This window comes from Ricinus communis, chromosome 2 (genome assembly GCF_019578655.1).
Source record: "Ricinus communis isolate WT05 ecotype wild-type chromosome 2, ASM1957865v1, whole genome shotgun sequence".
NCBI lineage: Eukaryota > Viridiplantae > Streptophyta > Magnoliopsida > Malpighiales > Euphorbiaceae > Ricinus > Ricinus communis.
Genome location: NC_063257.1, coordinates 5,336,129 through 5,611,316, shown reverse-complemented (window position 1 = coordinate 5,611,316; position 275,188 = coordinate 5,336,129). Strand labels below are relative to the sequence as shown.

The window sequence follows — 275,188 nt, the reverse complement described above, 5'->3', positions numbered from 1 at the left end:
ATACATGATGTTGATACAATCGTACTGTATTCTTAGTTTAAAAAGTATTGAATTGATGACATGAGGAAAATGATGACTTTATAAATTTGTCATAATGAAATTTTTAATCCATGTGGTTGTATAGGTGAGCTCAATTTACGCACCTAACAAATTTCATTAAATTTTTCTTGAAATTATGAATTTAGTTAATGGGTGTGTCTATATAATTAATCTCTCAGTATATGATTTCTTTTCCTAACATTAATAAAAGTATTTAATTGCAGTGTTAAGAAAATAGTATGAGCTTAATCAAAGCTAATTAGACACAACGAGCAGCAGCCCGAAGTGATAAGATCATCGTTAGGAACCACCTATAATCTGATCCAACAATTAATGAGATTAGTTGCTTTGACAAGCCTAATCGGAAGTTGTATTTATTTTCAAATTAAGCCTTTAAAGAAATTATTCCGAATTGAATTTTACCAAATATGGATAGCAAAAAATTTAATTATAGGGAAAGGAAACACCAAAATTGGAGGACAAATTTAGAAAAACAAATGCGGTTCCTTGGAAAGGAAGAAATTAAAACAGATTAGAGGGTATTATGGGCCGGGAATGGCAGAGAACACCATTAGCTGCGTTCGGAGGCGAGGGAGTAGTCGAGAGAGAAAAAGTGACTTCACTGGTTCAAGATATTACCATTAATTCATTACATTATGGGTTGAAATGGTCCAACTGCAACCCATGTGTGCACTTTTATGTCCAGGAACGAGGCCAAGCTTATGGGAGGATGACACGTTTTCATGAGCTTTAATTTGTTGTCATAAGTACATCAAATAATTCATTCATGCAACTTCCACCCATTACTAGATTTTAAAATGAACAACAGTGAGGTGAATTAATGCTTCAATTACATTTTACTAAAAATAGCCACTCCTTTTTGTACCTTCATCCTTACTCATGAGAAGAGTGCATAATTCCATGGAAAAAGAAAGGATTAACTTAGTTTTTCAACATCAAAATAAATGGTAGCATAAAAGACAATAACCAAAGAAGAAGCAACAAGTTACGAGTCTAAATTAGTAGCCCAAGTGCATACAATTTGGGAAGTATGAAGTGGAAGATATTGGGTTCTTTAGTGGGAACAAATTGACTACTCCAAATTCCACAAGCATGCCTTATAATTACAAGCCAAGAACTTTAAAGTGGGTGGATCTCATATATAAGATCAGTTCACCTAACACAAAACAGTATATCAGATAAGCCAATAAAGAAACAACAAACTATTAATAACCTAAAAGAAGGGAAAATTTGAATAGAAATGGACGAACTCAGATGTAACATTTGGATTGTGGTGCTAGGTCATTTTAGAAAGGGAAAATGAGGTAGGTTAATTTCATTTTCAGTATGAGAAAACATAACAACCTTGCTTTTTATTATTCTTTATCCTTTTTTTTTTAGGTTTAATCAGTATTATCGGAATCGAACCGACTTATTGGTTCAACCGCGACTCGTGAAAAAAAAAATCAGTTCAACTAAAAATTCAAATAAGCAAAAAATTCATTGAAACTCATCAAAACTCATAAAACCTATTACATACCGTGAAAACTGCGTGATAGTCATAAACCAAGTGAGTTAAAACATTAAAGTAAGAAGCTTATAAAAAATTTTAAAATAGTAAATAAAGAATGTAATCAATCTCTTAAAAAACTTTTTATTAATTATTTATTAATGTGAAATTATATAAGATAAAAAATATTTTATAAACTTTGAAGCTTAGTGTATGTAAATTTATATTATATCTATATTTTTTTTGAAATTATTATATTATTATTATTAATAACTATTTATTAATTGTGAATATTATTTAAAAGGTAGCAATTCAACCCAAAAAATAAAACAGTTGAATTTTAAATTACTTTTTTTTTTAGGAAGCGATGCTCGAGTCGGTTATGATAACATTGGATTTAATAGACTTTGAACTAACTCTTTCAACTTCAGTTTAGGTGGTAAGAAATTATATCATCTAGTTAAAGAGTGTTCTGTTTAAGAATAAAAAATAATTATTTTTATTATTGTACAGTCCGTAATTTCTTAATGCAAAAAAAAAAAAAAAGAAAAAAGAAGAAAAATACTTTGACTGGGTGAACGTGAGAGACCCGCAATTTGTATTTACGAAGAGAAATTGAAGTAACGTAGTATGTGTATAATTAGATAATTAAATTGGTTATTATATGGCATTGGTCCCATCATTAATTCCTTTCGTATGATCTGCTTGAGCTTCACCTTCACCTTCACCTTCACCTTTATGGTTGTCAATTAATGGTTATGTCGGTGTTGTATTCTTCCAAGGTTAACTTTTGTGTCTTTTTCTTTTCCTTCTTTTATCAGCAACTACTGTAAATCCATACATTTATTTATTTCTAGTATACGTTTATCTTTTTTAACTGCTCTATTTATATTCTATATTTTTCAAACGATTTAATTAGAATTTAAATGTTTTTTTAAATAAATAATTTACAAGAAGTTAGCATTTGATTTTCTTTTGCATATCAATTCCTTTAAATGCATCCTCAATTGCTAAAATTAAAATCTTGAAGTCGGTGAATTCTTTATCTTCTTATTTCAGTTGCTAAATTACCGAGCATTACTGGCCTTCAGCAATGATTACAAGCATAGTTCCATGAATTTAGCACTTAATTGAACCGTTTTCAAAATATTTAAAGTTTAAGATAACCAAAGTAATTGAGGGATAGTTAATTATATTTGTAAATAAAAATTAAGGGCTTATATATATTTTTGGTCACTTTTCATCAAGCTACTTAAATTTACATCACATGAAAAACCATCACATTCTACGAATTAACACTACACATGACAACGAAGAGGGAAGGAGAGGAATAGGTAATTTAAAGGAAAATAAAGTGAGTTGAAAGAAAGAAAAGAAAAATTATTATTTTATTATGTTTGATTACATAAAAATAATCATTAAATGGAAGGGAGGGGAAATATGTAAAATTTGTTTAGATGAGTGAGAGGAAAAGGAAATAATAATCATTAAATTAATATATAAATCTTAAAATAATATGTCATTACATAATAAAATACATACAAATTTCAATTAATTATAATATTTAGTCGTAAATAATTTTATAATGAAGTGCATACAAATTTTACCTTGATTAAATTATGAGATAATTAACTATAAACAGAAAAAATAATAATATTATGTAAATAATAGCTACAAAATATATAATTTTCACGTAAGAAAAACATATATAATGAAAGACAATCTAAATTTTATATAAAAAAAGTTATCTTTTTATTATTATTAAAAATAAAATGATAAAAAAGATTATATATATATGTTTTAATTCTTTCTTATGACCCAAATTAAAGTGTAATCAATTTCATATTCCCCAAGAAGAATGAAAGGGAATTCTTCTCCTTCTTAAAAAATTAAATAGCCAAATATAATGATAACTCATTCTCCATTTATTCTCTTTCCTTTCTTTTGAATTACCCCTTATCTATACATAGTGTAAACGATATTCAATCACATAGATCCTTTTGCCTATTTAAGTATGTATTAGGTATCAATCAATTAGATACTATATATGTTTAACCTTACATCAAATATATGAACTGCATGTGGTTAAAAAAAGAAGTAAGAGTTGCATTAAAACTATACGATCTGAGTTAACATGTAATGCAAAAATTAATGGAGCATAAGCATAGATCATTATCATACTAGATTAAGATTTAAATTGGGTGGAGGAAAATAACTTATATAATGCATAAATATTGGGTGGAAAAATTGTGAAAATTAAATTATTGTGCATTGTCTTCTTGTACTTTTATTTTTTCAAGTACTAAATAAAAGAATACAAGTAAAATGGGTAAAAAGAAATGAAATCAGCAATGATTAGCTTGAGAATATTCGGAACCTGGAAAAAGAAAAAAAACCAAAAAACATAAATTAATATTCAATCAAAAGATACAAACGGAATGAGTAGCCCAACTTGGGTTTCCTGCTTGCTTGCCAATAATTCTCTCTAGTTCATGGGCTCACACTGACCTCCCCAATCTGCAGGCCGTTTGTTTTTCTTTTTCTTCATGCTCCCGATGTTCCACTTAAAACCGCACAGAGACCCTCCCAAGTCCCAAGTCTCAAGAGGTTTGGGTTCAATCTCCACATGGAGTATCATTTGAATGGTTCATTTGATGTTTCCTTGCAAACATCTTTGGTATTTTCCATCGGAGTTGATTATATACGGTAAAATAATGTATCACTTAGTTTTGGTGCACCTAATTGTCTCTTTGATTATAAAGTAATAAATTAAACCAGATTCAGAAGCCAATTAATAAAGAAAACAGAAGAGAAAGCATTAAAAAAGAAAAGGGAAAAAGATAGTTACATCCGAAATATGTGATAGCCTTGATAGGTAGGGTGCAAAAATAAAAGTGTTTAACAACTTATCTTTTACCTATTAATTAGGTCTCGTTAATATTTTAGTTTTCTTTTTCTGATATTTATTTTAATAGTTTGTATTTATTTTCGTCTTCGTAAAGATGGTGTGATGGATTATAGAGGGCAGTAGTTTACAGACCAAATAAAGCAGTGGATCAACAAAAAGGAGAAGCAACAAAAGAAGATCCATTCTCTAAACAATGATTTGTGTTGTTGTTATATTATACCTAATTGAAGTTGGATGCCCTTTCTTATGATATTATAGCATGGACTGAACTTGCAAATATAGACGCATGCCAAATCTCATAACATGACGATATCCCAAAATTAAAACATTCCCCCCCTGCACCAGATAAATCATTATTCCTCCCAATCTCATATCTTATTTCTATTCTTTTAGGTATATATATGGTGGGTGTGTATGTGAGTGAAATATATACTAGACATAATCTGAGGACTCATATCCAATCAAATATGGCATATTCCGAAGATAATTGGTCTATCCATATGCAATTCTTTTATTTCAATTTCGAGAAGAGTATAAATGAATGAATAAATAAAAGCTAGTCAGAATTGTTGTTGGACAAGTTTCATTAAAAAAGGGAAAAAAGAAAAAGCTCACAGATTACATGTAAATTTAATTTTCCACATTCAAAGTAATACATGCATTATAATTGTAACTTGCAAGAAGGGTTATGCATGACTAGATCAAAAGGTTGATCCAATCTTTGCTGTGACATTAATTGAAAAGCAATAATTGGCAAAAATATATATTGTTTTGTGCTTTAAAAATATATTATTCATCTATGGAGTTCGTGTACAAGTAGAAATATACCTTATGAATAAGTTAATATTCCTTTATGTTTTTCTTTAATCGCCAGTTTAATTAAATCATAGCTGGGGAAATTGCCAAGAACTTGATCTGATGAGAACTAATTTTGGCCAGTTGTCAATTTTCTTTTGCCAGCTTAACAGTTTTGAACTTTTTAGCCCACAGGAAGTTGCCAAGAACCTGGACCCCAAGTCACAAATATATATACATATATATTTATATATATTAGACCGCCTTTCAAAACTGATTAGAAAGAAATTGTAAAGAAGACATAATAATCAAAGTAAACCAAGTTGAAGTTTCAACTTGAAATCTCATGGAAATTTCTTGGAATCAATGGAGAATTTATCAACCCCGGTATATACCATTTGATTTACTTTAGCCTTGAAAATCTGTACATGACAGGCTAAATGCCAGCATGTCTCCTTGCTGTTACATATGGAATTTTTGTCTTATCATTACACAGAGACAAACTCGAACTACTTCTATATCAGAATCAATTCTTACAAAAGAATAAAAAATGAAGAAGATCTGAGGAACTATATATTGAATTAAACAAAGGTATAGTAATCAGTAGAATTATGTCTATATGCTTAATTTCACAAGTGACTAATACATGATTAATGTAATAGAAACACATGAGTATTCATCTTTCAGCTGCTTTATGCATGGTGTTTTTTTTTTTATTGACTCATTTCTTCTTGTTTTTGTTGTGACACTAACAACTAACTTTCTAACCTAATAAAAGAATAGAAGAGGAAAGAAAAAAAAGAATCAATTAAGAAACTGCATCTATCAATTAACCCTAGTACTGAAACTCATCGTCATCCTTTCCTCAATGGTTCTCGAGTGCACTAAACCCTCCTCCATTCCCTTATTCTTTGGACGTAGTCGTAACTTAGACCAAAACCCAGTTTTCTTGATCTTATGATCATTATCAACCTTCTCTTTGTTGCCTCTGATTTTAGTTCTTGAAATAAAAACCAAAGATCTACTCCTGGTGAGCACATTCTTGCCACTTAACAAGAATGAAAAAGATCCTTTCCCTTCATGACCAGGACGATAACGATGCATTGGAGAAGAACAAGAAGAACATGAAGAAGAAGAATAAGAAGACAATGAAGAAGAAGAAGAAAGCGAATCCATAGAGGAAGTAGCACGTGATGAGGAGCTAGTAGTTGAAAGCTGAGAAAGCTTTTCACTCAAACAAATGGAGCAAACCCCAGGGGATTGCTTGTGTTTTGGGTGCTTCTTGCATCTACCATCTGGCTTTGTTCGAGGGACAGCAGCGGAATCCTTTGATCTCTTCAAATATCCCATGTTTTTTGAGTTATCATCACCTGCAAAATAGCAAGTGGGCGTGGTGTATATACAGCTATATATAAAGGGTGTGCATTTCCATGTTGGTTCATGGGAGGTTTCGTTTGGAACTGTTGTTTATTTATTATTATATTATTATTTTTGAAGTAGCTTTTTTGACGGTTTGCGATAGGAATTTGACGAGTTGGCTAGTGAGGACTATCTGTACGGTCTCGATGAGATGAAGGATTTGTGGGGTATACTGAGTCGGTGGCTGGATTAATTTGCGCGGAGGAAGTGGTGTCGAATGCCTAATATGAATTCTGTGGGGGCGGCGTGGAAATTCAGCTTTTACTCTATTTTGGTCTTTATTTTATTTCTTACGTTATTATACAATTTTTTTTTTTGCTTTTATAAAAAAAAGAAGCATTTTTTTTAAAATTTAAATTATTCAAATATTTAATATAGTATAAACATAGTGAACTAATTATAATAACTTGCCATCATTTTATTTCTATTTTGATATATTTTAATTTATATTTGAATAACTTTTTAATTGTTGATTTCTTAAACATGATCAAATATATAGTTCTCGTCTATTAATTTAATTTAAAAATATAATTATAATTAAAAAAATATCTCTATTTCCATTCCTTAAATAATATACGTTTGTAAGATGATAAAACAATACCTTATATTTGTATAAAAGATCTTTTTTCTTTCCTTAAGCAAAAGTAAAGATAATTACGAAATTTAGTAGTAAGAAGAGATTAAGATTATTGAAGATTATTATACGATTAATTTCTTATTTTAAGATATATTATTTTTAAATAAATTTTTAGACAATTATAGATTTACTTGTAAATAATTTATATGTTTTTAATTACACACGACCTGAAAAAATAAAAACATATTTTATTTTTATTAAAAAAAAGAGATTGTTTTTATATTATATTTTAATGATAAAATTCATACGAATATAATTAAGACATTAATCTATAGATTATCAAATTAGTCGATGTTATAAGAATAGTTAATAAAAACTTTAGCACGAGCTTCTTAATTAATTTGCATATTTTTTTTTTCTTCTCATCCGTACTTTATATCTTGTGTGTGTATATATAATTGCTTTATATACTCATACGATTTTTAACAATTAAGTAATTACAAAATATTTAACTAAAATAATATATTTTCATAATAAATTTACATAAATTATGATATGTCATGGCATAGGATTGGAATGCCTTAAAAAGACACATAAATCATTTGTGTCTTAATTAGTGATAAGGCTTAGTTTAGTTTGATATATTATCTCACTATAAAAACTTTTGAGCCGTTATGTCTCCTAAAAGAAAAAGAGTGATAGGATAGAGAAAATAATAGAGTGAGAAGGGGCGCTGTTTTATGTGGAAGAAGAAGAAGGAAATATATTTATAATATATATATATAGGTACTTCCACACCTAAAGCAACATCCTTTAAGAAGAGGGTTGGTCCGACCAATAAAGTTCAGCCGGGCAACTCATTTCTGTGTAATTATATATCTTTTCCTTAATTACGTATGCTTACTATTACTTAAATTGAGTCGTGTTTGGTTCATCTATAACATTGGAGTTCATTAGTACCTATGAATATGAGTTTTCTTAAGTCAAAAGAAAAATCGTTTCTTGTCGATTTTGGTCCAGCTAATCGATCAGGAAATCAATTATACCCCACAATAAGGAAATTACTCCATGTTACCACACAAAAGAAAGAAAATTACTTGTAATTTGGCACCTTCTTTGTTTCTATTGTCGATTTAACTTTATAAAAATGTTCTCCAAATTACACAACTGTGGATTTATTAACAGCATTTACGTTAGATGAGTTGGGAACTCGGATACATATATCAAACTCATGTTAAAAATGTATATATTATCATTTACATGCAAAGTTAATTACTTGTTTTTTCCCATTAATATATTATTTTCCCAAAAGGACCTAAATATTTTTTCTTTTTTATTTGTAGGGATTACATTACACTATTGCTAGAGGGAGCACAAGTTCAACGAAGACAGCTTTAAAAGAGAAAAGAGAGGGAACAAAAAAATTCCAAGAATAAGAGCACACAGCATGAGCGTCATGATTACTTTATCCCATTTTCCCACTTCCATTGTCAGCGGAGATGCGGTTTCTTTGCAGAAAAGAGAGAGACAAGAATCAAGAGAATGGCATTAAAGAAGATTAAAGAGAAAAAGGAAGAAAGAAAAAACAAGGGTTAGTTGAGATGCAGTATTTTAAGAATTAAAGCATGTCGAGACCATTCACCCTTGTGTTTGGCTCAAAACTATTTATTTGTGTACTGACATTGGCCAGGGCTTTTATTAGAACACGGAATAATTGCTGCTGGACAGTGGGGCTAGGATGCTCACACCCACAAAAGCTAAGTCCCCATCTCTATCAAATACTTGTAGTTATGGGCCCTCAGTCCTCACTGACCTAACAAAATGTTATTTTTCTAACTGTATCAAGTGGCTCATGGCAAAGGCAGATGCTTATGTTTTATTAGGCACCCTTGTTCAAGACCTCATTAGCACTATCAACCCTTAACATGGTTGGATAGAGGAATTATGAGGGAAAGCAGAAAAAAGGAAAAGAAAAAAAAAGTTGTGAATATAAGGATGGTTGCCTAAACACCGGGAAATGTGAAATTACAAATTAAAAATAAAAAGGAAATGTTCATGTGCCAGTGCGACTGTGATTATCTCCAGCTATAGAGCAGATTGTTTCCCGCATTAAAATTGTTAAATTTATTTCAGCAGTAGTCACCAAGAAGCTGCAGGAGAGGAACTGGATCTGGCTTGGGTCGAAAGTCATTGTTGCTACCTGTCAGTACAGTATAGTACAGATCCATGAAAAAAGAATATATTTTAAGAAGTATTTTAATACTGTAGTCTTTGGCTCCATCATTTGCAAGGTCACAGGATGTGGTTTAGAGGAGAATGGGGCACAGATACATTCATATGCTTGAAAGGCTGTTCAGCCAACTATGATAGTTAAAATCTGCCAACCAAATTACGAAATCTTTCAACACCCACCATGCAGCATAGAACAAAATTAACGCAGAATTCGCATAAGTTGTCAAGGAAGAATGGAGGAAAAAGGAAAAAGAAATATCATGATTTCAGTTTCACACAGTTTCCATTACTATGAGGCTGGGGATATGTTTTGGTCATCACAAGACCATGGAACTTAAGAAGTTAAAGACAAGACAAGATTCTGTAAATTATTGCTACCAATAAAGGAGATAATAAACGATCATAGTTTAACCAGCAAGTAAAAATTCATTAGTTTAACGTGCACAGAAATACCACCTAATTGGGTCTCATCCCTTTCGGATAGAACTTCATAATGGCAACTCAGAAGACGTCCAACTTAAGAATATATCAACCAAGTGGCAGCTGGATGACGACGTCACAGATTGAATTCCTGTTCCCACTCCATTTCCTTATTTTTCTGCTGCAGATGCTTCAGTTGTTTTAATTTGTGTTGTACATTGAGAAACATACGGCTTTAGCTGAAAGCAAAAGAGTAAACATTTAATCAGCAAAACATGCAAAGCGCTTAGTTTAAAAATTTGGTAGATCACTAGCGTGAGAGAAGAATATTGTACTTATGGGGAAAATTTTGCCGTTTTAGATGCACCATGCAACCAGTTATTTGTAAGATTCCCATTTTCTAGCCTTTTTCTTTTTCCAGGTGAGAGTAATGCCATCCATAGAACAAGCATACACGACACAAGTCTTATAATCATGGAGACTAAGGTTTAATCATTCTCTTCTACATCAATTGAAATAATGAAGATAAGCAAAGGGGAAAACTTCTGTAAGTTGAACATGAGATACATCGACCAACTATCTCCTCATGCTAAATACTTTATGCAGCAGATGTGCTTAATAGGCTAACTTCTCATATGTTCTAGAGAGACAGAGATATATATCCCTTTCATTATTTAAAGAAAGAAAAACAATTCACAATCCAAAACAAAAACGTTACCTATAAAACAACTATATGGAAGAAAACATATTCTTCCATACAAAGAAACAAAAAATTCAAGAATACTCCAACAAAAACTATTCTTGCAATAATAATTCTTGTAACTGAAAGATAAAGAAGCCTAACAATTGACAGCTTCCAACCAATTACATTCCAACACTCAAAAGGAGATCAGAAAACTATAAACGAAAGACCCTTATCATCAACGCCATTTACATGTTTTAGTATCATCAATGCAAGTGCTGAGTATCCGTTCTCCAAAAAACAGAAACAGAGATGGGTGGAGAAAGGTTACCTTGAAGTCAGTCAAATCAGGTACAACATAGTTCGGCAATTTCTCGGGTACAATAACGTAGCCACCTGCAACAAGCAGTTTTTTCAGAAACAACATATAATAAAATATCATTTGCCAATAAAATGAGACGTGCTGCACCTCTCTTCAGAATCTAAGAACTCCAGGTAGTTAGAAACGAACATGCTTAAGTTTATGCATGATTCAGTCTTTAAATTGGCAAAGTGTATTATCCATGGAAATTCCAAGTATGATCCATTAAAATGATGATTCAAGAACTCTCCTAAATAAAGCTGTAACGATTTAATGTAGCCACAAAAGTCCCACTCAACCATTAACCTGTAATTTAGTCTGTTAAACTTTTGAGTTTCACATTGCACTGATACTACAATTAAGCAAACACCTGGTGACTTAGAAAATGGCAGTGCTATATTATGCAAAAATTTCTAATACTTTAAAACTAATTAAAATGATATTTGCAATTAAAAGAAATGGGAAAGATGGAACCTTTGCGAGTGTGAAAACCAGTAGGCTTGCAATTCTTTCCCTTATAATAATCACGAGGAGCGCGTTTCGACGACAGAATATCCAACACGACGTTCTCTTTCTTCGAAATGCCCTTCCTATCCCCAGTATCAAACTCAATGCCATAGTCGATCAAAAGTATGCTGTTATATAGCAAATTAAGAACCCAAATCATTTAAAAAAAAATCAAATTTCGAATACTAATATCAAACAAAAAGAAATTAACCAAATTTCATAGTGTATAACCGTTAAAGGGAGTGAAGTAGACTTACTAGGCTGAAGAATTGAAACAACACCGGAGAACGACGAATCCGAAGAGGGTTTAGGGGTTTTCTGCTCTGCAAAACAGTAAAGCCTTCGATTGAGGGGGGAAAAAGATAAGAGCGGAGAGTAGATGGATCTGGCAAAACCATGGTCGGATCCTGAGTTGGTTAGGTTGATTTGCGAGGAAAGGAGAACGATGAGAGGTGCTGAATTGGTTAGGTTGATATCCCGCCGTTTCATTCATAACAAAGTAAGTTATTCAAAGAGACCTTTTTTTACTCTTATAACTAGAGCGCCCTCCGCAACAGCAGCTGCGCAAGAACCAGTTACAACAGAAAGTTTTAATAGTAAAGGTGATTTATTTGATTTTTTTTTTTGAAGTTAAAAGGTTTTATTTTCCTTAGTCTTTTAAATTGATGACGGTGGATTTTAGTGGTGAAGCCACAATGGATGGCAGCGATTGATTTTAAGTGGATAAGGGATAATAAAGAGGAGGTTGCTTTGAATATAAAGAATAGGAATTCTAATGCTAATCTTGAACTCGTGCTTGAGCTTTATGAGAAGATGTTAGCTGTCCAAAAGGTCAGTTCTTTTTTAATTTTATGCATTCTACTTTAGGTCTTAGTTACAATTGCCTTCTGGGGTATTTACTTACTTGAGGAAGTTGGTTAATCTCAATCAAAAATTTTATGGTGATTGTGTGAAAAACTTTTAAAGCTTGTTTATGTAGCCCCACATTCTCTTCTCATTTTTCATTTACATGTGGATAATACCATTATAGTAACTTAGGCTCTTAAAAATGACATGTAGTTTGATGTTACAAAATTTCGGTTTGGAGCTACATAATGCTGCCATTCATAAAAGTTGTGACTTTTGTCTTTAAACTAGGGTTGATTGCGATTGTGGGTCTATAGTCATATAGCACATTGGTTTGGCATAAACAACGTAGATAAAGAAAATTAGGAAGAAGGTAAAAGCTAGTTTGCTTCTCATTTTATCTAATTGGAACTTCCAGATATTAGGAAGTTGAACGGCTTCGTGGAGAAAGGAATGCAGTAGCTAACAAGATGAAAGGAAAGCTTGAGCCATCAGAGCGTCAAAAACTCATAGATGAGGGTATAGATTGACTTAATTATTGTGACTTCTTTTGCTTGTTGATTTGATCACGATTGGGAAGTTTCTGCTTTATTTTATTTTTCCTCCCCACATTCCTTTGATGGTCTTTCTTTCCCTTCTTTCAGGAAAGAATCTGAAAGGACTAATGACTTTGGAAGAAGACATGCTAAAACATACAGATGAGCTACAACAGGAAGCACAATGTATTCCCAACATGACTCATCCTGATGTTCCAATTGGAGTGGAAGATTGTTCGACAGTGAGAAAGATGATATATTATTCTCTAGGCTGGTTCTAAATCTTATTTTTATATTCTTGTTAGTCCAGTCTATGAATATCAGTTTGTTATTACAAGTTGTTTGCTTTTTCTCCCGGCTTTTAGGTGGGTAGTCCTCATGAATTTAGCTTCCCTGTCAAGGACCACCTTCAGCTTGGGAAAGAACTAGATCTATTTGATTTTGATGCAACTGCAGAGGTACTCACTCTTTTACTTTAAGGTATTAAAGTATTCCTACAGACGATTATTGGACCATTACTATTGTCGCATAAAACTTATGTTGTAATTAGCCATGAATTGCGCCCTTTTTATGAACAAGTTGTCACCAGTACCAACTGTTTCATACCCAGAATAGCAATATAAGTTTCTATTAATTGGTCAAGAAAGTAACTGATTTATGGTTGCAATGGTTTAATTGGTGTTCTTCAGGGTTTGAAAGCATTTAACTGAAATCAGAAAGCATTCAAATGAAATTAGACTTGGTTGTATCATATTGATTACTACAGCTCAGTTTCGATATTAATGCACGTGGAAGTTGGAAGCTGCTGTATCTTTCTCATAAAAGGTTTCTCAGTTGCTTTTGAATCAAACGTTGATGAATTTTGGGAGATTTCAGCTGTTAGGGTATCGAGGTTTCCACATAACAAGTGAACTGGGTCACTTCAAATTCATGTGCATTTAATATATTGCTTGCTTACACAGGTCAGTGGATCAAAATTTTACTATCTCAAGAATGAAGCAGTTATGCTAGAGATGGCCCTTGTCGACTGGACTCTCTCTGAAGTCATGAAAAGGGGCTTTACACCTCTAACAACCCCGGAACTTGTAAGAGCATCTGTTGTTGAAAAATGTGGATTCCAGCCTCGTGGAGATAATACCCAGGTTTGTTTTCATTTAGTTTATGACTTTTGTCTAAATGGTAGTAAATGCATTTAGTATTCTTTTGTGCTTAGCATGGATAGTCAGATATGGAGTTGATGGAAAAGCTATCTGCAAACATTTCTGCCGTAAAGTGGAAGCTTTATGGTTTGGGTAATGATATGCCAGGAAGACCATTAGATTCGACCTTCCTGGTGGATGAATCCTTATAGTACAAAGGGCCTCATTCACTGGCAAAAGTCCTATTAATGATTACCTCAAGCCATTTTAATAGCGGCTTGTTCAAATTGATTGCAATATAATGATTGATGATTTACTTATTCCAGATACTTAACAGGTTTACTCTATCGAAGGTAGTGATCAGTGCTTGATTGGCACTGCAGAGATTCCTGTTGGAGGAATTCATATGGAATCTATCCTTACCGAGTCAATGTTGCCATTGAAGTATGTTGCATTTCTCATTGCTTCTGTACGGAAGCTGGTGCTGCAGGCACTGCAACTAGGTATTTATCTGAGCATTATCTATTTCATATAGTAATCTATTATTATTTAATATTTTTGAGGTAGTTTAACTTGGATTATTGCAGCTCTAGTATTTGATAGTCTCCTTAGTTTTCTTTTGATGGAAGAACCTAGCAATCTTGATTCGTCATTCACATTTTCTTTAATTGTCCCCCTGTTATGGAAGGCTTCTGTCCCACTCAACACATGATATTTGTGATTTGTCTTGCTTATTGATCCTATATTCAGATGACCAGCCTTTATGTTTGAAATTATTTTAAGTCTTGTCATGAAGATTTAGAACCATGCTGCTTTTAGAAACTTCTGCTGAAGCAACGAACTCATACCATTTGTTGGCAGGGGTCTTTATCGAGTTCACCAGTTCAGCAAGGTGGAGATGTTCATTCTATGCCCAACAGAGGAGAGTCAATCCCATCATGAGGAACTATTAAAATTGAAGAAGATCTCCTCTCTTCATTAGGTTTACACTTTAAGTAGGTGCTGCCAATGTTCATCATATTATTTGTTTTTATTATTTTGTTTCTATGCAGCTCATAAGCATTTTGTTTTTGGCAGAACTATAGATATGGCCTCGGCGGATTTAGGGGCTCCTGCTTTCCGCAAATCTGATGTGGAGGCATGGATGCCTGGTTTAGGATGATATGGTGAGGTATGAACACCACATCTTCTTGTACACTTGGTGAATTTCTCTACATCCACACTTTTGCTCTAAAAGTTCTGCAATTCAGCAATTTTGAGACCTGGTAATTCCCTTAGGTTAGTTGCTCTTATTATTTTAACAGATATCAAGTGCATCGAATTGTACAGACTATCAAAGTCGTCGACTAGGAATTGGTATCGCCCATTGGATCCGACATTAAGGAATCCTAAAAAGGGGAAAAGCAGCCTTGCTCCAACAAAGTTTGTCCACACATTAAATGCAACAGCTTGTGCAGTTCCACGGATGTTGATATGTTTGCTGGAAAATTACCAGCAAGAAGATGGTTCTGTCGTTATCCCTGAGCCATTGAGGCCATTCATGGGCGGGTTGGAATTTATAGCTCCTAAATCCTCTTAAATTAAGTCGAGTATTACTTGTGATTTTGCTGAGATCCATATCTGGAGCCTTTTTGGTGGCAATTTTTACATATTTATGTATTTGCCTTGGATGGGTAACAACTGAAAACTATAAAGAATCTGAAGTAGTTTTATAACCATTTCAGAAGGAAACTTTTGATTTATACTGTAAGTGTTTGCAAAAATTATCAGAGGAATAAAATTACTGGCACGAGTGCCCTGCGGCTGAATTGCTTATATTAAGTTTATTTGGCTGGCTCCAGTGCCTAAGAGGGCTGCTTGAACAGCTTCAGTGCCTGATACGGGTGTTAAGACTGGTTTTATTTTGTAGGCTAGATAAATCAATTAGCCAAGTGTCTGCTCCAATTTCTTAATCTTTTTCTCCTTTAAAATGGTTGCTTGATGAGGATGCTTAACTGTCAGGGTTATCAGGAAATTGAAAGCAGCTCCGCTATGCACCCTGTGCTGAAATCTGCCAAAGACCATGAAATGCCAGGCCATCACAGCACAGATTATCAAGTTCATTGCAGCAATTGGCTGGAGGCCAAGGTCTACCTTTCAGGCGTTGCTTTAGAACTTGGTAGCATTTTCCTTCTCCAAGTTTCCAATAGCACCAAGTCATGCCCGTGTCTTGAAAAGGATGAATCTAGGTGGTCATATCATATCAATTAAGAAGAGCAGCTCTTCAATCTGCTTGTGCTAAACACTATGCAGCTAATATTACAACATAGAATTACATGAAACAAACTTTTCTCTATAAAGTAGTAGAGCTATACACGGACCATCTCATTTTTCATGGGATATAGACTGTTCACATGGCCGATGCCAAAATAAATAAAAATAAGAAAGAGAAGCTTGCAGATGCTATCCCTGCCAAAAGCAGTGAAAGAATAGTTTTCTAGTAGCTAGAGTCATCGCCGGTTCTTAAAAATGCTATGCGCTTCCTCTATAATTTGAGTTTGGTCACATCTATCTTTCAGACAGGATATGTGTATGCTTCATAATTGATTTGTTGGCCCAAGGAACTTAATTTGGTGAGAGTAGTTATCAGATCAACCTGAAATTGAATCAATTTAGGTACTATAAAAATAAGAAAAGCAAAGCAATATATAGATATGCCCAAGAATCACAAATCTCGAATTTCAGACTTTGATCTTTGCTCACTTTGAAGTACTAACTTCATAATCTGTCTGAGAAACAGTTTCTCGACTACGCTGGTACTTCTGAACCCATGGCAAAACATCTGGGTCAGTGGCCAGTAAGGCCTCAGTAGCTGCTTGATCTGGACCAAGGAATGCAGACATAACAGCTAGCTGGCCATCCATAAAAAGAAAAAACACACTTGTATCAGTGAACAATATATGTTACATTCTATATATAGAACATAAGAAATTCCTTCAAGTGATTTTTTGGGTTAAGATATGAGCAAGTCTTCAGTGAATTTACTGAATGTGCGGTTTCAAACTCTTCTTGCTTCACCATTCTGACTATCCATCAAATGTAAACTTGAATTTCTTAAATTACCATTGAACTATGAGCATCTAGATAACAGTAGCCTATAGTTGATACAAGGCAATCTAAAACAAAACAAAGAAGACGAAATGGACAAGAGAAATAATACAGAAGTAATCAGAAGAGGCGCAAGCTGAATGCAGAATAGGAGGCAAGAGAAATAGAAAGCTTCTCGAAGAGTTAAATCCCACGAACTTACATAGCTCTGCTGAGGAACTGTACTAACAGAAGTTAGTTTATATGCCTAAATTTAGTGTTAAATCAAATCATGACTTGTTCATGCAACTAGTCTCTGAAGCATCATTTTTTACTAGTGCAGAAACTAACGATTGTCAAATCATTTCAATAAATCAGAAAAGGATACACGCACAAAAGTTCAGGCTCCTATAACTTAAGAAAGAATATCATCAATACACCAAAGCCTAAAGGGGCAATTGCTATGGTGAATGAGAAGAAGAAGATACCTGGCGGGGACCAAAGCCGATAGCTTTAAACTTGTCTTTCATTTCCTGTACAGTTGCTTTTTCCCATTGAGGAACCCTTCCCTCTGGATCTGGCTCCTGGGTATCTGACCGTCCAAATTGCTTATCAAACAATCCCCACTGCGTCAACAAACAACGCATGCATCACATGTTAACAAGTTGCTTCTAATTCCAAGCATACATCATGCTATTGATTTATTTTGCTTTCTTCTTCTGGATTTCCCCTTGAATCCTTTTATAGAATTATTTGTACATGTGAAAAATTCCATGTTATGACTTATTACATGAAAAACAGTTTCTCTATTTTGAAATTTTGTAAGAAAAATTCAGGACCGGTTTTTCTGGTTCTGATATTAATAATTAGCTAAATGAAAGGGAGAGTTGCTCTATCTTATTTTTATATTCTGAGACAGGTCAATAAACTGCAGGTCAAGGCAACCAAACCATAAAAACTAACCTGTCCATTTGAGCCATACGCAGAGTACAATAATGTTCCTTTCTCTTCATTACCTCCACACTTGCGGATGGCAGAAGCTAGAAATGTAGACTTAACCGCGCTTTGTGCTGCTAAAAACGAAGAACATTGAATTAGACAAATTATATTTTGATTATCTGCATATAATAGCTCCTGCAAATGGCCATTACATGCAGCAGGTCTGAAACTTGGTGGATTTAACATGTAGAACCTGCACATTGGATAAGATCTGCAAAGGAGATGGGTCCACCCTTCGAATATGAGTCTATCTCCTCCTTTGCTTCCTCTAACATATTCAAAGCTGCAGCAAGTCCCTCGTTTTCAGGTCTGCTTATCTCTGAACTTCAAGCAGGAAAGAAAGACAAGAAAATTAAGATAGCTGTTGAAAAAGAAAGAAGGATAATTCTTCAAAATTGCATAAAATGAATTAGTTGATAAGTCAAAGGAGAAAAGCATGTATTATAATGAACTTTGAAAAGCTAGAAAACAAGCATGAATTGAAATCTCTTCATACTATCAAGTTACTTCAGAAAAACCGCAAGTTGTGAGGCTTTGTAACAGTAAAAATATGCACAAATCCGATATCATCATTCATACTTCCAACTAATTATTGTTCCAAATCATATGAGAGTAATACTTCATGTAGTAGATACCTGAAACGTATGGATCCATTTGGGCCCCCAGATTTGGAAGCCTGCAATCAGAAAGAAATCAGTGTATATATATATATATATATATATAGATTTGTTCGCTTTTTCTCTTATACAGAAAGTAAAGGACTTCCATAACCTGAAGATAAATATTTTAACAGGTAGAGTTTCAGGTCTGACCTTATCATAAGTCATGGCATCATTTAGTGCCAGAGTTAGTATTGATGGGAAAAGTTCAGAAATTTGGTTAATTTCTTTTTGTTTGATATTAGTATTCGAAATTTGAGTTAAAAAAAAAAATGATTTGAATTCTTAATTTGCTATATAACAGCATACTTTTGATCGAATATGGCATTGGGTTTAATACTGGGGATAGGAAGGGCATTTCGAAGAAAGAGAACGTCGTCGTTGGATATTCTGTCGTCAAAACGCGCTCCTCGTGATTATTATAAGGGAAAGAATTGCAAGCCTACTGGTTTTCACACTCGCAAAGGTTCCATCTTTCTCATTTCTTTTAATTACAAATATCATTTTAATTAGTTTTAAAGTATCAGAAATTTTTGCATAATAAAGCACTGCCATTTCTAAGTCACCAGGTGTTTGCTTAATTGTAGTCTCAGTGCAATGTGAAACTCAAAAGTTTAACAGACTAAATTACAGGTTAATGGTTGAGTGGGACTTTTGTGGCTGCATTAAATCGTTACAGCTTTATTTAGGAGAGTTCTTGAATCATCATTTTAATGGGTCATACTTGGAATTTCCGTGGATAATACACTTTGCCAATTTAAAGACTGAATCATGCATAAACTTAAGCATGTTCGTTTCTAACTACCTGGAGTTCTTAAATTCTGAAAAGAGGTGCATCACGTCTCATTTTATTGGCAAATGATATTTTATTATATGTTGTTTCTGAAAAAACTGCTTGTTGCAGGTGGCTACGTTATTGTACCCGAGAAATTGCCGAACTATGTTGTACCTGATTTGACTGACTTCAAGGTAACTTTTCTCCACCCATCTCTGAAGAATTACCGGAGAACGACGAATCCAAAGAGGGTTTAGGGGTTTTCTCCTCTGCAGTTTGCTCGTTGAATAGAGAAGAAGACGGACTGGCCCAAATACGGCTTCAAATTGGCCCAAAACCCAAATACTGAATTTAGGCCTATACGTGGGCTTCTCAAGTTGTGTTAAGAATTTCTCTTTTAAAAAAAAAAATCTCAAATCACCTTTATTTAGTTCAATTGCGGTGAATGCTTAATTCACTTATATATATATATATATATATATATATATATATATATATATATATAAGTTCTCAGTATTAAAAAATTTATCGGTTTTTTATAGTATCTATCTTGTGTTATATAGTCTATCATCTATTTTATTAGAAAAAATAAATTAATTATGTTTTAGTTTATACAATAAGCTCCACTCTCTTTGACATAATTCAAATCTAAACTTTAGTAAGGAAAAGCATTGAAGAAACATGAGCAATAACCCGGGTGCAAATCAATGATTTTTGTGCAAGGGAAAATAAAAAAAAAGCAGGCGGCTTTTGAAAGAAAGAAAGGGGCAACAGAATGTATTGTGGTTATATAAGTGGGAGATGAAAAGAAATGGGTTATCATCCTGACCTGTAAGGAGTGATGGTTGCTTGGTCAGCATCACCCTCTCCACAAACACTTTCACCAATTTCCTGTTTCAATCATTATGTCATTATCTTTTTAACTTATTTCCAAATCAGAGCAACAAGCAGACATGAAACTTATCTCTTTCTACCCCAAAATAACAATTTACAAAATCTAATAAGTATATAAAAAGGATAGAGTCCCCTAGCTTTTTCTTTTTTATTACACAAGTATTTATGGATGGGGACATAAATATGTGATGATTAGTATGAGTTTGCTCTTGCATGAAAGCCCTTGTCGTCGTGGATAGGTTTTCAGTCCTAAACAGTCGGACTCTGCAAGTTGCATCTCTTATCCTCATTTTCTCCATTATAGCTCTGTAATCAAGCCAGGAGACAAGACTTTTGTACAGTTCTTTTCAGTTGAATGATAAAAGTATAGGAAAAGGTAGAAAAGTTTCTTATAATTTTAAGAAATATTGTCCACCTCAAATTAAAGTTCTATCTATATATATGATCATTTTTTTTTATTCTATTTTGTTTATATTATTTATTTTAAAGGCATACAAGATATTATGCATTTAGATTATGTTTGGATGGAATAGCTTTAAAATTTATTTAATCTATGATCCTTTAAATGCGACAAATTTAAACATGCAGCTGTCTAAATTTGCATTCGAATCATCCTAATGATATCAGAACTGGTAAATATATTTGCCATTGAAAGTTAAAGTTGATGAGTAAATGAAATGAAAGCACCATTGATCGAGGAAAGAGACTTGTGGGTGTTTTTCTTCCACACCTAGAACTGGTGGTCCTCCACCTGGAGTGGGTGCCGGATGCCTTACTCAAAGCCTCTCCTATCCGTACCCAAAACTTTGGGCTGCAGAGTAGGAGAAAAAAGAGCTGGTGGGTTCTCTACTTTCTTGGGATTGCCATAGAATACAAAGGTCATGGCAATCTAAAAGCTACACCTAGATTCCATTTCAGCTTTTACAGTCAAACATGGGTGACAGTATGGGACCCTTTTTCCTGACATGAAAATGACTTTGAGGTGCTAAGAGTCTCAGCAGCTTTTTGCTGTGTCTCTTTCCCATTCCAAAAGAACCTCTATCAAAAGTAGAAAACGACTTCTTTTCTCTCCACTCCACCTCCACACGTTTCAAACTTTTCTAAGCCCCTTATAGGCTATAATAACGATAACTGTTTTGATTTTGTTTTACTTTAGGCACAATGGTCCATCAAACTAATGTAATTTTATAGTGCTAGGTCATGGTTCTTTTCACTGGATAAGTATGCTGCTCACTTCTGATTTGTTTTGTTTTAAGGCAAAGAAAATTTTAGTTTCGTAGCTTTCGATAAGTTTTTCATATCTGAATGATAATCTACTGTCGAGCATTTCGGAAAATTTGACTGGTGTGCAGTGGTGGGGAAGAGAAGAGGTCTACAGTCTACAGTTTTTTGATCATTGCTACAGTCTACAGTTTTGGGGCAAACCTATGTCCTTTAAGAATCTAGACTATAGAGAGTGGTACCATTTCAAAAAAAGAAAAAGAAAAAGAAAAAGAGAAACTCTTGGCAGGGTCCTGAGACTTGCTATTGATTATTGTCAGCTACAGGTCAGGATCTACCCTTTACCAACCACATGGTCTGATAGGTACTCCTCAGAGGATCAATACAAAAGGGTGATCGAAATATTAAATAAAATGGGCCAAAAGCTTGCACCTTTGAATTTTGATTATATTCAGAGTATCAGCTCTTTTTTTTTTCTTAAAAGAAAAAAGTTTACAACAATCTCAGGTTGCAGCTATAGCTTAAAAATCTTCAAATTGTTCATCGCCTATGAAGAGACAACAGTTTTATGTACTGATAAGACATTTCCAGTTTCCAAGTTGAACAATGTCGCTACGCAGAAAAATTGGAGAGAGAGGACCAATTTTGTGCTGATATGAAAATAACCAACAGTTTTTAGCCATTTCTTAAGTACAAGCAAGTGTAAAATGAAAGAAGCACATTTAGGTGGGTACTGGGTAGAATATCCGTCATTCTTTTGCCACATCAAAAGTGCGACATGCAAAAGCACATCATAATGTAAAGCATTGATTCTTTTCATAATCTAATAAATTGCTAAGAAACATTACTTGAATATATAATTGGTCTTTGGAAGACAATGCCTTAAATATTGACTTGAACCAGACTGGTGATTGTTTAAATTATGATTTTTTTTTTTTTACACCAGAGGTAAATAGTAAACTTCACAGTTCCCGCCCTTTGTTGCAATGGAAGAATCAAATTGACGTTCCAATTTACAGCATCTCCAAAAACCAACTTATTCCTTTCTAATGTCTGCAATACTTCTACTGCTCAGTGAAGTGCCAGTGCAAGGTGGGAGCTTGATCAACTGATAAGAAATTGCACGACTCTTCAATATTAAACAAACTATGATGCTCTTCTAGTTTCACAAGATGAGGTTGATATACTTGATAACCATTACCCAAAATAGCTCTTGAATCAGATAACTGAATCCAATTCATCAATGTATGTGAAGACAAATCACTGATATTGTCTTTAAAGGAACCATTAGAATTGTTATTGTCACTGAATTCATGACTCTGACTCTGAACTGAAGCATTGTTCTCTGATTCTGAAACAGGACACTCTTCTTTGACAGACTGACTGCTCTCTGCATTTCCTTCCCTCATCTTAGCTTTCAATTCCTTTAGCTACAAAAAGAAAAATAAAAAGTCAACAACCCAATTTTGAAAATTAAAATTCTAATCAACTCAGTCATTACTGATAATTAGAAGTGACAAAATTTCTTGGTACATTTACCTGTAGATTTAGAGATTCATTATCTCTTTCAAGATTATTGTAATCAAGTTTTAGTGCTTCATAATTGGTCTTAAGGGTCACATATTCTCTCTCCAATTGCTTAGTCTTCCAGCGGGCGCGGCGGTTTTGGAACCAAATAGCCACTTGTCTTGGTTGCAGACCTAATTCTTCTGCTAATCTGATCTTTCTCTCTGGCTCAAGCTTGTTTTCTACTTCAAAATTCTTCTCTAAGGCCTTAACTTGATCCATGCTTAACCTTCTTTTCTTTTCAGTTGTTGTAAGAGTAGTTTCCTCGGTGCAGTCTTCTTCTTCTAGACTATCCAACATTGCTTGAAACTCTCTACTGTATACTTGGTTTGATTTTTGAGTAGTCTTTTCCTCTAGATTATTGAAAAAATATAACACTTTATCAGCTTAATGATGACATAAGTATGCTTGAAAATCAAGATGTTTATGAGCTTGAGACGGGAATTCTGTTTACCTTTTGAAGAAGAGATGGAGAGTAAAGCAGCAAATGATTCCGGGGAACTGAACCTCTTCATAATAGAAACTTGAGATCAAGAGAGTAGGAGAGCAGATAGATTTATCAAGAATTGTTCTTTTATGGACTGTACTCGCAAAATAATAGCAGAATGGGGAATGAATATGATGGGAGCTAAAGCTTCGCAGTTCAGAGTTTGCCTTCTCAACTTCTACCAATTCTGCTCAATCTTTTAAACCCATCAAAAGGAAAACAGAGAATCAAGTACACTGTTATCTATACTTCAGAAATGAGCAAGCTTTTGGGAAAAGCAGACAAAACCCAAGAAAGAGGAATAGTAATTAAAAGTTTTTCTCTAGCTAATCATTGTCTAATAATGCAACTTTATTAGAGAGAGAAAGATAGAGAGAGAAGTCCAAGAGACAGTGAACCTGCTTCACCACTCACTCACAGTTAAATACTGGAATGCACCTTTAACTGTTATGAGCTGTGAAGGTGATTGTCACAAAATCAAATAATTAAATAATTCAGTTTGGTAAGGTCACATCGTAATCAATAGCTGCCAAGAAACATATTTTAATCATTTACAGTTTACGCTTGCCTTTGTACTGCTCACAACACAAGCCTGATTTACCTTCCATCCTTGTGCTTATAAGAAATGGCAGAGCCATTCAGTAGTAATGGCAACGAAATTCTGTGCAAAGTTTAATAGTATGAATTAGCATCCTTTGCCAGAATTAACTATTTTGATTTATGAGTAAAATCATCAATATTTAAATTGATCCGTCGCTGTATTAATTAATGATGTATGGCCACAGAATTCAATGAACTAGAGTGGACACACATTCAAGAAAATGATATCAATTATTTCTTGGATTTATGCAAGTGTGAAGTGATTATCAAGACTTGAGTGTACAAGCTAACAAGAACAACCCCACGAGATTCAGTACTTAGATGTTAATCAGTCAATCGATGAGGTTAGGCATGGAACTCCTGTCGCTATAACAAGTTGTGAATAACTTTGCAGCATCTTTCCGTTTGATGGCTTTGATTATATATATGAAAGATTGAAAAAGTTTGTTACATTGTCAATTTAATTCTGACATAAGAATGGACTGACTGCTAATTTCTGCTATCAATTATCAAACAAACAAATGCGACCGTACGACCGGTCGAATTTCAACTTAAGAAGCAAAATCAAGATTCCTTAAAGATAAGAAGATCTTCCAGCTGTTTAATTAACATTTTCAGAATGCTAATTCCTTTGGCTACAAAATTTTGAGTTTTCTGCTCGCTGTATTTTCGCATTGCTCACTGTAATTCCTTTCAGAATCACAAAGACTCGGCAAGTAAATCTTTCCTTATAATTTTCTCTTTATTGATCTCTTTTTGGCTGTCATTTTACCAACGATAAACTCCTTCTTTACTAGTACTATTTTCTTTCTTCTGTAATTCTCAATACAGTAATATTTTCACCCTTGTTGGTCTTTTATATTAAGAGTTGTTTATCCACCTTGTACAGGGATCTCTCTTTTCTTTTTTTCCTTTGTTTTATCAGAATTTTAGTGCTCGAGAGACACTAGTTGTGAAATTTATTAAAGCCATATTTTTTGCACATAAATTTTTAAGTCCGATATAGTATTACAGTTATGGTGGCCATCTACGCTGTTGGAAAAGCTATGCAGCTATTGGAGGAATTACACAAGATTAATGTCACAATTATGGAGCAGAGCAAAGATGCGGTTATTAATAGTATTGATGATTAACTTTATAAGATGGTTTTCTTTCCTTTTTCTTTTTGTAGATGCCACATCTCCGAACCAGAAAAGAAAAGAAAAGAAAACTTCATGCACTAAGAACTTGCACTTGTTAAAATGAGAAGAGTGATAGAGATGTTGCAGAAGGCACAGCTGGTTTCCATTTCAAAACTGAAAAGAACATAGAGGTCAACGACTGTAGCTTGATTAGGTAGTTGGTACTAGCAATCCTAGCAGCACAACTTTAGGGAAGGTATTGTATTAATACAGAAAGAAAGAAAAGTTAAACTTTGATTTGAATTTAGAATAGGAGAAAAAGTCCTGGTTCAACTAAACTAATCATGCAAGTAACTTTGTCAAACAAGCACTCAACTTTAAAAATTGAAGCTCATGGCCCTAAGAATAAATTCAATATCTCTAGCAACTTTTACCCGAAATGAAATAAATGAATGATACCCCTTAAGCTAGTTCTATGAAACATTCACCTCAGAAGAGGTTTTGATGGTTTTGGTGCCTTATCGTGAAAGAAAGGATGCTACAGGACAGGGTGATATTTACTGAAGTGTCAGCCTTAATTGACCTCAATGTTTGATTGAAGATCCTTGACGTTTCAGATACTATATAGTGCCATGCTTAGGAAAGTTTCAGACAGTCTTGGGGAATATTTATGAAGTAACGTGCTCTCACAGTTGTACTTTTTCAGTCTTTCTTTATGTTTTACTTTTACCTGATGTGCCCAACGCTTCATTTGATCATTAAAATTGTATAACGATAATCGCAAGGCATACAAAATTCTGGCAGATTAGTGTCAAAGACCGCAATCACAAATCACAAATAGAAAATAGAAATTATGGAACCATGAACAGACTTTAGTGCCATACGCAGAGAGTGTGTGATGAAGCTTGTAACACGATAACAGGCTGCTAGTAGGTCAGAAATGTCGACCATGGCAGCACCGACCTCTTGTTGCTTTGCAAGTAACAGAGAGTTTACGTGTCAGGGTTGGAGCACATCGGCAGTCAAATCCAAAATATTGACATCATAAAAGACAGCAAACAAATCAAGATTCAACTTTCAAGCCACAATTTTCAACTTAGCTATTTTGTAGCTCCATATTTTGTAAATCAGCAAACTTTGCATGTTTTTTTTGTGCTTATAAGTCGGTTGCCTTATATTTTTACGTCGGCTGTCGTGCTACAATGCTAAGAGCCGTCCAAAAGATAAGTTGAGAAGTCAGGGAAATAGAATATCTTATTGGATTTTGTTGTCCTCTTCACTAATAATCATATCAAGTCATTGAGAAGTAAATTTTGGAGGATTAGCCGGATTACTGTTTCAAATTGTTGGCTGCTATTTGGCCGAAAAGTTCTATTGATGTAGCAGAATTCACACTGCTTATGATGTCTTATTTCATGGACATTGTTGTCCAAGGAAAAGAAAAGGTGTTTCTTACACCCAGAAGTCATACTTGCGAAATGTGAACCTTTCCGGCTTTAACAACAAGTGGGTGCGCAGGGTTACTTTCCGGCAATTTTATCTCTTGCCCATAAAGTGCCATAGTAATCTCACATGGTAAACATTTTTAAAAAGAAAGAGAAAAAGAGGGGGAAACAAAAGGAAACGTGTGTTCTCCTGCTGCTGCCAGGCTTAGCAAGATTCGCGAGTTCAATACCTAAATCTTGAATCATGAAGATAAAGTTCATTTTTGTCGGAAAACAAAAAAAAAAAAAAGAAAGGCAGATAAAGTTCATTAGAGGTTGGGGGATGTTATCAGCAAGAAGAAAAAAAAACTCATAAAAGGAGATCCGACTTTCCAAATGTAAATATCAAGCAAGCTTATCAAGACAAGTCTGTAAGAATGGTAAAGACACAATCATAGCTCTAAAAGCACCTTTCTATTACAGATTGTGTTGAAACTAAAATCACGGATAGAAGTATTGAAAATTACAAGAATAATCAATTATAGAACTTGCAGGATTACAGATTGTATTGATCAGACCACAATTGCAAACAAAAATTTTACGAGGTACAGCAATGATCAATTACAAAAACTCACAGTAGCAAATTCTTAGACCTCCTAAATGTGGTATAACTCCAAGTGGACGCAGCATATGAGGTACAAAATTTATGCTGCATTGTGTCGTCATTAATAAATTTAATCATCATTACCGATCTGTGGAAGTCAGGTCTCCAGCGCCAATGACATGTTTGCCTTGCCTGACTCGAATATAAAATTGTTATCAGTTATTTAATCCTTCCAAATTCGAAGGATTAAATCTATGTTAAAAGTTAATTTTTGTCAAAGCCAACTTCTTGGCAGGCATACACTTCTCCAATTCTAATCCTTGAGCGAAAAGAATGGAGCGCAGCAAGATGAGATATCAATTCCAGCAACCTCCATGGCATTGCAGACCCAGTCAGGGATATCACCTTTTGGAAACTATAAAGCAATAACAATATCAATAGTTAAGGTCTATGCAAACTAGATAGCATCGCTTGACTTCAATAAATTTTCTTTTCATAGTAACTTCCCCAGGACGCGACCAGCCACCACTTCCACTGGTACTGCTAAAACTAAGGTGGCAGCTTACAGTCAGCAACATCACTAATGTCTAATTCATCCATTTGCTTTATGTATATAAAGTTAATGGAAGAAACCAGAAACTGAAATCATTTTATCTTTTTGCAAAGCCAATTTATAATGAAGGATGCTCTTTCCCTTTCCCTCTCTTTCTGAAACTCAAATACATAAGAATACAGAGTTTTAAAGTACAGGAAATACCATTTTCTGGAGAAAATTACAGACAAACCTGCAAAATAAAAATTAGAATTGAGAACTCAAGCATGTAGTGCACTAGCAACCATGATGTTAGAAAAGATAAGTGTTAGTGGTGGAGATAAACTAGGACAAGGCACACATACTCTGGAAATCGTCCCTCAACAATTGATGAGTGTAGATCTCTGCTAAGCTGCAATTTTACAAGTAATTTATTCTCAAGTACATTGAAAAACAAAATGGAGAGAGAATTAATGTTTAATGTTTTTACCTTCATCATGTAATACAAATTGTGATATGACAAAAGCTGTGATCCCATAGCATCTTTTGTAACGAGGCAGTGAATGTAGGCCCTTGTATACTTCTTGCAAACCTGCATTGAGAAAAAGCTTAATGCAAATAAATACTGTAAGAGATAATATTAAAATAGTGGCTCCAGGCAACAATTTCTGTTACTATCATACCATGCAGGCACATGTAGGATCAATGGGACGTGTATCATCAGCCATTGCACTATGTTTTAGCTTCAGCACCCCCTGCAGTAACAAATTTTGCATGAATGTCTAATTGCAAAAATTTGTTAGAGAGTTGTGCCAAACCAATAAACCATCACCTCTGGTACAAGAGCTGTGCCAAATCGAGCGGTACGAGTAGGATACACACAGTCATACACATCGGCACCTAAAGCACTGCAGACAACAATATCCAGAGGATAACCAACACCCTGAAATATAGTTGGTGATTGTGACAAACAAAAAAATTAGAAAAGAGAAGCAGCAAATGATTTATCTGTCAAACTATTATCAATGATGTATGTTAAAATGATAATAGTCATAAATACCATAACATATCGTGGTTTATCTTCAGGTAATGCAGCAGTACATTGAGCAACAACACGCCAAAATGAATCTTTATCTTCACCACCTGCTAGACCACCAATTGCGTAGCTGTCAAAGAAGTACATCTAAGTTAAAATTCTCAATCTTACAAAAATGAGATTTATTGCAGACAACGAAAAAAGAAGTTCATACAACATTGCTGTGGAGCAAAACAAAAACAAGTATCAATACTGGAAATTACGTTACAAATAAATGAGTAAATATTTAATATTAAATAACTAGCGAATTTGTTAAATTTGACATACAGGTAAAACAGACATCTAATACCTATGCCAAACAATTTGGTTCTAGAAATTTTAATTATGTTTACATAAAAAGTGAATGAGCATACCCAGGTAAATTGCGATCCACCAAGCCTCTAACACATATATCCCTGGCAAAGATATATAACTGTCAGTAATAACGTAAATACATAATGAGACCAGAAGAAAGGAAAGCAGCTCGCACATTAACTATGGCGGTAGCAGAAGATTACAATTTAAACATAGTTTACCTTAACACAGGATCCAAACCACCTTGAACAATGCCAAATAAATTTTGTTCATTTGGTCTCTTGTGTGCTGCCAAAAATCAGCGACAGATCAAGGAAAAACCATGATCAAAACCATCAAAATTGAGATCGAGCAAGAAGAAATGCGTGATTAGAGAAGAAAAGTTGAAAGATATACATGGAAAACTTGGCAAATAGAGAAAGCAAAGTAAGTCGATAAATAAAAATCCACCCAGCAGCCACTAGGCTCTAACTCAATCCCCTTTATATTTCTAAAAAGACTTTAAACACCTAATGGTAGATGTCTTGTTACTGTTGTGTTTCTGGTTTCTATTTCTCGTCGTATATCAGCTTTCAACTAGCCTAAATAACTCAGATGTTTTGATCTAAAAAAAAAATAACTCAGATGCCAGAGAGAAGTTAATCTAGCTTAATAAGACTAAAAAGTTCATAATCCTATCATTGTGCATAGATTATGCTTAGTTAAAACATGATATACTAAGATGTAAAAAATCTATAAGACTTTTGAGTTTGTGTTAATTATTTTGTGGGAGACAAAGAATTAGCCATTGCAAGCAATTACCTGCTATACATCTATCTATCCATCGAAGTGTACGATACATGGCCTCTTCAATCCGTGGACCAGTAATGGTGGTTCTTACTACATCATCAAGAGCCATAATAATATCTGCACCAATTCTGTTCTGCATGTCAAGTAACAAAAATATAGTGGTGCTTAAGATATTGTCCAAATAAGCATCCAAGAAGAAGCAAGGAAAAAAAAACAACAGGATCGCATTAAGAAATAAAAAGCGTGAAGATTTCCAGAACCTTAATTAGTAAACTGCATATAGAAACATGCAAGTCATCACAAGTAAAACACGGACGAAAATACACTAGTTCCATGCAAAAAATGCGTGTGGAATATATAGAATTGTTGAATAATGTAACATACCCTGAATTTTAGGGAAAAAGAAAAGGAAGTCCAAATAACTCACTTGGATATGGATCGATTCCTCAGGTGTTAGAAGCATTGGTTTTCCATCCACTGGTGACTGAACTAAGAAAAAGAAACCTTAGTTACACGCAATATTAAAATGATTGGATTTCATGGTATAACATAAGAAAAATTGAGCTAGGAAGAGTGACTATCGCACTATGAGATATGTAGAAAGTATGTGGGCCTTGATATTTGAGCTAGAATCATATTACTGGCCATATAAGCGGAGTTCGAAACCATCTTGCACAAAAGAAATTGGCTTATGCTACAGTCCAATCTACTTTAATTATATTGCACTTCATTTCTTACAGTTCTTCTCATGCGGGATTGTATTTTGCAACAAGCCAGATCAACAAATAATATGATAGTCCGCTATTGCTAAATTCATAAACAATTTTGATGAAAATGATAACAAATACCTGAAATGTCACGCCCTTCTCTGTGATATCAGCCAAATGCAACAATGATACCTGATATATGAAAACGAAAAAAAAAAAAAGAATGGTGAGGCAGACAAATTGTAAGCTTCAAATCTATATGTCATCTGTTGCAACAAACTAAAGTTGTAAAGCAAACCATGAAAGAGAGGGTACTAATTAAATAAAAATATTTTCAAATAAGCATGAACTATTACACTTTGATATGAAATTTGTGATAGAGAGCTTCAGATGCAGAAATTCTAAAATAATATCAGATATGCAGTGCTAGCACTTGGGAACAAACTAACAACCCATACAGGAACATAAAATAAAACTGTCAAGTTATAAACTAAAAGAGCAACAGCGCTATGATGTATAAAATGATAGACTATATAACCATCTGGAAGCCGCCAGAATCAGTAAGCAGTGCTCGAGGCCAGTTCATAAATTTATGGAGACCCCCCAATTCATCAATCAGCTCAGAAGTAGGACGGAGAGCTAAATGATACGTATTCCCAAGAATGATTTGACAACCAATCTCCTCAAGCTGGTTGGTTGTCAAACCTTTAATTGTCCCTGTAACCAAGAATTTCAATAGATGCAGCTAATTCAGAAAACTGGTGCCAATTGTGCCAAAATTTAAAAGGATATAAACTCCTAACCTTGAGTTCCCACAGGCATAAATAAAGGAGTCTGGCACACAAAGTGGGGGAGTGTAAGTCGAGCTGCACGAGCACGATTAAACCTCCCTAAAACCTAAAATAGGATATTTCCAAATAATCATGTCAATGACCAAAAAAATATTTGAAGCAAATAAAAAATACAATCTCTTCTTTTATGCCATGAGTCATGACACAAGGCCAACAAAGGATAACTAATTAATCAAAATTTGAATATGTTTTTACCAGCATTATACTAGAAAGTCCCTGAGCATCCATTGACATGGTCGGTCAATGTTTGAATTTAAAAAGAAATTTGAAAAAATTTGAAAAAGCTAATACCTCAAAACGAAGTGCCATCGAATTCAAATTTTTGCTCTATATTCTTCTATAAGTCCACTTGCAATCCTGTCGTTAAAAAATAAAAATAATTAAAGAACGAAAAAAAGCACTTTATAATAGTTTGGCCACTGCAACGCAAATATTACATAATCGAAAATGGGAAATAAAGAAAAGAAGCTTACAGAAGAGGAAGGGAAAGTGTTATAGGTGAAAGAGAGAGAATGGCTTGGTATTAGCAGCTATTATTATGCTCTCAAATAAAGTTTCCCGCGGCGGCTGTACCGGCACGCAGTCGTTCTTTCTGTTATTTTCTTCTTCTTTAGGCTTTTCCTTAATGCTGGACCAGAGGAGACAATATGTAACTATGGATCCACCTTTCAAAATTAGTGCTCCAAATTAGGCCCAACTCTACATCGTATTTCTTTGTTTTCTGGGCTTTCCTTCTGCTTGCCTTTGAGGGCCGCCTTAATAATCTAACGTAAAATAGCTGGTTGATAGCATGCATGCGCTGCATTTCTCGTTTAAAACGATGATGATAATAAAATGACAACCATAAAAGTTACAGAAATTGAAAAATTTTGAGCTGGTACCTCTCAAATTCTCATAATAAATGACTGAATCAAATTTGAAAATGAGTTCACTAATTTTCGGTATTGAAATAATGAATCGATTTTAATGATTTGATTCAGCATGTTACTAAAAGATTAGATTAATTTAACCGCGGAAACGTTGGCGATGACGATTGTGACAAAATGATGGCGGTGATGCAGCCGAAATGGAATTAAAATGTAATAACGGCGGCAGATGGGTGGTGAGGATAGCAGCTTCGGCCCATTGAGGGGATCTTAGGAATGTGAATGTCCTTTTGATTGATTATTTATAGATTTGACTAATACCGTCAACTTGTATAATTTTTGACCCGTAATACAAAATTAGTATCATAAAACTTCATGCGATTAATTTTCCTTCATATTTCAGGTTAATCTAAATTTCAATACTTTAAAGAAAAAAATAATTTTAAAGTATTTCAAAAAAAAATCTCCAAGAAACAAGGAAAACATAAATAATATATTTTAAAGAAAAAAATTAAAATAATTTACAATAAATTAAACCATATCAAACACAAAACTAAAACCAAGAAACCTAGAAAGATATGTAATTAAGAGGAGAAATATAAAGCTTTTATTAATAAAAATTTAAGAGTACATCTTTGATATAATTTAAAAAATACAGAGTAAAATTTTATTTATAATATTTTTCAACCGTGTTGATGGTGAACTCATTAATAATCACTAAAAATTACTTCTCCAGAATATTCTTTGGTCTTTAAACGAGTTTGATTATATTAACAAGTTTTCCATTACTTCCAAAAGAGAAAGATTAAAAAAAGACCGTGAACACGTGATATTGATGAATAAAACTACCATAAAGGAAAACTCATAAATTTCCACTCTAAATGATATTAAAAAAAAAAATCTAACATAACAATAATAAGAAATATAACATAAATATTATATATATGAGTTTTTTTTTTGTTTTATTAGACTGAAGAATACAGAAGCTCATTCAACTTCCTCATGTCTAATAGTTTAAAGAAAGACTGATTAGAAGATTCATGATCCCTTTTGTAGCTTTGTCAAAATTTCCACTTTGTCATAGTACTCCCTGTGTAATGCACTTCATTAGCTACTATTATTTATATAAATATGTTTGAAAGGGTTAATTATCTTATAGCTTCTCGAAGCTCTAACCAATTTTATTTTTATTTTATTCCTTTAGTTTCATCAATTTATTATATTAATATGTAAACTTTACTAGTGAATTTCCTGAAGGCACACAGCTGGGTAGTTAGTTCCAAGTTATCTGAATGTAATTCTTTATAATGCAATTAAACCTTTTATCTTTTCAACCATTTAAGGGGAATAATTTGGTTTTAGTTAATCAAGGTTTAAGTGAGGAACCTGAGGAAATGAGAGGCTTTGATTCTGAAAATATGATCGGAAAGGTCAACTTTAACAGGTTCACGGGAATTGGTTCCAATCGCTACAGTGAACATGTTATGACTTACACATTCAACTTCATATCAAATGATCACTTTGATGACTTTGTTCTTTCTATGTCAATATGTATGAGAGAACTTTCTCAGAATAAGAATAAGGGCACGCTGCAATTATCTCATTTCCACAAAGAAAAGCCTGAGAACCCATAGGGATAAAGAAAGAGTCATGGGGCAAGTTGCATTATTTCCTGAAACATATAAAAGAAAACAAAACGGGATTTAACTCGCTGAACATTAACAACACATTTCTTTTTTACAGGGAAAATTAACAAGGCATTTCAGAAACTCGTCAATCATCATTTAATGCAATACATTTATAAATTTGATTTATTTTATCTACAGGGCCCACTTGGAACATAATTTTAAGAAAAGTTGCAATTTCTATACCATCATCAATTTAGATTTTTTTCGTCTCTTCTATCTGATAGTTTTGATAAGTAGATGACAAGCTCTGAGAATAGTCAGGGAAGAAACAGGGCAAACAGTAACTGATAATTCAACTTTGGCTAGCCAGAACTTTGGACTGGTAAAAGCAAAATTGTTTCGGACCAGGTACAGGTGAATACAAATACATACCTCCCTCTTCCCTTCAAGCGCTTAAACACCTGAAAAAGAGCTTCATCTCCATATCTCCTCCAACAGACAATGGATAGAATAATTACGACAGGGAAACTTCACATCATTTTGATACAACTATGGCTAAACCAAGCACTACTGGCAACAGCTGCAGGGCCAGTATGTCAAGAATCCTGCGGGGATATTACCTTTCCATTCCCGTTTGGAATTGGAAAAGGCTGTTATATGAGTGAGATGTTTGAGATAGTTTGCAACGATTCTTTTACACCTCCAAAACCTTTCTTAACAAGCATCAACATGGAATTGCTGCTCGATCCATCAATAGGTTCAGAAAGGATTACAGTCAATAGCCCAGTTATTAGTTCCAATTGCAGCAACAAGTCCTCAACTAGTACTGAGGTTTCCCTGTTAGGCACTTCTTTCCTTTTCTCGAACGAGTCTAATAGATTTACAACCATAGGTTGTGACAGTTATGCTATGCTTACTCAGAGTGGAAACACGGTCGGAGGGTGCTTGTCTATCTGTAGAGACAATAGCTCAAGTGGCTGCTATGGCCTTAACTGCTGTCAGACCACAATTCCACCTTATGTCCAATCTTTTGAAGTAAACATAACAAACCCTTTTAATAGTGATGGAGATGGTCGTGATAGGTGCAAGTCTGCTTTCATGGTTAGCCAGAATTGGCTTGCATCGAAATCAACAAACCTTGATGAAGTGCGACAAATGGATCATGTGCCAGCAGTGCTTGACTGGGCAAATGATCAAGGCTATTGTGATATTAGTAAGAATCCAAACATCACTTGTACCTCAAGGTATTGCTGGGCACAACTAACCGAAAATCAATTTTGTATTTGTAGACAATGTGAAGGTAACAATTCTTACTTCAGCTATTTGTTCAGAAAACTTGCATCAACAAAATCTAACCCAAAACTGCATCCCAAAAAGATATTCCATATCCAGAATTATGAAGTTTATCTTATTGTTTTATGCGCAGATGTGGGCAAATGCACAAATCCAAAGAACTATTACTACTGTCAATTGAAATGCATGTATAACCGAGGAGGCTACAACTGCCCTTGTCCTGTTGAGCATCATAAAGAGTACAGCATTTGCTACCCTGATAGCGCTTTTGCTGGAAAATCTCGAATCAAGACCATCCTTATAGGTTTGTAGTTATTTATTTTGTTTTATTGTGGTTTAGTGATATTAAATATGAAGATGCCAATTATCATATACCAGAGTAAATTCGTGTCATCACTTGAGCCGAAACCAGGTTATTCATATCAGAAGTAAAGATTCGAATTCTCTTAGTACCATTATCTTTTTCATACAAAACCTATACTCTGCTCTGAACCACAGTTGTTTCATGAATGACGAGAAGCTCTTTAGCGTTAAACTTAAATCCTCTTGCATGTGATTGCGAACAGGTACTAACGATATTATTAGGTCTTGTAGGGAATATGATAAACTTAAGCTTTTATTTCTGTGAGTTGTGCAGGTTGTGGATCAGGACTCGGACTCCTGCTATTAATCATCGGTATATGGTTATCCTACAAGATAATAAAGAGAAGACGAGCTACGAAGCTCAAACAAAAATTTTTCAAAAGGAATGGCGGGTTGTTACTAGAACAACAACTGTCTTCTACAGAAAGTCATGTCGAGCAAACAAAAGTATTCACTTCCAAGGAATTGGAGAAGGCAACTGACAACTATCATACGAGTCGTATCCTTGGACAAGGAGGTCAAGGGACTGTCTATAAAGGAATGTTGACGGATGGAAGAGTTGTTGCTATTAAGAAGTCCAAATTAGTGGATGAAGACAAGCTCGATCAATTTATCAATGAGGTCGTGATTCTTTCACAAATCAACCACAGAAATGTTGTCAAATTGACCGGATGTTGCTTGGAGACAGAAGTTCCTTTACTGGTGTATGAGTTCATTCCTAATGGAACACTCTTCCAATATATACAAAATCCAAACAAAGAGTTCCCAATTACATGGGAAATGCGTCTGCGGATTGCTACTGAAGTTGCAGGTGCTCTAGCATATTTGCATTCAGCAGCTTCTATGCCTATTTATCATCGAGATATCAAGTCCTCAAACATACTTTTGGATGAGAAGTATAGAGCAAAAGTAGCGGACTTTGGCACTTCGAAATCAATTGCAATTGAACAAACACATGTGGCAACTCTAGTACAAGGAACTTTCGGATACTTGGATCCTGAGTACTTTCAATCAAGCCAATTCACAGAGAAGAGTGATGTTTACAGCTTTGGAGTGGTACTTGTGGAGCTTTTAACAGGGCAAAAACCCATATCGTCATTGCGCTCAGTGGAAGAGAGAAGTTTAGCTACATATTTTCTAATGACAATGGAAGAGAATCGTCTGTTTGAAATTCTTGACGCTCGAGTTCTCAAGGAGGGTGGAAGAGAAGAGATTATTGCAATGGCTAAGATGGCAGAAAAATGCTTGAACTTGAACGGGAAAAAAAGGCCTAAAATGAAGACTGTGGCAATAGAGTTAGAAGGGATTAGATCATCTCAAGGAGTTTCTTCAACAATTCAACAAGATTATGAAGAGGTTGATTATGTTGTTGGTGACTATACTGCATCATGGGATGTTGCTTCATCTTCAACTGGGTCGCTGAATAGCACCACCATACGTGCCCGTTTTGATGTGAAACCACTACTACCTTCCAATAACACCTCATGAATCAAAGAAAAAAGAAATCGTCCATTCGTTGTAATCTTATACACTGTTTTCGGGAATGTTTCATTTTTGCGTCGTCTTGTTTTTGTTTTTGTTTTTCAACTGATGTACCATTAAGAGATTTGCCATTTTAAATTCTTTCCCCTCTATCCATTAGTTCCTATTTCCTTCTCTATTTCTGGTGGGTTGCATTTTTTTAATCAACCGAGCAACAACTTGCAAATAATAATAATAATAATAATAATAAAAGAAAAGGGATTTAATTCTCTAGAGATTGTTGTGTTTAAGTTTCTATTGGAAAAATGTTAGGTCGTTAAACTCTTTAGTCTACAAGGCAGCCACGATTCTTTCTCCATAACTAATAAGATAAACTTTATAGATTAGTTTTTTCTTTTGAATTTCCGATTTATACTTTGAAACAGCTCTTTGTGGGAGTGCCCCTAAAGAAGCAGAGGATTTCCGTTTTGTCTTGACTTCCATGTGGGGTGAGAATGGAGAGTGTATTCTCCATCTCGTGTGGATATACACTTGAACCCCAGAAGGACTGTAATTACATACATAATTGATTATATAATCAATTAGATAATGGAATTGTTTACTCCTGAAGAACAAGGCAAAATAGAAAATATTGCTGTGGGTCAACATCTCTGGAATGATAAAGTAGTCTCTGGAATCATAGTAGTGACCATTATTCTGTCAAGAAGGGCTACGGACTGTTGATTTACTCTAATTCCAATACCACTGAGGCTACATCTTCTTTGCAAAATCATGATAAAAATTTTCTGGCAGTTAATTTGGAGTATGGAGGTCCAACCAAAGGTGAAATCTTTTATATGGAGATGTGCTGACAAAGTGGTTATTGAAAACTCATTTCGCCAAGATTTATAGCAACACAATTTCTTCCCAATCTGCCAAAAGGAGACAGAATCTGCCATAGTACATGCTATCTCCATTGTGAACATGCGAGGGCAACGTGGTTTGGCTATGGCCTTAGAGCTCCTAACAGTGCTTCCTCCTTTCCTTACTGGTGGCAGGAACAAATGCGCATTCTACACAGTCATGACAGACATGATCTTAAACCTATTCTTGCTCTAATCTGCTGTAGCATATGTCAAGCAAAGAAAGGCCTCCTTTTCAATGCAAAAGCCATTCTTCCTATCAACACATGCAATCAAATCAGTGCAGCTCATCACTCCTCATGGAGAGATGGTCATCTTAGGCCTCCAAGAATACCGGGAGATACTCCCCGAGTGAGGTCTACTCTTTAAACACTATTTTCATTAACTGAAGCATTAGAATGGTTCTCTAACCACAACGCCAATATCATGTCTGACACTGAATTGCATGTTTTAAGATCACAAATTTTACTTGGAGCAGTCGTGTACGCATCTTTGCTAGCTAGGTAACATCAATTATTATTATTTTCCCTTCTCGAATCTTTTTTTGACTTTTCAATGTCCACACCCTTTTATTTTTTTTCCCCGGCGATTATTGCTTCCTTTCTTTCAGGAAATATTCTATCAAAGGAATATAAAAGATTAGCTGACTCAAAGAAAGACAAGGAAAATTCTCCATAGAAGCTTCAAAATTTAAAGCTCAACCTCGAGACTTTCTCAAGCTCTTTTCCATCCACTATTTACAGTAATATGTGAAGGGAGCTAGGGTTCCATGCATGACATATTTGTATTACTAAAAAATTTCTTTTCTAGAAAAAAATATCTCGCAAAGAGATATTGTCATCGTGAGGTATTTGTTTTTTATTTTATTTTATTAAACTGCAGAAAGCATGAGCTCAATGAACTTTCTTCTCATTTGTAAAAGTTTTGAAAAAGACTGATTAGAAAAATCATGAACCATTTTGTAGCTTTGTATTTCTCCTCTTTGACATGTCAAGTCCACTGTCCTCTCCATGTAATGCACTCGATTAACTACTATTATCTTGCATTTAAAAAGGGTTGATTATCGTATAAATTTTCAAACTTCGACCATTTTTATTTCTATTTCATTCTTTTAGTTTCATCAAGGTAGTAAAATTATAAATAAACTTTATAAGTGCATTTCCTGGTGGACACAGGAGCTGAACAGCTAGAGTGAGGCCCTGAGAAACTTTAATTTCGATAAAACGATCGTGAAGGTCAACTTCTTCAGTTTCTCAAGAATTGGCTCCAATTACTACGGTGAGCAAATGAACTTTGTTCCAACCCGAGTTAACTAAGGACCCATTAGTTTATTTATTTTTTTATTATTATTCTATTCAGATTCTGAAATGAGCGATTTGATGAATTTGTTCCTTCTAGGCCGATAATATTATTTAGAGAATTTTCTCAAAAAGAAGAATAAGGAATTGCGAAATTATCTAATTTTCACTAATAAAAGCCTAAGAAGAATAGGAATAAAGGAAGAGTCAGGGCGGCAAATGGAGCGGACCAAGTCTGTTGGCAAAAGCTACTACTTAATTCAACTTTGACTGGCTAGAACGCTTAAAAGTAATACAAGTGATTAGATAAATGAAAGAGCAAGGACATTGAAATATAGCCAATTTGCTATACATAAATCCTTAAACACCTAAAGGGTGCAACATAATTTTGATCTTCTCTTATTCAAAGAGAATGGAAAGGAAGAGTGAGAAGGTGATATTTGTGTTGATAAAGCTTCAACTCTTTTTGATACTGTGGCTAGCCCAAGCACGATCAGTGGAGCCTTGTGAATCCTATTGTGGTAATGTTACGATTGAATTCCCATTTGGAATTGGAAAAGGTTGTTACATGGATGAGAGTTTTGAGGTGACTTGCAACTCCTCTTCTGAACCTCCAAAACCATTTTTAACAAGCATTAATATGGAATTGCTGGAGGTTTTATCGCCAAACCAAGTTCAAGTCAACAATCCAGTAATTTATTCCAATTGCAGCCACAAAACGTCTACAGCTTCAAGGGTCTCTCTGTCGGGTACTCCTTTCACATTTTCAAATGCTTCCAACAGGTTTACAGCCAAGGGTTGCAACAATTATGCTATACTAATGCAAGATATTGGTGACACGGTGGGAGGATGTCTCTCGATTTGTCGTGATGAAGCTAATTCAAGTGGCTGCTATGGCATCAACTGTTGCCAGACTACTATTCCTCCTTATATGAAGTCTTTTGAAGCCAACATGACAAACCCTTTTAGTGATAATACAAACAGTTGCAAGTCTGCCTTCATGGTTGACCAAAGTTGGTTTGCGTTTCAATCGTCATCATCAAGAAGCCTTGATGATCTGAATTACAAGGATCATGTACCAGCAGTGCTTGACTGGGCAAATTATCAAGGTTATTGTGATATAAGTGAATACTACAACATCACTTGTACAACCGACAGTAGTTATTGTTGGAAAGAATTGAACAGAAGTCAAGTCTGTATCTGCCAATGTGAAGGTACGAACTTCTCCATTTTATTACATGATTATCTTTGGCATATATAATTAATCTAATCTAGACCCAATGTTGCTGAGGTTTATAATTTCTTTTGTGCAGATCCAAACAAATGCCCAGATCAAAGTTCTAATTACAACTGTCGACTGTTCTGTATGTACAGACCAGGAGGCTACAATTGTCCGTGTCCTCCTGGACATGGTAAATATGAAAATTCCAACAGATGCTACCCAAATTCCGTTTTTTGGGGAAAATCTCGGACTAAAACCAAGAGTATCATTATAGGTATGCAAGTTGATTTGTTAATTTATGCCATTATTTTCACTTTTTCTCAATCACACAACTTCCTATATGCAATTGTGCAAATCCTATTATATTCCACGCACGCCACAGCTACTAAATTGCTCAAATCCTATTGTCTGAATAATGAAGAAAATTAAAGATGCCTTTTCGATTTCTGCAGGTTGTGGGTCAGGTATTGGGTTCCTGCTATTACTTATTGGTATATGGTCACTGTATAAGATAATAAAGAGAAGACGAGCCATGAAGCTCAAGCAAAAAATTTTCAAAAGGAATGGTGGGTTGTTACTAGAACAATTATCTTCTACAGAAAATTATGTTGAGCAAACAAAAGTATTCACCTCCAAGGAATTGGAGAAGGCAACTGACGACTATCATACGAATCGAATCCTTGGCCAAGGAGGTCAAGGGACCGTCTACAAAGGAATGTTGATAGATGGAAGAGTTGTTGCTATTAAGAAGTCCAAAGTAGTGGATGAAGACAAGCTCGATCAATTTATCAATGAGGTCGTGATTCTATCACAAATCAACCACAGAAATGTTGTCAAATTGATCGGATGTTGTTTGGAAACAGAAGTTCCTTTACTGGTGTATGAGTTTATTCCCAATGGAACACTCTACCAATATATACATAATCCAAACGAAGAGTTTCCGGTTACATGGGAAATGCGTCTGCGGATTGCTACAGAAGTTGCAGGTGCTCTAGCGTATTTGCATGCAGCAGCTTCTATGCCTATTTATCATCGAGATATCAAGTCCTCAAACATACTTTTGGATGAAAAATATAGAGCAAAAGTGGCGGACTTTGGCACCTCAAAATCGATTTCAATTGATCAAACACATGTGACCACTAGAGTACAAGGAACTTTCGGATACTTGGATCCTGAGTATTTCCAATCAAGCCAATTCACAGAGAAGAGTGATGTTTACAGCTTTGGAGTGGTACTCGTGGAGCTTTTAACAGGGCAAAAGCCCATCTCTTCATATAGATCCGTCGAAGAGAGAAGTTTAGCTACATATTTTCTAATGACAATGGAAGAGAGTCGTTTGTTTGAAATTCTTGATGCTCGAGTTCTCAAGGAGGGTGGAAGAGAAGAGATTATTGCAATGGCTAAGTTAGCAGAAAAATGCTTGAACCTGAACGGGAAAAAAAGGCCTAAAATGAAGACGGTGGTAATAGAGTTAGAAGGGATTAGATCATCTCAAGGAGTTTCTTCAACAATTCAACAAGATTATGAAGAGGTTGATAATGTTGTTGGTGACTATACTGCATCATGGGATGTTGCTTCATCTTCAACTGGGTCACTGAATAGCACAACCATACGTGCCCGTTTCGATGTGTAACCAATACTACCTCCCAATAGCACCTCATGTACCCAAAGGAAAAAGAAACTCCCATTTTAAGGTGGAAAAACTATACGAACTCTAGGTTGGAGAAATCTACAAAAATAAAAAATAAATGCTTTTGTTTTATTAATTTTACCATTTCCTTTTCTCCTCTTGTTTAAAGTTTCATGGATGTGCTGATTGGAATAATTGAATAATTCCAATAAAATTAAGGAAAATTATGTTGTCTGCAATTATGTACGTACACGCTTCCTGAATGGTTAATTTTTGTATCTTCCATTTTTTTTTTTATTATAACCAGAAGTTTTTGAGTGCTTGTGTCTTTTTCTTTTTCTTTGTACTCTAATGTTCAATTAAAACGGTTTGCCATAATTTAATTTATTTTCTTGTGTTCAAGAAAATTATCTAATTACAGATATATATTATTATTTATATATTAAATAGATAATAAAAATTTATTAATTGTAAATAATTAAACATATATAATTCATCTATTATTAAAGTATATATATATATTTAAAAAATGTTTTTGGAAAGAGATGTAAGTTATTATTTTTTCTAAAATGAAAATGTTTGATTTATGTCGAAGCTGAGCATCCTCTTTTATAAAACAAGAAGATTTATAAGCCGGTGAAATGATTAAACATTTTGTTCATGGAGATTTTTCAATTGTTAAAAGGGAGGGATTTATTTACTTTTTTACATTCTGCAGTTTAGTGCAGTAAATTTTTTTAAAATTTTTATTCTGAGTTAATGTTGGAATCCACTTAAACCACACAACAAATAAAATAAACAACTCAGTGCCACCTCATATTTTCTTTCTCTTAATGTTTCAAGTCTAAACTTCCTGTGGATGCATCTGTCCTATTTGGCATACTGTGCGAACCAATTGGGTAGGTCCGTATCCTCCATACTCTACATCCAGATTGATGGGACCCAAATGCCTACACCTCATAATAGAAGTCGGCTGATCAACTGGTCGCCTTAAAACGCATGAGCAGAAGATGCACACAGAAAAGGCAAGAGGCATAACTGAGAACTGTATTAATGGCTGTCGTTTGCCACTGCTTAGCCAGTGATAATTGAGGGCGGCAGTTATAAGAGTCAGTATAGAGGAAAATAAGCCAAAAGTATCAGCAAAATCCCACTGTAAATAAACATGGGAGATATCTTTGTCCGCCTTTCTGTTTCTGTGTTGCATGTACTTCTTGTAAGCAAGATCTGCAAGGCCTAGGAGAAGAGATATGGCGGCCATAAGCATTCCATATTCTGCGGTTTTCAACTTATGTGGAGAGGTTTGCTCAAGTGCTGCTGCTGTACTCTCAACTGCGATGGTAACGGCTGAGAGAGTTATGTCCCACCTTAACCACCACGGCTGCAAAGAAAAACATGCTAATACATAATAAGTTAACGTGCAAAAAACTTTTAATGCATGCATATACAGCTAAAACATGTTTTGAAGAGAATATACAGAAATAGCTAACCCTATTTATATACAGTGGCATATTTATTTCCGGATAGAGAGAGATACTCTAGCTGGGGAAACAAATGAGAAATAATCCGGCGAGAGCATGCTTGCTCAAATGAGAAGGAAAAGATGAAAAGAAAGGGACACACGTGATGGCTCTAATAATTACCAAATTATGCCTGAGATTTTCGGCGGCAATTCGCACAAGAATAAGAAGGAAACTGAAAGCAACTATAAGGCCGTTGAAAATGAGACCGGATAGGATAAGGCCAGGTAAATCCATTTTACTTCAGCAGATCAACAAGACAAGTGCTCTTGTTCCTTTTGATGGAAGTGCAGCCTATTAGATAAGAAAAGATTACGTCTCTCCTTTTTGGAGCATATAGGCGTATTTGAAGAAGAAAAGGAAGTGAAACCCACTAGTAAGGTTCACAGGTAGTTTCGGTTATAAGCCTTCCTTGAAACCTCTCTCTCCCCAAAGGACCAAACCGACTTGTTTGAGAGGACGACCATCCAAGTCCACGTTTGCCTACCGACTATACGACTATAATCTATAGTCTAGAATAAATAAAAGTAAATATTATTATTATATACTTAAACTCATTATCGTCATGTCATAACAGCATATATGAATGACGGTATGTTAGTGAGGGTAAAAATAGCTATAACAAAAATCAAATCAACTATTAGGATTAAAATTCTTTCATGTTCAACTTGAACATAATATTGAAATGAACTATTAGAATTAAAAAAATTTATATTCAAGTTAAACATAATAAATAATGTTTATTAACATTTATAGATTTATTATTTAATTAAATTAATTTTTAATAAAATTCTAACCATCACTTTTAAAAATAAATATATAGATAGCAAAAATAACCTATTACTATTATGTTTAAATTTAACATAAAGAATTTTATCTGAATTATTACACTTTTTTTCTTTCCTAAAAGCCTCGTCAATTGTTGAATTTAAAATTTGAAAGTCGCTATATATTCTTTATATATATATATATTTGTTAATTTTTGCTTTCGTTTACCTTGTACAGTAATGAATTAGTATGTAATATCAATTTTTATAAGTTGTTAGACAACTGTTCGTTCTCTCAGCACCATTTACACACTTGACCGATGCTTAAACGCCGACAATAGAAAGTTTTAGAGTTGAATTATGAATCTAACTGAAGCATGTTAACAAATTTAGAGCTTATTTAAGATATGTTGAATATTTGATAGTTAATTCTAGAGAATGGTTTATCTACCTTTTGCCTATCTATCTTTTAAGACAAAGCAGAGAAAATAACAGGACACTGGTCATTGTCTCGGACGGTAACGGGTTCCCAAAACTAAAAAAATAAAAAAACCGGCTCTTATTTCAACAACTGAAAAGATTGAACCAGGGGTGACAGCTGATCATAAACAAGCATAATACTAATGATACACGCATGCAGGCTTAAACTTTAAGCATTTGTTAATTCTCATTTTCTCAGATCTTGTTCCCTCTTCAAACCCTAGCTCGATCTGCTGATCGCTAATATATCTGGTACTTCGACTCTTCTCATTTTTCCTCTCAGATCAAATCGATCCGCCATAATACTTGTTTACTGGCAATTAGACTTTTCACTTCTCCATTTCCGAATCCCAAGCTAATAGGATTGATCGATTTTGGCATTATATACTTGTCATTATTAATTTCTTATGCGCGCACTAAAATCTGTATGCATTCACGTCTGTTGATCTAATTTTCATTCTGTAAGCTCAATTTTGTTTTTATTTACTTCTTCTAACATGTTAAACATACATTTTAGCTTGTTTCATGCTGTAATTAAGCTCATTTTGAATGTTATAGTTGTTAAATGTGACTTATGTGTTTGGAATTTAGTGTATTTAAATGCAAAAGTTGGATGATATACTTTGTTTTGGGACTATAATTTTAAAAGGGTTGTATTAGCGAGTGTATGTATTTTAGCTTTTTTAGGCAGTCGATTTGCTTTATTTGTTTAAGTGTAAGTTAAGCTTTTATTGAGCTTGTACTGATTGACATTATGAATTTGTAATTTAATCGCTTTACAGGTAGAGAATTGAGTGAATTTTGGCAAAATGCAGCGGGTTCCAGTGACAATTGAGGAACAGCTTATTTTGAAGGCGATAAAAGAGGAATGTCCGTGGGAGAATCTACCGAAAAGGCTTCAAGCAACTCTTACTTCCAAAGAAGAGTGGCACAGAAGGTTAGATTGCCTTCCTAAGTTGACCTTGTTTTAATTGGCATTTCTTCTAGGCATCTTATTTTGGCATTTCAAATTGCTGATGTATGCAATAGAAATAGTAGTACTTCTTTTTGGTTATTTATGCCAATAAGGTTAGGAGAATGTTATTTCTTTTGATATCTGCTAAAGAATCACTGTAGCATGATTCTATTTATAGCTGTAGTTTTATTTTGCTAAGTTCAGAGACTAAAAAAGGCGATATCTTGTCGGTCATCCTTAAATCTTGTTCTAAAAACTAAACTTATCTTTGTTAAGCTTGCATATGTATGCTTTAGTTTAGTTTGATCTAATTATAATGGTAATTTGGGCCTGCAGTCTCGAACTCCCTTCAGTTAGTTTTTGCTTTTACCTTTTCTTATACCCTTGAATTTGTTTTAATATTTCTATTTTTCTCTTTCTTTTGCTTGCTTGGTGACTTTTTGCAGGATAGTTGAACATTGTATAAAGAAAAGACTTCAATGGAACACCTGTTTTGCTCGGAAAGTATGCAAAGAAGGTGAATATTATGAAGACATGATGCGTTACTTGCGAAAGAATCTGGCGGTGCGTGTTGTGTAGAAAATATTAAAAAAATATCTACATAAATATGTCCTGCTTTGATTATAATGGTTTCTTGATGCTACTGGCCTACTTTTTAATGTTTATTTAAAACAGTCACTTAATTCTCTTTTGTCTTTTGAAAGATTATCTAGAAAGTAGTTGATTTTCGGATTCTAACATTGATTTTTCTCTTTTCATCTTTTCTGTTTTTTCCCCAAAAGCAAACTGCAGTCAGATATTTTGCTTTTATTGTATGAAATTTGTAATATTGTAACTTCTAGACCAACTTTAGTTGCACAATATTTGTTGGAAACTTCGGTCACAGAATATGATAGCAGTTCAATCTAGAACATGCTTTGATATGCTGTTGTTGAACATATGCACTTAGCTCTGTGGCATGTAATTTATCATATAATCATTTGAGGGGAGGGTTTCCACTTCAAGTTGTACCAGTAATTTATTTGTTGGTTCTTTTACTTGCAGCTGTTCCCATATCACCTTGCAGAGTATGTTTGCCGTGTGATGAGGGTATCACCTTTCAGATATTACTGTGATATGATATTTGAGGTCATGAAGAATGGTAATGGACTATTTTCTTTCATATAATCTGAATGGTTCATCAATGCTTAACCAATATATTGTTAGTCCTGCTAGCTTGCAACTATGAGCTTTAAAACATGACCTTCCATTCATTCTGGTGTATTTCATACTGCTTGCAGAGCAACCATATGATAGCATCCCAAATTTTAGTGCTGCTGATGCTTTGCGGCTTACAGGAATTGGGAGAAATGAATTTATTGATATCATGAACAAGTGCAGATCTAAGGTACTGGGTAAGATGAAATGTATGCTTTAAGATTCATGTGGGTGTATTTGCATACAAGCATGCGTGTATATATGCAATTATTCAGATATCCTACAATTTATCTATAACTATAACTTAAAAATCGCAGTATGTTGGATTCTGGAACATCTGTAACTTAGAAGATAATTGAGAATGAAAAGCAAATCCAAGCACTTTCTTCTTTATCCCGGCAAACTGTGTGTGTAATATTGGGTAGGGACTACAAGGGAGGATGGAGCCAAACTCTTTTGCAAATTTCCATATTCACATGCTTTATAGTTATCAGGAAATACAGCAATAAGTGTAATGGTTTTTAGGCTTTTAGCATTAACAGTTTGCTGTAAATGGCATCGGGTATCACATTTCTTAGGCAGCATGAGTTTTCTTTTTTAAACATCTTTTGTAATAATCAGTTGATTATATACTTTTAGCTCTTGTAATTTAGCAATTTTTTGCTCAGTAATCTAACATTAAATGAGTCATGCAAAAAAAAAAAAAAAAAGAAACTTACATCCATTATCATAAAATCTCATCTGGTTAAAGTATATGTACACTTGCATAGGATTACATATTCTATAAAAAAAATATTAATTAATGTTGGGTCTATGTTATCTTACCTATCATTGGCTTCTTGCGGTGTTATTCAGAAAATCATGTGGAAGCTGAACAAATCAATTGCCAAAGAACTTCTACCTACACAGCCCGTCGACTTTGCAATTGAGCCATGGTGGGGAGTCTGTCTTGTCAACTTTACCCTAGAAGAATTTAAGGTGAGGTTTCTCTGTTCCTTTTTTTCTCTTTTTTCTTTCTTAAGTCAAAGTGTGCCCCATGATCTTATTTTCGCTTCGGCATCGTTAAGTTGTATATGCAATGGCGGAACCTCAATGCCCCCATCCCCCCACTGCCTCCCCTTAATCCCAGTTATGTATTAGTACATTTAAGACCTGTCCCCACTCAGGTTTTAACCTTTGGCCCATTATTTTTGAATTGCATTTGCCCTCATTCATTTCTTAGATATCCCACTAAATAATTTAAATTTCTCTCAAATATTTGAATTATCTATTTTTTGTTTAATCAGGAAAACCAATTACTTTATCTACTAATAGAAAGTAAAAAAAACAAACTCTTCTAATTTTGTTCATGTTATTCTTTTAAATTTAAATCTCTTCTCTCTCTTTCTCTCTCTCTCCTTTTAAGACTTATCCGACTAACTCTCTTACTTTACCATTTACATCACATTAATATCATAGCTAGCTTATTTGATATGCAAGTTTGCTTTCATAATTCTTATTTTTCGTGAATTTCTTAATCTTGATATAGTAGTCTTGAAAATGAGAACTTGATAATATGCAAAACTTGAATTATGATACCACATGATTATTAGATGTAACTCTTGTGTCTATTTGGTAACTTATAAGTTATGCACCATATATGTATCTTTGTATAATAGCCCATCTTATTTTTATCTATTTATATATCAAAGTCTTTTACGCAGTCTTATATATAAATATAGAATAAAAGACTATATTAAAAATACTTTACGTTACTTTTATTTACATGTGCGTATATATTGACCCCACTAACAAAAACTTTTTGGATTCGACACTGTATATATGTATATATTTGGATGCTTAATGATCAATCTTGGGTGAATGATGGCAATTTCTTATTCCCCCTCCATGGTATGTAGAAACTCTCAGAAGAAGAAATGGCAACAATAGATAAAGTTTGCAAGGAGGAAGCAAATGCATTTATCCTATTTGATCCCGAGATTGTGAAAGGTTTATATCGACGGGGACTAATCTATTTTGATGTGCCTGTCTACACTGATGACCGCTTCAAAGGTACATTCTATGTGCTCTAGTTATTGTGAAAACTTACTTTCTAGATTACCCTGACCTTATTGTTGAAAGCACCAATTTTTTTTTTTTTTTTTAAATTATATTAGAAAGATTATATTTGAATCTGATATCTTTGGCAGTTATTGAATTTATTCCTACTATCTCTATTATGTCTTGATTGTAAGCATTTGCGTTTGGAAACTTCTTGGTCTATGCTACACTTGAATTTCTTTGTATTCTGATTAATTTCTGATGAATGCTTCATAGTTTTTCCAATCTCTTTTCACTCATAATTTTGCAATTTCAAAGTTGCCAAAATGTGTTTTGCATAGAAGGCCAACGGAATTTTTCTCAGTTGCATATTGAACCCTCTAGTTTGAGATGCATTATGTACAATAGTATTATGCCTAGATACTGTGCCATATGGCTGTGTTTGGAAATCTGGAACTTGGTTTGGAAAGTTAGATATTTTCCTGCTTTCAAACATGTTTTAAACAAAGGGATTTCAGAATGATGGTTATCTATTGATTATGAATTTTAAAAGTTCATTCGTTCTTGCTTCACATTTCTTCTTTGATTTCCAAAGTAATTATATAATATATTCTGTTGTTCAGTTTCCAGGCTTGAAGGGTTTGTTTCAAATAGGGATCAGTCTTATGAAGATCCTATCGAGGAGTAAGGCAGTTATCACGATACATATCCTTTTTCTTTTCGGTCGCTATTTACTAGCAGTCAACTACGATCCTTATGAAAGCAAACCCATTTTTCAGGTTACTCTATGCAGTTTTTGTTGTTTCTAGCGAGAATGCTACTGTTGCTGAGCTGGCAACAACATTGCAGGCCGACCTTTCTCAACTGCAGGCTGCTGCATCCTTTGCTTGCCGACTGGGATGGGCAGAGAAATTGATTGATCCAGGATCTATTCTTCAAGATACAAGCATACCTGGCTCTCTCAGTGATGAAGAAGATGGCGCCCGTGCTAGTATAAGCTCAGCAAATATGTTCATTGATGGTGATACTACTCAACAAGGAGATACTTCTGGAATAGAAAACTATGGGCCACGTTCTAGCCATACTCGTGTTGCTTTTATTGTTGATGCTAATATAACATCCTATCTTATGATGGGATCTGTTTCACCAGGTGCCTAACGTTTTGACCTCCTTTAACTCCTTTCTTTCTTCTTCTTCGTTTTTTCCTTTTCCTTTTTCTTTTTTTAATGAATTTAAAAAAAAAAAAAAACAAGAACAAGATTAATGGATCAGCCATGCAGACAGGAATCAGCTAATCATAATTAGTACTGCAAGAGAGTCGAAGTAGAGTTTTGTAATTCATAGAGGGAGCAACTTGATGCAAATAATATGGATTAAGTAATTTTTTTTTTATTATGTATCTATATTGGATGTGAATGTCTATGTCATAGCTGTGACGAGGCTATGTAGTTTCTGTATCTTATTTAGTAATTAGTAGTGTTGTTTCTTGTGTTTTGCAGGCTTGAAATCTCATGCTGTAACGTTATATGAGGCAGGGAAATTAGGTCATGCTAGCATTGCAGATCTTTGCAAGGATCTGAGTACATTAGAGGGTGCAAAATTTGAGGGAGAATTGCAAGAATTTGCAAATCATGCCTTTAGCCTCCGTTGTATCCTGGAATGCCTCCTATCAGGTGGAATTGCTACCGATGCACAAGTGGAAGAAATTTGCAATACGATGGGCACATTATCGTCAAGCAACGATGACACTGTTTCTTTGGTAGCTGGAATCTCATCGACTGATAAATCTGAAAATTCTGGTGCCTATGAAGACATTGATTATTCCATGAATTCAGGGATGTCTCAGGATGATTCTAATCTGGCTGAACCTGTTTCTGGAACTACTGGTGATGAAACATCTGCTGTTTTAACTGAAGACAGTAATTCCTTAAGGGAGGTTTCTAAGTCGGATCAAGGTATCCTGATTGATGAGAAACTCGTTCCTGTTGAAGGGCCTGATGGTGGAAGAGGAACTTTGAGAAGGAAAAGGAAATATCGTGTGGATATTCTCCGTTGTGAAAGCTTGGCTGCTCTAGCCCCAGCAACTTTAGATAGGCTATTTCTTCGTGATTATGATATTGCTGTGTCTATAATTCCTCTTCCTCATTCTGCAGTTCTTCCTGGACCAAAGGGTCCCATCCATTTTGGTCCTCCTTGTCATTCTTCCTTGACACCATGGATGAAATTGGTGTTATACTCAACTGTGGGCAGTGGGCCTTTGTCTGTTGTTCTGATGAAAGGACAATGTTTGCGCTTGCTTCCTGCACCATTGGCTGGTTGTGAGAAAGCTCTTATTTGGTCTTGGGATGGTTCTACAATTGGAGGATTGGGAGGCAAGTTTGAAGGGAATTTGGTTAAAGGAGGCGTGCTTTTGCATTGTTTAAATTCACTTCTTAAGTACTCAGCTGTCCTGGTGCAGCCTCTCAGTAGGTATGACCTTGATAAATCTGGAAGAGTCATTACTATGGATATACCATTTCCCCTAAACAACTCTGATGGCTCAATTGCTTGCCTGGAGAATGAACGGGTTCTATCTGAGAAGGAAAATCTGAAATTGAACTCTGTGTTAACTCAGATGACAAATAAGTTGGGATTGTCAACAATTGGTTATGTTCGCATGTTAAAACTTTTTAATGAGAGAGAATCAGACCACTTTGCACCTGATGATGAGAGATTTGAGTGGGTACCATTAAGTGTTGAATTTGGGATGCCCCTTTTTAGCCCAAAATTATGCAACAATATATGTAGAAGAGTTGTATCATCAGAATTGCTTCAATCAGACTCTTTTTCTGGGCATCATGAGGCAATGCAAGGCCTAAGAAAAAGGTTGCGCGATATCTGTGCAGAATATCAGTCGACAGGTCCTGCTGCCAAACTTCTTTACCAGAAAGAGCGATCAAAGGACTCATCTCGGCAGCTTATGAACTATGCCAGCGGAAGATGGAATCCCCTTGTAGACCCTTCTTCTCCCATTTCAGGAGCCTTGAGCGAGCATCAAAGATTAAAACTTGCTATCCGACAGCGTTGCCGGACTGAAGTTCTGAGTTTTGATGGCAGCATTCTAAGGTTTGTATATATCAATTTCACCTTCAGTAATTACTTTCGTTAATGAACTATATATGATTGCTGACTATCTTTCCATTTACTTGTATCTCACCTTACAAACTGATAATTTTTCAATGGGTTATCCTGTGAATGGAGCTTCAATAGCAACTATGCATTATTTTGGCATAAATCTGGGCACTATACTGAATGATGCCAAAGAAGGAGTGCATAGTAACTAGTAAATAAGAAGCTCAAGTTTCAACTTGGACCCAAAGTTGTAGTGCTTGGAATATGTGGAAAGGGATTACAAGTTAAAATATCAAGAAGTTTGTAGTACAAAACAGATCCCTTTCAGAATCTAATTGCTTTATTTTTCTTCTTAAAACAAAACTTCCAAAATATGAGAAATGAGCTGCTAATGTTCTTGTCTGTTATGTTTACTCTTCTCTTTTGTGTTATCTTCTCTTTCGAGTCTATATATTGATCCCAAGAACCATCAAAACTAAATTTGATTTGATGCAGATCATATGCTTTAACTCCAGTATATGAGGCTGCCACCAGGCCTATTGAAGAAACCCCACTGCCAAATACTGTAAAATTGGATCCTGATGAAGCTGATAGTAAAGAAGTGATTCTTCCAGGTGTCAACCTTATTTTTGATGGTGCTGAACTGCACCCATTTGATATAGGTGCTTGCTTACAGGCTCGGCAACCAATTTCCTTGATTGCAGAGGCTGCTGCAGTGTCAGCTTCTGCTGCAATTAAATAGAGCTCTCTTGGCAATATAATTTCTTGGCTGAGGTAGATAGAAGAATATGTTCATAAAATGGAGTTGTCAAATGTTGGATTCCTCGATTGCTTGGTTCATCTATTGCGTCGTTGATATTGTTGATATGCAGACACTCGGGCTTATATATAAGGTAAAATCAAGGTCTTTTTTTTTTAATATTTGCTGAAGTAGTTTAGAAGTTTGGTAATTGTAAATTCCTCTGGAAGTGCCTTGAATTCTTAAAGATAAGGATGTTTCTTATAAGAAATGATAAGAGAGGGATTGGATCACTTAATTTTCCTTATTTGAAATGTCTGAGATCAGAACTGGGTTGACTTTTTATTTCTTTTTCCTTTTGGCTTATTCATACATTTCCTCTTGAAAAAGTACTGAATATGAGTATTCTTATCGTACATTTGAAGTAAGGTTACATGTGTTCCGTTTCTCCTCTCTGTTCTTCCTCCTTCCTATTTTGCATTTTGTTGGTTTGACAACTAGCTCTTCTTCTCATTATTTAATTATTGCTATTAGAATTTCTAGGTTTGGAGTAAGGTCTTGTAGGTGAGAAACCAGTTAATTTTTTGGCATTCAGATCCTTTGCCTTAAGCTAACTTCTTACAACTGTAAAGGTCAATATGTTTGAGGCTTTGTTTGGAATAAATTATAATCAAAACACTTTGTTATGATTTTATATATTTTGAAATGTTTTCCTTTTTAAGAAAATAAAGAAAATTGAATTCTAGCAAATATGAGCTTTTGAAAATGTGAGAATTTGACTAAATTGAAATTTGATGTATTTTTAGACTTTCCAAACGGATTGTAGCAGGACAGGCAGCTGGAAAAATGAAAAAGTAGGCAGTATGTATGTTAAACCTTCAGAACTATGTTGTAATGAGGTTGAAGCATTGGTTCAGAATCACCTTCTGAGTTCTGCATACATCCCATAGGGCTTCATTTGTTGTAAACATCAGTTTGAAGAACAACAAAATCTAAACCATTTGTCATCCATGAACTTAATCATCCTCCTTTTCCCCCCATTTCTTTGCCCTTTTGTTTTAAATTTTCTTCCTAATGGCTTTCACCTTGGAGCTCTGTTTCTGACTGTCTGCTTTCTAAATATGTATGACTTTGCAATTTTTGGTTTCCTTATGTTCTCCACATACGCTAAATACTTGGATATTCTTGTTTGAAATATCTTTTCTACTCCCCTCTTCTCCTTAACTCATTAAAATCATGTTTTTTTCTTTTTGTATGTTGATTTCTTGCATTTGTTATTTTCCAACCTTACAAAAGTTTAATAATTGAAATTGAGTTGTTACAATGTTTCCTGGTTTAAATGTAGGTATGTTATTGAAGGCTTTGGCTGAACCTTTAATGGTTAGCATGTGCGGCAAAAAGAGAATGATGATTTGCCAAAAGAGAATGTGTAGCAAAAAGAGCATGTGCTGCAGAAGCATCTCCATTAAGTGCTTGAAAGATGGGAGGCCCTGATGTTTGTTCCTAACCAATAACAGGGAGATCCTATTTTGCTGCATATATAGAGGGAAAATGCACCATGCTTGATTTTCCTCAATGTCTAAATGCGAATCTCTTTTCTACCTGCACACATAGATTTTGCTTTGGTTATTTCTATTAGCACACACATGTAGAGTGGAGAACTTTTGGCATGAAGTGGTGAAAAGTTTTACCAATCACATTAAAGAATTTAAGTGCATGTATGTCCCTGATTGCAATTTTGTTCATGAAATTACAAGCCAAGCTCACGTCCTTCCATTTGGTTTAAGCTTATGAGCGAACATGGAAAACTAGGAATAAGTGGTTATTTCAAAATAAGTTGTCCCAGTTTCTTTTGAGTAATTTTTATCCTAGTTGCTCAAGTGATACGCAAAATATTATCATTTTGTGGCTTTTGAGGATTGTGAAGATGTGATTATCGATGGATGCTTATGATCTGGAGGGATTTCAGTTGTACTTCTGCAGCAGTTTGGTTCTGCGACTAAAGGACTCTGGTTATTTTCAATTCTAAGGGTTGGTTTATATCAAGCCCATTATGTGTCTTTTTATTCCTATGTGCACACAGGAGATCTATGATTCTTTTCCATTTTCAAAATTTTTGAGATTCAGAATCCTACTTGTGGAACTTGGTGGAATCTAAGTTCCCCTCCGGTGGTTATCAAGAATTCTTCATCTATTCTACATACTGCTGACTACCAGCAGGATGAGAAGAGAAGATTATTCTGCAAACGCGCCCCTCAATTTAGCTTATGATTATGATTTCTATTTGCCAATTCTACAAATCTAAGACGATCATGACTATTACAATTTGCAAAGAGTTAGATTCTCTATGAGTGCTGTCACGTAGCCCCAAAAAAAAAAAAAAAAAAGGAAACAAGCCTCAATCCCACGAGCATTAAACTTCAGCTGCCAATTTTCTAGATTTAACACGAGACTCTCTCAACTTCATGCATTACTCGTCAGTCGCACAATCCCAGAGATATTATCATACTTCACTCATTTGTTTGTTTGTTTTCTTTCATTGTATTTGCATGGAGAGCACAGCTCATGATGCTACACAACATGGGGAAACAGATGTAATAGTATGGAGATATTTTTTAATCCTATAATCTACGTCTACATGGATACCATAAAAATCGAGAAATTAATTTATATATTGGAAAAGGTAAGTAACCACGTGTCAATAAATGTAAAGTCCAGACTCTACGTAACCGTTCACGTGGCAGACAAACGGCAAATAATTAAGCATCATCCCGCCCGTGTCGATCCCGTTTCTCTCCATGACCAGAAATAGCTCAAAAGGATGACCGAGAAGGCCTGAGCTCTACTCTAACTAATATCTCACTTCCATTTCTTGGATAAAGTTCCCCTTTTCACTTCCACTAATCAGATTATTACCTTTATTTCCGAAGAAAAAGAAGAAAGAATCGAAAAAGTATGCTTCGGTCACCACTTCCACTTCACTATGATTCCATTTCCGCTGCTAAAATGCCTCTCTTTGCATTATCATTTGCAAACAACAGCACTCACATTTCTCCTTGTACTGGAGCTTTCCGTGCTGTTGATATGGGGTAATGGCCGTTTTATATTCATCTATAAAATAACTTTTCTTTTGTGTGTATTTTTTGTTTAGTGTGTGAATACAACTTGACTTAATTTTATAAAAATTTTAACTATTGCTTAGTGTATTGGTAGATTGAAGTTATGTAAACAAGCCTTTCGTAGCAGTAGCCATCGAAATATCAGTCAGGCATGTATTTATCTTTTCATATAATTTCTGCTCCTCGCGTTTGCTTTTTTTTTTTTTTTTTTCAAAATAGATATAAATGACTGGATATTTGTTTTGCATAGTTTAGTCACGACGTCGTGCTAAGCATAGAACACCTAACGTTTATGCTCGCGGAGCTCAAGAACGTGTGCTTCAGGTAGTTACTTAGTTACTACCACTATTTTACAAGTAATTATAGAAATACTTGAGGTGTGATAGATTGATTATTAGTTTTAAGTTCTAATTTAATTGTTTGTGATTTTGTAGGAAGAAAAAGTGTCTCAAATGTCAGAAATGACGCCGTCTTTTAATCTATATCCAGGCCAGGCATTTCCATTAGGAGTGTCTGAAGTTGATAACGGGATCAATTTTGCTCTCTTTTCCCAGCATGCTACTTCTGTTACTCTTTGCCTATTACTTCCTCAAAGGTACATAAATATATATACCTTGTGAATTCTTTTATGCTTTGCTGATTGATTAGTGATTTTCTTTGGCCTATGAATGCATTATGTCTCTGTTTGTATGTTATTTTTCTTAGGGGAGGGAGTGATAGTACGGATGGTGGAATGATTGAGCTGGATTTGGACCCTCGCATGAATAAAACAGGAGACATTTGGCATATCTGTGTTGAGGTATCCTTGTTTATGCCATTTTTATCTTTGCTTCTACATGCTTAATACCTGTAAATTATAATTGGTTCATAGGGGTAACTGAGGGACAAGTTACATGTTATTATGTCTAGGTACATTTTAATTTACTCCTATTGATTTTAAAATTACATGAGGGGATCTAATCTAATTGAGCATGGAGTTTTTAAAGTTGAAAATTGAACTCATTTGAGCTGAGAACTTCTTCAACTGATGGTTAACATATTTGTACGATGGCATGGCTTAATAGGAAATATCTCCTTGTAACACCACTGCAATTTGTCTTCCACCATGAGCCATCCAACAACAATTAGGTGGGATCTTTTTGGTTACTTATTTTAATGTTAATTTTCATGACATACCCTTTAGTTATCATAGGGAAACATTGAAGATTTACATATATGTCAGCCGCTTCGCTCCTTATATTCTATGCATCTTTGATATTCATAATTGTGTCATTTCTCTAAATGCAGGATTTGCCTCGGAGCAGTGTGCTTTATGGTTATCGAGTGGATGGTCCACATAATTGGGATCAAGGGCATCGATTTGACAGGAGCATCGTGCTTTTAGATCCTTATGCTAAGCTAATTGAAGGTCGCCGATATTTTGGAGATGCTACCCACAAGCTGTCTAAATTTCTTGGAACTTATGATTTTGATAGTTTGCCTTTTGACTGGGGAGAAAACTACAAGCTTCCAAATATACCAGAGGTACCCAAAGTCACTTACATGGTTGTTATGTCATGTAAATAAATTTAATTTTCCTTGACTTTTTTTCCCACTGCCTGAAAATTTCTGCTATGGCCTGCATATACTCTCCTCAATAGTTTGGGTGACATTCAGTTGATAATCTCACAGATTTTCTATGAAGTACATTTTGTGACCACTTCTTACATTCTGATTTTTATCTTTCATATATTTGCTGCTTGCTTTGCAGAAAGATCTTGTTATATATGAAATGAATATCCGTGCATTTACAGCTGATAAATCTAGCGGCTTGGAGCCAAAAATATGTGGGAGTTACCTTGGTGTAATTGAGAAGGTAATACCTTGTCTATTTGACTGAATATGCATTAATGATTAGTGTTAATCTTGAAGAATGTCTTAATTTTAAGTTGGTACCAACTACATTTTCCTAATTGAGAAGTTTTGTAAAGTATTCATTCCATAATGCAGCAATCTCAGAAAACAATCTTTTGGCATACAATATTGATTTTCTATTTAAAATTTGTTGCCACATACAATTTGGACATTGCTGGTTCCATACTCCATTCTTACCGCTTTCTGCCTTTTCAGTTTCCTTGTTCGCTAAAATGCCCATGTAAATTCTCAAGGGGCATCTAAATCTACTATGGCTGCATGAATTCATCATTGATAAAAATCATGTGCCAATGCTTCTATGTTTTGGTCTACAAACATCAGTGTCTAGGTTACTCTTTTCACATAATGCAAATTCATGACAATTATTTTCATTCAACTTTAAGATCCCACACCTTCTAGAGCTTGGTGTCAATGCAGTGGAGTTGCTGCCAGTATTTGAATTTGATGAGTTTGAGCTTCAGAGGCGTCCAAACCCAAGAGATCACATGGTAAAGTAAAACTTTTTAATTCTTCTACCTTTCTCTGTGAACTTTCTTGGATAAGTTGATATGATTTCACTGTGTAGCTGTGAAACCTTGAAACGTTTTCATTTATCTGACGTTATCTTACATTTAGTACTTTTCAAGAACTGGAAGTCTGCTCTGTCTCTAACTGGATTATTGAGTTTATACCACGTCCATAAATTTCTTCAATCTTTTGTTTTGTTTTGCGTGTATGGGAAATCTTTCGGATTACAATGCGGGGAAACAGAAAAGTAAATATGTTAAAAATAAAAGTGCTTACATGCATGATATACGGCTCTGCGTGTTCTTCATGTTTATGCATTTGTAGATGATCCTGTGTTGCTGAATTTTGAGTTATGAAATTCTTTTCATGGTCGGTGTATGTAATTTGATTTCTTCTAGAGTGTCATTGCCATTCGGTTACATGGTTGTAACTATAGAGCTTGTAAGCAAAAGAGATGCAATTGAGTTGAGGCTGCACTCTTAAGTATATTCATATTGAAGAACTTTATTATGAATTTTCTTTTTGAATTTGGCGAAAATAAATCCAGGTCGCTGCCCCATGATGTGCTTGTGGCTGGCCAACCGATACACCATGGTGCCTTGTAGAAATTAAACTGGAAGAACTTGAGACCCAGAATATTCTTGTAATGAAGTTCCTATTTGATCTCCAAGTTGTATATTAAAATCTCGGTTTTTCTTTCTTTTTATTCTAGATCAATACATGGGGCTACTCAACCATAAATTTCTTTGCTCCTATGAGTCGCTATGCCAGTGGTGGCGGAGGACCTTGTAATGCTTCTCGGGAGTTTAAGGAAATGGTTAAAGCCTTGCATGGTGCTGGGATCGAGGTAAATATGGTATTTTCTGATGAAAGGCATAACACGCTGGAGAAATTTGTACTTTTGTTTATGATAGTGCAAGTCGGCACATGAATACATAAAATTACTATCTGAAATACTTGTTGAAACAGTTCAATGATGCTTCTTACAGGTTATTTTGGATGTTGTCTATAATCACACAAATGAGGCTGACGACAAAAACCCTTATACCACTTCATTTCGTGGGATAGATAATATGGTGATTTATGCTTCTCTCTGGTTAGCAGTTTCTGCTGTTATGGTTTTAGTCAAATTATATGTACGTCTGTATGTAAGTTGTTTTCACTGGTTAGTTGATACAGAAGATTTTAGGTAGTTGTAACATTGCAGGGTCAGAGGGTTTCAGGAGAAATATAGTTCATAGGATTCCTTTCTAATTAATTGACTGTGAAACTGAATCTCATGTGAAGAAAAGTCTTGGGGTTGCTTCCTTACTTTAATTTTGAGAATCTGGTCTAGTTTTTTTCTGGTTCTGGAACTCGCAGCCTTGCTTCTCTTCAAACTTTCAGTTTAAGAAACTCTCTGAAAATTACATGAACTAAATCCAAAAGCTTTTATTATATGTTGGCACTCAACCTTGTTGACAGTAATATCGCTCTTAACAATAAGAAGTCACTTACAGCAGCCTATATGTAGAAGGTTCTTTTTCCCTTTTCTTCATTGATTTTATATGCTACTCTCATTTGGAAATTCATTAATTTCCTATTTACATATCTATTAATCCATCTACAGATTTATTACATGTTGGATCTAAACAACAAGAATCAGTTGCTGAACTTTTCTGGATGTGGTAATTACAGCATCATACTTGATTGCTTCTTTTTTCAGGAATTTTTAGTCATATTGATTTATTAAAATCCATTTTTTCCATATGCTTTTAACACATAATGTCAATGAGATAAAAGGCACCAAAGAGATGGCCTATAACCAGAGTGTAATCTTTTTAAAATTATTGTACGTTATTAGGATTCTGATCCTCTTGCTGTTTTGATGAAATTCAAATATACCTTATAATTTAGCTGGACAGGAGCATCTGAGATCATCATTATGTATACTTTTTGAAGATCCTCTCATCTGCAGCATCTTATTGTTCTTCAGGGAACACATTAAACTGTAACCATCCTGTGGTCATGGAGCTCATCCTGGAAAGCCTAAGACATTGGTACAGCCAACCTACAAGTACAACCGTGGTTAAATTTATTACTGGTTAAGCATATAATAAAGAATCGGGCATATGTGTTTTGTGATAGTTTTGAAAAATCTGTTCTTGAAGTTGTCTCTGAAAGTTTTCTTATTTAGATGTAAGATATTATCCCATACTTGTTCACTTGATTAAGCAGCTTGGACTAAAATCCAAGTGAAGTTGCTACTTATGCTTAAGTTGATCAAAATTCTTTAATCATCTCTGGGGACTTGAAACTTTGTTCTTCTATGAAGTTTGATTTTTTGTTAAGCTTTCGTCCTTTCTGTTCTGTTTGAACTATGTTTATTGCCAAATTGTTTGTCTATTTGTTTTTTTTCCTTTTTCTCTTATTCTTATACTTTTTATTGTGTATTGCATGTTAAATGAGCTACACAGTAGTGATCTCGCTCCCCTTTAGGGATAAACACGAGACCTCTTGATGGAATATCTTAAGTATTCTTTTGGACTGTCTTTTTAGGTATTTGAATTTCACTCTGATGTCAATTTTTTTTTCTTTCGCTTGCTGAACTGCAGGGTCACTGAATATCATGTGGATGGATTCCGATTTGACCTTGCAAGTGTACTTTGTCGAGGAACAGATGGTACTCCTCTTAATGCTCCTCCGGTCATTAGGGTAAGAAATTCTTGTGTATCTGCATATGTTGTTTAAAAATGGATAGTATAAGCCTGTATTGTGGAAGTTGAACCAAAGAAGTATTAATTGCTAGTTTTTTACTTGGCAAAGTGGGCAAATTATTCTCATTTATACCCTTCTATTGGGAAAGTGGGCCTTCTTTTTTTTTTTTTTTTGTTGGGGTGGGGGTGGAGGGGAGAAGGGCAGGAACACAAAGGCTGGGAAAGAGAATGCATCAACTTATTCATGCTCCATCATTATAATATTTATAAGCTTTCAAGTATTTTTTTTATTGCTAATTAGTGCTACAGAAAAATACAATCTTTTGATAGTTCTTAGTAGTGTGCCAATGCTACTCTGCTAGGGAATCAATAAGCTGTGATACTGCCTTAGGAAAACAATCTGAAATGTCTGGCATGCTAAAACATTGTAATTTCCTTCAGTTATTTCTTTTCATCTAAGAAAATAGTCTCTAAGTGAGAAGCTTCATGCTCTGCTGCTTTGAAGTTGCAGAGACAAACTATTTGTCTTAAAATCAGTGCATCAGAATTTGAGTTAGTATTTTGCAGAGGCTGAGCACATAATATGCAGTTTAGTTCAAGTAGGGACCACTTCTGTTTGGTGTTTATAAATTTGTTTGCGGGTTTGTTTAATGCATTCGTGTAGAAGCAATTCGGTGTAGTGACTTTCTATTGTTTTATAAACCAGGCAATTGCCAAAGATGCTATCCTGTCAAGATGTAAAATTATTTCAGAACCCTGGGATTGTGGAGGTCTTTATCTGGTTGGAAAATTTCCTAACTGGGATAGGTAATTTTTGTTTCTGTCATCTGTTGTACTTGTCAAATGAAGGAACATAATCTACCATCAATCCCATTTTCCCTTTTTCATTCTGTATTAGGTAATCATAGTTCTGCTGAGTGCTGATGGAGTGGTTTCATTCTTTGCTTATGAAAAGATTTTGAAGGGCTTGATCCTTGATGTTATTTAAATTCAATAAAATTTATTATCTTTTTCAAGGAATTGTGTGCTTGTGGCATGGCACCTCATTTCCTTAAGTCCTATTATGCAGGTGGGCTGAATGGAATGGGATGTATCGTGATGACATTAGAAGATATATCAAGGTGATCTACTCAGGAAAAGATAACTTGATGGCTGAATAGCACATTTGAAATGAAATTGATGAATTGATATTAGTACTACATTGAATCAATGCAGTAAAACTTGAACTCCTGTAGTTTTTGGTTCCAAGACTTTCTTTTTGTTATCCTTATATTTATTGTAATTTTAGTATCTAAATGCTTGAAATTTTACAAGTAATTTTCTTTGATATAGAATCCTATTATTTATTGCCTTTTCTGTCATCACTCTGCATATATTCCTTCATCTAACTTTTATGTTTGGACATGTGATTTTACTGTAACTGGATATATTTTAGATCATGTTCTTTAATAAGAGAAACTACTACCTTAAAACATCACTTCTCACAATTTCGGTTTCTAAACCTCCTTGTATATTTTACATGCTACAGGGTGACTCTGGTATGAAAGGGAGTTTTGCAACTCGTGTTGCTGGATCAGCTGACCTGTACAGAGTAAGAACCATTGATGTCATGAACTTAACCAGTTTTTTATCTACTTCCTCCTGCACAACTGTGTTACTGGTGCATTTAAATTTTACTTATAGATTGTGACATATATTGTTTTCCCGTTTTACAGGTGAATAAGCGCAAGCCCTTCCATAGTGTTAACTTTGTAATAGCCCACGACGGGTTCACACTACATGATCTTGTTTCATACAATTTTAAGGTACTTAAAACTGTAAATAATAGAATCATCATGCAGCCTCCAGGTTTCTTTTCCTCTTATTGTTGTCAGTGTTTTAGCACAATGATGCTAATGGAGAAGGTGGAAATGATGGAAGCAATGACAATTTTAGCTGGAATTGTGGATTTGAAGGTAAGTCAGATATTTGCTTCTTATTTATCTGTAATTTTTTCTAGATGATTTATAGCTTTGAAGTGTAATATTTGTAAGGACAAAATGAGAAGGTTTTCTTATTTGGTATTAAATAATAGTAGTTGCATTGCGCCCTCAACAGTATCCTTACCTCTTAGCTTTCTATTCTATGCTAAATTCCTTTATTCTAATCTCGATTTCTTTTCGGATCTATATGTTTCAAATTCCTTTTTCTTTCTTTATGGAAAATCTCTAACTGGTTTTGGCTGTGCCATGCAGTTCACCTCTATAATTAATCACTGCACTCTAATTTTCAAGAATCTTTGTGTCATCTTGAAATACATATGGGCATAACTGTTATCCTCCATTATCAAAATTCAAGACGCTTACAATAAATAGCTTTTGCTGCTAGCAAAAGGACATGATGACATGACTACACATATCAAGCAATACACCTCTCTCCACCCCAGAAGAGTTAAATTTTAATTTATAAATTAATGAAAAGGGAAATATCATGTGCTGTACTTGTACTTGTTGTGGGAACCTGCGACTTGGTAGGTTGGTTTATCCTGGGACTTGTAGTGTCAAAATTTGAGTTACTCATGGCCAACAGAATCTTAGTCTTTATTTTTCTCCTTGCTGCTAGGAGGATAAACAGTAGATCTTTTTTTAAATGAATTTTGTGTTTTCTCTTCATTTGTTGATGACAGATCTACATGACCTGTATTTACTGTGCAGGAGAGACTGATGATCCTAATATAAAAGCTCTACGGTCCCGGCAAATGAAAAATTTCCATTTAGCATTAATGATATCTCAGGTAAAGTACAAAGCCAATTTCATGTATCTGATGAGGTGCATTCTTACCAACACCTAGTAAGCATACATAAATTAGATTTTGGTAAACTATTTTCAAAATTTCACATGCACCATATGTTTGAGACAATGATGTAGGGCCAGTTTGGCATTGCTGTGAGGCACCCTGCTTTGGAGAAAGCATGGGTTACTCTGATTCTTCCAAAAGTTGGATTTCAAAAAGCAACTACAGAAAAAAAGATAAAAAAATACGAAAAAAAATTTTAAAAGCAAAAGCAGGTGGAAATAAGCAATGCCAAACTCGCTCGTTGCAGCCTGTTTTTGACTTTGGACTTGCTAACGGTACATATCTTGAAGTTCTTTGCTTATTTGTTTAATTTGTAAGCATAGCAATGGTGTTCATGAACCTGCTCTAATGATGTGATTTTGCAAGTCTATCAGGGAACACCAATGATGTTAATGGGGGATGAATATGGGCATACTAGGTATGGAAATAACAACAGCTATGGACATGACACTTCTATTAACAATTTCCAGTGGGAACTTGTAAGTTTCTCGATTTAAATGGCTGTTGTTTTGACCATTGTTTTCTGATCAAAGGCTAAGTGGCATGATCTTTTGGCAAGATAGTTGGCTGCACAAAGGAATGATCACTTCCAATTTTTCTCTGAGGTTATAAAGTTTCGACGAACGCATCAAGTATTTCGCCATGACAATTTTCTCAACCAAGCAAGTTTTTCATCCAGCACCTTTTAGACTTGCGTCATTTTGAAAAATATGTTACTTTGATTTATTAACTTCTTATAAATTACTTTTTGAACACTCTTGCAGAATGATGTGACATGGCATGAAGATAACTGGGACAATTATGAAAGTAAATTCCTCGCATTCACGTAAGATATCATATGTTTTACTCACTCACTTGCAGTGGTTCAGTATCTTTAAAATATTAACCAGCATACTTCAGTAGCTTACTGGAACCTTGTCATCACTTTATGGTACTGGTTAGTCTTGTTGTCTTTTTGGTTATGGAATCTAGATAGTGCTGCACTGTATCTAGCTTCCTTTGCATCGAGTGTGGGATTATTTCCAAAATGAAGAGTTTGTTTACTAGTCTTTTAAGTGTGCATGTATGTGTCTTTTATTTTGTTTACTGTACTAGCTAAATTGAAATGGACTAGCTTACTCATCCTGGGAGCTATTTTGTCAAATTGCTAAGCCACATCATGATGGCTAAAGTATGTCAGTAATGTTTTCGCTGTATTCAGTTTTAGGACCACTAACAAAATTAAGTTTCCTTAGCTAAAGAAGCAAAACTAACGTTCCAAACTGATGATTTGCATGTATTTGTTATGGTTGAGGACTTGTATTGGTATCTGTTATGCAGGCTTCACGAGAGCAATGGAGCAGACATCTATCTGGCATTTAATGCTCATGACTACTTCATTAAAGTTTTGATACCCCCACCACCATCAAAAAGGAGTTGGTTTCGTGTGGTGAGCTTTTCTTTTCCTTTTCAGAACATGCCTAACTTCTTGCTGCTTCTTTAACTGTTCACCTGCATTGCTTGCAAGTACACTGTGCTTTGGTAGTTGTGCAATCATTTTCTGGAGCTGCCTGTTCATCTTTCAAACTATAAAGATGTTAATGGTGCCTGCTAAGACAATTTCTATTGGATTATAAGTCACAGCTGATTGTTTTGCCTGGATGCTAATTCTGAAATCCTGTATTAATAACTGAGCACTGTAAACTCTCTTACTGATAGGCCACAATATTATTAGCAATGCAGATATTGAATAAACATATGCAAAGGATCTTTTGATTTACACTAGTTTTGACTATGTTGCCAGTTACTCTCCTGCCTATCGAGTCATTTTCCTCTCATATCTCATTTTTTTCTGGGTCATGTTTGAAGTGTTGATTGTCCGTTTCATAAAAAATTCATGTAGCATACTTGACAAATTACACAGGAGATGACCTTACAGTATTTTGTAAATTACCTAGTGTGTTCTATGCTTATTTTATGCTATTGGCATTGGACATGAAGCTATGTATAGTATTGAAGAAAGGTTCATGAAAATGAGTGAGCATGAAATTTGGTTTGCCATTCATTCATCTTTCATTATCCATTGTCATTCACTTCGATAAAAATCATAATTAAGAAATACTTCCTGTCCAATTGCAGGCGGACACCAATCTTAAATCTCCAGATGACTTTGTTCCTGAAGGCGTCCCAGGCATTGGAAGTGCCTATAATGTAGCTCCATACTCTTCCATTCTTCTTGAAGCTAAACTAACATAATAGCAAGCTGCTGACAGATGAATATTTTGAAACATTTGCCCTGATGCGAAGCATCTGATTACTGGACTTGGCAGAAAGATCTAGGCTCCATGCTTCTAGAACATGGCTTTAGCTGAAGTGAGTGATACTCCACTGCCGACGAACCCATTCAATAAGATCCAACAAAGCTAGTAATGCTTCATTATTGATACCTCTTGGTGTAAACTTGCTTTGTTGTCACACCAATCTATCAATGATATCAAATTGTGTTACGGACGACTTTCATAGTTTTAGCCTTTCAGGTGCGGCATCACATCTTATAGAAAATATGATCTGTATGCAGGATAATCCCAAAAGATAAGCGGTTAGTTTTGGCACTATTAATGCTTACTTATTTAACGTCTTTAAGAGACTTTACATTGTGGAGAATGTAACATGAACTCCACGATGACTGATATTAATTATCATGCACATTTGTGTTGATGTTTGGCCTGATAAATCTAAGTGGTGCAGTGAGATAACATGTGTATGCTTGTGGGAGGGTGAAGGTGAAGGATCCCACGCTTTTCCTTAGCGAGGCAGGGACGGGGATGTCATTATCCCGTGTTTGTTGGAAATCTATTTTTAGCCCTCCCTATGAGTGTACAGCTCATGAAAAACTTTGATAAGGAATCAGATGGATGGGTGACTTGACCCACATACAGCATTTTCTTTATTTATTTTTAGTACAAGGAAGTATCTACAATTAAAGCCTTTAGATTACTTGATTGTGTTGGACAATTGCGCAAATAAACAGGCAGTCGTCTCGTCTGCTCGTTCTTTGAGCTTTGATTGCGGGATTAGATGGAAAATCTGGATTATAGAATGCATTTGCAACGAGTGCGACACATATTAAGCTGGATTTTCATGTGGCAGAAGAAAAGCAGATGTTGGCGAGTGTGGAATACTTATCTTATAATGGCGGTATTTCTTTTATGTATAAAAATTCTCAATAATATTGAAGAAGTTTAACAAAAAAATTTCTTGTCAGCTATGAGAGAAAAAAGCGTTGGCAAAACCATTTAATTGATTTTGCATTTGCATGTTCTATACCCAGTTGTGGTAGGAGTACACCATCAGAACTGGTGCAATTTTAGCAAATAAATAGTTACTTTTGCTTTTTGCTGTTTTAAAAAATATTTTAGGACCACCAGGTGTCATTTGAGCTCATGTCATCTCTGTACTAACATGATTAGAAGACCTTAGGTATCTTATGTAATGTCATGTTTGTTAGGTAATGGTGGCGATGAAGCATTGCTTGTTCAGGTCCCACTATGAGGTGTCTGCGTTAAGCATGGAGAAGAAGAAGAAGAAGAACCCCATTTTTATTCTTACCAGAATCAGCTGGAGGCCATTGGGCTACAAGCAAGTGGTGGCCAGATCAATTGACATTTCCCCTCTATTTTTTCTTTCTTAATTTCCGTAAACAACCACACTAACAACTGATGTCACATTATAGGAAAAAGAATGAATCGGTGCGACATGTCCTTTTCTGCCTTTTTATGGATATGTACATCACATGCTTAATAAACGATATTATTCAGCAAAAATGTGCATAAGTCTAATATTTGTGAAAATAGTCTAACAAAAGAACATACAACAAGAATATGATGAAAGTTTGCAAATGTATGAGTTGGGAATTGCCATGCCATGGCCAGCTGTTTTCATTGGAAAAACATCATTCCCACTTTATAGAAAGACTATTTTGCAAAATAAAAAGACATGTTAATTTATGTTTACCAATTAAGTTTAATATATATATATATATATATATCCAGCTTTAATTTATTTCAACTTTTGTATTTATTTGATTCAACATATAATTTTTTTACATGATTATTTTATTAATTACAATATTAAAAATAATTTTATGAAAGCATTATATGCTATATCGTATAAGCAATTAAAAGTAAAATCTTATAAATATACGATGAGCTTATTAAGACTAGAGTTTTAATTAAAACGCGAAACTTTAACTAATTCGCAAAATTTATTAAATTTGGAAAATAAATTAATTGAAAATTAAAAAGTGATTGTTGAATAAGTTTAGTTCACTTTGTCAAACTGATTTGGTTCGATGAGAAATCTTAAGAAGAAGAAAGGCACATTGTATGATCTGCTTAAAGAGTTATTATAATCATCATAGCTGAGCACTTGAAAGATTTGCCCTGGTAGAACAATTGTCTCAATTAATTAGACAAAGAAGACAAGTTAACTCCAATTTATTAAATTCTGATTTTTCATTTAACCGTTACCCTAATTTTGAATGATAGACTCATGATATTTATGATACTGAATTATATCAGTCCAAAGAGAAAAAAATTGATGCTACATTGTAGAGAACCCATCCTATCAATTTTTTAAGAAATGCCCAAAATAAAAACAGTATTTAAAAAATTCATACTTCCTCACTAGAATCCAAAAGTGCTTAAATCTGTTCACAAAATACAAAACTAGAGTACTAGACTAGACTCGGACAATTCAACAAAATAGAACACATAATAATGTTTTTTTTTTTCTTTCAATTTGATGAAACAAATCTTTTTATATAATCACATTCTAATCCTCCTTAAGAAATCGCTAATGAAATTTTAAAAAATAATTTATAAAAATTCAATCATAACGGTAAAAGCAGAATCTTTGTTCTAAATTTAATTTAAAAAAGAAACACCTTAATTAGCTGCATCAAATATGTTTTCCTTTTCTTAATTATAAATATTAGATTTCCAGATCAAAGAACACGAATCCATGTAAGAAACTTCAGTGCGTTAAGAAACAGCGTAGAATCGACGCGTTTTACAAACATCAAACCACATCCAACGGTTCAGATCTTACATCACAGACACGCGTAGCAGCGTAATGTCATTCTTCTATTCACGACGGGTTAGAAAATTACAATCTTATCCTTGAAGGAAGAGGGATTTGGAAGGCGAGGAAATTGTCTGAAACAGACTATAAATAGACAGACCATTTCACTTCTCTCTCATAAATCTCTACAAACGAAACCATACAGTCTCTGTGTTTTCTCTCTACAAGGTTTTGGCTTTATTTTCTGTTTTAAAAGAAGCTAATAATCGAGTTTTCATTTTGATCTACCAAACAATGGCCGCAAAAAGCACCGTTACTTTCATGCTTTTAGCTCTATTTGCCTCTGCTGCTCTCGGTCAGGCTCCCGGAGCTGCACCGACGGTTTCTCCGCCGTCTAAATCACCGTCAGCTGCACCTGCTCCTAAAACTGCAACTCCAGCACCTGCTCCAACTCAAGCGCCACCTGTCTCCGTTCCTTCTCCTGCTCCTCCAACTGCTGCTACACCTACCCCCGCTGGAGCGCCGACCATGACTCCAACCAGCTCTCCACCAGCTCCTGTGGCTCCAAGCTCTGTTCCTTCCGTGGCTCTTCCTCCAGGTACGACGGTAGGACCTCCTGCTGAGACTCCAGCTGAGAATTCTCCAAATAATGGAGCTGGTTTTAACAGAAACGGTGCCGTCTTGTCGGTTGCCGGAGCCGCTTTCGTGTGGTCTTTGTTGATGTAGATCTGATGTTGATCTTGAGGTTCAGCTGCTGATTTAGGACTCTTCTTCATTTAGTAGGATTTGATCAGTTTCATTATTATTATTATTATTATTTATTTTTATGCATATGGACGGTGGTGATGATGACTTCTCGACTTTTCGGTTGTTTTTTTGACGGTTGAGATTTGATTTATTAGTCTTGTTATTTATTGTTAATTATTATCGCTGATTATCATGGATTATTTAATTTATTTTGTAGTGTCGTGATGTTCTTATATATACATATATTTGTCTCGTTTCTTTGATGCATCATTATGTTTATGAGAATAAGAAAAGCTTCTTCATGCTGTTCATGATCCGCTGATAGTTTTGGATGTGTACTGTTACGTGTTAAAATCAATCCATGTGACAGTGAGCGAGTGAGGGTTGGTGATGGAGAAAGGAAGGGGCAGTTTGCTGTCTTTTACCGATGAATTTTAATTTAATCAAACAATGACCAGCTGGAATTGTCCTCATTGGTTGTTTCTGCTTTTTATCCTTTAATTAATTATTATTGTTATTTGTAATAGATTAGTAGTTTAATTTTGTTAAGAGTGGACTGGACATCGAATAGGAAAAGAAAAATATATAAAGCAGAAGTCGAGTCTTTTAGGTTTTTCACGTGGCCACAGCTGTACTCTACTCTTACTTGGAGAACATACCCATGTGCTTCTTGTCAGGGACACGTGCCGAGTCCAAAAGTGAGCCTTTTTATGTTTTATTTGTTTTTGGCAAAAAAATAAAATTGTTTTTCTCTCTTATCTACTCTGATAATTATAATCTTTATCAGGAGGAAGAAGCTTCTACGAAACTGTATATATTATGCTGTTCTGTTCTGGAAACAAAATTTAAAAAAAAAGAAACGCAGGAGTGTTCAATTCAGGTGGTGACGAGTGTCCAAGTGGCATCCAACAGTTACCATGGGTTCGAGTAAGTTGGCCAATTTTACTCAATAAAACTCGCACTGCGTAAATAAACATAAGAATCACGTCTTTCCCGTGATACCGCTTGGCTTTTCTCAAAGTGAGTTCTTTGCACCATCATGGATGACAAGTTTGACAGTTCCATGGAGCCCATTCTCTTTTTTGTTTCTTTTTTCTTTTCCTTTCCCATTATACTGGCATCATTTCTCTAATCACCCATCAAGCATTACAAATTATTAAGCACTCATCTTTTTTCTTTTTTAATTATAAGCAGGCTGCACCGTAGGAATTCTTGACCCATAAACTAGAAATGAATGGATCATTAGTAAATTAGTTTTATCTTGAATCTAATTAAGTCAACTTAAAGAGGTTGCGTTTTTACATTACAAATTTTTTTATTTTAATCCACGCATACTTCAACAAGTTCAGAATTAGAATAAAAGGATGATCATTCCTAAGACCACATCGACCATAATGTAACAAAAATTTGAGGAAAATCAGTTGCATATATTTATCTATTTTAAGGGGTTCTATTAACAAGTCTCGGCTTTACATTCAGGACCTGATATCTGAATGGATGTAGTCAGGTGTGCTTCTCTTGTACTTTCCAGATATTGGTTTTGTTTAGGTAAGCTGTTTGCTATCTTCCTGAAAAGGATTCGACATAGAAGTATACTTATCTCACCCAACAAACCAAATTGCAATCGGGCCCATTAGGACAGGACCATATTTGATCAAATGGTTGGCTGGCCCAAAAAAGAGAATCAGTTGAAGGAGTAAACCGCAAATATTATGAATGTTGAGGCTTAAATCCTATCACTCCCTCATAAAATTACCTCATCTTATTACTAGGTAAGGTACCACAAACTTTGGTGCTCCATTAATGGAGGAATTCATATATTATATCCATGGAGGGTGTGCAGTATGTATTCTCGTGACTAAACTAGGAAGAATTATGTTCTATGATATCTTGTATCTTTATTTTTGGTTTTGTTCTGTCTTAGGCTCCCAAGTAATTATGTACATTGACGTATATAAACCAAGAATTATGGGGATGGGCCTCACATGTAAATGAAATACATCCGATGTTTCTTTTGTACACAGTGAATTCGGCCCTGTCATATATTTATTTATTTTTCAATGCAATGGGCATTACTTATATGGATCAGGTCCATTCAATGCTTATGCGATGACGTGTATTTATCAACGGCATTACCGACTTCATTACATGATCGTGGTTTCCAAAAATGTTTGAAAAGCTGGAACAGAGGAGGAAGCTGCAAAGGAGAAGTGTGGATGAGCTGTAATTGGGAAGAAGTATATCGGGAATTATAGCTGAATTGGTGCATTTACAGTTAATTGCAGGTGGGTTCACAAACACAACACTCAAATCTTATCAATGACCAAAAATTATAAATCAAAGTCTGTAAAAGAAGGCTGATAAAAGAAGTGCGACCACAAAGCAGGGGATAATCCATCTTGACGAGTAGTATAGGCTATATAGTTTCATATTTGAGTTCTTAATGACAAGATATTGTTTCTCCAATTAACCAATTTCATATTTGAGGTCAGAATCCTTACCAGATAAAATCAGGCAGTGGTTGTAACCACTTTAACGTGACATGTCTTTGCCTACCCTTCTTAATACATTCCAACTCTCTCCTTTTCTACAACTATAGTTCCTTTAGACAGTTCTTTTACCATATATTCAAACATTATCAACACTATCTTTAATAGAAAATTGCAATAAGTTGGAATTTTCTTTTGCTAATATGGATGTTTGTGGATAAATATTTGTGTAGGTTAATTACAACTTAATACAGAGGGGTTCTTTTTTTTTTTTTTTTAATTCTAAGTATACAACACTAAGAACCCATCTCATACCATGATTAAATGCAATGACATGTTATGCCAATTCCCAAGCTCAGTTTTTGTGGTTCTCAGTTATCTTGTGGTATATGACTCAACATTGAATCCACTTAATCCGGATTTGTTCATCAAAGAAAGAAAAAAAAAAGAAACAAACCATGACTAACATTGATAATTATATATTACCTACTCAACATTCATAATGAAAAGCAATCCCGAATGCAAATTAAGAGAAAGACAAAAGAACAAGAGAGCACTGCCTCTATCCTGGCTAAAGGGTGACCATCTTTGCCAAGCTTTACAATGAGAAAATCATAGCACAAAATGAAACCAAAGTCACCACTATAGCTATAAATGGAGAAAGAATTCCTGAAGCAGACTCAGGATAGTTAGAGGAAGGTTTGTAGATAGTGGTATTACTCCCAGAAGGTGATGTAGTAGAAGTAGCAGGAGTAGAAGTGCCAGAAGATGGAGTAGCACTAGTCTCTGTTGATGATCCTGCTGCCTTTACAGTAACTGCAAGCTTCATGCCACTTCCACAATGTCCAACTACTCCACATATAAAGTAGTGAGTCCCTGCTGTCTTAAGAGCAATGGTGGTAGCGCCACTACTATCTGATGTAATTCCATTGCCTACTGTGCATGTGTTGTAGTCACTGGCACTCACTTCATCCACCGTGTGCCCTCCTCCGTAGTTAAATACTGCGCCACAAACATAAATTTTTGTTAGCGAGAGGATCAAACACTAAATGTTGTCACAATTAGGAAAATATTGGTTATATAATTTAGCTAAAACTATAAACGGTTAGCCGCTTAGAGTAGCGAGTTTAATACTGTCTCATAGTGCAGGATGCTACGAATTTAATCCTGAAGGTCTCGTTTCCCATAGAATATTTTCAAGTTATTCGGAAAAGCATACTTTTACAAGGAGATATTCAGATATGTATTATGAAAGATGCGGAAATAAAAGACTAACCGAGGTTGTCACCAACTTTAAAGGTCTTGCCAGCAGTCCAAGTGCTATAATCAAGACCCATTGTCCAGCCACTGGTATCTCCTATAGTATAATCTGTTGCCAAACTTGGTACCACCACCATACACAGGACTAGAACGGCACAAACAAAACTGGCCATTGTAAGAGAAAACGAAATAGAGGAACAGAAGAGACACTACAGGAGATGATATTTTCTTTTTTTGCGGGGGGGATTAATTGGTAGTGGGTTGCTTCAAAGATAGTCGTTGATGGGGTTCCATATATAGTGGTATGGCGCAGATGGAGTGAGTAAAGGTTAGGTTCACTTGATTCCCCTCATCTCTGAGATTGTGAAAGAGACTAATTCCATGAAGATGACTTGAGTCATACTCCATACCTAATGCAAAAGGTGAAGTGGGCCTCAAATTTTCTTGGTTTTTTTCTTTTCTTAGTTGCTTCAATTGAAACGATGGTTGTTAGGAAAGGGTCTATTATGATAAAAAGGATTAAAGGAGCCAGTTCATCAACACCAAAAAGGCATGTATTATTTTTGTAATGAGATACACTTATTCATGTTCTCCTTGGAAGAAAGATAGAGGATAAAGTAAAGCTGCAATGAGTTTGATTTTCTTTTTCCCGTATCAGTTTAATGCCATTGATTTTCTATTCAAGTTTGTGGAGTTGTTCAGTTCTTAGTATAACTTTTAGAATCTTTTTCTTGGTTATTCCAAATGCAGAGTGATAGGTGTCTAAATATAATATACTCAAAATACATATTACACATTTAATATCTCAGATAAAAATACACTGAAAACAGCCATTGCCTTTTCAAACTTTTTAATCTCTTTATGTAGCTTTCACCCCTTAATGATGATTAGCATGAATGTCTTCAACATCATGACTATAAAGAAAGAAAAATGTGGTTGAATTTATTTTACACAATTCAGTCTACAGGTATTCCTTACAAAATATATCTACAAATTATAAATAAGGTGAGATTTAAAATAATAGAAAGCTCATCTCCTTTACAGTACTTTCTATTAGCTACTCTATATACAAATAAGAAAAATATATTTATTGCAATTTAGAACTGTTTAGTTCGGTTGATTAATACAGTTAGTAGTTGATAGTTGATAGCTGATAAATTAAACCGTTTGATAAAATTTTATTAACGGTTGTTGTTAGTACGTTAAATGACCATTGAGAGTATAATTTATCACTATATGTTTTATTTAATTATTTTATATTCAATAATATAAATTAATAAAAATAACTTATATTAATTAAAAATATTATAGTTAATTTTTTTAATATCAATTGTATTTTTATTAAAAATATTTATAAAAGTTATTTTAAAAGTAAAAATTTAAATTTAAATTTTCGTAATACAAAATTTCTAATTTTAAATACCATAATTATAAATATTATAATAGTTTAACTATTAATAAAATAAAAATTATTTATTATAAAACAGAAAGTTTAATCATATGAAATCAAATAAAGTAAGTTATTATTCGATAATAGTGTCCAAAAAAAATAAAAAATCAAATCAGCTATTAGTTGATAAGAAAAAGTTTTAATATAAAGCTGATATAATCCGCAACTGATTGGAATTGAATCAGCTATTAGAAAGCTCTTCATTAAGAAATAGTTATCAACTGCATCAAACATCTGAATCAAACACTCTTTTAATAATGAGTAGTATTCTCTAGCTAATTCTTACACTATTATCAGTTTTTTTTTTACCGGATATTGAGAAGCTAATGCTATGAGATTCAAATCTCAGACTCTTTAAATTTTAAATAAATAAGTTAAAATTCATGAGAGGACTATTGAGATATGTGATAATAAAAAATACTGATATGATGATAGCTAGAGGCACTTTCGAAATAGTTTATAATTTGGAGACAGTGTCTAATGGTCTGAAATTCATGAAATGAGAATATTAATTAGAGATAAGATCCTTAAAGATTTTTAAAAATCTCTAAAACTCTATAAGTTTTAATCATAAAATTCGACTTTAGAAAAATAAAATTTAAAATTTCTATTTTACCTTTTAGAAATTTTATTTATCTTTCTTTGTTCTCGAATACCTTATAAAATTTTATCTTTATTTATCTTATAATATGTACAGAAAAATTTTAGATAAATGTAAAGGTCAAATTTATGTGTTTGTAAGCAAGCCCTTTGACCCTTGCATTGATTGCTTATGAATGAATAGAAAGCTTCCAAACTTTTCCGAATAAGTCATAATAGAAAATCTATTTTCTTGATCCAAAGTCATATTAACAATATCCAATTGCTAATGATGTTGCTTTTTTAATAAGAAAGCCTCATTAGAGGAAACCTCTATTGAAATAAATGTCATTGATGTTAATTCACAACCATAACTCTGATCACCATATAGAGAATTGGAGTATGTTTGAGATTGATTATGATAAGGGAAGTCTTAATCTTGATTTTACTTAATCATCTATTATTTTGTCGGTTTCCTACATATTCTTATTTCTTTAGTGTCTATATAATATAGAAAATAGTTTAGATGGATATCTCCATTTATATATCAAGTCAGTAGAAAATTGACACATATTTATTAGTTTTAAATAATTGAATATGTGTCAATCATCTGATATTAAAATATGAAATATTTATATAAATATATCATATTTATTGTGGCGTATACACTTTATGTAAGTAATAAAAGATATATGAATAAAAATAATAAAATGTTATGAAGTAGAATAAATGAAAGAATATATAAAATTTCATCGAGCTAAACAATATTTACAATTCTATGCTAATCTAAGGTTACAAAGAGAATTAAAATTTTCTGTTCTTTATCAAACTACTCATGAAAACATTGATGTATTAGTTCAACTTTAATAATGAAACCTTTTATTGTTGAGGTTTCATGATAGCAAAAATAGAAAAAACATACAAGAAAAAGGATCAACATGCTCGAATCTCAATTATAATAATATGTAGTGTAATCATAAGTTATGAAGTACCAAAAAGAGCTCGAGTTTCATTTTGAGATCTCCCAATTTCCTTATCATTTATTACCATGTGACATAGCATGTATGTATGATCAATGTCTTTGTCATTTGCATATCATGCACATATACAATGTTTCAGCTTCCAATTGAAGCAATATAAAAAGCATATAAAACTCCAAACGGTAACATTAGGGCCCAAATGGACTTCCAAGGTACTAATATAGTAATACTCCATGGTAAGCCACTAATGTTACGCTTGAAAGAAACTAAGCAATTAATAAATTAATTTCCAACTGAAATATTCTTTTTGGGTAAAGTCTGATTTATCACGTAGAATTAATTGAAAAATTTCACTAGAATTATGACATATGTGATATATTCGATTAAATGGCATGATAAATATTGATTGTTACATAATTATCATTAACCAACCATGGTAAAAGAAACTGTTCAATAAATAATAACATATTGCACAAGTCACAATTATAATGGCTCACCCAAGGTTGAACCCCATACACAAATTGAGAAGCACATATACATGTTATTGGGTTTTGAGGGTAGGATTATAAATGCAAGTTTTTGTAGCCATTTTGTCAAATTTGGAGAAGGATAGGGTGTCTATGTAGTGATCAAAATGAAGCAACTAACATATAATAAGCCTATGGGTCATAAAAGACATGATTATCTCGCTGAAGACATGGAGCCGTTGCGTTGCATGATTACCCCAAACCCACCACATGTAACACTCCACATAAGAGACATTATAATCACTTTTCTCTACTTTTACCCCAAATTCAACTCTACCAAACACCGCCCTGCTGTGTGGTTGCTCCACTTCAAAGCCTCACATATTTGCTCAATTCTTACTCTCCTACTCCTCCCTCTTCCTCCATTCCCCTCTTCTATCCTGCACTGGGAGTGTAGCTATTCCATTTATGTTTCGGAAGGGAAAAAAACAGAAGAAGAAGAAGACCCCATGAACCTTTCTTTATACATGAGACTATACTAAAGATGATAAATGTATCAACACCAAGAATAACCCTTTCATGTACGAAGAGTAAGTGAGATATTGGTCATTTTATTCTTTAGGTAACTACATCTAGTCTACACAGCTCAATATAAGAAAGAGACAGCTGACCAGGTTCTGTTTTCAATTTCTTGACTGGAACATAACTTCAGACAATTTAGGGGTTTCCAATACCTTCCAAGGTATACCAACCATTTAGGTAAAATTTCAACGTCTGCAGGAATTTTGTGTCTTAGGTTGTGTATTATTTCCGACAGCAGAAATCATTTTATTTTCGGAACTTTGAGATTCAAAATGGATGTATTAACAAAATCTAGGTGTAGTATGGATTGAAAGAAAATCATCCTTATACTTTAAGAATCTGGTACTGGATTTTACTGCTCTGACAGAAATTTTAAAAGAAGAACGATAGAAATCAATCTGCCGCGCATCAGCAATTTCAGCACACAATTCAATTTTATTGCAGAGTTAACTGTGCAAAAAGATCCAATCCAGAGACAAATTGATTTAATTTTAGCAAAGAGAATATGGATAACTCCTCCCCAAATTCCCCAAACCCTAAACCAATACATGAGTGAAGGAGAAAGTAGGAAAGTAATATGAATCCACAATCACACACAATTTTCCAAAGGAATGCTTCAGAAAAACAAACTTGCCAAAAAGTTTCAAAAGAATTAATGATTTTTCTTTTTCCTTATTGTCTTGCAGTAATGATAATATCATCTTTGGTGGCTCCACAATTCAAACACCAAATTGCAGGATCTTTCATTATTCTAAAGGATTAATGGTTTAATTCTACTTCGTCTATGTTTTCAAAGGTACAGCGCACAATATCTTAAATTGATGGTAAAAGTGATGGATTTGGGAACATAAGTTCGGATACGGACAGAAAATTACTAGAAATTTGGATAGTTGAGCATCCTCCAAAAAAATTTGAAGTAGAATATCGAGAAGCCTTGAAGATATGGATAGGAAAGAGCTCACTTTATCCTGTTACTATACAACCATTAATTAGCCATGATCATTTGCATATTTCTAAATCAGGCATACATAGTCGTGAAGAAAACTTAGCACAATGTCTCTTAACCCTTTTAACTTCTCTTTTCCCTTTGCCATCCTTACTGGTTTGGGTACAAAATGTCAACTGATTCAGATGATATGTATCCAACAGTATTATTAATCGAGAATCTGAGCAACTGAGTACTTGAGTACCCGAGTTATTTTCGGTTTTAAAAATAACTTCTACTGTATGGGCATCACTTATGTCTCTGCTATCACCCTTTGCGTTCCTTATATCCATTAAATATGACACCAAAGATGAATACTTCGAAACCTTTTAATAATTCACAATAATTTTTGAATCTTCACAGAAAATTGACGGCTATACTTAACTTTCACATGACAACAATTCTTTTTATACGTTTGGAAAAGATTTCAACGCACAACTACAATAAAGTGATTCAACACCTAAAGTGAAACTATGAATGAAAAGATAAGAAAAATAGCTCTGAAAGACCACAATTGCACAAATAACTCGGGCAAAGAAATCCATTTTGAAGCATAACATGACAAGCAGAAGAGGAACATGGAGAATAATTTCAGCTCAGGAAGTTAGGAAGGACATGATGGTCCATTAATAAGGATCCAGAAAGAGCTAGTTGCAGAAGGAAGCCCGCATATTAAAATAAACAGCTTTATGGAGTTAAGATCACAGCTTCAAGCCATGTGCATACCAGAAAATAAATTTTTAAGCTCCTCAATATACATTTCTTATCTGGCGGAGTAAGCATAGATAACTGGCAGGGCAGGCATCAAACACATTTTAGCACTGGCTATCATATTAATGAATTCAAGGGAAATGAAATTGCTAAAGCTGATGTCTTCCTTTGTAGAAAGCAAAATGCACATAACAGCAATTACTTTAAGAATCTGGTACGTGATGATAGACAATTCGGTCAGACCTGTATCATAGAAATGTATGTTTGGTATTGCACTACTACTCAGAATAGGGCAAAAGAATAGTGACATCGCTTTTTGCAGGAGTCAGGATGAAACTTAAAAACATTTACCTATAATATTGCAAATTGAAGAGCAATAAAATTTAACTCCCCCCAAAAATGTCTGTTTCATATGTCATTAGTTGTATCTGCTTGCTCCACTCCAATGTTCAAGTCAGTTGAGGTGTCATCAGATTGCTGACCCTCTTCTCTTGGTTGTCTCACAAATTGTTTGCTACGAGCCACTCGAATTGGTCTTCCCATAAATACCTACGGGTTTACAAATTCTCATAGAATTAGTTATTCACTTAAGTATCAATTAGAAGGCAACACCTTCAATCTTAGCAATTGAGATAGTTTAGAATGATTACAGACCAAAGCATTACCTTATCTGCAAAAGTAGAAAGAGCAGCATCAGCTTCTTTTTTAGTTTTGAAAGCAACAAACCCATATCCAGAAGGCTTTCTGGGCTTATCGTGATTATGATATACAATTTCAGCAGAGGCAATATCAGCTCCTTCAGATTTAAAGAACTCCTTAAGATCATTATCCTTAGCATCAAATGGCAAATTCGCAACAAACAAATTGAACGTTGGCACTGGCTTGGGTGGCAGTGGTGGTAAAGGTTTTTCCTTTTTCAGCTTGGCATAATTCATCTTCAAAGAACGCCCCTCAAATTCCTAGAAAAGCAATCATAAGAAGATTTTTACTTTCTTAAATGCTAAAATTGCAAAACTAGTTTTACTTGAAAACTAACAAGATGGACCAAGGTAAACACTTAAACAAATGTATTCAAGAATTGATGATAAATAAACTTACATAAGAATCAAGACTTTTAATAGCAGTAGCTGCCTCCTCAGGAGAACCCATACTGACAAAAGCCAATCCTCTATTTCTCGTCTTGTTATACATAGAAAGCTATAGACAATAAAAGCCAAAAGCAGCAAATACCCATATCATCAAAACACACAAAAACCAGAACCCATATGCCAGAACTAAAAATTAATATTGGAAATTAAAGGTAAGTATTCAAATAAAGAAAAGAACCTCTACGTCTACAACAGTGCCAAATTTCTCAAACAAAGCACGAATATCTTCAGTAGTACAATTCCAAGGAACATTCGAAGCAAGCACTCTTGTTGTTGAAAACTCTTCTTGTTCTTGTTCTTGTTCTTTCTCAGTCTTTGATTCGAGCAGTGACTGGGATTCAAGAATTGGGTCTTGAGTTGCAGAAGCAGAGAAATGTACAATAAAGTGTTTGGTTTTAAATGGTATTATACGAGAATGAGAAATTGAAAGAGAGAAAGTGTTGTTGTTAGATTGATTGAAGGGTTTATGGAAAGGAGATGACAAAGCTGTTTTAAGGAATGTTAGATTATCAGTAGACAAGTATGGAGCTGATGGAGAACAAGGAAGCCGAAGTGAAGCCATTATAGTGAGTGAGGGAGCGAGGGGATGTCTCTCACTTTTGGGAACGTCGATATATATTTTGGATAAGGAGGAAGATATTTTTTAGCAGCTTTTTTTTGTTCGAGTTTTATAGACATGTCGTTTTAACCTAAACGACTATGCTCTTGTTTTTCGAAACCTTTTTCTTTCTTTTTTTCTTTATTTGGAAAAGGAAAAATGGGAAGGGAAACATTTGGCAACCTTTTGAACTAAGGGGGAAATACTGAGGAATGAAAGAATATCTTTGTCCGACAGATTTATATTTTTGGCAGTTACAGTAACTATTCGTTGCTTCATACAATGGTAAATTACTAATCACTATTAAGTAAAAAAAAGAGAAATCACTAATCCTGCTAGCTTTAAAGCTCAGAGTTATCAAATGAAATAGTTTAGAGAATATTCCAATAATTTAGTACCGTGTTCGATTAAAATTTATTAATAAATTTTATTTTATCTGTAAATAATATTTAAATAAGATAATCAACTTTATAATATAGTTTTATTTAGAATTGGAAGAATTTATTTCATTTATAAATAATTTTTTACAAATAAATTCTTAAATTTTATATATTAATAACAGCAGAGAGAAATCATTCACTACCTCGAAGAACTTGGTAATCACCATTCAGTTCTCCTCCCTTTTTATGCAATTTAGTAATTTATTTAGTAAAAAGTATTCAGAAAAAGATATGAAAAAAAAATGAAAAAATAAAATAAGATATTAAAGTTGAAAAGAATTTTGGTGTATGAAATATATTAGTTTACTTAACAATTCTGCATATATTACTAGAATTTAGTTTAGTAAACAACTAATTTTATAAATTAATAAGATTGATTTTAAATGAACTTTTATTCTAATTAAATACATATTTATTTTATTTACAAATGAATTTTATAAATTTTTATAACATTCAATTTAATTAACGCAAATTTTTAAGAAAATAACTACACATATGGATTAACTAACCGGAATGTTGGTATCAAACTTGTATGAGAAAATGAAATGAATCTACAAAAATCACGGCTAGTTATGAGGACCATAGGCAATAGCCACCTGCAAGACTTTAGAAGCACATTAATTGATCAAAATCATTGGCTAATGATTGCTGAGATTTCTAAAAGCTTTCTTCCCCGTCTGTCATGGAATTGGTAGGTCACAAGATCACGATAAGAGGGAAAGAAGCTGGATCCGTTTAAGAATCTATCAGTTAAAGATTTCTCGAGTTCTGACATGTATTGAGCTTGATGAACAACTATTTTGCCATCAATGACACGATCCAACATATTAAGAATTACCCACCCGGTTAAAAGAAGAAAATTAGACAAATACAGGAGAATCAGTTATCACTTCTTATGCATCCTACATTCAGGGGAGTTTTGTCGCAAAGGTGATAGTGGCTGTCTCATTGAATCGACATCCTTCAAATCAAACTTCATCTTGATAGGGCTACTCATCTTCGGACTTGATTTTCGTTTGTTTCCCTACAAAATCAAGCAAATTAAACCACTCAATGACGTTTAACCAAATTGCCTGCAAGCCATTAAAGCATAAATACACATGCACCTGTAGCTACATAAATGAATATGCACACAAATTTTATCGCTATCAACATGCGTCTTACAAATTCAAGTATATATGCACACAAACAACAAAGAGAATATACATGCTCAAAGTGCACAGTAAATTATAATTTCACCTTCTTTATTCAGTAATCATACCTTGGCAGATGCACTTGTGGTATGTTTTCCACCAGAACCATCAAGATTTCGTTCTCGATGGTGCTGCTTCAACAATTTTTTGTTCTCTGCATCCAATACATTGTTTTCTTCAAACAGTAACTTGACCTGCATATATATTTTGTTCAAGTTATGACCAGAGAGAAATCCATAGTCCAGAAAGAAAACAGTTTCTGCTAGTCTCCTCACCTCCTCTTCAGCTTTAGTAAGATTTATCCTGAGATGCTCCTTATCTTTCTGAAGTGCCCTCACTTTAGCAACCAAAGTTAAAACTCTATAAGTTGATGGTCTCAAGCTGCCAAGCAAGAAAAAGAGAAGTCCGAGTATGAATCAATTGCAACCAAGACGCCAAGTAGGCAACTGAATTACAAGGCGAAATTGTCACATTCCCAAACTGCCGTGCAATGGCAAGCCAAAAGCCAGCATTGATATATCCCTTACCTATTCCACATTCTCAGCAATTTTTGACATGACTCATTTGCACTGCTAGCCTCCAAAAATGCATGGCCATATTTAATTTCATCTTCACTGACCAATGTAGATAAAATGGACTCAAGTAAATCCTGTTCCATATCTGTGCTCTCAGAAGATGATGTATCCTATAAGGCACATAAAGTTATGCATAAGTCACCTTTAACTAGAAAATGATTAAATTGCACAATATAATTTTGGCAAGCTATTGCCAACTTGATATGAAAGGTGAAGAAAAGGGGGTGAAAGAGAAATATAAATAGAAGGAAAAAAATGGGAAGTGAATTCTGAAAAAAAATAGTACCTATATTAAAGTGGATTCACTTGTAACTATTAACCAATCATGCATACTCAACTACATTAACTCGAACTTTACAAACATTCAGCATGCTTCAAGCCAAAACCCTATAAGTACAAGTATCTTGACTAACCAGCCGATAATCATAACAGGAAAAGGAATGGACCAATTAAACCTCAGCTGTGTTTGCCTGTATGCAAATATAATAAAGCTTAAGTATGAATGCTTACCAAGAGATTAGCCTTTCAAATAATTCAACAAAACAACACATCAGTTCTCATTCTACTTTAAGGATCAATACATGCTCCAGTATGCATTTTCCAAATTCAAAAATAACAATTTAAAGCATAATATCCAAACTTCACACTTCATATATGCCGTTCAACTAACCAAGTATTCAATCAAATTCACATAAATCAAATAACTTTTTCCTTCATGCGCTACACAGTTCCCAACGTTAACAAATTTTTTAATCTACTTTTCACAAACATAACTGAGGTGAAAAAGAAACAGGAAAATATAATTACCCCTCGTCTCTCGTACTCGTGCTTGTATAACTTCAACTCCTCATACATCTTCCCCAACATTTCTTCCAACTCGCCAACCTTAAACTCAGCCTCTTTCGCTCTCTCATCAGCCTCATTTCCAAAATCCATTAAAGCCTCTCTATCACGGTCATAAAGCGAACACTCTTTCTCCCATTTATTACACTGATTAACCAAATTAGCACACTCCGCTGCCAATCTTTGATTCTCCTCCACAAACTTCTTCACCGCCATTGCGTTCATACTCGCTTCCGCCTATCAAGAAAAAAAAAGAAGAAGTAATCAAATAAATACACTTTGCATAAATGAAAAAGAATTAATGTATATATGTACCTTGGCCCGGTCAATGAGTTGATCTTTTTGACGCAACTTCTCGAGAAGAAGAAGGTACTGGTCGCGCAATCGGCGATGGGCATCCTCAGAGGCGCGAAGCTTTAATTGAAGATTTTGTGTAGAGATTGGAAGGCCTAAGGAGTCACTAATTGTTTCTTTTATATAATCTTCGATTTCTTGAGGAAGATCCATCGGCACAGTCTTAATCAAGAAACCAACTAGAAACCCTAGAATTTCAATAATAAAAAGATAATCTTCAAAAAAAGCCCTAATCTAAATCAATTCTCGCTTACTGGTCAAAAGAAAAGAAAGAGGAGGACATTGAAAAAAAGATTATTCTCTTTCCTAAGAGGATTTAGAGAAATATAAACTTGCGATTAGGGTTTTGGCCGGGAAATTCTTTTTCTGATAGTTTGGGTTTGGGGAATTCAAATTGAAAGAAGAGAGGGCTAGCCGTTAGAGGGCGTTAATTTAAAAGGGAATGTTTTTAAGTAATTTTAAAAGGGAAGCTATTACGTGGCAAGATCGTAGTTTACATAAAGTGAAAGATGGCTCTTGTGGTGCGTCAGATTATAAATGCTCCATTAACTGATGGGTTAATTCCGACCCGATCCAGTTCATCTACGATTAAGTTTTTGCAAATTGCAAGGAATTCCTACCATGGTTGATGATGATGGTCATAAACCATATCCGATACAATGATGAGAAAAATCTAGCATTTGATGCGATTCATTTATATTTAGTCAATTAATATGCCATGTCAACAACATAGATTTACTTGCTAAACAATAATAATTTTGTATTACTTATAGAAAAAAGATAATTTATAAAATTAATTATATTTTGTTTTACATTATTTAAAATGTATATTTTAAGTTGAGTCAAATATTATTTTATACAGAATCATAAAATTTCTATTTATTAAAATACAATTTGATCTATAATAAAAATATAAATAAACATCATTAAAAAATAAATTTTTAGTTATATATATATATATATATAAAATAAGATTCTGGTAGATTATAATAATATCGATAAAACGAATTTCATTATCAATTTTAAAATTTCAAAAATTTTAATATTTATAAAAATTTAAATTCAAAAAATATATAAATTTCGAATAAAAAATTATATAAAATGACATTTAAGGATCCTAATAATAAAAAATCAAAATATATCTAAAAAATTATAATTTATTGAGTGGAAATTAGAATAATATAAAAAAAATTATTATCATGATTTAAAAAATAATCAACATTGTGCTAAAGTTCTAAAAAGAATATTAATAAAAAATAATAAAAAAAGAAATTCTAAATAATTTAAGATGTTTTATTCGATTTTCATTTTCCCTTTTAAAAATTTCAAAATTAAAATATATTTATATATTGAACTTTATAAGCCTATCTAATAAAAATAAAAATAAAGTATTTCACAAGTTTATGTTTCAGATATTATAGTATAATACTAAATCATCTCATACAGTGTATATGCCATTTCAAAGCTTTCTTTTGGATAATTCAAACTTCAAATTCTCAAATTATAAAAAATTTAAATTTATAAAAAGAAAACCCCTTTTAAGCTGAAATTTAGATTGATGAATAATTCAAGAATTAATTCTAACATTTAGAAGATAGAATTCAAAATATTATCAAGATGTTTGGTTTTTTCACTATTTTTTATTTCAATCGAACTTGTCTAAGAAAAATATTAAAAGATATTGTCATTATTTAAAGAGATTTTATATTTATGTATTTTGTTAATTATACTTAAAAATTATATTGATTAAAATGTACTCATTTATTTTAATATGAAAAAGAGTTATAATCTTCTTAAAAAATAAATTGTCACAATGGTTGAAAATAGGGGGAATAAATCTTGGATAAAAAAATAATAATAATTCAGCATTTACAATTCTTATCCATCTAATATGAGTTACAAAGTCAAATTAGTACATTGACACAGTGTTAAAGCTGGTCCTTAGCTTCTTTGGTTGTCTCACTGCCTTGTTGAATGACCGTTTCAATCAAAGAATCTGCCTCTTTTCCAACTTCTTCTACCTGCAATTTTTATTCATTTCAGAATCCACGTTTACCAAAGATAGAACCCTCATTGCCCATCCAATCCGATGCTAATTAAAAATGATAATAAAAGTTAATCACCGGTAAATAACTAATTATTAGCCATGCAACTTAAATATTAACGATAATGCAGGAAAATGGTTTTGTTTAACGGATTATAATGGAAGCAGAGCAATTAAGGGAGATGGAGAAAAAAGATGAATGCAGCCAGGCTGCTACGTAAGAAAGTGAAACTAGTTTTGATTAAACGATCAATGCAACTTTGGCATATTTTCATAGTTATTCATCTAATATCTAGAATTAGTCTAACTGATTTAAGACGTGCAGAACAAACACTGTACTCATTATTTTAAGTATAAAAAGAAGCATGTGAAACTAAGCTTGAGAACTAGGAAATGTAGCAGCAGTAAAGTGACGGTTCAAAGCATGAACAGGAAGCAACCAAGAATAGAAGAGCACATCAGCACATGGACCCAATTCGATGCCATAATGAAATAATAATCTTTTAACAAGATATCAAGAAAAGGTTATTTCTGAGCTAATTAATGATAATTAATTCCGTATAGGATTAGTTAAGAGTGAGTAAAACAAATTAAGATGGCTAGAAGCTGACAGAGCGCTCACAACAATGGTGCGCTGCGCTCATTTTTCACCATCCAACAGGAATATTCTCAGAGAAAAAATTAAAGCAATTAGATGAAAATTAAGTAAAAACCTTCTCAAGGACTTCCCCAGCCAGATGAGCATCTTTGACTGTTTCTTTGGAAACATTTTCAACAACAGTCACAGCTTTTCTAAGCTTTCCACCTTCCGGCAGAAGATCAGAAACCTCTTCTGCTACCCTCTCCACTCCCTGAGCTACCTTTTCCACAGTATCTGTTAGTTGTCCTGCTGCTTCCACAACTGATTCAACTCTATCTGCTTATATCCAATTTCGAGCCAAGTTAAGTTAGGCCACACAGGAAACTTCTGTTTTAGAAATTGACAAGTTTATGATGATCTTATAATCCTTAGTTTTTAACTTGAGTAACGGCCACCATTTATTTCTCCAAAAGGGTAGAATTACAGTTATTATAATTCCAATGATCCACACTTTCCTGCTAGTGCATCAACATTTATGAAATTTCACTGCACTCGGTAAAGAGCAGATATGACTAATATATCATAAAAATAAGAAAAGTCAACGTTAGTTACCGAGAACCAGGAGAAGAAGTTCCGGGAGGAAGGACAGGTCCTGGATCAACCCCATTGTAGACAGTCATGTCCCTGCATGCACCATCAAGTTATAGCACGAGAACTCAGAGATACAAATAGTTACAGAGATCATGACAATAAGCATGTGTACCTTTTATTCCTTGGATGGGGCATTTCCGAGGTGGTGTTAAGAATGTTCGATCTTTGATTCCCCATACATTGGAACTTACTGGGCTTGTTTTTTGAATTTTTTGCCAACAGAAACCCGAGATTAGAACTAGAAACTTGAAATCTCTGATGGGTCTTGATACAAAGGCTAGAACAACTGTAGGGAATCATTGATCTTGTTATCATAACTGCTATTATTATATATTGGTCTTTATCCGCGAAGCAACTTCTGGGCCGGCCAACCGTGTGCAGTCGAACAGAAATCTCATAATCAAATAGGAAGTAGTTTCTTCCAAGAGATTTAGGTTTGTTGCTGAATTGTGCTTTGAGGAGAAGATGGCAAAATATACATTGAAATGTTTGAACCTGTAGATAAGATATATAAACGTTGCCACTTGCTAGAGACATGCCTTTAGTTTTTAGTGGTTTAGGAATCAAATTAATATTGATAAATTGCTTACGCTAATCCTGCTTTTCTGCACGTTGTTTAATGCTTTTGGCTCTAATTTAATTTTTATTAAAATTCCAGCTACCTTCCTTTCTAGATATTAGATTTTGTTTTTCCTTTTTTATTTATTAAGAAAACATACTTAATCATTTGAATTCATATGAAGTGTCCTATTAATCGGTTTTCTAAGAAAAATATCTATTGGCTAATAACTCCAGAGGAACACATTACACGAACAATTAACTGGCCATTTGTAATTTCGCATTCGAGTGATCTTTCATAAACCATTGGTACTTAATATTAAAAATTAAGAAACTCGTTGCACATCTTAGGCCATAATAATAATGCCAATATGCCTGTAATTATGTTCTATATTATGAGGTCAAAAAATAAAATAGTAAACTATAAGTTAAAAAAAAAAAAAAAAAACTTGTAAAAAATGAAAAGTTGCTTCATAAAGGAGTGCCTCATCTTATTATCTTTCCTGTATAGCTCAGCTTGATGTTAAAGTTATGTAGATTTATCCATGAACATCTTTATGTTTTAACTAGTAATAATTAATTGAATGGCTACTCTTATTATTTTTAAATCACTTTCCCTTATGCAGAAATATATTACTTTGATATATTGCGTATAATTTAAATTACTTCCTAACCCTGATACTAATTTCTCAATGCAGAAACATGTAAGACCCGAAAATTCAACTTTCATAGAAGTTATATATATAAGTTAGAAACTATGGAAGGTAATGGTGAAGGCAAGTGCATCGCCATGTAATGGGAAGACTTTGTTTCTGCTATCAAGACTTAATTTATTGATTGGATTAGAGGCATTAATTGCTTATGTTTTAAAACTACATACAGAATCTTTATTTTGTTTTTTTCATCCTTAAGGGATTATTAACATGTTTTGTCAACAAAAAAAGATTTGTTCCTTTAAAATGCTAGACATTGAGTGAGCAGGAAAGTGCAGTGAGGTCCAAAATAACTTAACTAGGACATTCCCTCGTAAATTATTATAGACAATTAGTTACAGGTCATAGTGATTAGTTATGTTTGAGGACAACTGCCATTGAATTAGTAATAATAATAGTTGAAAATGAAAATACTTTTTTTCCTTCAACAATTAATATATACCAAAATTATTATTGGCAGTAATTTAAAATCCCATGATGACAATCCCCTCTATATCTGTGAAAATAAAGAACAAAAAAACGTTAAGTAGTAGGTAATTTACTCGTCAAATCTTATCTAAATTGTGGAGTATTGGTTTAAACCTCTAAATTGAATCCTATGTGAAAAGTCTAATTCGGAAGATGGTAATTAATATTAAACTATTGCATTTCATACGTCTATACTGTTCTTAAATTTACAAATACAGCAGCCGCTTCCCTGTCAATGGTCAGGTCTGAGAAAACCTAGCTTAAATCTGAATGTAATTGAGTTTTGAACTAGTGACAGGGACATACAACTGAATACTCTCTTCCAAACTAATTAATCAAGGGAATTAGGTGCATAAGCATTCTGGCAAATAGGCTTACCCACCACTCTATTGGCCCCACATAAATTTATTTGTTTTTATATATAACATAAAGAGAGCAGATACAATGTCAATTTTACTTCACAGGTTTTTACTATCCCGACTGTGGCTTTTATAGACAAACCTTACCAGAGAAAAATGTTAATTGCACCTGCTTAAAGATATGTTATAATTACCTGAAAATGACTTGCTACCAGAGAAAAGAAATGTAAAAGAATGGGCAAATGGCTCTAATACATATTGTCGTCAGCGACCTGAAACTCTCAAAATTATGTAAATGAGAAGCTTCAAGCTTATTAGGTTCATCAATATTCTTGCATTCAGATACCTATTTATACAATAACAAATTTCTTTCTCTTATAGATGTTTTATGGGTAAGCATATTAGCACAGGATATATGCTACTTCTTCTTATTATTAGATTGCATAAGATGACACCAGAATAGATTGATTTTAATTTTATTTTGTCCAAATTAAAATATGCATATTTGGTTATATTAAATTTATAAGTGCACAAAATGTTAAATGTAGCTATGTGTGACAAGTACCAAAAGTATAATAAATTATACAATACAATAAATATGTCTATTTATAGACAGCCAAACTTATTTTTACACGATACTTGAAAATTCAAATTTTAAAATATATTTTCTTATTTTTTATATGATGTTATAATAAATTTTATTTTTTTATTATTAGCGAACATTTTGTATTATTAATTTCTCTAAAAGGACACCATCTAAGTACCATTTTCCTTTCAATAATAAATGGTAATTTGATGTAATACGTTTCTCTTAAAATGACCATATAAAAAAGTGCTTATACTATATAATACAGTATGAAGGAGATGAACCTGGTTTTGGACAAAGGGAGTTAGAAATAGAACTTCTAAGTATAGATCTTAACGTACCAAACACATAAGCCTCCACTCTTTATCAGAACTTGAAAGGGACATATTGCTTAAACTTTTTGATCCCTTCTCTTCCAATTGAAACAAAAATACAATTCATCACTAACCCCAAACAAACACATAGCTGCAGAAGCTAATGATCTTTCTTCACTTTATCTCAATTTCTTGCTCTCTTTACAGTCTCTTTAACTGCAATGAAGCACAGAAAACTCTTCCCGTCTCTTAGTACAACAAACCAAACTGTAGACTGCCCGGATTTCTGTGATCCGGCCTGTCCTTATAACTGCTATCCTTATGCAGATTACTATTTCTTGCCTCCGCCACCACCACCTCCACCTCCTCTCTTACCTCAAGAGCATCACTTATCACCTTATGTGATCATTCTAGTTTCTGTGCTGGCCAGTTTCTTCCTTGTTGTTAGCTATTATGTTATCATAGCTAAATCCTGTCCTGGTTGGTGCAGTTCAAGGAATAATAGGGCGCCACAAAGTGAAGCAGATAATACAGACGAAGAGTTTCTTGATGAGAATCAGGTCGATCATCCGATTTGGTTCATCACTACTGCAGGTCTGCAACAGTCGATTATTAATTCGATTACAGTTTGTAAGTACAAGAAAGGCGAAGGGTTGATTGAAGGAACTGAATGTTCAGTCTGCTTGAGTGAGTTTCAACAAGATGAGGCTCTAAGACTATTGCCCAAGTGTAACCATGCCTTTCACATTTCTTGTATCGATACTTGGTTACGGTCTCACACCAATTGCCCTCTGTGTCGTGCACATATAGTCCACGACCCTGTACCCACTCCCCTGATTTCGATTAATCAGAATCCTGATAACTTGAATACATTAATCAGTACCCAGATGGACAATTCTGAGATAGATGGTGAATTGAGTAATACTCAAGAAAGAAATGAAAACAGGGCTGCCGCAGATGAAGGAGGTGAAACAGTACATGTGGGGAGCGAGAGAACTTTGAAGGAGGATGTAAACTCTGCTAATAGTGACAATTTTGAGATATTTTGCGATTCTGGTAATGATCATCAGGTTGCAAAGAGTGATATACAGCCCATGAGAAGATCTGTTTCAATGGATTCTTTGACAGCAGTAACTACGAATTCCAGTCTGAAAGATACCACTAGTCCAATTGATTTGGAGGAGAATTCAGTTAAGCAGATTGACAATCCTGAGCAGCAGTATTCGGAAGTTGCTTGGAAGCAAGATGGTGGAAGTGTCCGTTCGTTTAAACAAATGGGCAGCTCTTCCATTTCACAACATCTGCATAAAAGTCCTGTTCCTATGAAAAGATCATTTTCATGCAGTGGGAGAATTTTTTCGTCAAGACAAAACAGAAACCTGGTTTCGATTCTACCCCTGTAAATACTAAAACTGCTCCTTTTGGAATATAGATTCTCATATGAGATCAAATCGGAGATTTCTCATGCCCTCTTAATAAGCCAGGGTTTAACTGACGAGCTGTAGATTGTAGAAGCATGGCGCAAAAAAACAAGCATAAAGAGAGGTAAGTTGGAAGTGATTTGCTTCAGATGAATGAATAATGTCTATGTCACAAAATTGTGATTTCTCTGATGCATTAAAAGGAAAGTATATCCTTTTTCTACCACGATCAAACCAGTAATATGACATCTGTTAATTTGATGCGTGCAAAAATCATTTCAGATTGATTTGGTCTATAAAGAATGTTTTTCTTTATTTTTCTGTGCGTGGAAATAATGTGGCTGTGACAGATCAAGTTTTAATAGTTTTTTCACACATTTGATAGTAATTGTTCTTGAATACAAAAGTACCTAGAAACCATATGGAGGATGTCTATTGGGCAGGTGCTGTACTAGGGACAGCTTGGTAATGCTATATCTATTCTTTATAGGGTTGAAATCATTAGCCCCATGTTGATAGCTTTGTCTGTCCTTGCTTACTTGGTTTATGCCATAAGATTCACTAAAGATGAAGAATCAAGAGTCATATGATGAAAAATTGATGGTGATATTTGACCAAAGAATGAATTAATTGAGCTACGCAAATGAAATATTTCAGTTATTTTTGTATTATTGTCTTCTTTCCCAAAATCAAACACGTCCATTTTACGTAAACTTTTGAAATATATGTTACATGCTTCCAAACACAGAGCCAGGAAATATGAGTTAGGCCGTTCAACTATTTCAACTACCAAACTTTCCCTCCTTGTATTATAACCATTACTTCACTTGCCAGTTTCCTTGTAGCCTCAAAGTAGGAAATTTGCTTCTGACAGAGTGATGGTGAACAAATAAAGAATATATAGCATGAGCTTCAAATTGAAGCATCTCCTGAATTGGAAACAAATCCAAGTCCTCTGCAGCAATCGAGTTGGTGTCCCTAAGGAAGAAAAGGCTGTTACGCCGATCCATCCATGTTATAAAATTTAAAATACTAATCAAGTATAAAGACTAAAAAGATACTATTGTTAGGAATTTAAACCTAAATTTAAAAACTTCAACCCTATGAAATTCGGCCCGAAGTTTGGAAAGGGTAATAGGGCTAACTAATTAATTAAGAGAGATCATCTCATTAGCGGAACGTGAAGGGCTCACTCATTTCTCTTTCTGAACTTCTGTAGGAACTCAGTCCATATACAATATGTTCCGGCCCATACTAAATTAGTAGGTAGGTTTTTGTGGATGTTTGATTTTTCTTTTTTCATAATTACAGCATAAATACAATGTACATTTTTTTTATTTCTCCTATGTGAAAATATATAAAAAATGCGGTTTCTTAATTTTATTTAAAATACAATATTGGTTTTTTTTTTGTTTTTTTTTTATTTTTAAAAATAACCAAAGAAAAACTAAAATAATTAAAAAAATGACCAAAAAACAATCACACCATATTTATAAAAAAAAATTAGAAAAATAATGTTTTATTTTAAAAGTTACACAGTAAAAATAATATTTTTATTAATTTTAAGATATTCTTAAAAAGTTTTCGAAATTCTTTAAAGGAAAAAGTGATGCTAAGAATTGAACTCCTAATTTTCTAAGTTGCAAAATAAGTATTCCATTATTCAGTACCTTAGACTGTTATATTAGATTTTAAAAACAGCCTCAACTCTTAATATCTCTAATATAATTCCGTAAATAAATTGCACATTAAATTTGAAACGTGAATACAACGTACAAATCAATAAAATACTGAGATCTATAGCAATAGCCTAAACAAATTATTATTATTTTTTGGTAAAATCCCAAGAGCAGTGTATCCATATGTTTAATTCCCATGACTGAAAGGATCTCCAATTAGTTGGCAAGTCTTACCGGTCAATAGTTATACCATGACTGAACAGGATCATGACCACCTAATGTTTTTATTTTTTAAAATTAAAATGTGGTGGTGATTGTTTAAATGAATATAATCTGTTGTTGGATTTGATTTTTTAGATTTTAGACAATATTTCCTTCACATGCGCCCTTCTCATAAGGGAAGCCAGTGAAAGTCACATAGTCAATTCTGGTATATATATATATATATATATATATATATACACAACTGATCTGTTCTTTCTGTTTCTCAATTCTTCTGTTTTGAATTAAGAATTTGTAACATTCCAAGATACTATGTAGCCACCTTTCCTACCAAATCTTCTGAAATGAAATTGACTAATCTCACTTCTCAACAAAATCTAAATTAAATTCGAACCAACTGTTGGTTGTTTGTGGAGTATTCTTATTATTACTTAATTGCATAACCAAATAATAACATGTTAATGATTAGTTACTCTTATCATTTCTATTTTCTGCTTTATATTAATTTTATTTTCGCTAGTTTGTTTGTATAAAACTGAGAGGAAGTTACTGAAGGTATGTATATATATATTAATATATATTCTTTTGTACAAAATTACATATTGAAATGTTCTTACATAAATTTTCTTATAATATAAATTAATTTTTTTAATAAATATATAAAAAAATTAAATAGTCATTATAACTACAGCATTCCAGAATTCACCTAAAATTTATTTTAATTCTTTTTTATGGTGAATTTTAAATAATTTTTAATATTTTTATATATTTATTAAATAAAAATTATAAAATTTTAGTTTAATTTATATAAGAAGCTTTCTTTTTTTGAAAAAGTTATATAAGAATATTTTAGTATGTAGTCTTATGTAAAAATTATATACATTAAAATATTTTATATAAATCTTGATCCAAATTTATAATTTTTATTTAATGAATGAATAAAAACATTAAGAAAAATCATTGGATTTACTTTTTTAGAAAAATAAAAGGTTAAGGAATATTGGCTGATAATGATACAATATTGCAAATTAAGTGTTTATCTCGTAATATTAGAAACTTATTTATAATATAGAAATTTCCAATATTATCTCACAGTGCATTTTTGTTTTAAATTCGTGCACGAATTTTTATGTTTAATAATTAAGTCGCTCTTCTGAGACTTTTGCTATTACATTTTAGTTTGAATTCTGGAAGAAATACGTCTTAAATGAAAAAAAATGAATTAAACCTTTTCCAAGTTTTTCTATGAACCATCAAACGAGATATAGTGGGTTTCTTCTTTTGAGTAATACTGAATACTGAAGCAAAAAAAGATTTTATTTTTTTGAAGGTACGTAATAATTTGAAGCTCTACTCTCTATGCCTTGATGCCTCTAATAATATTCAATTTTCTTCCTTTTCTAAATATATTTATATCTAGGATACTTCTAATCTCAAGAAAAAATTTAATAGACTGTGTAATCATATTTTTTTCATAAGTATTAACTATTTTAGAGCATCCTCCCCTGGATGTTCATAATATTTCAGGATTGGGTAGATTGCGTAGCATTCGCCTGCACTTTGATTAGGGTCCTTGCCTCCCTTTTCATACCAAAAGAAAATATATACATATATAGTAGAGATGCTTTGAATTACCCAGTAATCGAAACACTCACTTGATAAGCAGTGGGAGTAATAATAAGGAATAATAATAATAATATAGGACCCCTTCCTATGGCTAGTGTTATATTCACAGACATAATTATCTATTTTGGTTGGCAATCATTTCAATTACGAAACTTCTTCCATCCCCACCCAAACTCACTTTATCATCTCATTCGACAAAAACGTCTTTGTTAGATGTTAATCCTCTCATTCAAGCCTATATGTGTATATGTACCCCTTACAGTTTTAATGAACCTTCACTGATATTCCATTGTCGAACAACCCTGAAAAATTTGGTCCACTTCGTCAAGAATTATTACCCTTTTATTTACAATGTGCTTTATAATTGTCATGGTGAGACAACTCTAATAGTAGACTGAGCCCAAGTTGTTCTTCCTTCTCTGTTTCTTTTTTTTTTTTCTCTTTCTTTCTTTTGGTGTCCAACAACTGAGACAAAGTTCATTGGTTAAATAATTGCATGTTTAAAGTAAGCTAACAGTAGGTTTTCGTGGCTGCTATTGCATACCGGACCTTCGATTGTTTTCTTTCTTTCTTTTTGAATAATTAATGGGATTGTAATTGCAGTTCGTTATCTTACACAAATTCAATAAATAAAGCAATATGCTTTATTAAAGAATTATTATCTTATTACGTACTTAAAGGTAAAAGTATCATCAATCAGTGCATAAGAATGCCCTGCCTTTCCTTTCTAAATTAGAGCTTTTATTTTCATGGCAGCTGCTAGCTAGCTACTCATTCCTTTCTCTTCCTTTAGCTGGCCTCTCTAGCACTCCCTTTTTTCCCTAAAGTGAGAACAAAAATCTAAGGGATCTTTACCGTACGGATGTGGATTGCATACAAGTTAAAAGTATAACTGTGCATCTATCATGCATAAGTTGAAACCCATGTTTCTGCTTACATGTTATGTCAATTTCCTGATGCAGGAGCCTTCTTTGAGCAAGTTTCGTCAAGTTCATCATTCTTTAATTTGAAGAGGAATGCTGCTGTCTAGGTCAGAATATATATATTTTGACAGTCTGTTTCTTCCACAGTTAATTAATACTACTGGAGATTCTGTCACCTTCGTCAATGGACCTTGATAGCCATATTGAAGAATGGAATTGCAATAACCAACATCATTAAGATTCCATCCCCACAACATCTGATTGATAAGTACTACAGGAATGTTTTGTCAATTTCCGGTGTTTCCATTGTTAGATGAATTACACCTATATGATAATTATAAAATTTAAGATACGAACTACTTTTATATCATTTAAATGTGCAATATTCAGAATATGTATCGCTCGATCATTTTTTTATTATACAAATGTATAGCACTTAGAATATGCATCATTGTTTTATGACATAATACAATGCACTAAGAGTAGCAAGTCACTCCTTTACTGTATATACATAATTAGTCTATCGGATATTAACAAGAAATTTTACTTCAAATTTTTGACCTCCACTTACCAATTAAACTGTTATTGATGGATGCAGTGCAAGAAGTTGGAATTCAAAACTGAAGATTTCAAATATGACTTGAGGGGAAGCGAGACCTGTAAATTTTGGGACTAGAAATGTAGCATAATTTGGCACCATTCTCTATAGGGATAATTAAGTGCATTCTGCTTTACCATGCATTTCTTTCCAAAAGGACAAGCAAAGTATATTTCGTGCACTCGTTGGCATGTGGGAATTTGATTACAGGGGAGACAAAGAGGAAAAGAGTGAAGAAACTAAAAGGGAATATAATAACATTGGTGGTGGGCAATCATCAAAAAGCTCTGTAGATCAAAAGAAAAAGGAAAGAGGACTGCATGAAGTTGAAAGTGCAAAAATTGATAATATATATGCCACATCCCACTGATCAAAAACATTTTGTATATATATTTGGATGTCCCAAACAAAGTTAATTGTGCTCATTTATTAATTATTCTAAAAAGAAAAGAAAATGATGAAAAGATTGAATTTTTTGAATCTTCCAGGAAAGAGCATTTTGGGAAAAGAGAGCATTTTGGATCATATATATACTCTATGCTTAATAATTGGAATAGTGAAAAGGAAAATCAAGTAAGCCAATGATTGGTAAATTGGGCCATAGTTTAATATTATATACACATCCCATCCTTTCTTTTTCCACTTTATAGATTTAGCCACTAATTATTAGTCCTTGTATTCTAAATTTTGTGCATACTAATTGAAGGTTAATAATAATAACAATTGGAATGGTAACAGGATAGAAATGGGCAGGCTTTACTTGTCATATCATTTCTATTTTGTTGTGAATTTTGGGGAAGTATTGGCTAGATATCCCTATCTTTTCACATTTTCTTTTTAAAAAAATCCTATTTTGTTTCTATCATATCACTATTATATAAGTTGTAAGAACAAAAATATATTGTCCGTTGTTTTTTTTTAATTTAATTTTTTTGTATATCTTATCCACAGACAGTTTTTGGTGTTATATAAATTTAGAAATATAAAATGACAAGAAAATAATTACATGAAATAATTTATGCGGCAGAAGGGTCCTCAGGGGCACTAAAATGGGAAGTAAGTTAATAAAATTAAACCCAAAAAGATGAGTTATTAATTAATTTGACATCTTCAAATTACTCAAATTTTAATGTAATACAAGAAGCATTAATTAGCTTCAACTGATTCTGTTAATCATGAGATGCTCCATGCGCAAGTGGACATTCTTCCCTGTTTTCAAGACATATGAGGAATTTCATATAGCTTAAAAGAGATTCCTTGACGTAATTCTCAATCATCTTTATAATAACAACAATCATTTTATTTCGTTTTTGAGGTTACATAATAAAATCATATTTAATTATCATCGTAAAAGGACTTGTTGTCTTTGTCTTTTATGTTCTTATTAGTTTATAGCTACAAAATCTGATTAGACCACTCCTCATAGCAGACAGCGCATCCTTTAGACTGGTTAAAATAATTGCACAAAATATTCTCAAAAAAAAAAAAGGAAAAAAAAATTGACTTCCATTATCAGAGGTTAATTAACAACCCGAATTACAGAAGCAAACTAGGGTTTGCAAATAACGTTTTTAGCTAAAAGTAGCCTCCTCTTCATGAATGGTGTGTAGCATTTGATTAACAGCAGCTGCAATGTCATCCACAGTGTTAAGGAGGCACCCTTCTTCAATCTGTACAAATTTATATTCATACATAATAATTTAGGACGATAATTAAATTGCACAAAAATTTGATCAAAATACATATGATTAAAGTAAAATTAATGGGTTAATTGTTATAAGAAACAGATTGACTGATTTGACTGTATTAACTTACCTTAACACTAACTGAATAGAGAACCATCTGATCAGCAGTTGTGACATTAAGGTGAAGAACACTAAGTCTTAGGCCTTGCAAACCTGCCACCACCTTCAAGAGTTTTCTTGGTCTTCTCTTTGAAAGTATTTTAAGGTTGGCATGGTTCTCCACCATCGTCACTTCTATGTCCGCCATAGCCCACTGATTTTGATCAGCCACCGCCAATGACTCCTCCGCTGTGGTGGGCGGATTTCGTGTTGAGTATTGTGGGAAGGTGAAGAAATCAGCAAATGGTGATGAAGAGAAGCCACTGGCATCAGGTTGCTGCTGCTTGGTCTTTTTGTGGCCTTCCATTGTTTGCAAGAGTTGTTCAAGCTCCTTCACAAAATTAATGGCACCTCCGATTATGGATGCTTGGTCACCCTACAGGCATATGGTAATTACTAACATATTTAGGTTTTTAATTAATTAACTAAAGCAATCAATAAGCATATTGTGGTTAGAGTGCAGTGATTCAATTTCAGCAAGTGGGGTATATAATTCTTGGATCTTTTTGACGCAAAAAGTCTAAATCAAGATAAGGCTGACAAAAGATATAAGATCATATCGTTTACTAAAACTTGCCAATAAAGGATTTGCTATAAAGGGGCAAAAGTTTGTCCATTTAGACTGGACACTAACTCACTAACTTACCCTCTGAACATAAGAAGGAGGCATCAGAGACCTAAGCACAGCAAGATATTCATTCATTCGTTTCCTGCGGTTGCGTTCAACCGCAATGTGAGTCATCCTTTGGTTCTCTATCTCCTCCTTGTCCTTGGGGTTCTTTGTGCGTCTTCGCTTCCTCCGGCCTGTGGTGGTAGGCGGTGGCGGTGGTTCCGATGTTGGATGGAGTACATCAGCAGAGAGAGATTGATAATTATCAGTAGTGCAAGTTTCAGGGGAAGAATTAGGATATTCCCACTGATGATAATCCTTTGCATGACGTTGTATAATAGGTGGAGATGAAGAATCCCAATTTGCTTGAAAACCAGTAGCTTGTTGCTGCTCTATGTTATTGTTGTTGTCTTCTAGAATTCCAAGAAAAGCTTTGTCATCTTCTTGCAGAGCAATATCATAGCCCCAATGTCCTCCTCCTCCGTAGCAATCTTTATATCCATAATAACAAAACGGGTCTTGTGGATACACTACAGCATCAAGTGCCATACCTCTCTGTTCCAAGAAAGAAAAAAGAGCACACAAAGAAACACTAGATATTTGAATTGTATATTGTCTAAAAATGTGTTGCTTTACTTTTTGTTTTCCTCTCAGTTAACACAGTGACAGAGAAGCACGAAGAGAAGATTAGAAGCATAGACCCACCAGCTAGAGTACAAGAAGAGGGAGTTTTTAAGAGGCTATAGTAGAAAGGAGAAAGAGAGTTATATTGTAGCTGAAGTTTATTAGAAGAATCAAGAAAGAGTATCCTTCAAAGAAACCCAAAGGAAGTTAGCATAAGCCCAAGTGCTAGATAACAAAAGATCAAATAAAAAGTATCCCTTTTAACCCCTGAAGAGAAAGAGAGAAAGAAAAGCCATGGGACTTTAAAGGCCTTTGATCAAACCCTACCATTATCATACATAGCTACAGCGTGTTGCACGTGAGATTGCATCGTAGACTAGTCACTATAGACACCAGATATATAGTGAGAGAAAGAGAGAGAGAGAGAGGACAGATTCTCTTTTAGCACTTATGGAGATTGTAAATAGTTGTTTCCTGAAAATTAAACATGGAACAAACTCAAACTGCATAGCCGAAAATAATTTAAAGAAGAAAAATATGAAGTGGGTCCAATGGCATGATACCATTTCGTGAATAGAGCAACATTATTGTTCTTATAAGGACGGTCTTCTCCTTTGAAAATACTGTTCTTTTCTGATTTCGTGATGCCTAAATTGGTCCTTTTAGTTGGGATTTGCTTCTCCTTTTTATATGTATTAGAAAACCATAAGCGCCTAATTAGATATGATTATAAGTTTCATTTGGTAATTATACGGTCGGACACTTGGACATGAAAATGAGAAAGATGACGAAAAGCTGATAATTATCCAGAGATTCTGATCAAGATCTATGTAAAAAGAAGAAAAAAAAAAAGGATAAAGAAAAATTTTAGAATTAGCTAAGCCTAGTTCTTGGGTTCTGGAGACTTTCAGAGGAATCCATGTGACCATACATACACTCTGTAATCATCTATTACCATCTTAGACTTAGGCTATACAACTACGTGGTTTGTCTTCCTTTCCCAATGTACCCTCATGTACTCTTTCTATTTCTTTAAGTTATCACATTTTCCCACAGTAATTAACGTCAATTATACAATTTGATGGTAGTGACATCAATTTTAATTAGCCCAAGTCAATAAGACATTCTCTAGGGTTTCCCCTCCACCCCCCCCCCCCCCCCCCCCCCCCCCCCCCCCCCCTTTCTTGGGTTCTAAATTCTAATTCAAGTGGAATATAACTCGGACAGCTTCACATTAGTAATTAATTTTGTATATTATCGATTGTTTTAGAAATGGAGTCATTCCATTCCATGCATTGATATTACCATTCCGCCACCCTTTCATTTCTTTTTTCTTTTTTCGGAACTGCCATTTTTTTTATCTATTATCCATGAGAAGAATCAATTTAAGACATTAAAAAAGAAGAAAAATCCAGACCCAACTGGCAGTCCTTTGAATGTATCACTTAATATTGTTGTTTATGGTATTCTTCGACTGATTAATGTCTTATAACCCACAATTTGGCTATTATTATTCCTCTAATCCAGTCATTTTCGTCCTTAAGATCTCCTGTTGGAAAAAAATATAAATCAAGTTGGTGTTTTTAGGGTATTAAACTACTTATTTTGTTCCCATTCAGCAAATGTAATTTATCAACCTACTGTACTGGGCACCACCTCCCGATAGCACATAGCATTTCCACACCCTACTCCTTATTTAGTATTTCATGTCGCATAACTTGAAATCACAAAATAATGAGGACAAATGGTTAGCCTGTTCGAGGATGTAATCTCACGAGAAAAATGTTCAAGAAAATAATTAATTTTACATGGCAGAAAATTAGACCTTAGGAAGATATAATATTAAATTTATATTTATGATATTGAATTTACACCAATTAGTTAATATAACACTTTAAATTTCGATTTGACTTAATAGACATCTGAATATATTTTTTTTAATATCTAAACATCATTAACTTTTAACTAATCTAAGATGCACTTAAGTTTTATTTTTAATACTATTTAAACACTTTCATGCAATACATAGGAAGATATGTGTTAAAAAGTGTTAAGATATTATAAATAAATTCAGGTATTTATTATGTTTGTATCAAAATTTATAGTATTAAACTAACTAAATGACCAAAATTTGCATGATATGAAAGCTGTAAATGCTCCAATGGTAAATGATTTTTGTGAATAAAGCGACATTAAAAAATAAAGTTTCATCGTACTCTCATATATATCAACGTTTGGTTGATATTTTTCCCATCAATATAATGGGAAAAAAGAAAAAACAATAGATGACAAAAATAGGGCGGCATACAATTGTTGCACCAAATTTTCAATTGCAACAGAATTGGTTCTAAGTTTAATTTTGGATTTTTATTCTTCTGATGAACCTACCGTTGAAAAATATGAATCTTAATATTTTATTTTAAAAGATGCTAAAAGTTGTCTTTCAAAAATGCAATTACGATTGCTTTGGGTTAAGATTTGATATGAATAGGGTTAAAGAAAAAGAAATACTTGAAATGAGAAAAGCCTCCCCTATGATCATCTAAATACCTATAAACGTATTCGATTCAAGCACAAGGCATAGATATGTAATGAACAAAATTAAAGAGTTAAATTAAGTTAATGTCGACGAAAATGAAAACATTAAATTCCATGTCTACTCTTAGGCTACTATACATATGACATTAAATTGATCAAAGTTGCATCCAGAGAGAGTCCATAAAAAGCACAACTCATCACCTAACAAAACACCAATACAGACCTATAATAATCCATCAATTAATAATCATTCTATTGCATATCATAGCATGTGGGTTCAAGCGCAAAATACGCCAGCATGAATTCTAAGCCCTCAAAGCAAGTGGACAATGGTACAAAATTATTAGGTAATTTATTAATCAAGGTGTACAGTGTTAAACGAGTGATCTTTTTAAATCATATATTTTATTAGCTTCAATTAAATGATCGAATTTGTACTTGCAAAAATCATTTATTGACTTGATCAAGCAAACGCGTTTAGAGAGGGAGAGAGAGAGAGCGCTCGAATTCTGGAAACCTGCCTTTGCTTATATTCTTTGCCTTTGTTTTTGTTGCAACTTGCTGTTCGGATTCTACTAATTAATGAGATTTACTCTTTGGATGTTTCTTGGCTTCCCGTTGATCATATACCTTATCCTTGAATGACTGTGTTGAGCTCTAAAAGTATTTAACCATCAAATTTTTAATGTGACTCTTAACTTTTCTTCCTTTTTTTTTTTTTTTTTGAAGAGGTGAGTCTAACCTATTATACTAACATGATCATTTTGTTGAAGCATCATAATTATAATATTAGCCTTATTCTTATATAAAATTATTCTATTATATTATAAAAATTGAAATACGCGTAGGGATGGCAGTCGGACAAGTATTTTTGGGAATGAGTATGTTTGCTTTCATATAAAGAAATATAATTTTAACTTTTTGGATTTGAAAATACATTGCGTGAATATACGATTGGTAAAGTATAAATACATAAAAAAAAAAAATACTTAACCTAAGTGTTAGTCATCCAATTGTAGAATGCAATGTTTTGAATTTAATCATGTCTTTTCAACTGTGTTTTAAGTTCTTGCAATTTGTTACATATAGCTTGATTCATGTGAAATCAATCCCATGCGACAACTACAGATCAAGTGACTTAACTAGCCATTACATATGTAGGCATAGCTTTCTATAATATAAAATAAACACCAAATTATTGAATTATTAGCTCCAAAATCTTACCGGGCTAACCATCTATGCTCAGCACCAATCGTTTTGATTTATATCTAACGAATTAAATAGATTAGTATAAGACTATAGAGTCTACTGTGAAGCACAATAATTGCACCTTCTAATTCCTCATTTAGAAATAATCGGAACACGATTTTACTAGAAGACATCGTATTGGACTAAACATTGGTGTTGTCGGTGAGTAAATATGGAAATGAGTATGTTTGCTTTCATATTAATCATAAAATGCAATGTTCAGTACATGTATTCTAGCAATTTAAGTTATTTGAGCTCCGATTGCTACGGGGGTTGATTTTACGGGAATCAGGCTACGCAGGTTGAATTGTAAGAAACAAAAAGTTGTTGTATGACATTGCTATTATTAAAAAGGACCTCATTAGATTGAAAAAAAAAAAAAAAAAGAAACGCTAGCCACTGCAATTGGGTGCAGGCCCCAATGAATTCCGCTGTAATGCTGATGGGCTAAGTGTTAGAGTCGAGTTCGGGCAGAGTGGCAAGCTAATTTGGGCCTAAATATATGTTACCGTGCCCTCATGCAGACAACAAGACAAAAGCTTGCAGTGTAAATTAAGAAATCACCTATTTTTAATGATTGCATCTGTGGTGATTGTTGTTAATTGTATTGGAGTATAATTTATTTTTATGCACAGATTTTGAGAGCACGTTTGTAATAATATATATATATGAAATACTTTGTAAAAGAAATATATGAATAGAAATTATAAGGGTTAGCAATCAACGGCTAGGTTAGTCCACACAGGTAAAAAAAACAAAATAGGGAAGCAAATCTGAAATAAAGAAAAGAAAAGAAATTAATGAACTGCTCTTTCTGTTTTTGGTATAAATAATCAATGCTCTGAAGAATTGATTAATCGAGATATTATTCTTTTATATAAAAAGAAAATGCATATATTTTATTATTTGAAGAAATAAGAGGCATATTGTCACGACCCCACCCGTGGGCCCGTGACCGACACTAGGGAATGGGTAGGCATAAGGCCACCGAAACCCGTAGTAAGCCTGACACTTACAGACTTAAACAAATCTCATCTCAAATTAATATTATTAAAGCCACAATTTATCTTAATAGTTACACTTTACAAAAATACTTCGGTCTCCCAGAAAAACTAGGTGAGACCTGAAACTCAGAAAATTTAGAACTGATACATCTACTATTACTACTGCGGAGAATCTAAGATTTATCAATTTACATACCAAATCAAATACATCACCCGATGATGAAGGAGTTCTTGAATAAGAGTCGCGAGAGGACTAACAGTCACGAATCTGAAAAACAGTAAAAATGAGACTGTCAGTCTCGAGAGTGAGTTAAAATCATATATCTATAAACAGTTTCAAATATCTCAATGTCACCTTATTTAATTTTAAAATAATTAATAAATCACGCGAACCATATGTGTCATGTTAAAACATATGTGTCATGTCATGCTTAAACAAAATTTATTCCACATGCAACGGGACGGAGTACTTCAGTAGAACTCTAATCCCAACTCTAAAATTTCGATTATTTCAACACTTATGTCTCAACTAACCTTAACTCTATCATCTCAAACCTCTCATTCCAACAGGACTGGCGCCCATAGAGCAAAGCTCGACCAGGGACCTTACCTCTAGTCCGGTCACTTAACTCTCAGCCTTAGCCTTTCTTATCTAATAAGACTGGCGCCCAGAGAGCTTAGCTCGACCAGGGACCTTACCTCCAGTCTGGTCACTTAAATTTCCAAATAAGCCGGCGCCCAGAGAGCAATGCTCGACCAGGGACCTTTACTCCGGCAACCACACTCTACTAAGCCTAGAGAGTGATGCTCGACTAGGGCAGGTCCTAATCTTTCTTTCTTAAAATTTTTACCTCTTTACCCTTTCCCTATCTCTCTCAGATTATATTGGGACACTCATCAAACTCCTATGTTCTACTGTCGTCCCATCCTGAGTCATCATGCAATATTAAAATTGGTAATAAAGGAAAAACATATTTAAATAGTAATTAAAAGCATCATGCAAATGATAATAATAATAATAATTAAATAAAAAATTGAAATTGCAAATAAATATTTACAGTACCAAATCAAATTTTATGCATGACACGTGCGTAAGCGATATATGACTTTAACTCACAGGTTTGGCGACCTCCTAGCTCTGCTCCGGTGCCTCGGTAGGAGCGAGCCGAACGAACGGACAATCTAGTCACGGAAAATAATTTATTAAAACGCTGAAACAATCGATCATTAATCCTAGGTCTAGACTCCTAGAACTGTCTAAGAATCTCGACTCGGGAGAATTCTACCGAAAATCCGGCAGATCTCCCCTACAACACGAACATTACCCCCCGTAAAAACGGGTCCAGGACCTGCCAGAAGAACACTTCAAATATCCAACAATTTAAACAACGGGAGTCGGGTCCCCAAACTTCACTATTTCCCGACTCCGCCACACAAAGACAAAACACAAGGCGGACAATTATTTTGACTCACAATATCATCAAATACACAATATAATCCAATAGACACAATTAAACCAAGAATTTCTAAAATTAACGGGCCAAAGAAAATTACCGAGACGCTCGATCGCCGGCCGACTCCGATCCCTTCCGATTTTCCAATCCCGACACCCGATCATCCGGGAGAGGTTTGCGGACGATCTCGACCGTCGATTCGGGAAGCGAAGCCCGATCGCCACCAAACCGGTGCCATCGCTGAAGCTTGAAGCCGAGAAGAGTCGGGATACGTCCTCCGATCGTCCATCCTCCGCCGGAGCTCGCCGGAAAAACAGTACCGCCACCACTTCGCCCGAACTCTCTCCTACGGCCACTAAAACCGACGCCGCCAAAGGAAGCTCTCAGCCGATCGCCGAGATCGGGAAGCAGCCGAACAATCTTCAAAGCCGCCACACGTCGCGATTCCCGCCATGCCGCCGCCCGCCCGGCTCGCCACCGACGCCTGCTCTCCTCTCTCTCTTCCGACGCGCCTCACTCTCTCCCCGACAATTCTCTCCTCTTCCTTTCTTCTATATCGACATTTGACCCCTGAACTTTTCCTTATTAGAATTTGGTCCCTTAACTTTCTTAATTACTTACAATTTCATCCTGCAGAATTCCAATTTAATCCCTAAACTTCTTTTTAGCCTTTCAATTAAGCCCCTAACTATTTAATTTGGGCCAAATCCAAATTATTGGAAATACACAATTACAAAAATACCCCTGACCGACATATTTATTTACAAAAATACCAAGCTCACAAATTTCCATTAAAACCCCATAAAAATAACATTATACTTTCAATCCTTATTCCAAAATAAATTTCCAATTTAGTCCTAACACACAATTAAATTAAATAATCAATTTCTAACTTAAAATTTAATACTACTAATCAATTATAATACCAATTTTTCCAAAATTCTTTTATAAACATCCTTTACAATTTTACCATAATTTTTCAATATATAATTTTACTTATATAAATATGCATTTGGAAAAAAAATTTGAATAACCAAAATATAATCATTTCTCAAATAGTTTACTTAATTAACTCCTTAAAAATTAAACTAATTGGATATAGAAAATAACTCATTTATTTATCTAACATGAACATTCAAAATTTGTATTTAAATCATTCCAATTAAATCGAATAAAAATAAAACTAAAATTAATTTAAATAAAAACTCATTATTAAATATATAAAAAATTCCGGGTGTTACACATATCGTCATGGGATACCTGGTTGTATCTCTTGAATATGTTTGGTTTGCTAAGGATTGGATGTATTCATGATTTACCTAATAATTGTGTTTGTGATAAGAAAGTGAACTGCAATTTCCTTTTTCCTCCTTTTATTCTTTAATCCAAAACCAACAAACTCATCTCTTCTTTTGGTTTTGTAACAGCAAAACAAAGATCCAACCTCAATGTCTTTTTTTCTTTTTTCATTTTTAATATTATTTTCTGTAAAGAATAACAAAGATAAAAGTGTTTTTTCTTTTAAAATAATAATAATAATAAAAAAGAATTCCTAAATTGAATCCAATTCTAGAATACACAATGATCAAAAAGGACTTTCTAGCCACAATATGGGCAATTCCAACTCTTTTTTTTAAAATGAAAGTTTTAATTAAATTTTTTAAAATATCAGCAACTTGCGCCTTCAAGTTACTTGCTAAAAACAAAGGGAAGGGCAGCGGATGCGCGACATCCTTTTGGTCCCGGAATAGTCTTATGATGGACGGTTATTGAGGAGTCAATTAATTATATGGATTTTGCCTTGGCATATTAGTAATATGGAAATTCCTTTCTAGAAGACACATCCGAAGCAATTTTTCTTTGACTTTTCACATCCAAAATCAACAAGAAATGATCTATAAAAAGATAGTAATGGCAAGCAAACATGCATAATCCACGAGTAACAATTAATAATTATTTTACTAATGAATAAAGTAAATATATATCTCTAAAGTAAAAGGTAAAATCATAATGCTGTAAAAACGCTCTCTCAAAGGAGATGAGAATTAAAACCTAGAAACAGGATAACGCACTTTGATTAGGAACCCTAAACAGAGGCTAATACTTCATTACTGAAACCCCAGGAGAAAGTAACTTGCAGTTATAATTTTCTTTGGAAGAAAAAAAACATTCATAGAATATGAATTGTGATAATTAAGGGACTGAATCTGGATGTTTACTGTCGATCGGCATTCGAAAACCATGTGGGGGATATCATACTAGAATATATTTGAATCCCTATAACATAAGTTTAAAAAAAAAAAAATACAAGGAGAAAAAACATAAACATGAATCAATTGTTACAGAATCGTATAATGTTTCCCTGCAAAGATAACAGTGGGACATACATACATATATATATTACTCTTTTTGGCAAGCCACTAAGGCAGGGACATTGAAGTTATTATCTGCAGGTCCGGTGATGCCATACTTAAACTTGAAACATATTCGGTTCCATAATAGTCCCCCAGATGGCCAAAACTCATATGCACGGCCAAAAGCCACTCGGCATATTCAGCAGTTATTGGGTTCTAATTAACTTTACATATTATTTGAACTGTGGTTAATATATTTTTATTGATATATAAATAAGTTTATGTAGTTAATATTTTTTTTTTCTCTTCTCCATTTATAGGAGGATAAACAGATGTGAAAATTCACTTAATGCGAATGAGATTATTTGAACTCAAAACCTCTTGCTTTAACTAATAACACTATCTTTAAACGGACTCGAGCAATATTGAATTTGAAAACTTAGTAATCAAAACTGACTGTTAATGTAAATGTTCTTCTCTCTACGAGTTCCTGAGGAATTTCTGGTAGGCAGCCAACAAATCATCATATATGTTCCAACAAAAATAAAACTGTGAAAGACGTCACAGTGCAAGAATTTCACTCTTGAATACATGCAGGGCAAAATGCAATTATCTCTGACAATTATGAATCAGTATAAAACCACCAAAAACATACGCATAAAGTCGTATAGAAGAGAACAATTGCAAACCTCGACATGTCTGTTATTGGTGTTTTTTTTTTGTATTTTTAGACAACATGTAATTTAGCTAATTTTTTTTATATGGCCCATGTCTCTGCCTATTAAGTGCTGCTTGGATTTAATAGCAGTTTCATTGAACTGGACCCTCCACGAGTCATTATCATTAGTCTTCCAGTCTTCACTTTCTTGCTCCTAAAAGGATCACACAATTAATTCCTAAAAATCGGCGCCGCTATGATCTTTTTGGATGATTTGTTCTAATCGGACAAATTAATTACTTGTTATTGCTTTATTATTTTTAGTTTTAAGGCCTAAAACATAGATAATTTGTCTATTTTAGTATTTAATGATCCTTTTAAAACTTTGAGTTTTTCTTTATTTTCGAGAACATGATTTATTAATTTGCCTCATTCTGCTATTGCAGAAGGCAGACAGACCCCTTATATTATAGAGAAATTGTGAGGAAACGTTACTCACTTCGATATCTGATACACATAAAAAAAAAAAAAAAAAAGGATAAATAGTAAATAATTCTATTTGGGATTGATATTAGGTCTTATGATATTTGTGGTATTGCCTTCTGTGTAGTTTCTTTGGGTTTCCGCCTCTTTTCTTAACCAAAAAAAAAAAAAAACAGGTTTAATTTTCTTTTGATTGAATGGGTCAATTTTGTTATTTTATATTTTCTTAAATTAAAAGAAATTTCTTTTATTCTAGTTTTAAAAGTCTATTTCATATTTATATCAAGCTAACAAATAAAAAGAAATTCCATTAATTAATTTTAGATGATTAAAAATGGCCAACCATCCAAAAATAAAAATTATAATTTTATATACACGCATTACTTTTATATTTATTGTAATATATATAGTTAGTAGAAATGGAAATTACCTTTATAATAGCTTTTAAATAATTTGTGTGTGAGCATACTTGGGAATGGAGGTGAATTAGTTCAGGTGCTTCAAACTAAACAGTGAATATGACAAATTAGTTCCCATCCCAAAATGGGGAGTTCGTATATAAACAATTAGAAAGAATTATTGTTTTAATTAATTCAGATTGAATGAATTTTAAAATAGAAGAGAACTGTCTCGTTTTGCTGTCCAAAGTTCAAATGGAGTCTTATACATTGGTTGAAGAAAAGAAACTTAAATAAAATAATTAAATTTATACATCTCTTTAAAAAATATTATTTTTTCAAAAAATAAGTATTTTAATTTTGAGACACCTTTTATTTATGAAATATGTATGTAAATAAGAAAAGATAAAAGAAAATATGTTATATATACTCTCTTATTATTAACTTTTAGTAGTAGATAGTAATATTAATAAATAATTTAATTAATACAAATATAACAAAGATAGGTATTAATTATTAAATAAAAATACGATATTAGAAAAGTCAGATAATAAAATCATAAGATTTTGTGTCTTTACATATTAGTTTCTCTCCATTTTAATTATCTTATTAATTTTAGTTAATTTTTAAAGTAAGTGTCATATGTTAAAATGAGAATTAAATAATATTATTAAAATTTTGATGACGTGTTGAATGATGAACGTAGAAAACTTTTCTTTTTGGTCCTTAAAAGTGGAGTTTGTTAAGTTGACAATTGTGGTGTATGACTCAGTTATAGGATTATAGCAGTGACGCGAGCAAATTGAAGAAAAGAAAAGGGAGTGACGATGATGAGGTATGCGCTTAAGAAGATACAATAGAAGCAAAACACATGATTGACAGCAACGAATTGATGGAGTGCTATGATGTGTCTTTATTTTTTATATAATATATTCCTCTGCCGGGCCTCGTCATGTTTTTCAGAACTCTCTGCGCCATTCTTCTTTTTGCCATGCCATATGCCTTTTTTTTTTTTTTTTTTTATTGAAAGCATAATCAAATATTGAAAGACGTCACACTTTTGCTTCTGTCGTCCGGGCTTACGATTACAAAAAGGAACGAAAATAGAAAAATGTATATTTCTACATTTATATTCTAAATATTTGGTCCCTCACAATACCTTAAGTTTTCTATTATATATATAGTTTCATTCAACATGTATTATGTATATTAAATGTTAAAAATTTTAATATTATTAAAAAATAAGATTTAGTTGTTGATTAAGTTAAAATAAAAATCAAAAGCATTTAAAAGTTATAAAAAGTAAATTTTTATTAATTTAAAAGTTAAGATATTTTTACCAAAAAAGAAAAATTATTTTTCATATTTACTTTCTTTCTTTTAACAATTATATAATAAGAATATAAATTAAGAAAAATATATATTTTTACTTCTAACTTTTGGTATACGATACCGATCAGCGCTTAAAGTATTTATGGGTGCAATTAAAATTTTAAATTATTAAAATTTATAATCTAAAGTAAACATCTATTTATTTTCTTGGACGGAGAAGAGATGAACTCTTATATTGGTTTGGCTGTTTCGTTCCTCCTCTCGTGTTTTGCTGCTTCCTCGCTCTGCTAAAAGAAAATGATGTGCTCTTAATTACTTACCCTGCGTGGATAGAATTGGATTAAATTAATACCGAATTTGAGGATTGGAGGAAGTTGTTAATTTGTACGCTCAATGAGTCAATTTGTGGATTTTAAATCATATAAAAAATGTGTTTAATTTGCGATTTCAGTGCATTTTCTTTATGGTAGTATAAGTTCATTTAATTTCTCCAATTTGTTGCTATTTGCATATTTGTCATAGTGGTATAATAAAAAAAAAAGAGAGTATTATTAGATCTATTATTTTTCTACCAGGACAACGCTATTTAAATATAAGCTTACACTTTTTATTCATAAATTAAATAAAATTGATAGATCTAAATTATATATATGTATTTAAGAGTATTTTAGCGGTTTAATGATATATCTTTATATATAATATGGTAAAAATATATATTTTTACCTCACTTGCACATTTAATTGTCTATTTTCAAATAATATTTTTCAAGAGAGAAAAATATGGAGCTAAATACTTAAAAAAGAACTTTAATTGCAAATGTTCCTATCAAGGTCCAAGACTAAGACTCATAGACTGTTATGTGCAAGGCGTAGCCAAAGATTTTATAATTTTTTTTAATATTTAAAGATCTTTTCAAGAAGTAGATAGTGGCGACCAATTATCTTTCTACTTATAAAAATTTTCGATCTAGAGAAAACTTTTACTTTTTTATTTTATGTCTTTCCATTTAATACCATAATCATTGGGTTAAATATGTTATGCTAGTTTTCATAAGTGTTTAGTTTAGTTTTTTATTTACTTTTGTATGAATTGTTATTTATTTATTTAATGAATGATTTCATTACCTTCGTATCTTTATTAATTTCAGTTATTATTATTAGTTAACCATTATATTAATTCATCAATAGTAATTGTTATGAACATATTTAGGTTGAATGTATTAAAGACCCCCATTTTACTTCAATCTATGTTGGTAGAAGAAATTTTAGTTACATCATTAGTTTGAGTGACTAAAAGAAAAGACACATCACTATCTCATTCATTCATTAGATATAGACTTAAAGTAAAACAAGAAAATTACTAAGTAAATGACTAGACTAAATATTATCTTTAGTATATAGTTTTAAATCATAAATATTTGTATTTACATTTGCATTGCATATTTATTTATCTTTTAGTTATTTTACTTTATGATTGTTATTATCTAAAAATACTGATCTATAGTGTTTAGATTTGCTTTTGTTATTTTGTATTGATAATTAGTCTTTATAATAAGTGCTCTCATAGTTACTTGAGAGATCGACATCGTGGTGAACTTACATTTACTATAGGAACGATTCGTGCATTTGCAAGTACTAACTTAGACACATAAAAAATGATATGGACTATAAATTTTAAAAATTTTCACATTACTTTAGTTTCAAAAATTATTTGAGGATAATCTGCTATTCGGTTTAAATATTAAATAAAAATATATCTTTTTCATATTTATTAATATCCTTTTATTCTTCAAAATATTCTCACTTAACTATTTTCTCAAGATTAAATTATTAAAATATTCATAGAAATGCAACCATTACCAACTAGATTGACCTCCTAAATAATATACATATCAATAAAGGGTCATTTACAATGCTTGCGGCTTGAGGGCACCAACTTGTAGTGAAAAGTGCCAAATATAGGTTGATTTTTGGATCATATATACGAACCAAATTAATTTACATTTTAATTAGAAAAAACACAATGCCGATATTTTTGCATGGGAAGAGGAGCAATCAGGGACCGGCGTAACACGTACCCATAACATTGACACATTGTTAGGTCCAACACAATTGAACAATTGACAAGTTGGCAATCAATAGCCCTACACGTATAAACAAGCTTACCCGTGAATATGTCAGCGTCATCGCAGCGCAGCGAAACCGCGGTACTGCCTAAATACAATGGGCGTCTTACCTAAGCCTTTTCCTTCTTTTTTTGCCTTGTTGCATATATTAAACAATTAATTAATTAGTATTATATAATTATTATTTATTTTGTTTCCTAAAAAACTGAATTATTATTGTGATTCAAAGCATGTTTTTGTATGAATAGGTGTTGGCTGGCAGTGAAAGCCGAGAGATTCCGACATCAAGAATGTTTAGTCACTGTTTGGATTAATTTAATATTTGCTTCTGTAAAATGTATTTGCGTAATTTAGACTTAAATATGATATATTTCGTACTTGCTTCTGTGCCTAGAGAAAATAAATGCAATTTGTGACAGACATATAGCATCAGTTTTAAAAGCATATCACTGCCGATTACTGCGATTTTAGATTCTATTTGCTGATAAAGTAGAAGAAATCTATTTGGGACATTTTCTTTTTCCTTTCTTTCTGTGCGAAGGACGGGAAATAAATGGGAAGAAAGTCATTATAAAAGAGACTCTGTTTTTTATTTCGTGGAAAATCATTAGAAAATTTATTCTCTATTTTTTGCACATATTAGGAAAATATATTTTTTATAAAAGAATTCGTAAAGCATCTAAAACTCATTATAATTTTAATATTTTTATTTTTAATTAATATATATAAATAGAAAATTACGTCAAAATAGCCTAATTTGGAATATTTGTAATTGAATAAGAAGAGGTCACTAGAAAGCGATTTGAAATCTATCAAAAACTTAGAAGGACTTCTCATAAAAATGAAAATGATCTTTTATAAATTATTTAAATTTTCTTCTAATTAGGAAAATTTTTTTTTTTTTTTTGAGGATAAGGAAAATTATTTTAATAGAAACCACAAAAATATAAACTCATATTTTTTTATTTTTTATTTTTTTAAATTAAGAAAACAACAACAGCGTAACAAAAGTTAGATTACTGTAGAACGTAAATGATAAAAACAGCAACGAGGCCCATTATGCAAAATTTTGCAAGATGCTCTTGATCTTGAAACTTGGAAAGTTAGCTCATGGCAGAAGGCTGCGGCCCTGAGGCCCATTAAACAATAGGCTTAACGAACAACAGGTCTACTCTCATACAATGCCACTGGCCGAAACAACTTTGAAACTTGTCTCTTAATTCCTATAACAATACCTGAAAAGCATACAATCTTTGTTCTTAAAAGAACTTGACCATATATTATATATATTTTTAATTTCGCGAAACTATATTACAATTCTCCATAAAAGCTCTTACATAATCAGAATAATTTTCTTTAACATATAAGAAAATATACTTTCTATAACTTTGGAGATGATCTCCACTGCTTTAATATTTAATCACTCCTTCAAGCAAACGCTATAAAATACTAATGATTCTCACTGCTCATATAATGCATTTGCAATTTTTCTAAACATTTATTATAAATTATATTGTGTTTGGTTGAAATTTATAAAATTTATTTATAAATTTAAAGTTTAGTGCTTTGAATAAAGTGAAATCTAATATTAAATTCTATCTATTTAAATTTGTGTGAAATTGGTTATAACTAAACTAAATTTTTTATCAAAATATGTAAAATTTCAAAATAAATTCCACATTACTTTGTCAATGTATTTTCTAATATTAAAATATCTTCATCAACTTTATTATTTTCATTTTACTTTTTCTCTTATGTATTTTTTTTAAATAAAATGAATTTTCTATTGAATTTCAACCAAACATATGATTTAGTATAAAAATAGTCTAAATTTTTTTTAATTCTTTTTATTTTAAAAGCAATTGGTATTGACCGAATTCTATCAGGCGACAATAATTTCAGTTATAACTATAATAACAAAATGTTTGCCTTAAGACTTGTTTATATTCAAGTGCTTAACTCTGATGGTTATTATTTTTTTTAAAATTTATTTATTTATCTTCTATTGTTGTCCATCACCATCAGATATTTTTCCTGGCAATAAAATATGAAAAAAGATATTTGGAATGTTGGTGACAAAATGCTTACAATGTCCTTAGCAAGTGAGGAAAAGACTTTCCATGTGGACTTGGTCTTCAATTAAATTAATATAAAAGAGAAAATCACTTAATTGGTTTCTGTCCATTCTCAGGACTTGGTCTTTAATGCCCAAGGATTTAATATAACATACTAAAATTTAGAGATCTCTAGGATTAATCATCGAATGTTTTCATCCTTAATGTTTGAATTTAGTGCTTAGAAACCAATGTGTCGGTTGATTGGATTTATTCACCAGTACAAAGGATTTTATATATATTTTAAAACCTGCACAGTTCACTGTAGATCGATGTATGCTTGACACAGGAGATTAAGTATTCAGTACTATAATTATATGAAAGCTAAACCTTTTTCTTGAAAACAAATTACATCATGAGTTTTTTTCCTTTTTCTTTTTTCTTTTGCATTTTTGACATAACATCTTTCAACCCAGAATTTTAAGCTCATAGAATTTGGGATGTTTTTGAGGCTACTCTTGCTTCAATACTTGCACTACCTTTGACACAAATTAATTATATAATAAGATTAAAACTATAATCGATGGCTTACCAAACTTTAAGATATGATTGTCTTTAGATAACCCTTTACCTAGCAGTTGTTGAATAGTATATGCTATTTCCTGTACTTTTTAATTTGGCAAGTGTAAGCTTGTAATTTGCAAACACATTGCTTTCATTTGAAACTATTCTTTCCCTATGCTAGTTTTTGGTAAGTCAACTATATATATACACTTATCCATTCGTAAATAAATAAATAGCATGTGGGTCAGTATAATTAATTATTGAATAGCACTTCTTAAGTTGATTAGGGGCATGAGATCATTGATCAAACAGACTGCAGAAGGAAAAATGCTTAAAAATTAAAAGCATAGGTCACTATACAATATTTTTGAAGCCTTAGGTCTTTGCAGCAACACGAGTTCAAACATATAAATTCATGCTTTATTTGGTGTAAAGGTTGATATTATATATATATATATATATATATATATATATATATATATATATATATATATATATATATAATTAAAATATTTTAATAAATTATTAGTATGTTTTATATATATATAATATGTAGAAATATATACTTATTACCTCACTTTAGTTTTATTATCTAATTTCAGGTGATATAGACAAAAAAGAAAGAATATGAGCCAAAAATGCATAAATGAGTTTTAGTTAGATTGCTATTGTAAAATGCTTAGAATAAAGATACATGGACTACTAATATTGCAAGCCTAGCCAAATTTACCAAGGCTCACAAGGAAAAAAATTAATTAGTTATAACATAATTAAAAATAATTATCTTTTAAGTTGTTTATTTTGTTTAAGATAGTTAAGAGATAACTATAACAATATTGTGCTTGGAGAATGACTCTAAAAAAGAAATCTCTATAAAAGGTAGAGATGAATTAAACAATGGACATAAATCTATTATTATTCTCTATTCGAATTCTCTACAGTTTATCTTCTATAATACTTAGATAATTTTGTATTATTCTTTCAATGATCAAAGAAGCTTTTCAGGACGTGGAGAGTGATGATCAATCTTCTTAATCCCTTGAAAAACTTCTGAATCTTGAGGGAGTTTTAATTTTCTGTTTTATAATTTTTATGTCTTTCAATTTAATTACAATGGCCGTTGGATTAAATATGTCAGACTAAATTCTATAAGTGTTTAGTTTGGTTTTTTTACATAATCTTATATATTATAAATTTACTGAATGATTTCTTTACCTTCATACTTGTATTAGTTTCATCTTAATTGACCATCATATCAATTTAATAGTAATATTTGTTATGAAATTTTTTAGGTTAAAAATATTAGAAAACCATCTTTATATGTATTGGTATAAAAAATCTAGGTTGCATCATTAGCTTGAGTGACTTAACGAAAATGCATATCACTATCTCATTCATTAATTTGTACTTAAAGGTAAATAAGGGAATTACTAAGTGTAGGCTAGATTAAATGCTATTTTATTATATAGTTTATATTAATTAATCCATTTGTATATTCATTTTCTGGTATGTTTAATTTCTTTTATAAATTTATAAATTATTTTTTAAACATTGGCTTAGAGTGTTTAGATTTATTTTTAAATTCTTTTTGTGTGATAGTTGGTTTTTATAATATATGCTCTACAGTTTCTTGTGAGATCGAACCTCGCAGTGAACTTGTCCGTACTAACATTCGGTTCGTACAATTACGAATACTAATTTTGAGATTTCACCTTTTCTTTTTTTCTGCTAAATACTCTTTGTTACATACAAAGTTTAGACTAATTTCCAAACTATTCATTCCAATTTGCAACTTTCAAGTTGTTTTGATCATATGATCTTTTGAATTTATTAATTTACAGGCATTAAGATTACTTTGAGTATAGTAATTTACAGCCATGCATTGATTTGAGTATGCCTAGTTTACTCGTCAAATTTGCAAAAAGAATAGCCAGTAAAATGAATGCCGTTAGTCTTAATCTTTTATTTTTCTCATTGAATTTTCCAAAGAAGCTTCTCAGAAATGAAATTCAAGAATAAGGAGTGAAAATGATTGAAATTACGTTGATTATAAAGCAGATTATTTTGAAGATGAGTTTCTATTTTATTCTTTACTCTGTCATTTCCCTTTCTCTTAGGTCATTTGGGCATCTGCTCTTTCACTTAGAATATTCAATTTGATAAGTTGAATATATAGCACAGAGAAAAGAACCTCTCATGACACCATTTAGCCACTAAATGGCATTTATCTTTTTTCAATTTGCTTAAAGAAAAAGAGATTTTGTAATTTATATAATCTTTAGTATTATTATAACTTATCATACCATGAAAACTAAAATTAATTACTCAATGATAAAATTTCCTAAAACATTTTCTTTCTACTCTATGGTTGAACTAAATATTCTATATATGATTTTAATACCAATTACCAACCGTAAGCATACTTACAATTCTGATGAGATTTTTGCCAAATGAATTGGAAAAGTTTTTAATTCCTGGCTGCACTAAAAACTACGTAATATCTCTGTTTCTATCAACAATAAGCCAAAACATACCCATTCTTATCAGATGGCAACGAGGATTCTGCCAGAGAGGAGCAAAACTGGTAAAAAACAGATTAAAATAAACAAAAAAGAAATTGCAATCTTCTAGATGTTTAATCTGTTATTGGATAAATCGATATTTGATACGCCAGTTATTCATACATTCGGCAATTCACCCTCCAACAATGGAAGCACAATGTTAGTGAACAGTGAAGACTGAACCATTTTTTCCTAAAAGACAGCTAGAAAATGAAGGAAAAGAATTGAAGAAACCTATTTATCTGTTAACAACTACTACTGATCCAACTAACTTTCATCGTATATCAATTCATCTAGTAGTTTTATTTATAACAATGATAAAATCCATTAATCTAGAGGATATAACAAAAAGGGTACAAACGAGTTTGAATAAATTAGATTAATATAAATATAATAATTGGTATGATTTAATATAAATAGCATCTAATTTTGAATTTTTAAAATCATATGCATTGGAAGGGTATTACCATTTTACAATATTTCTGCCCGAACACGGACAACCTGAATAAACCAAGATGCATCCTTCAGCAAACATCAATACGAAATGGGATGATACACACTTGAGAAACAAAAACAATAATCAAACCATATGCAGTAATACTAAGAGTGCAGGTGATCATGGTCATGGACTTGATAGTGTAATTACCCTTTTAGATCAAAATCTTCATCACGATAATGGCAACCCTTTTATTGCTTATATAGCTGCCTGCCAGGCCCAGCATCACCTCCGTTGAAATATTTCTTATCTGTGTTGGGTCCCAAACAAAACTCAAAGTCAAACACTCTCAAACTAAAATATATCCTCCTTTGGCCCAAAACCCCACGTCTTCTCTCTATTACCATTACTATGTTTCTCTTCTTTATTTGTTAATTATCACCATATAAGAATCATCACCTCTCTTCCGTTAATGCTAATACTGTCTTTTATCTTTCTTTGCTTTTCCTTTTAGCAACCATTTGAATCATTAAAAACACATTACTGTTACGAAACCGACTGTTCCATTTTGCTGATGAGAATCATCGCTTGATCTCCAAACTATGATAAACTACACCTCTTTTTTTCTCCGACTCAATCATGGGTTACTGGTCGTTAAGTTACTCTTCATTCTTTATACGTCACCGTTTACTTCAGCCCAGCAAGAAAGTACTACTCCTCCTACGCTTGAGCCGCTTGCTCCGGCCCCAAGTTTTAACCCTTCTCTTGCAATACTTATGGTTATTATCGTTAGTGCTTTCTTTGTAATGGGGTTTTTCTCCGTTTATATTCGCCAGTGTGCTGACCGGAGATATCGCCGAGGAAGCAACTTCAACCCTTCGGCCTCCCCTATTGGAGGCGGAGGACGGTGGTCCCGGAGAAGGCAGCAGGGACTTGACCCGGAAGTTATCAATACGTTTCCTACGTTTCTTTATTCCACGGTCAAAGGCCATAAAATCGGCAAGGAGTCGCTCGAGTGTGCTGTTTGTTTAAATGAGTTCGAAGATGATCAGACGCTGCGTTTAATCCCCAAGTGCAGCCATGTTTTTCATCCCGATTGCATCGATGCATGGCTCGCTTCTAATACTACTTGTCCGGTTTGTCGTGCTAATTTGGTACCTAAACCAGGTGATTTGGCTTTTGATTCGGTTAGTTTCTTTGAACCGAACAACACCAACAACACCTCGGTTGAACCAGACCAACTCCAAGAACGGCCCAATGATGAGACACAAAACGGCGTTCTAATTCGCGTTTCTGATGATCACGATAGAAGTAGACCAGAGGTGCAAAATCAACAATCTCCGGATGTGATATCATTAAGTACAGCCAGTCAGAATCGGCCACCTCGATCATGGTCAACTGGGTGGCGGTTCGCTAGATTATTTCCAAGATCACACTCGACCGGACATTCTTTGGTTCAACCTGGTGAAAATTTGGACCGGTTCACTCTAAGATTACCTGATGACGTGCGGAGTCAGTTACTGAACACTCACTTGAACCGTGCAAAGAGCTGCGTGGCATTTCCTAGAGCTTCGAGTTCCAAAAAAGGATACAGAAGTAGGAGTGGAGGAGGTTGGCGCGGTAGAAACTTTTATTTCTATGAACGGTTCGACGAAGAAGTCCGACCCGAACATTCAGGTTTAACATTGACTCCGCCTTTTATTTCTAGAACTGGTTCCATTCAGTCTTCGAAAGGAGTAGGTAGCAACGATGAGGCGAATGCTACTCCGCCAAAAAATTTCTTGAAATCTATAAAATCTCCATTTGATCAGTTATTTCTCAATGCGGATAAAAACCACAGTAAAAACGACGTGGGTGAACGGTCGTCTGACCAGCTAAGGCCTCATCCTGACGTATCATATAGTCAAGTTTAGGGGCTTGGCGGCTTTGATATTTGGGAGTTTTTTTCTTACCAATTGTGTACATATATTCTGTTTTTTAATTATTGTTTTTGTGAATCAACAGATTCTTAATTTGGATCTTGACTCTTTCTTTACAAAAATTAGCAGGCCTAATTTCTATTTTCTATTATGTAATTGGTTATACAAAGTGGTTTAATGAAGATGGTGGATAAGTACTAAGTAGGAACGTGCTAGCATTAACTAGTCCAGTTTTTCTTCACGACTAATTATCTTTTCTGTGAAACACGTTCTTCTAGCTTTATTTAGTTAGTGGTTTTCGAATCATCAGTAACATATATATCCAGCTATGGAGTCTGGAACCCTATGCCCCTGAAAGACGAGGGCTTCGTGTCCTAAGGCCATTTTTTAGCTAAAGAATGAGCAACTGCATTACCAATTCTCCTACCAAGAGAAAATGAAATAGCAGCAGCAGCAGCAAGAGAGTTACAGTTACAGAAGAAAAGACAGCAGATACCATGAATAAGGAGATGATGCGGTAATGGACCTGACTCTGTCTTCCCAACCCAATTCTACTTGATGGCTTGAAGTTGCTTGTCTTTTACTTTTGCTCTCTTTGGGCCAAGAGGACACCCGACTGCACTAGTTCTGAGCCAGGGCCTGATATCGCGTTGCCTGTTTCTGTAACTAGCCTCTTAGCAGCTGCAATGACATTATTTATCTTATTTCTATTAGATATTGCAGGATTAGTTCACATATTTTACGCAATTAAAATAACAACAATGGCATTCATTCTGTGCTCACAGAAGAATTCAATTATAGTAAAATTCAGTTCAATATTTTGTTTTTGTCAAAGTACTGGTTCTATGCGTTATGCATTTTTTAAGAATTTATTTTCTAATATTTTTTTTTTGCAAATCTGAATATCTTAAAAAATCATAAATATAAAAATAATTAAATTTTTCAAATAATGCTTATAAAAAATTCAAAAGAATGAATAAAGAAAAAAATATTAGTGTGCATGTATTTCTTGTTTACATTTCAGTAATTTCTATTAAGGTTTAGAAAAAAAGCACATAAATGAGAGAAGAAAAAAATTGAATAAGAAATAATTTAACATAATAAAAAATATCATAATTTTTGAAATCTCATAAACGACATAAGAAACTAAAAAATGAGAGATGGGGCTTATCCTCACTTGCCAAGTTTGTGGTTTTGGACCTAACCAACGTTATCACTAGTTAAAATCTATAAAAGAAAACTCATGTTATTCAAAAAAAAAGATACGAGATAAAAAGATAAAATAAAAAATATATTTTTATATTATAAAATATATTGACTTATTAAATTAAAATTTTATTTAAATTATTTTAATTTTTTTAAAATTTAATTTAACTATAACCAATTTTATGCTATGTAAAATACTAAATTAATTTTCATTTCACGTAAAATATATTTATTTTAAATTTTATAAATAAATTTTATAAATTTTATGAATTTCAATTAAACACTATTAGCTTGTTTACTTATAAAAAACTATATTAGATTTCTAAATTTTTTTAAATGAAAACAGAAAATAGAACTTTGTGTTTACTTGTACTATTTTTTTAAAATGAAAATAATTTACAGTATTTTATGTTTTCAAAATTATAACTAAATTTTGAAAAAATTTTGAGAACAAGTTTTACATGTTTTTTATATTTTTTTCTATATAAAAAGACTTGTTTTTAAATAAAAACAAAAAAAAAATTACTTTATTTATTCAAAGTCTACCCTTTATATTTAAAATATTACCTAAATAGAAAAATATATATTTTTTATGAGGCAAACATGTTTTATAAATTTTACAAATTTTCTATGAAATAAAAAAGTTTCATTTTCCTTAAAAATTAAAAGATAAAAATGAAAAAAATTCTCTACAAGTAAACAGTCCGTCCGTGTATGATTTAAATATCCGGTCTCTAAGTGTTAATCAATTATTTTTTAGTGTATATAGAAAAAATATTGAGAATAACTTTTTCTTTTCATAAATCAATAAGATCTTTTATGAAAAAGTTTTGAAAATTATTTAGGGGAAAAGAATATTATCCACAAATTAGGAATTAGGAGTTCCATTATTGTGGGTATTCTAGGACAAGTCTGTTTCGCACGTAATTTTCTACATTTGCTAGCCTTTGGCGCAAGAAAATGGAGGGGGCCACGACCGAGAAAACGATTTTATGGCTTCTGATTTTATCAACCATTATTACTAATACCAACAACGAATTGATTGAATAGGAAAAATGCTTGGTACGTAATAATAATAGTGTCTAGTCTCTATCTCATTAGTATGACCATTTTTAATTTGTAAAATTTAAATTATTTGTTTTATCAAGAATACTTATGTACATAAAATTCAATGTATCAAATTAAATATATATAATAACAATTAGTTTAAAGAGAAAAATAATAATATATCATTTAATAATATTTTCAATGATATTTTTATTTTAAAAAATATAATTTCTATAATAAATCATATTAAAAAATATTTTCATATAATAAATAAAAATTTATTTAAAACAATTCATTTGACTTTTTATATTTTATTCTTTCTTTTCATAAGCATTTACTGTTTTAATTTGTTATTATTAAATTTTGCTAAAAAGATAAAAAGAAATATTAATTAATTAATTATTTAAATATTTATAATATATTTATTAAATATAAAATAAAAAATAAAATTTAATTCTTCATATATAGATAGTCAAATTAACTTTTTACTGTATATTTTTAAAAATAAAAATTCTATTGAAATTTTATTTTTGAGATTACTGTTTAAAATAAAAAAATTAATATTTATAAAAAATATATTAAAAATGCTCTAAGATAATTAATAATATATTAACGATATTTATATAAATTAATGTTAATAATAATAATTAATATATAATATGTTATTTTTATAATAATTGTTTTATTAGAAAAATATTCTATTAATTAATATATTAATTATATATATATATGATATTTTTAAGATTAAAAATTAATACTTAATTAAAATAAATGACATATTACGCTCAATCCGAAGCGGTGGAAATAGACCCGAAAACATTTGCCAGCTACCGGAAGCAAGAAAGTTTCGTATTCTGATACATGATAAGTCACGTCACTCGTCTCTGGTGACTTTCAATACTTTTCTGTTCTTTTTGGCGATTGGGCAAGAGATCCCATCACCACACACGTATATAGATATTATATGTTTCAACGATACCCTAATATTAGGACAAGTACCCAGCTTCTCATATTTTTTAACCAAGGACAATTAATTCATCACCGATGAGAATAATGGTTTCAGAAGTTGTGAGCTGCTATGCTAATCCACATATATGAATTCCAGATAAGACTTGTAGTGTGGATTCGAATCAACAATCCATAATTACCGTATAAGATATGGGTGATGAAGGATATAAATTGTATATAGATATTTAAAAGTATTTTAGAGTTTTAATAATATATTTTTATATATAATATGATATAAAAATATATTTTATTTTATTTTGGTTTTTTTGTCTATATTCAGAAAATCATTGCAAAAAAGAAGATTTTGAGCTAAAAATATGCTAATTAACATTAATTGGACTGCGGCTATTAAAGGTTTGAGAATCATATACGTGAGCTATTAATAGTCTGGATCTAGTATAATTTATTAAGACCCAAGAAGGAGGGGTTTAGGGAGTTATTATGTAATTAGTGGATAATTATCTTTTGATTTGTTTAGTTTGTTTCGGACAGTAAATGATAAATTATAAGAGTTGTGTGTTGAGAAAAAAACTCTAAAAAGGAAATCTTTACAAGGAGTAGAGATTAATTAAAACATGGAGTTTTTCGACTACCAAGAATCTCTCTAGAGAAGATTTTTATTATTCTCTGCAGAAATTTTGAAAGTTCATCATCTTTTACATCCAGCTAGCTTGTGTTTCATCATTCTTTGAAGAATCAGAGAAGCTTTTCGCAGATGTGGAAAAAGAGGACCAATCTTCTTCATTCCTTGAATAGTCTTTGAACTTTGAGGGAGTTTTAGTTTTCTATTTTATGAATCTTAAATCTTCCTATTTAATTATAATGATCGTTGGATTAAGTATGTTAGGTTAAGTCCCAATAAGTGTTTCGTTTGGCTTTTTACTCATGTATGAACCTCATATATTTTGAGTTTAATGAATGATTTCTTTGCCTTCATATGTTCATTAGTTTCATCTATTATTATTGGTTGATCATCATATCAATTTAGTAGTAATATGTGTTATGAAAATCTTTAGGTTAAAAGTATTAGAAACATCATTTTTACTTTAATCTATGTTAGTATAAAAAACTTAAGTTGCATCATTAACTTGAGTGACTTAGGAAAAAAGGCACATCACTATCTCATTTGTTAAATTAAGGCTTAAGGAAATTAAGAGGATTATTAAGTAAAAGCTAGACTAAATGATGTTTTATCATATAGTTTATATTAATCATTCTAGTTGCATAATTATTTTCTGATTATTTAATTTCTTTTATTAAACTAAAGATTATTCTTAAAACATTGCTTAGAGTGTTTATATTTATTTTCAGTATTTTGTGTGATAGTTGGTCTTTATAATATATACTCTACAATTCCTTGTGAGATCGACCTACATAGTTTTAAGTTATTTCATTTTAATCACTTAATTCGGTTACCATTTTCCATGAAATTAGATAATTTAGTGACATTAATTTTTATGTCATTTTTTTAATAATTAGAGACACTCGCGGAAGTAACTAAAATACTATTTAACTTTCTTTTTTGATAAAAAATATAAATATTTTATTAATAAAAATTAACAAATAATTTTGATATAAAAAAAATATCAAATATTAAAAAATACATATAAACATATTTATTTATAACAATCATTGCTCGTGTTGATGAAAAAGTAGATTACCATTATGTGAGAAAAATGCTCTACTTAATGACACTAAATCACATATCAACTTTATAAGTATTTTTTGACGAGTCCAATTGTTTGAATATCAAATTGAACTTTTTTTCTTCTTTACCACTCTTGTAGAGCAAGGCCTAACACTCCTCTAATGGAAACCATAAAGCTCATATAGAAAAAGAACTCAACACTCTCATAATGTAAGACCATAAAATTTCTAAAAAATATTAATATCTATTTATTAAAATTAATGAATAACAAAAAAATAGAAACCACCTCCGATATAAAATTGATCGATGATAGATCAAAAAATAAAATTTTAATAAAAAATATAAAAAAGACAAAAAAAGAAAGAGGCAGCTAGACTTAAATTATTTGGTTTAAAGTACTATCTAATATTTTTTTAAAAACCAAAATACTATCTAACTTGAAATTAGGTAATTGAAAAAGAAATTGAAGTTATTTTATGCAAATACAATTAAGTGAAAAATTAAATAAGCATATACTTTATAGTCATCCCTCAGAAGCCATACCATCGTCTTCTCTTAAAAAGAAGTATGATTGTTCAAAAATATGTTTTTATTTTTTTTTTTTATTGACATAGAATTAGTTGTCTGCATTTAAACTCTTATACCCGTACATAGACATCGGGTCCCTGACCTATTGGACCACTAGTACTGTGCTTACCAACTAAATTATTGCTGTCACCATAATTATTTTTGGTCCAAATCGTAAGTTAATAATATATAATTAAATTAAATTAATTAATTAATTGAGTATTGAATGCAAATAGTCAAAAAAATTAGTATGTGAGCCATAAAAAGTGAGTTGTAATGACAGGTATTACCGAGTTATTACTATTTTGCACTCCGACTCTTTAAATAACACAGATAATAGGGCTTTATTGTTGAAGAATGAGATATCCCCAAGAAAAATAAAAAGTTGGAAATCACTTTAGAGATGGAACATCAACAAAAGACTGCAAAATTAAGACTACTCGAATATAAACACTCTGCAAGTCGGTTCATATTCCTACAGATGGTGAGCAATAATTTTTTTTCAAATCATTATACACCATTTCTTTGGCTATGTTTACATAACCTCAAATAATGTATCCAAGAAAGACCCATGGCAGCTTTTAATCACAGCCACTGCTGGGAAAGTGGACCCAAATGTGTGCTTCCTTTATATATATATATATATATATATGAATAAGATGATCAGCTCATTATAGTAATCAATAATAAACCTATATCTAACTTGCTTGTCCCTGAGCTAAAAAATGTTTAGTGTGAAAGGGCTACTTGATTCAGGTTGTTTAGACAATGTTCCCTCCAAGTATGCCTACAAAAGAAAGTCTGATGAATGCATATCTTTTGATGAAGAGACAATTCCCATTATAGATTTCTCCCTTCTCACTTCTGGTACTCCTGAAGAACATTCCAAGGTTATCCAAGACATCGGGAATGCCTGTCAGGAATGGGGATTCTTCATGGTAAGATACTAAGAATTCTTATTCTTGATATGCTGCTTTATTCTGTCTATGTTTGCATTGGAACACCAGAAAAAGAAAAAAAAAAGCCATTGATGCTGTCGTGCATGACGTTAATTAGGTGTATATATAGGTGATCAATCATGGAGTGCCCAAGAAAGTAAGAGATGAGATGATAGAATCTATTGAAAGTTTTTTTAACCTGACGGAAGAGGAAAAGCAAGAGTATGCTGGAAAGGAACCGATTGATCCCATAAGATATGGTACAAGCTTCAACGTCACAGAAGACAAGGCATTATTATGGAGAGATTATCTTAAGATCCTTGTCCATCCCCATTTCGTCTCTCCTCGAAACCCTGCTGGCTTCAGGTGCATACCCTTTCTCTCTATGTATATATATATGTATAGTAATTGAAGATTTATTGGTTGTTTCGTCTCTTTTTGTCACTTCCCATCTCCAGGAATTCAAAGTACCAAAAGAAAAGTTGCTAGAAGAATAATGCCTCTTGTCAATAGAATTCGCTGTTTCTTGCTTGCTTAAGATTTTATTTCAAAGAGACGTAATTAAGCAGTAAGAAATTTCTAGATTTAGATCAGAAAATTGCACATTCAAATTCTACAGGTAAAATCTGATAAAGAAAAAAGATTCTACAGGTAAAAGGAATTTAATGAAAGATTTAACTTTTGTGCTTTTGTTGACTAGGTTGTTATAATTCTTCTAGATAATGGTATAAGTGTAATAATATCATGAATAGATCTATAAAATTATTAATTAAAAAGTTATTTCTTTGTAAATTATCTCATTTTTCTGAGACTTGTATTTTTATTATAGATATTTAATTAATTATTATAAATATTTAATTAATTATTATAAATATTTAATTAATTATTATAAATTTAACTATCGGCTTTTTGCATTTACAAGCTCTGATTTTCCCAAGAAATATGGGGTTCATAGGATAGTAGGATTGATGGTAAATATGCAAGAGGTTTTTTCTTTTAAAAAAAAAAAAAAAAAAAACTTCCGAAGCATACCTCGAAGCTTTGAAGGACTCGAATTTCTTTTTAAGATTATATATAGTTATCAGTACGTACTTCACTGTATCATTAGATTCTAAGATACTAGTTTGAAGAATGATTGTCTTAATATCTGATTGGTTTGTTTGGTAACTGGCTGCTGATAAATGATAATTGATAGTTGGTAATTAAATCGTTTAAAACTTTTTTATAAAATCTAAAAATATAATTATATAAGATCAACTTATAGTAAATTATTATTAATAAGTTTTAATAAGAATAATAGTGTCCAAATAACAAAAATCAAATCAGCTAATAAGAAAAAGTTTTAAAATAGAGTTAATATAAAGGAGCAGATTATGATTAAGGGCCTATTTAATTCAATTGATCAATGCAGCTGTTAGCTAATGGCTGATAACTGCTAGCTGGTGGCTGATAAATTAAACCATTTGATAGAATTTTATTAACAGTTGCTGTTAGTGTGTTAAATGTCCATTAAAATTATAATTTATCGTTAAATATATTTTTAGGTACATATATAACTTATGCAATTTAATATTCTCTTTTTAAGACGATATGTATTAAATAAAATCTGTAACATCAGCAGTGTTTTTCTATAAATGTATTGTGAAATCATTTTCTTTCTCTTTAAGATATTCATAAACTAAATTCTCCACTAGTTTTTCTTAGTATGTGGTCACATAAGATATTTATAAATGAACATCTTGTTTCTTTTAAACCCTTTTGGAAAAGCCCGTACAAGCTAGTAGGCCTAAGTAGAATGTTGAAAAGAATTCTCCACCCCCTTCTCTTTTATGCCTAGCTAGGTTGCTACATTATATTCTTTTTTTCTTTAATCTGCACGGTTAACATATATAAGAGTACGATTTCACATCTTAATACTACATGCATGCATCCTTATTTTGCATACAGCAAAGTTCTTGAGGAGTATTGCAGAAAAACTAGAGAAGTGGCAAATGAATTGCTAAAAGGGATTTCAAAAAGCTTAGGATTGGAAGAAAACTACATCATAAAGAAAACGAATGTGGAAATGGGATCGCAGATGTTGGTCGCAAATCTTTACCCACCATGTCCCCAGCCAGATATTGCAATGGGATTGCCTCCTCATTCTGATTATGGCCTCATTACTCTACTCATCCAGAACGGACTTCAAGGACTTCAAGTTATGCACCACGGAAAGTGGGTTCCTATCACTCCCTTGCTTGACTCCTTTATTGTCAATATTGGTGATCATATGGAGGTAATCACTTTCTCTTAGCTAGTGTTTTCTGTGTCTAGTTATCCAAGGTTTCATTCGCATGCACAACTACTTCAGAAGAATTGACAGAAATTAATCTGACTTTTATAATTTTTCTTTTTTTCCCTTTATTTTTTCTAATATCTCAAGATTTGAACTCCTTATTTTTACAGATTTAAAAAACTAAATTTCATTCATACTACATATGTATATATAAAAGGGTAAAGTTAAAAAAAAAAAAAACCTAATGATTTGATGTTTTTACATTTAAATGACAAATATATTTTTGTATAAAATAAGTAATATGTATTTCATTTTTTTTTAGTATTTTTAGATACATTCAATGTTTTTTTCACCTTTTAAATTGTTAATATTAATAAAAATCAGTTTTGTAGATTCTCATCTTTTAGACTGTCAGTTTTGCATTATTGTGCTGTATAGTTAATCAATCTTGCTTTAAGCAATTAAATTAAGAAAAAAAAAAAAAAAACTTGTAATTGCCATAATGCAGATACTCACCAAAGGTAAGTATAAGAGTGTGGTGCATCGAGCAGTGGTAAACAGCAAAGCGACTAGAATTTCTATAGGAACAGCTCACGGGCCACCACTCGAGACTGTTATAAGTCCTGCAGAAGAGCTGTCTAATCCTCCAGCACATCTTGCAATCAAGTTCAGGGAGTACTTGGAGCTTCAACAAAGCCGTCAACTTCAGGGAAAGTCTTGTTTAGATAGCATTCGGATATGATCAATAATTTCTCAATATAATTCCCCCCTGTCCTCTATTGACTGTTAATTGTGAAAATTGGAGAATAAGTTGACGCTGTTTTATGTTACTGGAAAGTATTGCATGATCGTTGTTGTTCCTGTACTTTTTATGTAAACTAATGGTTTGGCTGCAAACCCCAGCAGGAAAGCGCAGCTCACCTGCTTTTACATTGCTCCTTTTCATGGAGCAAAATTTTGTTGTGTTGCAATTTACAGAGGTTACAATATTATTCTTCTACAATGTAAATAAAAAACCAACCCAAACAATAAAATTAGAAATAGCGATTTTAATCATCCCAAATAATAGAAAAAATATGATAGTGCTGATTCTCCCAGATTACTCGATAATTATCTTCTCAAAGGACAAAAGAAAGGTATCCAGACTATTCTAAGATATAACTGATGTGGGTTTGGGCTAGGCATTTCTCCTTTTATAGTCCATTAATTTAAGCCCCGTATTTGGACTCCTTTGGACCGGTCTTAACAGAAAGATTAGTTAATTTATTACATCGAATTAGACTTTAGTTAAATGTTTCTAAATTATTTATTTATTAAACCGGTGAACAATTAATATGTATTTTAAATGATGAATGTCAATTATTAAATACTAAAATATAAAAATAATAGTATAATAATCACTTTTATATTAATTTAAAAACAATAGCCTTCCCCACATTGAAGATCCGACCGTTAAAATTTGGAAACAAAGCGAAGACCCCTTCTTCCGAGAGGTGTTATCACTTGGCCTAGTGGCAGTATCATTATCCTCTCTCAAGAGCTTTTATTTATAAAGCATCTTTTTCGAGCTTATAAAAGTCACAGATAGAATTTGGTTTGAAAACTCAAATTTATTATTTTTACGCGTCTTTAAAAGGTTAGTCTGATATTAGAATAAATTCCTCGATTTAAATAAATTCAGAATTTAAAATTTCATTCTCTAATTTATAATAAAAAAGAAAAAAAAAAATCTTTGTTTTATTTTAACACCGAATCCTTAACAACGAAGACTTTTAAAATAGAGACATCTTCCGGCAAACAATTTCTAGCAAATTTCTGTTGCATGACATTTGGAAAAATAAAATAAAAAAATCAGAGTAAGAAATGGTAAAACAATTAGCGTGGCAGCCGCCATGATTATCATATAAATATTTTGTGTGTGTCTAATAGTATTACCTTATCCAACCATACATAAGTAACTTGAAAATTTATTTATTATGCATTTTTCTCTTCATCTCTTCAACAAATCCTTATGGGCCAAACCAAGAAACTAAGAATTCTCATTTCCTTTCTCAAGGACAAGACTTCTCTGATTAAAACAACCCTATCAACTAAACGCCACTCCAGAATACACATCGCCGTCCTCCGTGCCACCACACACGACTCCTCCGCACCGCCGTCCGATCACCGCATCGCCGCTGTCTTATCCCTCAGACACATCACTAGCCATGATGCTGCATCTACATGCATTGAAGCTCTTATGGATAGACTGCACAGCACAAAGAATGCTTTCGTTGCCCTAAAGTGCCTCTTTATAATGCATATTATTATTACAAAAGGCTCTTTTATTCTCAAAGATCAGCTCTCTATTTACCCTTCTTTTGGAGGAAGAAATTTTCTTAACCTATCAATGTTTCGCGATGAATTAGATTCTGAAAGGTGGGACTTGTCTTCTTGGGTTAGATGGTATGCAGCTATTGTAGAGCAACTTTTAGCTGTTTCAAGATTTCTTGGAAGTCCTTGTTTGTCTACTGTAAACAACAAAGACAAAGAAAAGAAAGTTTCGACATTATTGAGCAGGGATTTATTATCAGAAATACACGTTCTACTAGATTTTGTTGAAGTAATCAGTCAGGTACCCGAATCTTTGCATCTTCAAAGGAACAATTTGATTTATGAGATAGTTAGATTGGCTTCTGATGATTATAGGTCAGTTCAACATGAAATCATTTTCCGAGTCAAGGAACTCGGGGAAAGAATTCCAAGGTCGAGTTACAGTGAGTTGACTCAGATTCTGGGTTACTTGAAAAGATTCGAGAGTTTCAAAGAAAGATTATGTTTGTTGTTTGTAAATAGGAATAGGAATGATGCATTATGGGAGTTGGTATGTGAGATAAAGATGAAGACAGAAGAAATGATTAAGGAAAAGGGAGAGATAAAGTTGCTGAAAATGGACGGCACGAACGATTCAAGCCGGTGGACTCGGTTTGGAGAAGAAGGGTTTGCCGTGGTGGATGGTGGTCATTGGACCAGGTTTTCTTAGCCGTTTGTGCAATTATGTAAAGGTGCTAATTCTGACTAATTCTCCCAACTTATGACTTTAATTATACTTGTGTTTCTTTTGTTTGAAAATTGAATAAAGATTATATTTTACTTTTCGTTTTTCACTTTTAGTGCACTTTAATCACTCTGTTACAAAAATCTATATTTCAGTCTCTGTGCTTTCGCTTTAAATAACATTTTCATCCCTAATTTTTATAAAATAATAACTTCTTAGTCTTTAAATGGTTAATGAATAGGGGAATAAACCATACTCTTATTTAAAATATGAGAGATTAAAATGCTAGTTTGTTTAATAGAATGATTGTAGTATGAGTTGTAAAGTGTATGTTGGTCCCATGCCCTTACTGATGCCATCTTTGAAGTATTAGAATACCTCTATTATGACCATATAAAAGTAGTAAAATTTTACATTATAATTCCCTTTTTCAACATATAACATAATTATTGTTGTTATTTCATAAATCTTATCAGTTTTTAAGGTAAGAGGCTGGATTAGTCATTATCATTTTCCTAAGAGCCTTTACCTTAAACATATTATCATTAATTTTTTCAGTTTTCCACTCCAAAAAAATAAATGAATTTTGGCTGTTGATTCTAAGAACAGACTAGAAAAATGGTCTAAATCAACTTTACATTGACGCCGAAGCCCATCCAATGGATTGCCATTCTGATCCAACTGCCATTTCTTTTGGGTGTAGGCAAATGATCTAATTGTAGCTATATATAATATTTACCAGATTAAAAAATTATTAAATACTAAAATTACTAATTTATTAAATTTATGAAGAACAAAAATTGTAAATTAATATGAGATTTAAAACAAATTAATCTCTCATTGTAATTTATGATTTAAAAAAAAAATTAAATATGAATACATTTTTGATTTTTTTTATTTAATTATTTTTTAATCGGTCAAACTCATTATTAATTATTAAAAACAATTTAATCACTTCATGCCCGTGATAACATGAATAATATTGCTAAATATTATTCTTGTCCTCCTACACTTTTAACATAGTTTGAACATTATCTCATATTTTCACATTTCAAGCATAAAATTCCAAATTTACCCAAAACACTAAGGATAGATCATATATTCTGTATTTTAATATTTTACTTCTAGATAATTTCTCTAATAACTTATAATTACAGAAACTTTCTCTAAATTTTATTAACTATTAAATAATAGAATTATTAGTTATCTAATAAAAACGGAGTTGATTCCTCAAAATGTATTAATTAGTAGAATTATTAATTCGTTAAATATTAAATATGAGAAAACTAATTGTATATATATAAACTGAATTTTATAAAATTTCTAAATATATGTCGATAATTTTTATATGAAATATAAACTTGATCATATAAATATAGTCGTATTCTGTAATTTTTTTTATTATATATGTGACATTTTAGATACTAATTTATAAATATAAATTAAGTATAATTATGTCACCTGGAAATAATTGTGATATATAAATAAAGTGATATTATGTAAATCTAAATGGAAGGTCCTTAATCACATCATAAGCCTTTTCTCCTTCGCATCCCTCATCGTCCAATCAAACATATGTATTTACTGAGACTGAAGTTCATAATCAATTGGTATAGATAGAGTATTGACTTGCTTGATAGATTCATCTTGCCTTCCTGCCAGCCTAGTGAGCACAAGGTTGGGTTGTGATATATATAAAGTGTGCTGCGAGTTCACTCTCTCTAAGTAAGAGCTCACCCTTACTTAGCTTAGTCTTCTCCCTTCCACTTGACTAGAAACTCCGTCATATTTTTGTTTTAATTATATTCACAAGACTATAATTTAAATAAGCATAATGTATAATCATATTGAAATCCCATTGCTAAATCTATATATATCATTCTCCCCAAGCAATTTGGTTTTCCTTTAAAACAATTGAGAACGAAAAATCCTTTACTAATTGTTGAAGTCTATATCTATATAACGAATTTATGGTCAATTTGGATGAAATAAAATTATGAAGCCTGAACGTTCATTTTCTCATGATATGCAAGCAAGAGCATACTGAAGTTATCAATACCGATAGAATCATTCACGCAACAAGCACAGACCAAGATTCTACCAAAAGATATGACGTATGCATGTTGACAAAATTCCAAGAAAATTGTTGTCGATGTTTATTATTTCATGAAATTATTGCTGCTGTCAATTTTTGTCCTCTGATTGATTATCTGGGTGTGGACATGACCGTTTAGCAACACGAGCACGAGCTTTTTCAGCCTACAAAATCCACGAATTTGGTATTAGTTAAGCTCAAAATTAAAAGGACAAGTAGAATTTGATTTGAACTTGTTTATTTATAATCACTATAATTTTGATCCTTGCTTACCTCTTTTTCCCAGTCTGATTTTATTGTTATAATGGCTAATATCTCCGTTTGAAGAAAAGTTCCACCAACTATCATTCCACCCCAGATGCCCTAAATTAAGAACCAAACACTCTTGCTTTTTAGAAGCCATATGGATCCAACATAAGTACGTAAAGTCCGGGTTAGAAGCCATTAGTATCACTGTTTGCCTACACATAATGCATGGTAGACAAGACTCGGACGGATATAGTTAACATAAACAGAGAATGGAGTTCTTAGTTCATGGTGAGAAATGTCTAATAATAATTCTCTAGACTGAAAATAAGAAAAATTAAAAATCAGAGAATGGACTACGTACTTGCCCATTTCTTGGAAAAGGACAAAAACTATATAAAAGAGTTAATGATACTTGCCTCGACACCCAACTTCAAGACCCAATCCATCATAATCCCAAGTGGTAGGCCAATAATATAGTAACACCCAAGATTGACATAGGCAATATGTGCTTGCCTAATCCTACTGCCACTCCTGTCATGAACAAGAATATGGGTCTTACAAGTTGTTTAATTGTTATTCTTTTTTCAATTACAGGTGTATTTGTAGACCAAAGATGCACTTGATAGAACTGGTTGAACACTGTTGAGGAGGATAGAAACTCCAAGGAAGATGGAGAGCTTATTTACCTCTTCATTAACATCACAGCTAGATGTGAATATTAATGCAATTTTTTCACGTAGTAGAAAAATAACTATGCAGAAAATTATTCCAACTATAGTTGATTGACTTGAAAGAAATAACCTAAGAATTATGTTTTCATTATGGTATTCTGATATCAAAAAGAGATACATCAGCCTTATATTTATACTTATATGTAAGACTTTGATAGAAACTAAATAACAAACTCTTAATAGCTAGACTCTATATTTAAAAGATAAATACTTATCATATCCTAAATTTAAAAGATAAATACTTATCATATTCTAACAACTCTAACAACTCAAAATCTCAACACTCCTCCTCAAGTTGGTGCATAAATATCATACATGCTCAACTTGCCTAGACATTTAAAGAACATGTGACTCGAGACTGCTTTGGTAAGGATATCAGCCAACTGATCTTCAGAACATACTTTAGGCAATTCTATGATATTCTCATCCAACTTCTCTTTGATAAAAAATCTGTCAACCTCTACACGAATCCAGTCATCAACATCAGTATTCTATAATACCAATTCTCCAAGCTGAAACCAAACCAAACAAAAACCGAGCTGGCTTGTTGGTTTTTATTTATTTAATTGAAGAATATTGAAGTAATTTAGACAAAGAGAAAAGCTGGCTTGTTGGTTTTTATTTATTTAATTGAAGAATATTGAAGTAATTTAGACAAAGAGAGAAAGAATAATACCATAGCATGACACCTGAAGCAGCAGAACGTTTAACAAAGTCCCATAACCCAGAAAAGGCTTGCATTGAGAAACCAGTCCAAGTTAAAAGGACAGCACATCCGAACATAAAAAAAACAGGGCAAATACCATATACCACCAAGAAACGTCCAAAGCACTAGCAGCTAGACCTGTCCATGGGTCTGGGTACCCGCCCGGCCTGCCTAGGCCCGTATTTTTCTGGCCGGGCTTGGATAATAATTTTTATGTATAAGCCCGGCCCGGTCCGAACCCACAAAAAGTCCGTATTTTTCGGGCCGGGCTTGGGATTTATATAAAAATTCAAATACGGCTCGCCGGTCCGATATTTAGTTTAGTTAGAAAAAAAGAAATGTCATACTTAGCACTCGAACTGTAACCTTCAATTTATAATTAAATGCTATATACCACTTAGCTACCTATTGTTATTAATAATAAATTGGATTTAAATTTTAAATATTTGTATTGAAATTGGATTTAAATTTGAATATTTGTGTTGAATTGTCGGTCGGGACGAGTCAGACACGACCTCTATTTACATGTTTAATAATTGGTCGGGCCGGGCCGGACCGAGCTTTTCAAAAAATTTCGAGCTCAGACTTGGGCTCAGAGATATTAAAAAATTATCGAGCTTGGACGGATTCGGGTTTGTCCAAAATCAAGTCAAACCCGATCAGGCCCTGCCCGAGCCCGCCCAAGCCCGGCACATCAACAAGTCTACTAGCAGCACCAATAACACCAAGGTCCATAGCATATATAAAAAGCCAACTTGTAAACACATTGATTCCTAATGCAGCCAACGAAATCCAAGCTATGAACTGATTCTTCAGCTGGCTTTGCAAGAATCTTTGCAATGGAAATAAAAATGCAAAGCTGAAGTGTAGTGGTAATAGCTATTAGCTACTACCCATGACTCCTCTGCCACATCTTCAGGCTGTCCTAACCATTTCAAGATTGGAGAAGCAAACACGTAAAGTGGCAACAGCAAGAAACAACACAAGAATAGCACAATCCACGATCTTTGCATGTAGATCCCCAGCATGTGGTATCTTTTCGCACCAAATGCTTGTCCACATAACGTTTCCAATGCGCTCGCCATTCCAAGCTAATTGGAAGAACAAGAAGGTATTATTTTATTTTTTTTACATTTCCAAAATCAACGATACATGGTAAATTATATTTGTATTCACTAAATTTTGGATTTTATAACAAAAAGGTATCAAATTTCAATATGTGACTAAACGGTTACTGAACTTTATTTTTATACTGATGTGTTTTTCTAGCAAATTTGATAAAAAATTACATGATAAGTTACCAAATTTTATACTTTGTAATAAAAAGGTACTAAAATTTTAATTTTAAACGATATGTGGATAATATCTTTTTATAACAAATAAAAAATTTTAATATCTTTTTGTTATAAACTCTAAAGTTTGGTGACTATATATATATAATTTATCATCTAAATGTGTCGGAAATATCTACCGGTGTTATTAAAATTAAAATTTAACAATTATTTATTATTTTGAAACATTTTTATTACAAAATATAAAGTTTAACGACTGCCAATGTAATACATTATATAAAACTGCATTGAATGCGCAAAAGAAATAGTTATTACATACAGTTTAGGGAACGACAGATTAGAACTTGTACAAGTCAAAATATTAATCGATAAATTACCAAGAGGCCAAAATTGAAGCCGATAATGACAGTGTTGGCTATGGACATAGAAGCGAGTTGAACATCTCCAAGGTGACCAGCAAAACCCTGAGCGATGATGTTCATGGAGTAAGAGGCAATCCTGCCAAAAATCGATGGCCCAACAATTTACCATAGTTTCTTGGTTTCAATCCAGACTCTTGTCGTAAGGCCCTTCTTTTCTTGATCATGATTAAAGAGAACTTCACCTTCGGCAACTAACAATGCTTCAGCGATACTATCATTACTATTGCTATTCCTCATCAAGTAAATTAAAAAAAAATAAAATCTGATCTGACCTTTCTCTCTCTCTCTTTTTCTTTTTGTCAAAGAAATATAACTATTAGCTGTAGGCTTCTGTCGGAGAGAATGACCCAAGTATTTATAAAAGTCAGTCACTTTGAAAATAATCCAAGTGCACTTTGGCAGAAAATAAGTAACCATAAACACGTAAAAATGTTATATTTCCTATATAAAAAAAAATAACGTAAAAGCTAAAAGCTTAAAATGGACATGGGGAAAGATGAGGGAAATGAAAGCAAGTGGTTTCAAAATCTTATAAGGATATATGCAATTTGTCTGTTCTCTAACTACAGGTCGTAGCTTTCTTGGAAAAGTAGTTGAACTAGTGCAGTCATTTTGAACGGTTTCTTTTCTTTCTTTCTTTCTTTTTGTTTTCCCTGTAGTTGTTCGATGTACTAATTGAATTATGTAATTTCATGAAAAATGCGTAAATATAACTTGTTAGATTGGAAAAACTCTAATCTCTCTAAAAAGCTCTGAACGTCGGAGCCGCATGCTTCCCTTGGCTGTTGCTGGTGTTTTCTAACACCATTGGCAGCTCCCCTGTCTCTCCTCTCCAAAATAAAATACTGTATAACATGCATTAAATGCGCAGAAGGAATATATATAGTCTTATATAAAAAAGCTACGCCTGATTAACTAAAGAAATTGTAAATGACTTATTTATGGAGTTTAGGAAACGACAGATTATGCTTTTAGTAGTCAAAAGAACAACATTAATTAATTGAAGACGATTAGGACAGTGTTGGCTATAGCCATAAAAGCGAATTGAACATCTCCAAATAGTCCACTTATCTTTTATACTTGTTCGAGATAAAATCACCTTCATTGCTAATGATTTGAATTATTCGTAACTAATCAAATTGATACTGCGAGAATCTTGATTTAGTGGCCGTCAATTCAGATATATAGTGGCAGAACAACCAGCACATCTAAGATCAGGATCAGGCACCCCAATTATTTAACTTGGATCAAATATGAACACGACATGAGAAAGAATGGCATAGGGCAAAATTATTGCATCAAAGAAACTTTTGTTAAAACAAGCGTCAGAAGCTGAAACCCTTTTCGAATTTCGATTTTTTTTTTTTCCATTGACGAAAAGGGATGAGAGATATGATAGACAACAAATCAGTTACCTCAATGTAAACGCTCAATTTAATGGTCATAAATGTATATATCTAAAATAATTAAGTCATCCACATTTATAGAGTACAAAACGATATACTACTTACAAAACTAGACCTACTATCTTTAAGAAAGTTTTCTGAAAAATAAAAATAGAAAAAATTTAGTTTGATACAATTCTTTTTTGTCTAAATTGAATGTTACAAATAAAGAGCACTTTGTTTAGTTGTCTAAATTATACCAAGCTTTAGCAAACACTTCAAAGTTATTTTTCTGAGTGTATATTCTTAAAATGATAAGTAAAAACTGAGAGCTTTGTATTTAAGAGGATTAACAAGCAACAACCAGTCTTGGTGCTCGATTCAAAGTTAGTCCTCATATTATATACTTTTTAGGATAAGGTATAAATTCTATATTTATAATAAATCAATGTTGATTAAAAATTAATCTAAAAGTATTCGCTGTTCTTAGCCAATATGTCTTGTCAAGACCGGATTCCTTTCTTAAAGGCTTCAATACGTAAGGGCTTCACCATACCAAACTCTTTTTCATTATTATGCTTTTTGATTGGAAGGGCAATAATTCAGAAATTATCAGAAGTCAGAACAACAATTACTAGAAAACTAAAGAATTCGAGATCAGAGCCTTTGCAGCTGGTCGCTATCACTCTCATCAATAACAAAACTACGAGAATAACTCACTGATACTCAATTACAAATCTAGTGGCAGGACTTGGCAGCAGCCACCACTGAATTATTCAAAGCCAAATGATTCAGTTTGGTTCAATTTTGAACACAATTAAGAACGTGTGGTTTACAGGAAAATCATTAAAGAGATAGATTAAGAAAGAAATATTGTTAAAAGAAAGATTGAGAATGTTGATATCCATTTCAATTATTAAAAATATTAGATTGCAGTAACATAAATATGTCAAAAATATTACTCATGCAATGCATGGGGTTAGAGACTCGTTCCTAATAAAATTAAGCTACTTATGGCTATCAATCATATAAAATATTTTATTTTAAATTATAATTTACAAAGAAAATAAAGAAGATATACTTTTTTTTTTTCAAATTACTATTTTTCATGATTGATCTTAAATACATTTTTGTTCTTCTTGTTTGAAAATCAAATAGAATTATAATTTACTTTTTTACTTTCAATATATATACTTTATTTTTTCTATATTAAAACATCATATATATCGGTCTCTAAATTATTTTTAACTCATTATATTTTTATTTTAATTTTACAACAACTATCGTTTTATTCTTTAAGAAATAAACAAATGAGAAGTAAAACATAATTTTATTTAGAATATGAAAGACTGAAAATGTGACTTTATTTTAAAAGTGGAGGATTCAAATATAATACAAAACTAACCTATGCGTAATCAAAATTAAAACTTAGAGGTAACATAATGATGGTGTTTTAATGCATTAGGAGCTCAATAATTCATGTGTTATACAATTTAAATAGCTCATTCCCTTTGTATATTTGTACCTTACTATAAAGGTGATAAATTATTGATAATATTATTAGATAATGAATGAGCTAAAACACGAGACCTTAATTTAATTAGCCACTTCGGTAATGCAGAATCTTATTTTGTCTTTTATAAATAAGGGTAGAATGCTACAGGTGTATAGTGAAAAGTGGCTTACTGTATGACTCTTTACAAAATTCCTTGATAATATGGTTGTCAATGCTTATTCGCTGACTGATCATCTGGGTGTATGCTTGACCATTTAGCAACACGAGCACCGGCATTTTCAGCCTACACAAAATCCATGAATTCGGTAATTAAGTCCAAAGCAAAAACACAAGGAGAATTTAGTTCCAATTTGTCTAGTTAAAAGCAATTATGCAATATATGATCCTTGCTCTATTACCTCTTTTTTCCAGTCTGATTTTATTGTTACGATGGCTAATATCACTGTTTGAACAAGAGTTCCACCAAATATCATCCCACCCCAGATGCCCTAAGCAATCAGAAACTGTGTATTAGAAGCATGTAAACTAGCAAAAAGTATGTAAGAAGGAGCGGATATGGGTTCACGTTATTGGATTCAATTGACTTCACTGAACTTACTACATCTTTATCCTTAAAACGATTCGTTTTTTTTCTAAATCAAACACTAATTAGCAACTATAGTTTATCAAATTTTCCTTTTTAACAAAGAAAAAAAACATAGAGAGAACTAATCCAAAAGAGAGAACTTGTTTTTTTGTTTGCGGATTGGGCATAAGAATAATGATGAATAAAAAAAATATCATTTAAGTAAAGGAATTGAATATATTTGTTGTGAGTAATTTATGGGTCCTAATTTTACAAGTAGTAAGTATTAGAAACATAAAATTAATGTAAATATTATAAAAAATTAAAATTATAAAACAGTTTTAATTTTTTTTAATTGATTTTAATGATTTAATATCCTGGTTCCTCCTTTTCAAGGGTTATGATTTGAAGGAAATAATTTGTCTAGAACTTGATCGATGATGGACCAAATGCAAGACACATAAGGATGATACGGGTTCCACATGTCTTGATTTATGATGTGAATAGGGTGTAGACAAGATTTATGCTGACATGAATTCCAATTGTAACTTGATTAATAAAAAGAGCCAAATAAAAGTGTGTAGCAGCTTCCTTTTTTTCTTTTTCCAAAGAGGACAAAAACCATATGAAAAGTTTACTAACCTTGACACCCAGCTTGAAGACCCGCTCCATCAGAATCCCAAGCGGTAGCCCAATAATATAGTAGCACCCCAGATTGATATATGCAACATATGCTTGCCGTCCTGATCCTACTGCCACTCCTGTCATGATCAAGAAAATGAATCTTAGAAATATTAAGAATTAGCGGTGTATTTCGGAATATCAGGAATGACCAAAGACTCGCCTGACAGAACTGGTTGAACACTGTTGAGGAGAATCGTAATTCCTAGTAAGACAGAGAGCTTATCTACCTCTTGAAGAACATCACTACTGGATGTGAAAATTAATGCAATTTTGTCGCGTATTAGCACGATAATTATGCAGAGTATTAGTCCAATTATAGTTGATTGCACCACAGACACTTTTGTAGCAAATTTTGCTGCTTTGTCATTCCCAGCTCCTAACTCATTTGCAACCCTCACCCTGCAAATTTTAGGACAAAAACGCTTTCATATACGATATTTCAGACGTAACAAGATGGGGTTTTCACAGAAAACATTATAGCTATATGGGATTTATACATTTGAGAGGTTATAGAATTATACATGTAAGAATGTTATGAAGGTAACAAAGTGAAGAAAAATGTTCAGGAAAGGGTGTACAAAAGGGATAAAGAAAATGTACCCTGTGGCTGCAAAGAAGGCTAAGGGAATCATGATCTCCCATCCACTAATAGACATGCTGCAAAATCGATGCAAACCATTATAATACCATATCTTACCACCATTTACAAGTGAATTTCTCCACACAGATTGTTCCATGAAAAGTTCAATTAGGAACAAATTAATCTTACCAGACTGACAAGGCATCTATAGCAACTGTTGCGTTTTTCATGTATCCGGTCATCAACACTAGTATTCTATAATACCAATTCTCCAAGCTGCAATAAGACCACCAACAAAATCAAAGCTAACTTCTTGGTTTTATTGCATTTGAAGAATTAAGTGATTTGGACAAAAAAGAGAGAATAGTACCAAAGCATGACACCTGAAGCAACAGAAAGCTGAAGAAATTCCCATAAACCAGAAAAGGCTTGCATTGAGAAACCAGTCCAAGTCAAAGGACACCCAAATCGAACATACACAAACAAGGAGAATACCATAAACCACCAGGAAACATCCAAAGCAATAGCAGCGCCAACGACACCAAAATCCAAAGTATATATAAAGAGCCAACTTGTAAACACACTGATTCCTAAGGCAACCAAAGCAACCCAAGCTATGATCTGATTCTTTAGCTGGCTTTGCAAGAACCTCTGCAATGGGAACAAGAATGCAAAGCTGAAATGCAGTGGCAATAGCCATATAGCTACTATCCCTGAGCCCTCTGCTACATCTTCCGGCTGTCCTAACAACTTCAAGATTGGAGAAGCACACACGTAAACTGGCAACAGCAAGAAAGAGCACAAGAATAGCACAATCCATGATCTTTGCATGTAAATTCCCAACATATGATATCTTTTGGCTCCAAATGCTTGTCCACATAATGTTTCTAATGCGCTCGCCATTCCTAGCTATTTCAAAGAACAAAATGGTATTAATTCTCTCTTTTTTTTTTTCTTCAAATTCATTTTCCAAAATTACTAATACAGTATAAACATGCATAAAGTGCGCAAAAGAAGTTTAAATTAAGTCTGATATCAGATAGCTAAACATTATTAATTAAGAAATGGTTTTTATATAGTTTAAAAAAAGATATATTAGAACTTTTACAAGTCCAATAAACAATATGATTTATTGCTTACCAAGAGACCAAAATTGAAGCCAACTATGACAGTGTTGGCTATGGAAATAGAAGCGAGTTGAACTTCTCCAAGGTGGCCAGCAAAGCCTTGAGTGACAATGTTCATGGAGTAAGAAGATATCCTGCCAAAAATGGCGGGTCCAACGATTTGCCATATTTTCTTGGTCTCAACCCAGACTCTTCTCGTAAGATCGTTATTTTCTTCTTCATCATCATTTTTAATAATAACTTCACCTTCTGCAGGTAACAATGCGTCAGTGATATCTCCATTTCTATTGCTGCTCCCCATCAAGAAATTAGAATTAAAAAAAAAGTTAGTCTCTTCTGTTTCAAAGAATTGTTCTTTTCAGCTGGCTACGTTTGGAGGAGAATGGCACTAGGAATGAAATTCGGTCCTTTTGTTATAATACAAAAGCGCGCTTTGCTAGACAAAGCGATGTTAAGGGCACGCAGGAAATTGTTAAGGCTACAACAATTTAGTAACTAATCTTATTAAATGCTATGTTTGGACCCTTGAAGTCTTAATCTGTAAAATACCAAAGACAATGTTGAAATTCTAGAATTTATAAATTTAAAATTTATGAATTTTAAAAACCTTATTATTTGGATTAAACATTAAAATAATAAATTTTTATTTAATATTAAGCATAATTTTGAGATAATATAGTTATATTAAAGATAATGTTGAAAAAAAATATTATAACAATCCAAAGAATGATGGATTTTAGAATTTCTCACCTCTTAGGTAGGAAACTAAAACATACGGAAGATGATAGATTTCTTAAAATCTATAGATTTAGTCTAATGTTTTGCTTGTCAAATAAAAAATTTGAATTAAATCTATAAATTTTATAAAATTTCTCAATCCAAATGACAACTAAGAAAGAAAAAACCAAATTAATATTTTTCTAATTACAAAAAAATGATTTAGATAATAAATTTAGAAAAAAAAATACATATACACATTTACCTATAATTATCAAAAAAAAAATATTATCGCTCTAGACTTCTAATCTAAATTACCATACTCGATAAACTAAATTTCACTAATAGTTAATGATAAAGAAATATTTTATTAATATTAAAAGAGAAAAATATGTTTTTAAAACTGATATTATTCAGAGCAGGTATGTGAAAAAATTCTAATGATATAATAATACATAATAGATTAAAATCGTAATAAGTTAGAAAACAACTCAAATCTCTTTTAAGACTCGAGTTAGATTTCACCAATTATGTCGCAAAATAGAAGTAACGAGAGACTCAAAAATAATAATAATAAAAAACATTATCCTACTTAGTATTTTATTCTCTTTACTTTTAAAGAAAATTAATTCAGAATGTCCCAAGAAATAACAAAGTAAGAATTGAAGGATTAAAACACAACTTGTTAGAAATTCAGGTACAAAACGTTCCAGTGAAATTCTGGCCTTAAGAATTTTGCTGCGTGGCCATAGTATAACCACAAAAGGACGTTATCGAACCATAAATACGTTCTGTAATAAAACTATAAATGGTAATATGGAATATGACAAAGGAAAGGAAAGGAAGTGGCTGTAGAAAAACATACATTTAAGGAATATGCAATCTGTCTCTTCTCGTAGCCTCACTGGCAATGGTACCTGCTACTTGGAATGCTGCCGTTTCGTACCCAAAATTGAATTCCCGGCGGGGGGGTTTCAATTAATTGTGTTAGTATTTTTGTTGATTTTAGTCATTTTTCAGAGATTTTCAATAATGATTTAGGGGGGGTTGGTAGTACAATTTTTAATCCTTGAGCTCAAAGTTTTTCCTTCTCCAAATGCAATTGCATGTATCTTTGTCTTGTCCGAGTAATCTAATCTGTATATGAAAAGAAAAAGTCTCAGCTATTTATTTTAACTTAAATTATTCAAATCTTGCTGATGTAATTTATAAAAACATTTAAGATTTATGAATTTTAATTTAATGCCAGTTAAAATCGCTTAAAATATAATGAATATTGATTGTATTTGTACGACTTATAATTCTAACTTTATTTCCTGTAAAAAAAAAACCTTCTCAGTATTTTCTGTTTTAATATTTATTGTCAATATATTCAAAGCCTAACATATTATACAGGTTTAAAATTAATAATATATTATATAAGAATAAATTTATATTTTAAATACATATTCAATTTTCAATTTAATAAGTGATTATAATATATATATATTCTAAATTTTTTTAACATACTATATTAATAATAATAATAGAATTATTTTTACTTGCGTATATCTCTTTTTCTTCTTAAAATATTTCTTCTAATAATTAATAATTACAAAAAAAGTTATAAAAATTTATTAATTATTGAATATCCAAGGAGGATGAAGCTGGTTTCTTCAAAATTTATTAATTAATAGGATTATTAACTTATTAAATATTATTTATAGAAGGTTGACTGTTTATGATTCTGATAGTAAATACTGCAAATACGAGAAGATAAAAAAGAATATATAAACAAAAGTCTGCATATGAAATATAAAATGGGTAAAGAAGAGGTTTGAACCATTACAATTTTCTGTATTTTAGGATTCTGTTATAGAAAGCTTGGGGGTATTACCAAGCATGAAAGTATGATAATTTTGTCATTAATGTACTTAAATCCATGAATTATAGAAGTGAGAGATTTCAATAATTTATTGGTTTAACACCCAATAAATTTATAAAATAACTGAAGATAAAAGTCTATAAATGAAAGAAAAGGAAATCCGTTGAGGTAAATGAGAAAGCAATCCAACCAAAACATGATTAAGGAAAAATAAATGTAAATAAAACTTCGTAAAACCTAACATAAACATTTACCTATTTATCTGAGAACACTATCATGGACCTTATACGAATCATACTTTATCTATCTGAAAACCACCAGCATGAACCCTTAACTGAATAGTTGCAGCGATTACTAGAAAATTGATTGACGTTCCATTAGTTCATTATATTTTATCTCATTAATATCCAACCAAACATCTTCAGACATTTCTTTTCGAATGAATTTGGTATGTGCTTCTAATTTTGTTCTATTCTAAGTTTATATTGTGGTTGTGTACAAATAATATTAATCATAAGAAACAACCATGTCCATGAAGTTTTAATATTTCATCTTCAGAAAGGTAAGAGCTATTTCGGAAAATAATCCTCTGAAAAACGAAAATAAGGCAACATTCAGGAGAAAAAGCAAATAATAGTAATGAAGAGGAGGCAGTTTACAGTTCGGAATGATCCTATATTATATCAACTCAAAACCCAATTACGTTTTTGAATGTTAAAAGCAAATAATGGGGTTCATATATTCTTCCCCATAAAGCTAATTATCACTCCTTTTTTTTCAGTTGGGGCAGCAAAACTGAAAAAGAAAATTAAAATTGTTGTTTCCCCTACCCTTTCATCCTTTCTTGACGAAGTGATCGTTGGTTGTCTTAGGCATGTCTGTTTTAGTTGCAGGCTGCTCATAACTATGACCTTGTTATCAGTGAAAAAGCAATGCATGCTCGTATTGCATTATCAGCTAAACGTAGCTCCATTGGTTATGTGAAGTCGAGCTTTCTCTGCCTGTAAATCGCATTTTTATACAAGTTGTCATCTCCTTGCATAAGTTAAAAAAATAAGAAAACAAGTGGATCGCCAGTGCATTAAATCACAGTTACCTCCTTCTCCCATTCGCATTTCATGGTGACTATGGTCAGTATCAATGTCTGGACCACTGTTCCAATAATCAATCCAGCCCAAATACCCTGCTTATAAAAATGTACATATATGAGTGCGGAAAAAGAACATAAATCTTTTTTTGCTTGCTTCCTGGAAGAACATTGCAGAAACTAGAAAATGAAGTGTGTTCGTTTTTTAAAACAAGCACAGAAAAAAAAAAAAACAACAAAAAGTGATAAACAACACATCAAATGATAAATAAAAGAAGAGCCTTTAAAACTATCTTCCTTCTCAAAAGTTCATTTATAAATGCTTCTCATATAGCAGCTCTTCAAAGACATTAGTACAGCAGTGTATGCCTAACACATCACCTAACATTTTAAGACAACATTCCTTTATATGTAAATAAGCCTGTTAATATTACATCCAGAATATTCAGTTGTATTTATCATCAATTATTGGACCCATAATCCAGGAATGATACTCATTATTTTGTAAAAGCACATTGTAATAAATTCCCCTCTAGGGTAACATCAACCAAGTTAATATAAATACAACATCTTCTTCCCTCAGCAGTCACTGCTGGGAATTGTCCACAATCACTTTGTTATTCAAAACTCTACTTTACTTCTCAGTCAGTACTGATACCAATAAAGATTCAAAGAAGTTCGACCATACAATTGATAATGCAAATGCGAGGAAATGCTTCAAGTGTTTGCTACTGTGTAATTTGCTTACTGTGAAACCAAAGTGGAGCAGCCACCCTAAGCAGACCCCAAGAGGCACCCCAACTATGTAGTAGCTGCCAATGTTTATAAATGCTACCAATGCTTGCCAACCGCATCCAACTGCCACACCTGAGCAGAAATATTTGACAGTAAAACCAATCAGTGGGATTTAGTCTCGCAATCCTAAATTCAAATTATTGTTATGTTGGTTACCTGAAAGAACTGGTTGAATGCAATTGAGGAGAATGGTGAATGCCAGTAAAACTGCCAACTCGTTAACCATTGCAATGACAGAGGAGCTTGATGTAAAGAGCATTGCAAGTTGCTCAGAGAAAGCCATGATGATTAAGAAAAAGAACAATCCAATAACTAGGGAGGTCAATATTGACACTGTAGTTGCAATTTTGGCACCTTTTGCATTGCCTGCGCCAAGCTCATTTGCAACCCGTACTCTGTAATTATTGCACAATTAAACAGAAAGGGTAAAAAGCATGAACTTGCTTTAGATGAATAGCTCATGAAAGAATGAATAATATTTTCTTCCTCAATAATGAATTATTGTAAATCCACAAGAATGAAAAGACATACTAATAAAATATCGCAATTGTCATGAAAAAATGTGAAACCAAATATACGTTTGAATTGAGAGTGGTTTTCAGTACAACCTATGTTCTCTCTGCCTTATACCTCAAAATCTACTTCTTACTTTTCCTATTCCTCATTTTTCATTCTCAAGTTTAATAGTGATAAAATGTTCTTTGTTCCTTCTTGGCTATCACTGTGTTGACTTTTGGATACAAGAGGAAAATAATGGATAGAGACTCACAATAGTAACATACCCAGTGGCAGCCAAAAATCCAAGTGGAATCATAGATTCCCAAGCATAGATAGATATGCTGCCAAATGAAGTATAACTCATCAGAGCTATCAAACATGAGCCAGCATAAAATCTCAGCATAACATTCAATAGAAGTTAAATAAATGAAAGAAGAAGCATTGTGAACAGTAACTAACCAAATGGAAAGGGCGTCAACTGCAACCTCAGTCTCTTGCAAATACCCAGATATGATAATCAACACTCTATAGTAGAGATTCTCGAACCTTAAACAATATAATGTACAAGCTCTATCATTTCGAGAAATCAGTCAATTGAAAAGTCAATTATTTAATGGAAAAGGAGAGAAAATGCAGACATACAAAAGCATGATCCCAGAAGCCGCAGAGAGTTTAAAGAACGGCCAAAGTCCAACAAAAGCTTGTGTAGAGAAACCAGTCCAAGAAACTGGACAACCACCACAAACACAATACACAAACATTCCCAAAACGGACACCCACCAAGAGAAATCAAGAGTAATTGCAGTGCCAACAATCCCAACTCTCAACTTGTAAACAAAAACCCAACTCACAAACACATGGATCAGAAGAGCACCACCAGATACCAAAGCGATAACCCCGGTCTGTAACTGGCTCTGCAAGAACCTTTGCAATGTGAACTGAAAAGGGAAGCTAAAATGAAAAGGAATTAACCAAATTGCCACCAAACCTGTCTGCTCAGCAACCTCTTCAGGCTGTCCTATCAATTTCAAGATTGGAGTTGCAAACAAGAACATAGGTAGTAATAAAATTGAACACAAAAATAAAACAATCCAAGAACGTTGCATATACAAGCCTAGTATGTGGTATTGCTTGGCTCCATAAGCTTGCCCACATAGCGTTTCTAATGCACTTGCCATGCCTAGCTGCAGCAATAGAAAGAATCAGGATAAAAATTTTGGAGGTTGACCACATGGGGCAAATGTAATCTAAGAGCAAACCATTTACATGACTTAAGAACGTGAAAAAAGGTCAGTGGAATTTATTGCTTACCAAGAAACCGAAACTAACGGCAATGATGACAGTGGTAGCTATAGAAATAGCAGCGAGGTTGATGTCACTGAGGTGTCCTGCGAAAGCTTGGGTGATAACGGTCATGGAGAACATAGCAAGACGGCTGAAGATAGAGGGACCCGCGATTTCCCATATCTTGATTGATTCCAACCATGTTTCTTGGACCAAAGTATATATACCGTTGCATTGTTGACAAGGTAGTTGCTGTGGTCCATCTTCTTCTTCTGTGACTGAAAGCAGCAGAGGATACCGCTGTTCTTCTCTAATTCCCATGACGGGGATCTCGAATTCGTGGGACTGTGAATGCCCAGATATTTGGAGCGAATCAATGAAGTAGGGCCGTGTTGGTTTAACGTAAATCGCTTTTTAATGGGCTTATAAAATAATCAACATCCATTCCCAAAGCCCAAAGGGCTTTCTTCTGTTTGCATGCCGCCAGATATGTCAGTATCTAGATTGAGTAAATCTATAAGAATCTCTCTTCTTGGTAGATTTTTGCTTTTTTACCTGTTTTCCCAAGTCTAATGATAATGTTTCGGCTGCACCTTACCTAATGAGAGCTTGGCATTTTGCATAAAGTAGCACTTCGATATATGATTAGCTCAAAATCATGCTTACACATGTAAAAGTATTTTTACTTTAATTAGTATATTTAAAAATATTTTACTCTTAACTTTTAATAATTTGATATTAGATATTATATTAATTGTTTAATATTAATAATCAATATGCCGAGTATATTACCATAAAATTATATTTTTAGAATGGATAAAACAGTTTTCTTGAATTACTACATTTTTCAGCAGAATCAAAATTTATTTGAATAGATTTTGTCTTTGTAGTTGATTTGAATCTATGAATACATATTTTCTTAATTTAGTATCAAATAATTAGAGGCCTTTATGCAACTATTTGGAGAAGTTGTTCCCAATTATCAGGAAAAGGAGATTCTTAGGATTAAGATGAAGAACTTCACTCCAAGGCTGACTTTCTTTTCACAGATAAGGCTTGACAAACTGGAATTACCATGCATGAATCAAAAAAAAAAAACCTACAATTACGAAGCCAAACTTCAAAAACTTTCAAGCCAGTCAGATATGAATTTTAAGGTGAATGCACTTAAACCTAACCAATAAAGTAAGGTTAAATTCAGAATCAGCTAAATTGTTCGTCGTCATCTATCATCCAGTAGCCAGTGAAAAGGCCCTGTTGCAATCACCTAACACAATTTTTAAACTTCTTAATTTCTTTTTAAGATCGAGCTCTATGATAAAAATTTAAAAGAAACTACTGTAAATTAATTAATTAGTTATATGCCAGCTCTTGAATTTCATATGATCGTGTGTCTACCTGTCCAGGAAACGACAGAACAGGGATACTAGTCGAACATAAGTGGACAATGCTACATTCTGTAATTCCTACAATTGGTTACCTAATCAAAATTATAATACTACAAAGTATTTTTTTTTTCTAAAACAAAAAGGACCATAAAATCCCACTGAGGGGGTTCGTAATAAACATTCTTTGATTCATTTGGGCCAACAAACTTTCAATTACATTTCCACATAGGATAGGTGGATGATGATCAACTTGATCCAATTACTCTTATATATGACACAGTAAGTTGACATGGCATTACGTAACCTCATATATTTATATGGCAATGAGATTTTTTTTGTATAAATTTTTTAAATTTCAACTGAATGATCTATCATCGAGAATTCAATATAATAAATGCAGACTATACCTTTAAACAATTACCACTAGGTTAGTTAATTAGGGATATAAAAAGAATAATTCAAGAAAATGATTACTCTTTATAAATGTTTATGAATCACTTAGTTGTTTTTTGTTTAATTAGGTGAATAGACAACTCAGCACACAAAGTCTTAATGTACATACTAACTTTATGTCATTAAGAATAATTTTTCTTTTTTAAAAGAAAAAAGAAAAGAAAAGCTAGGGTCAGCCTCCAAGTAGTAGAAATAAATAAGTAGTACATAATTAGCATATCGATCTTCACTAGTGAATTAGAGCATATTGAGATATACACATCTTTTCTTTCTTTAGAAGATGGCTTATCCATACTATTCCCCTCCACCACCTTCACCACCCCTACCACCACCTCCATCAAACCACTATTATGTCCATTCACCGCCGCCGCCACCTCATCAGCATCATCATAAGCCATCCTCACCACCACACCATCACCATCGCCATCATCCTAAGTCACCTCCAACACCAAAACATCACCATGGCCACCCTAGGCCACTCCCACCATTCCCAGCTCCACAATCACCTCCACGTGATTATACACACCCACCACCACCATCTCATTCACCTACTGGCCCAGCCCCAGTGCCTAGTCCCTATGAAACAAAACCACCATATAATTCTCCACCAAAAGCAACTCCTACTGGACCAGCACAGGAACCCTCTCCTCAAAAGCCAACACCACCTAAACCCTATCCGCCAAGCCATGCTCCGAGTCCAGCTCCACCACCAGAGTCACCACCATCAGTTTATCCTTTATCACCTCCAATCCCATCAAAAGGTCCAGTTTCACCACCTCAGTACCCTCCATATGCATCAGCAGCACCAACACCACCTATTCCCGGCTACACTCCTCCTGTTTATGGTGCACCCCCGCCAATATTTAACGCAGTACCACCTTCATCAAATGTAGTGGCACCACCACCAGGAAACAACCACACAACTATTATTGCAGTATGTGTATCATTTGGCGGTGCATTCTTTCTTGCCTTCCTTTTGGTTGGTCTTATTTGTTTAGCTAAAAAGAAAAAGAAACATGTTATGGTCCCTGCAGCAATACCAGCTGTTTGTATAGAAGAACATGAAGTAATTCAAGAAACAATCACGACAGGACCATGTGGAGAAGAAACTGTTACAGTGTTAATAGAAGATGATGTGCAAATTCATGAAGTTGTAGCAAGTGACGCCGTTGTTGCAGCTGGTGGTAGCTCACATATGGGGCGTGCCGGTGACCCTCCTTGCGAACCGGAGAGTCCCCATCAAGGTCAAGGTTACTACCATAAATACTGAAAGTCTTCTTTAGCCATCAGCTTTGATAGTCTTATAAGTGCAATAAGTAATTTGTGGAAAAGGATTTGTATGATTATTTATTTTGTATTATTAACTGTTGAACACAAGATTTTTCAAAAGCTAATTGCCATGTAGTATGCTATTGATAAAGAAAGGAGCAGTTGGCCAATAAAATAAGGTTATGCGAGCTAGATTTAGCTCCAAAAGCACAGGCAAGAGAATGGGGACTCATTATTCATGCAGAGAGTGTCTGAAACATGAAAATTAAGGCAGCTACTACAAGGCTTCTATGTCAAAATATCAAGCTGTTTGTTTGCTTTTTTGTTTTGTTTTTTTTTTCTTGATATGGAAAATTGTTCTTGCGTACAAAAATGTACAAAAAAAAAAGGAAAAGAAAATTTTTATATTTTCTTATTTATCTTCATTGCAATTACCCATTGTTTAAATTTTATTTTGAAATATTACAAAAATAGTGTTTAAACTTGTTAAGTATTTAAATTTTTAAAAGTTAAATTTAATGTGTGAAACCAGAAATTATTAATATTTAAATGTATAAAACCGGTAATCTATATAAAAGAATTTAAATAATTAAAAAAATCATACTTGAGTTTGTTAAAATATAAGAACCTAATGTATTCTATTTTTCCAATTTTATTAATTAAATATAAATTAAAATTATTCCCGCAAAGATTCATAACATTCACAAAATAGGACAACAAAACACTGAAAAATGGAAACACCCTCAACATAGTCGGAAGACGTTTCCAAAGTTGTTGATTATCAGAGCTAAGAATGGTTCTTCATTTGTACAAATTTGTTTTCCTCTCTAAATTTATAATTAAATAAAGACTATAGAATATTACTTATAAAATGACGACAGGGAAAGACGCACCTCTAATGTACCAGTTATTGTGCTACGGTAAACGCTGGATAGTCAAGTACGGAACGGATAACTGCTGAAAGTATCTAAGTAGTAAGCCCACTCCAAGATGAGTGCTCTCCTATTCCGAATTTTCCAGAACCTTCAGTAGCGCAATCGAAAAAGTGATGGGTTTTCATACACATAATTATGTGTTTCGAGTAACTGTCCAGCCATCTAAGTATGTTAAGAAAAAAAAAATCAAATTTGAAAATATTATAGTAATTTTGGACCGCCTAAGTACAAAACTAAAAATTCCTAGTTCAACTTGGAAATGTTATTTCTTAAGACATGTTTATAAGTTTGATTTGAATGAAAAGATATTATTTTTAATTATTCAACTGAATTTGATTAAACTATTAAATATGAATAACTAGATCGGCTAAATTGGACTTAAATCTAAATAATTTTTTTTTCCTTTCTGGGTCTTTGGAGATGAGGGAATAGTTTTGTTCTTTAGGAAAGGGAGGGGAATGCAATGCAAAAATAAGATTCCTGTTAGGATTTGCAAAGATAAAACTCTATTAATTTATACTAAATTTCTCTTGTGGATTTCAAATTATGGCTTCGTTTTGCCACCTTATAATTTTATTGCCATAAGTAGTTTGCTTCTGCAGATAATATATAGACAGTGACTGAATTCATATTAACCTTCTCATTGCGTGTAACTATACATTATCCATATTGTCAATAAATCTCATTTTAATTACACCAATTTGCATGATGACCAACTCTGGATACTAAAAAGAAAAGTTCCAAATGTATAATATTGCTAATTTTATACAGAAAATAATAAAACAATAACGATCTTGTTTATTTCCAATTGCAAAGATATGAACTAATCAACATATGTCATTATTGTAATTTGACCAATTATATGATATTGAGAGATTAAGAATTCAACCACGAGGCTTTAGTTTGGCCGGTCAAATTTGCAGTGCTAAAAGTTGAGATTTCGAATTTTAATGATAATTATTTCTATTAATTTACTTGTAACATGTAATATTATTTACTAATTGTTTATTTTTTTCTATATCTAAAAACTTTTATTTTGTTCCTTTGGTAATAAAAGCAGGTATGCCCCAAAACTGGGAAACAGCATTTCTAGGGCAAACAACTACGTCATTTTGTAATGTCATCTCATTCCTGAACTTAACCCGAAAATCTGTAAGTAAACTGTGTTTTATGACTAGAGAGTTGAAAAAATTAACTAATAATCAAGCAGAAATCATATTCTACATTTCTGTATGTATTTTTATGTACTTTACACTAAATTTATATATATACATATAAAATAACGACTGTGTAATACATGAATAAACGATTAATATATATTTATTTTAATAATATTTTTTTTAAGATAATTTTTTTATTTTTATAAAAAATTTTAATGAAAAAGAAATATAGTATTAAGACATATAACCACTTAAGTCATTAGCATTATCATTATAATATATGTGAAACTAGTTGTTACTTCTAACAATAAGTTAGAAAGTTATGATGAAATACAATTTCACGAGGCGAGCATGCCCCAGTACCACACTCATAAATGCATTCAGTGGCATAATTAGGAGAGATTAGATCATATCCAAAGTATAAAATCAAGTGTGAAAGCATATTAGCAGCTTTTGGTTTAGATTATATATATGAAAATTCGAATGAAATTAGGCTTCTCGGACACTAACAATTGGTTACCAACACCAAGAAAACTTTAGTCTTCCTAAGAAATTTGATACAAAAATACTGCATGACGATATATACTCCTATAAAAATCTGCCCGACTTGCTTTTTATTTTTAATTTTTTTTTTTTTTTTGGGTACAAAAACCAGGCAAGAGCCTGGAAATCAAACAGAGATAACTCTAAAAGTAAGCAACACCAAATCTGCTCAACTTGCTTTTTAATAAACCCTAATACTAAAGTTATTTATAGCTTTTCAAACCAAGCAAATTGCATCACGTGATGCTTTCTCAGTGTGGACACTTTAATCCCCACCTCATACTATATTGTTTAGCTTAATTATATTTTCATGCCGGCACTGATGCTTTTCCTTGTATTTGGCGCATTTTCTAGGAATTTAAGCTTTTGCTATTTCAGTAATATTCAATTAATCATATATCTAGAGCAGCCAGTTCTCTGTCTCATGCTAAGGGAATGGACTGCTTTGCCTTCTTTTCTTTAAGCTATTAATTGCCCATATTTATAATTACATAATATTTTATTATAAAATTTATAAAATATTATTTATAAATTTAAAATTTACATACTTTAAATAGAGTGAAATTTAATTTAGTATTCTACATAATCAAATTTGTATAAAATTGATTATAGTTAAACTAAATTTTAATAAATTAGACAGAATTTTCAAATAAATTTAATATTTGTAAGTTAATAAATTCTATAATATCAAAATATTTCTTTCAACTTTATGATCTTAATTTTATTTCTTTTCTAATATTTTTTTCTCAAATAAAATATATTTTTTTATAACATAGCATTAATGCTAGTTCATCCTTTGGATACAAAAAGAATATTAATCATATATCTTGAAATGTTTTCCTTGTTATGATTGTACATTAAAGCCTAATTATGCATAATAAAAAAAAATATGCATATAAGATAGTAATAATATATTATAGTTTAATTTAAATTTTGAGTTCGAGCCTTAAATATATAATTATGTTAAAGTAATTTTAAAATAATATTTTATCATTAGGAAGAGTTTACCTGACACATTCTACGTTAATATAGCAAGAAATACATTTAGAATAATTCTCACCTATTATTTTATTTTTCTATTTTTCTAATTTATGATAAATTTGATTGGGGATAGTATACAGATTTTTAATTATTATTATTATTATTTTTTTGTATATATGAAAAATACAATTTTCGATATACAAAGAAAAATTACAATTTAAAAAAAACCAGATTATTTATACTTTTAAATTTTAGTAATTTAGTCAACTTAATATAACAAATACTTAAATTTATCTTTTATAATATTTTAACATTTTTTTTATATTTATTTTCATTCAAATTATCCATGTATATTATATAAATATATTTAAATATTACAAAAAATTAAAATTAAAAATTAAAATATTAAACTAACTAATCAATATAATTTGAGTAACATATATATTTGGCGTTTATAAAAATACATAAGTGGGAGAAGGCGGTGTAACGTGTTAAGATGGAGTCAATGCAGGATCGGACCTACTAAGTTTATGTAGAAGATAAGCTGACTATTAATTTTGCAATTTGACGGTAATTTAAAAACAAAAGAAATATTTACACACATTTCTGACCACTCACACTCAGAACACAATGCAACTTGCAGATTTTACACCCTTTTATTTATACCTGAGTTCATATTTACTTACACCATTCATATGCTTTCGTTGAATGCTGAATCTGACTTTGCTTATCTTTCTCCTTCTCCTTCTTCTTCTTCTTCATTCCTTTTTGTTTTAATCCAATTGTTAGCTTAATTTTATCATTATCTATTTCTTGATCAGATATTTATATTTATATAAGGAACTAGATAAAAAAAAATAAAAATAAAAACAACACCCATCATTAATTTATAAAAACAAATCAGATTCGACATTTTTTAAGATCTCGAAGGCGCTTGAAAATTTAACTTAATTAGTCGTTTATTTGTACGTTGCACCACTGTTATTATTATTATTATTTTAATTATAAATTAAATTAATAGATATAATTTAATAAATTTTATAATATTTAATATTAATTTATAATATTTTAAAAATAATAGCAAACTAACTAATTTTAAATATTTTTTTATTTTTTTTAAATTTTAAGATTTTATTAAAATAATAATATAAAAATTAGTTTAAAAATATTAATTAATTATTTTAGTATTAAAAATTTATTATATAATTAAGAAATTATTTATTATTGGATATAATATTAAAATATAATTAATATACTATTTTTAGGATAAAACTAGTATCATTATCCTGATTAGAAAATTATTCATTAGCTAATATAATATTAAAAATATAATTAATATACTATTTTTAGAATAGAATTAGTATTATTATCTGACTAGAAAACTATATATTAATTAATATAGTACTAAAATATAATTAATATATTATTTTTTAGATTAGAGTTAATGTTTAATTAGAAATATAACTTTTTAATCAATAAATTAATAAAAAATATATAAAATAAATTATAAATTTAAATTTTATATGTCAAGAATAATACATATGTCAAAATAAGAATCTTACGTGTAAAAAATGAAACACATATGTTAAAAAGATTTTAGATATTAGAAATTAATATATATATATATATATATATATATATATTATATAAATTCTAAAAAAATCTTAATAATTTTAATTAGTTCCAATTGTTAAAGGTAATAAAAATAAATAAATCTGTTCCTTGCATTAATGTTCTTTTTATCTATTAGTAGGTGTTTAGGGACAAAAATGATTTCTTGTTATTATTGTTGTGGTTGTACTTAATTAAGAACAACAATTGTCTCCTCTATTCATGTATTGGTTATCTTTATGTAAAAATAATGGAGAATTGTTTCTTTTACTATAAATAGAGATGTAAAATTTATCTCTCTTTTTTTAATAAAAATATGTATCTATTTAATTGAAGATGATACTCGTTCTTTTTATTTGAAAATAATAGTCGATATCTATAAATAGGTACGATTTTATTTATCTCCCAAATAGGAAGAACAATCTTTTAAGCTTTTGTGAACGAGTTTGCTTGTCCAGTTTTCTTTTTTCTTTTTTCCTTTTTCCGGTATGTTGAATGTATACAAATTCAGAAATTGTACCCATAAGTCTTTCAATTTTGAATTGACAATGTTGCCTTCCTAAATTTAATTACTTTAATTCTTGAGGGGATGATGTTAGTTACTTATACTTATTATATATATCACAATACAGCTGAATTATAAAAGAATTTTATAATCTTAATTTTTGATTTAACTATCTTATGTCATATTAACTTCTTCTTTTAATCAAAATCTTAGTCACATTATGTGCGGCTCATATATATGGTCAGATTTAAACTATATATTGAAAATATGATTAATTAGCTAATCTAAGTGGAGAAGTAGATTAGACTTTGTGAAGTCCCTAGCTGCTGCACAAATATAAATAGAGCACAACCCCGTTCCAATTTTATTCATTCCATATACTCATCTTTTTCCATTGTATAATTAACAAGTAGACGCTAGTCTCCACAGTTATCATCTTCATAAATAATGGATCGTCAACCTCATTATTCTCCTTCACCACCTCCTTACCCTTACAATTCTCCTCCTCCACCTCCACCTCCACCACCACCGCCTCCAAAACCACCTATGTGTAACGATACCATACCGCCGCCGCCGCCGCCTCCTCCTCCATGTAACTATACTCCGCCGCCAATAATATGTGAATGCATATGCCCACCACCAGATCACTGGCCTCCTTATGATCATCATGCACCACCTCCATATTCTATGGCACCACCACCATATTCTAAGGCACCATCACCAATGAGCCCCGACAGTAACCACGACACCACCTACATAGCAGTGTTCGTATCATTAGGAGGGGTTTTCTTTCTTGCATTCCTTGCACTTGGGTTATTCTGTTTGGCCAAGAAAAGGAAGAAAGTGGTAACAATGATTCCAGCTGCAGGTGAGGCTTGTATGGAAGAACGTCAACATATCCAAGAGACTATCACTACTAGCCCTTGCGGTGAACAGACTATAAGTGTCACTATAGATGATGTTAGACAAGTTCATGAAATTGCAGAAGCTGGTATCACTGAACCAGGGTCTCATGATCATCATCATCATCATCACAATAATGGCTAGCTAATTATGTCCAATATGATTTCGAATTAAGGTTCTTTTAAATTCTTGAATTTAGTATCAATAGTGGTGTGAATTTGTACTATATTTCTGCATGGGCTGCTTTGGAATAAGTTCGATCGATTGACATGCGTTAAGTTTGCATAATTATTGGTTTTTCTTGTGTATTGTAATGTTCGTATAAGTATCAAATGAAATAAAGCAGCAGCAGCACAGGTCCTGTGCAAAGTTTATCAAGATCATATGCAATCAATGTCGGAGAATAAGGTGGCTGCTAGCAGCGATGAACATGTACTACTGTCATTTTAAGTTTCCATGTAATTGTAACATGTGGAAAGTTCCTTCTTATTGCCTCTTTGTGATTATTTGTATATGCGTCATCATTTGATGGATAAGAATTTATGCAATAGACCAATAAGAATGTTTAGTATAGGCTTCTACAAGTTTGTTTCTAAGTTATTTTAATATTAATAATAAATTGATTATGAAAACCATAAAAAGAAAGCTATAGTCTTGGTTTAAGGATAAAATCAATCCAATCGCACGTTATACAACTTTCCAACTAGTAATAATTAGAATAAAAATTGTATTTTATATTACGTATTAAAAGTAATTAGTGATAGAGGCACACTTCAGATTGTAAGTTGTTGCATGAATGGGAATTATATTGTTTTTCTATCTATTTATTTTTAGGTGTAATAGTTAAAAAGAATTTAAATTTATATGATATTTGGTAATTTTGACTAAGAAAAATAATGTTTGAATTACAAAAATTTTAGTAATTTTTGCCAATCCAGATTCTTTAGTGTGGCATCGCAGTTCAAATAAAAGATATCCTGTAAGCACAGAAGGCTAATCAACAGGTGGAGCCAGGAACATGCTTATGCTTATCTCATACTTGATGGTTCTGGAACTAAGAACTTTCGAATGCAATTGCACTCCAACATAATTTACATAATACGAGCAGTCCCTCTTATCTTTGTAAAATTTGTTGCTCTGGAAACCATCCCTCATATGCTATTCTATTGTAATCATGCAAGGGCAACCTGAACTAGGCTTTCGCTCTAATTCAAAGCATTCTCTCTCTTTTCATGACTGGTGGGAGAATCCTTGGTAGAGCCTTTACTCAAATCACAAAGATGACAGGATGACCCTTGCTGCTCATATGTGTTGCAATCTTGTCGGCGCATAATGAGCAGAAATTCTGAGGAGTCCAGATAGTTCCAGAGAGACAAATAATCGAGCAAGGCTATTCTGGAAAATGGCAAATCTTGCTTCAAAAGGCCAAGTCAAGATTTTGGACAAGAAGTCAGCCCCCGGATAGATTCCACCGCCCCTAATTCAATCAAGTACAACTTTGATGCGTCTTTTGACCAAGTTTCTAACAAAGCAGTAGTTGCTTTTGTGGGTAGGAATTTTATTGGTTCCATGATTTTTCATGATTCCTGGAGGAACTGGAGGTTTTTTTTTGCAGGTCATCTCCAGTTGCAGATGGGGCAACAGGTTTGAGGAACGCAGTTAGAAATGCAAACTGTCTTAAAATTAAATAGGACAGATTGCGAATCTGACCCCTTAATGGTAATCAATTTGCATCAATAACCACAGCAAGAACATACCTTGGGAGCTTTCCCCGATAATCAAGGATATAAAAAATCTAGCGAGATTGGTTGTCACGTGCTGGAAGTTTATTCTGTATAATCCTGGATAGGTCAATGTTCCTCCAACAGAATTGGAGAAGCTTCTTATGCTGGATGTAATGTTTCCTTGATTAGTAAGGATATTTCTATCATAATCGAACAACCAAAATAAATAAATAAACACTTCAAAGAAATCTCTTTGTACGAAGAGAGATGATGGAGAAAAATATGCTTCATTTCTTTCCTTCCGAAGGTTCTACGCAGCTGCACAAATTGCCAATATTCTAACTCTATGTATCAACACTCTTTCTCATGAAATAGCGGACTGATCTCTCTAAGTTAATACCTCAGTAATTAATAAACTGTGTTGTATATATATATAAATATAATTTAATATATTGCTATTTAGTAATTGGTATAAAATATAAAACAAAAATAATAAAATCGCATTCTTTTGATAATTATTCATTTCGAATAATTTTAGCCGTCGTGATTTTGAACCGTATAACTTGAAATGGTAGCAACCCAACCCCAACTTACTGCTTATTTCCATCTTAATTTTTACCTGTTCTATATAGCAGCTTTTCGGGATTCATTAAAAAGAGAAAGAAAAAAAATAGAGTAAACCATATTTCACTGAGCATGTGTCTATGGAGTTGCCAAGGAGAAAATGTCCCTTAAAAACTAGCACAAAGAAGATAGGAGCATTTTAAGAAATTGGTTACTATTGTAGGGCCTATGGACCGATTTATTTATTTGGGTTGTAAGGGTACTATACTGTTACTTGACGACTCGTTTAAGTCTGTTGATTTAAGGGCCTTTAACGCAAAGCTCAGTTTATTAGTTACTTGACGACTCGTTTGGGCCTTCTGCCCTTATTTATTTCTATGGATAATAAGCATTATTATTAACACGTCATTTAAACCTTGTTTAAGTTGAGGAATCAACTGTTCGTCCCTTTAGCTTTATTCCCAGAACCCTTAACCAGCAAGCTCATGTCACTGTCGCCCAAACCAAAAGGGCGTGGTTTTGTATATTGGTTTTCTTATTAATATAAGCTGCTTCTGTTTTTTCTTCTTTTATTATTATTAAAAAAATATAAAAGAACCAACTGTTTGAACAAGTGAAGATTCTATATAAGGAACAAACATCTCCTAAAAGTAAAATTAGAGGACTAACTTAGACCTCTTGAAGTGCATAATAACAATCTCAACCACTATAAAAATAGAATAATGTTACAAAAGAACACCAGTATATGCTGTACACTAACCTAAACACAACAACAGAATAGGAAACAATAAGAAAAACAGGCCATATGGTTCATTTACAGTAGCTGAAAGGAAATCATAGAGACTACCCAGTTAAGCGTCCCTGCTGCTGACAGAAACAGAATTATAGTAAATCAGTTGGTTAGCAGCACAATAATAAAGCATGTCCCCGCAGGCTTCAACTCATTAGCATAAGGCTTGAATTACTGGGGAGAGAAGAGGGTCGTGTTAATTATAGGATCTTGGAGAGTTGAATTTGAATGTACCATTCTGAATGTCAAGTGTACCCACTGGATTATTCAAATGTACCATACAATGGTATCGCTGATTTTCTGAACTAACCACACCGGTATTGATGTGATCTTAATTTAATGAAAGGTCTCGTCTTGTCTCCCTTTATATTCACTTGGCAATGGCATGTAGTTATCTAACTATTGCACCACAAAAAATGATAGGTGTCTAGTCAAGCTCTACTCATTTCAATGGTGGGTAGAGATAATAATATCTATTGTAGGGCACTCAAGTCTTTAATGTATACACCATGCTTTACATATCACCCATTTATTAATAAAATTTATTATTAAATTAGTTATTTACCGGGCATTATTTGGACTGATATTATATTTAAATAATTTTTTTTCAAATTGAAAAATAATTATAAAATTAGTATAAAATTTTAAATAGTAATAAAAAAAGTAAAAGATAAAAATCAAGATGCCTTTTGTAAATGAGGTAAAATATGCACTTTATCGTTTTCATCTCTTTTTTTTTTTAACCTAACTATATTGTATATCAACTACTATTAACCTAATATTGTAAAAAATATTTCTTAAAATAGAAAACTATATTTTTTTATACATTATTGATTTATTACAAATTTACTATTTTAAGTTAATGGTCGATAATCTGATTAGATAATTAATCCTTACTTTAGAAATATAGTTTATTATTTTTGGTGGTTTATTATGAATTTATCTTTAAATAATTATCTATTTTTTAATTAAATAAGAAATTTTCTAATAATTAAAAAGCGATTTCTTATACTAAAAGATAATCTATTTTCTTTCTTTAGAAAACAAGAGATTGCACTGATATTGTATTGTTAAAATTATTTTAGATGAATATAATTATATTAATTATTAAATTATGAAAAATTTACTGTGAAAATTTTTAGTACATTTGCATCCAACTTATTCGTAATTTTATTATATATTTTTTGAGCAATTTCGTATGACAAAAAAAGAAGAAGAAGAAGAACATGCTATTCAGTTTAGAAAAGAACTCTCATAAAAAAAAATCTTTACTCATCTTGAAAACAAGAAAAGGAATTTAGAATAAATATATACACATCACGATTTGATCTATAGGAATGGGTAGGTGTAAAGCCACTAAATTCGGTAGTAAGTTAACTATTCACTAATTCAAATAAAATGCAATCTGAACTCGGTTAATTAGTACTTTACCACAATTGACATTTAACCAACAAATACTATATTTAAAATTTGGTCTGCCGGCATAAATACGCGAGACCAGAATTTATATGAAATTATAAAATGATAAATTTGAAATTTCTACTACGAAGATTCTAGAATTTAAAAGTCAAAATACCAATAGAATCAGTTACTTTTAACCCGGAGATGAAGAACTCAGGCTATTAGAGGAAAAGAACTGCAGAAAAACTAACAACACCTTAACACAGTTAAATTTAGACTCTCAATCTCGAAAATAAGTTAAAATCATATATTCCAAAAACGAACACAAACACTTCAATAAAATATTTATATAATTTAAAACAAAATATTAAGTCATTCAAAAGCACGTATCATGCCATGCTTCTTATAAAATGAATTTTTACATATTACGGGATGGAGTGCTTCAGTAGAATCCTAATCCCCATTACTAAACAGTCTTAGCCTTTCGGCTCTCTCGTTCCAACAGAACTGGTGCCCAGAGAGCGAAGCTCGACCAGCATCCTTAAATCCAGTCTGGTCATTTAAATTTCCAACAAAGTCGGCGCCTAGAGAGCAATGCTCAACCATGAACCTTTACTCATGCAACTCATTCTACTCAGTCCAGAGAGTTAAACTCGACCAGAGCAAGTTCTAAACTATTCTTCGATTACCTGACTCAAATTCATATTAGTGCGCACGCGGTCCTAATGCAATCCATCAAGTGGCATGTTTTATTGTCATTATCCTGAATCAACATGCAATCACAATAGCCATAATGTAGAAAATGAAACATATATATAAATAGTAATTAAATAAATAATTGAAATCTTAAACCATTTAATTAGAAATACTTATGTAAAACTTAGCATAACGCACAAGTATAGCAGATATATGACTTTAACTCACAGTTTTGACGATCTCCTAGCCCTGCTCCGATGCCTTGGGTGAAGCGAGCTGAACTGACAGATTTATCTAATCACGGGAATAATTCAATCAAAATATATAAAACATTTGATAAATAACTCTAGGCCTAGACTCCTAGAATTAACTGTCTAAGAATTTCGACACGAGTAAATTTTACCGAAAATTCGGTAGAACCTCCCTTAAACACGGACGTTTACCCCCCGTAAAACGGATCCAGAACCTGCCAAAAACATTTCAAATATTTCAACAATTTATTTAACGGGAGTCGAGCCACCAAGTTTTCATTATTTTTCTCGACTCCGCCATACATCACAAATTGGCAGTCGGTCCGACACTTGTTATTTTTAACTAACAATCCTCACAATATTTTCTAATGCCCAACACAAGGCCTAATTAGTATTTATCACTACAACAAACAACTTAGGAATAGAGCTTGTGAATCCCTGGTCCAACTTATCATTATTAATTAAGGAAAAACAATAATATGATCATATTAACGGTCTAGAGAATTACCGAGACGCTTGATCACTCGGTCGATTCGCCTTCAGCCGCCGGAGTCTGATCGACGATCCGAACGCGCCTATGGACTCAAAACAACGCGCTGATGATGATTCTAGCATCCGATCTTCCGATCCGACCCCCAATTATCCGAAGAAATTTACGGACGATCTCAACCGTCGATTTTCAAACGGAGTCCGATCGCCACGAAACTGGTGCCATTGGAAAGCTTGAGCTAAGGAGAGTCTGAATATATGCCCTTCGATCATCCATTCCTCGCCGGAACTTGCCGGAAAAGCTCGAAATTCTGGCTGCCTTCACCTTGCCGGAACTCCTTCCTCCGGCCACCAATGGATGCCGCTACTCCTAAAAGGAAGTTCTCAACTCACCGGTCAAAAAGAGACCAACCCTACCGCCGCTTTCTCTTCCCTTGCTTTCTCCCCGCCAACACTGCCGCTCGCCCCGACGCCACCCGGCCGGCCAACTCCCGGACGGCCCCCGCCACGGACGCCGAACCTTCTTCTCCTCCTTCTCTCTCCCTAATTCTCTTCCTTCTCCTTTCTTTTCTTTCTTCTCTATATGGACATTTGGTCCCTGGACTTTTTTCTTTACCATTTAGTCCTTCAACGTTTTAATTACTAATAATTTCGACCTGAAAAATTTTCAATTAATCCTCCAACTTTATTTTAGCGTTTCAATTAAAACCCTATCTATTTAATTTGGGTCAAACTAAAATTATTAAAAATATAGAATTACTTATTTACCCTTGCTTTTAAAAGTAAAATTACCAAAATGCCCTTACCGACATATTTAATTATAAAAATACCAACCATACAAATTTTCATTTAAAACCTCAAATTAAAACAATTATATTTTTAATCCTTATTTTAAAATTAATTGTCAATTTAATCCTAACACTTAATTAATTTAATTAATCAATTTACTAACTATTTTTCAATTAAAATCAACATCATTAGCTAATTAAAATTTGCTATTTCCTAATAAATTCTTTTATAAAAATATTATTTACCAGCTCTTTCATAACTTTTAAATATAGATTTTAATTCATATACTCATATGGGGAGAAAATTAAGTGACAAAAAATATAACTTATATCTCAAGGAATTTACTCAATTAACTTCTTGAAAATCAAACTAATCAGATATAGAAAAATAACTCTCTTATTTTTATCTAGCATTGAAATTCTATTTTAAATCATCCCAATTAAATTTAATTAAAAATAAAATAATATTAATTTAAATAAAAACTCGTTATTAATTATTACTAATATTATTATTATTAAAAGAACAATTTATAAGTATTACATTCTCCCCCCTTAAGAAAATTCGTTCTCGAATTTTAAAATTAAAAGCTCACACTAAGACTGAAACTAATGAGAGTAAGAATCTCTCATCTTCAGTTTAGCTTCTCGGGTTACTTTCCTCGATAGAATAATTCAACCACAAGACCATGACCATCGGCAAAACTCAAGAGCAAAGTTGATGAACTTGAGAATCCACGATCCTGGCTGACTGCTCATCAGAAGTTAAATCTTCACTTAAAAATACACTTTCTCAATACGGATATACGAAACACCGAATTGATCTGTGAGAAAAATTTGACAGCAAATCCAACTTACACGCCACCTCACCAATCCCGCCGATAATTTTAAGGTCATATGGTCTTCTTTTTTTCTTTTGTTAGCGAGTGAAAAAAGAGCACCAAAGTAGGGTTCTGACATGCTAATGATATGATATTGGAAACTATATGCGTTATCTAGATGAAATGGAAATCAATTGACTAAGACATTGGAGATGTTACAGACTTCCTAACCCAATAACTGATAAAGATTTCCATGACCTAAGTAAATTTTGCCACTACCCAAATGCTAATTAATTATTAGGACAACTCGTAATGATCACCCTTTATTACATCTTTTGTTGTTTTCCTGTAGAAGAAAGGCTACAAATCTCCAACAAACATTCAATGTTTTTATTTTTTATTAGTTGGTCTTGCATAGTGTATATGTGTCAATACTCCAGTTAAGGAAAGTGATGAATATAAGGCTGAAATCACCCAAATTGGCCTACGATCATATAAATTTTTCCTTTTCTTGAAATTGCGCCGTATGTTACAATGACTACCCCTACATTACTACGCCTATTACTTGGACTACTTTATAAAGGCTATCGATATATATTGATCTCTTTCTAAACCAATATCTTTTATAATTAGAAGCACTAATCCTCACCTTAAACAATTTTAACCACCAGAGAAGACCCTCCATATCCACACAGGAAAAGGACATAAACCTGCCAGTAATATCCCCACAAACGTTCAACAATCAATTAGTTGGTCTTGCAGGGAAAGGACACAAATCATTGATAATCTTTATATAGATATGCCTTCCAGATCAAAATCGTCTACTTTCGTCACTCGGGACCATTAATAAGTAACCCTTTCTGTATACCAGAAAATAATTGATAATATAACACAGCCTTAACATAGTAGTAAAATGGAATTCCATATATAGCATTTTATTATTGAATAAGGGGCACATATTTTAAATATCTTATATTTAATAAAATCTTAAATATATATATATATATATATATATATATATCACTCAATTACAATGCGTTCGAAATGGCTAAAAAAAGTGTACCATATAAAAGACATTATTCAAGTTGGGATTGCAAACGACAAAGTAGAAAAATACATAGATGATGTCACCCCTATTGACAAAAGAATTACTACTCTTGCCTTTCACAGACAGTTATGTTAATGCATTGCTATGTCATATTTCTGTCATGCACATATAATTGAATACATAGATTCTATCATTACAAATATATAGCCAACTTTCTCATTATGTAAAGACAGAAACAAAAAATTAGAGCAAGAAGAGGGAAATAGAGTTTTGACTTATCATGGAGACAAAGCAGGAACCTCAAGCCAACACCAGCACCACAAAAAGAACCTTGCTTATTCTGAACTGCATCCTTTTATCTATAGGCAACTGCGGTGGCCCTCTTATCATGCGCCTCTATTTCATACATGGAGGCAAGCGTGTGTGGCTCTCTAGCTGGCTCGAAACCGGCGGTTGGCCAATCCTTTTAATCCCTCTCTTCATCAGCTACCTTCACCGCCGGTCCACCAATCCCCCCACTAAATTGTTCTACATGAAACCTCGTCTTTTCCTCGCCGCCACATTCATTGGTGTCCTCACTGGCCTCGATGACTATCTTTACGCTTATGGAGTAGCACGTCTGCCTGTTTCAACTTCTTCTTTGATCATTGCTACGCAGTTAGCTTTCACTGCGGCTTTCGCGTTTCTTTTGGTTAAACAGAAGTTCACTTCTTTTTCGATTAACGCAGTTGTTTTATTGACTGCTGGTGCTGGTGTTTTGGCCTTGCATACAAGCAGTGATCGCCCAGGTCATGAATCCACTAAACAGTATGCCTTAGGGTTTGTTATGACGCTAGTGGCTGCAGCTTTGTATGGCTTTATCTTACCATTGGTGGAGTTAACATACAAGAAATCGAAGCAGGAGATTAGTTACACTCTCGTGATGGAGATTCAGATGGTGATGTGTCTGTTTGCTACAATCTTTTGCACCATAGGGATGCTGGTTAACAAAGATTTTAACGTATGTTTCTTTAGCCCTAAACACTCTCTTTCTCTCACTCTTGCCGGCCTAGTCTAATATTATGTTATATAAGGACAATGAGATAATAACAGAGTTTGCTTAGTGTTAGTGAGTCGGCACAAGATTTTTTGGACTTTTACTAGATAATCATGCATAGTTGACCAAATTATAGAAAACTATAGGGAGAAATTAAAAGTTGAAGCCACTAACGAATATATAAGTATTTTATACTTAAATATTAAAATTATTGTTATTTTATTTATTTATTTGATATATAAATGAATAGGAAAATTCTTATAGAGATTTGATATATATATCACAATTAATAAAAGAATAAGACACATAAATATGAATGTTTTATATTTTAGTATAAGATGATTGACACATAATTTACTATTTAAACCTAATGAATATGTGTCAATCATCTATTAATTTGGTATATAATTAGAGACATACAATAAATCTAAGCAAAAATTTCCAGTGGTACTTACATCTAGAATAGGTAAAAAAAAATTCTTAAGCTATAATATGTGTCTAAATTTGATGTCCTTTATACATCAAACGAATCAGGGGAAAAGAAACTTGCCTACACCCGTTATTGGTCTACAAATAAATCTCGTCCAGGCAAGTGGCTTAAGAAGCCGAGGATATGAATTAATACTCAAGTGTTGAAGCATACTAGAGATTTCAGTTGGAGTGCAAGTTGCTTTATCTTCTAACGGAATCTAAGAAGGGACTGCATAAGGACAAACATGCTGACTTAAGAATGAATTAGAGAGTGAGATGGGTTATGTTTATCTTCTTTGCTCATTGAACAGTAATTCTTGCTAAAAAAGTAACTCCTACGCATTTATCTGTTTATGTCTGGTAGGTGATTCCAAGAGAAGCAAGAGAATTCGGACTTGGGGAAACGAAGTATTATGTCATACTGGTGTGGAGCGCAATAATTTGGCAGTGTTTTTTCTTGGGAGCCATTGGTGTCATATTTTGCGCCTCCTCTTTGTTATCAGGCATTTTAATTGCTGTTCTCCTTCCGGTGACAGAGGTCCTGGCTGTCATTTTCTACCAAGAAAACTTTCAGGCAGAAAAGGGTGTCGCCCTTGCACTTTCTCTTTGGGGTTTTGTTTCTTACTTCTACGGTGAGGTGAAGGAAAGCAAGAAAAAGAATCTTGCTCCAGGATCGGAAATGCCTCGATCTTCTAGTCCGACAGAAAATGTTTGAAGACATCAGACATTCTCAGAATTCTCCACAAATATATAGTATGATGTGAATGAAAGCTGAATATTATTGTGCCGCATAAAATAAACTGTCTTTGTTTGTTTGGTTGATATTTTAGACAACATATCCAAATTGGAAAAGGAAAAAAAAAAAATGCAAGTAAAGTGAGGAATGCGGTAACGAAGGGAGAATAAACAGCAAAGCTATGTAAAAAATATTTTACCAATCTGAGATGTTAGATCCAATTGTCGCTTAGTAACAATGGGGCATTATGTCGGGTAAGCACGCTTATGCCCTTTTATGAGCCAACCTTGTATTGTGTGCAAAAGAAAATTGCCCTTGCATGCACCAACGTCTATGGTTATGGTATTCACATTTACAAAAGATGAGAATCGCGGCAGTGTTCCAATTGAAGGAAAAGTAATTAATCATTCTTCTCAGCTCCTCTTGAGAAACATGTATCTGTAAGAAGTGTCTGATTTCTTCTGAGTTTATTCTGCATAAATGTCCACAATAATACACAGCTCATTATTTTTTCTTTCACACATCTCAAGGCAACGATTATATCATATGCATCCGAGTGTACAATGAATTGAAAGCTGAAAATTACATTATCCAAAAGAAGTTTCAAAGCGCGGGCCACTTGGTTAATTTGAAAATTATCATAATTTTCACCTTCACCAAGTTGGTCAACCAGAGGACTTCCACCACATAATCTCTGAATTATGTGTTCAATAATCAATTTCTACAAAGGAAAAATGATGTTGTCCTACATGCTTTAAGGTTGACCTCTTGCAATTTTCAACTAAAAATAAAGATTAAATTTAGTGGTGATGGGCAGTCCTAGGAGGTAAAGATAAGCAAAAAGACTTCTCCACAGGGAGGGAAGGAGAGGAAGACGATATAATTACCTTCTATCAGTAGGCCTTCCACTAAGGATGAATTATCTTATAAGAATGAAGATTTCAGCATATATACACCCGCTGAATGCCACTTGAGTCAGCATTCATCCCATGATTTTGTGAAGAAACAGCAGGAATAATATGAACACAGAAAATTCAAGCATAAATACAGGTTCCGTCACACGCTCAAGCAGATGCTGCCACCTGTAAGTTCAACCAGTAGATAGCTGCTGATAAAGCCTGTTGTCCATTTCAGGATCTTCATTATAGTCAGAACAAAAAATTACTAGAGCCAACTATAGATGCAGTCCATATTTGGGCAACTATGTACTACACCAGACAAAAATATCAGAGCACTACCTCAAGCCTACTTTAAACAATTCAATTCTCTAGGTGCTGACAAACACACTGATTTTGAATGCAATAGAGCAGTCATTTTAGTAAGATAAGAACTTTATTCAAGTCAATCCAGAGATATAAACACCAATACAGTATAAGAGAGTTTAGTATATGTGCAACAGTTCTATGGAACATGCATCATTTTGATTTTTAAATCCCACGTGGCATCTAACAGGCCCCAGAAATTCTTCTATCACAAAGTAGCTAGGCAAAAATACTGAAGTTTTCTCACAAAGCATTTACAACTGTTTATGGTTATGGGGTAATGTATTATTGATATCAACTGCTAATGTACTGCCAGGATCTGAGGCAGACCATAATTAACTGGTTCTTCCTCATAAAAGGCATTTGATGTTTATGATCTATACTAACCAATTAACAAAATTCAGTGGATGGTTCTTTAAAAAAGACCACATACCGTTAAAGTTTTATGGAACTATAACCTAGTGCTGTTCACAGAATCATCATATGTGGCAAAGTTGCAAGAACAAGAAAGCATCCAGTAATAGACATATTTTCAAGAACAAATGCTTACCAGTTTCCTTCATTTGAGGTACCATTTTCATTATTTATCTCCTCCAGAGCAAATTCTTCTAATATAGCACGTTGGCGTTCATTTATTGCACTAAAGTCAGAACAAAAAACAGGAGAGCTTAGATTAAAAACTTAAGCCAACACACTACAATGAACCTTCAAGTTGTGATATTTGTAAAATTCACAAAAAGGGAAAACAGAATAGACAAAAAAAAAAAAAAAAAAAAAAAAACTCATGAGGTCAAGAGCCGCATGAATCTGAACTATTTCAGAGATGCTTTGTAGAAAAAAATGTGGGAGTATTATCTCATTACAGGACTAAAAGTTTTTGCACCCAAGTCACATATGTAACTATGTTCTTTTAGCAAGAAACCTACGACAAAGCCCAACCAGCATTCGCTAGGGAATTAGAGGAAAGGCATCTATGAGTAAAAATGTGCCAAGCTTGCTAAAGTGGCTTGTTTTGGTTGACATTGTTGGTTATTACAAGATTCCTGTAGTCTGTCACAAAGTTTTCTGTGACATCAAGTCATTGTTGCTTATTCTCCATGTGCTAGGCCCAGTTATAGGATCATATACAATACCCTTTAGAAGTTGTACCATCTGTCATGTTATAGCATATTTGGTTAAATATGAAAGTGTGGTATTGCCATGTGCATTTTGCAAATGTCTGTCTTAGATGACTAATTTATACACATCCCAGATCATATTTTCACACTACAGAATGTAGTTGAAATTAGAGACTCCATCTAATATGAGCATACAATTTATGAAAGTACAACTCCCGTTCTTGTATGAAAGTTGACACTAACACTAAAATATATCCTCCGCCCAGAGAAGAAACAAGTGAAGGAAGAGAGCTTACGTGGGGAAGTTAATGCGAAATCGCACGAATTGGTCACCATGATCTACGAGAAAACCATGCTTCGGTAGTCCTGCAGGAACTCAAAACTGTAAGTATAATCTTTTGAGGTAAGTTATGAGTACATTCCAAGACCTAGAGAGTAAAATTTACCTTTGCCTCTTAGTACCAGCAGTTGTCCAGGTTGAACCCCCTTTGGTATCTGAGAAGGGCATATATAATAATAAAGCATGTGAACTTTGTTTCAAAGTCAATAATAGTGTCTAAACTTTGTAGAAACAACTAGAGTTACAGGTAGAAAAATTTAGGGAAGGGATCATTCAGGGGGTTAACATCATTAGAAATGAATCGTACTCTCAAACTTTCAAATTTGTTTATCAATTAGTCTTCACCCAGCCTAAATCCTGATCTTTTCAAATTTTGCACAATAATGCATGCCAATCAAACCAAAATTATGGCCCATGCCCAAGTGCAATTGGCAAATTTTAGAACTAACTGTTCACCTTACCCAACTAAACATGCTTCTCAAAAAAGAAAAACTCCAAAAAGGCCAGTACATCTTTCTAATCCCCTAATCTTTCATGTCGTCCTCATGCCTAATAAGGCATCACTTACAATTCTAGAAAAAACAATGACCAATCTTTGATCACAATTGATGTCTTAACTAATTCAAAATTCAAACACACAGATTAAAACATTCAGATTGTTTCCTTCAACAGTAAATAGATAGAAATGTAAAGCAACAATATTAATAGTAAATATTACCTTTATTTGGAACTTTCCTGACAAAGTTGGTACATCAACCTTACCACCAAGGATAGCCTGCAAGAGAAAGGAGATGAAAAAACAAAAAGAAAACTTGATTTATTGATAAAAATATTTAAATGCTGTATCCATAATATTATAACTGTATGAACATCTTATGGCATTTGATATGACTATCATACAGAAACCCTAATCTCCCCCTACTTCAGTCACATCTCAAATACTCGATGCTAAAGACCAAAGCAAATTAAACAACAAATGCGAGATTCTAAAGAGAAACAACAAATTCATTGACTTTAGATTCTAAAGTCGCATGCCTCATCAACTTGCAGTCTCAGAGTAAGACGGATTTGAAATATGCTATAAGACCAAGGGAAATTGCATAAACAGGATGATGCATTTCCATGCGCAGTGGACATGGTTAAAGGTAAATCTAATCAATGGAATTTATTTTACATGTACATTCAGTTCTCACTTGGGTAAAGCTAATATTAGCATCCACATAGACATCTACCCCATCCCTGGTAAAGACAGGATCATCTTCAACCTGCAATATCAATTAAAGAAAAAGCCCAATTCAGTTTGAGAATGGTAAACTATTAAATCAACAATTACATTTCATTTTGTAGCAACATCCTAGAAAAAGAGAGCTTCCGTAGAACATGTGCAATTAATTACTGAACAGAAGTACATCCCAGTTATCATCAGAAAAATATGTCTGCCCTATCCCAGTACGTTTCAAAAGAAAGGTTATTATTAGATAACACACAACAGTTGATAGGCAAAAACTATATAAAATTTCATATGCCTTAAGAACCTAACAACATTGAATAAGGGAAGACACAAGGGATATCAGCTGTATTTTTCAGATAGTATATGTAGATAACAGTTCATTTTATAAATCAAATTTAAACACAGTTCTAACCAGATTTCCTAGTGATAAATTAATAGCCAATAGAATTTTCAAGTGATAAGTCGGGTAGCTCATGACAGAGACACAGATCAACAGAAAGAAGGAAAGAAGAGGTCTAAAACAATATTAAATTGTCTTTTATATATATGCCTTGAGACTAATGAATAAGTTGCCAGGTTGATGTCCTCGACCACCAGCATTACCAGCTTCTGGCACACGGATTGTATCTCCAGAATCAATACCTGTTCCAGTGATTCAAAAATTAGAAAGAAAAACAATAGAATGGCAAGCAATGAATGTAAGGTTCAATAACAGTGGCATGAATAAGGAACCAAAGAGAAATTACAAGCACAAAGAGAAATTCTAAACAACAATTCTTCCATGTTTCCTTCTTATTTACCCAATATAGCATGTTGACAGTTGAAGTCAAACTTTCAATTGGACTTGGTGTCCTCAGCTACCTTACTTTTCAATTTCTAGGATGATTCTCAGATAGGCAGTTAGCAATAAGTCCAATAAAGAAACCGAAGTCCATCCTAGTCAGGATAAAAATTTTAAAGCGAAAAATACAATTTGAAGTCTACAGGTCAATAAAGGGAATATTTTCTACCATATAACAATTGAAATATAACCTTTCAACTTAAAAGATCAGAAAATCATGAAGCTAGCAGCAACAGTCCCCTTGTGGATGCATAGTCCTCAGAATAGACACCTTATGTGGTAGAGTTTGCTTAGCCCACATGACAATAGGTCTATATTATCATGAGAGTAAGATCATAGAAATATTCAGTGCCAAAATTTGAACATAGGATCTAGTCTACCCCATCTCAGTTTCATCACAAGAACCATGAAAACCAACCTGCTGGTACAGTAACTTTAACTTCTTTGACGCCCTCAACCACTCCTGATCCTCTGCAAGACATGCAGTATTCCTGTGGCAAATATAATTGAACCACAAATAGTTACAGAGAAGGTTAAAGCTTGTTTTCAGGAATTCACATCTAACCTCAATGATTCGGCCAGACCCTTTACAACTGCTGCATGTTGACGTAAATGGAGGAATTGTGATCTGGTTGAAATTTTGCATGTTACTACTAAAAACAAATTGAAAAAGGAAATCATTCTGAAAAGTTGAATCATCATGATTATTATTTACTAATCCTGAAATGTTAAGATTTTCAAGAAACTTACTTTTCCTATGCCTCTGCAAGCTGGGCATACTCTTGTTTTGGCATCAATGGGAAAGCCACGCCCATCTGCATTAAGGGTTCGGACAATGTTTAAGAATCAATAAATTATATTGGCGTTATAAAAAGTCTCAAAGGAGATATGTGTGGTTACATTTATTTACACCTATTTCCAAGAGAAGCTTCTCTGATGATGCCTATTCAGAGAGAAAACATACCAATCCTAGTCTTCGAGATGGCAAAATATGCCATGAAATTAAATCAAATGTTCAATATTCACAATTATTAGCAATTACCTTGCAGGTTGATTTTAAATTACTGAGCTTCATGTTGTTCAATAGTTATCGCTGATGGAAATTTCTTATACAAATAGGAAAAGAAGTACAGAGGCATCACAGAAGAATTATTCAAAGCAAGAGAGGTTTGCCGTGGTGCAATAAATACTAAATGGATCCATTTACAATAAGCAAACATAAGAAAAGAGCAAGAGTGGTTTGCCACAGTGAAATATATACTAAATTTACAGCAAGATTTGCCACAGTATAGTATATACTAAATGTAACCTGCAAGGTAATATATACTAAATAGATCCATTCACAGTAAGCAACAAAAGGAAATGACAAACAACCTTGCAAAATGTGGATTTCATTCACACTAATGAGAACTTCGCTAAAAGAGTTTTACTAATGCAATATGATTCCAATAAAATGCTAGTACTAATTACTGACCACATGAATCACATGGAACAAATGCATCAAAAGAGAGGTGCTTAGTGCACCCTCTTGCAGCTTCAGTAAAAGAGAGAACTAGCTCCACCTGTATGTCAAGATATAATACAAATATTTCAGCTCAGAAAAATAGGAATCAGTTTAAAATAAGCATTGTAGATCATTGGCAACACAATTCACCTGTATGTCAGATGCAGACTGGTTGGCATCTTCAAAAATCTGAAAAGAAAGAAATGACTTGTAGTTTCAGGATCCAACTAGTTAGGGAAACATAGTGCATGAAGACAGAAGATGTACACATGTTACAGATAGTACCTCAGAGAAAATTTTATGGAATGAATCAGAGAAATTAGTTTGATAGGAATAAGAAAACCCCTTTCCATTACCAGCACCATATCTAAACCTTGCAGCATCTTCAGCACCATGTCCAAACCAATCAGCAAAGTTGGCACCATATTCTACCTTCTCTGAACTTCTGGCATGCCTCTTCATTTGACATATAAAGAGCAATTCATATAGTTTAAAACCCATTATTTACAACGCAGGCTTTCAGTTAAAAAAAAAATTCTAAGATTATTAGGAGACCAAAAGTCAGCATCTAACTACTATATAAAAATAACTATTAATACTTAGCGCTATTACATGGAAACTAATGATATACCAGCATTAAATACTATGCATAAAGCAAAAGGCAAAAAGGAAGATAGTCCTTACCGTATCATATTGTGCCCTCTTCTCAGAATCTTTCAGTGTCTGAATTTTATGAGGGCAAAAAATGTATATCATTATCATATAACTAAAAATTTAAGCATACTTCATAAATTTTTTCTCCCATCATGAAGATATGAAATAAATTCCATACTGAGAGAAAGACACTGAAGAACATAACCAAAGCATGAAAAAAGTAACAAGACGATATTCTATCAAAAAAGAAAGCGCATGAACCTCATAAGCTTCCCTTATTTCTTGAAACTTCCTCTTTGCAGAAGGATTATTTTTATTAGCATCTGGATGGTATTTCTTGGCAAGCTGCATGTATAGACAAAAGAAGCAACATGAGCAGCAAAGCATAGTACAGAAACAAGCTAACACAAGTGAAATAAATTACTCGGTTCTTGAAGATGCAACAGATTGTAATTACCAAAATGTACTCACCAAATGAAAAGCCTTTTTAATCTCATCTTGGCTAGCATTTTCAGAAACACCAAGTATTTCATAGTAACTAGGTTCCTTTGCATTACAAGTTCCTATAATAGATAATAAGTAAGCAACAGAATGTCAGGATCAACTATTAAGTTCTAAAAATAGGTACTGTTTTGGTGCAGCAGAGAGAAAGATAAGACCTGTAGCATGAATATATCTGCACTTCAATGACTGCATTTCAGCTGTCCCTAAACAACCACTCCTTTTCGCAATAACGAAACTACAACTGTGAAAACCTTACCAAAAAAAAAAAGTAGTAATTAGGCACAAGTGCGAAAGCCAGAACTTATAATAAAATTAGGTTAATGTTCGTTAGAAAAAATATCCGAAGAGAGAAGTAAGAAAAAGCCAGGGACGAAGAGGTATGGTAAAGCTCATAGAAAGCCATTTTACTTTTCAGTAATTGTAAAAATCATGCAAGTTAGTTAGCCTTAGCATTTACGTTCTCCTTTCTTTTAGGGAGATTAAAAACTGCTCAAACAAACGTAAACACAAATTACTTACATCGATCACGACAAAGGTGTTGGCGTAATGTAGATATTTTCCGGTGCCAATGTCCTCTATTGACGGTTGATTCTACGGCCGCAGATGATAGCAAATGTCGCCGCCGGCACTGCGCAGAACAAATTACCGAACTGATCATTTTTAAAAGAAATGAGATTTTGATAAGTTAGTTCTATATTTCAGTAAAGAATCTTGAATTCAGTAACTTACTAGAGTTGCCAGCCATCCGTATCTTCCCATTTGGAGCTAAAATATTGATAGTCGCAAGTTCAATAAGATCGCTTAAATTGTCTTTTTTCTTTTGAGAAAAAAAGAAAAAGATATTAGAGAGGGAGGCGTCGTGCTAAGCAAGCAAAAAGTGTTCAGGTTTTTTCCTCACCGATTCCTGCACATTTCTACGAACAGTGTGCGGCAAGGGTTTTAAGTATGTCTTAGGGGGGTTAAGATTTCAAACGCTGTCGTTTTATGTCAAACTAATAAGTACATGCTCCAAAAAAAGAGAAAGACATATGGCAGCAACCAGACACCAAATTTCATTCAACAAAAACAGAGTCCGGGCCTCCTAAGCACAAATTTCAAAACATAGCTTTTAGCTTCAATGGCGACTCTCACTCACGTTTGCGGTTTTATGCAATTTTATTGGAGAAAAGCGTTTCGAGTTAGCTCAATGAATGTTTTATTTGATCGCAGCGGCGATATTCAATTCAAAAATAGAAGTTTATCGACATCGCCGAAAAACGGTTATACTAATAGCAACCTTAAGAATCAAATTATGAAACTAAAATCGCCTGGTTTAAACATAACTTCTATACTTCAAAATTGGATCGATAATGGCCACAAGGTTACAGTTTCTCAGCTTAGATACATCAACGGATTACTCGTGAAATCTAAGCGTTACAAGCATGCGCTCGAGGTTCCTTCTTTCAATTTAACCTTATTTTGCTTTTCATTTTGTACTTTTAAATTTTTTATCGATTGTTATGGAGTTCCATAAAATTAATTGCTTATATTAATCTGTGTTGGACAATGGTGTATAAATTTACAGATATTTACATGGATGGAAACTCAAAAGAACTTTCGCATGTCAGTATCAGATTATGCTTTGAGATTAGAATTAATCATTAAAGTGAATGGTATAGAGGAGGCTGAAGAGTATTTCAATTTTATACCACATGATTCTGTTACAAGAAAAGCTGCCTCTTTTGCCCTTCTTCATGGTTATGTGAAAGTTAAAGATGTTGTTAAAGCTGAGGCTCTTATGATGAAGTTATATAACTTAGGGCTTATTGTGAATTGTTATCCATTTAATGAGATGATGAAACTGTATATGGCCACATCCCAGTATGAAAAAGTAGCGCTTGTGATTGATCAGATGAAGCGTAATAAAATAGCTTTAAATGTTCTCTCGTATAATCTTTGGATGAGTTCATATGGTGAGGTGTCCAAGGTTGTTAAAGTGGAGTTAGTTTATAAGGAAATGGTGAATGATGATAATGTTGAAGTTGGATGGAGCACTTTGGCTACTTTGGCTAATATTTATACGAAGGCAGGAATTGTTGATAAAGCTCTTTTGGCACTTAAAAACGCAGAGAAAATACTGTCTACTAGTCATCTTCTTGGTTATTTCTTCCTTATGACGCAATATTCATCATTGAAGAATAAGGAGGGAGTTCAGCGGCTTTGGGAAGCTTGTAAAGGAGTCAATGGAAGAATTACATGTGCAAATTACATGTGTGTATTATCATGCTTGGTTAAGGTAGGTGACCTTCTAGAAGCTGAGAAAGTGTTCAGAGACTGGGAGCTTAATTGTAGAAAGTATGACATTAGAGTCTCCAATGTCCTTCTTGGTGCATATGTGCGGAAGGGTCTGATGAACAAAGCCGAGTCATTGCATCTTCATACACTGGACAGGGGTGGATGCCCAAATTATAAGACATTGGAGATTCTAATGGAAGGATGGGTGAAAAGTCAAAAGATGGACAAAGCTATCGATGCCATGACGCAGGCAATTTCTATGTTGGAACATTGTCATTGGAGACCATCACATGGTATTATAATGTCAATTGCAGAGCACTTGGAGCGGAACAGGAATTTTGAAGATGCAAATCACTTTATTCAGGTTATCCATCATTTGGGTGTTGCAAGTTTACCACTGTACAAAGTACTCCTTAGAATGCACCTCCATGCTCAGAGAGCAGCTTTTGATATCCTTAAGATGATGGAGAAGGATAAAATCGAGTTGGATGATGAAACTTCTGCCCTTGTTCAAGCCTTTAACTTATATGTGTAATTAATCAGAGGTATTCATCATTGTAGCAGATTCCGCCAGAGCCTAACGGAAAGCAAATTCTTTGTGAGGGAGGGAAAAAAGTGAAGGAATCAGGGCTGTCGCAGGAGGAAAGCTAACAGGTTTCTGCCGTATGCATATCTCCCTTGATTAGTGGGCTGCTTGTTTGCTGTTCAACTTCAAAGTGCTGTGTTTCTAGTAAACAGATGTCTGGCCATGATTACCTTTCCAACATTCTTGTAACTTTTTTATACACACAAAAAAAAAAAAAAAGAGTTTCACCAACATTGTTGAGAGCATGCAACTGGTTGCTACTTGGGCATTGAGACAACAACAGCGTGTACTCATTTGGTCGTGATACTTGTACATATTGACTTCCTCTCTGACCACTTTGTTGAATTTCGTTGCAAACAAGTAATTTGCAAGAAATTAAATTGAAGAAATATGTAAGTTTTCAGTAATGTTGCAAATTTTACATCGAATTATTTATTTACTTTTCATCATGATCAACAGCTGCTTATTTTGCATAATCACTAGAAACAATCTGCAGGCATCCCTAGCATTTCCAGTCACAATGGTGCCTGTGAAGCATCCATGGTTACAAATGATGCTAAAGCCTGTTAATGTTTTGTCCAGAAGAAACGAAGGTATCGATGTCCAAAATCAATCTGTTAAATTTCTATTACTGATTTTGTGATAGTAGAAATGCAAATGATATTGGCAGATATTGTTGAGCAAATTAACAAAGTTCTATTCTTCCTTTAAATATAATGACATGACAATTCTGTTATGGATATAGCTGATTATTTAAATAAAATGTAGCCAATGTGTGATCATGACAAAAGATAGGCAGGCATCCTACATTTGTTTAATGAGAACATTCAGGGGTCTCCGCAACATCTGGTCCTTTGAGGCACTCCTGCTATATTTTCTGAGGAAGTATACTTCCTTGATAGCAGGTACTTCTAGGAAGTTGTCAAACCTAGTATTGAGCGGCGGCAAGGTCACTGCATCCATCATTTTTACCCCAGCGATTTTCTCAGCTAGTTGAGTGCAAGTTGAATCCATCCGGCAACAATTGCCTGACAGTCTACTGTTTCTCCTCTAGAGAGCCTCCTCCCCTCCAGAGCACTTTCCAGAGTCTTCATGCTTCAGATTCTCTTATTCTTTTTCCAATTCTGTGATAAATGTAGACACGAACACAAACATGCACTGAAATAGGAACCTAGCATATTAATGGATTTCTGAGAGGGTTTAATGTAATCTTGTGTGCCAGTTTGGTACTAACTATTATTCTCCGAAAGAGTGCATGCCATCTAGTTTGTTCATCTAAGTCACATTTGATAATAGTTGTAAAACTTATTTAGGGACCCTGACAAGCTTCAGTGGTTCTTTGCCAGATGCAATTTATGATTTCCTGTATCATATTTCAAAGCAGTTCTTTTGAAATTTTGTGATCCAGTTTGAGCTTAACTGAAATATCCTGGAAAGATGTTATCAAATCAAGTCACTACATTGTTGCTAATCTTATAAGTACATTAGCAAAGTCATCAGTGCAAAGCATCACTGATACTTGACAACTACAGAATCTTGAAGAAGAAATGGGAAGTTTTTGAAGACTCGACCACTATAAGTTATTTGTTTTTCCACATATTGCATACAGCTCACCTTCATATTATAAACTATTAGAAAAAAAAAAACTTAAGCTACAGCCTACAACTGCTGATAAAAGGCTTCAAGTTGATCCTGATGCAGCTGTCGAGCTCTAGTGAAACCGCTTGTTGTGCTCTAGCAATTTTTCGCGTGGAGGCACACTTTAATAATATGAAGCTCCAAGATTTCAGAAAACCAACCATTAAGCACAGGCATGATCTCTCATCAATCAGCTTCGCATCCACTAATTTTTCCCAACAATTCTAGCCCATATTCCAATCCATCCAGCAGCAACGTCCACAAAGTTTATTGTTTCACCTCCAAAGAATCGCTTTCCTTCAAGGCCACTCTCCAAAGTCTTCAGATGCAGTAGCTTCTTCTACTGCCTTCTCTTTCTCCTCACCTTCCGCCACATATGATCGCATAATTGATGGTACGCACTGCATAAAGAAGAGTGATAGAAGTATCAATGGAGGTCCAAAATTAGGCTGTAACCTGCAATTCCATGACGGAAAGCAAACCTTGTCATCAGCAAATCTGGACCAGAAGCGTGCCTTTCCCCCAGCATAAGGGTCCTGAGAGAGAAGAGGACTTTCTTCCCACACCTCATCAATGTATTCCATTATCAACGAAGACTCTGCCAAGGAATTATCTTCATGTCAAATCAAAGGACAGGAATTTGTTTGTGGCCAGGATTGTATTGCAGCAGCAAAGAACTCTTCTTTGGAAAATCCTCTTCGACAAACTCATACGGTACTCTCTCCAGTTTCAGAGCCCACTTCACACGGAGAGCATAAGGACTTGCCCAATACCCAAACAAAGTTACATCTCCTGCCATTCTTATCTTCAGCTTGGCAAAGGCAGATGGCTGTATAATCAGGGGACTTTTATGCCCAAACCCACTATTACTCCTTGACATTATATTGAATTTAGTTGCTTACCCCACAAAAGGACCACAACTGCTTATGCAGTGTCCCCTCAAGGAAACAAAAAACTATTAATAAAGAGACTGGATATGCAGTGGTGGCAACCTGGTATTTTGTTTTCCTTAAAAGAAAGGACAAGTTGTAGTTTAAGTTATGTTAGATCACAGATATATTTTATGTTAGTTCACATAATCCACTCATGTCAATGTCAGCCGACTATAAAATTTGTTCAATGGAAGGACAATGGCTACCACAAGTTCTCACCAGATTGAAAATACGGTAATTGGATAGCAAACATGAATAAATTCATTCAATTAACTGCAACAGCAACATTAATTCATTTTTTGACGAAAATGAACTGTGACTATTAGCATAAACAGGCAAGTTCATTATTTGTTATATATGCCAGTTGAACCAGAATTATTTGGCTTCTTGTGCACACCTCAATCATAAACCAAATGCCTCTGGTTATAGAAGCCTCATAACCAACTATTAGCAAAGTTCGAGACCAAAATCCTGTTGGACATGTCTCAACAATCAGAGAAGTATGAGAATTGAACTTTAGAATCAAATTAAGGATGATAACGCTAGTTCAACATTTCTTGAGATCCTGTCATGTATTGGTTCCTGCATGAAGACAAGACACTACATACTTTCACACATTGCCAGTTAACTAGCATAATATAGAAAAACAAAATTACGTAACATAATTCACCTTTGTCGATGGCAACTCAAATTCTGATTTGGTTATTGTCTCGTACAAGAAAATATATCTACACGGAGGGGGAGAAAAAAAACATTGAGACTTATGATATGCTTGACTAGTTCTCAAACATAAAGGTAATAGAACTATAAATATGGAAGTTACTGCTTGTAGGAAGTGGAATTCATCAAAGCGTTGTCAGTACACTATATACCATTGCTTGTTTAATTGTATGCATATATTGAGCTGAATAAAGGAATAGTGACATAAATAACTAACCTCCATGCTAGCTCACAAACAAGTTCTTCAGGAGCATCAGGAAGGACCTAAAATTGCATCAGCAAATGAGACTTAGTACACAAGATAACATGCACTAAATTGACATACATCTAATAGGGCTTCTTAGGTTGACTTGCCTCATCTTCATATGGATTACAGTGATCCTTGAACCACAACCTCAAGAACTCCTGAAAAATGCAAACATTTAGAATAATAAGATCGATGTTATCATAACTGATCCACACTATTAGACGTAAAAGCCAACCTGACCCAAATATTGTTCAAAAATTAATTTGCACAAGCAAAGGTGTATTGGCACATAAATCAATCAGTAAATGTACAAAAGGGTTAAAGGCAAACTTAAACAAAACAACGCACCTTATCAATATTTTCAGGTTCAAGACCCTTCTGAAAACGTTCTTCATAAGAATGTCCAATCCAATATCTGCTTGAGTCAGGTGTATGCACCTACAATTGCAAGACAAGATGCTAAGCTCATAATGGCATTAATTAGTCCAGGTGCAGGGTAAATGTGTAATTCTATGAGCAAGCTTCTATCATATAAGAGAGAAACAGTGAAATCAAAGATATCATAGTCAAAGTAATTTCTGACCTCATCAATCAGTAGAACTGAACCATCAGCGCCCTTTCCAAATTCATATTTTGTGTCGACTAATACCAAACCATGCTCTAAAGCTACACGCTGCAAGTGAAAAGGAATGACAGAGAGTCATATTACCCATTATAATAGAGACCATCAAGCAATGATATCTCATTCTAGAAGATTATTTGTTTGAATTTGAATTCAGAAACAATTTTAGTCAAGGTATGTAACAATTAATACTAATCAGACTTGCAAACTTGAAATCCATCATATCAATCAGACTGCAATAGATTATAAATTCATTTCCTAAAAGATTTGACCCAGCAATTTCTTTTTTCATAAACATCATCAGCGGAGCTGTTTGAAGTCACCTGCCCATACTCAAATAATTTCAGTGCTTTCCTACTCGCCTCATCATAATCAGCTCTAGTCATTAGCCCACGCTCAATTATCTGGAAGGCAAATAAAGCAGATGAGAGAACCAGTATAAAATAAACTCATCAGGGAGACTACAATCTGAAACAAGTTTTTCCAGTAATTCAAATTTCGAATGGAAATATACGATCAAACCTCGCTTGGAGTTACAGGAACATCATGATCTGCAGCCTTGGTTGTTGGAGTGAGTATATTTGTGGCCAGCTTTTGGTTTTTTACCAAGCCTATAATGTAGTAGTATATCACTTCAAAGCATTTGATGGTCAAGAAATTTAAGAGGAAAGAAATCAATTGGTAGAATGAGAATCACACACCATCTGGAAGGGCATTGCCACAGTAATTTCGGACTCCTTTTTTATAGACAGTCCATAGTGATGTATCAGTACTTCCCGTCACATACCCTCTAACTACAATTTAGCAACACTAGAAAGATTAGTTGATGAATGGATGATCAAGAACCTCAACTTCAAACAGTAAAAAAGTTGCCACAATTGTATGCATTTCTTGAATTGTAATGAGAAGAATGATAACTACGTCTTATTTGGAATTCACTTTCCCATGAGAAATAAACCACAGGAAAAGAAGAACACATGAACAAACACGTGTAATTGAACAATTTTGCAAAGGATCAGCCTCCTTGACTTCATTGTGAAGTCCAAAACTTCATATGATTTTGAAAATTCCAACCCAAGTTAGAGAAGAAGATTGAAAGTGCATAAGCACAAATGCTATTATGGATGCACATGACTAGTTTTTCTTACCACTGAGTGTACAACTTAAAACATGTTAAGTTATCCAGAAACTAAGTCTACAAGTCAAGTTAGAAGATAGCATTTTACCAAGATATTTTTAACAAGATCGAAATGCAACATGAATTGAAAAGACACTCCAGAGTATGTTCAAATGAAGCCAGCAAGTGAATGAAAAAACTCCAAAACCTTGTAATTGAAATGCTTACCAACAAATTCAACAGGAAAAACTGAACATTTCTTTGCAATTGTAACATTTTTATCAGGAGCTGAAACAACTGCATTTTGAGTAAGATGTTGTGTTTGGTCGAACCACCACAGACTAGTCTCGTTTAGAACCTGAAAGTGAGGTGCTCACTATTAGTTTCTTAACCATGAAATGTACAACATTCACATTTCAAGGGAGCAAAATTATTAGGGCAAACCACGAAATACCTGCCCTTTGAAGGGAATTGAAGCAAGAATTCTATCAAATGCACTCTGCCGATCAGTTGTGACCAGAACAAGATAATCCCCACCATCATATATATCTCTCACCTACAATGCAAAATCAGGCTTCTTTAGTCATTTTTTTCATCAAAAAAACAACCAAACATGTTTTACACAAAAGTTCTGACGTTTTTCAATCAGAAATCGAAGTGTAACCAAACAAGACCTCCAAAAAAAAGTAACCGAAAAGAAAAAAAAAGTTACTACCTTGCCTCTGGTTTTGGATTTGAGACCAGGAACAGTCAAATGAAGATTAGTTTCAGATAGACAATTAGATAAAGAACCTTTAATAGCACCAAAGACCTCGTCTTTGCGGCTACTATAGATTAAAGAATCAAGTGACAACTTTTGTTGATTCTGCGTTGCCATTACACAAATCCTCGGGTATCTCTTTAATTTAGATATGGGTTTTGGTTCAAAATAAGAAAATGAGGGGAAATTCGAAGTGGGAATTGAAAAATTAGTGTTCTTGATGGGGGTTTTTGGAGGGTTTAAGGCGTTCATACACTGAGACATCTTCACTACTTTGTGGAAAACCCTGTCGGCTTCTCAAAGTATTTGAATTTAATTTGTCAGGTAGTTGGGTATGACCCGGATTTAAAAAGATATTGGCACTGATGGTATATATATAGATTCTAATTTACTAATTGCCAATTATCGAGTCCCTTATATAATAATGCCGGTTAAGACTCAAAATATCCTTGTTATATATAAAGCGGACAAGTCACAGGTCAGTCTTTGTCAGATAAACATATCAATATAAAAACGCAATCTTTATACTGAAAAGTCTAAAACCCAGGCTCCATTTTTATCTCTCTGTCCCTCGATCTCGCTGTTTCAATATCTAAAGATTTGATCTTTTTATTGTTTTCTATTCTTGATTTTTGTTAGGTTTTTACCCATATCTCTTCAATTGGAGATTTCTAGGGTTTCAAGTATCGATCCTTCTGTTCCCTAATTCAATTAATATTCTTTTCCTTGTTTCTCTAACCAACCACCCCATCTGTAATTTTTATACGTTTCCCTATCGCAATTGGCTCGTAAAGGTTTGTTCTTTACCCTAATTGTACGCTTTCTCCTATGATATCTTTGATGAATTAGTGTATCAATTCAGGAATTATTCAATTGGTGTTACCTTTGATTCTTGATAGTACTCATCTAATGCAAAAAGCAACTAATTCCTTATCAATTTGGTGGTTTTAGGTTTATCCTGGACCGCATAGCATAAAAATTTGCAGTTTTCTTTTCTCTTATTTGTTGGCAATGAACGAATCTTTATTTGCTTTCAGATTGTAGGGATAGAAGAACCCCGCAATCCAGTTTTTCCCTAATTCAATGTACTGTTAACTCAATTCTTTGCCATATTTAGTTTCTTTTGATTGATGTGATGCGGAAGAAGAGAAAAGGAAGTGAAACTGAAGCATGTCAGGATGTACTGCAGAATGAGATTACACCAAGGCATGACGTGAAATCATCAAATCTTAGATCTCATTATTCTCTAGAAGATTACAATAGGATAAAGAAGAGATGTAAAGAAGAAGAAGATGCATGTAATGAACCTGTTAGCTCTTTTAAGAGTAGGCTTGCTGGCGTTGCTACTGCTCCTCCTTGTGGTGCCTCCTCTTCCCTGTTGTTACCTGGAAGAGGCCTTAAGAGGAAGATAGGATGCATAGATGCTGCTACTCAGACAGGTAGAAAGAATAAGATTGAGGATGATTATATTTCAGGTGCCACTATTGGTCGAGGTAAATTCGGGTCAGTTTGGTTATGTAGGTCTAAGTCAACTGGAGTAGAATTTGCTTGTAAGACTTTGCGTAAGGGAGAGGAAACAGTTCACAGGGAGGTGGAGATAATGCAGCACTTATCTGGCCATCCTGGGGTTGTGACATTGCACTCTGTATATGAGGAATCAGAGTGCTTCCATCTTGTGATGGAGCTATGCTCTGAAGGACGTCTGATTGACCAGATGGTTGAAGAGGGTCAATACTCAGAACAACGCGCTGCTAACATTTTTAAAGATGTGATGTCAGTTATCAAGTATTGTCATGATATGGGAGTTGTTCACAGAGATGTTAAGCCAGAGAATTTACTTCTCATGAGCTCAGGGAAGATAAAGCTAGCTGATTTTGGCCTGGCCATGAGAATCTCAAATGGTGAGTCTTCTACAGCGACTTTGAACAATGTTTATTTGCTTACTAAGACTCATTCTAGTTATGCTTTCTCTTGTTGGCAACTTGCCCATAATGTTTAAACACTAAATAAAAATTGAATATTTTGGTACCTATACCCAGGGAGTTGGTAGGAGAACTTGCATGTATATTTTGTCATCTTTTTTCTCTTAATCATGTGTGCTTCATGCAGTGTGGATTGAACCACTTTCTTCTATTTTATTACCTTAAACTCTCTAACTTTTGTTTCTTGTTTTTTAGTTTTTCTTGTTTTATTATTTGAAACAGAATTTTCTTCATGTCAGATTTATATGAAAGATGTACTTGTATTTAATGTCAAATTTTGTGTCCTTGGAAAGTTTCAGCTTGTTCATGAGATCTCTTTGTGCAACGAAATGCTGAAATGCAGGTCAAACATTATCTGGTGTAGCTGGAAGTCCAGCATATGTTGCCCCAGAAGTTCTGTCAGGAAATTATTCTGAGAAGGTTGACATATGGAGTGCTGGCGTCCTCCTACATGCTCTCTTGGTTGGTGTTCTTCCATTTCAAGGGGACTCCTTAGAAGCTGTTTTTGAGGCAATCAAGAATGTAAAGCTTGATTTCCACACTGGGATTTGGGAGGGCATATCTAAGCCTGCACGTGATCTAGTTTCAAGAATGCTGACTAGGGATGTTTCAGCACGGATAACTGCAGATGAAGTGCTAAGTAAGTCTTCTTTCTGGGAACCCCAATATCATGAGTATGCAAATGACACTTCTATTTCTCTTTTAAGTGATCATTAACTCCTTTTTCACTTTATCATATGCTATGTTCTTGATAACTCTCTTTGAATCGGGTGTTGATTCAGGGCACCCATGGATTTTGTTCTACACGGAACGCACATTGAAGACACTGTCCATTAAGACAAAACTGAAGAATCAAGTTGGACAAGTCTCCTGCCAGACAGCTAATGCGCCCCTGCTGGAGATAAATGGAAACAAATCAGAAAGTGGCCCTGTCATCGAGGATTCAAATCACCTTGCATCATCTGACAGCTTAAGCAGCAAATCAGAGGAGCAGGATGAATGTGGTTTCGTGGATACACTGGCAGTAGCAATTTCTAATGTGAAGATTTCGGAGCCGAAAAGAAGCAGATTGTGTGGGCCTACAGGCCCAATAGAGCAGCAGCATTCATCTAACCTGACGGCTAACAATCTCTGTAGAGCATTTTGATACTGCTGATGAACTGACAATGTTGGAGAACATAAATCCGTGTAAGATAAGCTCAAGAATATAGAGTGGATTATAGCACGCGCCAAGTGGTGAAAAGTAGCTTTCTGCCAATCTTATTTCATTAAGATGTATATGACTGCAATGCTTCTCGTCTTGGCAAATGGCCTAATAATGGTTCTAGCCTGTACAGCAGCACTTTGTAAATAGACTGGTTTAACGGAGTAATTCTGATTTATATTATTTTCGTCACTGCACCTGTTGCATGGCTGATTCAGTGCTTTGCAAGGTCAGTTGGATGTGAAATCCTTAGATTATTGCAAACTACTTGTTGAGACATGTGAGAATTATTGAAATCTTTGAGCTGCACAGAGCAAATGACGTCCAAGTCGCCACGTAGTTCATGGCCTCGGAATTCGAAGTTGAAGACGGCAGTTTTCCTCTCATCTCATCTCTCCCCATGTATTTATTAGTTGCTGGAATTTTCAAGGTGAACGTTCCTCCTCCGTCAATGATGGATCTCAAGGGTGTCAGCTGATAAAAAATAGTTAATCTCAATATTATTTTCGGACAAAATACCTGAGTTCAACAAACAGTTCTCAGTGGAAGCATTATTCAAACCGTAAGACTTATGATACAGTTGAAATTGTCTCCGAATGTAAATCTTGCTCCTAGCAATTTGCTTTCCCAATGCATTAAATATCAAACAGTGAAAATGATTTCTCGACACTGATAATCTCCTTGCACAGCACTTACCTATTAGGAACTATATCATCATTGACCAAAACATAATTAACAGATTGTTTATTGTGTTTTTCTTTCAAAAAATAATATCCAACTCAATCTCGAGACTCGACTGCTCGAGAAGTCTTACATATATCTCCACATTATATATTTATGTGTGCATGTTAATGAATGAGTTTCCACCACTTCATTTCAAAATCTAATAAAAATTATGGATTTGGAGAGAAGCACCAAAGCGTTTACCAAACAGAAGAGCTCCTATCACCCAGCCAAGGTCATTGCCCCAATCCTTCTTCTGATGTTAATTCTCGTACTTGTTCAATCTCAATCCTCCCCTTTCTCTTATCCAACTTCTACTGCACGGGCTTTCTTCAACAGATGGAAAGGATTAGCACTTAATGCCACCAACTATCCTGCCCTTACCAAGAATACTAATAGATTGATCTCAAAGCTTCAAGACTCGGTCACCTTCCTCCCACTGAAAGATCTGAGGTTTGCCAAAACAGCCATGGAAAGCAACACTTGGTTTATGAGCTCATTGAATGACACCCGTGAGGAAAATGAAGCTGAATATCTTTATTTTCCTTCAGAAATGTCTAAAGGTAGGCTTTTATGCATCAAAGGAAATGATGGGACCGATGGCACAAAGAATTCATATGCCTTGGCATGGCCAGAAGCTCTTCCACACTCTGCCAAGCTAATGGATGGTTTGACCTTCGTTTCAGACACCTATTATGATTATGTAAACTTGTGGCACGGATTGTGTGCAGTGGCTCCATTTGTTGGTTGGTCTATAAAGAATGAGTGCTTAAAGCCAACGAGATGGGTACTGTTCCACTGGGGAGAACTGAGGTCCAAAATGGGAGCATGGTTAGAAAATCTTATGGGAACAAACTTTGGAGAAGTTAAAGTGGAAAGACTTGAAGAAGGAGCTCAGCCTTACTGCTTCGAGAAGGCAGTTGTTATGCGGCACAATGAAGGGGGAATGGGGAAGGAAAAAAAGCTTCAGGTTTTTGATCTGTTGAGATGTAAAGCAAGGAGATTTTGTGGCATTGACCCAGCAGGTAAAGGGAAAGAGGTGAATGAAAGAGGGGAACCAATTATAAGGCTAACGTTGCTGATGAGGAGAGGTTCAAGATCCTTCAAGAATGCAACAGCAGTGATAGGCGTATTTGCAAGGGAATGCGCAATGGTGGATGGCTGCACATTGAAGGTGGTTCAATCTGAGGATTTAAGTTTTTGCGATCAGGTTTGACCTCTACTTTATTGGCTACCGTAGAATGCTAATTGTTGTTATTTATTGCCTTGCCAAAATTCAAACTTGAATTGTTTATCATGGAGGCAAATATGAAGAAAGAATGGATAAAAATATTCACTGTTGTTCTCTTCCCTATTCAGGTTAGAGTATTAACTTACACTGACATCGTTGCATCCCCACACGGTGCTCAACTCACAAACATGCTGTTCATGGATAGAAAGAGTAGTGTGATGGAGTTTTTCCCTAAAGGATGGTTAGAGCTTGCGGGAATAGGCCAATATGCACACCACTGGATGGCAGACCAATCTGGGATGATCCACCAGGGCACTTGGTGGGAACCATTAAGCGTAAAGGAATGCCCATCTCCTGAGCACGATCTAGAGTGCTTCAATTTCTATAAAGATGGAAAAGTTGGTCATAATGAAACCCATTTTGCAGCATGGACTACAACTGTTCTCGACCAAGTACGAGCAAAGAAGCTAGAAATCAACAAGAGTTCTTTTAACAAGTCGCAGCTATACTCAACAGCCTGTGCGTGCTAGTTCCATTTACTATTTTGCGAATTCATAGTGCATAACTATATCGATAAGCTTAATTGTATTGGAATATTTGCTTTTGTTTATACATCAAGAACCTGATATCACTCGCAATGAAATCACCCTCTTAAATACATAAAATCTAAATGTTAACTGTGTCATAGAGAATACCAATTTTTAATGTAGAAACTAATCTGAAGATTTTACAATGGAACCCGCCAAATAACTCCCAACCCATCCTTTGACATAGCCAGTCATTGATACATTTTTCAGTGCCCACGAAACTATCTTCTTGCAACTTTGGACCATAGATAGACCAAGAAGAAACAAAACAGAGCAAAAAGAACCACATGGACAACATGGTTTCCGCCATTCTTAATGATGCTCCTATTCAGTTTCCTTATGTTGTTCTTCACGCCTGCTTGAGCTTTAATCACGGTCATTTGCTATTATGTCACAGATTGAGCTACTTGTGAGTATGAAACAGAGCAAAGTGCAAATGACTGAAATAATCCAACAAATAAAAACTATAAAATCCAAAATAAATACTAATATTAATGGAGAAAAGGAATAAACATTTTTTGAGTTTCTAGTCTTAGCAAGCCCGTGAAAGTTTTCTTAAATGATTGGGTACTGAAATTGTAAATACCAGACGAAAATTCTAAATTTGTTGTTTCCTTAAATTTATATTCATGATTTTTTTTGTCTGCATCACTTGCCCTGGCATTCGAGCAAAAATCGCTCAAAATCAGAGACACTCGTGCGCACGCTCGTGCACACATACGATGAGGAAATGCTACTCTACCAATGCATCTCACATGCAAAATCCATCACTCATTTAGCAAGTTAACATGCCAAACTAAAAGGTATACAACTGTCATTTCCTTCTGAAATTCATTTCTTTCAGTCCTTTCTTAATTTTACTTCCAAAAGGAAAGGTGCAATTTTCTGTTCTTGAAATGAACTTGTATACCTGGTAGATATACCAACATTTACTCCCAACAGTTTTTGCAACCACCCAAGAGAGTGACAAAGAAGATGACAAGTTTTTTCCTTGCATCTTTATTCTGTTGTATGTGTTCTTCTCAATGAGGCAGAAATTAGCATTCTTTGGTACATCTCATAAACTGAAACACCCGCCACTTATATGCAAGTCTGATCTCCTCCCATTTGTTCCAAGCAATTTCCAGACCATAAAGTTCCAAGCAGTGAGCACAAATTAGTATAACGTTTCATCACTAAGGTTACACAATAAAGAAGATTCCACACAGGATTGCAGGTTTAGCCTTGACAAATTGATTTTATAACTATTCCCATTTTCCATGTTCCTACAGGCTAATTGATCACCCACATCCCCATTTTACCGATGTGCTTATTTAAAAATTGCAGCATTTAAAGAGAGCAACATTACTAGCTGACCAGTGATTCAGATTCGAATTCAACTGCTCAACAGTGAGAAAATAGAGCAACTGAAAACACAAAAATGGAGTAAACTCTACACAAAAGCACGTAATATAGTAAACACGCAATCAATAGAGGACATGCCGAATAGAAACTATACCAGCTGATCCAAGAAATCTTTTTGGAACTTTGCTTCTGACCCTATCTCCTGAGCTACCTGCAGGATATTCTCATGTAAGAGCTACAAGAACATAATAAAATGAAAACAAACTTTACTGTTAAATACAAGGTGAAACCATCAAGGAAGAAATAAGAAAATCTGTAATATAAATGAAAAAACAGCCATAACATCTTATAAGATAACAGAATGTTTATTAGCCACTGGAAAAATATATAAAGACAATTCGGCCATTCGGTTCTCCATAATAATTAGAACCCATTCCCTTGGCCAATTTAGTCTTTAATACAGGAGAAGTTAATGATATTCAGCCTACTATTTGGAACAATCAAAATCATGTTAATTTTGGCCAAGATTTCATTTGTTTTAACAAATTCTTTTTTTTTTTTTTCCATTTCTAAACTGAAGGAGCTGAATTCTAGCAGCTACAAGTTTTCCAAAGAAGAGAATTACCTAAATATAATTCAATTGATTTAGACTTTGGCTTAGTAAGACTTTATTTTGCTATGGTTCAGGTTATCTAAATTTACAATAAATAAAGAATTCTTCTCATGTAAAAAATCACGATATGAATAAATAGCAGCCGAATAAAATCGCAGCCAAATCTCTTTAATCCAACTTTATAAGAAACTTATTAATAAAAAAATCCAAATCAATCCGCTCTGTTATTAAAAACAAAAACACATGAATTATTTGAATAAACAAAAAGAAAAAAGAAAGAACTGACATTTCGTAAAAGCTTAACTTGGCCACGGAGGCCGGAGATCTCATCATCGAAGTCAGCGTGCATTGGATCAATCCGTAGCTGTATTTCATCGGAGCTGCCTACCGGTCTCGTGGTAAGTCCTTCTCTGAAAGCAATTAGTTTAATGATAATTTGCTAAAATAAAACGATCAACAAAGTAAGACGAATCCCAAACCCTAAAACTGACGATCAAGAAAGGTAAATAGAAATAGTACCTTGATCTATAGGGAACGGCACCACCGTAGAAGAAACCATCTCGGCTCGAACTGGCGGCCATAGAAAGAAAATTCTCTCTTTTTTTTCTTTTTAGCGGTTAAATCGAAATTAAGAACGCAGCAGAGTTTAGAAAAATAATTGGACTATTTTTTGGAAACGAAGTTATAAGAAGAATTTCTCAAGAAAAAATAAAACAATAAAAAGAAATTATAGGAGACGGTGACGTTATTTGAGCGATATATACGCCGTTCGTTTCTTTCAGGATCGGATGGCGCTAGAAATTCTGCAATGAAAGATTTGTTACGCGTGGCCTGTAGTTATTGGTTGAGTCACGCAATTTTAAAAGTTTTTCCGTTTTGTGTTCATGCCGCATAAGTTCGTTCGCGCACTGATCGTTGCTAGGAGTTAGTTTAAATCACCTGCGGGCCAGCCTCAATCGGCTACTTGAATATTTTCATATTATGTAAATTTCGTGAAATCCCATTTATCAGATTCAATTTCAGAGAGTTATGGTCAAACTTTTATGAAATCTATTTATAAATTTAAATATTATCATGTTTTATAAGTGTAAGAATTTATTTACAAACCATTTAAAGATTTTTTTGAGTTTAGAAAATACATTTTGGATAAAAATATAGTTTTTAAGAAAAACTGACAAGTACATTATATCTAAATATTAAATGAAAAAAGTAAAATAATTATTTATTTATGATTAAAATATTCTTATTTAAAAAGTCATTTTTTTCTTTTTTCCTCTCGGTTTTGATCTTTTTTCAAATTTATTTTTTCTTTCACGAATAATTTGAATCTAATAGAATAAATATTAATAGCTAATAATATTTAGATAATAAACGAATAGCAAAATTAATACCATGACTATAATAAATAAATTACATTTTATTATAATTAGATACTCGCTATTTAAATTTATTTAAAAAATATAGTTTAATGTTATTGGTGTATATCTTTATTTCTTAATATTCTAGTTGTGTAATATCTAAAATGGAAAACTTTTAAAATATACCATGTGGTTTAAAAAGTTTAACATTTCAAACAGTTTTTTTTATTTTGTATAAATTTAGCATTTTAAGATTTTTTTCTTATGACAGTTATATCATATGTATGAGTTTTTAATATTTAATTAGATGGAATGTTGATGCGTTGAACTCGTCTTTTAATCAATTTTTTAATATTTAATCATAAAATATGATGTAGACAAAATTAAAAGTGAAAGAAAAATTCAGATAAATTGAAAATATATTATGGATTAGTTATAAAGACATCGAGGAGATATGCTATATAGATATTTATATTTGTTTTTAATAAAGAGTGAAAATGGTTAAATCTTTAGATAAAAATAGACTATGACTTTCTTTTCCTTATAAGAAAAATAGACTACAACTAATATATATTATTTTTCTCTCTCTAATTTTTCACTACCGCTCATCTAACTGTAGTCGAGGTGTTTTGGCAATTTTAACTAAAAACTACCTCTTCATTTTTAGTTTTCATATATTTTATCTTGAAATAAGTAATTTACATGTTTAGATTTAATTTTTGTTTCCTCATTCTCCGGTGAAACTTGATGGATTTTTATGCCCTTTTTAAGGGTTAGCTTTTATCTTTCTTTGGAGTAAATCTATAACATTTAAAGTTGTAGAAAGCCTTTTATATAAGAGATTTGAGGACACAGATCGATCAACACTTGAAGTTAATATTTGAGACTTACTATTCTCTTTTCTTTGTTTAAATAAACTTTATGTTACCATTGAGTATTGTTCACTAATAACAGAGTATACCTGCTTTTTAGTTTGAATGAGTTTTCTTTTTAAATGATGGAACATAAAGATTATGCATTATCCCAATTTTTATTTCAAAATGGAACCATTGTACATCACTCCTGTCAAAGTACATCTCAATAAAATGGTAGAGCATAACGCAAATATAGGCATATCCTGGACACTGTTAAAGCTCTTCTTATGTCTTCTTTATGTCCTGAGTTATGTGGGGAGGCTGCACTTATTACTTGGTTCCTACTTCCACTATTAGTAATATTTCCCCTTATAAGCGTTTATATAGTCATGCACCTGATTATCAATCTTTTTGTGTTGTGTCTTTGGCAGTGTTTGCTTTGTTCTTACACAGCCTCATGAACACATAAAAGCATAACCTAAAGCTTGATTATGTTGTTTTTTAGGATATAGGATCAAACGTAAAGGTTATTGTTGGGATCCTCTCTCTCGGTGTCTTCATATTTCTCATCATATCACGTTCTGGGAACATAAGATGTTTTCTAGTATTTCATCCTCTTTTTTAATAAACTCTTCTATTATTTTTCTTGATGACTCTTTTGCAAGTTATTATTATTTTTAAATTTCAATTATTTTTTTTATATATGTACTCATTTTTTTTAAAAATGAAATACCAATATAAAAGCAATACTTTTTGTAATTAAAAATTGAACAAAGGATCAAATACTCATAACTTGTAACTCTAAATAAGTCTAATTTTAACTATTTTAATAAATAAATTTATAATTTATATTTAAAGGCTAAATAGATCCAATTTTGATTAAAACTAATGAAATTGATGGTAACGGTGTTAATAATAGTCTGACAAAATTGATGATAATAAAGCATAAAAAGAATAATATAAAAATTTAAGAAGTTTATATTTAAATTTTATTATTGAATATTAAAAATTGATATTTACTTAAATTTTATTTTATTTAACTAATTTAAACAATGAGTATGATAAATATCTTTATAATTTTTTCAAAATCTGAATCTATTTGATCTTTAAATAAAAGTTATGATTTTATTTGTTAAAATAATTAAAATTAGACTTCTCTATCCATAGACTACAAATTTATGAGAGTATTTTGTCCTTTATCCATTAAAGATTTGAAAGGGATAATACTATCCTCGACAACACTCAAAAGGTGACTCTTCACCTTTAACTAAGAGTCTAAGATGAACTCCTAACGGCTGATTCATGGAAGGGTTTAAAGTCATAGACTAAAAGGCCTGATTTGAACTTAACCGGAATTAAAATGCCTATTGATGAAAACTGGAGGGATCTTATTGTAATTAACTCTTCATATTTTAATTTTCTCTGGTGGCTAATGTTTTCATTTTCCATCCCATGTACTTCACATGGGTAAAACCGAACGCGTGTTCACACAAGTGCCACTCAAATACAATACAGGAAATATGCACCTGCAAATCGTAGCCGCTAAAAAAAGTAAAACTCACAATACTCACCCTCGATTAGATCGACATTCGAGAACCCTTTAATCATCCTCACTCTCTACGTCACTAAACATTTACACGCGTTCGTTGGCACCTCGCAATTCATTCAGAGTCAGGACCCACCAACCCGAAGCGCCTATAAATTTAGCCTCCAAAGCCACCGGAGAAATCGCAACGTAAACGAAGAAGAGAAACAAAGCTGACCCGGAAAAGGAATATTCATTTCATATCAAAAAATGGTAAAGGAAGCAGAGAACGCAAAGAAACCCAGGTTTCTATGTCTCCATGGATTTAGAACAAGCGGCGAAATTCTCAAGAAACAGATACATAAATGGCCTGAATCGCTTCTTCAGAACTTGGATCTTGTTTTCCTAGATGCTCCTTACCCAGCCAATGGCAAATCTGAGGTCGAAGGAATCTTTGATCCTCCTTATTACGAGTGGTTCCAGTTCAACGCGGTCTAATTCTTGTTCTCTTCTCTACTATATCTCTTCCGTAAACAGAGAATTATATATTAAAATTCTGGGTTCTTTTGTTGGTCTCAGGAATTTACAGAGTATACAAACTTTGACGAATGTCTTGCTTATATTGAAGATTTCATGATTAAAAATGGACCGTTTGATGGTCTCCTGGGTTTCTCTCAGGTCAGTATACTACCGTAGTAACAGAAGTGGTTACTAACATTGATTTAATTTCTTTTTTTTTTTGTTTTAATTAACTAACTCATGGTGTGTGCATGAATGATGCAGGGGGCAATATTATCGGCGGGGCTGCCGGGACTACAAGCCAATGTATGTCTGAGTTGTTGGTGTTTGTTATAATTTAAATTTATTAATAACAGTAGCAACTGTGTTTTTGCTTTTATTGCAGGGTGTGGCTCTAACAAAAGTACCTAAAATAAAGTATCTGATAATAATCGGAGGAGCAAAGTTCAGGGCACCATCTGTGGCTGAGAAGGCATATCTTTCACCAATTCAATGCCCGTCGCTCCACTTTTTGGGTATGTGTACGTGCATCTCCATTCTATGCATTTATATTTTACACAACTGTGCTGCCATTATGGCCAAACATCATGCTTTTTTGGTTCTTGGACTTTTCTGCCTACCTCATTGTAATTTCCCTTCTTTCCCAACTCATTTATAACGTTTTGGGCCAAACTCTGTGTTTTGATTCTTTGACTTTTCCGCTCAGCTCTTGGTAATTTCCCCTGCCTACTATTCTTCTTGGTACTTTTCACATGGCATACTCACCAAAGGTTATATGCTTGTTTTAATTTCCATGACTACTATTTTTGCTAATGGCAACCCATTGTTTCGTTGCAGGAGAGATGGACTACTTGAGGCCATATGGACTGGAGCTCTTGGAATCCTGTGTAGACCCTGTAGTGATCCATCATCCAAAGGGCCATACCATACCAAGACTTGGTATATACTGTTAATACATCACTTGTTTTCTTTTGCATATATTGCTTGGCGTATTTCCTGTTGTTATGTTTGCCAATGCACACAATTCATTACCCATTTTTTTATTCTTTCAGATGAAAAAAGTCGGGCGATCATGCACAGCTTCATTGAACGGATTGCCAGTGCCAAGAAAGAAAATAGCGCTTCTGTTTAGATTAGCCTGATAAGCATTGGTAGTATTTGTAATCAAATCCGGAAAGAAAAACAGCTCATTATATTTGTCTGCTTAGAGAAACCTTTAGCAATTTATAATGGTTAGTTTTCATCAATATATTTACAGCTACTATGTTTATTTTTTTGCTTGTCTGTCTTGACATGCTAATGTTGTTTCCTTTCATATTGTGCAATTCGGTTACTTTAGACACACACCAAACTTCATACAATTACGTCATATACCAAAATAAATGACTATATTGTTGCTGGTGGTGTCGTCACGAAACAGCTTACGAAATTACTCAATTGATTATGACCATTTCTATCATATGATTCGACTATGGAATCCATGTCCAAGCGGGAAGAAGTTATTACATGACAACCCTGATTTCTTAACCATCAAATATCATATTCTCACCATCATTGTCATACAATGTATATTAATGCTTACTTTACTGATTTAGGGTTCAACTTCAAGATAATTAATTACTAAAATGCCTTTAAGGTTTATCTCAATGTATATTTTGGTATCTTCTATTTCAGTACTAGCAAAATTAGTGCAGATTTAGTAATGACTACATACTTCAGTTCTTGATTGGAGAAAAAAAAAACATTGTACATTAGTCATTGACTTTTTTAAAATTTGATTACACTTTAATCCTTAAAATGTTGAATATATTTACATTTTAATATCTGAATTTCGACATTATAGAACACTTTAGTGCGTCAAACATACTACATAATGTATATATTTTAAAAGACTACATACCAAAATGTATATTTAGGTTTCTTTAATTAATACCATAATTTTTAATAATTTTTTCTTATTAAATTTCTATAAGAGCTAAGATTTTCAAAGTATAAAATGTTAAAATTAATTGCTTGAATGCTAATTAATAAAATATACATTTGTTAGTCTAAATATATATTAATTTCTGAAATCTAAATTTTTTTTGACACGTATGCTTAATTTTTGATACATATAATTTTTATTTTGACATGTGTACTAACTTTGACATATAGAATTCAAGCTTATGTGCAGTTTTGTAGTTTTTTTTTTTATTTTATTAATTAATAAATTACATTCCTAATTAAACACGGACTCTAATCCTAAAAAATAATATATTTATTATATTTTAATATTATATCAACTAATAAATAGTTTTCAAATCAGATAATAATACTAACTCTATCTTAAAAAAATAACATATTAATTATATTTTAATATTATGTTAACTAATAAATAGTTTCCTAATCAGAGAATGATATTAATTATATTTTAAAAAATAGCATACTAATTATATTTGAATATTATGTTAACTAATAAATAGTTTCCTAATCAGAGAATGATACTAATTATATTTTAAAAAATAGCATACTAATTATATTTTAATATTATATTAACTAATAAATTAATTTTTTAATTAGATAATAACTCTAAATTTAGAAAATAACATCTTAAATTATATTTCTAATATTATATTTAATAATAAATTAATTTTTTATTTTATAATAAAATTCTAATCCTAAAAATAATAATATCAATTATAGTATTAAGTTATATAATATTAAAATTAATTATTAAATATCTTTAAAATTTTAAAAAATTAAGGATATCTTAAAATAGTTAGTTTGTTATTATTTTTTAAAATATATAAATTAATATTAAATTATATCTATCAATTTAATTTTATAATTAAAATAACAATAATGGTCGTGCAACACGCACGGATAAACTACTAATTATTTATTAAATTAATAATTAAAATAAAAAATTATAATTTAAGACGGTAAAAAAGAAAAAAAGTGATTATGCAACATGTTTGTGATAGCACTAAAATTCTACAACATTTTATGGTTGAACATGTACTCAAGGCCAGCCACAAATGGGCCAACCACCAATATAAACCGCACCGGTCCGCGAATGATTTCGGCCTTTCTGTAAATTCAGCCATCTTGCAAAGAAATATCAACTATCGGTAACAACACACAGGAATGGGGCGACGGACCATGAGGCCAACGAAGAAAAATCTGGTAAAAGGATGATATTGATACGCAGAACACGAGCTATGACATGTTTTCTCACTCAATTACTCCCGTTATCTCTCGCCAATCGCCTACATAACACTTGCACCATTTCCAAATCCTCTCGCGATCTCCACAACTACCTCGCCGGAAACGCTTTGGTAAGCATAACTAAGCATAGACATTCATATTTCTCTCTGATTCTCATAGCTATAGTCAGCTAACTGGTTTATTTTATGGCATAATTCATAGGGTTATACTTGTCCAATTCCTCGTCCTGCATTTTGTTCCTCGAGTTCTCAAGTTCATTCATTTAGTTGTAAATCATCAAGTGGCGTCACTAGAGATATGCAGCAAAGCATTCAAACTCCAGAGTCCATATCTTACCTCACGCAGCATGATGCTGCTGAGATTGATGAGATTCTCATGGGACCTCTCGGTTTTAGCGTCGATCAGTTGATGGTTAGTTTACATAATTCCTATAAATTTCCATTTCCTTCGCTTTTTTTTTAATTACTATTATTTTATATGCTGTAATGTTTTTTAACGACATTTGCAGGAATTGGCTGGTTTAAGCGTCGCTACTTCTATAGCAGAGGTAATCCTTAGTATTAAATTTGTACTTGAATTACTCTTAACTAATTATTTAAAATGCACAGTTTGATTCGTCAGTAGGTTAAGAAACAATACCCTTTTTGTTTGATATTATTAATTAATACTGTGGAAGTTACTAATATCTTAATTTTAGTTAGCTTTTGGCATTGAGAACTTGATTTAGGTTCATTGATTTTGAAAACTGAATTCTTTTGGCAGGTTTATAAACCAAGTGAGTTTAATCGAGTACTAGCTATTTGCGGTCCAGGGAATAATGGTGGTGATGGTTTAGTAGCAGCTCACCATTTGTATCATTTTGGATACAAGCCATTTGTTTGTTATCCTAAGCGTACTTCCAAATCTCTTTATAATGGCTTGGTTACTCAGGTATGTAAGAGCTGGTCTCAACTTTAATATGTTCTTGAAGTTTAAATAGTATAAATTCTTATTTGGTTGTAATTTTGCAGCTGGAATCACTGTCAGTCCCTTTCTTGGCGGTGGAAGATCTTCCTTCCGACTTGTCAAAGGATTTTGACATTCTACTAGATGCTATGTTTGGGTTCTCATTTCATGGTAATCATTCTTTTTCTATAGCCGTCTTACTGTATTTTTGGGTATTTCTTGATAAGTTAAGATTGTTTATATTAATTGCTTTTATGATCATAAATGTATGGAGTATTGGATGCTAATGCTTAAGTCGAGATTCTCTTGAAATTTAGTGCTGCCTTTTCGAGTCATTTGACTATGGTTAAGTAGCCTCTTGGTATTTTTATTTAACTTATGAAAATTCTTATGTTTCAAAGCAAAGTTGCCTCGCCCGAGTTCTTGCCTGGATAACATGTCTAATTATCTAAATGTGAATGTCTTACTGCTAAAACCTCCTTCCTTCCTATTGATTATGGAGCTTTCACATTTCAAATATTTCAGGTGCCCCAAGACCACCTTTTGATGATCTTATTCATAAGATGGTTCACTTGAATAAGTGCAATCAAACTCGCAAGTCAGTTATTGTCTCTGTAGATATTCCATCTGGATGGCATGTTGAAGAAGGTGATGTTGATGGTGAAGGAATGAAACCAGACATGTTGGTATGCTTCTGTTGGACTTTAGTTTTCCTCTTTCTAAACTCAATAACCTGAAAGCTTTAGATTTTAACTTTCAAATATTATTTATAATCTTAAGCAGTTGTTTTATTCTTTTGATGCAGCAACCATTTTCTTATTGCAACTTTAGTATTTTGTAGGTTTCTTTGACTGCTCCAAAGTTGTGTGCAAGGAAATTTTCTGGCCCACACCACTTTCTTGGTGGCAGGTTTGTACCACCATCTATTGTAGAGAAATATAAGCTACATCTTCCGCCATATCCAGGCACTTCTATGTGTGTTCGAATTGGAAAGCCTCCCCAAATTGATATATCAGCTCTGAGGGAGAACTATATTTCTCCTGAATTCCTTGAGGAGCAGGTGGAGGCTAACCCTGTAGATCAGGTCTGTATTAATGGTATTATAATTTTTTTCCTTGATGCTTGCTAGTTGAAAACATGATTGTTTTTTTCTCCTGTCATTCTAAGTCAGAAATTAGTTCCTTGTAATGGAATTAAATCAATTGCTACCCTGCAGTTTAAAAAATGGTTTGATGATGCTGTGGCTGCTGGATTGAAGGAGCCAAATGCTATGGCCTTATCAACTGTTGGAAAGGACGGAAAACCGTAAGCTCCTCTTCAGTTGCTAGTTGCTTTTCATCGATTGCCATTCATTAATTTGTAACATAACATCTTTTCAAATGTTCACAGTAGCAACATCTTTCCAAATGTTTACAGTAGCACATTGACATGGAGGCTTCTGAATGTGAAAATTGAGAATGGTTCTTTTGATTGATAACTTGGCTTAGAAAGTGATTCCTACAAAAATTGCTTCATAAGATGATATTTATTGGAGAATAGAAGGAATATTTTCTCCTAGTGTGAACAGCATTCTCTGCTCAAGCTCTGATTCAACGTCATATATTTGGTTCTAAAGTCATCTTATCAATCTTTATATTGTGAAAACTCTATAATAAAATTGTTCTCAGTAGTTCTTTTTATATATAGAATGATATTTCCGTATTAAATTTCCTATGTTAAAGTTTTCATGGATTCCATATTGACCTTTTGTGAATGAAAATGAGATCATTTCTGCTATGAGATTATGACATTAGCTATATTTTTTGGCACACTTGGTCATTTCTCACTTGTTATATTGTTTAATCTAGCCTTTATTCAAGTTTCGTGTTCATATGTCTGTTACTAATTAACCTCATAATTCCTTACATGCCATGTTATTTTCTGCTACAGCTCATCAAGAATGGTCCTATTGAAGGGAGTTGATAAGGATGGGTTTGTCTGGTTAGTATTATTTTTCTGCTACTGTTGTGGTAGCAGTGAGACCAATGTTGTGTTTCTGAAACTGTAAGTGATTTTTAGTCTTGGTGCAATTATACATATTTCAGGTACACCAATTATGAAAGTCAAAAGGGACGTGAATTATTTGAAAATCCTCGAGCAGCCCTTCTTTTTTACTGGGATGGTCTTAATCGGCAGGTACTCCATATTTCATGTTTCGTTATTAGCTCGAACTTCTTCTCTTCATTTTGTTGCATTTCTTTTTCGTTCTTGATATGTCTTGGATTTTGGAGTGTTCATTAGATGGAGAATAATGAGAAGACTTCTCTAACTTTAATGTTCTTGTTTCATACTGTATGCAAGTTATATCATATGGAGAAAAATAGTTAAATAAGTGAAGTAGTATGTTGATTTTTAACAATATGTAAATCTGCAAATCTTCTTTCTCCATGTGGGAATATATGAAAGGCAGCAAAAAATATGTGCGTTTCAGAAGTAAGGATCTTAGCTCCATATTCGTGTCAAGCATCTTGTAATGTGCTTTGTGCATTTTTCTAGTCAGTGCCCTGTCTAAGAAGCTGATTGTTTACCAATTAAGGTAACCAGGGTAGAGCAAGGGGCAGTTGGTCATTTCTTATCCCAACAAGTTAAATCAGATTAGAGAACTCAAATACTGCCTATAGGTTCAACATCAGAGCTCTTTGGATCTAAGAGAATAAGAAAGCTCTTTAGAATAAGAATGGGTCATTAAGAGGTGAGTGGTGGGCCATGGTGTTGACAGTTGACGGCATAGCCACAACCATTTAACAGTAAAATGATCACTTAGCTTTCACCAACTAGCAACAGCAGAATTTGTGAACCATATGAAGACATTAGCTGACTTCACTTAGAATTTTGGGCTGGGGGTTGGGGAAGAGAAAGAAGTATCTTTGCCATTATCAGATTCCATTATATTTGGCCTTTAAACTTTACAATTTGTATTATTGTGAAGTCCAGTAAGTGATGTATAATTATAGAAGTGTGTTCAGAGTAATTTTAGAAACATTCTGCGTTTCCATTTTCATCTAGCAGTTGGTCCATTATCTAATGAATTCTAGATTGCATCTAATAGGTAAGAGTAGAAGGATCTGTGCAGAAAGTTTCAGATGGGGAATCTCGTGAATACTTCAGTAGCCGCCCTCGAGGGAGTCAGATTGGGGCAATAGTTAGCAAGCAGGTTGCCTTTACATTCAGTTTATCAAATTGTATTTGAAACGTGAAACTACTAGTTCTACATAGGCCTCAGGTATCACTTTCTTGATTCCTCCAGAGTAGTGTAGTTCCTGGAAGGCATGTGCTACACCAACAATACAAAGAATTAGAGGAAAAGTTCTCCAATATGTAAGCTCTACTTTCTTGTCAGCTTTCATCCTAGATAACTTTTTGAAGCATCTTGCTTTAAAAAGAATTGCGATATTGTTTGACTTATTATCCTTCACATGAAAGATCTCGACTAAGGGTGTCGTAATTTTTTAAGAAACGATTGCTCTGCAGTCTCAATTTAATTGTGGATATGCAGTTTCTCTTTTTCCTTTTTCCTTAGAAAGAAAAAAAAGATTTGATGAGGTATGACTTCTTGCCTCTTCCGGAGAAAGCAATGACTAAATACTTCTTTCTCTGTTCCTTCTTTTTGCACAGAAGTTTGATCCCAAAGCCTAAACACTGGGGAGGATACAGGCTTGAACCTGAACGTTTTGAATTTTGGCAAGGACAGCAGTCTCGCTTGCATGACAGGTATTTTCATCCAGCAGTCGTGATTTAATGCCTATATTGCCTGTAAAACTGAATGAGACAGCTTTGGGCCAATTTTCTAACAAGTTGGCAAATAATAAATCCTAGCGTTTGGCTGCTTGATTCCTTATGAGCAGCACCAGTATGGACCTAAACTCTGGGTTAAAAGTTAGGGTTTAATTTTTCCAGATCCAGTGATGAGTTCCGTCAGATCCTAATATTTTCTTATTCATGGATCTATGATCATCGATGCTAACTTATTTGTTTATGACAAAGATTAACTTTTCTGTGTGCTGCTTTTGTTTGTTTCAGTAGTGACTAAACAAATATAGTTATATCTAGATTTTTGGGGGAGTCTCCCACCTTGCTTGTCCAAGTTGCCTCTAGAACACATGGATTTGCACCTGGATCTATTTATAATCACGCTTCATCTTATATGTCTTGTGTTTTAATTAACTGATAATCTGATATACTAGTTTTATCCACGATGTTGTAGAGATGATGGGAAACCCAATTAACTAACAGTAAATCCACAGAAAATGTACTTATAAGTAACAGGAAAATTTAAAGAGTTGGCCTCATTGCTAATGTATTATCTATGTATATTTCCATTGCAGGCTGCAGTATGTTCCTGAAGAGATCAATGGGAAACAAGTTTGGAAAATTGTGCGCTTGGCCCCATGACTAGTAATTTCAGCTTCTTCATTGTGAAATTCATCACTCATGGTATCTCACTGTTTGCAAAGATGTTGCATATATTCTTGTTCAATCATCAGGATGCATTTTTGTTTCTGTGCTCTCTCTCTCTAGAAGTCGGTCTTTATTCAGTGTCTTGGCAGCATTCCAGGAGTATATTTCTTCCACAGGAGTAACAAATTGCAACTTCCTGAGCAAGCTCCTGACTAAAATTAGATTGTGGATCTGAGATTTATCAGATAGATTTGAAATGAAAAGCCTGACTGGAGGGTTGGGTCTGGATATGCAGGTTAATCATACGCCTGTGAGTGACAACTGATGGAGCATCTGAGAAAGAATGTGAGATGAATAAGATGGGGGATACGATGAAGCATAAACTGTTGCTGCAGTTATTGTTTATTGTTACAAGTTCGCAAGTGTAATGATTTTACCTGATTTCTAAAACATGGTCCCAACTATTCTAATGCATCAGTAGTTTTAGAGATCTAGAAAGGACGATCATATTTGTGTTCCAAAGGATGTAATTGCCCTAAGTAACGTGTAACTTTGTTGTTCTTACTGTGGACAAACTATTCGATAACGTTTCCTCAGTTAGCATATGCATTAGTTATGCCCTTCCCCTCCCTGGTTGTCTTCCTAATGGATTAGCATCGGTTTGAACTTCACTCTAGATTATTTAGCGCTTCCTTGTATCATTCTATTACTTTCTTTCATATAAATGTTGCAGATTTTATAGTGTTGCATGGGCCACAAAACCTCTCCCGAGAATCTCTTTGATGAAATTTTACTAGAGAAGTCCAAGTTCAACTGCTATGGCTGTTTGTTGAGCATCACTACATTTTGTGTCTTGAGCGCAATTGAAAGGTGCGAGTGCTTCAAATACCAGGTGAACTTGCAATAAGCTATAATGGTAAGTCTCTTTGTTGCTATGGATCTACTGACCATTCCTTGGAGTCGTGATTCATTCCTGAGATGGATAGTGATGATAATTATATGTGATTTTTTTTTTTTTTTAAATTTTGCTAACGGGCATAACTGTCTAAATATGATGGGTTCCATGGTCTACTCTTTTTTTTTTCTTTCTTTCTTTTCCTTTTTTCCTTATTGATATAGCAGAAAGGTAAAGGAGAAAAATTTAGGAGTCTTTTTATGCTAAAGATGAAGTTGCATGCTTCTCAAAAGAGTGTAGGAATGTCCAGGACTTTGGAGGTTTCCTGAATGGATTCTTTTTGGTAACAAATATTAGTTTGGTTGGAGGAGGTTAATGTTGATCCTGACCAAACTGGGCTCCACCATGAAAATAATCAGGAGTTTCTTTTGACCAAGCTGAAGCTGATTTCTGACGCACTACTTATCTTTTCTGAAAGGCCAATTTATTTTTTTGATGCTAAGGGTGACCACCCCACTTTCTTTTCAGAGGGGTGCAGCGATCAGACATCTGGAGGACTTAGAATGCAATTTCAAACACTCTGTTCCTTTTTTGTCATTATGCTTTACACTAAAGAAAAGATCCAAGAAGTAGAGGTGGGGAAATTTTTTTGGTGTTCTATAGGATAAATGATTAGTAGATTCTGCTTTCCCTGTCTTTCACTCTCAAAAGATCCTCAAAGCTTAGAGCCTGTTGTCATACGTTCAAGTGCGTATAGCTGTTCGATCATTTCAAGAGTTGTAAGCGTTAGAAGGGGGTTAAGTAATCCTCTTGTAGAGCTGCAGTCAGTTTGACCCCACGAGTAACATTTCCACCTTAGAACTGCAAGAACCAGTGGACGACCATTTATGGAGGTTGACCATTAGTAAGTAGCCACGTCCTGGCGAGTTGAGACGCCCTAAAGAATGTTCTGATGGAAGGATTTGCGTTCACTAAGGATGTATTTGCTTTAGGCATAAGATTAGCCCCACAAGTACTGTTGTCTGGGGTATTTCTAAGGGGAAAAGGACGTAGAAGATTAATAAATAAAGAAATTAATACATATATGGCTAAATTCTTAAAAGTTAAATTTCTTTTTCGGTCGTTTCCTTTCGGTTTTAGGACACGTTATGGAAGTTGAATTTATATAAGGGCCAAAATTTATAAATAATGTTAATTATTCCTAATAAAAAGCATTAATAGCTTTAGAAAGTGTTATCTTTATTCCCTAATTATTTATTGTTTTATTTAAATACAAAATAGTAAATCATGAAATATTATATGATGAGAAAACTCATGTAAGAAAAATAATATCATAATTATAAAGTGAAAAGTCTTTATTTCACTGATTAAAAAGGAAGTTTTAAATTTAAAATAGTAAAAGTTTAGCAAAAAGTAATATGCCTTAAATTGCAACTAGACAGAATTTTAAAACAGCCAACTTTAAGACCACCTAATTTCCTTTTTTCATGCGAGTCTGATATGGATTGATTAAAAAAAGAATTAATATGTAGAAGAGTGGATGATTAGTTTTCTTTTATTATTAATGAAGAATTAGTGAGTTTTTTTTTTTTATATGTGAATTTTGTATCAGATTATAATTCTAGATGTTGATGTCCAGAAAAGGGAGGAGAGAGCAATCTTTCCTAACAAGAGGTTCAGCATTCGTCGAGCAAGGAAAGGATCAATCTTTGTAGCCTCGCTAAATAGAGAGGTGAGAATAATTAGCAAGTTAAAAGTCGTAAAGGTTAATGATGAAGTAATTTTGGGTGGCTAAGGGGGACGCATCCATAATTGCAGAACTGAATTACTACTTTGATAGCCAGGTTTTACTATTCTTTTCTGCTGCAAGTGCTGAAAATGCGATCACTAAGCCTTTGGTTATTTTTATAAAAGAAATAAAAGAGAAAAGAAAAGGTATTGGCATAGACAGGTGATGTAATGTTTGGAAGGTAAGGATGAGAGTGAGAAAGATGCGCTCTATTGTTGGAATCATTGTTAAGAAATGGTAGGATTCTAGGATAGAAGACCTTTCAATGTGTTTTTAAATGGAAGAGAAATTCTACTAAAAAAGTAAATAAAATTAAAGTAAGTAGAGCGGGGTTGTATGTATGTTGAAGCAAATATTATGGTGTCCCCCTCTCTCCCGCATGCATGCCTTTGATTATTCCAAGACTTCTTCCTTATAGTCTGTTACAGGGGGCATTTCGATTTTCATTTGGCTACAGAGATATGTGCTTATCTCTCTTATTCAATGCTACTTCTCCTTCTTCTTTTTTTAATGGGGGAGTCACCAACATTTGTTCCTCTTATGATGACGGTTTTGATAAATCTCGACTTGCTTACTATCTGACTCTCATTATAAGAAGGTTCCATGCATGTGATTGCAATATATCCTCTTGTCAATCAATCCTTCAAAAAAAAAAAAAAAAAGTTTTGTCAATCAAAATTGTTTGTTGCTTTATATAGTAATCATGTCTTTACAGGATTTTATTCTTAAGAATATTTTAAAAAAGAATTTTTATTTTCATTTAATCGTCGCATAAATGATATATAAAATATTTATAAAAATTTAAATCGTATATCACTTTTTTATTATTATCTTAATGTAAAATATTTAAAGCATATTAAGGGTAATATATCAGAAATAGTTCATTCGTTTATATATATATATATATATATATATATATATATATATATATATATAGCACTTTTTTTTGTGTACGAGCGTCCCATATTTATCTTCATATATTCAAATACTTAATTAAAGACCCCAATTTTACAAATTCCATAAAATTAAACATTAAAGTTGAAGCTAACACCAATTATTATGCCAATCAAAATGCGACGTCACATCTTTAGGAACAAAACCGTAAAATGATCATGTCTCGTCCCGGATTCCACCTTGAAGATCACCTTTCTTTTTCCTCGTTCCTTGACATTATTGGCAATATCTAGGGAGTGAAAATGCATGGAGATAAAAGAAGGAAAAAAAAAAAAGAAGAAAGAGAGAATCTTTCTCCATCAAGCCCAAGATCAGCTGCTCTTACTTTGAGGGTTTTAAACGTCTGTTATTTGATCCTGACATTTAATTCAAAGCACATATATTCGCTTGCAGCTATCAGCTAAGGGAGATTTTATTTTGACGTCTGATACTTTAGGCTTTACAAAAACCATGCACAGTATATATATATATATATATATATATATATAGTTTTTCCTCAGGAATTCTATGAAAAACAGTAACCCTAGTGATCACATTCGAGCTTGCTTATCAAAAGAATTTTAGGCTTTGTCAAAATTTGCGGTTGTTGTTTGCATGTGATTTGTTTATGCCCAAATTTTCCGAAAGTAACAGTTGTGTATCTTTTTCTTCACTAAGTAACCTAAAACCTCATAGAAATTAGCATCCCATGTTAGGCAAAATTGTCCATCCTGGAGCCTCATCATGAAAAAGCCAAATTTTATTTCCCCTTATACCAAAATCCTGCCATGCAAAATAATGTGTCGGCATTGTTTATTGGGGTTAAGCAGTATCTTTGGTTAGGATATATAAGGTCTTAGGAGAAGAAAAGAAGTTGTTATGTATCTGTAGGGCATTGGCTGTTGAATTAGAAGGATGGTTAAAGAGGGAGGGGATGCTTCAGTGTTATGTGCATGTTAAATAATATTTCAAAATAATAAGGCTCGCTTGGAAAAGGCAAGATCAATCCTGGAAATAGTGCAGGGAAAAGGGTCTTCCAATGCATAAAAATCAAAGGTACATTTATGTGAACATAAAATTATAAAGTATATATGTGGAGAGAGAGATCTTTTAAGAATATTATATATTAAAATATGGACGAACAAAAAATTTATTAAAGTGGAGCAACACGAGAGAGCATGCTTTAGTGGTTGACCTCGTGCTTAGTTCAGCCATGAATGTGCTTAACAGAAAAAAGTTGTGATTTAATTTAATCTTTTTCTTTTGGCTTCACCGATATTTTTCTTGCCAGACCCACGTCAGCACCACCACCACCATCACCAGCTCCAGCTGCAGCTCCCCCACCCACTGCCAATGGACTAGATGACCTGGCAATAAATAAGTTAGTTTTGGTTTTGTTGGTTGGCTTTAGCTTGTATGTGATTAATCCTCTTCTGAAATTATTTTCTTTAACAAACAAATGATATTAATTATTATTAAATGCATGATTATGTGATCTCCTTAAGTCTGTTATTATTATTATAATTAAGTGGTGTAAAGGCATTAATGTATCCCACCACCCATACCGTACACGTGGCCCACACATTGATTGATATGGTGGTAGGACATAATCTTGAGATGGGCAACCACCAATCAGCACAGTGATTACTTATTAAACTGTGTCATTGCGAAACAGATTAACAATATATATACACACTGATATTAAAATTTATTAATAATGATGTATCTGCTTAGGAAACGGTGGAAGGCATGTGCTTAACCAAAATGGATGCCGAAGGGGTGATGTGCTCACTCAATCATGACCATTCAATTAAACGAGAGTCTCTCTTTATCAAATGATAGATTAGATAAGACATGTCTAGTAGGTGAGCTAAGTCCATCGAGGAGGGGCATTTTCACATATCCAAGGGCCAAGATTTTTGAATGATGCCCAGGACCGCCCCCCCCCCTCTCTCTCTCTCTCTCTCTCTCTCTCTCTCCCCCTTTGTGTGAGGTCATTATCAGTTCTTTTCCTTTCACCTTTTTTTTTTCTCTAGGAACAAGCTGCCATCGCTCAAAAAGAAAATTGAGAGGCAAACTGAGAAGAGGAGATAATAATCAATCAATAAAGCAGAGGCTACCATTGTTTGGCAGGGGTCAGCTACACAGTAAGACTGTTCCCACCATAAACCAAAATAAATGGATAAGCTTAGCCTCAGCAGTACAATTGTGTTTTTTTGTTGAACCCTCTTTAGTCTTTACATTATTCACAACTCGTACTTGAGGTAAGTGAGTGAAGAATCCAAGTGACACACTAATGATGGATGCATCTGAGAGATAGAAATTAGAAAGTGAAAGACCTATTTGGCAATTGGGCTGATGATAGCCGGAAGCAAGGTCATACACATACACACGCACACACAAATCCGGATTTTTGAGACGCCCACAAAGATGGATGGATGGATAGATTAGACAAGAAAGAAAGGCTTTAGCTTTGCTTCCCATTACTTATTCAATTGCATAGTCAGATCCCACTTTGATGATAAGTTTGCTTTTTACCATATTGCCAGAGAAAGAAAGAATACCAACAAAACAAACAAGGCAGATAGATTTCTCTCCTAATAATGAGTGAGAGAGAAAAGAAAGAGACACAAACACACACAAAGCATTGGTAGACTTGGCTGCTTTATAACGCAAACGCAGGGGTGTGACAAATCATCAGAAATTAACCGGTCCCACTCACTCCCAACTATAAAATAAGAAAAGATAGATAAGGGAGAAAAAGCACATCCATGATATACAAGAGACTCACCAGCACAGTAACTTTAGCTTTACTGCTAATTCAATGGCACTAGTTAGTGTACGAAATTTTACCACCCGTGGTGATGGTAAAACTAAAAGGATATGAGAATTGATACATGATCACCACCGTCCGATGGAACCCCCCACACAGCGCAGAGGGGCCTGCAACATGTACTTGTACAAACACTTTCCATACATAATTAATGGCCCTCACTGTCGATTCATCGTTCAACATTTCAAAGAAAAATAGGAAAATACTATAAATAGGCAAAAGAAAAGACAAGTCTCACTGACTGCATATGGTCCATTCATATGAAGATTTGGCATTTATTACCCATCTCAACATTGCCTAACAATAACAATAATAAATTCAACAGTCAGGTGCTACAACATCACATCTTAAGAAAACAAACGTTGAGAAAGACAGAGTGAAAGGGAGAGGTAGAGAAAGAGATATGTATCAATCTGGGCATTTAGTTTCTCACCAGCTACAGCTTAAAACTAGCTACCCCTTGATTAAAAAATAAGACCCACTAACTCCTTCGTCTTCTTCTTCTTCTTCTTCTTCTTCTTCCTGGTACGACTTACACCTTGATTCTCCTCTGCTCTAATGGCATCATGGTGGAAGAAATGTTCCTCAAGTTCATCTTTCTAAATCTACGACTGTTCAACTAAGGACGATCAATTGTCCATCCCATTCCACTTCTTGTGCACCTCGACACCCCCATCCCTTTTCTCTTGCAGCCTCTTCTCCTTTATGATCAAATGAATATGAAAGCAAAAAGAAACATAAAATTTAGAAGCATACCGATAGAACAAGATCCAGCGACCTAATCCTTACAGAGAAATCTACCTTCTGCACTAGCCCCTCCTTGATTACATCCTCTTAAAGAACCTAAGCAAAGAAAAAATTGAGGTCCTTCATAGAGATTTTCTTTGAAACCCACTTCCAACATTGCACGACAAGGACAAGGACAGAACAAGTTTACTCAACTTTCTCTGGCAAATATTATAGACCACCTTCCGGGCTTAGTTAACTGGCACTTTATGAATTCCACTTCTGCACAAAAATGTCTGCCACTTGTCCAATAGCCAACATAAGAACATCAGATACATCTTCCTGCAGCACAAATGCCTACAAGATGGAAACGAACTTGGGGGCATCATCCCTTGGCCCTTCAAGAGACCGATACATGTATAATGTATCAACAAAGTTTTCCATGTCCTCATCATACTCATGATTAATCACTTCCACCACCAGCCCAGGCAATTCCCGCGCAATCTGCTGACAACCATTGCGGGTTAACTTACAAGCAGACATCCAAAGGAATCTCATGTTGTAATAGTGGTGCAGACCAGAGAGCAGAGCTCCATCCCCAAATGGACTATCTCTAATCTCAAGCTTCTGCAATTTGGGGCACCCCTCAAGCAAATACTTCAGCCCCATGTCACTGTCCCCAGCAAAAGCAACAGATAGAGTCCTTACTGTTTTCCCATATTCTCCAATATAACTGAAAGCTCTATCAGTCAATAAACCTGATACAGCAAGCCGACTGAGCTTTTTACAGTTCATGACAATGGCTCCAAATCCTTCATCCATAGGTTCTCCAGTGACACGATCAGGCCTGTGGCGTCCCATTATACAAAGACGGAACACCACAAGATCAGGGCAGTTCTTTGACATGGCTATAACAGCTGCATTTGTCATATGCTGGCAAAAGTACAAAATAGATTGAAGCTTCCTACAACCCTCGGAAATGGCTTGGAGGCCCACCTCAGACACAGGGCCTTCACTATCTTCCCGAGCATCAATAGGGAACACCCGCAGCTCGCGTAGTTCCTTGCATGTAGCAGCCACAGCCTGAAGTCCTTCATCACATATTGAATCAAGAACCTGAAGGAAGAACATTAAGTCAGCTTCAAAACATACATTTCTGTGCATTGACAGGAAAAATATCACAAACGAACAGACGTACCCAAAAAGTCTGAAGCTTGTGGCAATTGCTTATTATCGGTTTAAGCTGGTCTGCAGTGATATTTGCATAGCTTAAGTTCAAGGAATTGAGATTGGCACAAACTGGGTAAATTGCTGGTAAATAGTCTGAAAGGATTTCCTTGAACCCAGACAGGCAAACTAAAGATTTGCAAGCAGCAAAGGCAGATGCATAATCAGGTTCTTGTTCACCCTGAGCAGCAGCATCATCTGATGGACGAAATGAGCCTGTCCCAAGATGCGTAAGTTGCGGAGCTCGAATCATCAGGCGGTATAATTGGCTAACTGAAACATAACGGTTCAACCTGATTTTCTTCAGGGAAGGTGAACGTGCCACCAGCCTCTCCAATGCGTCAAAATTGATAGAGCATTCTACACAATCAAAAATAAGAGACTCCAGACACATTTCACTCTCAGGAAAACATGAAATCCAATCAACTTCATCATCTGCTACCTCAGACTCGATCAGATCCAGCACTCTCAGTTGTCTGAACAGAAAAAAAATAGCCATTTCACCATCAAACAAACAGCTTTTTCTCATTGCAAATTCCAATCATTTGAATTTACTATCTCGTTATCCCAGCTACTCATACAGAGATTATATGAACTCTAATCATTACTATCAAGAATCCAATGAACAAAAGAGATCACAATAACAATAACCAACAATTCAACCCTAGCTAAGTAACTTCTGATCAATAACAAGAACCTAATACAGATCTAAGCATTCCTTCTGTAAATGCAAACCAGATAATCATAAAGCTAACCTCCTAAACTCAAAAGTTTCCATAATAAAAAACACAAAACATAACCAAGTGAAGTGTCAAACTTTAACATTACCTAAACAAATAATCCAAAACCCAACACTATAATCAGATCTAATCAGCCACTAATTGCATAAAGTAAGCATATGCGCTACACTAATATTTTTTAAAAGAAAAATCCACATACCTGCACCTGCTAGCAACAATAGCAAGTCCACTAGTACCAAAGCCATCACAACAAACAAGCACAAGCTCTTTAAACCCAGAAAAAGACTCGGCAAGAAGCGCAAGATCATCATCAGTAACAGTCATACGCTTCAAGTGAACTTTTTCAAGCCAAGGATATGCCTTTCCCATAGTAGTAACCCAAGGCGCAAAGTGAGCCCCCCAATTTGGAGGCATAAGATTGAAATCTGCAAACCGGGGCTTACCCTTTAAAGTAACCGACTTGATTCGGGTAAACCGGCAAGTAGCCCGTCTCGTAGAGACCGCATAGCAGTTCCCGATAAAGAGTTCGGATCGGGTAAGTGCCTCCACACGGTACCATGACTTGCAGACCAATGACGCTGCGTTTCTGTCTCGCCGTGAAGTCAAGAAACAGAGAACGTTTTCGAGCACATTTTCAAGAACCTGGTCAGGGTATGGAGCTTGGTAGTCGGGTACCGAACTGGGTCCGGACCCAGACCCGGAATCGGAAGAAGGGGGATGAGGAGGAGGAGGAGGAGGAGATCGGTCGTCGTCTTCAGACATTTCTGTACGATCTTCTCTCATGAAATTAGGGGTTGGTTGAGAGTCGCTCTCTGATCTGGGTTTTTTGTTGTTGTTGATCATATAAATTAAAAGGAAAGAAAGAATGTGTCTCTTGATTGGTTCTTGAAAAAACGAAAAAAGAAAAGCAAAAAGCTTTTAGATCATGAGAGAAAGAGGGCTTCTTTTCTTTTTCTTTTATTTTCTTTTTGAGTTTGATTAATAAAGAGAGAGAGAAAAGGAAAGAGGTTTGTGTTCCTGAAAGAGAACAAAGTGGGGATTGATAATTAGATTAGTAGCAGCAACAGCAGCATAAGATGAAGTTGAAGAAGAAGAAGAAGATGTGATAATTAGTGACAAGAGGGTGTGAAGAGTAGGCTGTGATGTCTAAGTAGTCTGAACATTGGGATTCTCCATGCCCCTCCCTCTCTCTCATCCAATGGCTCTCCCCATTTCTCCTCCATTATTTGGGTTGGGAGTTTTTCTTTTCACTTGCCTTTTCTTCTTTTTTTCTTTAATTACTATCTTTTCTCTAATAATTCCTTTTAACTTTTATAAACTAAATAAATTTAGTTCCATGATACTATAATTGTTTCAAGATCATGACATTTAGTTGTTTACCTACAAATTTTAGTTTGGTAATACCCAAATCTTATTCAGACCATAAAATTTATTAGATTAGAGTTATTAATACTTAATACTTAGATTCAACTCTAATTATAAATAAAAATACATAAATTTATATATATATGATTTCAAAAAAATTTACTTTTTGAAATTTTTTAAAAAATATAACATATATTAAAATTTAATAATAAAATGAAATTATTACAAAAATAAAAACAAAATTATTCTTAGAAGTGGATATTAGAATTTAAATTTATTAATTTTTTTTTAAAAAACTTAGAAAATAGTTTTTGAGTTATATATATTTAAAATTTATATTAACTCAGTAGTGAAGTCTTCTTAGTCAGTTTATAGGCAATAAAAACCTAGTTGACATGGTTATATAGAATATATAATGGAGAGAACTACAAGCCATTGACTTTAAGGGAGTAAAAAGGTTTATTTAGAGGTCATGATCAAAGTCCAATTCAAATTTTGCTATCAACTTCATCAAGAATCAAAATAATCTTATATGATGATGAAATTAGCTCTAATAATTGGTTGTCGTTTTCTTATTAATAGAGATTTTAAAATATGTTTCAAGATTTTCGTCTTTCAAACAAAACCATATAATTTTCTGTTGTTAATTTAATAAGCCTTGTAATCTAATTACTTGTGTTTCCATCCAATTTGGTATCATAAAATTCAATGCATTCAGGAAAATATATATATATATATATATATATATAATTCCTTATAAATTAAATTAAAAATCTGCTGGCATTAAAGTATCAAAGCCACTAGCACCCATAAGCATGAGTAAGTTTCATTTGGCATGAAATTGGTTACCTAATTTCCTTACCTTTTTAGTGATAAATCAATATATTTTTCTGTCCATGTCAAACTTTATAGTAAAAATAAAATAAAAAAGAAACACACAAAAATAAAGAAAGTGGGTAAGAGGTAAACAATATACAATCATTTGTTACTATTAGAGATAACATTAGTGGTAGCCGACCCTAACATCATAGGCTAAAGAATTTTATAAGATGCCCTAAATTGCTAGTGTAAGAATGGACCATTACCATTAATGATTCTAAAGGGCTTTTGAGAAAATTTCCCCACAAAGAGTTTGCCAGAAAATTGGGTGACAAAACGAAATATCAGAAAATAGAAAATGGTTACTTCTTTAATTAAGCCAAAATGAAAGGATAATTTTTCAAATAATTTTTTGTTAATTATTCAAAGAATATATGTGGAGCTTTATCTCTGCGCTTTATAAAGGAAAGTAAAAAGCACGAACCAATCAAAGTACAGTAGTTACTGAAGCTTCAAGATGGACTTACTTTGAACAAAGTCTGACACAGATTACGTGGCACACCCAGATCAGTGTCGTGCAACGCGCTCCCTTGTCGCGTGATTAAGCTTTTCTTTGATATATTTTATTACCAAACCAGCAGCAGCCTCCCTGCTCTCTCTACCCTGTTGTTGTCTGGTGAAGAAAAATAGATAAATAAACAAATAGTAGATAAATTAAAATAATTATAATTTTAATAAATTTAAATGAAAAGTCCTTGAAAACAAAAATTAAAATGAAAAAAAAGTGGATGCAATTGAATTCATCCTCTTTATTTGGGTGTTGCTGAGGTTAGCATCATTTGTCCTTCTTACAATTTTGGATCTGATCTCAGATTTATTTATTTATTTATTTTTAATTTTTTAATGTCTTTCTATCTCTCCTTATGTAAATTTTACTCATAATGAAACTTCTAATGCAATAAATATTACTTTTTAACTTTTAACCTATTCATAGCATGTTCCTTTTTTATTTGTTAATATTTAATGGATTGAGACTGCTGTATAATAATTATAATAATTTTCTTATGCTCATTAGAAATAAATTATTTATATACTCCAGAATAAAATATTTTAAATGAGAGCAAATCATTTTACTATTTTAAGGTGTGAGTTATTTACTTATATAGATCTTCTGTAACCTTTTCTTTTTTGGTTATGGCCTTGTTAGAGGTAGTTTGTCTCCTCTCTTTTGGTAATTGGGTAAAGATCCTCCTATTTTTTTATATGTTTGATATGATTACGGATTTAAACAATCATAGCTTATCAACCAATTTTGATAGAGGAATTAATAGGTGTTTAATAAAAGGCTATTGAGAAACAATATGAAACTGAAGTAGGCACCAATTTACACATGCATGTGAATTAAATAACTGCCATTGTGAACCATCAAGGTTTAGCCCATCACATTTTGAGTCCTTGCTCAAACAATAAGAGTATTTTTAGAGCTGTTTTTATTTATTAAATGATAATGACTATAAAAAGATGAATGTTTTTATTACATCTCATTAAATTTTTTATTTTTTAGAAAAATAAAGAAACTAGAAGAGTTTAGTGCCATAAATTGTTCAATTCGGCCAAAGTTCAAGGTAATGAAAACACAGGCTGAATACTTTTTATCCTTTCAGAGATGGTGATTTTAATTGATCATAATCTGCGAGCCTAGAAGGAATCAATGGTCAGAAATGTCTTTTAGCCTGTTGAAACTCAGAGATAATTCTAAAAATATCTATAGTCCCGGACAATATTTCTGACAGATTAATCTGTCAACCCTGACCTACAATTTCTCTGTGAAATCTTCTTACTATTTGCTAGTTGAGAAATCATCAAATGCCTTTCCTAAACCTGGCTCAAACATCTGATTCAAAATATGGAAATTATTGGAAACAAAACGATGGCGACTGCATGTTCAACCTGAAATTCTTAATTTCTTATGGGGAGCTTCTAGGTTTCTGTTGGCTACAACCAAATTTATTTCACATGAATCTGACCCCCTTCCCCTTCTTGTCCTTTGTGTGGTACTAAAAAAGAAATGGTGGAGCACATGTTGTTCCATTGCAACCATGCTAGCTAGTTTGGTTTGCAAGTGAACTGGGATATACTCCCCTAACTACTGCTCAAGCTTCCTTAATTCATTTTGTTAACCAGTATAGTTATACAATTGATACATTCTCAGCTTAAATAGATGTTCGTGTTCTTAAATCGATAGCATATATTTTTTGGCATGTTCAAGCTAAAAGTCCTAACCCTATCTTGATTCTGAATAAGATTGGCAGAGCTGCACATGAACATAGAAGACTTTCCTGCTAATTGGTAACCTTTATTCTTTTAACAGGCAAGGCCGTGCTGATTCTTCTTGCAGTTGATCAGAAATGCCTCCTGATGAAAAATTAAATTAAGATGCTCTCTTTTGATGTCTCCTATGATGCTGCCATATGTGGGAACTCTTGAGGAATTCTGATAGAGGGTGTTGCGGTAAAAGATCATCATGTATATTATCTCCTATAAGCTTTGGCTCTTCAGCTGGCAGTTGATTTTGCTCTTGAATCAGACTACGAAATCTTGGCTAATTAATCATTCTCCTGCTGATCAGTTTCTGTTTTGGGAGGTGAAAGCTATCATTCGTAGCACACAGAACAGTCTTCCAAATTTTACAGCTTTTTCGATTCTTTTTGTCAAAGCATATTTGTAATTAGGTGGCTGATCGGATAGCTAAAAAGAACCTTCGTACTGATTCACCTGTAAATTTGTCACTGAATCCCTCCCCTTCAATATCAGAACATTTTTTTATATGCTGGTTTCATAGTAATACAGATGCATAATTTCAATTAGAAAAAAAAAATGGCTTCCTATTTGGAATCTTTCAGAAAGGTAAAAGGAAGAAAGCAGAAAAAAAAAACATTAATTCTTTTAATGGTTGTTTTATTTTTTGTGAAAAACTAGAATATTGAAAAACATTCATATAATATTGTTCATAAATCTAATAAATGGTATAAGACTGGAAAATAAATGCTATATAATTATAAAAGAAAAAGAAAATACTACCAACAGATATAAAATTATTACATGACTGATGTCAGTCCAACTAACACATAATAAATAAAAGATAATTTACTTGTAAATTATGCAACCATTTATTGTTAGTGAAACTAGATAACATTAATTTAGTGTCAACTCTTGGTTTCTTTTGGGTTTTAAATCTTTTCATCACTCTTTTGAGTTATGAACACAAAAATTTAATATCTTTATTGATTGAAATAATTTTTTTTTTTAAAAAAACATGTGAATGATGGGAATATATTAAAATTAAATTAAAGAAAAAAGGGGTTTGAAACATTATTGAAAGGCAATCGTATGAGGTCATTTGTGTTAGTTAGTGGATATGATCAAGGCATGAATATAATCAAATCAATGACAAAGAATTGAAAAAAAGTCTTTAGGTATTATCAAAATCTTCTAAGAATTGAAATATTGAGTTCACATGGCTTAGCATCTATCCTTTGGGATAAAGTGTGTCAAAACATAATTTTGATTTTTAGCACCATCTTCATTAGCCAGTGATAACCCTAAGGGATCCGACAAATTTGTGATACAAAAGCGACTTCAATTTCAAAGATTCATCACAAAGTCAGATGTGGTTAGCAGACAAAGCACAGTCAGAATTTCTAGTAAATAATTATATTTTGAAAAAATTTCTAGAATTTAATGTATTTTTATTTTAAAATATATGGTTTGTTTTATGTTACTTTAGTATTATATAAATATGACCGTTTGAAAATAAATATCAAATTGCACGATACCGCTGAATGATTCTAACATAACACACAATAGTCATTATTCTTCCAATACTCACATTAACACTTGCTAATGACGTTATATAATTTGATTGTTATTTATCAACACTCATATTTACAGAATGTCAATAAAAAAAAAATTCTAAATTTTAAAATAAAAATATATTAAATCACAATATATAATTTATTGAAATTTCCTATATACTTGAACTCAAGAGGAGCTTAAAACCACTATACTACTTCATAATAATGGTGGTATTTTGCTTGATGCAGGTAAGGAATCATAATTCATATCATACTGAGAGAGAGAGAGAGGATGGACCCTTTTCTAAGCTAAAGGTGCAAGTAGCTCTTGTGGCTTGTCCAGTTTTAAAGTCTAATCACCTTTTTAGTCTCACTAGCATTACTTGATAACTGCTCTCTTTCTATTCTTTTCTTCTTTTTGTTTTGTTACATCGACTCTTTTTACGTTCCACTCCATAAACTTTCTTTATTTACTTTTGATTTTGATAATTATACATAAATCAAGAAATATGAGACAAGAAAATCTCATAATCTGAAATTCCATCTCTTTTAATATCAAATGTGGTACCAAATTATTAGTTATTTTCACATTTTCAGTATAAAATAAACGTGAAACAAAATTATTAATTTTATAAAAATGCATCATGTTCTGCTAATTAGAAAAAAGAAGAAGAAAGTACTGGGCTCTATGTAGGACCAGAATATTATCTGATCTCTTAATTTCAAAAAAAGAATCAATTTTTATGCAACTATTAGAACCAACCATCTTTTATATAACAGTAAAAAGTGTGACACTCTTACATTTCAATAATTGATCGTCAGGTTGATGATATTGATAAGATAGCAGACAAGGGCCAAGCTTTTTTTTTTCTTTTTTTCTTTTTTTCTTTTTTCCCTTTTTTTTTTTATTGTAATCTAGATATTTAGTTTCTTTCTTAAGTTGCTAATTTGTTTTCACATGCTTTTCTTTTAATTCTTTTTTTATATAATTTATTCTTATAATTTTCCTTATTCAACCACATGTTAGAAAGTCGGTACTTCTTTTAAATAAAATATTATGTAACTTCATTCGCGTTTTGATTAATGATTAAAAAATATAAAGATGAAGTTTCCTTGATTAGTAAATTTGTATTCAATTACATCAATAAAGTTCTTTGAATTTATAATTTAGCAATTAATATTTTCATTCTAATCACATAATAATTATTAATTTTCGATGAGTGCAATTGATTGAGCATTAAAAAAATTTAATTTTTACTATCAACTTCAGTATTTAACTTCGCTAAATTTTACAAATATTTATTTAAAACCTATAAATGGTATAAAAAAATCTTATAGCGAAAAATTAAATTTATTGAATTGAAACAGAATCATATTAAATTAAAAAGAGAAGACGGATGGATTAAAAAATTAAAAAAAAAAAAATTGTAATGAACAATAAGAAAGAAAGAGAAGAGAGGTTAGTATCTTCAATTTGTATAAGTGGCAAGATCACCACATTATATAAGAATCCAAAATAACAATCAAACTTATAATTGATATTGTCAATCAATCTCCACAAGAATAATTTAAAAAACAAGTTGAAAACGACTCCATTTTAAATATAATACTTATACATGCTCCAACACAAATTTTGTCATATATGATATGATAAAATTTATTCAGAAATATAATTATTTTCATCCATATTATCTGTAAAAAGGTTGAAACTCATAATTTTCCTTTTCAGTTTCCTAAAAAAGAAAAATATAAAATTGAAAACCGTTGATGAAATTTCAGTGCCTTTCAATTTATGTTAGTAAGAAAATAATAACAACTACAGAACCAAAAATTATATAAGTAGATTATGCCAAATATATTTGAGAGCAAATTGTTGTTAGATTTAGAATTTTTTAATTTAAAATATAATTTTTTTTATGTTTATAAACTACTTTTCTCAATTTTATTGTGTGAAAATATTAATTTGTTTACATTCTAGAATTAAAGTTTAAGAATAAAATAAAATAAAAATTAAGGTTAACGAAATATTTTTTCAAATTTTTGAATGGTGTATTAAAAATTATTTGATTTTTAAATAAAAATTATAAGTCTATTTATTTAAATAATTAAAATTAGATTTATTTAGGGATGAGCTACAAATTGGAAGGGTAGTTCACCCTTTATCCAATAATATACATATAACTAATCTTTTCGACACAAAAAAGGAAACTTTTATCTCTAATCTATTGTCTTGCCTTTTTATTTTTCTTAAAAAAGAAAAAATAGAATTGTAAATATGGGAATTGGTTCACTCAAAATCTCCACTTAATATAATTCAGCCTGAGTTTACATAACAATGAAGTGGATCATTAACTCCAAAGCTAGTTTACCCACAAATGATTATGCCAAATTCTAGGCTACTGACTTTCACTTATTATTGTAATTCGTTTGTCACTTTCTAATAATGGAATGCAAATTGCACTTAGCCAATTATCTATACAATTATACAATTGATAAATAAGCAAGTTTCTTCCAAAACTTTCCCCAATTTAGGAAACTTTTTACAGCCATTTTATTTTTACTTTTACAGCTAAAAAGGCTATTTGCACATCTATGCCCAAAAACAATGAGCTAAAAAAGCAAAGTGTTTTCCTTTTTGTTCTGAATTTTTGGTAAGTTCATGGAACTGGTTCAGACCATAAATTTAAAGAGAAGGGGGCTCTTTTATTTTATCACAGACAAAAGGAATCAAGTTTCACATTAGCCATGGAGATACTAGCCAAGTGGTTGTAATTGTTGTTCCATGTTAGAATTATAGTTTGGTATAATCTTTTGGAGTAGGAATTATATATTTTTATTTTTCAATCGAACTTCCAAACAACTTTTACAAATAATAATTACCTCTTTTAAAAGATTAATTTTTAGAATAAATATATAAAATATCCAAAGTTGATTTAAAAGTAATTGTGCCAAACCAGTTTTTAATCAACAGATTTTTTATAAATTATATTTTTAAATCTATTTTTCACTTTTCTTAGTTTTCCTCTATTTGAATTATTTGTTTGACATTATTGACAGAAAATTTTATTAATAATTTATTTGAAAAAATATTTAATTTTTTTTGAGTAATATAAATATGTCTATCATACTTATTATTTAAATTAGTTAAAAAAAATAAATGTTAAATAAATACTAATTTTAATAATCAAAATAAAATTTAAATTTTATATATTAAATTTGTTATGTTTATTGAGAAAATTAAAATTAATAATTGTTGCCTCTATTTTATTATCTTTGTCGATTTTGCTAAATCACCATTAACACTATTAGTATCAATTCTATTAGTTTTAGTCAAAATTTGGATCGATTTAGATTTTAAATAGAAATTATGAGATTATTTATTAAAATATTTAAAATTATATTTATTTGATCCTAAACTACAAATTTAGAGAGATATCTATATATTATTTAAACTATTTGATGTTTTCAAATGGTAATTGTATACTAAAAAGAAACTTGAATCTGTTAAAGAAAAAAAAAACTTGAATCAATAGATCCAATAATATAGTAATTTATACATAAAAAAAATAATTAGAGTTTCTTTTTTCTTTTCTAATTAATTGAAGTTTTCTTTTCATTTAATTAAACAGAGTTTCAATATTACTAAAGTAGTTTCTTCAAGAAAAGAAAAATCACATGTGCAAGTCTACCAGTCTGTCTCTCATAAGTTTTTATGATACTGACTGGGCTTCTGATCCCGATAACAGAAAGGTCAACTTCAGGTCATTGTATTTTTCTCTGATCTAACCTAGTTTCTTGGTCCTCGAGGAAATAAAGCATCGTCTCTCGCTCTAGTACGGAAGTGGAATATAGGAGTTTTGCCAATACTGTTTTTGAAATTATATGGTTCAAATCTCTCTTGTTTGAACTTCATGTTCCTATAGTCTCTCTTCCTGTAATTTGGTATGATAATCTTAACACGGTTCTCCTTTCTGCCAATCTGATTCTTCATGCTCGTTCCAGGCATATAGAACTTGATTTATACTTTGTTTGTGACAAAATTATAGCTAAAGAGGTTGATGTTCGACATGTACCAGCTTCTGCTCAACTTAAAGACATATTTATTAAGGCTATTGCAAGCTCTGTGTTTCAGGCTATTAAGATCAAACACAGAGTAGAAAATCCTTCTATCCTAAGTTTGAGGGGGGATGATAGTCATGTAAAATGTGTTAGTTGTAGAAAAATATGAACTTGATAGAGCAAAATCACAACTAATAATTTGAGAAAATAAAGATAAAGAAAAATAAAATACATAATAGAACACACAGATTTACATGGAAAACCCCTAAACAAATTAGAGTAAAAATCACGGGCAAGAATAGAAGAATTTCATTATAAGAAAATAATAGAAGTTACAATCTCTCTATTTATAAAGGAGAAAACATTAAAATTCTCTCTTTATAATAGGAGAAAAATAATTGCTCAACTCTCTAATATTTTTCTCTTATTTTTGGAATGAATGAATAACAAAATGAGGCCTCTATTATATAGGCTTGTAAGGTACCTCAAGATTATTAACTTAGCAATGTGGGAGAAACACTCCTCAAATTTAATAACTTAGCAATGTGGGAGAGATACAAACTTCCTAAATATCAACAATCTCTCACTTGAAGATTTGATTGAGGATCAGTTAGATCTCCACACCGTTCTTTCTTCCTTGCCATTCCATGCTGCTTATGCTTTTGTCAGGCCACTAGAGGATCGACACCAAATAAATTTATCAGTGTTAACTGCCTTCGTTAAAAAATCTGCTAGGTTGTCTTTAGTATTAATTTTCTGCATATCCACAGTGCCTTCTTTCACTTTTTCACGAACGAAGTGATAATGGACACATATGTGCTTTGACTTTGAATGAAAAGCTGGATTCCTTGCGAGATGCAAGGCACTCTAACTGTAACAGAACAGAGGAATATGCTCTTGCTCGTGCTCGAGTCCTTCCATCATCATTTTCAACCATACTGCTTCCTTACTAGCTTGTGTAGCTGCTACATATTCTACTGTTGATGTCGCCCTGTTGCGTTTGATACCTAGCTCATGACTCAATAAGTGTGAACACATATCCTGTAGTAGATTTGCTTTTATCAAGATCACCTGCATAATCTGAATCAACATATCCTTTGATAATAAAGTCTGATCCTCCATAACACAATGCAACATCTGAGGTTCCCTAACATATCTTAGGATCCTCTTTACAGCATTCCAATGCTCTCTGCCAGAATTCGCCATGTACCGACTTACTACTCCCACTGCATGTGCAATGTCTGATCGTGTACAAATCATCGCAAACATTAAACTCCCCATTACTGATGCATACGGTATTCGAGACATTTCCATCCTTCCTTCTTCACTGCTAGGACTCATATTGGAGGATAATTTGAAACTAACAGGAAGTGGGGTAGAAATTGACTTACAATCTTGCATATTAAAGCGTTGCAAGACCTTCTTCAAATAATTTTTCTGAGAAAGCCAAATTTTCCTTTTCTGTCTCAGTGAATTTGTATCCTTAGAATCTTGTTTGATGGTTCCAAGTCCTTCATTTCAAATTCCCTAACCAATTGTGCCTTTACTTCTTCAATATGATCTTTTTGGGGGCTTGCTACCAACATGTCATCTACATACAACAGTAAGATAATAAAATCACTTTTAACAAACCTCTTGAAATATGCACAAGGGTCTGCATTAAGTCTGTTGTATCCAAGGCTCATGATGAGGAATCAAATCTCTTATACCAACACCTTGGCGTCTGCTTTAGACCGTATAGAGATTTGTTCAACCTACAAACCAAGTTCTGCTTTCCTTTTTCTTCAAAACCTTCCGGCTAGAGCATATAAATTTCTTCCTCAAGATCTCCATGAAGAAAAGTTGTTTTCACATCTAGCTACTCTAGATGTAAGTCAAATGTAGCACACATCGCCAAGACTACTTGAACAGTTGTTAATCGAACCACAGGGGAAAATATTTCGTTTAAGTCAATCCCTTCCTTCTGAGCATATCCTTTCACCACCATTCTTGCATGAAATCGCTCCACTTTATCATCACTATTTCTTTTGATCTTAAAGAGCCATTTGTTGCCAATGGCCTTTCTTCCTTGTGGTAGTGGCACAAGCTCCCAAGTCTTGTTCTTATGCAGAGCTTCTATCTCTTCTTGCATTGCTGCCATCCATTGAGATGCATTTGAACTGCTCATTACTTCTTGGAGAGTTAATGGCTCCCCTTCCTCAGTTAGAAGATAGTATGCGACATTGTTGCCTATATCATAATCTTTCTGCCAGGTTGGTGTAAATTTTGTACGTTTTCTCTTTTCAAGTTCTGACTCTTCACACTCGGCTGGCTCTTGAAACTCGACTGGTTCTTCCTCTTCGTGCTCTAGTGCTGCTTCAGAAGAATCTTCTTCTGTAGACTTTCTTTCCACCTATATAATTCTAGTCTCTGAATTTTCTTTTGAAGTGCTATCATCTTCTCCCTTCAATTTATCTTCTAAGAAGATTACATCCCTGCTGATTATAACCTTGTGGGCAGTGGGATCCCACAAGCGATACTCCTTCACACCATCAGCATATCCCAAGAACAAACACTTCCTGGATTTTGGATCCAGCTTTGTAGTTTCTTGGGTAATATACATCACATACACAGGACTTCCAAATATATGGAGGTCTAAATAATCAACTGGCTTTCCAGTCCACATCTCCAGTGGTGTCTTTTGATAAATTGTTGTATATGGAGACCGGTTAATCACATAACAGGCGGTGTTAATTGCCTCAGCCCAGAATCCCTTATTCAGGCCTGCAGCTCCCAACATTGCTCCAATTATTTCTAACAGAGTTCTGTTCATCCGCTCTGCCACTCCATTTTGTTAAGGAGTGTATGTCGTAGTGAACTGCCTCTTGATGCCTTCTTACTTGCAAAAGCTATCAAATTCATTACCTATGTATTCTCCTCCATTATCTGTCCTCAAACACTTGATCTTATTGCCTGAATCAAGTTTAACCCGCACTTTGTAAGTTTTAAAAATTACAAATATATCTCCCTTGCTCTTGATAGGATACACCCAACATCTCCTGGAGTAATCATCGATGAAGGACACAAAGTACTTAGCTTCTCCTAATGATGAAACCAGTGCTTGCCATACATCAGAGTGAACTAATTCTAGAACATCCTTGCTTCTAAAATTGGATGTATTGAACTGTAGTCGATGCTACTTGCTTGTTATGTAATGCTCACAAAAGGGTAATGACACCTTTGTGAGACCAGGAAGTAGATTTTTCTCAGCAAGAACCTTCATGCCTTGTTCAGACATATGTCCAAGCTTCTGATGCCACACTATTTCAAATCTCTCGCTCGAACTACTTGAAGCAACAGATGTTTCTGCTTCATGCACGGTCTCTCCCAAAATCATATACAAATTAGAAGTAACTTTTCTCCTTTTATAATTACAAGCACTCCTCGGCTAATCTTCATGATTCTTTTCTGAACTTTGATGATGCAATTAAGATCATCTAGCTGTCCTAGAGATAACAAATTCTTCTTCAGACCTTCCACATATCGCTCTCCTTGAATAGTGTGGACTGTACCGTCGTGCATCTTCAACCTGATGGTTCCAATGCCTATGATTTTTAAGGCATTATCTTCACAACTATACACAAATCCTCCTAAGATAGGTTCATAATGATGGAACCACTCTCTTCGAGAGGTCATGTGATAAGTTGCTCTTGAGTCAAGAAGCCATACATCAGCAAATCTCTTCCTGCTCTCAATTGATATTGCTGCTTCACAGCACAATATATTTCCATCATCCGAAGTGCATGCCACATTCCCTTGAGGATTAGAATTCTTTAGACTCCAACATTCCTTCTTCAGGTGACCTTTCTTACCACAATGATAGCATTTATAATTCTTTTTACTTTTTGATTTTGATCTACCATGATTGTGACTCTCATTTGGGCCACGTTTTGTTGATCTCCCTCTCATCACCATCAAGGCTTCCACCTGTTGTGAACCTATCTGCTTGTCTTCCTTGTTCCTTCGCCGATTTTCTTCTTCAAGAATAGCGGCTGCTATATCATCAAAGACTAGAATTTCAGTAACAATATTATTTGTCAAATTGATGATGAGTTGATCATACGAATCAAGTAGACTTTGGAGTAGAAGTTCTGTACGTTCTTATGACTCTATTTTATAGCCCAAAGATGTGAGTTGAGAAAATAGAGTATTCAAGACATTAACAAAAGATGTGAGTTGAGAAAAAGAGTATTCAAGACATTAACCAAAGATGTGAGTTGAGAAAATAGAGTATTCAAGACATTAAGATGCTTTGTCACTGAAGTAGATTTTGACATTCTTAAGGTGTAAAGTTTTCTCTTAAGGAAAATTTTATTGTGTAATGACTTGATCTCGTACAGTCTAGTGAGGTGGTCCCAAATCTCATTTGCCGTTTTCTTTTCTTCTATAGTGGACAAGATCCCATCTGCAAGTGCCAGATGAAGGTTTGCAATAGCATTCCCATCCATCTCGTTCCACTTATTATCATTTGTGAGTGTTGTCGGTCGTTCACTGATAGCCGCAAGATAATTATCTTTTCTCAATACAGCCTTTATCTTTAATTTTTACAGTGAGAAATTACTCTCGTTGAACTTTTCAATCTCAAATTTTACCGTCATTGCTTCTCCTAAACATATGCATGGGTGTACCCTCCAACTCCTGCGTTAGCGTGAGGGGATTTGGAAATCATAGAGGGCGTATTACTAATGGAACCCCAAACGTGAGGTGGTCAGTCCTACTCTCTCGAGTGCTCACAAACAGTGCCCTTTAGTTTATAAAATAAACTGCAGTAATGAACACAACTCACTAGGTAAGTTTCCAGGAAAGACTGGAGGGTCACAAACGTACCTCTTAAGTACCAATCTCATTAGGCAGAATCTTCCCTAAATTGTAAGTGTTCTTTTTACTCCACACAAGCTCTTTTGCACCAAAGAAACCTCAAAACCCTTTTCTGATGTGAAAGATCAGACTAAGCTGCAACTATAGAATTTTAAGAAATATCTTACCAACCAAGCTCTGATACCAATTATAGAAAAATATGAATCTGATAGAGCAAAATCACAGCTAATAATTTGAGAAAATAAAGATAAAGAAAAATAAAATATACAATAGAATACACAGATTTACGTGAAAAACCCATAAACAAATTAGGGTAAAAATCACGAGCAAGGATAGAAAAATTTCACTATAAAAAAAATAATAGAAGTTACAATCTCTCTATTTATAAAAGAGAAAACATTAAAATTTTCTTTTTATAATAGAAGAAAAATATTTGTTTAACTCTCTAATATTTTTCTAACCTCAAGATTGTTAACTTATCAATGTGAAAGAAATACTTTTCAAATTTAATAACTTAGCAACGTGGGAGAAATACAAACTCCATGAATATTCGCATTAGCTACACTCATTATGAGTAGGGGACACATGTTCAGTATAGAGAGGCTGATAGCTTGTATATATATATATATATATATATATATATATATATATATATATATATATATATATATATATATATATATATATATATATATATATGTGTGTGTAAATTGTGTGTGTCATGCAGTAGTTATAACAGAATTCCTTCAGCTCACATTTCTCTCGCTTCCTTACTCTCTCTCTCTCTCAACTGCTGGGGTTTTGTAGCTGAATCACATTTCTACTGTACATATAAATACTGAATCAAAAGAAATGCCATAATTTTTTTAAAAAAAATCAAAAATTTTGGCTAAATTAGAAAGAACGCAAAAAAAAAAAAAAAAAAGAGATAAAAATTGGTGTCTTGATTTTGTATTTTCTTAAACCTAAAATGTTTACTCTAGTACAGGCAAATTACTTCTTGCCACAAGATGTATAATCAGCAAGGTAGACAATTTTGTTAATAAAAAATATAAATTTATTAAGTCTAAATATATCAAATATGTAACCTAAATATAATTAAGTAAAGTATGAATGCCTCTCTCTCTAATATATTATGAGGCGATATTTCCTTTTATTTACTAAAACAAATTATAGTAATTTTCAATATCTTCATCTGTTTATAAAATAAATAAATAAATTATAAAATTTTAGTTTAATTTATAAAAAAAATTCTTTTCAAACAGTTTAAATAAAAATATTTTGATATATATAATTAAATATTAAAATATTTTATATAAATTTAATTTAAATTTTATAAAAATATTATAAATTATTATAAATTAAGTCAATCTACAATTCACCTAAATAATAATATAATAACATAAAATGTAACATTTAATTTTAGGCGTACATTGAATGATATCTCGTGACTCGTACCCAACAAATTTGCCAAGCTTCAATAAAATCTGGACTCTGGAGCCTTAAAGAGGCCCATTAACTTCAGAGCTGTAGCTTGTTTCTGTAGGTTTTCCGAATTTGAGCAATGCATTGTGGCCTCTGGGCTTAGTTTCCAAAAACCAGAAAACGGGATTCTTGGGCCTCTATTTTTTGAGCCTTAATTGTTGAAACCAAAAATCAAAACCAACCAGTCCCTCGATCACACCTCAAATGTAATTCAATTAAAAACCACCCCAAAAAAGGAAAAAAAAAAGAAAAAAGAATGCTCTAGAAAGAAGAGAATACTCGACTCTTTTAACTCCAAGGCTTTGTTTGGAAAAATAAGGTGGAAAAGGAAAGGGTGGAGAAGTGAATTGGTGGGTCGAGAGAAGATTTTTCCTACTCATATTTCTTAGAACAACCCTTTGCCATCCCCTTTTCCTATTCTCCCCTTTATCCTCACTTTTCCAAACAAGGAACAAACCAACAAAAAAACACTTGTACTTCTAGGCTCCGTTTGTTTCACAAAAGAATACCTTATGATAAAATATTTTACAGAAAATAATTTGTTTTTTGTTATTTGGTTATTAGGTAAAAGTTTGCTTATGGACTTTTTTTAATTTATTTAAAGTACAGTGAAACCATAATTACATTTTTATCAATAAACTGTTTAAATATTTAAAGTAACTTAAGTTTTATGTTTTAATTTATAACTATTGGAAATAAAAAATTGCATAAAAATAAACAAATTTTAAAAAATTTGGATTTCCGATAGCTAAGATTATATCTTATTTTATAATTATTTTATTATTTTATTGTTTTTCAATAAATTTTGGATCTCCAATGCTGTCTTTAAATTTTTATGAATGTTTTATGAATTTCTTGACAAAAAAAATTATTATTTCAAAATTTTATAAATTTTGTAGGGATAAAAAATTTACAATAATTAATTGAATTTATCAAAATAAAAGAATCTTAAAGCCTCAATTCAAAGAAGCACCAGTTAGGAAATTGATTTTACTTCTAAAAAGAACGATACGCTAATTTTTCTATTGAGTTAAATTACTGTAAGCACCAAATATTAAAAGAAAATGCATAAATATATTTTCCAGCAAAACAAACGGAGCCTTAAGTTATAACCGTTGGTATGGTACTGCCGTATTGCTCTGTCGGTCTGTCACCATTAAAACAACCATGGTTTAACTCACAAGTTACAAAATCAGTAAGAACCCATTTGGTATTTCCTGTATAACTTTCTGAAGTGAAAAAGGTTTGGTATTTTCTCTTCAACCGAGGTATCAGATCCAAGCAAAGTAATACATGGAAAATCAGCAGCAAGTGATAGATGATACCAAGAAACCAGCAGACTCACCAGAACACGACAACAAGCAGCACAATCATCCTCATACCTTGGATTATGCTCCTTACCCAAAGCTCGATCCTATCGATGTATCTCCACCTCAAGAGAATTGGGCTGTTCCCCCTCCAGCTGAAGCTGCTGCTACTACTATGCCTGCTGAGTCTAATCCTTATGTATCTCCTGCTCCTGTCGCTCCATCCTCTTCAAAGAGTATGCTTTCTGGTTCATTTTAGAGTAATGGGCTTTTATCCGTTTCGGTTTTAATTCGAGTAACACTAAAAGTAATGCATTTGTGTGTTCGTTTAATTACGTGCAGATAAAATGGATGCAGTGAAGGATGTGCTTGGTAAATGGGGAAAGAAGGCTGCTGAGGCTACCAAGAAGGCGGAGGATCTTGCTGGCAACATGTGGCAACACTGTATCTCTCTTTTCTTTACATATTGGCTAGCATGTGTTAGCTTGATTTTTTATTTTATTTTTTTAAAAAAAACTGTTTCTTTCCCTTGGTAATAAATGTTTTATCTTTAAATTACCGACTTCAATATCATACTTGCTTCCAACTATGTCTCGCTTTTCCACACTGGTTTCCCTTCTTTTATGACGCTGCAATTTGATGTTCTTCATGTAGCTGATAAATGACCGTATATTGAGGGTTCTGATTTTAGTTCTTACTTTTGTGCACAGTTTGTTGGTTTTTGTTTTAATGGGAAAGTTGTGTAATTTTCTTATCCCTATCTTGATTGTTGCACTTTGTGTTTTCTATATAAGTCATAGCTACTACAATCTTATTCATTTTCCAAATTGGCGCACTTCAAAATACTGATGAGTACTCTAATTTCTATGTTAATTTGCTATTCTCCGAGTTTACAGAGGCTATTGTTATTATTTTTCTATTGATTTTTTAAAATTGGTTTTAGCTTATGCAGTGGTTTATTATTAAGATATTATAAGTCCAAAATGGTCTGTAGTTGGCATGCTCAGTAGGCAAATATGTTAAGCCTTTCTTCTTTTTATCAGTGAAAACTGGCCCTAGTTTTGCTGATGCTGCTGTTGGAAGAATTGCTCAGCAAACTAAAGTTCTCGCGGAGGGTGGTTATGAGAAAGTTTTTCAACAAAGTTTTGAGACAGTTCCTGAGGAACAACTTCAGAAGACATATGCATGCTACCTATCTACTTCTGCTGGTCCAGTCATTGGAGTTCTATATTTATCAACTGCAAAGCTTGCATTTTGTAGTGACAATCCTTTGTCATACAAAAATGGCGAGCAAACTCAATATAGCTACTACAAGGTAACCACTCAGATCACTGATACATCCATGTTTAACCCTTGAAACTCACAATTTCTTGAACCCATTTTGCAATATAGTTAGTGGATGATGTGCGACTGAAAATGCTTATAATGCATACGAGTTATTCTCTGTGTGCTTGTGGTGTTGTTGTTTCCCTCTTTTTTAGAGTTGCATTACTGGGTGATACTTAGGTTGGATTTGAACAGAACTCAGTACTTGTTACTACCAATTTCTTTTCGGGGACGTGATCTGTAACTAATAGTCTATTGATTATGATATATGACATGGATGACAAATAGAGTTAGCTGGTGATCCCAACTTGATTTAATGCTGGCATCTTTTTTCGGCTATGTTAACTATCAGCAAATTATTAGAGATGCTTAGAGATGCTTTTTTCAACTTGATGTATGTTGCCTTCTGTATATAGAATGCTTTAAATTTCATAATATAGGGGCCAATTTTAGTACAGGGACCTGATAAATGGGCTTGAATAGAACTCATTTCCAAAAGCTAGCTGAAAGGAAGAGGGTGTCCAATCCACTTATATACACTATAAAGCTCAGTAACCAAGCAATATGGGATAAGTACAACTTCTAATACCCTCTCTCATGCTTAGCGTGACATTCAAACAGGCCGGGTCCAAACTCACCATCGCAGACAAAAGGCCAGCTTTGATACCATGTAATTTGGGTGAAGAATTCAAAAAATCTTGTTCTTTAATCAATAGGGTTATACCTATATATATACATGATACATACAATTCTATTCGAGGAAGGATTAGGACTTTTAATTAAATTAGTCTTCTAATTACCATATACAACACTACAACTTCTGTAACAGGACCCATAATCGTTTGTTTGATATTTTCTCCATAGATTACCGATAGAAAAAATAACAGCTTAGGATCCAAGGAACCTTTATAAATGATCCTACTGCCACAGCAAAGACAATTCAGGAAATTTTATGTGGCAAACAGTTATCCTCCAAGTTACTAACCAATTCATTTTCTCAACTGATGATTGCTGGGATCTATATAAGATCTAATGGGAGGTTATATTTCCACATTATGTTCCTTTACTACGTGTGCCTGCTAACTTGTTCCCTATAGACTATGAGATTGACTTTTTTGGGGAGTTGGGAGGGCATAACTTTTCTTGCACAAATTCCATAATCAAAAGGAAATTCATCTGCTTTAGTATGGGTGTGAGAAGGATATGTAACCTGTAGCTGTGCAGACACATGTTTACACCAGTGTTGGGATTAAGCAAGTTTTTCAGGTGAAATTCAAATACATGCAGACATAAAATCACACACACCAAAAAAAAAAGATGCACCTGTAAATGTTTTTTGCTTGCTATATGCATTGAGTTAGCCTTGTCAATTGTGAATTGTCCTAATCTTTTATGTATGTGTTTCTAATGATGGTTTTGTTGGGAATTCGACTTAGAAAAAGACTTGCATACACGTCTGCCCTTTTGTAATATTGTACAACACTTAATACGCACTGACATTTATGCACATAAAAGCCAACTTCTGTGAGAAAAACTTTTATATGTGGGAAAACATGAGTGTGAATAAACGACACAGGCATGCACGATTATCACAAATTAGTCCAACAACTAGAGGAAACAAGCAAAATTCTCATATAATTGTGAAACATAAGTAAATTAAGTAGTGATAGTTTTCCATATGTGGATTGTGGTGGGTTGGTACCCTCTTTCCCTCCATGATGGGGTAGATTGTTTGAGATTTTCAGTTTTGGTATCATGCTGCTAATTGTTTGGTTTTATGCTTTTCTATGGCACGTATGTTTGTGCGTGTGTGGTGTATAGGTGGTTATTCCATTACATCAATTGAAGGCCGTTAATCCGTCGACAAGCAAGGTCAAACCCGGAGAAAAATACATCCAGATTATTTCTGTTGACAATCATGAATTTTGGTTCATGGGCTTTGTACACTATGATAGTGCTGTGAAAAGTCTTCAGGGAGCATTGGAGCACCGCAGCGTGTGATGTGTTTGGGGCCATGTTTTCCCACCCTACCATAAAAGAATTGTCTCATTCATGTTTGCAGTTGGTGTATAGATAGTAGAAATATTGAGTGCAGAAATATACAAGTCTTACATCTGTTTGCAGAGTTGATGCTATATTCATTTATGATGATTCAAAGTCATTGGTTGTAAATTTAAGATGCATGTATGCTTTAGTTGTCAGATTAAAAGACTGTATAAGTGAAAACTATTGTGATACCATACCCTATTTATTATTTTTCATAAGAATAGTTAATTGAGTTGTTTTACATAATGTCCCTTTGCCCATTAACTTTTACCCTTGTCCCTATTCCCTCCCCATCTTTCCAGTTTTTATAATAAGCAGCATGATATGGAGTACAGAAACTTCCCCTTGGCACCTGAAGGTGGGGGAGTTCTGTGGTAAACTTTGCCTTTCTTCTGGTTTTGGATTAGGATGGGTTAATATCTCTTGTGGAAAAGACTTGCTACTCCTGTAAATAATGACTGTCGAGTAATATAGAGTGTTAAAACAATTATTGCCCACCTTAATATTTTGCACCCGTCCATTCGTACATTTGAGGTCTAACTCCAGTAAAAAGAGCCTTTTAACTCTTGGGAGGAGAGAGAGGTACTGATTTCAAATTATCTCATTCTCAGACTCTATGGGTAATTCTGTTACTAAGTTCTTGCAACTGTTGAGCTAAAAAGGACAAAATTTGAAGGAATTCTACTGTTTGGGTCCGGCAGAAACATAAATAATTTCTCTAATACAGTTGTTGCTCAGAACTAAATACTAAGGCTGTGTCAAGGATAATAAGTGTAGGATGTGTGTGTGGGTATAGCAGAGCAGTATAGCCCCACCACCTAGTTTATTTATTTATATATATTTTTGTGTGTGTGTATTACATACAATACAAGGTTATGGTTCTTAAAAGCTCAAAACCTGCACAGGCCCAAATATGTGTCGGAATGAATCAGTAAAGTAGGGTCCTTAGATCAACCCAGTCTGAAGAAAAATGGTCAGGATTCAGGACAGCTTTTTTTGTCTGCATTCCAACTGGCAAACTGAAAAGAGGGAACATAACACGATTAATGCCATATCTAACTTAAGATTTCATCAATTGCAATGGGTCCATCCCACTAATTACTGATTATAATCTCTTTCTCTTTCAGGCCCAATATTATAACCTCTACAACCAAGTTCATTTCTATTTTACTGATGCCAGTTCAATTTTGGAAAACAATAATTATAGTATAGCATATGTTTTTCAAAAATGAAATTATGTATCTTACTAAACTTTGTACACAATATATATAATGTATAATAAGTTATTGTATATGGAATTTATATGGGAGTTTTATGGGTACCAACTGAGATTCCTTTGCACCAGTGCAGCTGCAATAATGCAAACGGCAAAAAAAAAAAAAAAAAAAAAAAAAAAAAGCAGCTTAACTTAGAGTAAAAGCAAAAGAAACCCAGTCTGATGAGATGCAGTACGTTACTGGTGCTGTTACGTACCATATTTATAAGATACTACATAGATTTCTATCAACTCCAGTACCTACCATTCAACCCTATAACCTCAATAAAAGTACCTCTTCAGAGAATTTTGTGTAAACTAACTCGTGCCAATTTTCGATTCTAAGATTTATCTCATTTATTAACCATCTCTTTTTACCTCGCGTTTGGAAAATAAAATGAAAAAAGAAAATAAAGTGTTATTTCCTCCACTTGTTTGGATAATGGAGAGAAATATAGAGGAAGAATAACAAAGAAGGTAAAATAATTTATGGGCAGAAAACTATTTTCTCTCCATCCAAAATGGAGAGAAAGTGGAAGAAAACTCTTGCAATAATTTATTAAATAAGAAAAGTAAAGTGCAAAAATGGAAATTTATATTTAAAATTTCAACTTTTGTTTCTTTATTTTCCTTCCTCATCCGAACATAAGAAAAAAATAAGATTTTTTTTCTCAAAACAAAGGGTTAATGTGTGCTTATGAGATTTCCTGAAAAATAGGTAAAAGATAAATGTATCGCTAAGACAATTTACTGATTTCCTGTATAATATATGTAGATATTCATTTAATTATATCATTCTGAAATACACTTGTCTTGATTAAAATTCTCTTATGTTCATGTCAAGTACGACTGTTTCTTATAATATCTATTCATAAATTTAAACTAAAAGGTTGGGATTCAAAAAGAAAAGAAAATCAAAGTAATTAAGTCTTAGAAGTGGGCGTTAGTTTCTGAATAATAACATGTTAACGGTCAATTTTCAATTGAATGATGGGAATTCTGCAAACACGAAAAGAATTGAGTCATGTTACAAGTTACATCCAGAATCAGGTGGTCCACTGAGCTTATATTTTAATAAGTAAATGAATAATCGACCACATTTTCATATTGGGTCCGAGTCTTACCAATTATATAGAGTTGGTTGGAAGTCGGAAAATGCATTACTGAAAAGATATTTAATTAGTCATGGCCCTTTTTAGAAAAGGAAATCTATTTGATATATACATACATGAATTGTTATATCTTATCATTGTATTTTTAAAACTGAGAGCCTCTTCTTCTAGTCAATTAGGCTTCATATGTTTACTGTTTTGATTTGACTATATCAATTTTCTAACTTTTGACTAATACGATCCGTTTTAATCTTGACACTTTTCTAGGTTTTGAGATTAGATAAAAGTCCTGAGATTTTTCTTTAATGGCAGTGACTCATATTTTGAGACTCTGATGTTTCAATTAGATCAGCTCTTGCATACATTGAACTCGTATTTTTGTTAGCTTCTGAAAACGACTGACGATCTTTCTGAAATCACAAAGTTGCTATTAGAGGTATTATTAATTTTTCTTACAATTTTTAGTGAACTATAGTTATATTTCAAATAATTAATTATGTCATAATAATGTCTGAGCATTCTTTTCATATTATTAATAGTAAATGAGATTAAACAATAAAATAATACAAAATAAATGACATCCTGAAAAGTGTCAAACCGGTATACCGTTGGATATTAATATGGTTTTCCAAAGATTTTAATATATATATATATATATATATATATATATATATATATATATATATAGAGAGAGAGAGAGAGAGAATATAATAGGAGAGACATGTATTGGTACTTGGCTACTTGGTAGTGAAGCAGGTGGCATCTTAACATGTCAGTCCATATATAGCAAGAAGTCAGTGTGATATAGAAAGATATTTGTTCTTAGAATCTAAATGTAGCTATGAGTTTTAAGAATAGTAATTACTTTCTCCCAACCACTACCGTATATGTATTCTGCCATTTTTTGCTTTCTCTATTCCTAAATAAATAATATTGTGCTGGAAAATATTAAAGAAAACAAACCCATCCAATAATTCTCTTCATAAGAATCTTGTAAGACCCTTTTCTTTTTTGTGTGTGTTCCAGAATTACATAACAAAGGAGCACAGAACATAAGAGAAAGCCAAGAACAAAAGCTACAATGACCATGAAAGCGAAGACCACTTACCTAGGTTACACCATGGAAGGAAGTCACCTCTTGTTATGCTCATTTGCTGATCATCGCCTTTTCGTTTCTGTGTTTGGAAATTAGCCTCGTTATCATTCGGGATTAGCAAAGTGTTAGTGGCTTCGTTCTTTAGAAAGAGAAACTATAAATCCAGCATTAAATTTGTAAAGGGAAAAAAAGTAGTGATCTGGTAAACTGATAAACAGATTTCTTAATAAATTTAAACCTAACTTGCGCTTAACTCTCTTACGGAACAGTTTAGGGTATGGCTTTTTTCTTTACTTACATCTTAATATATATAGCCTCCAATTTCAATATGCTCACTCAAATTTAGAGGTTTTGTTAGTGTGCAGATGAGGTTTTTGCATAGGTAATTTCATTAATCATTTGCAAACTATATGGCATCGCCATGCTCTCCTTAATTAATCATTCCTTTCTGTTCCTTCTTCTCTTGTCTTGACTTATATCAGCGGGAATTTAAGAGTTTCGCCTAATATAAACGGGCTTCTCTGACATCGAAAATGAAGTTAGATAACTATTAATTGAGAATTGAAGAAACACAAAACAAACCAATCCTTAATCTGGACGACCGCAAACCAGATCATGAAATATTAATTACATTCTTTTTCAATTTTACCTTTATTCGTTATAAGTGAAAGTGTTAATGGAAGAGAAAATAAAAGGACACATAAGAAATAAATTTATCATGATTTTGACCTCTATTCATTACGAATGGAATAGAAGAAAGAAAAATATGATGAAATGAGAGATAAAAATTTTGAATATTTCAGTGAAGTAATTATTTTAATCGTTTCAAATTAGGTTTATTAAGTGATTTAGTCCTTGTGCAAAAACCTTACACTGAAGGGATAATAAATTTTAAAAACTGTTGGACTTATTAGAAGAAGAGAGCTAAAAGTTTTACTTCTCTAATTAAATATCAAATACTTTCTGTTTCCCTAACAACACAATGATGAGATAATTATAGCCTCTTAATTAAAAACCATGCAAGACGAGGTAAAACCCTAAAACAGCGAATTCAAACTCTTGGGCGTATTTCCGTTCATTGAATATTTATTCAAAAAAACTAAATCCCAATGGAAAGAGAAGGCCAGTAAAAGAAAGTAGGGTAAGTTTCTTGGATGAGTACTGTGGAAGACGACGATGGTGATAGGTGGTGAGATCATGTTTGTTGTTAGTTTAAGCAATGGGACAAGGAGTGTTAAATGAGGGTTTCAGAGGAGAGAGATGATGCTAATGAAAGAGGTTCGAGGTTTTCAATTTTTTTTTTCTCTGATGCAATATATGTATGTGGTTAGAAGTAAGAGATAAGCACCAAAAACATAACAAAATATTAGCTGTAATGTCAGTGCCATTTATTATTGTTCCTGTCTCTCTCTCTCTCCGTTTTCTTGTTGGTTTTGAGACAGAGCCCACATGTTTCTCAACGGAACAGAAGAATAAAAAGGAAGCAAACATAACATCAAACCGAACTTTAGATCATTTTTCCGACAGTTGCCTCTCCTATTCATTACTTGCCTTTCTCCAACATTTGCAATTGTCTCTCTGTATCTTATGTGCTTTGCGTTTCCACTTTTTCACTCTTTCAAAAACTTGTATGTATATCATACATACATGGGAATCCAATAAAGAAAAACAAAAAGATGGGTTCTTTGTATTTAACTCCAAATTATGTAAGTTGATTAGGGATTTGTTTTTAAAGAGATGATCAAAAATAAAATGGAGGGAAAAGAATAAGAAAAAGAAAAGGCTGGAAAAGGGTAGTTAGATATAATAAGCTTTTGCTTACATATGCAATGAGTAAATGACAATCACAAGGTCTGCAAGAACTGCAACGAAACTGGCAAAAGACTGGGCTACAGTACTACTACTACTATACGTTAATAACCACTTCAGAAACTTTGTTTTACTCTACTAGTACTACACTAATCACTCATTGGAAGTTACAATATTTTTTCGTTGTTGCTGAAGAATTTAATCAAGAAACATCAAACAAGATGAAAGAAACCAAAAAAAAAAAAAAGAGGCACAGAACTGAACAATAAACTGAAGAAAACCAAAAACAAAAAAGAAAGAAAGACAGCAATTACAGGAGGACGAGGTATGAAGAAAGAAAGAGGAAGAAACGAATTAAGAGAAAAATGTACTAGAAGAGGGTACATATTCAGGGCCACTTCTCTCTCTCTCTCTCTCTCTCTCTCTCCCCTAAGCAACATTTGTCTCCTTCCCTTTTTCGGTGAAAAATGAAAAGGAAAAGAGAGGTGAATAGTGAGTCTTTAGAGTGTAAAGGGAGAGGAAGTTGAAAGTAATTAATACGAGAGAGAGAGAGAGAGAGAGAGAGAGGGAAAAAGAAAGAAGAAAACAAGTAAAAGAAAAATAATAATAACAATTTTAGAGCGGTGAGTGAGATGGAGAGAAAGAAGGAGAAGTTGACAGTTGTGAACAAATACGAAAAAAAATGCAAGCTTTGCATGCTATACACGTTTGGTTCAACGAGGGATTTAATTCAATTCTCTCGATTGATCCTCGATCATGATCATGATCATCTCATCATCGATACACGTACAACTCCTCCACTCCAGTAGTTTTTCTTTTCTTCTTAAAATAAAGGAAAATTTTGCTATTGCCATTGCTTCATCTTCTTCGATTCGTTTCATATGATGACTAAAGACAGTTGACTTGAAATGTTGTGAAAGCCAAGTCCAGCAGCATTTACTCTAAATCTTTTGTCAATGTGAATTAGGTTTTTCTTTTTTCTCCCTTCTCATTTAAGCTCAAATCAAATAAACATTCAGCAAAAAGAAAGTAGCAACTGGAGTTGGATGATGCTGATTTCAGGAGAAAAATGGCCCATCAGCAGCAACGTATTCAACAAAAAAATAAATAATAATAACAGGGTCATCATCCTCACCAATCCTTCCTACATTCAGAAAAAGAAACTAAAAGCAAAACCCAAACTTTAAATTTGGAAGGGGAAAAAGAAAGAGAAAGAGATTAAGAAAACCCCCAAAAGATTTAAAAAGAAAAAAAGCAGTAAGAACCCTACTCACGTTACTGCAGCTAATTAACAGTTCGACATCACAAAATATATTGCTTCTGACGATGTCTCTTCCTTTCCTTTCTTCAATATCTTCTTGACAATCGGCACTAAGTAGCTAGCTACTGTATTATGAATGATTGCTGGAAGATGATACTGACGAGTGATTTTGTCCATTTTCTTTTTTCTTTTTTTTTTTTTTTGGTTCAGTTTTAAGTAAATAAAAGAATAAATTTAGGGTTTCTTACCAAGAGTGTGCTTGTTATTGTGCATCCAAACCTTAAGCACTTGCCTTTTGATTCCATTGTCAGAACAAAACTGCTCCACAGCAGCCTCATCATGTTTTTGGATCCTCCATCCAAGCCTCTCCGAAAAATCCAACATCTTATCTTTCTGCTCCTGACTAAATTTTGTCCTAAACCGCTTCTTTGAACCTCCACTACCACCGCCACTGCCTCCGCCGCCTCCTCCACCTCCACCTCCGCCACTACTACTGGGGTTTGAAATATCTTCCAAATCCCTACTATAGCCACCTCCTCCAGCAGAAGCTGCAGGTAAGGCTAAAGGTCTATGCTGCGGTGGTGGTGTCAGGTGTAGGTACCCAGCTGGAGGTGGAGCACGATAGTACGGTGAGAATTGGGGGTGATGCTGCTGGTGGTAGTGATGTTGATATATTCCTTCTCCTATTCCATCAGTTTCTTTTCGGTGAAAATTTCTGTGGCAGTTACACGCAGCACATTTAAGTGCATCTAAAGTACCTTCTTCACCAGCCGCCATGAATTCACCACACCCATCTACAGCATGTCCGCCCATGTTCACCGCGTGGTTTTTCAAACACTCTCTATATCTTACTAATTTTCTTGTGTTTGTTGTTGTTGTTGTTGCTGCTGCTGTTGCGATTGTCGAACCACCTTCACCACCACCACCACCGGTGGCTGAACCCATTTTTGGTCGAACTGAGTTGCTGATGGTATCATGATGATGGTAACCTGGTGGAATTGCCATTTCCATTTCTTCTTCTTGGTCTTCGTGCTCTTCAAAATCCATTTCTTTCTCTTCTTCCTAGTTCAAAAATACCTCCTTTTTCCTTTCTCTTGGCAAGAAAGATCTACATGGCCGATTGCTTTAGCAGATCCACAACAAAGCTCAAGAACTCTGATAAAATGGATTGTGTCTTAATATGTCAAGAAAGGATAAAGAGTCGAGAAAAAATGAAAGAAAAAAAATAGTTCAGAAGAGAAGATAAGAGGTTAAGGAGAGTGTGGCCATCAATCTCCGGCCTGTACAAAAGAGGTGTCTTATTACTCGAAAGGCTTTGTTATAATACTTAATACCTTTTTTTTTTTTTCCTCTCTTTCTTTACCCTTAAAACTGTAATTAAGAGAATTGGGAATTGGGGGTGATTGTGGCGTGCACTAGTGTCTGCTATCTTTTTCTAAAATTGGTGACAGTTGATGCAGTTAAAGGTAAAAGAGAAGACCACAGAAAATAATTATCACATATACTCCCCGAGTTTTATCCTATTAAGCATTTATCTTTTAATTTCTTTAGAAATTATATTTTCATCATTCATTCAGTCTGCTGATGTAGCATTTCCCATAAATAAATATGTACATCTTTCCATCTAATTTAATATATACTATAATTAATATATTATTTCATAATTTAAAATCGATAAATATACATCGATAATTTATGATTTAATACATACTTACATATATATGTAAATCTAAACAAGAATTTTATACTTTTTAAAATTAAATTATTAATAAAAAACAACTTAAAAGTATTAAAAACAATATTATATGCCGCATCACAAGAACATCAACAGCGGCTGTATAACATTGTTCATATTTTACGGTGTAATCATAAATCTTTGTTTCTATACAATAAATTAATGTTAGATGTTTTAAGCACAACACTGTAATTCTTCATAACAAAGAAAACAATATATCGTCTATAAGCTCAAATTTACGTACATTGAACTAAAAAATAAAAAGCTAATCTCGTAAATTATCAGGTAAATAACCGAAAACAAGAGGGAAGGAAAGGGTAAAAATTAGGAGAACTGGACTATGGAGAGGTAGCGTGCAGGTGCAGTTTAAACAGAAAAACAAATTTAGAAAAAAAAAAAAAAAAAAGGTGACGTGAGAGTGAAAGGGAAAGGTGGTGTTTGGGAACATGGGACAAGATAATCTTGGCATTTCCCATCCATGATGAATCTTTTTTTTTTTTTGTTCTTCACAAAGTCTACAAGCTACTCAAAATCACTCTCAACTGAGATGATAAAATAATTATCATTTAGTGGGTCTCTAGTTATACTCTCTATTCATCAATGCTAATCAGTTAAAATGGAATATTTGCTCCATTCAGGGTTACTTAATCTTTTATTTCTGTCCTAAGCTCAAATATTGGTTAACATTAACACTGGACAATTATATGAGTATAGATTTTTCCTTTTTCTTCTGTTTGGGATTTAGTATGTGGATTAACAAGTTCATCTTTTCTTATATATCTATATACTCATCTCTTTTCTGAGGTCAAAAATTTACTAAACTTCTAGTTTGCCATATATATATATATATATATATTTAGTCTAATTCACAATTTAATGTTAGTTAATCAATAATTTGTGATTAAAACCTTAGGAAAAACAAAAGAAACAATGTCTATCACTTCCATTATTATGAGTTGCAATATCTAATTGATTGAGTGAGTATTTGGCGTACTGTTAGAAACTAACTAGTAGTTTAATTTTCAAACAAACTATTTGACACTGTTTAGTTGTTTTTTCTAAACAGCTACTAATAGTTGTTATCATACTAAATAGCTTTAGTTTGTGCGAGTTTTTAATTACCAACGACTCTATTTTATATAAATAAACTATCTTAATAAAAAAAACATTTTAATTGTATCAGGATATTTTATTTTGTAATTGAGATCATCTAATAATAGATATCTTAATCTTTTCTTCTTCTTTTTCTTGCAAATATGAAAAGGAGGAAAACACTAACTAGCAACTACTAGTAAAGTCTACCAGTTATTGACTACCACAAACGATTTAGGTAAACATGGTCGATGCTTGTGCTGTATAATTACATCTTAAAACATTGAAATTTTATTTCTCGCACCAATCAGTTCTTAGGAGATCATTTCGTTTTCGAGTTTCTACGACTTTAGTCTGCTTCAATGTCATATCCATAATGTAATTTGCAAGCAGCCAAAAGCTGCGTTTGATTTACTGTTCATGAAATAGATACCGAACTAAATTGCAGTCACAGAAGTTTATTTGAATGCACAAAGGAACACAAGAGTCAAGACGAGAAAAATACACACACACACACACACATATATATATATATATATATATATATATATATATATATAGAGAGAGAGAGAGAGAGAGAGAGAGAGACTCAGATAGGCTGGTGACTTGGTGCCAAAAGAAAAGAAAAAAAAAAAAAAAAAAGAGTCCAGTACTCCAGATAAAGCTGCTTAATTTCATATGTGTGTAAATCATGGGGAAAAAAGAGAGGTGGAAGTAGCATTGGACTACACTAGAACCCTAGGACACTGATTTGTATCTGGAAAATAAAATTAAGTTGTCGGTATTTCTTACAGCTGCCTTTGCTCGTGCCTTCCATCTCCCACATTATGTGACCCCTCTCCATTTTTACATTTTTTTCATTTAAATATATATATTATATCTAATACTGTGACTAATGTAAATATTAGTATTTTTATTACTTATTTAACAATCCGATAAATATACATGAACAGTAGACAAATTATCCTTTCAGTCTTCATGTTCCTTCACTTGTTGTCACAATTTACGATTGCAATATAATACCGTCTTGAGACATCCTTCCACTCATTAAAATTGGTTCGGAAACAGGTCATAATTGGTGCATAAACAACAGGAAAATGGATTTTCTTTTTTCAAATATTGTTAATCGTATGATAAACCTTTTACATTTGATTATAGGGTTAGAGTTTAGAAGGTCAAATATGGGCTGTAATATAAGCATTGAAAGCCAGATTTATAGCTGTACCATAATTTGAACCAGATTTTTTCCTTCACACTTTAATAGTATACACAAATATATATAATTGAAATATTATTCTTAAAAACTTGAATATATGATATCTATGCTTTATAATTTTCTTTTACATTGTGTTTCATGTGAATAAATTATACAATTTAGTTTAAATTCGATTCATATGTTCGGCAATGAATGAAAATCCACTTTAGAATTCTATTTTATTAAATTCAAAGATTAAACTAAATTTATCAATTTAATAAAATTTATAAATAAATTTTTAAAATTTGTAATTGTATGCCAATCTTTTCTTGATTCAAATATATTCTTATTTTCTCCTCTTTTCCTCCTTCTTTTATTACTTTTTCTTTCTCTTTTTCATCTCTCAAATCAACACTTAATTAATTTTTAAATGATTTATATATAACGCACAACATAAAAAAATATATTTATAAATAAAATTTTATTAGAAAATCATTTAGTGATGAAATAATTTTTATTATAGGATTTGATACAATGTTAACAAATGCTTAGGATGAATGATAAGATTAATTATGATTTTGCACATATATAATAGCATTTATGGGTTGAATAAAAGATGACTGAGTTGAGTTTCATGGAAGAGAATGTCTGGATTGTTTTAGCTACAATAATTCATATGCCAATGAATCAATTATTGCGTGCAGTGCATGTGAGCACCAATTGAATGCACAAATTTCTTTCAGTACACCCACCACCCCACACCCCCTCCTCCAACATATAATTGAAAAGGCGAAATTTGCAAGATTTCGTGAAGGATTTGTTTTAGAATTTGAGATGGTAAAAAAAGAATAAAAAAATCTTACTAACATGATAAAGAAATATCAGAACTAGCTGCTATTCCCATGCTCGAGGGTTTTATTTATGTATTTAAGAAAGAGCAAAAGAAATCTTTGTAACACAACGCAAGATACCATTAAGGAAAACAAATACTAGAATATAAGCGCCGAACAGAAGTGAATGGAAACAAAGAAATGAAACAGTAAAATAGCAGGTGGAAGAGACGATCACATGTGTCTTACTCTCTTACGCCTTCAGTTTGCAGATTATATGCAGAGAAGATGGAGGAGGAGGTTAGACCTTGGGACTTGAACACACCCTCTAGGAATCCTCCAAAGAGAAAAAAAAAAAAAACAATTTATTTTTTTATTTTTTTATTTTTTTAAAAAGCAGAAAAAGACATCCTGCTATAAACGTTTATTACATGATCAATAACTGCGATTGAAATAATGACGAGAATTATTAGTTCTACTGTTGTCTGAATTTAACCTATTTATGATTTATTTATGATCAATACTATATTTTCCAAATAATTATAATAGCGAAAATGCAGCTTTTTTTTTCTTTATATTTTACCTATGTATTGATGGATTATTTGCTACAATTTGAACGTAAATATCAAAGCCCCAAGTGATCAGAGTGAAGAATCCAGAGCTATCACTCCGAATCCATTTTTCTCAAGTAATTATAGTCAATTCCATTCATTACTTGATGAATTAATACACAAGTATCAGTTTGAAGAACAAATTGCTAGACTTATTTCTGAGATGGACCAATCAAGTAACAAGTTAGCATATTAAATTTAGAATGAGAAAAAGAAAAAGAAAAGTAAGAAAACTCGATGGCTAGTTGCTGGGATAATTGGAAGAATAACGTATATCCAGTCCTTGACATGTAATGCTCATTTATATTCTAAGGTTCTTCTAGGTTATTCCGTTTATTTCTTTCAATTATTGAATCAAGGATATATATATATATATATAATAATAATAATTATAAGATTTAGAATATATATCGAGCATTTTTTTAAATCAAACATAAAGTATTTTTTATATACTGAATTAAATATAATATTTTGAGAAGAGCCAAGCAACGCGCTGACCCTGTATGCCTTTCGCTCTCTCTGTCAGCTGGCGGGAAACCAACCAACCACATTCTTCCTTCTGGTTTTTTCTATTGGCCTTTCATAGCGAGAGCTATCTGTCTCGTTATTACCACACCTTCAAGGGGTGTTGGGAAGAAAAAAAAAAAAAAAAAGGGGGGAGGAAAGGAAATAGCATTCTTGTTCGGAAAAAAGAATAAATTTTAATGGAGGGAATGAAAAATATAGAAGGAAACCTGTCCTGTTTTATTTTTCCCTGGCATCGCATGCTTCCCAAAGAAAGAGTTGAAAGAAAAAGGGTTAGGTAAGCTCAAAGACACAAAGGGGGCCGCCACGTGTTGGTGTCATTCTTGATTTCCCGTTCCGTTTTCTTGATAAACGGAGATTCTTTATTTTGAGTGAGTGAGTGAGTGAGTGAGAGAGGGGACAAGGACGGTGACAGGACGGAAAAAGAAAAGAGAGGGAGTGTGGGGGTGAGGATTGGGGCCTTGATCTTGATTTCCATTTCCATGCTTTTTGGCAGCTTTTTTTGTTTTCACTTTCTTTTCTTTTTTTTTAAAAAAAAAAAAAAGAAAAAACTGATCTTGAGCTAAGATTTGCAATCTTGCACTCTAAATAGATCACACAATGTACTACCATCCATCAATCTCCATTTAGTGGACCCCTTCACCAACCAATCCCCACTTAACTCTTAAGGCCCCCCCCCTTTTTATTTTTGGGGGGAATGCTCATGTCTTGTTCCTGTCAATCTAATTAAGGTTCAATTCCTGCACTACTAATGTAAATCACCTCTTATAAACATATGTCCAAATCTGAAGTACACTCCCAACATCAATCTTTTTACGTTTAATGATCCTTCACTAATCAAATCTCTGATTATTGACAAGTTTTTATTTTCGGAACATTTTCTGTCATGCGATTAGCCACATTATTAGCTTTCCTTGTTCAATCATTTTCAGATTAATGTAATAGGAAACTTCCTGTTTCCATTACTTAGTAAATGATTAGGTATAATAGTTTCTTAGACCTTTCTTCTTACTAACATTTGCATGGAAAATCGTCTCGCCGTCAGACAGCAAAAAAAGAGTATATCAACACAGAACCAGACCGAGCCTTCAATTTGGGCTGGCCCAAATGTCTGTAATTAACCTAGGTCTCCTTGCATACATACACTGACTTGACTTTTTATATGTATATACATAGTACATCACTTCAGTATTGCCCAAATTACTTAAATTATTAAAAAAATTATACCATACACGCTATTTTTCTTTTCTTTTATATTTATACGCTGCATTTTTTTTCTTTTTTTTTATATTTTTTAATTAAAGTTTGTTATTTTTTTTTGTCTCTAACTGTTTCCTTCACTAATTCTACTTCTCTCTCCTACAATTTTTTATTTTTACTTTTTGATTCTATGATTTTTTTTTAAATATTATTTTCTGTTTTCTTTGTTTTTTCTTTCAATCTCTATCTAACTTCTCATTATTCCTTCATCTTCAGTGATTCAGTTATTCATGCAAGTGATTTAATGAATTTTATTTTCTGTTTTTGTGTGGGTTGTTATGGTTAATACTCGATTGTCATTCTCTCCAAAAAGAAACTTCATTCTAATTTATAAGTAATTAAGAATTTAAGCACTAGTTTTTTTTCTACTAGTAAAGATTTAGGTGTAATGGGTAACAAAAAGAATTCTCGTTCTACGGCAAAGGAGGCTAAGGTTTTGAAGAAAAAAAGAAGAAAAGTTTAAAGTCTCGTACTAAGCATGATGGAGATTCTCTTATTAATAAGAAAAAAGTTGCTGATGATTCTCATTCAAAGAAAAATGTTAATATTAAAACTTAAAAAATACGAAAAGAAAATATTGATGCTCGTGGTAAAGATGTCATTTGTGTTATCTATGAATGCATTCTAAGTGTTTGATGAAATATAAAACAATTGCAATAAAAAGAAAAATATATGTGTAATTTGAGAGTTTAGAAACTTAGACTAAGAGAAAATTTTAGTCGTTTTTTGTGAACACAAAGACCTGAACTCCATATTATGCTCTCTATTCTTTTCTTTTTGCTTTATTGTTGCTGTTTTGATTTGAGTTAATACAATGATAACGGCAGTACATACTCATTATATACTCATAATATATTTGGAGTATACTATTTATTGACTGTATTTTTATTGTAATTTTAGTTTTTTTTTTTTTTTTTATGTTTGCTTGAAAACTATTGTTTAATCAATTATAATTATCCTTTAAGAATGGGGGTAAAAAATCCAGTTTCTTTTCTATTCATGTGATATAATCTTGTTAGATGATATTAATCTATGCATAGAACAACTAAAGTTTTAAATTTTTAAGAAGTAAAATGTAGATGTTATTAGATTGTTTTTATTAGATCTTTAAAAAATTAAAACTTGTAATTTTTTTATATTTTCTAGTTTTACATCATATGAATTTTTTTATGAAAAAGATCAGGTGTAACTATAATTTTTAAATAACAAGTTTACGAACATCGGAATAGACTTACGATCATATTATTCTCTTATGTAAAATTCAAGAAAAATTAAAAAAATTTATTGTGACTTTGAATTGTATAGTAAGCTTAAGGAGGTGGATATAGCAAAGAAGAATTGGAAGATGAACTTGATGGAATTGTCATATGATTTTTTAGTTGACTCATTATACATAAGAGATGATTAGAATATACTTAATAGGAATTATGGCTATATTAGATTATTTTAAAATTTGAATGGAGAAAATTCAGTAAGAGTTAGCTTATTATATACTTGAAATAAACTCGTTATATACTTATTATATATTATTTACTGTATTCATTTAGGTTAATAATAACAATAGCAGGAAAAAATTTAGTTATTTCCGCACATGTATTTTGAGTTTGATTTATGATTTTGAGTTAATAAAATATAATGAGAAATATCATATATCTGAATTATATTTATTTATTTAATATATATTTTTTACTATGTATCTTAAACTTTTAAATCGGTACTACACCATAAGGGGTAGCGCATGACTCATGAATAAAATAAAAAATAGATATAAATACTTATTTGTTTTAATTTTTTAATTCTTTAATACTTTTTTAAATAAAAATGATACATAAAAGGTTTGAGTTAATTGATTTCCATCTTTCTAATAAAGCTTATTCAAGAAATAATAAATAATATTGTTATTGTCTTTTATTTTATATCTCATTTCTTCCCTTCTCATATAATTAAGAACATGATAAAATGATATTAATGAGAGCAAATAAAAAAGAAAACTCATCAGTATCTAAAAAAAAAAAATCACTCTATACTTAATGAAGTCAAAATCTGAATTGAAAAAACTCAATGAGAATCAGAGTATCATATATCTGAAATAAACTCATTATACACTTAGTATATATTATTTACTGTACATTTTTAAAATAGTCATTTGGTAATAGAATGTCCTTTACATCAAAGTTTATGCATGTGATATTTTCTTTCCAATGTCCGTTGTGGTGAAGAAAAATAAGATACTATTGAATGTTTGTATATGAGGAAAAATATAAAAGATTATTTCATAATCAGTAACGGTCGCACTTTAATATATTTAAAATATACTAGTTATATACTTATTATATATTTTTTACTGTTTACTTATTCTACATATAGTAATTAACTAAATCATATAATATACTTGTTTTAAAGGATTTTAACCCATTTTTTTAAATAACAAAAAAAAAATAGATAGATAATTACATTATCTATATTCATATTTGAATTTGATGAATGTTTGTTGAAGAAGTTTTATGTTCTCTCATTATGTTGTTTATTGTATATTGTTGCCGAGATTTCAAGTTGATTTCTTAAGATTTTGTATAGTAATTTTATTAGATTTAGTTGCTTTGATTTTTTGGATATTTGAATTCGTTGTTTTTGAGTTAGAGTTTTTCTTGTGTTGTATAAAAGTAACTTCTTTTGGCCATTAGTATATTTTTGTAAATTTTTACATATTGTGGTATGAATGTTAGGAAGCTTTGTTTTTTAGGCATTTCTGTAAATTTCTCCAAAATATTAAGACTAAGACATACAAAATGTGCAAGTATTATTAGTATGCCCTAAGGCTAATTACCCATATTTAGAAACCTATTGCTCACAGACAAGTAAACGCCTTCTTCTACTACTGGATCGGATCAGTGGTCCTAACAGTGCATTTTATTCTACCATAGTGTCAACTAAAATCTCCTTCCATCCTTTAATTTGAAACTAAAATGTGAAATGGGATTCTGCAAGTTCAATTACACTGTTCAATATTATATTCATGTTTATGTAAGTCAAATTCAGTGTTCGTTAAATGAGTCAATCAAGTGGGCTGTTTGCTAAATGGGACCATTTGGTGCAAGGTCGGTGCTTTCTTGGATCTTTCTCCAATCCACACAAATCTTTTTTTATGTGCTTAAGTATGTATATAGAACGATTCAGAAAAGGATAAAAGGTTATTTTGGCACTTAAAACTTGTGATTGAAGATCAAGTCTGACCAAAATTAGTTTGAGCAGTGCTAAATCTTTATTTTCAAAGTAAATTGATGTTCCTAATTTTGATTAAATGAAATATCAAATTAATTCTTATTTTAATCAATTGAACTATTCTTTTGCAAATTTTTTCGATCAGACACGTTGTCTTTGGGACTTATTAATTTGCCCATTTTGTGGGAAGTTCTAAGCTCAGGTGATTCAAAAGGGTCTATTAGGCCTGGGCTCAATGAGCAAGGATACTACACATCCAAGGTTTTATAAAGTTCATGTCTCACGTAACAATGAAGCCTCAGGGCCCGCTACTATAACTTTAAATTAAAAATCGGTTATGAGAGAAAATCCAAAAAAACTGTATTTTATAAGAATATTGAGGATGCTTTGAGGTAACTGCTATTAAGGATATAGAGTATGGAGTTCAAAGAGTTGTAATGGCATTTGTTTTCATATTGGAATAACATCATTTATTTAAGTGCTAGTTACACTAAAAATCTAAATCTTTATGTTGAATTGTATATTTAGTTTATCTTTTTAAATCATGAAATCAAGAATAAAAATAAAGAGTGAAGTCATTTCTTTCATCATTTCGTCGTGTGATTTTATACATTTCTTTTAAGAAACAAATGATATTGGTAAAATAAAAAGAGATTAGTGTCTAGGATTAAGAAGGCACCATCCAATTTTTAATCGAGATTTTTATTTGGCTATAATTGCTATCAATTAGTCAAATCGAATAATTTAAGTAAAATTTTTAAAGATTGGTCAAATTTGTAGAAAGAGAAAAATATTTAGATTTTTAATGGCATTGGCCTTTATTTAAAGGTAAGATCGTGAGATAAACAGTGAAATTCATGATTTCAGAAATTGAAAAGTATAGTATTGAAAATTGAGAAAATTTTAAAATCTATGTTTTTAATTTGATAATTGGTGTAAAATTCAATATTTCTTTTTGGCAATTGAAAAAAGAATCATTTTCAATGAAGGAACCCGGTGAGCTAAGAGATCCATAAGATGATCGTGCATTAAATAATTTTTGGTACTCAGCCATAAGTCCACAACTTAATGGGGCTATTGCTTCCAATCTGAGTCAATATCATGTGTGGTTTGGATAACGATTTACCTTCACCACAGATTTCAGTTTGCACAAGATATCTATGAGTTTTCGCTAATTGGTACACAAAAATTTCAAGTCTTCTGGAGATATATAAATTTGTTGAATCACTGAAATATCAATGACAATCAATTGAATTAATTTTTTTTTTAAGAAATCTTTAACTGATATGTATATATGGCAATACTGTCTAGATACATAGAATCTGTTAATATCAAACATTTCTCCATAAAATGAAAAAGGGTGAATGAGTCCTTTTATATTTTAATATTGTATGGAATGAATTATATACTGAAGAGGTAGATTTTCTAGCTTCTATTGTACCCACAAATATATATATATATATATATATATATATGAACTGTAAGTGCATATTTGGATTTCAAGAAAAAGGTTCAAGTTTCAGTATTCCCATTTGGATAGAAGGACACGATTTGCTGGACATTAGCAAAGGAAAGGATGGTATGTGCCATTGCGCTACTAACTACAAGTTGAAAAATGTATCTGTAAGTACAAATCTCACTAACTATATCATCGAGAATAAAAATTAAGAAGCTTCTTATGGAAAAAAGAAAAAAGAAGAAAAAAACAGAGACATTCAGAGCAAACACTAGGAGGCACTGAGTGGAGGTATACATGCTTCTGAAAAGTTCAGAAAATTGTTTACAAACCAGTGTTGGTAGTACATTGTAATAAAAATATGAAAAGAAGCAATCCTGATGCAAATTGAGAATCGTTAGAATGGAGTGAAGATGGACTGATATCGTGACATCTCCTAAAGCTGATCTGTTGTCAGTTGATGAATCCTCAAAGATTAATACAGAAAAAGAGAAAAAAAAAAAAACCATAAACCCATTTGGGTCAGATACTGAAAAATTCATCAACTCACAACATGACATGTAAAGAGGAATGTCATGATCCAACTCTCTCCCATTTCAAAGAATGGGAAAACTTTAGATTGCGTCGTAGCAGGCAAATTTTTATGCTTAGAGCAGGGCCTCGAAAGGTAATTTTTCTGAATGCGCAGGTCAGGGGATATTTCAGAACTTGAAACAATCTGAGATCAGATTGAAACCAATGGCTTCTCTTGCATCCGTAGCTCTGATTTTTCATCAAATCCAATGGACATCTTTGAAACAGAGGATTCAATTTCTCTTGAATCAAAATCTCTCCCAATTTTTTCGAATATAAGACCTCTTCTATTGTTGCTGTAATATTGCGGAAGCTTTGGACTTTGCAACACACCCATTGACCTAGACTTGCTTAGCTTCACCACTGGAATCCTGACTGCTACTCCTCCCGCCTTCCTCCTGTAATAATCAGACCCATTCATTGTGATCTCCCCAAAAGACCCAGTGGATTTTGATCTCAATACCCGCTCGCCAACCGAACAACCATTCACTTCATTCCCATACTCTACACTCGAAACTTTCCTGTTTCTCCTACTTCCACTCCTACCCGTCTTAGCAGTATTAACATTACCATTAATATTAACGATCTCTTCATTTGGATCGATCGCCGGATCAAACTGCCGCGTCTCTCCTACGCGCATCCTCAAACGATTCCATAGTAGCGGCGCGTGAACTCTCTTGCTGACAAATTTCAACCCTTCTACTACCTCGGCCATTCCAGGTCTCTTCTCCGCCGTGGATCTTACACACCTGGCAGCCAAAACAGCCAAGATCTTGATAATTCCGGGATCCACCGGAGACCCAATTCGATGATCGCAAATGATAGAATAATCTCCTCTCTTTATCAAAGGAAGCGCCCATTCAACAATGCTAGGAGGACTATAATTAACATCAATAGCATTTCTACCACTAATAATCTCCAAAAGCAAGATCCCAAAACTAAATACATCACTCTTAGTACTTAAATCGGCAGGAGCCAGATATCCAGGATCAAGATACCCTAACGTCCCTGCTGGCGGTGTACATTTTACGCGTACATCCTCCACGTGCCCTCTCAACGCCAGACCAAAATCTCCTAACCGTGCTCTCCACTTGTCGTCTATTAACACATTAGACGATTTTACGTCTCTGTGAATGACTGGCGGGTGGGCGGTGTGTAATGCATGAACCGCTTTTGCTACTTGTAAGGCGTAGCGGACCCGCCTGGTCCAACCGGGCGGCCTGGGACAGCAGTGTAAAAGAGAGTATAGAGAACCGTTTTGCATATATTCTACTACGAGGAGTTTCCTGTCCGTGCAGTAGCCAATGAGATTGACAAGACGCGGGTGTTGGATTCTTGAAAGAATCTCGATCTCGTTCTCTGCTGGAGAAGTGCATGTGGAGCAGTTACTATGGTTGGTTGTTGATGGGGTTGGGTACGTTTTCTTGACGGCTGCTATAAGTTTGCCATCGTCGAGGTTGGCTTTGTAAACTGTCCCATGACTGCCTTTGCCAAGAAAGCAGTCTGCAGAGAAGCCATTGGTAGCTTTCACTAACTGATGATATGTGAAGTCTCTGAGTTTAACGGGTTTATTTGACGATCTTTTACTATTATTGTAAGGATCGCAAGCAGCAATGGCAGACTCTGCATTGCAACAAAGATAATCCATGATTACGAAAAAAAGCAAACGAGGTTATTATTGAGGAAGAAGAGAGTTAAAAGGGAAGCGGAGGTGGTGGTAATAAGGGAGAAGTTGGAGGAGGCAAAAGCCATTACTAGTACAGTATGTATAGAAAGAGTGAGAAAGTGTAAAGGCGTGCACCTATTTTACAGCTTTGAGTGAGAGGAAAGAGGCAGAGAGAGATGTGAAGCTTTGAAAATTTTGAATGAAATGGAGTTAATTCACTGTTTTTCGTATGCAAAAGCAAGAGGAATTTCTCGGGGGTTGGATTAAAGATGGTGAGATGGTGGGGTAAGGTATCATTTCCTCTTTTACTTTTTCCACTGGGATTAAGACTTTTCTTTTTCTTATTTTAATAGTTATGGGTAATAATACATCGAAAAATTTAAACTTGGAGCTTGGGATAATTGATTTTTTTACTGTACGTGATTAGTGAGAAAAAAGCACATTGGCGTTTAATATTGGAGATGATTAAGCTGTCGTCATGCTAATCTTTCTTGGTTACACTTTGAGCAACAATAATTAGCATCCAATACACAAATTACATTGGATTAGCCTGCGCATTAATCATGGTTTCAAACTGATTAACCAATTTAAATTCAACCCTTTTCTATTTTATTTTAAATAATACGTCCAGGTGAATGTTTTATTATGAGAAGAAAAAAAAAAAAAACAGAATATTGTCAATTAGATTTTAGAATAACAAAGTGCAAACACATCTTAATAACAACAATTGATTGATTATCAATTTTCTTTTTCAATGACTAGGTATCAACTTGCATTCATCTGTCCAATAAAAAAGACTTCCATTCATCTATAAGATTATAATAGCATTTATTTTACGGACCATGTTAGCATGTGCCATTTGATTTATTAATATATTTCTATATTTCATAGTTTGGTTGAGAATTTCAACATAGTGGGCTCCCATAAATATTAAAAAAAATTGATGGATATATGTGCATCTTTTAAAAGTTATGCTCCATATCTTAAGAATATTTTATGACATTTGAAATAATTCTGAATTATGAGAAATTCAGAATGTTATTTATGTATTTAGTCTAAAAACTACAACAAAGAATTTCAGCATTACCCACTTAAATGGAATAAAAATATTTCAATCCAATATTATTAAGAAAGAAAAAAAAGAACATTTGATTTCATCGCAAATCAACCCAAATTAAAGTAACAAAAAAATTAAAGAGTTCAGAGTCACTATGAAAAGCAAATCACCAGAAACACTTGCAATATCCACATTAACTAACCAAAAGAGAATTTAATATATTAATATGATATCTACTGTGCAGCCTAATACTAATACGAGACTCATTTTAAAGTTTTTTAAACCCCAAGTCCTATAAAGAGAGGGAAAAGGGTGGATCTTATTTATGTGGGATTTCGGATTTTTGGTGGAATCTCTGTACTCTTTGCGATGATGCATATGGCAATATGTTCTACTATTTTAAGATCCAATTTTCTTTTTGTAAAAGAATGCAAATACTGAACGAGAAGGCTGCATCCGATTGGCTTAAACGGCACTCCAAATTGTGGGGATAGGAACTTTGAAGAATCTAATCAATGGCTACTTTGGCCCCTTTTTTGTGCTTTGACTATGAGCCCAATTACCATCTGCCCTCCCTGCACTAATAAGTATCAGCAGATTGTTTCTAGACTTTTTACAGAGAGAGTTGAAAAATACTTGCTTCCCTCCCAACAGTAAGTTGGACTTCTTGTACCCCTCTCTCCAATCTATGTCTCTATAAAAGATTTTGAAGAGTTAACTTTATTTGAATTTTGTACACAATCAATGTTGTGAGGCCATATTATGTATATACCATACACACTGAGTCCAATCCTATGCTTCAATTTTTGACATGAATCTAAAAACTCTACAGGAGCGGGAGTTTTTTTGTTTTTCTTTAATCTGAGATATAATTAGCAAATATTAGTTGTTAGTGTCAGAAGGAACCATTATGGGTTCCACGCTCTTTCTTAGCTTTTTATTCTATAAAGAATTAATTCCATAAGAAACAGTAGGGATCTCGAATTCGAAATCTTGACCTCAAAAGAAAAGTCATTGCTAATCCAATTAGCCTCGATTGGTTAGAGTGAGAGATTGGTTATTTAATTGATTTATATTTTACTACATATTTACAATTTTTCAAAATTGTTTGGATTATTAGCTCATGTTGAACCCAGTATGATTTTCAATCTCTTATTATATCTATACTTTTTGTCACAATACTCCCAGCTGTACATGTCAAGAAAAGCAAAAGCCAAACCCTGATCATTTTGAGTTGTCTATTTGTATAGTCCATTAATTGGACTAGAAAAATCAATCACTTGGTCACTCTAACCAAAACCCTCAGTACTGTATAATATATTTTTCAAAGGAAGTCTAATTCATTCTTCTAGTTTAAAATATTTGTAAGAAACTGGAACGCAGCTGTAAAGTATGGATGTGTGTATAAATTATGAAAATTATAATGACAAAAATTAATTAAGTTGATCCAACTAATGCTTGGTTAAATAAATTTAAAGAACTGACATAAAAACATTATTGTGCGTTCCATTATATTTTTCCTTTTGTTTTCCCTTTTCAGTTGCATTTTCTTTGTTCTGTTGGTAGAATCTTATTTAAATGATGGAGGCCAGGTTATGGGAGAAGCTATAAAATATCAAACACATAATTATATTGCTTAGCTAAAAGAAGAACATATGTGATGTGACCCATGCACTATCATCTCAATGCTTTCAATTGTTTTGTTGGGTACTGAGATACCTCTAAATTTTGAATATTTATTTAATTTAAACTTAAAATTTATATATTTTAAATAAAATAAAAATTAATTTAATATTCTGTAAATTTGTATAAAATTAGTTATATGTTTAAATTAAATTTTAACAAAAAGTAAAAATTTTAAATAAATTTCATATTAATAAGTCAATATATTTCACAGCATTAAAATATTTCTTTTAGCTTTATTATTTTTTTTATTTTTTTAATTAAAATAATTTTTTTTATAAATTTCAACAAAATAAAATAATATATTAGTTATTATATTCATACATACAAGTGTATATATTAACTCTTCTATATTTCAAACTAAATTTTTGTATCACTCGCAGACTTTGTATGGCAGTAAATGCACGTATCAATTTGAAGTTGTATAAAAACTTACACTATGAAATATTAATAATTTTACATCATGATTTTAATCTCAGCCAGCAATTTAATTTAATAATTCTTTAGTATTCGGGCATCAATTGGAAACTGAAGCACCCCATATTTGTGAAATCTCTAGCAAACTTGTCCTCCAGGAAAAGCCAGCAATGAGGAAAAAAAGAGGTTCACAATGGGATAATTACATTTTTTATGTATAAATTTATTAAAAAATGATAATTTTAAAACTAATAATTGAGTGTGGCAAAATGAAATAGTATTTTTAGAAGGTCACACATTATAAATATCGATATATTTTTTTATATTAAATAAGATGAAAAATAAGAAACATGTGGTACATATATATTATAAAATAATAAAATAATAAACTTATTTATCATATATAAATATATTTTAATAAATATTAGAATTCATGAATTAAAATTAAAAATTAGAACTATTAAATTGAGAATTAATAGAAATTAAAAAATAATTATATAAAATAAAATTTTCGCTTTTATTTATATCATAATTTTTTAAAAAAAAATCTAAAAATCACATGCCAAAAACACTATTTGATTAAATTTTTTATAAATTAATATATTTAAATATTAATTTTAAAAATTTAATCACTTAATTATTATATTTTAATAAATTTAAATACTAAAAATATAATTATTCCGATTTCCAGTGAATAGAACATCGACTAAGGGCTGTCGTGTTGATAACTACTAGAGTTGAATTGGACAGCTAGTATCTAATCAACAGTAACAGACCAGAAAAGATTGATGAAGTTTTATGTCAAATAAGTTGCCCCACTCCTAATACCTAACTGTAGATTCAGTTAAATTGGTTGCCATAGCCCAAAATAATTGCTGCCCATTTGGGTCCCCTGCCCAAAACAAAGGGTAAGGAATACTTTTGCTGTAGGGAACAACTTCATTTTAAATTAGATTTGACGGGAGTTGAGTGGATTCACATAACCCAATCGACCTTTACAAGAGGAAGGTCCTTACTCGTTACATTTACTATAAAACCAGCGTTACCGTTATTATTATTTTAATTAATAATATTAATTTTATAAATATAATTTAATTAATTATTAATATTAATTTATAATAATTTTAAAAATAATAATAAATTAACTATTTTTAAATATTTTTATTTTTTAAAAATTTATATTATTATATTAGTAAAATATTTATTTGTTAGTATCATCTTTAAATTAATATTTTCAATAAATTATTTTTAAAATATTTATTTATTAACTTTAATATTATATAAATTAGTACTATAAATATAATTAATATTACTATATTTTAAAATTAATTATTAGTAAATATAATATTTTAAAATATTATTTTTTATAATTAAAATCATTATCTAATTATAAAACTAATTTTTCAGTTAATATAATATTAAAATATAATTAATATACTATTTTTAGTAAAATCATTATCTAATTAGAAAACTAATTTATTAGTAATATGTTATTTCTTGGAATTGAAATGAGTATTTAATTAGGAATGTAACTTATTAATCAATAAATTAATAAAAAAATCATAAAAATTATACATAAGCTTGAATCCTATGTATCAAAAATAGTACACATGTCAAAATAAAAATCCTGCGTGTTAAAAAAATTTAGATATCATATATATAGAAGTAATTATTGGAGATCTCTTGTTATTAAAAAATAAAATGTATAAATAATTTATAAAATTAAGTTCTAATCAATTAAATAGCTGATTTTAGTTATTTTTATACCGATTGCACTTAATCCAAATCTATTATATTGTGTTTGATTTAAATTCACAAAATTTATGAAATTTATTTACAAATCAAAAATTTATGTGTTTTAAATAAAGTGAAAGTTAAGTTAGAATTCTATATATTTAAATTTATATGGCATTTGTTATAATTAAATAAAATTCTATTAAAATAGATAAAAAATTTAAATAAATTTTATATTAATAAATCAATATAATCTATAATATCAAAATATCATTTTCAACTTTATCACTTTTATTTTTTAAATAAAATAAAATTTTTAATAGATTTTAACCAAACGGAAAATCAGCTGTGATTTACGCTTCACTCGTTTCCTTTTAACCTCCACCTTAATCAACTAACTCAATTTAGAAGCCACAAAAATTTGCTTAGAAACCATTTAATCATGTCAAAGGTAATTGGGGGTTGTACTGTCGTACATCTTCAGAATTTAGGATGCATGTATCGTCCCAAAATCTTTTCCTTCTGGGTTGACTGTGGACACAATTCCTCTAGTGAGCGAGTAGAGAGGTTCTTTAGCATTTTTTGGGCCATAAGGAAATGTGCCAAAACTGCAATGCTCCCAGACAGACCTAAGAGATGGGCTTGGCTTTTCTTTCATATTGCCTGCAGTCCATCTCAGCCTTAGCATAGATCAGAAGTTATTTATGGACCTTTTGGTCCATGTTGAGTTTTACGCCATTGTTGTTGTTTTTCTTTCTTTTTTTTGGATTCTACTATTGGGTTAATATTCCAATAAGTAGTTCGTATATTTTTCTTTAGCATGGATATCTTTCATTCTTGTAAGCTAGATAAAATAATAATAATAATTAAGACAAGGCAATTTCATTTATATGATTAGATGATGAAATGCATTGAATTTAAGGTTAATGATGGTATACAGATTGGCACGTCTAAAAAAACTTTTAATTAATAGCATCAAAGAGACTGGAGAGTTCCATGTTGACAAGATTTTGGAGCTCTTTATGTATAATATAATGTTGTCTGGTATGTTTACAGACAGTAGGCATAATCAAAACAGATCTCCTATAATAATAATCAGCATAACAGTTGTGTCCCAGCCTACTTTTTATTGGCTTCATTCTTTCTGTCTCTACTCCTCGCCTCTCCACCACCATTTTTAGCTTTGTTCGTTCCTTTCACTGTACATTAGGTCTGGTCGGTTTAATTAAATCATTTTCATCAGTTTTATGAGTTTTCAAATCAACTAACAAACATGTTACCCAAATTAATTTTGTTTAACTTTAATTTAAGTAATTAATTTAGTTAATTTATATTATCAATCGAGACTGAAAAGTTGCCTTTTTTTTATAGAAATTATGAATTTTTTATTCATTAAAAAAATAAAAAGTACAACTTGATCAATAATAAAAATAAATATCACTACAATCAACAAGTACAAAAGAAAAATCTCAGTTGAATGGTAAGGATTTGTATTCATATCTTTGAATCACATTAATAGAGCTATTTTGATTTGCAACTCGGCAATTTGTGTGCTTTACTCGATGGTTATTTTAAACCACAATATGATTTTTTGATTTTTAAAAAAGTTTGATCGCTAGAACATCAATAAAATTTCTTTTATTATACAACTCCATGAAATTCTATGAATATATTTCTAAAAGAAAATTAAAATTCCATAAAGTATATAATCAAAATTTCCACCAAAGGAATCAAAATTTTCATAAAGAAAATAAAAACTCCGTAAAAGGAAAAATAATTTATTATTATTAATAATAATAAAGAAAAAATAAATAAATTTAAAAGATTTATATTTATTGTTCAAAATAGAACAATATAAATAAAAAAGAAACACCGCCGATCTAAAAGATAATCGATTCTGGCTAAAAAAAAGATTTTGGTGAAGAACAATGAAGAAAATAGAATAGAGAGACGGCTAAAGTATTTAGACATAAATTAAATTAATAAGAAATACTATACTCTTCTTTCCTAATAAAATGTATAATAAAGTAAATACAATTAAACATCATTGATTTAATATAAAAAACAATACATGATGTTTGATTCATTAATTAAAATATTATTTTGCATTTTATAAAATAAATAAGATAAACATATCAATAAAGTTAAAAGTGCAAATTCTATATACTAATCCTATTTAATAACATGTTTTTATATAAAATTCATTTTGGTTTGATTTTCATGATTTTTACATCCTTAATCCATAATCAATCAATTTTTTTAGTACTGTTAGATTTATAAATTTAAATTATTCGAAGAATTTTCAAAATATATGATATTTGATTTGGATTAGAATGAATTATCTGATTAATCCCAAGTCCTTCATTTACTTAAAAAATAGAAATCAGAAAGTAATATTTTCAATAGAAAAAAGGAGTGGTTGGAAATAAGTTATGATTTTAGTTCATAGAAAATGCATTTCTTGAAATATAGGCAATGATATAGAGAAATGAAATAGACTTGATTAAGCAAAGGGACAAGCAGTTGAATCAGTCACAATTCACATGATTTAGTGTCTTAGGAAAAAAGGATGGCATGGTGTTATTATTATAAATGCAACTTCCATGCATTATCATTAAGAAGCTTCCTTCCATTCATGATTCCTGAGTACATTGGCTCCATAACAGAGAAACCCAAAATTGAGCAATACTGTGTTGTCCCAATTCATCATTGAATTATTGAAAATAGTATTGTGATACATATATTGTATCATGCCTGTATTTACATATATGATAGTGTCTTCTTTTTAAAAAATTTAAAGTTAAATTGCTAGCTAGGCCTAGGACCAAATTATAATGCTATGTATTTATTATTTTATTGGGGGATTAAGATTCTCTCATGTTTAAGTTGAACAAGCACTTTTTATTCTTTATTAATCAAAATTTCTTATGTTTAATTGAATTTAGATCATAATCAAGTGAAAAGAAACTAAATTTGAGTGGACCAAATTAATTCAACTAATTGATTTTTTCTAAAAAGTATATTTGATTTAATGAATTCAATTTATTTTGGTGCGACTGCGAAGTCTTATATAAGTAATTCAGTTTGGGTTACATTCAAAATCCAGAAGAGTGAAAGCTCATCTCTATTTAAACTGCAGCTGGCTATAAGAAAGAAAAAGAATAAAAAGGAATCATATATTTGAAAAAAACAGAAAGGCATAATAGTAAGATAGAGTGAGTGGGTTTGATATCAAAGTCGCAATAGGCAATTAGCATTGTTTCTCTGTTGGACTTATGTCAACTCTTAAACGCGTACTGCAACTGCTAACTTCTGACGAATCAAATCATACTTTTTCTTGGAAAATAAACTCTTCATACCCATCATTGTCCACAACAAAATTATATGCATTGCCATAATTTTTATTGTTTTTCCTTATTTTTGACGGTGATAATGATACTTACGATCGATCCACGAAGAAGAAGAAGAGGAAGAAAGCTGATTGGTGGAATAATCATCTCTGACCAGTGAAAAATGACTCGACCCAAAAAACGCATACCAGTTTTGTCTCTAATGGACTCTCAACAACCGAAATTCCCACCGCAACACAGGAGCATAATAAGCAGAAACAAAATTCATATATGTGTACACACATAAGCAGCTATGTATGATCAAATCTTTATTAAAGATCAGCTCGAAACCTCATCAAGAAGCTTATATCTTCTCACCTTATTTCTAAACACATGTTTGGTGATTCCGTTGTTATTTGATATATCTTCTGATTTTGTTCTTCTAATAAGCTTTATTTCCTCTAATCTACCATTACTGATGAGTCTCCTCCGAGTCGTCTGCGGTGATCTCTCAGGTGATCTTTGTTTCTTGATTGGGCTATTTATCACTTGTAGCTGTAAATTACCTCTTTGGTGAGTCTTTAATCCTCCTCCTGATCCTTCACTGTTGCCACTCTTTTTCTTGTTTTGCCTGTTCTTGCTATCATCTTCGCTGCTGTTTTTATTCGAGGACGAAGAATTTGAAGAATTTTGTGATCTTTCCTTTATGTCGTGGCTTAGGCACCAGTTGCACACTTGGTAGGATTCAGCTTTTGGATAAAGATTGCTACAGTATCTGTTCAAAGAAGAACAATTCAGTGTTAAAGAAAGACCGCGAGACTGAATTAAGAGGATATGGTGAAGTTTGATCAAAAAGGGAAAACACCCAGAAAGGCTTTGAAGATTCTTGAAAATGGGTAAATTACCTGTGCTGAGATCTGAATTGACAAATTTTGCATTGAAAAAGCTCATGAGAAAGGCCACAATCTCCACACATGCAACATTCAGGGCTTGGTTGCTGTGGTGTTGCAATGACTCCTTTAGGTCTTGTGGTCATACTTATTCTTGTTTTGTGGCAAAGAGAGATAGAGAAGAAGTGGTGGTGGATACAAATCATATAAATAACAGCTATATATATATATATATATATATATATGTGTGTGTGTGTGTGTGTCGCGTGTTTGAAAGGTTAGAATAATAAAAATTCTTTGTCGTTGCTCAAATATAGAATGCATAATAGAGGTTGAGTTGGGACATTGAAGGGTTCATTACAAAATTCTTTCTATTTCTTTTATATTAGCTATTTAATTAATTCTTTCCCTTTCTAATCGTTGGCAGAAAACATGGAAAGAAATCATCATAGATGTACAAGTCTTAGAATGGTAGATGTGCTGAGTTTTCTTTTCTAAATCCGCTCCGACTAAATTTTGAGATCATGCGATTTTAGAGCCAATAATGAATTTTATATACTAGATTAGTGTCTTAGGTAACATGAATACAATCAAAACATGGGGACATGTAAGAGCATAGAAATTTGTTAAGAAAAAGGAAGGTGGAGAAAGAAAGCAAAGTGGCTTGCAAAAAAAAAAAAAAAGTAGTATATAAATTGCATACCACATCACGAAAAGAATCCTATATATATTTTTACACAAATCATGGGTACATTTTATGTTTAATGCCAAAGATATGATGCCATCTGGGTTTAGGTTGCGTATTTATGCTTGATTGAAATTAATTATTTATGGAACTACTAGTATTAGTTATAAAAATGGCTCAATTATATATGTAAAGGACTTTTAGATCAAATCCTAATACAATAAATAATAAAATGTGGGATCTTTCCTAAAAAAGTTAAAATTCTTTACTATTACAGCGAATCTTATACTCGGTGAGTCTCCCAATAATGAGAATTAAAAAAAAAGAAATCGGATTATGCTTATATTAAAAGAAATCCACAGCAGCATAATTCTTGAATTGGAATTTGGAAAAGACAAATAGTAAAAGAAATGAAATGGACAAATTAAGAGGGAGTGGCATGTAGAATACGTTAAGAGGTGCCGGTTGAATAGTAGGAGCACACGGCACGATGCGTGGCTGAAAGAAAGAAGGTCGCAATTCCATCTCCGCTAATTAATCCCATAAAACCAAATCTCATTTGAGTGGGGATTGATTGACTCTTTATTTAATTCAAAAGTCAAGACTATATAAAGAAAAAAGAAAGTGGTTCCTTCCTTCCACACTGTACGACTACTATACAACTACAATCCTCTCTTTACCCATTACCTGATCCGCATTTGCCCATAAAATTATTTGACTGACTTGGATTTGGACCGCTGGTCTTTCCTTGACGTCAATATACTCTGAGGACCAAACCCAACCCATTGCTATAGTCGCACAAATTCTTAAACTCAAAATCAAAAGAGAGTTGGAGCAAACATTTAGCTTTCGAAACAAAAGCGCGCCTTAGTTAACTTAAAAAGACCGCCAATCAAACCAACTCCAGGGATCGATTGCCTAAAAAACTAATCACACAAACTAAAGTGACTTTTCTTGACCACATGGGAAACACAAACACAAACACAACCTTCACCTTCACCTAATATATTCTGTTTCATTACGTCCTTAAAAATCTGAGACACCACTTGCCTCACCACGATTAACACGTGTCTGTCTCTCTTTCTTTCTGGTCCCCCCCTCTTGATGAATATTATCAATAATAATTTCCTTCACACGTGTACCACGTGCTTCTATCATTTTTTTCTCCTTCCATGTGGGTTAGAACAAGGTAATCATAAGTTTCTCCTTTTATAATCTACCCAATTAATCCCATTAAACTAATACCAATAACTCTTATCTATCTATCTAATAATCGAATGTTTACATCATTTTTTTAAACTTTGAAACTATAGACTCTCAATTGAGCCTTTTATCTCTTACAATCATAACAATGCATTAAATAATAATATCCTTTCTTTTTATTATAGACTTTCGTAATTCATTTGGGATTGCACCGTAATAGTAAATTCTGAATAATTTTGTTCATAGCATAGGAAATGAAATTTATTGATGATGCAGAAATGCAACGAGTTAAGAGTGAAATTTGAAATCAAATTAGAGCATAAAATGGTGTCAAAAAGGAAGATGAACCGCACAATAAGGAAGAAAGAATGATAATAATTAGTTAGAGGAAGGGGCAAAGAGACCACACACCCAAACACTGCTGGCAAGTTTTTTAGCATCTGAATAAAAATTGGAAAGTGTCCCACCACTTGCTGATGATATCTCTACCAAAAGTAGTTGAACCGCACGCCCAGACTGTCCTAATATCGTTCATCTTTTAGTCGCAGAAATGTCTGCTCATACGCCCAAGGACTCTCTACTCAGCAAGTTGTCATCTGATCCCCTGAACCACACGTAAACTAAGCCAGAATAGACAAGTAATCACAAAAATTTCAGCAATTCAGTCGACACCCATATAAAATAAAATAAATATCTATATTGAAAGAAAATCTCACCTATACATGGTATATTTTCATTAAATATACTTATATATACATAAACAAACAGAACTTTTCAAAAGAGAAAGAAAAAAATATTACAAAGAGGCTCTACAAGAAAATTTAACTCTGGCATAGCTTTATTCAGACTTCCAACTTATTTTCAGGGACACAAAAGGTTTTACAAAGTCAACTACTCGACCAATTTCCTACTGCCAATATCTTCAATCCTCTGAAATTTTGCAGAACAAATTACATACTGCTCCACTAATAACTCGAGAGATAATTTCTGCAACTGAAACAAGAAGAAAAATCAATTAGTTTGGCAATGGAAGGTCCTTGGGATGAAATGTGTGTAGGTTTTGGGACTCGTTTGACATGGAAATATGACTTGAACGAATTATATGTTGCCTCACAGATTTGAGCAGTGCAGCTACCCTGGCAGGTTGGATCAACTAGTTAATACTTACGAGAGAGACAGATATACTCCAATTTAAAGATTAACAGATACAAAATACTATGGCTTACATCCCTACTCAAAGCCCTCACTCCTTCCTTCTGAGTTTTATTTACTGCAGCTTCCTAAACTTCTCGTTTCTCAAACTTCAATTAAATCCTTGCTTAATGACCTCACTTTCTTGCTTCCTCTTTTTTTCTCTTATTCTCTTAGAAGTCCTAGATATGACAGAAATTATCATCCTCTAATTATATTGCTTATATAATATAAAAGATTCACTTGCGAACTTATTACTTGTATAAGACGGTATATAAATTATTTGAAGGTAAAGAAAAAGAAGAAACTTATCAAATTAACAGATGAAAATCTATGTGTTGCTTTTCTTTACCCTCAATTTTTCGTGTTATACAATATTCAATTGAACTGTTGTCAATCACATACATGGAAGGTTGAAAATAAATTATGGCAAGGATTTCCGTTATGCAATTGATCATATAATGCGCAAATGGTGTGCGATTATTTCTAATGCTAAAATTATTTATTTATTCTTTTCTAGAGGCCAAAATCATAAAATGAGAAGATGAGACTTAACTGGTTGCTTCAACAAAGATCACGATTAGCTCTGAGCACACTCAAGAGGGTGCAAAGTTCCTTCAGTGAATTCGTGCATCCGGAACCGCTCCAGAAGTTCAAATGGGCTGCAACTAACATCATAAATCTTGTGAAAACAATAAGTAAAGAGATATGGAGTTCTTTAAACTAACAATAAATAATCAGTAAACAAATCAGCGGCTCACACACTGTGCAAAAGGAAGTCTGGATGCAACTATTATTATTATTGTTATTATTATTTATAGATGCTCCCAATTAGATAGCCTGTATAGAGAAGTATTAAATTCATTTTTCTAGTTGAAAAAGAACAGGTACAAGAAGCTAGAAATATGGATGGATAAGTGCATGTTGGAACACAAACAATGTCTATATCGATGGTCCTGTGGATTAATAAATGGAAGAACAGATTTTGCAGGTGATACTAGATACACAAGTGAAGACCATGTTTTAGTAAGCAGAGCAACGTCGTGAGCTAAGGATTAGAAGCTCATTAACCACAAAGCTCCTAATAAAAGAATGCTAACTCAAGAAAAGCATGAAGTCTCATGTAAAAGACTTAGATTTGGGACCACATGCTCCATTATTACCATATCTTAAGCCAGTTCAGGTGATCACAAAGGGTAGTCGACCCAGTACCAAATGGGCTTCAGGGGAAGAGAAACAAACGAACAGGGGAAGAGAAAGAACTTGAAGGATAACTATTGAACCACAACAGTAAAATCTTAATGATAACTAGGGAATTTCTGATTCTTACAGGATGACTTCACGATTATGGCTTAGTCTACGCTGATTGCTTTCCATGACATCCAACACATCAGAAGTTTCTGGTCCAGCTGAGCCTCCAGCTACATTTGATGGGACAGAAGCAGTTGGGGTCCAAATCTAGAACCATGTTGCCAAATTTAGAAAACTGTATCACGATTGCTGCACCAAATACAACCATTTTCCACCAAACTGACCTTTATTGTGTTATCAATTCCACTTGTAGCCACAACACAATCAAATGGATGAGACTGCACACAGTTCAGAACTGTAGAGGGAATAAATAAATCAAAGGCGATGAACAGAGCAGTGATAAAACTAGAAATTTAGTTTGGATTGGTTGGTGGGGGGAGGAAAGCAAACTTCATAAGAGTGCTTTAAAATAATAAATATTTGACATATGAACACTAAATTTTTAGGAGGCTAAAAAAATGTAAAGTAACTATAAGAAAAGTTTAAGATCTTCAGAGATTAGAAAGTAAAATTAGAAAAAAGTTTTAAGGGCCAAGCTCAAATACGAAGAAATCATAAACAAAATCTTGAAATATTTGAAGGCCATAAAGCAAAACTTTTGGGCACGACAATATTGAGACTATCAAAAAAGAAATAGAGAATTTGGAAATTCCTTAAGAGGCTAGGGAGGGTACGAGCCCCAATCCCCCACCCTTCACCTTCTTCCCAGAAACAATCAACCCCCCCTTCCCAACACAAAAACCCCCACATCAACGTAAACCTCATTCATATTCAGTAGGCAATACATTATTACCAGCTTCATCTCCAAGAAGCATTTTTATTAGTCTACCAGTTTGCTTTTCCCAAATAAACCATCTACCATCATCACTTCCGCTGGCCACATACTCTCCTGCAAAACAATTATAGATACTTAAATCTCATTGTTTAAAGTCAGCTTTTTGTAAGAGTCAAGAAGGTATATAACCACTTGGCTGCATTTGAAAAGACACCAAACAATCAACTACACATACAGAGTGGCCGGAATGCAATTGCAGGTGCAAATACATGTTAATCATAGAAAACACCACTGGCTGCATACAGCTCGAGTAGCAAAGCCTTCTTTCTGACTATTCCATATGGTTGTTTAAAAGTGAAAATACAGTCCTTATAAATTGTTTGTAACATTTGGCTGGAATAATTGCATTTAATGAGTAATATATAAATTTGTATCAATGTTACAAAACGCTTCAGCATTTACATAAGCATTAAAAACATTAAACCAATTATTTTACGCAGGTCTTCTGTAAATGTGCACATCACATCCCTTGAGACATGCTCTTTATCAGAGTCTCCCACTCACCCCATACAATAGCAAACAGAATGCAGAAATAACAGGTTACCAATTCAAACGTCTAGCAATGTGAAGTGACATCAAATTCATTCTATCCTTGTATCAGTAACTTATATTCAAGACCAAGGCATGTATCTGTGCCTGAAGGTATATATGATTGCAAAGTATGTAAACATAATACCTCTCTCGCCCAGAAAACTGGCCTGTTTTATATCAGTTCCAACATTACAGTGGCCAACAAATCTCTGCTTCATATCAATTACTGTCTCCGGCTGCAATTTAAAACATCAGTTAATTGGAAAGAGCAGAAAGACCAAGAACTACCATGTCATGTTCAGTAGATATTTAGTAGCCCAAGCAACATGTCCATCCAAAGAGACATTTCAGCGACTAATGACTACGGACTAGTAGACTATCATGCCTGACACAGCAAATCTCAAATAGAAACAACCATCACCTTTCCCAAAGTGTACAAGTTACAAAAGAATTAATCCTATTTTGAAAAATAACACACAACAGCATGCAAGTACTCTATTGAAGATATGGATTTTAACCTGATAAGGCATCCGATCATTATGTGATGATGAAGGTGACCCACAGGAGCCATTTGTACAGCTTGTTTCTCTACTTGAGTCACCTCTTCGATGAATCCTCAAATTTAAACTTCCATGAAGAGTGTTGGGTTCAATATCACGCCCTTCATCACCAGATATTGATGTTTCAAAGTCCAGTTCCAATTCTTCATCATAGTCAGACTCTTCTCTTTCAGTTGGACCATCCTGTGAACCATCACTGGTAGCCTCTGAGCGGTAAAGTATGTCACTTAATGACAATGCTCTCCCACTTCGAGATTCAGACTTCAGGGCCCCATCATTTGCCTTGTTAGTCTTTTCAGCTTCAGCTAGTCATGCAAATTCGGATTAGATGCACATTTAAATTTAGAAGTATTAAAGGGGCACTTAATTCCTTGCCTATTCCCTTTTTCCTTAAAAAAGAAAGTAGGGAG

The 275,188-nt window shown here is 32.9% G+C and overlaps 38 protein-coding genes, 1 long non-coding RNA gene and 4 pseudogenes across 69 annotated transcripts in view; 20 read left to right on the top strand and 23 right to left on the bottom strand.

The window, feature by feature from the left end:
- Positions 1 to 5,624: 5,624 nt before the first annotated feature.
- LOC8281689 lies at positions 5,625 to 6,701 on the bottom strand. The gene has a single exon (XM_002513918.4). It carries the CDS (start codon positions 6,600 to 6,602, stop codon positions 6,078 to 6,080), a length of 525 nt encoding a protein of 174 aa, XP_002513964.1. The 5' UTR covers positions 6,603 to 6,701; the 3' UTR covers positions 5,625 to 6,077.
- A 3,013-nt stretch (positions 6,702 to 9,714) lies between these two features.
- LOC8281690 lies at positions 9,715 to 11,572 on the bottom strand (annotated as a pseudogene).
- LOC8281691 lies at positions 11,572 to 15,786 on the top strand (annotated as a pseudogene).
- Positions 15,787 to 16,180: 394 nt separating this feature from the next.
- On the bottom strand, positions 16,181 to 18,990 carry LOC8281693 (thylakoid lumenal 29 kDa protein, chloroplastic). 6 transcript variants are annotated; one of them, XM_048370912.1, is made up of 7 exons: positions 18,849 to 18,990; positions 18,672 to 18,712; positions 18,230 to 18,355; positions 18,001 to 18,110; positions 17,526 to 17,663; positions 16,728 to 16,862; positions 16,181 to 16,606 (listed from the first exon to the last, which is right to left on the bottom strand). In XM_048370912.1, the coding sequence occupies exons 1-7, from the start codon at positions 18,854 to 18,856 to the stop codon at positions 16,526 to 16,528; spliced, it is 639 nt and encodes a 212-aa protein (XP_048226869.1). In that variant the 5' UTR covers positions 18,857 to 18,990; the 3' UTR covers positions 16,181 to 16,525. The 6 variants fall into 6 exon arrangements, with proteins under 6 accessions (XP_048226869.1, XP_048226870.1, XP_048226868.1 ...); XM_048370913.1 differs by having other exon boundaries at positions 18,001 to 18,107; positions 18,849 to 18,977; XM_048370911.1 differs by having other exon boundaries at positions 18,230 to 18,360; positions 18,849 to 18,943.
- Positions 18,991 to 19,016: 26 nt separating this feature from the next.
- LOC8281694 (39S ribosomal protein L41-A, mitochondrial) lies at positions 19,017 to 19,886 on the top strand. The gene is made up of 2 exons (XM_002513923.4): positions 19,017 to 19,161; positions 19,600 to 19,886. The coding sequence occupies exons 1-2, from the start codon at positions 19,017 to 19,019 to the stop codon at positions 19,725 to 19,727; spliced, it is 273 nt and encodes a 90-aa protein (XP_002513969.2). The 3' UTR covers positions 19,728 to 19,886.
- Positions 19,887 to 22,379: 2,493 nt separating this feature from the next.
- On the bottom strand, positions 22,380 to 24,037 carry LOC8281695 (homeobox-leucine zipper protein ATHB-6). The gene is made up of 3 exons (XM_002513924.4): positions 23,606 to 24,037; positions 23,125 to 23,504; positions 22,380 to 23,015 (listed from the first exon to the last, which is right to left on the bottom strand). The coding sequence occupies exons 1-3, from the start codon at positions 23,664 to 23,666 to the stop codon at positions 22,650 to 22,652; spliced, it is 807 nt and encodes a 268-aa protein (XP_002513970.1). The 5' UTR covers positions 23,667 to 24,037; the 3' UTR covers positions 22,380 to 22,649.
- A 3,201-nt stretch (positions 24,038 to 27,238) lies between these two features.
- LOC8281696 (queuine tRNA-ribosyltransferase catalytic subunit 1) lies at positions 27,239 to 32,772 on the bottom strand. Its single transcript, XM_015715970.3, has 16 exons — positions 32,130 to 32,772; positions 31,948 to 32,013; positions 31,609 to 31,702; positions 31,344 to 31,522; positions 30,947 to 30,997; positions 30,526 to 30,582; positions 30,111 to 30,231; positions 29,531 to 29,597; positions 29,369 to 29,410; positions 28,980 to 29,085; positions 28,752 to 28,862; positions 28,603 to 28,674; positions 28,410 to 28,511; positions 28,285 to 28,331; positions 28,145 to 28,172; positions 27,239 to 27,802 (listed from the first exon to the last, which is right to left on the bottom strand). Exons 2-16 carry the CDS (start codon positions 31,963 to 31,965, stop codon positions 27,701 to 27,703), a joined length of 1,197 nt encoding a protein of 398 aa, XP_015571456.2. The 5' UTR covers positions 31,966 to 32,013; positions 32,130 to 32,772; the 3' UTR covers positions 27,239 to 27,700.
- A 1,710-nt stretch (positions 32,773 to 34,482) lies between these two features.
- Positions 34,483 to 37,458, top strand: LOC125369186 (wall-associated receptor kinase-like 22). Its single transcript, XM_048370986.1, has 3 exons — positions 34,483 to 35,450; positions 35,577 to 35,747; positions 36,081 to 37,458. Exons 1-3 carry the CDS (start codon positions 34,652 to 34,654, stop codon positions 37,292 to 37,294), a joined length of 2,184 nt encoding a protein of 727 aa, XP_048226943.1. The 5' UTR covers positions 34,483 to 34,651; the 3' UTR covers positions 37,295 to 37,458.
- A 2,333-nt stretch (positions 37,459 to 39,791) lies between these two features.
- On the top strand, positions 39,792 to 42,628 carry LOC8281699 (putative wall-associated receptor kinase-like 16). Its single transcript, XM_025156417.2, has 3 exons — positions 39,792 to 40,702; positions 40,802 to 40,984; positions 41,163 to 42,628. The coding sequence occupies exons 1-3, from the start codon at positions 39,901 to 39,903 to the stop codon at positions 42,341 to 42,343; spliced, it is 2,166 nt and encodes a 721-aa protein (XP_025012185.2). The 5' UTR covers positions 39,792 to 39,900; the 3' UTR covers positions 42,344 to 42,628.
- A 2,445-nt stretch (positions 42,629 to 45,073) lies between these two features.
- Positions 45,074 to 54,935, top strand: LOC8281701 (protein FAM91A1). 3 transcript variants are annotated; one of them, XM_002513930.4, is made up of 12 exons: positions 45,074 to 45,359; positions 45,890 to 46,044; positions 46,509 to 46,626; positions 47,107 to 47,203; positions 47,343 to 47,449; positions 48,115 to 48,237; positions 49,158 to 49,311; positions 49,923 to 49,983; positions 50,079 to 50,449; positions 50,799 to 52,404; positions 52,906 to 53,303; positions 54,495 to 54,935. In XM_002513930.4, exons 2-11 carry the CDS (start codon positions 45,917 to 45,919, stop codon positions 53,150 to 53,152), a joined length of 3,012 nt encoding a protein of 1,003 aa, XP_002513976.2. In that variant the 5' UTR covers positions 45,074 to 45,359; positions 45,890 to 45,916; the 3' UTR covers positions 53,153 to 53,303; positions 54,495 to 54,935. The 3 variants fall into 3 exon arrangements, with proteins under 3 accessions (XP_002513976.2, XP_048226942.1, XP_015571583.2); XM_048370985.1 differs by lacking the exons at positions 45,074 to 45,359; positions 45,890 to 46,044 and having other exon boundaries at positions 46,509 to 46,579; XM_015716097.3 differs by lacking the exons at positions 45,074 to 45,359; positions 45,890 to 46,044; positions 46,509 to 46,626; positions 47,107 to 47,203 and having other exon boundaries at positions 47,343 to 47,456.
- A 959-nt stretch (positions 54,936 to 55,894) lies between these two features.
- On the top strand, positions 55,895 to 66,918 carry LOC8281702 (isoamylase 3, chloroplastic). Of its 3 annotated transcripts, XM_015716046.3 has the most exons (24): positions 55,903 to 56,238; positions 56,363 to 56,417; positions 56,524 to 56,592; positions 56,703 to 56,863; positions 56,974 to 57,067; positions 57,556 to 57,792; positions 58,019 to 58,123; positions 58,566 to 58,670; positions 59,402 to 59,536; positions 59,679 to 59,765; positions 60,299 to 60,356; positions 60,665 to 60,728; positions 61,284 to 61,383; positions 62,092 to 62,192; positions 62,455 to 62,506; positions 62,914 to 62,976; positions 63,101 to 63,190; positions 63,268 to 63,340; positions 64,079 to 64,158; positions 64,596 to 64,700; positions 64,785 to 64,883; positions 64,986 to 65,047; positions 65,542 to 65,650; positions 66,340 to 66,918. In XM_015716046.3, exons 1-24 carry the CDS (start codon positions 56,105 to 56,107, stop codon positions 66,454 to 66,456), a joined length of 2,355 nt encoding a protein of 784 aa, XP_015571532.2. In that variant the 5' UTR covers positions 55,903 to 56,104; the 3' UTR covers positions 66,457 to 66,918. The 3 variants fall into 3 exon arrangements, 1 of the variants encoding a protein (XP_015571532.2); XR_001534857.3 differs by lacking the exons at positions 65,542 to 65,650; positions 66,340 to 66,918 and having other exon boundaries at positions 55,897 to 56,238; positions 64,781 to 64,883; XR_007214795.1 differs by lacking the exons at positions 64,986 to 65,047; positions 65,542 to 65,650; positions 66,340 to 66,918 and having other exon boundaries at positions 55,895 to 56,238; positions 63,260 to 63,340; positions 64,785 to 64,840.
- Positions 66,919 to 69,444: 2,526 nt separating this feature from the next.
- LOC8281704 (classical arabinogalactan protein 5) lies at positions 69,445 to 70,238 on the top strand. The gene has a single exon (XM_015716051.3). The coding sequence runs from the start codon at positions 69,577 to 69,579 to the stop codon at positions 70,006 to 70,008; it is 432 nt and encodes a 143-aa protein (XP_015571537.2). The 5' UTR covers positions 69,445 to 69,576; the 3' UTR covers positions 70,009 to 70,238.
- Positions 70,239 to 72,966: 2,728 nt separating this feature from the next.
- On the bottom strand, positions 72,967 to 74,126 carry LOC8281705 (blue copper protein). The gene is made up of 2 exons (XM_002513934.4): positions 73,795 to 74,126; positions 72,967 to 73,520 (listed from the first exon to the last, which is right to left on the bottom strand). Exons 1-2 carry the CDS (start codon positions 73,949 to 73,951, stop codon positions 73,117 to 73,119), a joined length of 561 nt encoding a protein of 186 aa, XP_002513980.1. The 5' UTR covers positions 73,952 to 74,126; the 3' UTR covers positions 72,967 to 73,116.
- Positions 74,127 to 79,654: 5,528 nt separating this feature from the next.
- LOC8281706 (28 kDa ribonucleoprotein, chloroplastic) lies at positions 79,655 to 81,422 on the bottom strand. 2 transcript variants are annotated; one of them, XR_001534859.3, is made up of 5 exons: positions 80,859 to 81,422; positions 80,631 to 80,729; positions 80,198 to 80,491; positions 79,884 to 80,081; positions 79,655 to 79,775 (listed from the first exon to the last, which is right to left on the bottom strand). XR_001534859.3 is itself a non-coding variant. In XM_002513935.4 (4 exons), exons 1-4 carry the CDS (start codon positions 81,240 to 81,242, stop codon positions 79,941 to 79,943), a joined length of 918 nt encoding a protein of 305 aa, XP_002513981.2. In that variant the 5' UTR covers positions 81,243 to 81,419; the 3' UTR covers positions 79,758 to 79,940. The 2 variants fall into 2 exon arrangements, 1 of the variants encoding a protein (XP_002513981.2); XM_002513935.4 differs by having other exon boundaries at positions 79,758 to 80,081; positions 80,859 to 81,419.
- An 885-nt stretch (positions 81,423 to 82,307) lies between these two features.
- LOC8281707 (myocardial zonula adherens protein) lies at positions 82,308 to 85,124 on the bottom strand. Its single transcript, XM_002513936.4, has 6 exons — positions 84,645 to 85,124; positions 84,294 to 84,566; positions 83,439 to 83,596; positions 83,187 to 83,292; positions 82,980 to 83,105; positions 82,308 to 82,742 (listed from the first exon to the last, which is right to left on the bottom strand). The coding sequence occupies exons 1-6, from the start codon at positions 84,834 to 84,836 to the stop codon at positions 82,605 to 82,607; spliced, it is 993 nt and encodes a 330-aa protein (XP_002513982.2). The 5' UTR covers positions 84,837 to 85,124; the 3' UTR covers positions 82,308 to 82,604.
- A 1,383-nt stretch (positions 85,125 to 86,507) lies between these two features.
- LOC8281708 lies at positions 86,508 to 88,503 on the bottom strand. The gene is made up of 4 exons (XM_048371165.1): positions 88,071 to 88,503; positions 87,920 to 87,991; positions 87,441 to 87,643; positions 86,508 to 86,704 (listed from the first exon to the last, which is right to left on the bottom strand). The coding sequence occupies exons 2-4, from the start codon at positions 87,972 to 87,974 to the stop codon at positions 86,612 to 86,614; spliced, it is 351 nt and encodes a 116-aa protein (XP_048227122.1). The 5' UTR covers positions 87,975 to 87,991; positions 88,071 to 88,503; the 3' UTR covers positions 86,508 to 86,611.
- A 2,460-nt stretch (positions 88,504 to 90,963) lies between these two features.
- On the top strand, positions 90,964 to 92,692 carry LOC8281709 (RING-H2 finger protein ATL54). The gene has a single exon (XM_002513938.4). It carries the CDS (start codon positions 91,178 to 91,180, stop codon positions 92,357 to 92,359), a length of 1,182 nt encoding a protein of 393 aa, XP_002513984.2. The 5' UTR covers positions 90,964 to 91,177; the 3' UTR covers positions 92,360 to 92,692.
- Positions 92,693 to 98,914: 6,222 nt separating this feature from the next.
- LOC8281710 (transcription factor bHLH96) lies at positions 98,915 to 101,033 on the bottom strand. The gene is made up of 3 exons (XM_002513939.4): positions 99,916 to 101,033; positions 99,241 to 99,645; positions 98,915 to 99,095 (listed from the first exon to the last, which is right to left on the bottom strand). The coding sequence occupies exons 1-3, from the start codon at positions 100,426 to 100,428 to the stop codon at positions 98,997 to 98,999; spliced, it is 1,017 nt and encodes a 338-aa protein (XP_002513985.2). The 5' UTR covers positions 100,429 to 101,033; the 3' UTR covers positions 98,915 to 98,996.
- Positions 101,034 to 120,016: 18,983 nt separating this feature from the next.
- On the top strand, positions 120,017 to 122,449 carry LOC8281711 (RING-H2 finger protein ATL11). The gene has a single exon (XM_002513940.4). The coding sequence runs from the start codon at positions 120,315 to 120,317 to the stop codon at positions 121,623 to 121,625; it is 1,311 nt and encodes a 436-aa protein (XP_002513986.2). The 5' UTR covers positions 120,017 to 120,314; the 3' UTR covers positions 121,626 to 122,449.
- A 5,074-nt stretch (positions 122,450 to 127,523) lies between these two features.
- On the top strand, positions 127,524 to 131,168 carry LOC8281712 (2-oxoglutarate-dependent dioxygenase 19). The gene is made up of 4 exons (XM_002513941.4): positions 127,524 to 128,045; positions 128,176 to 128,411; positions 129,993 to 130,320; positions 130,829 to 131,168. Exons 1-4 carry the CDS (start codon positions 127,833 to 127,835, stop codon positions 131,060 to 131,062), a joined length of 1,011 nt encoding a protein of 336 aa, XP_002513987.1. The 5' UTR covers positions 127,524 to 127,832; the 3' UTR covers positions 131,063 to 131,168.
- A 697-nt stretch (positions 131,169 to 131,865) lies between these two features.
- On the top strand, positions 131,866 to 133,466 carry LOC8281713 (putative clathrin assembly protein At4g40080). Its single transcript, XM_002513942.4, has one exon. The coding sequence runs from the start codon at positions 132,332 to 132,334 to the stop codon at positions 133,340 to 133,342; it is 1,011 nt and encodes a 336-aa protein (XP_002513988.2). The 5' UTR covers positions 131,866 to 132,331; the 3' UTR covers positions 133,343 to 133,466.
- A 2,075-nt stretch (positions 133,467 to 135,541) lies between these two features.
- On the bottom strand, positions 135,542 to 139,500 carry LOC8281714 (annotated as a pseudogene).
- Positions 139,501 to 141,809: 2,309 nt separating this feature from the next.
- On the bottom strand, positions 141,810 to 145,137 carry LOC8281715 (protein DETOXIFICATION 27). 2 transcript variants are annotated; one of them, XM_002513944.4, is made up of 8 exons: positions 144,723 to 145,134; positions 143,953 to 144,491; positions 143,772 to 143,858; positions 143,603 to 143,659; positions 143,163 to 143,401; positions 142,961 to 143,079; positions 142,152 to 142,241; positions 141,810 to 142,036 (listed from the first exon to the last, which is right to left on the bottom strand). In XM_002513944.4, the coding sequence occupies exons 1-8, from the start codon at positions 145,008 to 145,010 to the stop codon at positions 141,962 to 141,964; spliced, it is 1,494 nt and encodes a 497-aa protein (XP_002513990.1). In that variant the 5' UTR covers positions 145,011 to 145,134; the 3' UTR covers positions 141,810 to 141,961. The 2 variants fall into 2 exon arrangements, with proteins under 2 accessions (XP_002513990.1, XP_025012201.2); XM_025156433.2 differs by lacking the exon at positions 142,152 to 142,241 and having other exon boundaries at positions 144,723 to 145,137.
- Positions 145,138 to 147,944: 2,807 nt separating this feature from the next.
- On the bottom strand, positions 147,945 to 151,323 carry LOC8281716 (protein DETOXIFICATION 27). Of its 2 annotated transcripts, none has more exons than XM_048370588.1 (8): positions 150,982 to 151,323; positions 150,313 to 150,854; positions 150,130 to 150,216; positions 149,955 to 150,011; positions 149,329 to 149,567; positions 149,126 to 149,244; positions 148,387 to 148,476; positions 147,945 to 148,291 (listed from the first exon to the last, which is right to left on the bottom strand). In XM_048370588.1, the coding sequence occupies exons 1-8, from the start codon at positions 151,273 to 151,275 to the stop codon at positions 148,244 to 148,246; spliced, it is 1,476 nt and encodes a 491-aa protein (XP_048226545.1). In that variant the 5' UTR covers positions 151,276 to 151,323; the 3' UTR covers positions 147,945 to 148,243. The 2 variants fall into 2 exon arrangements, with proteins under 2 accessions (XP_048226545.1, XP_002513991.1); XM_002513945.4 differs by having other exon boundaries at positions 148,387 to 148,473.
- A 1,669-nt stretch (positions 151,324 to 152,992) lies between these two features.
- On the top strand, positions 152,993 to 154,489 carry LOC8281717 (leucine-rich repeat extensin-like protein 3). The gene is made up of 2 exons (XM_048370619.1): positions 152,993 to 153,729; positions 153,830 to 154,489. Exons 1-2 carry the CDS (start codon positions 153,076 to 153,078, stop codon positions 153,848 to 153,850), a joined length of 675 nt encoding a protein of 224 aa, XP_048226576.1. The 5' UTR covers positions 152,993 to 153,075; the 3' UTR covers positions 153,851 to 154,489.
- A 4,964-nt stretch (positions 154,490 to 159,453) lies between these two features.
- Positions 159,454 to 161,258, top strand: LOC8281718 (protein TRACHEARY ELEMENT DIFFERENTIATION-RELATED 7A). Its single transcript, XM_002513947.4, has one exon. The coding sequence runs from the start codon at positions 160,247 to 160,249 to the stop codon at positions 160,844 to 160,846; it is 600 nt and encodes a 199-aa protein (XP_002513993.1). The 5' UTR covers positions 159,454 to 160,246; the 3' UTR covers positions 160,847 to 161,258.
- Positions 161,259 to 165,603: 4,345 nt separating this feature from the next.
- LOC125369227 lies at positions 165,604 to 167,032 on the bottom strand. The gene is made up of 4 exons (XR_007214873.1): positions 166,637 to 167,032; positions 166,281 to 166,343; positions 166,106 to 166,171; positions 165,604 to 165,944 (listed from the first exon to the last, which is right to left on the bottom strand). It is a non-coding gene; the product is annotated as an uncharacterized LOC125369227 (long non-coding RNA).
- Positions 167,033 to 169,441: 2,409 nt separating this feature from the next.
- LOC8281719 (purine permease 3) lies at positions 169,442 to 171,600 on the top strand. Its single transcript, XM_002513948.4, has 2 exons — positions 169,442 to 170,271; positions 171,143 to 171,600. The coding sequence occupies exons 1-2, from the start codon at positions 169,552 to 169,554 to the stop codon at positions 171,491 to 171,493; spliced, it is 1,071 nt and encodes a 356-aa protein (XP_002513994.2). The 5' UTR covers positions 169,442 to 169,551; the 3' UTR covers positions 171,494 to 171,600.
- Positions 171,601 to 171,694: 94 nt separating this feature from the next.
- LOC8281720 (chaperone protein dnaJ 1, mitochondrial) lies at positions 171,695 to 179,904 on the bottom strand. Of its 6 annotated transcripts, none has more exons than XM_015716007.3 (20): positions 179,698 to 179,904; positions 179,488 to 179,596; positions 179,124 to 179,219; positions 178,936 to 179,027; positions 178,726 to 178,809; positions 178,495 to 178,533; positions 178,096 to 178,266; positions 177,961 to 177,999; positions 177,781 to 177,868; positions 177,057 to 177,121; positions 176,872 to 176,934; positions 176,725 to 176,797; positions 176,016 to 176,107; positions 175,428 to 175,499; positions 174,953 to 175,009; positions 174,341 to 174,389; positions 174,191 to 174,260; positions 173,327 to 173,416; positions 172,402 to 172,632; positions 171,695 to 171,986 (listed from the first exon to the last, which is right to left on the bottom strand). In XM_015716007.3, exons 1-19 carry the CDS (start codon positions 179,725 to 179,727, stop codon positions 172,605 to 172,607), a joined length of 1,407 nt encoding a protein of 468 aa, XP_015571493.2. In that variant the 5' UTR covers positions 179,728 to 179,904; the 3' UTR covers positions 171,695 to 171,986; positions 172,402 to 172,604. The 6 variants fall into 6 exon arrangements, with proteins under 6 accessions (XP_015571493.2, XP_015571491.2, XP_015571492.2 ...); XM_015716005.3 differs by having other exon boundaries at positions 172,402 to 172,596; positions 179,698 to 179,903; XM_015716006.3 differs by having other exon boundaries at positions 176,069 to 176,107; positions 176,725 to 176,934.
- Positions 179,905 to 179,960: 56 nt separating this feature from the next.
- On the top strand, positions 179,961 to 183,223 carry LOC8281721 (pentatricopeptide repeat-containing protein At5g27460). Of its 4 annotated transcripts, none has more exons than XM_048370568.1 (4): positions 179,961 to 180,400; positions 180,533 to 182,220; positions 182,325 to 182,421; positions 182,734 to 183,223. In XM_048370568.1, the coding sequence occupies exons 1-2, from the start codon at positions 180,086 to 180,088 to the stop codon at positions 181,775 to 181,777; spliced, it is 1,560 nt and encodes a 519-aa protein (XP_048226525.1). In that variant the 5' UTR covers positions 179,961 to 180,085; the 3' UTR covers positions 181,778 to 182,220; positions 182,325 to 182,421; positions 182,734 to 183,223. The 4 variants fall into 4 exon arrangements, with proteins under 4 accessions (XP_048226525.1, XP_048226526.1, XP_048226527.1 ...); XM_048370569.1 differs by having other exon boundaries at positions 182,597 to 183,223; XM_048370570.1 differs by having other exon boundaries at positions 182,312 to 182,421.
- Positions 183,224 to 183,243: 20 nt separating this feature from the next.
- On the bottom strand, positions 183,244 to 184,498 carry LOC8268371 (annotated as a pseudogene).
- Positions 184,499 to 184,636: 138 nt separating this feature from the next.
- LOC8268373 (phosphoribosylaminoimidazole-succinocarboxamide synthase, chloroplastic) lies at positions 184,637 to 188,274 on the bottom strand. The gene is made up of 12 exons (XM_002513953.4): positions 187,820 to 188,274; positions 187,559 to 187,660; positions 187,333 to 187,462; positions 186,689 to 186,781; positions 186,510 to 186,598; positions 186,311 to 186,391; positions 185,949 to 186,038; positions 185,714 to 185,803; positions 185,473 to 185,523; positions 185,336 to 185,382; positions 185,069 to 185,126; positions 184,637 to 184,980 (listed from the first exon to the last, which is right to left on the bottom strand). The coding sequence occupies exons 1-12, from the start codon at positions 188,126 to 188,128 to the stop codon at positions 184,921 to 184,923; spliced, it is 1,200 nt and encodes a 399-aa protein (XP_002513999.3). The 5' UTR covers positions 188,129 to 188,274; the 3' UTR covers positions 184,637 to 184,920.
- Positions 188,275 to 188,380: 106 nt separating this feature from the next.
- LOC8268374 (serine/threonine-protein kinase PEPKR2) lies at positions 188,381 to 191,242 on the top strand. Of its 2 annotated transcripts, none has more exons than XM_048370575.1 (4): positions 188,381 to 188,658; positions 188,902 to 189,765; positions 190,190 to 190,486; positions 190,629 to 191,242. In XM_048370575.1, the coding sequence occupies exons 2-4, from the start codon at positions 189,000 to 189,002 to the stop codon at positions 190,991 to 190,993; spliced, it is 1,428 nt and encodes a 475-aa protein (XP_048226532.1). In that variant the 5' UTR covers positions 188,381 to 188,658; positions 188,902 to 188,999; the 3' UTR covers positions 190,994 to 191,242. The 2 variants fall into 2 exon arrangements, with proteins under 2 accessions (XP_048226532.1, XP_025012187.2); XM_025156419.2 differs by having other exon boundaries at positions 188,390 to 188,658; positions 188,982 to 189,765.
- LOC8268375 lies at positions 191,140 to 193,600 on the top strand. The gene is made up of 3 exons (XM_002513955.4): positions 191,140 to 191,279; positions 191,363 to 192,983; positions 193,133 to 193,600. The coding sequence occupies exons 2-3, from the start codon at positions 191,946 to 191,948 to the stop codon at positions 193,532 to 193,534; spliced, it is 1,440 nt and encodes a 479-aa protein (XP_002514001.2). The 5' UTR covers positions 191,140 to 191,279; positions 191,363 to 191,945; the 3' UTR covers positions 193,535 to 193,600.
- LOC8268376 (bet1-like protein At4g14600) lies at positions 193,573 to 196,417 on the bottom strand. Of its 2 annotated transcripts, none has more exons than XM_015715926.3 (4): positions 196,068 to 196,335; positions 195,835 to 195,958; positions 195,090 to 195,146; positions 193,573 to 193,974 (listed from the first exon to the last, which is right to left on the bottom strand). In XM_015715926.3, the coding sequence occupies exons 1-4, from the start codon at positions 196,127 to 196,129 to the stop codon at positions 193,813 to 193,815; spliced, it is 405 nt and encodes a 134-aa protein (XP_015571412.1). In that variant the 5' UTR covers positions 196,130 to 196,335; the 3' UTR covers positions 193,573 to 193,812. The 2 variants fall into 2 exon arrangements, with proteins under 2 accessions (XP_015571412.1, XP_048226533.1); XM_048370576.1 differs by having other exon boundaries at positions 193,821 to 194,031; positions 196,068 to 196,417.
- A 3,011-nt stretch (positions 196,418 to 199,428) lies between these two features.
- Positions 199,429 to 201,074, top strand: LOC8268377 (esterase AGAP003155). Its single transcript, XM_002513957.4, has 6 exons — positions 199,429 to 199,777; positions 199,865 to 199,963; positions 200,069 to 200,110; positions 200,190 to 200,319; positions 200,642 to 200,743; positions 200,857 to 201,074. The coding sequence occupies exons 1-6, from the start codon at positions 199,556 to 199,558 to the stop codon at positions 200,934 to 200,936; spliced, it is 675 nt and encodes a 224-aa protein (XP_002514003.1). The 5' UTR covers positions 199,429 to 199,555; the 3' UTR covers positions 200,937 to 201,074.
- A 1,785-nt stretch (positions 201,075 to 202,859) lies between these two features.
- Positions 202,860 to 209,064, top strand: LOC8268378 (pyridoxine/pyridoxamine 5'-phosphate oxidase 1, chloroplastic). Of its 6 annotated transcripts, none has more exons than XM_015716129.3 (15): positions 202,860 to 203,121; positions 203,213 to 203,422; positions 203,520 to 203,558; positions 203,774 to 203,941; positions 204,022 to 204,127; positions 204,482 to 204,642; positions 204,798 to 205,040; positions 205,173 to 205,261; positions 205,886 to 205,936; positions 206,041 to 206,131; positions 207,045 to 207,149; positions 207,243 to 207,313; positions 207,611 to 207,706; positions 208,321 to 208,369; positions 208,689 to 209,064. In XM_015716129.3, the coding sequence occupies exons 1-15, from the start codon at positions 202,978 to 202,980 to the stop codon at positions 208,716 to 208,718; spliced, it is 1,653 nt and encodes a 550-aa protein (XP_015571615.1). In that variant the 5' UTR covers positions 202,860 to 202,977; the 3' UTR covers positions 208,719 to 209,064. The 6 variants fall into 6 exon arrangements, with proteins under 6 accessions (XP_015571615.1, XP_015571619.1, XP_048227112.1 ...); XM_015716133.3 differs by having other exon boundaries at positions 208,321 to 208,390; XM_048371155.1 differs by having other exon boundaries at positions 208,321 to 208,390; positions 208,543 to 209,064.
- Positions 209,065 to 215,098: 6,034 nt separating this feature from the next.
- LOC8268380 (transport inhibitor response 1-like protein) lies at positions 215,099 to 218,824 on the bottom strand. Its single transcript, XM_002513960.4, has 3 exons — positions 217,736 to 218,824; positions 216,768 to 217,272; positions 215,099 to 216,685 (listed from the first exon to the last, which is right to left on the bottom strand). The coding sequence occupies exons 1-3, from the start codon at positions 218,377 to 218,379 to the stop codon at positions 215,927 to 215,929; spliced, it is 1,908 nt and encodes a 635-aa protein (XP_002514006.1). The 5' UTR covers positions 218,380 to 218,824; the 3' UTR covers positions 215,099 to 215,926.
- Positions 218,825 to 235,096: 16,272 nt separating this feature from the next.
- LOC8268382 (GEM-like protein 1) lies at positions 235,097 to 238,900 on the top strand. The gene is made up of 4 exons (XM_002513962.4): positions 235,097 to 235,518; positions 235,625 to 235,726; positions 236,326 to 236,597; positions 238,430 to 238,900. The coding sequence occupies exons 1-4, from the start codon at positions 235,269 to 235,271 to the stop codon at positions 238,607 to 238,609; spliced, it is 804 nt and encodes a 267-aa protein (XP_002514008.1). The 5' UTR covers positions 235,097 to 235,268; the 3' UTR covers positions 238,610 to 238,900.
- A 6,056-nt stretch (positions 238,901 to 244,956) lies between these two features.
- On the bottom strand, positions 244,957 to 246,576 carry LOC8268383 (zinc-finger homeodomain protein 2). The gene is made up of 2 exons (XM_048370803.1): positions 245,436 to 246,576; positions 244,957 to 245,070 (listed from the first exon to the last, which is right to left on the bottom strand). Exons 1-2 carry the CDS (start codon positions 246,232 to 246,234, stop codon positions 244,985 to 244,987), a joined length of 885 nt encoding a protein of 294 aa, XP_048226760.1. The 5' UTR covers positions 246,235 to 246,576; the 3' UTR covers positions 244,957 to 244,984.
- A 10,823-nt stretch (positions 246,577 to 257,399) lies between these two features.
- LOC8268384 (serine/threonine-protein kinase-like protein At1g28390) lies at positions 257,400 to 259,660 on the bottom strand. Its single transcript, XM_002513964.4, has one exon. The coding sequence runs from the start codon at positions 259,332 to 259,334 to the stop codon at positions 257,838 to 257,840; it is 1,497 nt and encodes a 498-aa protein (XP_002514010.2). The 5' UTR covers positions 259,335 to 259,660; the 3' UTR covers positions 257,400 to 257,837.
- A 7,741-nt stretch (positions 259,661 to 267,401) lies between these two features.
- On the bottom strand, positions 267,402 to 268,685 carry LOC8268385. The gene is made up of 2 exons (XM_002513965.4): positions 268,478 to 268,685; positions 267,402 to 268,347 (listed from the first exon to the last, which is right to left on the bottom strand). The coding sequence occupies exons 1-2, from the start codon at positions 268,666 to 268,668 to the stop codon at positions 267,912 to 267,914; spliced, it is 627 nt and encodes a 208-aa protein (XP_002514011.2). The 5' UTR covers positions 268,669 to 268,685; the 3' UTR covers positions 267,402 to 267,911.
- Positions 268,686 to 271,027: 2,342 nt separating this feature from the next.
- The window catches only part of LOC8268386 (protein ALTERED SEED GERMINATION 2), a 10,085-nt gene continuing 5,924 nt past the window's right edge, over positions 271,028 to 275,188 (bottom strand). For 2 of the 4 annotated variants that reach the window (XM_015716094.2, XM_015716093.2), the window contains exons 14-20: positions 274,737 to 275,083; positions 274,364 to 274,454; positions 273,646 to 273,741; positions 273,077 to 273,147; positions 272,872 to 272,999; positions 272,098 to 272,209; positions 271,028 to 271,343 (exon numbers count right to left, since the gene is read on the bottom strand). In XM_015716094.2, coding sequence (XP_015571580.1) covers positions 272,122 to 272,209; positions 272,872 to 272,999; positions 273,077 to 273,147; positions 273,646 to 273,741; positions 274,364 to 274,454; positions 274,737 to 275,083 — 821 coding nt within the window. In that variant the 3' untranslated portion in view covers positions 271,028 to 271,343; positions 272,098 to 272,121. The remainder of the gene's footprint in view (positions 271,344 to 272,097; positions 272,210 to 272,871; positions 273,000 to 273,076; positions 273,148 to 273,645; positions 273,742 to 274,363; positions 274,455 to 274,736; positions 275,084 to 275,188) is intronic. The other 2 variants (XM_015716095.2, XM_002513966.3) reach the window with 2 other exon arrangements.

Bases quoted from the DNA above. Each gene is read 5' to 3' on its own strand.
- LOC8268374 (XM_048370575.1), top strand. From the start codon at position 189,000: ATGCGGAAGAAGAGAAAAGGAAGTGAAACTGAAGCATGTCAGGATGTA. The intron at 189,766-190,189 runs GTGAGTCTTCTA...GCTGAAATGCAG, and splicing joins GGCCATGAGAATCTCAAATG to GTCAAACATTATCTGGTGTA. The intron at 190,487-190,628 runs GTAAGTCTTCTT...GTGTTGATTCAG, and splicing joins AACTGCAGATGAAGTGCTAA to GGCACCCATGGATTTTGTTC.
- LOC8281718 (XM_002513947.4), top strand. From the start codon at position 160,247: ATGGATCGTCAACCTCATTATTCTCCTTCACCACCTCCTTACCCTTAC.
- LOC8281713 (XM_002513942.4), top strand. From the start codon at position 132,332: ATGGGCCAAACCAAGAAACTAAGAATTCTCATTTCCTTTCTCAAGGAC.
- LOC8281695 (XM_002513924.4), bottom strand. From the start codon at position 23,666: ATGAAGAGGTTCAGTTCCCCGGAATCATTTGCTGCTTTACTCTCCATC. The intron at 23,505-23,605 runs GTAAACAGAATT...TCAATAATCTAG, and splicing joins CTCCATCTCTTCTTCAAAAG to AGGAAAAGACTACTCAAAAA. The intron at 23,016-23,124 runs GTAAATGTACCA...TTCTTTTTGTAG, and splicing joins ATGAATCTCTAAATCTACAG to CTAAAGGAATTGAAAGCTAA.
- LOC8268376 (XM_015715926.3), bottom strand. From the start codon at position 196,129: ATGGCCGCCAGTTCGAGCCGAGATGGTTTCTTCTACGGTGGTGCCGTT. The intron at 195,147-195,834 runs GTCAGTTCTTTC...AATATCCTGCAG, and splicing joins AAGTTAAGCTTTTACGAAAT to GTAGCTCAGGAGATAGGGTC. The intron at 193,975-195,089 runs GTATAGTTTCTA...GTGACATAATAG, and splicing joins AAGATTTCTTGGATCAGCTG to CAAATGACCGTGATTAAAGC.
- LOC8281717 (XM_048370619.1), top strand. From the start codon at position 153,076: ATGGCTTATCCATACTATTCCCCTCCACCACCTTCACCACCCCTACCA. The intron at 153,730-153,829 runs GTATGTGTATCA...TGGTCCCTGCAG, and splicing joins ACCACACAACTATTATTGCA to CAATACCAGCTGTTTGTATA.
- LOC8281706 (XM_002513935.4), bottom strand. From the start codon at position 81,242: ATGGCTTCACTTCGGCTTCCTTGTTCTCCATCAGCTCCATACTTGTCT. The intron at 80,730-80,858 runs GTTCTTTTCTTT...TATTGTCTATAG, and splicing joins GCACTGTTGTAGACGTAGAG to CTTTCTATGTATAACAAGAC. The intron at 80,082-80,197 runs GTAATGCTTTGG...GTAAACCCGTAG, and splicing joins TTTCTACTTTTGCAGATAAG to GTATTTATGGGAAGACCAAT.
- LOC8268380 (XM_002513960.4), bottom strand. From the start codon at position 218,379: ATGATCAACAACAACAAAAAACCCAGATCAGAGAGCGACTCTCAACCA. The intron at 217,273-217,735 runs GTATGTGGATTT...TTTTCTGTTCAG, and splicing joins ATTGTTGCTAGCAGGTGCAG to ACAACTGAGAGTGCTGGATC. The intron at 216,686-216,767 runs GTACGTCTGTTC...TTCTTCCTTCAG, and splicing joins ACAAGCTTCAGACTTTTTGG to GTTCTTGATTCAATATGTGA.
- LOC8281694 (XM_002513923.4), top strand. From the start codon at position 19,017: ATGGCATTGGGTTTAATACTGGGGATAGGAAGGGCATTTCGAAGAAAG. The intron at 19,162-19,599 runs GTTCCATCTTTC...TGCTTGTTGCAG, and splicing joins TGGTTTTCACACTCGCAAAG to GTGGCTACGTTATTGTACCC.
- LOC8281710 (XM_002513939.4), bottom strand. From the start codon at position 100,428: ATGGCACTTGATGCTGTAGTGTATCCACAAGACCCGTTTTGTTATTAT. The intron at 99,646-99,915 runs GTAAGTTAGTGA...ATATGCCTGTAG, and splicing joins CTCCTTCTTATGTTCAGAGG to GGTGACCAAGCATCCATAAT. The intron at 99,096-99,240 runs GTAAGTTAATAC...AAATTTGTACAG, and splicing joins TCTATTCAGTTAGTGTTAAG to ATTGAAGAAGGGTGCCTCCT.
- LOC8268375 (XM_002513955.4), top strand. From the start codon at position 191,946: ATGGATTTGGAGAGAAGCACCAAAGCGTTTACCAAACAGAAGAGCTCC. The intron at 192,984-193,132 runs GTTTGACCTCTA...TTCCCTATTCAG, and splicing joins ATTTAAGTTTTTGCGATCAG to GTTAGAGTATTAACTTACAC.
- LOC8281711 (XM_002513940.4), top strand. From the start codon at position 120,315: ATGATAAACTACACCTCTTTTTTTCTCCGACTCAATCATGGGTTACTG.
- LOC8281696 (XM_015715970.3), bottom strand. The intron at 28,675-28,751 runs GTGATGGTTTAT...TTGTTACTGCAG, and splicing joins GCACAGCTCTTGTACCAGAG to GGGGTGCTGAAGCTAAAACA. The intron at 28,512-28,602 runs GTATGATAGTAA...TTCTCAATGCAG, and splicing joins ATCCTACATGTGCCTGCATG to GTTTGCAAGAAGTATACAAG.
- LOC8281716 (XM_048370588.1), bottom strand. From the start codon at position 151,275: ATGGGAATTAGAGAAGAACAGCGGTATCCTCTGCTGCTTTCAGTCACA. The intron at 150,012-150,129 runs GTTAGTTACTGT...TTCATTTGGCAG, and splicing joins GTTGACGCCCTTTCCATTTG to CATATCTATCTATGCTTGGG. The intron at 148,477-149,125 runs GTAAGCAAATTA...CATTTTTATAAG, and splicing joins TGCTCCACTTTGGTTTCACA to CAGGGTATTTGGGCTGGATT.
- LOC125369186 (XM_048370986.1), top strand. From the start codon at position 34,652: ATGGATAGAATAATTACGACAGGGAAACTTCACATCATTTTGATACAA. The intron at 35,451-35,576 runs GTAACAATTCTT...TTTTATGCGCAG, and splicing joins TATTTGTAGACAATGTGAAG to ATGTGGGCAAATGCACAAAT. The intron at 35,748-36,080 runs GTTTGTAGTTAT...TGAGTTGTGCAG, and splicing joins AATCAAGACCATCCTTATAG to GTTGTGGATCAGGACTCGGA.
- LOC8281701 (XM_002513930.4), top strand. From the start codon at position 45,917: ATGCAGCGGGTTCCAGTGACAATTGAGGAACAGCTTATTTTGAAGGCG. The intron at 46,627-47,106 runs GTGCGTGTTGTG...TTTTACTTGCAG, and splicing joins ACTTGCGAAAGAATCTGGCG to CTGTTCCCATATCACCTTGC. The intron at 47,204-47,342 runs GTAATGGACTAT...TACTGCTTGCAG, and splicing joins ATTTGAGGTCATGAAGAATG to AGCAACCATATGATAGCATC.
- LOC8281721 (XM_048370568.1), top strand. From the start codon at position 180,086: ATGGCGACTCTCACTCACGTTTGCGGTTTTATGCAATTTTATTGGAGA. The intron at 180,401-180,532 runs GTTCCTTCTTTC...ATAAATTTACAG, and splicing joins GTTACAAGCATGCGCTCGAG to ATATTTACATGGATGGAAAC.
- LOC8268382 (XM_002513962.4), top strand. From the start codon at position 235,269: ATGGAAAATCAGCAGCAAGTGATAGATGATACCAAGAAACCAGCAGAC. The intron at 235,519-235,624 runs GTATGCTTTCTG...AATTACGTGCAG, and splicing joins CGCTCCATCCTCTTCAAAGA to ATAAAATGGATGCAGTGAAG. The intron at 236,598-238,429 runs GTAACCACTCAG...TGTGGTGTATAG, and splicing joins CTCAATATAGCTACTACAAG to GTGGTTATTCCATTACATCA.
- LOC8268373 (XM_002513953.4), bottom strand. From the start codon at position 188,128: ATGTCTCAGTGTATGAACGCCTTAAACCCTCCAAAAACCCCCATCAAG. The intron at 186,599-186,688 runs GTGTGTGATTCT...ACTACATTATAG, and splicing joins TGGCAATGCCCTTCCAGATG to GCTTGGTAAAAAACCAAAAG. The intron at 185,127-185,335 runs GTTAGTTATTTA...CCCTCCGTGTAG, and splicing joins GTTTGTGAGCTAGCATGGAG to ATATATTTTCTTGTACGAGA.
- LOC8268377 (XM_002513957.4), top strand. From the start codon at position 199,556: ATGGTAAAGGAAGCAGAGAACGCAAAGAAACCCAGGTTTCTATGTCTC. The intron at 200,320-200,641 runs GTATGTGTACGT...GTTTCGTTGCAG, and splicing joins CCCGTCGCTCCACTTTTTGG to GAGAGATGGACTACTTGAGG. The intron at 200,744-200,856 runs GTATATACTGTT...TTATTCTTTCAG, and splicing joins CCATACCATACCAAGACTTG to ATGAAAAAAGTCGGGCGATC.
- LOC8281704 (XM_015716051.3), top strand. From the start codon at position 69,577: ATGGCCGCAAAAAGCACCGTTACTTTCATGCTTTTAGCTCTATTTGCC.
- LOC8281708 (XM_048371165.1), bottom strand. From the start codon at position 87,974: ATGGGGTTGATCCAGGACCTGTCCTTCCTCCCGGAACTTCTTCTCCTG. The intron at 87,644-87,919 runs GTAACTAACGTT...GGATATAAGCAG, and splicing joins ACTTCTTCTCCTGGTTCTCG to ATAGAGTTGAATCAGTTGTG. The intron at 86,705-87,440 runs GTTTTTACTTAA...TAAAAATTGCAG, and splicing joins CTGGGGAAGTCCTTGAGAAG to GTAGAAGAAGTTGGAAAAGA.
- LOC8268385 (XM_002513965.4), bottom strand. From the start codon at position 268,668: ATGATTTGTATCCACCACCACTTCTTCTCTATCTCTCTTTGCCACAAA. The intron at 268,348-268,477 runs GTAATTTACCCA...TTCTTTGAACAG, and splicing joins CAATTCAGATCTCAGCACAG to ATACTGTAGCAATCTTTATC.
- LOC8281712 (XM_002513941.4), top strand. From the start codon at position 127,833: ATGTTTAGTGTGAAAGGGCTACTTGATTCAGGTTGTTTAGACAATGTT. The intron at 128,046-128,175 runs GTAAGATACTAA...GTGTATATATAG, and splicing joins AGGAATGGGGATTCTTCATG to GTGATCAATCATGGAGTGCC. The intron at 130,321-130,828 runs GTAATCACTTTC...GCCATAATGCAG, and splicing joins ATATTGGTGATCATATGGAG to ATACTCACCAAAGGTAAGTA.
- LOC8268384 (XM_002513964.4), bottom strand. From the start codon at position 259,334: ATGGATTATCTTTGTTGCAATGCAGAGTCTGCCATTGCTGCTTGCGAT.
- LOC8281719 (XM_002513948.4), top strand. From the start codon at position 169,552: ATGGAGACAAAGCAGGAACCTCAAGCCAACACCAGCACCACAAAAAGA. The intron at 170,272-171,142 runs GTATGTTTCTTT...TATGTCTGGTAG, and splicing joins TGGTTAACAAAGATTTTAAC to GTGATTCCAAGAGAAGCAAG.
- LOC8281699 (XM_025156417.2), top strand. From the start codon at position 39,901: ATGGAAAGGAAGAGTGAGAAGGTGATATTTGTGTTGATAAAGCTTCAA. The intron at 40,703-40,801 runs GTACGAACTTCT...TCTTTTGTGCAG, and splicing joins CTGTATCTGCCAATGTGAAG to ATCCAAACAAATGCCCAGAT. The intron at 40,985-41,162 runs GTATGCAAGTTG...CGATTTCTGCAG, and splicing joins AACCAAGAGTATCATTATAG to GTTGTGGGTCAGGTATTGGG.
- LOC8268383 (XM_048370803.1), bottom strand. From the start codon at position 246,234: ATGGATTTTGAAGAGCACGAAGACCAAGAAGAAGAAATGGAAATGGCA. The intron at 245,071-245,435 runs GTAAGAAACCCT...TTCTGAATGTAG, and splicing joins CAATAACAAGCACACTCTTG to GAAGGATTGGTGAGGATGAT.
- LOC8281693 (XM_048370911.1), bottom strand. The intron at 17,664-18,000 runs GTTAGTTTTTAT...TTGTTGACGCAG, and splicing joins CGTATGGCTCAAATGGACAG to TGGGGATTGTTTGATAAGCA. The intron at 16,863-17,525 runs GTATCTTCTTCT...ATGGATGGCCAG, and splicing joins TCGGCTTTGGTCCCCGCCAG to CTAGCTGTTATGTCTGCATT.
- LOC8268378 (XM_015716129.3), top strand. From the start codon at position 202,978: ATGATATTGATACGCAGAACACGAGCTATGACATGTTTTCTCACTCAA. The intron at 207,150-207,242 runs GTTGCCTTTACA...TGATTCCTCCAG, and splicing joins GGGCAATAGTTAGCAAGCAG to AGTAGTGTAGTTCCTGGAAG. The intron at 208,370-208,688 runs GTGCGCTTGGCC...CTGGATATGCAG, and splicing joins GGAAACAAGTTTGGAAAATT to GTTAATCATACGCCTGTGAG.
- LOC8281720 (XM_048370572.1), bottom strand. From the start codon at position 179,727: ATGGGAAGATACGGATGGCTGGCAACTCTA. The intron at 176,935-177,056 runs GTAAGTTTCTTG...AATTTCAACCAG, and splicing joins CTTGCAGAGGCATAGGAAAA to ATCACAATTCCTCCATTTAC. The intron at 174,390-174,952 runs GTAATATTTACT...TGCCCTTCTCAG, and splicing joins CAGGAAAGTTCCAAATAAAG to ATACCAAAGGGGGTTCAACC.
- LOC8281689 (XM_002513918.4), bottom strand. From the start codon at position 6,602: ATGGGATATTTGAAGAGATCAAAGGATTCCGCTGCTGTCCCTCGAACA.
- LOC8281707 (XM_002513936.4), bottom strand. From the start codon at position 84,836: ATGGATCTTCCTCAAGAAATCGAAGATTATATAAAAGAAACAATTAGT. The intron at 84,567-84,644 runs GTACATATATAC...TTTTCTTGATAG, and splicing joins AACTCATTGACCGGGCCAAG to GCGGAAGCGAGTATGAACGC. The intron at 83,597-84,293 runs GTAATTATATTT...TGTGCCTTATAG, and splicing joins ACGAGTACGAGAGACGAGGG to GATACATCATCTTCTGAGAG.
- LOC8281709 (XM_002513938.4), top strand. From the start codon at position 91,178: ATGAAGCACAGAAAACTCTTCCCGTCTCTTAGTACAACAAACCAAACT.
- LOC8281715 (XM_002513944.4), bottom strand. From the start codon at position 145,010: ATGGGGAGCAGCAATAGAAATGGAGATATCACTGACGCATTGTTACCT. The intron at 143,080-143,162 runs GCGAGTCTTTGG...TGATCATGACAG, and splicing joins TGTTCAACCAGTTCTGTCAG to GAGTGGCAGTAGGATCAGGA. The intron at 142,037-142,151 runs GTAATAGAGCAA...GATTTTGTGTAG, and splicing joins AATCAGACTGGAAAAAAGAG to GCTGAAAATGCCGGTGCTCG.
- LOC8281705 (XM_002513934.4), bottom strand. From the start codon at position 73,951: ATGGCCAGTTTTGTTTGTGCCGTTCTAGTCCTGTGTATGGTGGTGGTA. The intron at 73,521-73,794 runs GTTAGTCTTTTA...TTTGTGGCGCAG, and splicing joins TAAAGTTGGTGACAACCTCG to TATTTAACTACGGAGGAGGG.
- LOC8281702 (XM_015716046.3), top strand. From the start codon at position 56,105: ATGCTTCGGTCACCACTTCCACTTCACTATGATTCCATTTCCGCTGCT. The intron at 57,793-58,018 runs GTACCCAAAGTC...CTTGCTTTGCAG, and splicing joins AGCTTCCAAATATACCAGAG to AAAGATCTTGTTATATATGA. The intron at 60,357-60,664 runs GTAATTACAGCA...ATTGTTCTTCAG, and splicing joins GCTGAACTTTTCTGGATGTG to GGAACACATTAAACTGTAAC.